The sequence below is a fragment of the Trichomycterus rosablanca genome, chromosome 14 (assembly GCF_030014385.1).
Source record: "Trichomycterus rosablanca isolate fTriRos1 chromosome 14, fTriRos1.hap1, whole genome shotgun sequence".
NCBI classification, from domain to species: Eukaryota; Metazoa; Chordata; class Actinopteri; order Siluriformes; family Trichomycteridae; genus Trichomycterus; species Trichomycterus rosablanca.
In genome coordinates this window covers 8437410-8703548 of record NC_086001.1, presented here as the reverse complement: position 1 = coordinate 8703548, position 266139 = coordinate 8437410, and the positions used below count along the sequence as shown (strand labels likewise).

At 40.1% G+C, this 266139-nt stretch overlaps 7 protein-coding genes and 1 non-coding gene across 8 annotated transcripts in view; 2 read left to right on the top strand and 6 right to left on the bottom strand.

Moving 5' to 3' along the window:
• Positions 1 to 5297: 5297 nt before the first annotated feature.
• hnrnpc (heterogeneous nuclear ribonucleoprotein C) lies at positions 5298 to 32504 on the bottom strand. Its single transcript, XM_063008797.1, has 9 exons — positions 32425 to 32504; positions 19262 to 19307; positions 15278 to 15522; positions 14510 to 14582; positions 14373 to 14420; positions 13811 to 13965; positions 10993 to 11106; positions 9441 to 9556; positions 5298 to 5916 (listed from the first exon to the last, which is right to left on the bottom strand). The coding sequence occupies exons 2-9, from the start codon at positions 19264 to 19266 to the stop codon at positions 5821 to 5823; spliced, it is 852 nt and encodes a 283-aa protein (XP_062864867.1). The 5' UTR covers positions 19267 to 19307; positions 32425 to 32504; the 3' UTR covers positions 5298 to 5820.
• Positions 32505 to 35661: 3157 nt separating this feature from the next.
• Positions 35662 to 43862, bottom strand: si:ch211-63p21.2 (FH1/FH2 domain-containing protein 1). Its single transcript, XM_063009194.1, has 9 exons — positions 43404 to 43862; positions 42556 to 42696; positions 41304 to 41486; positions 40489 to 40608; positions 38785 to 38946; positions 38453 to 38688; positions 36932 to 37172; positions 35872 to 35980; positions 35662 to 35771 (listed from the first exon to the last, which is right to left on the bottom strand). The coding sequence occupies exons 1-9, from the start codon at positions 43860 to 43862 to the stop codon at positions 35743 to 35745; spliced, it is 1680 nt and encodes a 559-aa protein (XP_062865264.1). The 3' UTR covers positions 35662 to 35742.
• Positions 43863 to 50829: 6967 nt separating this feature from the next.
• si:ch211-63p21.1 (uncharacterized) lies at positions 50830 to 59313 on the top strand. The gene is made up of 7 exons (XM_063009029.1): positions 50830 to 50924; positions 53468 to 53586; positions 53796 to 53888; positions 54251 to 54328; positions 54413 to 54483; positions 56360 to 56531; positions 58874 to 59313. Exons 3-7 carry the CDS (start codon positions 53823 to 53825, stop codon positions 59090 to 59092), a joined length of 606 nt encoding a protein of 201 aa, XP_062865099.1. The 5' UTR covers positions 50830 to 50924; positions 53468 to 53586; positions 53796 to 53822; the 3' UTR covers positions 59093 to 59313.
• Positions 59314 to 66506: 7193 nt separating this feature from the next.
• Positions 66507 to 70771, top strand: LOC134327117 (kelch-like protein 33). The gene is made up of 4 exons (XM_063009193.1): positions 66507 to 67464; positions 68606 to 69545; positions 69631 to 69801; positions 70172 to 70771. Exons 1-4 carry the CDS (start codon positions 66507 to 66509, stop codon positions 70689 to 70691), a joined length of 2589 nt encoding a protein of 862 aa, XP_062865263.1. The 3' UTR covers positions 70692 to 70771.
• Positions 70772 to 73571: 2800 nt separating this feature from the next.
• si:ch211-63p21.8 (kelch-like protein 33) lies at positions 73572 to 77386 on the bottom strand. Its single transcript, XM_063008772.1, has 4 exons — positions 76612 to 77386; positions 74880 to 75819; positions 74574 to 74744; positions 73572 to 74377 (listed from the first exon to the last, which is right to left on the bottom strand). Exons 1-4 carry the CDS (start codon positions 77384 to 77386, stop codon positions 73858 to 73860), a joined length of 2406 nt encoding a protein of 801 aa, XP_062864842.1. The 3' UTR covers positions 73572 to 73857.
• Positions 77387 to 89040: 11654 nt separating this feature from the next.
• On the bottom strand, positions 89041 to 246007 carry slit1a (slit homolog 1a (Drosophila)). Its single transcript, XM_063008184.1, has 37 exons — positions 245832 to 246007; positions 224627 to 224698; positions 222147 to 222218; positions 218994 to 219065; positions 160280 to 160351; positions 158192 to 158263; positions 155148 to 155219; positions 151950 to 152113; positions 147263 to 147410; positions 137628 to 137699; positions 134027 to 134098; positions 133726 to 133797; positions 133372 to 133515; positions 129425 to 129588; positions 127302 to 127325; positions 119257 to 119401; positions 118176 to 118250; positions 117945 to 118088; positions 116568 to 116711; positions 116148 to 116314; positions 114404 to 114536; positions 111434 to 111502; positions 111246 to 111317; positions 107821 to 107892; positions 104992 to 105063; positions 102026 to 102189; positions 101715 to 101839; positions 101195 to 101289; positions 100481 to 100620; positions 99051 to 99144; positions 98800 to 98937; positions 97944 to 98172; positions 97718 to 97848; positions 96928 to 97118; positions 94698 to 94989; positions 94099 to 94310; positions 89041 to 89545 (listed from the first exon to the last, which is right to left on the bottom strand). Exons 1-37 carry the CDS (start codon positions 246005 to 246007, stop codon positions 89307 to 89309), a joined length of 4611 nt encoding a protein of 1536 aa, XP_062864254.1. The 3' UTR covers positions 89041 to 89306.
• LOC134327184 (U1 spliceosomal RNA) lies at positions 211077 to 211233 on the bottom strand. Its single transcript, XR_010014693.1, has one exon. It is a non-coding gene; the product is annotated as a U1 spliceosomal RNA (small nuclear RNA).
• A 10396-nt stretch (positions 246008 to 256403) lies between the features above and the next one.
• The window catches only part of arhgap19 (Rho GTPase activating protein 19), a 13049-nt gene continuing 3313 nt past the window's right edge, over positions 256404 to 266139 (bottom strand). The window contains exons 3-11 of the mRNA XM_063008495.1: positions 264745 to 264825; positions 264068 to 264277; positions 263152 to 263378; positions 262974 to 263060; positions 262712 to 262777; positions 262116 to 262289; positions 260605 to 260694; positions 260428 to 260508; positions 256404 to 259070 (exon numbers count right to left, since the gene is read on the bottom strand). Coding sequence (XP_062864565.1) covers positions 259008 to 259070; positions 260428 to 260508; positions 260605 to 260694; positions 262116 to 262289; positions 262712 to 262777; positions 262974 to 263060; positions 263152 to 263378; positions 264068 to 264277; positions 264745 to 264825 — 1079 coding nt within the window. The 3' untranslated portion in view covers positions 256404 to 259007. The remainder of the gene's footprint in view (positions 259071 to 260427; positions 260509 to 260604; positions 260695 to 262115; positions 262290 to 262711; positions 262778 to 262973; positions 263061 to 263151; positions 263379 to 264067; positions 264278 to 264744; positions 264826 to 266139) is intronic.

The following is a 266139-nucleotide window of genomic DNA, read 5'->3' as shown; positions in this document are numbered from 1 at the left end:
GTAAACACAGACGTTGCATAACCTCCACAAAAGCCAAAGCAAGAAAGTGAGAGTAAGAGAGAAACAGATGAGAGAGATGTTATACAAAAAGAAGAGAAAAACAGGCCAGAGGTCTAGACTGAGAGATCCGGTTCCTCCTCAGGAGAGTTGTAATCCCTCCTTTCGCTTCATTCTTTCATTTTTCTTTGGCTCCCTCTTGCTGCTTCGCTTCTTTTTTGCCTCCTCCGCACCCCAGTTTTACTTAATACTGCGATCAAGAACCGAACCTCTCTCGCTCTGTTCTTTCTCATCGACATTCTACCAAGCCCTTCATGGAGCAACGGCGATACAAAAGGGAGCGTGAAGGGCGCGCTCACACACCCCGCACATCCCATTGGAAACTATTGTCCATTTAAAAGTCAATCTTTCGACAGAGGAGCCTCCTGAACAAACAAACGCTGACAAAAAAACAGTGCCTGGTATTTCAACTCGAGCTAAAACACACATACACCTCAGAGCAGCCCAATTCTCAGTAGGCGCCAGGGCTGATAAATCACCTCTGGGGCATTTTTAGTCTTGCTGGTACTGCTTGGCTCGATTTGCATTTTCCTTAACTGCTTTGAAGGTTCTTGCAAAAGTGCATGTAGGGACAGATTTGGAGAAGGATACGAGGCCCTAAACATACCTTAGAGCTAGGTCCCTTACAAAGAAGTGAGGAAAATTTAAAACTACAGCCACACTGCCCAGGTCAGGCTACCATTTGTTGACTAGCTACTCAGACATCTCTCTGAATTGCAAGTTGGCAAGTAAGCAGCTAAAGTTGTGAGGATGAAGCCAATTTGAAATAATCTGCACTAGCTAAATTCTAAGACGTAGAGTAAGTGTAACAAGCACTTTAGGAGACAGCATTCCCACTTTAATATGTGGTGGTGGTAGCATCATTTTATCAAATAAATCCTTTCAGAAGCAGGGACTGACAATCTGGACAGGATCAGTTAAAAACAAAATACAAGTCAAGTCAGATTTATTTGTATAGCACTTTTTACAATAGACATTGTCTCAAAGCAACTTTACAGAATCCACGACCGAAAGACCAAAAACTCCTGTTGAGCAAGCCAAGGGCAACAGTGGCAAGGAACAACTACCTTAAAACTACAGGAAGAAACTTTAGGAGGAACCAGACTCAGCAGGGACCCACCCTCTTTGGTTGAAAAGCTACTCATGTCCAGATGGGGACTCGAGTCTGCGATTCACATGTAAGTCGCACACACAGCAACTTCAGACTCGACTCGGATATATATACTGTATATATATATATATATATATATATATAATAATAATTATTATAAATATTCTACTCTCTAATAACGCTCCGGCTGTCTTAACCCATAACGCACACAATGGGTAAATGTTACAGCCAGCTTCCGGTGTAGTGATGAAGCGTCGCTCCCTACTCCCTACACAAGTTTACTTCATTTGAACATTTTCGATACCTTCAGATTGGAATCTCACTTAAAATGGTGGAATACCCTACATAGTGCACTTCACAGGAACAACCGGGGTGAACAGAATGCTCCTACAGAATTGGCGCTAATGGTTGAAAGAACCGCTTTCTGAACCAATCAGACCTTCTGATTTTAATTTTTAGTAAGAAATGCTGTTATTTGCATTCATTCAGTTTGCGTCACACAGATAATGTGTCAATGAAACGCCTCACAACCGGGAAAAGTTTGGAGGTTTTTAATTATAAGCACATTTACAAAATATCGGATTATATTCCTGGGAAAACACACGGTTATAAATTTAATAGCATCTGGAAGAACATAAGCTAAGGTAAGCAGTGGTTATGATTTTTTTTTGCTGTGTTTTGGATTTTGCCCGCTGCGCCGTGATTTATCGCACACTTTTGATTTGAAATGAAAACAAAACGTATCAGTTGAAGCTTTTAACTTTTTGCACAATGACTAGGAAAGTAAAGGCACTAAGTAAAACGGCAAAATACAGTTGCTAATCTGTTGTTTTTTTATCTGAACTTACATATTAAGTAGAAATACTTATTTATTTCTACGCTACATTTCCAATATATGTTTTGTGTATATTATATTGACTCGGACTCTAGTCTAAAGACTCGTGACTTGACTCGGACTCGTATTTTGTGACTTGAGAACATCTCTGCTCATGTCTGCTAGCAAGAATAAAATGAAATAAAAGTTTGTCATTTATTAAGACATCAACTCAAAGCAAATTGCCAAAACAACAATAAAGCTGGACTGGGACGTTCTTGAGTGCACCAGTCCAAGTTCTATTCTTAACCCCATCAAAAAAAATCTACGGTACGAACTTAAACATGCTGTACACCACCACACCCTAAGTAACCTGACAGACCTTGAAGAATGACCCATAACTGTTCCATGCCATGCCATAGAACTAAGATCTTGAACAAGCTGTGTGGAAAAACAGAGACACTTCTCAAGTGTCTGCAGTTTCACCGCTGCCAATCAGACTCCCACCATGCAGAAGACAGGAAATCTCTCTCTCTCTCTCTCTCTCTCTCTGCCTTTAACCCCAATTCTTTCTTACTATACCAACATTCATCGTTCTTTCATTTCCATCATGTCTCTACAAATCATTCGCATCTCCTGTCTTTTTCTCCCTCGACCGCCATAGTTACTCATGCTTGAAATCAGCCTGTGGCCTTCTCTGCTCAGTCAGCTGCAAAGAAGATACTGCAAAGAAGATTTAACCAATTATAAATTGTAATTAATTAATACAAATTTAGTATTTGATGTGTGCAACACAATCCAAAATGTTGGCACTTATTAAGTATTTGGGAGTTTATGATACTTATTATTGCAAATTTCATGAATCAGTTCACAATATTATGTACAGTAGATGGAGGAAAAGCTATATTATTTGCAATGTAACATTGAAAAATGTTCTTTTTGAACTGACATATATCATTGAGCTTGGCGTCCTGTAAGCCGTGGTTTGTCAAACCCTGGGTTGCAGAGAAAAATAATAATAAATATATATATTTTTTTATACATTCTCCTCGGCTGCCTAAAGGCAAAGCTGTTCTCAGAGAACCGCTTCACTTTACACCCATGTTTTGTTAACCCAACCTTACACCACACCTTTTTGCCCAGTGAAATAGAGACATTCCAAAAGCCTTAAAAAATACAGCTTGCTGCAAAGAGTAACATCAAAAAGAGGCGGTGCAGTTTAAGCAAAAGTTCAGAGACCTCTGGTCTAATTAGTGTTACGATGAATTTCCAAGTAAAGGTGAGTAAATAAGTCCTCTATACTCTACAAATCTGGGTAAAATCTACTTCACAATTACTGTTTATTTACTGAATCTTATATAGATGTAGCTAAAAAATTAGGGCACTCTTTTTCCTCAAATATGTTTTAGTAATGTGTCCAGACATTTGCATCTAGCGTTGATATATTTATTTAGTGGCCAGCAAAAATGGTCTGTTCTGCAGAGAGAAGTCAAATAAATATTTTTTGCAATGCATTGTTGGTATTATGTTTTGGAGTGGAAGTCACAAATACTGTGTGTGCAGATGCATTTTGATATAAACTACTGTATATTATGCCAGGCATAACATTATGACCACTGACAGGTAAAGTAAACAACACTGATTATCTTTTCATCACGACACCTGTTAGTGGGTGGGATATATTGTACCTAGAAGCAGGAAAAATGGACAAGCGTAAGGATTTGAGCGAGTTCTACAAGGGTCAGATTGTGATGGCTAGACGACTGGGTCAGAGGCTTCAAAACTGCAGCTCTTGTGAGGTGGTCTGCAGTGGTCAGTATCTATCAAAAGTGGTCCAAGAAAGGAACAGTGGTAAACCGGTGACATGGTCATGGGCGGCCAAGGCTCATTGATGCATGTGGGGAGCGAAGGCTGGCCCGTGTGGTCCGATCCAACAGACGAGCTACTGTAGCTTAGATAGTTGAAGAAGTTAATGCTGGTTCTGATAGAAAGGTGTCAGAATACTGTTGCGTAAGAGGCAGCAAAAGGGGGGCCAACACAATATTAGGAAGGTAGTCATTATGTTATGCCTACTCAGAGTATTTACACTCCTTCCCTGGGTTTTCCTTCTCTATCTTGCATTCATAACAATTACAACCTGATCACAACACCTTTTACACTACAGGATTTTGAGTCGCTGACAGGTCCAAATATTTAACATGCTAGATATTTTTTGAGTCTGCGAGCGCTCTGCGAGCCACTTGGATCAAGTCGTTGACCACAGAATACTTGGTTTTTCAGTGCGAACCGTGACGTCGTCTGTGGGTGTGGTTTGGGTGCTTTCACATGAGACATTATAACATTGTAAAGAATTTACACCACTTTCATCTTTTAAAGTTCACCTGATTAAATTTTGAGCCAGTTTGTCACTGATATTTTTAAAGCGATGAACTGTGTGATATGAGGTGGTAAAAGCGACCCATCAGTACAAAAAACGCTTAACGTGAAAAATAAAGCGTAACGTGGCTTGTTGTACTAAAACTAATAGAGGATAATTTAGTGTTTCTGTGTCGTACTTTTAGTACATTAAGCCAAAAAAAAGCCAAAAGCTTTATTTAGGTTAAGCTTTTTGCGTATTCAGAACCCCGAGCTGCATAAACACCACACATGAAGTTAATACGACTAAACACTGATACATGTGGAGCTTTTAGAGTGGGTTTGATGGTTATTTCACACAAATGGATGTTTGCGTTGTGAAACTTTAGTGATGTTTTATCGCTCAAGTCGAGCGCTGAGCAAATCGGCTATTTGCGCAGAGGGTCGCGGTGAGAGCGAAGCGCAAAACGCTTCTCACGTCAATCAACTAAAGAAAACAACAACTGCGACAAACACGTCTACGTCTTCTTCTCACCAACAGCTGAGCGATACTTTTTGCATAAAAACGATCATCTGTAACAACAGCACAAATGCTCACAGGTATTCTACACACTCCGCCATTACGTTACTGCTCGATGACGCAAGCTTGGTTCCCAAAAACTGGTGGAAATGCGGGTCGGTTCTCTACAAAACACCAAGGTTTGAAGAAACCTGAACAGAACCGGTTCAAGAACCATGGTTCCTTTGGTAGAAAAACGCTAACACAGCGATCGAGAGCCGATTTTCGAGCCCCGAGCAAGCGTCGAGTTGCCTCCGAGCTGCTACACCTAGTGGTGACCTGTCAGCGAGCGAAAATCAGGGCAAAAATCATGTAGTATGAACTAGGCATAAGCCAACCTAGATACATAAGGCGGAACTTTAACCGAGATTCCCACTACTGCAATAAAATCGCACCAAATGTTTCATTTTATTGAAATTTATTCCGCACATCAAAAGGAAAACGAGCAAAGAATCGAACAGCGAACATTAACGAAGCTTCACGTTACTATAATCACAATGACAAACCAAGACAGAACAAATTAAAATATATACTGTACAAGCTAAATCATTAGTTACTTTTAAATAGGTGATTCGGGGCCTCTATCTTAGTTCAGAATCAAATCCCGTTGAGCGTGACGACTGTAATTGTGAACGATCCTGCCACTATCTGGTCAAAAATGATACTGCCACATTGAATGAATAACGGCCGCTAGCTAAGGGGAGCAGTAAATAGAGAATGGAATGCTGGGAGGAGTGTAAAATCAGGAATCATCACGAACAGTCTGGTAAAAGCTGTCAACAGGATTTGATTTCTCAGATTTTTCTCAGTATGTTCATGTAGGATCTGAGTCGAATTGTGTTGGCATGCTGTGAATTCACTGTGGACTCCCACATCATTTAGTGTAAAGTCTGTGTTTGTGTGTTACAGAGAGAGAGAGACTGTTTAAGAGTGGTCTCCGTTAGTACTGTCTCCGTCATCCTCTCCTTCCTCCTGCTCTTCCTCCTCTTCTTCATCGTCCTCTCTCTCCTGGCTCTTGACCTTTAAGCGTAAGTGGAAACAAGAAAAGATCTTGGCTGGGAACAGTCTACATCTTTAAGGTCCTTAAAAACACTAATGATTAGACAAATGTGAAACCACTCCCATGACTCTAATCACAAAACAAGTCTTGATCTGCAATGTCATATTCTCAATAATGTCAATCACTGTCCGTTTTATCAGCTCCACTTACCATATAGGAGCACTTTGTAGTTCTACAATTACTGACTGTAGTCCATCTGTTTCTCTGCATGCTTTGTTAGCCCCCTTTCATGCTGTTCTTCAATGGTCAGGACCCCCACCGGACCACCACAGAGCAGGTATTATTTGGGTGGTGGATCATTCTCAGTTCTGCAGTGACACTGTCATGGTGGTGGTGTGTTAGTGTGTGTTGTGCTGGTATGAGTGGATCAGACACAGCAATGCTGATGGAGTTTTTAAACACCTCACTGTCACTGCTGGACTGACAACAGTCCACCAACCAAAAATATCCAGCCAACATTGCCCAATGGGCAGCGTCCTGTGACCACTGATGAAGGTCTAGAAGATGACCAACTCAAACAGCAGCAATTGATGCACGATCGTCTCTGTCTTTACATCTACAAGGTGGACCAACCAGGTAGGAGTGTCTAATAAAGTGGACAGTGAGTGGACACGGTATTTAAAAACTCCAGCAGTGCTGCTGTGTCTGATTCACTTATACCAGCACAACACACACTAACACACCACCACCATGTCAGTGTCACTGCAGTGCTGAGAATGATCCACCACCCAAATAATACCTACTCTGTGGTGGTCCTGTGGGGGTCCTGACCATTATAGAACAGGGTGAAAGCAGGATAAAAAGACATGTAGAGAAACAGATGGACTACAGTCAGTAATTGTAGAACTACAAAGTGCTTCTATATGGTAAGTGGAGCTCATAAAATGGACTGTGAGTGTAGAAACAAGGAGGTGGTTTTAATGTTATGGCTGATCACTGTATTTATCAGAAGCACTGAATCACTAAAAAGGCACTTAGTAAAATTATGCTAGCCCACTATCGCTGGGATACAGGGTTCTAATCCCCAAGGGTGCTATCGGCCGGTCGCCTTTGTACACACAGATATGATCGGCTATGTCTGAGGCCCCGCAATAGACTGGCGTCTTGTACAGGGTGTGTTACCGCATTGTGCCCAGTGATTGTGGGGAAACCAGAACCACTGCAACCCTGGCCATGGTAAAGCAGCAGTAGAACATGTCAAATGAATAAATAAATGATTATACAGGGTGGGCCATTTATATGGATACACCTAAATAAAATGGGAATGGTTGGTGATATTAACTTCCTGTTTGTGGCACATTAGTATATGGGAGGGGGAAAACTTTTCAAGATGGGTGGTGACCATGGCGGCCATTTTGAAGTCGGCCATTTTGGATCCAACTTTAGTTTTTTCAATGGGAAGAGGGTCATGTGACACATCAAACTTATTGAGAATTTCACAAGAAAAACAATGGTGTGCTTGGTTTTAACGTAACTTTATTCTTTCATGAGTTATTTACAAGTTTCTGACCACTTATAAAATGTGTTCAAAGTGCTGCCCATTGTGTTGGATTGTCAATGCAACCCTCTTCTCCCACTGTTCACACACTGATAGCAACACCGCAGAAGAAATGCTAGCACAGGCTTCCAGTATCCGTAGTTTCAGGTGCTGCACATCTCGTATCTTCACAGCATAGACAATTGCCTTCAGATGACCCCAAAGATAAAAGTCTAAGGGGGTCAGATCGGGAGACCTTGGGGGCCATTCAACTGGCCCACGACGACCAATCCACTTTTTAGGAAACTGTTCATCTAGGAATGCTCGGACCTGACACCCATAATGTGGTGGTGCACCATCTTGCTGGAAAAACTCAGGGAACGTGCCAGCTTCAGTGCATAAAGAGGGAAACACATCATGTAGCAATTTCAAATATCCAGTGGCCTTGAGGTTTCCATTGATGAAGAATGGCCCCACTATCTTTGTACCCCATATACCACACCATACCATCAATTTTTGTGTTCCAACAGTCTTGGAGGGATCTATCCAATGTGGGTTAGTGTCAGACCAATAGCGGTGGTTTTGTTTGTTAACTTCACCATTCACATAAAAGTTTGCCTCATCACTGAACAAAATGTTCTGTGTAAACTGAGGGTCCTGTTCCAATTTTTGTTTTGCCCATTCTGCAAATTCAGTACGCCGATCTGGGTCATCCTCGTTGAGATGCTGCAGCAGCTGGAGTTTGTAAGGGTGCCATTTGTGAGTAGCTAATATCCACTGAAGGGATGTTCGACTGATGCCACTCTCCAGTGACATGCGGCGAGTGCTACGCTGTGGGCTCTTGCTGAATGAAGCTAGGACAGCCACTGATGTTTCTTCATTAGTGACAGTTTTCATGCGTCCACATTTTGGCAAATCCAACACTGAACCAGTTTCACGAAACTTGGCAAGCAGTTTGCTAACTGTAGCATGGGAGATGGGTGGTCTCGTAGGGTGCCTTGCATTGAAATCTGCTGCAATGACCCGGGTACTGCGTTCACCAGACATCAACACAATTTCTATCCGCTCCTTACGTGTTAACCTCTGCGACATGTCAATGGCTGTAAACAAAGAGAAGCTTGTAAATAACTCATGAAAGAATAAAGTTACGTTAAAACCAAGCACACCATTGTTTTTCTTGTGAAATTCTCAATAAGTTTGATGTGTCACATGACCCTCTTCCCATTGAAAAAACTGAAGTTGGATCCAAAATCGCCGACTTCAAAATGGCCACCATGGTCACCACCCATCTTGAAAAGTTTCCCCCCTCCCATATACTAACGTGCCACAAACAGGAAGTTAATATCATTAACCATTCCCATTTTATTTAGGTGTATCCATATAAATGGCCCACCCTGTATTATTAAACATCTATAATAAGATGCATGATAATTACATTTATCCATCATAACTAGGGACCTACTTAATTCACGGAAAAATGTGCTTAATTTCACGGACCTCACAGATTTTTAAAGAGAAGTACCACATTTCACATCATTCATAAATTGAATGAAACGAAATCGCTAAGGAATACGGTATTCCAAGATCAAGCATCTCCACGATTAAGAAGCGTAAGGAAACAAAGAAGTAAAGGTAAAGAGCAGGTTTTATTGTATTTAACTGTTTTTCATTTGTATTTCAGTGTTGTTTATATTATATTTGTGTTATTTTCAGTGTATAAGTGTCAAAAACAACCCCATTATTTTACATGAGCCTAAAATACATGCAGTTCCACTGGACCATGGAAAACATTAACAGGTTTCCCATACATCCTTACAGGAAAAAATACCTTGAAACTCAACGCCACTCCCAGAACCAATTGACGTTGAGTTTCAACCACTGTACCACTGTATCTCTGAATTCCAGTCTGTTCTTGTGAATCTATATGCATCGTTTTCTCAATAACAGAATAAAAGTGACACGACCCTTTAGTTTTCCTCCGCTCCCGTATTAATGTGTTTAACATACCTCCTCTTCTTCCAGATCACCCTCTTCATCGTAGTCATTGATTTCAGAGTTCTCTCTGTCCTTTTTCACACTGGAATGCTGGGGAGACGCATCATCTACTTTAACAGTCTTCCCCTCTAAATGCAAAAAACAACAGAAGAAAAAAAAAATAGAAAGCAAACGATCACATGGTATGTCTATGACAATGTTCTGGTTAGAAATACCAAGGCAGTACTTGGTATGCAGTATATTTTTCCTCTCCAACACCACACCTTATCACATCTTATCTACTGTGAAGCATGGTGGAGGAAGCATTATGGTATAAAGACGCTTTGTTGCCTTAGAGCTTGGTCAGCTTGCTATCATTGAGACAACATAATTGTAACACAAGTTGTAACCAGTAATGTTAAACGAGAATATCAGGATAAAGCAGAGGTCCAGGACCTAAAGTTTAGATGGTCACAAGTAGCAACCTGTTGTGCATGTCTGAATACAGATTCATCAGTTCATAAATCCAAGATGTTATACATTTTCTGGCATGTTCTGTATTACTGTATTCAACAAAGTTATTAAATCAGGCACAATGTGGTTGTCCCTACTGCTGGTAATACTTTTTTTGCATTTATCCCAATTTCCTTCCAATCTAATCGTATCCAATTACTCGATTGCATCACGCTTCCTCTCTACTGGTGTTGATCATTCACCCTGTTTGAGGAGAGCCAAGACTGACACACGCCCCCTGCGACACGTGTGCAGTAGCTGACTGCATCTTTTCACCTGCACAAGGCGAGTTCATATGCGGCTCAGCTTTGTGTACGGAGAGCCACACCCTGATCCACGCATTATCTTTCATCTCTGTGCAGGCACCATGAATCAGCCAGCAGAGGTCATAATTGCATCAGTTATGAGGTATCCCCGTCTGGCAACCCCCCTAGAACAACAGCCAATTGTTGTTGGTGTAGGCACCCAGCCTGCCTGACAGAGCTAAGTGTTCTTATTGACTGACACATTACTTTGTTGATCCCAAAATGAAAATTGCAGTGTTACAGCAGCAATTTACAATCACGTCAATATAGTTCAAGGTAAAAAAATGTAATGCAAAAATGCCAGGAAGAATAATGCACACTTCACTGAATGAGGAAAATTGGCTGACCATGTGACATTTGACATTGGATGACATTTGATGTTAATGTAATCACAGGCAGAACTGCTGCCTAATGGTACAATTTAAGCTATCCAGTTTTGGGGATTACTTATACTGGGACTGAGAAGCAATCAAGACCAGTTATCACCAGGCTCACTCCTTTTATTGAAATGAAAAGTGCTTAGGGCACACATGTTGACTGTGTGTAAGTGTGTGTGTAAGTGTGTGTGTAAGGTTCTGGTTTAATCAAGGGTTTTAAACCATCGTGTGGTAATTTCCAATCATTTAAACAGACAATACCATCCAGACAGAAGACCGTCCTGCATTTGAAAGATTACCAGAAACTGTGAAGATGTACCTGAAGTGTGATATGATCGTAGGTACGTTCTTGCCTAGGTGTGAAATTGACTGTGTGCAGTGCGTACGTACCCGATTTCTTGCTGCGTTCTCGTTCCATTCGCTCCAGGCTCTCCAGCAGGTAGTCTACTTTGTGTTTGATTTGAGTCAGCTCCTTCTTGATGGTCTGCAGGTCATCGACTCTCACTACACACACACACACACACACACACACTAACTGTTTTTTTTTTTTCTTCAACAGCAAAGTTACTGAGGGGTTGGACCTGACTCTTTTCTCATTTCCAACTCAGGCCCAGAGTAATAGGATTAAGAGGACAGCATTCTGAACCACAGTAATGGGGGGCATACACACACAAACTATATACTGTATATATATATATATATATATATAAATATATGGTTATAAATGGTTATAATGATGTGACTCGACTGTGTGTGTGTGTGTGTATGTATGTATGTACAGTGTATCACAAAAGTGAGTACACCCCTCACATTTCTGCAAATATTTTATTATATCTTTTCATGGGACAACACTATAGACATGAAACTTGGATATAACTTAGAGTAGTCAGTGTACAACTTGTATAGCAGTGTAGATTTACTGTCTTCTGAACATAACTCAACACACAGCCATTAATGTCTAAATGGCTGGCAACATAAGTGAGTACACCCCACAGTGAACATGTCCAAATTGTGCCTAAAGTGTCAATATTTTGTGTGACCACCATTATTATCCAGCACTGCCTTAACCCTCCTGAGCATGGAATTCACCAGAGCTGCACAGGTTGCTACTGGAATCCTCTTCCACTCCTCCATGATGACATCACGGAGCTGGTGGATGTTAGACACCTTGAACTCCTCCACCTTCCACTTGAGGATGCGCCACAGGTGCTCAATTGGGTTTAGTCCATCACCTTTACCTTCAGCTTCCTCAGCAAGGCAGTTGTCATCTTGGAGGTTGTGTTTGGGGTCGTTATCCTGTTGGAAAACTGCCATGAGGCCCAGTTTTCGAAGGGAGGGGATCATGCTCTGTTTCAGAATGTCACAGTACATGTTGGAATTCATGTTTCCCTCAATGAACTGCAGCTCCCCAGTGCCAGCAACACTCATGCAGCCCAAGACCATGATGCTACCACCACCATGCTTGACTGTAGGCAAGATACAGTTGTCTTGGTACTTCTCACCAGGGCGCCACCACACATGCTGGACACCATCTGAGCCAAACAAGTTTATCTTGGTCTCGTCAGACCACAGGGCATTCCAGTAATCCATGTTCTTGGACTGCTTGTCTTCAGCAAACTGTTTGCGGGCTTTCTTGTGCCTCAGCTTCCTTCTGGGATGACGACCATGCAGACCGAGTTGATGCAGTGTGCGGCGTATGGTCTGAGCACTGACAGGCTGACCTTCCACGTCTTCAACCTCTGCAGCAATGCTGGCAGCACTCATGTGTCTATTTTTTAAAGCCAACCTCTGGATATGACGCCGAACACGTGGACTCAACTTCTTTGGTCGACCCTGGCGAAGCCTGTTCCGAGTGGAACCTGTCCTGGAAAACCGCTGTATGACCTTGGCCACCATGCTGTAGCTCAGTTTCAGGGTGTTAGCAATCTTTTTATAGCCCAGGCCATCTTTGTGGAGAGCAACAATTCTATTTCTCACATCCTCAGAGAGTTCTTTGCCATGAGGTGCCATGTTGAATATCCAGTGGCCAGTATGAGAGAATTGTACCCAAAACACCAAATTTAACAGCCCTGCTCCCCATTTACACCTGGGACCTTGACACATGACACCAGGGAGGGACAACGACACATTTGGGCACAATTTGGACATGTTCACTGTGGGGTGTACTCACTTATGTTGCCAGCTATTTAGACATTAATAGCTGTGTGTTGAGTTATTTTCAGAAGACAGTAAATCTACACTGCTATACAAGCTGTACACTGACTACTCTAAGTTATATCCAAGTTTCATGTCTATAGTGTTGTCCCATGAAAAGATATAATGAAATATTTGCAGAAATGTGAGGGGTGTACTCACTTTTGTGATACACTGTATATATATACACTAATCAGCCATAACATTAAAACCAAGGGGCCAGTGATAGCTCAGTGGTTAAGGTACTGGACTAGTAAACAGAAGGTTGTCGGTTCAAGCCCCGCCACCACCAAGTTGCCACTGTTGGGTCCCTGAGCAAGGCCCTTAACCCTCAATTGCTCATCGTGTTCCGCTCATTGTGTAAGTCGCTTTGGATAAAGGCGTCTGCTAAATGCTGAAAATGTAAATGTAAATGTAAATGTAAAAACCACCTCCTTGTTTCTACACTCACTGTCCATGTTATCAGCTCCACTTACTATATTAAAGCACTTTGTAGTTCTACAATTACTGACTGTAGTCCATCTGTTTTCTTATGCTGTTCTTCAGTGGTCAGGACTCTCCCAGGACCACTACAGAGCAGGTATTATTGGATTATTTTCAGCACTGCAGTGACACTGACATGGTGGTGGTGGTGGAGTGACACCTCACTGTCACTGCTGGACTGAGAATAGTCCACCAACCAAAAATATCCAGCCAACGGCGCCCCGTGGGCAGCGTCCTATGACCACTGATGAAGGTCTAGAAGATGACCAACTCAAACAGCAGCAATAGATGAGCGATCATCTCTGACTGTACCTCTACAAGGTGTAAAAGAGCAATAAATGCTCTTTTAAATGAACAGGCACAAATCTCAATGTCTTGTAACAAGCCAACTCAGAGTATAAACTGCTATACTGAATAATGCTAATGGCTTTGGAACGGAATGTCCAATAAGCTCATGGTGTCCATATACTTATGGCTATGTAGTGTGTTATTTTTTCATGGCTTTAGTGTTTGTGAATGTGTATGTACTAACTGGTGCGGGAGGCGCGCTGGCTGCTCTTGGTGGAAAAGCTGCTCTTGGTACGGCGGCTTCCGCTCACGCTGACCCGAGGCCTTTTGGACGGAATTACCGGTCTTGAGAGTGGAGGAGGAGGAGGAGGGGGCACCCGGGAGGGGTAAGAATATACCCTACAAAATATACACAGCGTTAACTTGAGCAGTAATACATTAGACATGAATGAGTCATGCTTTTGACTTGAACAGATGACAAAAAACTGTGCAATAGTAAAATATACATTGTGCATTTTACCATCTACAGTGCATGATATGGTAACCAAGCATGTCCAAATTTTATACTGTTAAAGGCAGTTTTAAAACCACAGTAACCACAGTGTTCTTTAGGAGTGCACCAATTTAGCACCCCATACCCCCTCCCAATACAGCATTAAAGCTCAGTATCAGGTGATGCCAAATACTGATTTCTTCCTAATACCAAGTCAAACATATTCCTTGATTTGCCTTTTCTATAGTCAACCTCTCTTTTAGAGGTTCTACCGTTTATCGATGGGCAAAAATGGAAGGGAAAAAACACTCACCTGTCATAGTAATCTCTCTGAAAGTCATAGTCTAGATCAAACGTAGGACTGCAAAATATTAAAAAGAAAAAAAATAATTAAACTAATAGGACGTAAAAAAATACTAACTTTGACTAAGTACGGGGAATAGACTGAACCTGTACATATCTCCTGCTGACCGCTTGATTGTCTTTGATCTCGGAGGCTTGGGTTCACCAGCCAGGTTAATGTCTGTAAGAGATTATGTTTATGACTTTAGGACTATCCCTAATTTTAAAAACAGGCCCGCGTGTATTTCAGACTTATTAAAAAGCACTATTTGTGGGATGGGACAGCAGTTTAATATGGAAATCCACCACCCAAAAACCAGAGTTTAGCTCTCAGCTGTGTTTGCAGCCTGGTTAAGCACTCAACAGACACAACTGGTTTTTGGTCTGTCGATCCTGGATTCTGTAAAGTTGCTTTGAAACAATGTCTGTGGTAAAAAGCACTATACAAATACATTTGACTTGACTTGGCATCTTTAAAAACAGGAGGCACTAGCAGAAGTGGCAGAGGAATACAAGGGGAATAGCGGGATCCCTTGTATAATTTAGGGCTTAATGTAAGAATCCGCTGCTGCTTCGGTGAAAAAAAAGCAGCCACCCACGTTCCGGGGAGGCCCAGCAAGGGTGTTGTGTGTGCAACCGGCAGATCAACAGTACTGCGCATACAGTAACACACATTGCTACTTGTACCACAGATTGAGAACCACTGGCTTAGGCTATGCATACAATTCTGTAACTGCAACATAAAACATTTTCGGATCATGTTATTTAGGGCTGATTATTATAGGTTTTTTTATTATAGATTTTTTTATTATAGATTTGTGAAATTAAAATGAAAACCTATTGAGAAAAAAAATCAATAAATAAATTTGAACTTACCCAGAACTTGTCCCACAACCATTCGGCCGTCCTCCCCGACCACAGCGGTGCGCGCGTTCCGCTCGTTGGAGTACTGTACGAAGGCGTAGCCCTTGTGCACCGAACAGCCGACGATCTTGCCGTACTTGCTGAAGATGGCCTCCACGTCAGCCTTGGTCACCAGCATGGTGTTCAGGTTGCCGATAAAGACGCGCGAGTTGAGAGATCGCGGGTCCGTCTTGTTGGTCACGTTACTTGCCATTGGGCTGCACGTGAAGAGAAAATAGAGAAAAAGAAGGAATGACTTTTGGGTAATAAGCTAGGCGAGCACAAGTGTCCACTCCTTGGGTGAGTCTGCGCTAGTATAAAGTACTGAATAAAGACGTAAAACGTTATTGTTAAAAATACACATTTAAATGCGTCATATTAATACAGTAACAAAGCAAGGAGCAAAAGTTTTTGGACATGTTAAAATAAAAATAGCCACAGTCCATGACCAGTGCATTAAAGTTGTAGCCAGTCAGTGTTTCAATGGCGAGGTTTGCATCTGCCTGATGCTGGTTTCAAGTAAGCTAAATTAAAGGATGACATTCTGTTATCAAGTGTAAATGAACAAGACGATCCTTTAACTGCAATATACAGTATATATTTATATATGGAAACCCACTCTCAGTGTGCATGAGCCAGCTTAAATAAAAGAAACAATGCTGATGTTCTAATCCAAACAGGAACACTTGTGTATATATTTCTGGTCAGGGTCATGGCAGGTCCGGTTCCAGGACTACCCAGAAGAGGCTGCCAATCTGTAGGGTTTGGGGCATCTTCACCGACTGCATCTCTTTTACTGTTGATTAGGATGTTTGGTTAGTTTTGACTATGTTGTAATTAAATAAAGTAAGAAGACTTGAGGAGACTTTGTGATTGGTTTCTATCGGTTAAAAACAATAAGGTTTACAAAATTTGCATCCTATTTAATATAAATCTTTGCTTTTAGAATATAGTTTACCAGGGTGCCTGGGTTGTGCAGCAGTCTACCATGCTAACCCACCTAAGGTCTCAGAAGTGCCACCAGCTTGGCCAGACACTCCACAAAACCAATCGTCAATACTGAAAGGAGCAAAGGCTGGTAGCAACTATTAGCACAGTAGTGGTAGAGGGATATTTGAGTTAAATGTGTTCCTCTCTGCATGTCACAGCATTATATAAGACTCTGATGACTGTTGATGGCTGTTGAAAAGAGCCCAATGGCTTTGCAAGTCTGAGAGTGTGTAATCCTTCTTGAGCAGTTTAATCCTCCTTGGTCAAGCATGAGGTGGAGACTGACAAAATTAATGGTTGGAGTGGGATTATACAGTATATGTTAGTATAAAACTAACAGTAGATGTAGTGATGAGAAAGGTACATTTTGGTACTTCTTTAGCAAATGGTTACTAAATAATCTTGAATTTCAGGTTTGTTTGTAGCACTGGACTGATACATCAGGTCCATCAGGCTGGTTAAAGCTATTTAGCGCTTCAGGGCAGATTACATACAGCCTTCACTCAGACACGGTACTAATCGATATCCAGGATTGATGGGATGTGTTTGACCTTGGTGCACTTACACACTTATTTTGCTGATGTATGACTGGAATGAATGGAATGACCATTCAGGGTCAGCAGTTCGGGTTTGTGAAATGACAATGTTAACATTTACCTGAACTGAAAATGAATAGATATCCGTTTCTACAAAACTGATTAATGACAAACACCTAAAAGCAGTAGGTGTTAGGGGGCAAAGATTTGAACCATTGCAAATTATCCTCTGTCGGGTATTGATTTTTAGAGGGACATTTTTCAGAAGGACACATCATAAAACACCATATATTTAAAACACTGCGAGTAATCACTATAGTAACAGTGTTAGATTTTATAGCTGTATTAACCCAAATCCTGGCACTGGTCTGGCAAACATTTTGGCATATGTGTGTATCCTGCGTTCAAAGGTGAATTTTTAAAACCTCAAAAACCCTTAAAACCACCTGGATTTCTGCAGTAACTATTTACAAAATGTGGGCTGATCATAAAACACACGTCATATACCAAGAAAAGAAAAAAACACATACAAACTGTGAAACATGGTGATGGATGCATCATGGTTTAAGGCTTGTAATAAGAGTTTAAAATAAATTTTTAATTTTAGTAGATTTGACTTGAAAATTCCGTGGTAGCAGTCCATCAGCTGAAGCTTTATAGAAATGTATGTTTAAGTTTAGTTTCTAATACAACTTTCAGTTTGGTGTGCTTCTGGCTTGACCAAAAAAAGGACTGTCCAACAATTTCTCTTGATTAGCAGCTACAAGAAATGGTATTGCTGCTAATGTGGTCATTTTACATTTACATTTTCAGCATTTAGCAGACGCTTTTATCCAAAGCGACTTACACAATGAGCGGAACACGATGAGCAATTGAGGGTTAAGGGCCTTGCTCAGAGACCCAACAGTGGCAGCTTGGTGGTGGTGGGGCTTGAACCGGCAACCTTCTGTTTGCTAGTCCAGTACCTTAACCACTGAGCTATCACTGGCCCTTTTATTTTCATTAACCGCTTTATCCTCGCCAGGGTTGTGACAGGTCCTGTTCCACTAGGAAACAACTGGACAGAGTGCCTACCCATCACAGGGATTCAGCCACCTGCCCCCTCAGACATAGCCAACCATGTCTGCGTAGATCCCCAGATCTTGGTGGTTTTGGGCTAGTGTAATAGACTGGTGCGCCACCAGATCGCCAGGGTTCTTACACATCAACTTTTTATAACATTAAGTCTTCAGGATCGTTTTTGTTTATTGTTAATAGTTTCAAATGCTGCATGTGCATGATTTTAAACAAAGGCACTGATTTACGACGAGAACGATGAGAGCTTATGACGGGAGCCTGGCATGTTTGCACCAAAAATGTGCAGAACTTACTACAGACTTTATTACAGACCGGACTGAATAATGAAGAATTTCTTTTTTCTAGTTTTAACTTTTAGTTCAATTTAATTGTATGTATGTATGTATGATTTGTGTAAATCCTATTCATTCAAATTATTCTCCAGGCCACCCAAGGAGGATGGAGGTCCTTGCTGAGTTTTTTTTTTCCTTGCCACTCTCGGTCTTGGCTTGCTCAACAGGGGTTTTTGGTCTGTCGGTCCTGGAGTCTGTAAAGTTTCGAGACAGTGTCTATTGTAAAATGCGCTATATACATAAATTTGACTTGACTTGATTTTAAAACCAAAGGAAAATCAAAGTTCTGTTTTAGGAATGCTTGATACCACTATGCTCTGAGACAACAAACAAGGAAAGTGGCTAGAACATATAATGTGTATTATATTGCCTATAATCTGTGTTATGCAAGTCTAATGTTTTTACTTATTTAATTATTTATTTATAGGATTTTAATGTCAGGTCCAATTCAAGCCAAAAGTTTTCCAGGTCTAAAACAATTCAATTGTTCTGTAACTTATGGGGGAGTTTGCATGTTCTCCCCGTGTCTGCGTGGGTTTCCTCCCACAGTCCAAAAACATGCAGTCAGGTTAATTGGAGACACTGAATTGCCCTATAAGTGAATGGGTGTGTGTATGTGTGTCTGCCCTGCGATAGACTGGCGTCCCATCCAGGGTGTTACTGTGTGCCTTGCGCCCGTTGAAAGGCTGGGATAGGCTCCAGCCTACAGGATAAGAAAATGAATGTATGAATGTAACTTATGGATTTTTCTGGACTTGGAACATGCTGGTTTACACCTTTTTTGCAGTCTGGACCAGAATTCATTAATAAAACTGTTTAATAAAGACGCTCGATTAAGCAGTGTGTATTTGTTGATCATTTTTAAAACTTCAAATGAGTTCTGAATGCAAAATCCAGGTAATTTTACAGGGTTTACAGACATTTTCATGTGTACGACAGTGTAATACATAACAGTTCAAGGTGATTTTGTATGTGGATCAGTACAAACAGCATGTCTGGGGGGGATTTAAATATTCACTCACTCCATTTTGTGTGTTATTCGGCTCGAGTCGTCTTTTCTGCCTGATTCTGTTGGAGAAAAGAGGGGGTCATTAATGGTGCAGTGCTCAGAAGTGAATTCTGGGTAAATGGGAGGTGGGGGGCTGTAGGGCTCTGACATGTTAGTAACTCTCCCCCCCTCCTCAAGGTCATACAGAAAACCCAGACACAAGCAGCACTACCGTCACCCAGTGGTAGAACAAAGCAAGCAGAACCATGTGAAGCAAAGTGACAACACTGACTCGTGAAGGACAATCAACCTCTATATGCACATTTACACGTGGTACAGTGCACAGCGTACGGTTGCACACATCATGTCTATAAACTGCACCTTTTAGGCTTACCCTTTAGTTTTTGTGTTCTATGTTATATGTCCTTATATACTTATATTTTATATACTATTTTACATTACATTTTATTTTTATTTTATTTCCTTGCACTACATTGACATGTTTGCTGCTGTTACACTGCAATTTCCCCTCAGGGATCTATAAAGTGATCAAGCAATCGATCAAGACAACGTGTTTCAATAGTTTTACCATGGTAAAACATCTAGTCACCATTTACCATAAAGAAAATTCAAATTGCAATCCTGAGGGCTGTTTAGTGTTTCAATCGCTCAAGTGAGAGTACACCGATGACACTTTAGTGGCCAAGAGATAGTAAACATGCACCTAAACTACACAAGCAGAATCAGAATCACATAATTGAATAATTTTTTTTCAATATTAATCTACACTGATCAATCATAACATTAAAACCACCTCCTTGTTTCTACACACATTGTCCACTTTATCGGCTTCACTTATCATATAGAAGCACTTTGAAGTTCTACAATTACTGACTGTAGTAGATCTGTTTCTCTGCATGCATTATTAGCCCCCTTTCATGCTGTTCTTCAATAGTCAGGACCCCCACAGGTCCACTACAAAGCAGGTATTATTTGGGTGGTGGATCATTCTCAGCACTGCAGTGACACTGATGGGGTGGTGGTGTGTTAGTGTGTGTTGTGCTGGTATGAGTGGATCAGACACAGCAATGCTGCTGGAGTTTTAAACACCTCACTGTCACTGCTGAACTAAGAATAGTCTACCAACCACAAATATCCAGCCAACAGCACCCCATGAACACTGATAAAGGTCAAACAGCAGCAATAGATGAGCGATCGTCTCTGACTTTACATCCACAAGGTGGACCAGCTAGGTAGGAGTGTCTAATAGAGTGGACAGTGAGTGGATACGGTATTTAAAAACTCCAGCAGCGCTGCTGTGTCTGATCCACTCATACCAGCACAACACACACTAACACACCACCACCATGTCAGTGTCACTGCAGTGCTGAGAATGATCCACCACCTAAATAATACCTGCTCTGTAGTGGTCTTTCTATATGGAAAGTGGAGCTGATAAAATGGACAGTGAGTGTAGAAACAAGGAGGTTATGGCTGATTAGTGTATATTATTGAGAATGACATTGCAAATTGCAAGTAATTGACAAAAACTAAACTACAACAGGACTAAAATAATTCTTAGCGTAGAAGTCCCAAGTACTAACTAGTAAGTACTAGTGCTATCTTGTGGTCAATTTATGTGTGAATTTAGTGGATACATGCACTGGAAGTGAATACTTGTTGTCCCTACACCAGGGGTGTCCAAACTTTAGGGGCCACATAAAAAAAAAGTGAGCACGGGCCACGGACTATGTGCAATGAAATAAATGACATGTCCTTTTTATTTAAATGAGATTATAGCACTCTGTCGCCAATATACCGGTTTCCTGACAAATGAAACATACTCACTTCTCTTTTTAAACCACCGCGAAGTTCAGGAACATTTAATGCAGATGTAACATCGTCACCGTGTTGATTTATGAGAAAAGAAAGATGATGTGGAGCGGTTTAGACTGGTTATTTGTGATAGAAACACCCAGTGTTCAAACTAGGAATTACTTGTTTTAGACCCGTGGGCCAACTTTCATTTAATTTCCAAAATACCTTGCGGGCCGTTTTAGAAAGGGTAATGGGTCACAAATGGTAGTTTGGACACCCCAGTTTTCTGTAGGTACACTAATTTACCATTTTAGAAGTTAAACCAACAATAGATGCACTCTGGATATAAAGTTGCTGAATGTAATTGGAATGCACCATCTCTGCACCATCCATCAATACAAGAACCTCTAAGACTGCCAGTGACCAGTTAATATTTGGGTGGTGGGTTATTTTCAGCACTGCAGCAACACTGACATAGTAACAACATGATAGTGTGTGTTATATTTTAGATTTTTAACTGTCATATTTTATCAGTGAACAGCTTCTGATCACAAGACACTTGTAGCTTTATATTTTTTGCTGAAGCAAAACCTGCATTGTATAAAAATCCCAAATCCACTGCTGCACCTGATACACTCATACCAGAACACACACACTACAGTGTTATTAGTGTCACCGCAGTGCTGAGAACGGTCCACCATCCCAACATCATTCGATCTGCTTAAGTCCTGAGAGTTTAAGAGTAGTTTGTGAACAGAGCATCTGATGGACTAGAGTAAGGAATCATATTTTCATAAAGTTCTTCTGTACAGTGTATCACAAAAGTGAGTACACCCCTCACATTTCTGCAGATATTTAAGTATATCTTTTCATGGGACAACACTGACAAAATGACACTTTGAAAAGTAGTCTGTGTGCAGCTTATATAATAGTGTAAATTTATTCTTCCCTCAAAATAACTCAATATACAGCCATTAATGTCTAAACCACCGGCAACAAAAGTGAGTACACCCCTAAGAGACTACACCCCTAAATGTCCAAATTGAGCACTGCTTGTCATTTTCCCTCCAAAATGTCATGTAATTTGTAAGTGTTACTAGGTCTCAGGTGTGCATAGGGAGCAGGTGTGTTCAATTTAGTAGTACAGCTCTCACACTCTCTCATACTGGTCACTGAAAGTTCCAACATGGCACCTCATGGCAAAGAACTCTCTGAGGATCTTAAAAGACGAATTGTTGCGCTACATGAAGATGGCCAAGGCTACAAGAAGATTGCCAACACCCTGAAACTGAGCTGCAGCACAGTGGCCAAGATCATCCAGCGTTTTAAAAGAGCAGGGTTTACTCAGAACAGACCTCGCGTTGGTCGTCCAAAGAAGCTGAGTGCACGTGCTCAGCGTCACATCCAACTGCTGTCTTTGAAAGATAGGCGCAGGAGTGCTGTCAGCATTGCTGCAGAGATTGAAAAGGTGGGGGGTCAGCCTGTCAGTGCTCAGACCATACGCCGCACACTACATCAAATTGGTCTGCATGGCTGTCACCCCAGAAGGAAGCCTCTTCTGAAGTCTCTACACAAGAAAGCCCGCAAACAGTTTGCTGAAGACATGTCAACAAAGGACATGGATTACTGGAACCATGTCCTATGGTCTGATGAGACCAAGATTAATTTGTTTGGTTCAGATGGTCTCAAGCATGTGTGGCGGCAATCAGGTGAGGAGTACAAAGATAAGTGTGTCATGCCTACAGTCAAGCATGGTGGTGGGAATGCCATGGTCTGGGGCTGCATGAGTGCAGCAGGTGTTAAGGAGTTACATTTCATTGAGGGACACATGAACTCCAATATGTACTGTGAAATACTGAAGCAGAGCATGATCCCCTCCCTCCGGAAACTGGGTCGCAGGGCAGTGTTCCAGCATGATGACCCCAAACACACCTCCAAGACGACCACTGCTTTATTGAAGAGGCTGAGGGTAAAGGTGATGGACTGGCCAAGCATGTCTCCAGACCTAAACCCAATAGAACATCTTTGGGGCATCCTCAAGCGGAAGGTGGAGGAGCGCAAAGTCTCGAATATCCGCCAGCTCCGTGATGTCGTCATGGAGGAGTGGAAAAGCATTCCAGTGGCAACCTGTGAAGCTCTGGTAAACTCCATGCCCAGGAGAGTTAAGGCAGTTCTGGGAAATAATGGTGGCCACACAAAATATTGACACTTCAGGAACTTTCACTAAGGGGTGTACTCACTTTTGTTGCCGGTGGTTTAGACATTAATGGCTGTATATTGAGTTATTTTGAGGGAAGAATAAATTTACACTGTTATATAAGCTGCACACAGACTACTTTTCATTGTGTCAAAGTGTCATTTTGTCAGTGTTGTCCCATGAAAAGATATACTTAAATATCTGCAGAAATGTGAGGGGTGTACTCACTTTTGTGATACACTATGTCTGGTAGAACTCATAAAATTGCCAAAATTCTCCTTACTTCTCCCTAATAGTTGTGTCGTTCTGTCGTCATTTTGTAGTCCACACCATGTTGTTATGCACATATTTGGTAACCCGGGTCTAAGAGAAATTTTGAATGGGAAATATGAATGGAGATTTCGAAGGATGGTCGGGTGTTACGCCTTTGGTTGCAGTCACCAAACTGGAGGTATTGCGGGCTGCTCATTGTAGTTCAGTAACGTCTAATTAATGCACGTTAGCATTAGCTTTCGTATAGCATTATTAGTATTACGACTCTTTAACAACTTCGTAATTCAGAGGATCCAGTGATGTAAAGGAGAAAAATGTACATAGGACAAAACGTATAGGGTTCTGAACATGTTTATTTAGCACAGGATGCGTTAGAGCTGATTTTTTGAAAACCCCATTCATTTTTGCCATAGGAAATCGGGCTTAGACCCGGGTCTCCAAATATGGGCATAACGAGGACTACAGAATGACGCACGACTTCAGTGGTCTATAGCGCTCAGTCATTTAAACAGAAACGGATGGCAGCAATTTCTTTCCTTTATTAATCATTTCAAATTCTGGAACCATCTGGTGGTTAAATGTTGAAGTGCAGTTGTGACAATTCCAACGTCTGAATCTAAAATTTTAATCTTAATTGCTCCAATAAAGAGCTGGTTTTTATAACATGTACTCAATAAGTAATTTGTTGGACAGTTACCAAAAAAGGGAAATAGAAAATAGTCCGGACTATTTTTGATAGTACAAAATGTTTGGGAACGCCAAAACAAACGGACAAAGTCGGCAATGTGACTGTGTAATCATGCAGACAAAAACTTAATTTTCAGTTCCAGACAATCAGTTTGGCCCCATGAATCAGTCCACAATTCATCAGTGAAAAGGCAGTATGTGCAGTGAAGTTCTTAGTGTTTGATACAGACACACTGGAGGTTGAATATTAGTGCACATGGACATCAAGAAAACAAAATGGTTTTTATTATTATTATTTGAACTCAGTGATGTCGACTTATGTTTCCAAATTGTATGCATCAATAAATATTCTCTGTTTACTGAGACTTTTCATTGTAGATTTTTATTTAATTCCATACACGGCAACATACAGTGGTACCTTGAAACTTGACGTTAATTGGATCTGGGACTGGTGTCAAGTGTAAAAGACGTTGAGTTTCAAGGTATTTTTTCTCATAAGGCTGTATGGGAAACCTGTTAATGCGTTCCATGGTCCCTATATTTTAGACAAATGTAAAATAATGGGGTTGTTTCGACACTTGACACATATTCACTGAAAATAACAAGTATAATATAAAAATATATTGAAAAACAATTAAAAAACAATATAAAAATACAATAAAACCTGCCCTTTACTTTATTGCTTCCTTATGCTTCTTAATACCGTATTTCGTTCAGTACAGGCACATTCACATTTGTGACAAAATAGCTTTCGTGCTTTTCTGCATTTTTTCACCGTTTGTGCATCGCTTGTGAATGCGCCTTTACTGAACGGATTACGGTATTCCAAGACGAAGCATCTCCACATTAAGAAGCATAATACAGGGTGAACCATTTATATGGATACACCTAAATAAAATGGGAATGGTTGGTGATATTAACTTCCTGTTTGTGGCACATTAGTATATGGGAGGGGTAAAACTTTTCAACATGGGTGGTGACCATGGCGGCCATTTTGAAGTCGGCCATTTTGGATCCAACTTTAGTTTTTTCAATGGGAAGAGGGTCATGTGACACATCAAACTTATTGAGAATTTCACAAGAAAAACAATGGTGTGCTTGGTTTTAACGTAACTTTATTCTTTCATGAGTTATTTACAAGCTTCTCTTTGTTAACAGCCATTGACATGTCGCAGAGGTTAACACGTGAGGAGCGGATAGAAATTGTGTTGATGTCTGGTGAACGCAGTACCCGGGTCATTGCAGCAGATTTCAATGCAAGACACCCTACGAGACCACCCATCTCCCATGCTACAGTTAGCAAATTCAGTGTTGGATTTGCCAAAATGTGGACGCATGAAAACTGTCACTAATGAAAAAACATCAGTGGCTGTCCTAGCTTCATTCAGCAAGAGCCCACAGCGTAGCACTCGCCGCATGTCACTGGAGAGTGGCATCAGTCGAACATCCCTTCAGCGGATATTAGCTACTCACAAATGGCACCCTTACAAACTCCAGCTGCTGCAGCATCTCAACGAGGATGACCCAGATCGGCGCACTGAATTTGCAGAATGGGCAAAACAAAAATTGGAACAGGACCCTCAGTTTACACAGAACATTTTGTTCAGTGATGAGGCAAACTTTTATGTGAATGGTGAAGTTAACAAACAAAACCACCGCTATTGGTCTGACACTAACCCACATTGGATAGATCCCTCCAAGACTGTTGGAACACAAAAATTTATGGTATGGTGTGGTATATGGGGTACAAAGATAGTGGGGCCATTCTTCATCAATGGAAACCTCAAGGCCACTGGATATTTGAAATTGCTACATGATGATGTGTTTCCCTCTTTATGCACTGAAGCTGGCACGTTCCCTGAGTTTTTCCAGCAAGATGGTGCATCACCATATTATGGGTGTCAGGTCCGAGCATTCCTAGATGAACAGTTTCCTGGAAAGTGGATTGGTCGTCATGGGCCAGTTGAATGGCCCCCAAGGTCTCCCGATCTGACCCCCTTAGACTTTTATCTTTGGGGTCATCTGAAGGCAATTGTCTATGCTGTGAAGATACGAGATGTGCAGCACCTGAAACTACGGATACTGGAAGCCTGTGCTAGCATTTCTTCTGCGGTGTTGCTATCAGTGTGTGAAGAGTGGGAGAAGAGGGTTGCATTGACAATCCAACACAATGGGCAGCACTTTGAACACATTTTATAAGTGGTCAGAAACTTGTAAATAACTCATGAAAGAATAAAGTTACGTTAAAACCAAGCACACCATTGTTTTTCTTGTGAAATTCTCAATAAGTTTGATGTGTCACATGACCCTCTTCCCATTGAAAAAACTAAAGTTGGATCCAAAATGGCCGACTTCAAAATGGCCGCCATGGTCACCACCCATCTTGAAAAGTTTTCCCCCTCCCATATACTAATGTGCCACAAACAGGAAGTTAATATCACCAACCATTCCCATTTTATTTAGGTGTATCCATATAAATGGCCCACCCTGTAGGACAATAAAGAGGTAAAGTGCAGGTTTTATTGTATTTTTATATTGATTTTGAACGTTTTTTAATTGTTTCAGTGTTTTTATATAGACTTATTGTACTAAAACAACAAGCGAGGAATTTTATTACAGAGAACTTACGAGCAGTAACAATTAAGAGAAGTTTAGTGTTCCTGTGTCGTTCTTTTAGTACATTAAACCACGTTAAGCTTTTTCTCTTCTACAATAAGCGTTTTAAACTCGGAACCCCCAGCTATAATGCAGATTCGCCTCAAATTTGCACTCGTTGCACACAATGATGTTTCACCACACCGCTTGAGCCAAACGCTGAACAAAGTGGCTGTTCATTGTTAATGTAAAATTAAATAAATAATTATTTTTTAAGGCTGAACACATCGAATTTATGGAAAAAGTCGAGTTTAAGGGCACAAATTTCTCCACGAAGGGTGTCGAGTTTCAAATATTTGGAGTTTAGGGAACGTCCAGTTACAAGGTACCACTGTATTAGCTTTTAGGGTGAGGGTGTTTGCGGATTTGGTTATTCACTAGTTTGACATCAGGTATTAAATGGAATTTTTGTGGGAGTGTTGCAGCCAGAGCGGTAGAGAGAACAGAGTGGCGACACTCCCATAGGGAACCGTTGTAATGGGGGCGGGACTTTTTTTTTGCACAGCTTCTGGGTTGCGGAGCTCTAAAAAGTTCCAAATATCCCATAGAGCCCCATTCATTTCCACTACTTATCAAGCATTTTCAGCTGTATGTTGCTTTGTTTTAAAAAAAATAATGAATTTGATGTCATTAATATACTTAATACTGTTATTGTTTAGCATTTGCTCAGCACTAAATGTTACATGTTTATCTTAATTAATAGGTATAACCCAATTTAGCTTGATCAGTTAAACTAAATTAATGATACTAGTCTTTTCACCTAAAATGAGTTGATTAATCTTGTTACAGAAATGATAATAAAACATTAGAGCCGTAATAAATCATGCTACTTTGACTTTCATACTTAAGTACATTTGAAGGTAAATACTTTAGTACTTTTACTCAAGTGGAGGTAAAGAGTATTTTTACTTTTACTACTACTTTTACTGGAGTAATATTTTACCTTGGATATCTCTACTTTAACTCAACTACATGGTTTGTGTACCTTGTCCACCACTTACATTAGACAAAATGAACTAGTGCATATTCAGAATGAATTCATTCATGTATTACATGTAGGAATCAATTATTAATCACTCATGAAATAAGACATGAATTCATGCTATTTCATGTACCTGCACTATAATGTTAAAGGTACGGTAGTGTGTTTATCAATCTGTTCATTCAGTGCAGGTAAACCTTATGAATCCAGCCACATGGCTTAGTGTTTAGCCAAAATGATTATTATTATTATGAATCCTCAGGAAAGTGAAGGGAGATTAGTTCATGCAAAAAACAAAAAAACTCTTTAATCTCTGTACTGTATATTGTCTCTACTACTTAATGATATGGCATTATGTAATGCACTGTGTTAACAAGAACGACCTATTAACAAGTCATTATAAACATCAATCTTCCACTTTATATACCAAATTGACATTAAAGCAGATGCAGTAAATGTAAAGACAGTTGAAAAAACCCAGAATTGTACAAATGTTTATTATTTAGCGTTTAATATTTCATTCACTGTTGCCTGTCCCATATGAGAACATGACAGCGCCGGGTGTGTTTGGAACTATTGGAGGGTTACATGAACCACGTGACTGCGTGGCGGCGAGAACAAGGAGTGTCGCAACTCTCTCTCTCTCTACGGCTCTGGTTGCAGCGTACTAAGAAAAATGTCAAATGATGTGTGTATGTAAATAATTGAATTTTATTAGCAAGTCAACCTTTTAAATTTATTTATTTAAGTTTTAACGCCATGTTTAACACTGGTGTCATTTAATGGCAGTAATAGGTATTATGTATGTCAACCTTTTTAAAGCTTGTTAGGTAGTTGAACAGTAAATTTGGGTATATGGCAGCCACCCAAGGCATGAAATCTCAAGTCAGAGATATTTCAGTTCCCACTTGGTCATGTAAGCGGTCAGCCAAAAAGAGAAAGAGAAAAATAGGTGGCAGATTAAACACCCAGGTGTGCAGTGTGAACACAGCCCATTTGTACTTGTAGGTCACATGGGGAAAAAACAAAGGTGTGGTAAAAAGTTTGAAAGCACAAAACATGGTTATAAATAAAGTTATTGCAATAGGCTGGGTAAAAGCAACACATGAAAATATGTACTCATACTAGTCCACTTAAAACTTTACTGTGGTGGTATAAAATTGGTCAAAAGTTTACAGACACTTAAGGAACACGTCATGGCAGTCTTGCAATTTGAATGATTTTAATTATAAAATTTTTAGACTAAATGTGATGACAGGTTAATGGTTATGATTTTGTTTGTTTATTAGGATTTTAACGTCATGTTTTACACTTTGGTTACATTCTTGACAGGAACGGTAGTTACTCATTACACAAGATTCATCAGTTCACAAGGTTATATCAAACACATTCTTGGACAATTCAGTGTCTCCAATTTACCTCACTTGCATGTCTTTGGACTGTAGGAGGAAACCGGAGCTCCCGGAGGAAACCCACGCGGACACAGGGACATGCCAACTCCACACAGAAAGGACCCGGACCGCCCCACCTGGGGATCGAACCCAGGACCTTTTTGCTGTGAGGCGACAGTACTACCCACTTAGCCACCGTGCCGCCCGGTTATGATTTTATGTTGGTTTTTCAGCATGAATGCAGGGTTAAAATATGCAGAAATTACTATGCATTGTCAATTCATTGCCATTTTATAATTGGATTTAACCGACTCCCTCGGTACCCATATAAATAAGGCTAGTTTGAATGCACCCAATTAATATAGTAGTTTTTTTTCCCCCGAATTTATAAAGAAAATTCCAAACCATCCAGCAAAGCTGAGAATATAGTTGTCTGGATGGTCAGATGAACCAAAGAAACAACAAAAACAAATCTAGCATTAATGAGAGTCTTTATTTGTGTGACCCACAACAAACTTGTGGCTTTAAAGTGTAGACCTGGGAGCATGGATGTTCTTTTTGTACACAAGCCACTAACAAATCTTTCCACTGCTGTCCACCATCCTACATGTAGATTCTGAAAAATTGGCAAGTGACCCGTACTGTACCTCAGAACCCGAGCCAAATGTAGCCACCCTTCTAGATCACGGACAAAGCGCATTAGACATCTTTAGAATGACGATATGCAATGCCTAAACAAACCCATAGGTTTTTTTTCCCTACCCTGACAAACGCACACTGTTCCATGTACTTTCTTAACCACTGACATGCAAGCAATGCAACCAAGTTAAGCACTTTATACTCTATCAAATTAGTAAATATGTTGCTGTATGCCAGGGGTGCCCAATACGTCGATCGCGATCTACCAGTCGATCACACAGTGCAATGTGTCCAATGTGCTTGACATAAAATGTGGCCAGTTTCTTTAATTTGCAGTTTTCATTCATCTGTAGGCAGTTTGCACCATTTTGCATTTTTCCTTTTGTGACCTACAGTTTGTGCAGATTAGTGTGCAACCAAGCACAAAGAACACTGCATTTACACTGCATTTATATGAAGTCAAGGGTCTCTGCTGAACAATTTTTGAACTTGCTGGCTGAGGAAAAAAAATCCAAAACATAAGAGTATTTGACAGCATTTTTGGATCAACCTACTTTTTCAACATGAAAATAATTACGTCTACTCTAAATATCGGCCCACCCTTACTAATGAGCACTTGGAAGCCTGCTTGAGAATTGACATCAGCAGCTATTTTCCAGACTACATAAACCTGGCTGACATTATTCAGTGCAAATCATCAGAATAAGGTTAGTGTGATTTTTCAGTTGCTTGCCCTGTAATGATGCATATCAATATAGGCAACTGAAACGCATTTTAAAAAGCTACAAAACTTCTTTGAAAAATGATGAGGCGAACCTTAAAAAGTAGATCGCGATGACCTGTGGACTGAAATTGTAGATCTCAAACCACGAAAGTGTGTGAGCACCCCTGGCCAAAACAAACCTCTTAATTTGATCATGTATATTTGAAAATGTTTTGGATAAGCTTGTATAATACACTGATCAGCTACAACATTTAAACCACCTCCTTGTTTCTACACTCACTGTCCATTTTATCAGCTCCACTTACCATATAGAAGCACTTTGTAGTTCTACAATTACTGACTGTAGTCCATCTGTTTCTCTGCATGCTTTGTTAGCCCCCTTTCATGCTGTTCTTCAATGATCAGGACCCCCACAGGACCACCACAGAGTAGGTATTATTTGGGTGGTGGGTCATTCTCAGCACTGCAGTGACACTGACATGGTGGTGGTGCGTTAGTGTGTGTTGTGCTGATATGAGTGGATAAGACACAGCAGCACTGATGGAGGTTTTTAAACACCTCACTGTCACTGCTGGACTGAGAATAGTCCACCAACCAAAAATATCCAGCCTACAGCGCCCTGTGCGTAGCGTCCCGTGACCACTGATGAAGGTCTAGAAGATGACCGACTCAAACAGCAGCAATAGATGAGCGATCGTCTCTGACTTTACATCTACAAGGTGGACCAACTAGGTAGGAGTGTCTAATAGTGGACAGTGAGTGCTGTCCACTCATACTAGCACAACACACACTAACACACCACCACCATGTCAGTGTCACTGCAGTGCTGAGAATGATCCACCACCTAAATAATACCTGCTCTGTGGTGGTCCTGGGAGAGTCCTGACCATTGAAGAACAGGGTAAAAGCAGGCTAAAAAATCATGCAAAAAAACAGATGGACTACAGTCAGTAATTGCTGATCAAATGGACAGTGAGTGTAGAAACAAGGAGGTGGCTTTAATGTTATGGCCGATAAGTGTATGTTATCTGTAAGATCCCAAGACTGCCATGACATTCACGTTCCTTTCAAGCCAAAAGTAAACTATTGACCTAAACCGGAGGCCTGTAACTCCTCTGAAGCAATAAGAAATCCTCTTTAATCAGGTTATCCACTTTTATTTAGCTTTAATATTCAAGATTCAACTGCAAATAGGTAATAAACATTAGTCAGTCCATGCAAACACAATGTTTCCCTGCAGTCCATTAAAAAAGCATTCATCCAACAATCATCCAAAAACATCTCCAGCAAAAAGGACTCAATCAAATCCAAAGTTCAACACGTCCACACAAAAATATTAAATATATATAAAAACAAGCTAGCCAGGTCCAAAATAAAGCAGACTATGAATGATATAATGTATAAAAATAATGGAAAAGGTTAAAAGGCTTTTAAAAGCCTTAAAATTCCAGTCATGGAGAAGAAAAACGACCATCTTGGAAAACACAACAGCTACATCTCCCTCCAAATCACCTCCAAAAATACCCCATAAGTCACATACATATCAGCTCTAAATCAAAAATAGTTCAGCCAAAAATTACTGCGAGAAAAAGCCTCAGATCTGATGAAAAACAAAAGAAAAACGAGGTTTCCGTCTGAAAGGCACAGTTTAGTACTGCAGTGAGTCAGTCTACCTCTGCACCACAAAATGAACGCCATCAACCGTCAGAGCAGCTTAGCACTCGTCAGAAAAATTAAAAATAAAAAACACAAAAATACTCTCCAAAGATAAGTTTCAAATCAGCAAAAAAATAAAAAAGTCACAAAAAATCTGTCGAACCAAAATACTCACCGGGAGTTTAAGAGTAAAAATGATTAAAATGGACGCAGTACGGTTCGAAGACACGATCCGTGTCTCTGCTCGCTCACTGGATACCGACAAATGGGCATGAAATGGCGCCGTGCGCATGCGCAAACACTCCAGGGTTCACTAGATGGCCTCGGTGAGCCATGGTAACGGTTTAGCAGTTTTTCTTCCTATAGATTCATCAATTCTTTCATTCGTTTGTTCATTTTAACTATGGTCAGGGTCGTGGTGAGTCCTTAGTCGCCCAAAAACAGAGGTTATCATGGTCAGGACAACACAATTACTTTCACCAACACATAGCATCAATTCAAAGCAGTCAAACCCCCTGTATGTTTTTGGATGAGAGAAAAGCGGAACATCCGGAGGAAATCAACACATGAAGAGAACATTCAAAACCGTTCAGACACTAACCATGCAAACATGAAGCATGAGCACCTTTTTAAAACTGTGCAACATTCGTTGAACTTTTGTGCAATATCTGTTCTTCTGTTAAAAGACTATTAAAGACTGTTTTGTTTTTGTAATTTTTGTAATTCTTATATAGTTTCATATTTCTTACATTATATTCTTTTTTTAATATATGTATAAACACTTTTCATATCTCTTTATTCCTGAAAGTTGCTGTAACATTACAAATTTCCCCCAGTGGGATAATAAAAGGCTATCTTTTTGGAATTTCAGAATCAGAATATCTTTATTGTTATTATAATAATAATAATAATACATTTTATTTATATAGCGCTTTTCAAGATACTCAAAGACGCTTTACATAAGACAAATAATCAAAACAAATACGTACATACACCATACAAATCAAATCATAGTACAAAATCAAAATAGTACATCAACATCAAGAATAATTAAGATAAAAACAAAGAGAGCAGCATAAGACAGTTCATTAAAAATTAGCTAAATTATGAGAGAGAACAACAAATATAGAACAATTTCTTAAAATTAGACAGAAACAGGACAGATTTACATGCAATCAGGAAACTGAAAACTTTACAAGTTTTAGGATCTAGGACTTCACATTTCTGTCGTGATCTAAGTATAAAAACTATTAAAAAGAATAGCAAAAATAAAAGCATTTATTATACCAGGTATAACAAAATTAAGGTGCCATACTCTTAAGTGTTATAAACAATATTTAAAGAAGAAAAACTAGAATTTACAAAATATCAAAATTTAAAAATTTACAGAATTTACAATGACAATAACAATAACACACACACACACACACACACACACACACCACACACACACACACACACACAAATTGAGTTAATTCTAGCAGTGGTTCTCTTTTTAAAGCTTCATGTGCAAAGAAAAAGGGAAAAAATGCTAATCTAGCTCTTAAAAGAAATGTGGAAAATCCACATACACCCATGGCTGGATTACTGACTGGGCCAGTGGGGCCAGCGCCCAGGGGCCCTTGAGGTCAGGGGGCCCCGGGGGGGCCCTGGCCCAAAACATTTTGCGATGCCTATCAACATTTATGATACAATATATTTTTATTTCTGAGGGCCCTCCATTTTAAGGATCCTCTGACTATTAGGGACTTTGACCCCAGGGCCTCTTGGGGGCCCCTAGCCATGATTTTGGGGCCCCTAGCCATGCTTTTGGGGCCCCTAGCCATGCTCTTTGCCCAGGGGCCCAGACTATCCTTAATCCGTCCTTGCATACACCCATAGGTTTATTAAAAAATAATTATTTTAATGTCAAAGACATTGATATGAAGCACCTCATGTATCTGGCTTTAGGCCCTCTCAGTCTTTTTTAGTAGGTGAAAGTTTCTCCACAAGAGAGGGATGTTAGCACAGTTTTAATGTACGTAAATGCTAGTGAACTTTTTATTTACAACCTTTTTTTTAATTTGGTGTGCATTAATGTTAAATCGCTATAATGTAAGTGACCAGTCAAATAGAATTATTAATAATATAACCATAACAACTAACTGTTTATTTTAATTCATAATTAACAAACAGAATAGCTAATTACATTTTAGCACAGCAAGCTACAATGTTTTTATATCAAAACAGTTAACCTGTGTTAATGAAATAAATAAGTCTGTCTGTCAATACACAGTCGATTCTTTCTGTTTGGCAGTTTGCTAATGGCAGATAACTTCACACTCAAGCATTAACAAGTCTAGTTTCATATATCATGTTTGTACTGGTTAATTTCAACATTCACTAAGGTTTTAAAAATAAAAATTGCGGACCCCATATCATGGAACCCCAGGGGTCCATATTAATTTTGTGTTAATTGAGGATAGTGTGCCAAGAGGTTTGGTTGCTTATTAGGATTTTAACATCATGTTTTACACTTGTGGTTACATTCATGACAGGAACGGTAGTTACTCATTACACAAGGTTCATCAGTTCACAAGGTTATTTTGAACACAGTCCTGAACAATTTAGTGTCTCCAATTCACCTCACTCGCATGTCTTTGGACTGTGGGAGGAAACCCAAGCAGACACGGGGTGAACATGCAAACTCCACACAGAAAGGACCCAGACCGCCCCACCTTGGGATCAAACCCAGGACCTTCTTAATGTGAGGCGACAGTGCTACCCACTTAGCCACCGTGCCGCCATAACCAAAATGTAATGTAATGTAATTTCTTGTCAAAGTACCCAAGGTTCTATTGTTATTTTAATGTGCAGGTTCTAAAAGGTAGCAACACTTTTGGTTACATTCATGGCAGAAACGGTAGTAACTCATTACACAAGGTTCATCAGTTCACAAGGTTATATCAAACACAGTCCTGGACAATTTAGTATCTCTAATTCACCTCACTTGCACGTCTTTGGACTGTAGGAGGAAACCAGAGCACCCATAGTAAATCCACGCAGACACGGAGAGAACATGCAAACTCCACACAGAAAGGACCCGGACTTCACTAATCAATAAGTGTCAATTAACAAAACAAAAGCAATCCTACCAATCACCCCTGTTAAATCAAACCCAGCAATGATTACATTTTTCTAATTGACAATCCTGTTATGCTTGCCCACTGGCTGGCCAGGCCACTACACAGACATGACTAGCTACGGATGTGAAAGGTGGGTGGAGGGGAGCTTTGCTGGATGGCCAAAGTTTTGATAAAACAGAGACAGGAAACATTTTTAAAAAGGAAGAATACTTTATTTTTATTTACAAGTTGAAAAAACAAAGTAATTTCATGTTTATAATCACATTGACATTATTGCAGTGTGTGAGTGTATCTGTGAATGGGAGCTACAGCTTTACACATTTTAACAGGTTAAAAATGACATATTTGAAAAACCCAAGCATTTCTCTTTACCACTTCAGTCTTTGTGAAATAGAACCTGAAAATAAAAAATACATTAAGAATTACTGCTACTTTTACAGATAGGTTTGAATACTTACAAATAAGTAATGCACTGTGTGTGTGTGTAGGTGGTATACCTCTGAGGTTTGGCGTCTTGCTGCGGTGACGTGGCAGACTGGTGTCGAAGCGAAAGGATGACTCAGGAGTCTTCAAAACTTCTTCCAGCATCGACTGCTCCACACTGTCCTGCAGAGATAAAAACAGTCATTTTCCCTACTGCTGTTTTCTGCCATCACATTGATTCTTGAGAGCTAATTTCTCCCTGTGCGAGCTACAGATGTGATGTCATCAGTCTAATTTATCTCTGCCATTTATCATTAATGGTTCTAAATGAGTGTTAAAGCCCTGACACTACATTCTATTAAATTATCAATGCCAGACTGCTTTCCACCCTCCCCAGTTTGTTTATATTTAATTCCCCTGGGCACTGGCAACCTCTGATGGCTCCATGACACCCTTGCTGGCTAGGAACGATTGCAGGCTCGCAGATGCCTCCTCTGACATGTAAAAAGCCACAGGCATCGTCATGGAGGCTAACTGTGCCTGTTCATTGCATGGCCAAACAGGTACCCCAATGGCCTAGTATATTAGCCTATATGGGACGAATAGGTCATGGCAGATTTTTTTCTACACTCACTGTCCATTTTATCAGCTCCACTTACCATATAGAAGCACTTTGTAGTTCTACAATTACTGAGTGTAGTCCATCTGTTTCTCTGCATGCTTTGTTAGCCCACTTTCATGCTGTTCTTCAATGGTCAGGACCCCCAGAGGACCACTACAGAGTAGATATTATTTGGGTGGTGGATCATTCTCAGCACTGCAGTGACAATGACATGGTGGTGGTGTGTTAGTGTGTGTCTCATACCAGCAGCGCTGATGGAGTTTTTAAACACATCACTGTCACTGCTGGACTGAGAATAGTCCACCAACCAAAAAAAATATCCAGCCAACAGCACCCTGTGGGCAGCGTCCTGTGACCACTGATGAAGGTCTAGAAGATGACCAACTCAAACAGCAGCAATAGATGAGCGATCGTCTCTGACTTTACATCTACAAGGTGGACCAACTAGGTAGGAGTGTCTAATAGAGTGGAGTGAGTGGACATGGTTTAAGTTCTCATTAACGCCTTCTTACCTGAGAAGGGCTTTGTTGAGCCTTTTCTTTAGTTTTGGAAGTAGAGCCACCTTTTCCTTTCCCTTCCTCTTTTCCTCTCTCTTTCTCCCGTTCCTGGTCCCTTTCTTTCTGCTGAAGGATGGCATTGCGGGTCGCTCTGTACTCTAGAGCAAAGTCGTTGACGATTTTGCAGAATGCATCCGCACTCATTTCCCTCACCATGGACCGTGAATAGCCCAGGTAAAGAAGGAATGAGTGAAACCTATAAGATGAAGAGCCTGAGTAAGGTCTTGTTCAGTGATATCAAAATTACAATTGAACTAACAGTTTGAGTATCGCTAATGAGTGCTGAAACCATGTGATCATTAAAAGGAATGGAATCCGTAATGCTATATGGGTAAAAGCACCACTCTTAGTTACCGAGTTCAGGTGTTTCAGCCACACTCATTATCAACATGTGTATACAATCAATTTAGTAAAATAAATAACATGCTTCTAACTTTGTAGCATCAGTTTGGGAAAGGCCGTTCCTGTTCCAACATGACTGTTCATTTGTTCACAAAACAAGGCTTATTAAGACATAGTTGTTTCCACTCAGGTGGTGCAGCGGTAAAGTACGCTAACTCACCAGAGTTGGGGTTTCGAATACATCGTATCAAATCTCAGCTCTGCCTTTCCGACTAGGCTGGGCGGCTGAATGAACAAGGATTGGCTGTTGTTCAGGGTTAGAGGGTAAGAAAGTTGGATTTCTCCTCATAACTGGTGCGACTGCGGCCCCTGCTGGCTGACTGATGGCGCCTGCACAGGGCTGAGGAATAATGCTGATGGGGGTGTGTCCCTCCGTACACAGTGCCCGTCAAGTGTATGAACTCGACTCGTGCAGGTGAAAAATGCAGTCTGTACTGACTGTGCGTACCAGAGGGGGCGTATGTCAGTTGAGAGGCGTCCTCAGTCAGCGGTGAAGGGTCGAATCAGTATAAAGGACGCATTCAGGGTAATTGGACACGACTAGACTGGGGGATAAAAATTGGGGAAAAAAGAGGGGAAAAATATATAAATAGTTGTTATATTGTTGTCCTGTAAGCTCATTGTCAGGTGTCCACATATTTTTGACCATAGAGTGGCCATGTAGACCAGGGTTTTTTCCTGGATCGCGACACTTTGGTGGGTTGGGAGCCGAAAAAAATTGGTTGCAGAGAAAAATAATAATATTTAAATAAACTTGTATGCAAACGCTCCCTTGTGGAGGCTTTATGTTACATCTTGTAAACAACAGTGGGACCAGATTGTACAGATGCATTGCTTGTATTGTCTGGGTCGTGTGAAAAATCATGGACATAATGTGGGTCACTTAAAAAAAAAACGTAAAAAAAAAAAACCTGATGTAGACTAAAAGAGGAGTTGCAGCCTGGCAGGTAAGGTACAAGTCCCATCATTGCAAGTTTGTCACTGTTGGGCCCTTGAGCAAGTCCCTTAACCATCAAATGCTTAGACAGCATGCTGTCACAGTACTGTAAGTCACTTTGAATAAGTTATGTTCACCTGTTAATGACCCTCCGATGGACTGCTCTGAGTACCGTCAGCCTTTCGCCACACTCCTTCAGGAACTGTGGTAGTTTCTTGTAGAAGCATGCCTCACTGGCCCCACGCTTCTCCCCTTGTACTCGTCCAGCTCCCTTCCTCTCATCATCCTTCGTTATCTGACGCAGCTTCTTCCAGGATGCTTTACAAAGAGCCTCCAGAGCCGAGAGATCAGCCTGAACCTGCAAGTAGTCACACTGACGAAGCAAAGTGTGCTAATTAATTTTATTATGGATAGTTATTAGGTGTATTAACCTGATATGCACATATGCAGGGATGTTTACACACCCTACCTTACTGGCCCGTGTGACAGCTGTAATGTCAGAGTACAGATCTGAGGATTGTGGGTATAGCTGAAGTAGTAATACGCAGACGTGGTGCAACAGAGGCTGTCGGCTGTGCGTGTCCCTCACCTGTGAGAGCTTTCCCAGGTAACTCAGTTCAAATCCTTTAGCCTGCAAATTACACAAGAATGTCATAGTAACATGTAACTTGAATGTTATACAGATTAAAATGTGGGTTTTTATGCATTTTATGCTTTTTCTCCAAGTTTAGTGTTGCCAATCCACTGCTGGGGACCCCGATAGCGTCCAAGGAGGGTGTATATTCACTCCCTCCAATGTGTGCACAGTCCACCAACCCCCTCTTATTCTGCCATAGTTTGGTGGATTTGCTTGTGGATTTGTAATACACTCGGCTTCACGTACAGAGAGCCACACCCAAATATTTGTACTCCCTTAGTACGGTGTTTCCCACCCAGCAGACTGGGAGCCAATATTGTCTGCTGCAGGCATCAACCAATTGTGCCTGCTAGAGGGTGCCCAGCTGACCGGTAGCAAAGCCGAGGTTCTAACCCAAGCAGATTATCCTGCTGCACCTGGATGCCCCAAAAATGTGTTTTAAATAGAGCAGTGTTCTTGCATTTCCCCCTCCTTAAGAAACTATGTACACATTAGCAAGCAAGAGTGTATTACAAATACTGGTAATGTTTGATACAAGAGGTCTAATAAACTGCCTCATTCACTAAAGATTAGCATGAGTTACCACAAGGTTCTTTGTGGTCAGCAATTGTGGTCAGCCTGTTTGCTTTAATTATCTTTCAGATGTGACTAACTCTACTAGAATACCACTGTTGCAATTTAAATTAATTCAACTTAGATTAAAAAGGCATCTTGGTCTATAGGGGAAAAAGACAAAAACCAAGCCATGAAGTCCAAGAAACTGTCTGGTGCCCTCAGCGATTAAATTATGGCAAGGCTATATATAAAACAACTCCCAGGACCACAGTGACCTTAAGGATTTTAAAATAAAAAAGCTTGGCACAACCTTGAAACTTCATAGAGTTGGGCATTTGGCCAAATTGGACATATGGGCAAGAAGGGTCGTGGTCTTGGAGCCAAGTACGAACCCAATGCTCACTTTAAAAGAGCGCAAAAAGACCTGTGCAGAGAGTTGGATTGACAACCATCTCTGGAGGCAGTGGTAGCCTAGTGTGTAGAGCTTTGGGTTATCAATCGAAAAGTTGAGAGTTCGAATCCCAGCTCTGCAATGCAGATGCTGTTGGGCCCTTGAGCAAGACCCTCAACCCTCTCGGCTTCCGGGGCGCAGTACAATGGCTAAGCCTGCGCTCTGACCCCAGCTTTTTACCGAGCTGGGACAGCGGAAAAAGAATGTCATTGTATTGTACACGTGTATATGTATAAATGACAAATAAAGGCGTTCTGTTCTATTCTACTCATCCTGTCCAGGGTGCTTCCTGCCTTTAGCCTTATAAATCAGATCCACCACTTTCCTGACCAGGATAAAGTGATGGTAAAAAAAGACTGCTGTATTACATTCTATGTGTATTTTAATATAATACTTCATTATTTTGAATAGCTCATCCCTGACTAGAAGTAAAATCTTCAAATCATTTTTCTAACATATTTATGTAAAATTGATACCATGAGTAAAAAAAAAGACATTTAACGTATTTAAAAATGCCAAAATAATCACACCTTGCATCCATTTAGGAAATTCCCAATGGCAAGCACAGTAGCAAGTATACAGCGAAACGTCTGATTGGTTGCCATCTGTTCCATTGCAAGCTTCAGATGATACAGTGGCTCTGCAATTTCCTGTTTAGAAGAACATTTAAATAAAGAAGCATTTAGATGTCTAGACTTGTGGAAAAGGGAAACTTAAGCAATTAATAAACTGAACTGGGTGGGTGGCTGACTGGCACAACTGGTTGGTCATGAGGAAGGTAAGGCTGATGTGGTTTCTCCTCACAGACACTGCTAGACTGTGACCTCTGCTGCCCTGAGGCCTATATGAGTGGTGGATGATTGACAGGGGGCATAGCGGCCACTCCACATACTTTACATATGGCAGATTGCCGATGACTGGTGAAAAGAAGTGGCTGCCAACTACAAGTGGGAGAGAAATTACAACAGGGGATCTGAAACAGCTATACTGTATTAGGATATATAAGAAAATGAACTGGTAGAAGTCAATGGTTCAAAATTTGGTCTTTTAATACAGGAGGCCACCATGCTCGCATTTTAGGAAGGCAGGACTCTTGGGGGCATGTCTGTTAAGTCACTGATAGGTACAATGTAAACATAACATGGTGTTTAGTCAAATCTCAAAGGAAGGGTACAACAGGGTCAAAAGACATCCTCCTGTATGTCACCCCATTATTTATTTCTGGAATTGTAGCAGTTGTCATATCTGAGGACTGCCAGCCTTTAATGCTTACATACACATTTTGGGTTTAATTATGTTGTCTGACCTCTGCAGCCTACTTTGCATCTACCAGTAGAAAACTCACCTTCTCCAGTGTATCGTAGTCCAGTGCAAAGGACCAGAGTTGGAGCCTTGAGCTCAGGTTAGTGACGTTTCCCAGGATAAGAAGGCATTGCTCAGCGGGAGCCAGAGGTAAACGTGGTGCCTGAGCACTTGCCTCCTTAATCAAATTCAGCTCTTCCTCAGACGGGACCAGGGACTGCAGCCTCTGCATGTAAATGTAATTAACATCTATGTTATGTAAGGTTATTGATATTTCGATTGAAGTGATACATGTACATACATTTGTATGGGGTATTTACACTATATGGCTAAAAGTATGTGGACTTCTGACCATGAGCGTTTTAGACATGTCGTTCCAAAACCTTGGGCCTCCACTAAGTTTAACAAAATATGGCTTGATGGACCTCAGGAACACATCAATGCCTAGAACAGAAAAATGTCTTTGATAAATTATTGCCACACTGTTAAAAACATTTCATTTATTTAAAATTATTAATTATACACAGATTAGGCATAACATTATGACCACCTTCCTAATATTGTGTTGGCCCCCCTTTTGCTACCCTATATGCAACAAACTTCAATGCACTGTGTATTCTGATACCTTTTTATCAGAACCAGCATTAACACCTTCAGCAATCTGAGCTACAGTAGCTCGTCTGTTGGATCAAACCACACGGGCCGGCCTTCGCTCCCCACGTGCATCAATGAGCCTTCAATGTCCCACCTACTGACAGGTGCCGTGATGAAGAGATAATCAGTGTTATTCACTTCACCTATCAGTGGTCATAATGTTATGCCTTGTTGGTGTATACATCTTTTAGTAATATCTGTGGCTGAATCACCTACACTCATTTTTAGCAGAGGCATACACATACTCTTGGCCATATAGTGTATGTTTTTAATGTACGTTTTTGATTGATTTTCCTTGTTTATTATGTGTTTAAAGGTAAAATATGGGATTTTGATTAGTCGAATGAATCCTCATGTCATTATTATGTTAGTGTAACTGCAGTGCTAAGAATGGTCCACCACCGGCCGAAAAAAAAAAAAACGTCCACCACCCAATCATCATCTGGTCAGTGAGGATCCTATGGGAATTTATTTTGACTTATCACTACAGTCAGTAATTGTATACCTGCAAAGCTCAAGTGTATTGTAGGTGTACCTTATAAACTAGTCAATCAGAAATATTCATCCCACAAGAAAATAAGGATTTATAACTTGGTGAAACATTACATAGTTGATCTGTTATTAGGGCATTAGAAATGTACCTGTAAATCCTCCCGGTCTAGTACACTGGAGTCCATGTTGTAGATGGCTGGAGGAAGCAGGTGAGGAGGAGGAAGGCTGCTCAGGGCTATGGTGATGATATTACTGCGCTTTACACCCAACACTGACACACATGGTTGATTCTGCCACACACAAATAAATGCACAGATTAAGATTTCAGTTATAGGGTATTTTAATCCTACGTTCTGTTTACTAGTCAGCAGTGGTAATCCAATTAGTGGCTTTTATATTACAACATAATATTCATATTCAAATAGTACCCGAATTTTTTTCTCCTTTATTACTAGTCTTAAGGTTTCAGTTTTAGCAATGGTACCTGATGGTTGGTTCCTGATAAAGAGGAACCTTTGGCTTTAGAGCTAGATTAGTTGGTGGTCTACCTGTTCTAGTTTACATGAACCAAACGTTCTGCAATAATTACTCATAAAATATGATCTGACTTTTATTCATCATAATAATAGATACCTTTATTGTATCTAAGTCTTAACTAATGACATAAACTACATCTGTCTTTATTAAACACATAAGATTGGAGATGTAGGTTGTATAGGTACCCTAACCTATAAAAAGGCACAAACCTTGAGTCTTCTTTTCCTAAAAAGAGACTTGGTAATATAAACTAGAAGGTGATTTGAAGAGATGCATAAGCTGAAAATGAATAAAGAAGCATTTCTAAGAAGATGGATTTCATTAGTCAACAACAAGACAAACTGTCAGGGAGTGGGCGGCTTGTAAACAAGCACAATTTATGAGCATTTATTGTAAAACTATATTTTAGGTTGAAAACTAATTGTAATTAATGACTGTACTCTGTGTAATGATTGCTCACCCGTGTGCCACCCATCCTAGCTGAGAAAGCCTTGCTGCTGCCGCTCTTGCTCTCAAACAGATACTCAAGCCTGTTGGTGTCCAGATTTACTGGTTCCAAAGAAGCCCAAATCGACTGCTGCCCAAAGCGACTGACCCTAGGCAGGGGTTGCAAACTCGCCAACTCCTTCCAGTGTAGCCTCAGTGTTCGGCGACCTACATCCAGGGGAACCGGATTGGCTTGAGGAAGAGGGGGAGCCAATGGAGGAGCTGGTGGAGTTACTGTTGTATCAAAATGGTATTTTAGGTTTTGACTGGAATGTAAATTGTGTTGAGAAGACTCATCATCAGCAATGTCCAAATCCAGATCTTCTTCATCCCATAGGTCAGAAAAATCTAAAGTGTCCAGCTGTAAATTAGGTGTCTGATTTATGAAGGGAGGCCAGGGATGGTTGAGGTGCGCACTTTCGGATTGTTTCATCGGCTTTTCTTGGTAGTGCAAAATAAGTATTAAAAGATTTCTGGTCTATCTTCTTTTAGTTCTTCAGTACTTTTTAGTTTTGTAGAAAAGTACACGTACCTTTTAAATTGTGGCTTTCATTTATAGTTCTCTAAACACCATCAATTCTTCCTAACCATCCAAACCTTCAGTCCTGACCTTAGTGTAACTCTATATTACCTTAATGATGCTAGAATAGAAGAATACTGATCCAGCTGCAGGACTCTTGATCAAAGCCTTTAAGTTCCATGCGACAACAAAGCCTCCTCTAAAAGATTCAGTTTCTTCTGATTAAAAATATCCAGTTTCCAGCATGTGCATATCCACTCTGCAGCTGTGTGATGTTCTGACTGGCTGTTCAAACCAGCAGTGTATGTGGATATCGGTCAGTGTTTATTTAAGTTGCGCCCTTTCCTTAATTTACTTATCGCACCAGTATCTCCTGTTTATATTGCTCCGGAAGTTTACATGGCATCTTTATCTTTATAGTAGATCTCTTTCCTTTCTTGCTCCTTCTTACCCAAATTCATGATGATCTTGCACATGCTCCTGCACTGACACAAGCTAAGTGTTCTCATATGGTAAAATGATGGGAATTTGTCTCTAAATTGGTGATTTACTAGAATAATCAGTAATATTTTATGTTGGATTTTTTTTACATTTGTACATTTCACTTTAACCTTAAATCCACTGTTTTTGCATTGTTAATTTTACTAACTGGATATTAAATTAGTGCACCACTGATGGTGTTGTTAGGAGTAATATACAGTGTATCACAAAAGTGAGTACACCCCTCACATTTCTGCAAATATTTTATTATATCTTTTCATGGGACAACACTATAGAACTAAAACTTGGATATAACTTAGAGTAGTCAGTGTACAACTTGTATAGCAGTGTAGATTTACTGTCTTCTGAAAATAACTCAACACACAGCCATTAATGTCTAAATGGCTGGCAACATAAGTGAGTACACCCCACAGTGAACATGTCCAAATTGTGCCCAAAGTGTCAATATTTTGTGTGACCACCATTATTATCCAGCACTGCCTTAACCCTCCTGGGCATGGAATTCACCAGAGCTGCACAGGTTGCTACTGGAATCCTCTTCCACTCCTCCATGATGACATCACGGAGCTGGTGGATGTTAGACACCTTGAACTCCTCCACCTTCCACTTGAGGATGCGCCACAGGTGCTCAATTGGGTTTAGTCCATCACCTTTACCTTCAGCTTCCTCAGCAAGGCAGTTGTCATCTTGGAGGTTGTGTTTGGGGTCGTTATCCTGTTGGAAAACTGCCATGAGGCCCAGTTTTCGAAGGGAGGGGATTATGCTCTGTTTCAGAATGTCACAGTACATGTTAAAATTCCTGTTTCCCTCAATGAAGTGCCAGCAACACTCATGCAGCCCAAGACCATGATGCTACCACCACCATGCTTGACTGTAGGCAAGATACAGTTGTCTTGGTACTTCTCACCAGGGCGCCGCCACACATGCTGGACACCATCTGAGCCAAACAAGTTTATCTTGGTCTCGTCAGACCACAGGGCATTCCAGTAATCCATGTTCTTGGACTGCTTGTCTTCAGCAAACTGTTTGCGGGCTTTCTTGTGCGTCAGCTTCCTTCTGGGATGACGACCATGCAGACCGAGTTGATGCAGTGTGCGGCGTATGGTCTGAGCACTGACAGGCTGACCTCCCACGTCTTCAACCTCTGCAGCAATGCTGGCAGCACTCATGTGTCTATTTTTTAAAGCCAACCTCTGGATATGACGCCGAACACGTGGACTCAACTTCTTTGGTCGACCCTGGCGAAGCCTGTTCCGAGTGGAACCTGTCCTGGAAAACCGCTGTATGACCTTGGCCACCATGCTGTAGCTCAGTTTCAGGGTGTTAGCAATCTTCTTATAGCCTAGGCCATCTTTGTGGAGAGCAACAATTCTATTTCTCACATCCTCAGAGAGTTCTTTGCCATGAGGTGCCATGTTGAATATCCAGTGGCCAGTATGAGAGAATTGTACCCAAAACACCAAATTTAACAGCCCTGCTCCCCATTTACACCTGGGACCTTGACACATGACACCAGGGAGGGACAACGACACATTTGGGCACAATTTGGACATGTTCACTGTGGGGTGTACTCACTTATGTTGCCAGCTATTTAGACATTAATGGCTGTGTGTTGAGTTATTTTCAGAAGACAGTAAATCTACACTGCTATACAAGCTGTACACTGACTACTCTAAGTTATATCCAAGTTTCATGTCTATAGTGTTGTCCCATGAAAAGATATAATGAAATATTTGCAGAAATGTGAGGGGTGTACTCACTTTTGTGATACACTGTATCATGTATTATACAGCATAAGATCGCAGACTTTAGCGTTGCACCATTACATTTTTAAAGATTTCCAAGTAGCCAAATGCTCAAGAATATAACATATTCTGTGATTTTTTTTCAAATTTTATATTCATCAATCATTTTATTTTGATCAGGGTTGTGGCAAGTCTGGTTCTACTAGGAAACACTGGGCACATGGCAGAAATAGGCATTCGGTTATGACCCTTAGTATTTTTCCTAGTAAGCTCAATTCTTGTTGGTCAGATGTCATGGACTGGTAATGTTTGCCTGTTACATGCTTTTCTAACCCTGCAGTATTGCTAAGCTGATCCTCCTTGATTTTACCCTATTTCATTGATAATGTAAATACAAGCCAAACTCTTAAGTGAGTTGGGATTTACATAAAAGTGTGCATTTAAAGCAGATGTGTGGCACATTCAAACTGATCTACGTGATACCAGGTGCTTACAGTTGTTATTTAAAGCCTAGTTAATCTTTGGTCTGGTTTTGAGATTTGTTGATGCAAAAGTGACTGGTCACTGGTGGGATGCTCTAAACGAGGCTGGATGACTGTTTGATATCAGGTAAACCCAGATATTAGACTAGAAATTAATGCACATATTTAGTTTCACTTGTGACCCTTACTTTGTTAACAAATGTAGGGTGAGAGCTAAGGTTTTAGTTAATCCACAGAACCTTTAATTAACACATAATACTATTTCTATTAACATCCCCCAAAACTAAGCTCAATATCTTCTTAAGGCAAGAGGGTAAACGTTTGTCTACACTTTGGAATCTGTTCACCTGAACATTATTGCTTCTAAATGAGTATGAATCTGTCTGCAATAAACTGTAAAGACCCATCTGTTATGTGCTACAATGCTTAATAGCAATTTTAATGAGTCAATAAAATAACAAATTGGCCAGGCTTAATGAGCCTGCAAAGTTGTGGCTCCAATTAGCTACAGTTGCCCAAAAAAGTAATAAAACAAAAACAACAGCCTGAATGTATTTATAATTACTTATCAATTGTTTGTCTAGTAGTGGGTATCCTGTAAAACATTGCAGCAAGAGAAACAAAAAGGTTAAAATGCTATAAACCTGCCAAAATATGTGGGACCTGCCAAAATCACCTGCACAACCAATAACAATCAGAAAAAATAAAATAACAAAATGAATGAAAAAATAATTTTAGGTGCATCATTGGAGGAAGAGAAAATGGAAGTGAAAAGGGTAGAAAAGCAAAGGATCATATCATATAAAAAAACCCTCCTAAATGATACACAATTACTTCTGGGACAAAACCTTACCCCAACTGTAAAAGATGATAAAGGTTGCATCATAGTTCTTTGCTATAATCAGTATAGAGTGCTTTGATTTAACAGCTTGTATAATATATTTATATGTAAATATAGAATTTTCCAGGATAATTTAAGGTATACCATGTCATCACCTAAAGCTTTGTAAGAATTAATTAATGCAACATGCCTGATGAGCAGCTACATAAAACATTATTGCTGCTAAAAAGGCTTTTTATTAAATACATTTATACAGATCATGCCACACTATTTAATTAATAATCCATTATTATTACTTGAATAGAAACTTAATCAATGCAAAAATACCAGAACTTCCATAAAGTTTACTAACTTTTTACTTTATCATGTACATCTTTACATAAAATATTGTGTGGATAACTTTTGACTGTCTCCTCCACTTGTTCTGCAAACCTTGCTTTTCTCACGTAGCTCGTAAAGACATTTGTGTTTGCTTGGAATACCAAGGAAGTTGATAGGAATCGTTCATTCAGATCTGCCCCATAATTACAAACCATTATGCATAATTATCCAGTGGCTCTGGCATCTGGTAGAGCAAGGGGTAAAAATGTAATCACTGACCAGATCTCTAAACCAAGAGTATATCAAAAGACTTTGTTTGTCCTGTGAACACGGGCAGTCACTGATTCTTATGTCAGCTTTGAAGCAAATTTACTTTATTATTAATTAAAATTCCCATTTTTTCTGAGTCCACCGTAGATTTACAAATATGGTAAATGTGTTAGACCAGGGAAATTGAGTGTTGTGTTTTCTGCAGGGTTAACAATAATTTTGTCCATCCATTGTTCTCCCTAATCAGACAGAGGAAGTTCTTTCCACCACTTGGGTGCAAGTACAGAGAAAAGCCTTGATGCTTGTCTTCCTTGAGTCCTGGATGGAGGATCAAGTCGAGCAAGACTAGTGACTAGTGGTACAGAGCGGGGTTTGATTATACCATGAAGGTAACTTGGTGCTGGTCCATTTTTGGCTCTGTAGGTGAGCATCAGTGTTTTAAACTGAATGCAGGCAGCTACAGGAAGCCAGTGAAGAGAATGCAGCAGTGGGGTGATGTGGCAGTGTTTAGGTTGAGTAAAAAACTTTGTTAAGGTTGAGCTTTAAACTTTATAAAAAATCGTTAAGCCTAAATGAATGAATTGGAATTGGAAACATCTTTGGTGATTTGTTTTACCATCTTACCATATAGAAGCACTTTGTAGTTCTACAATTATTGCCTGTAGTCCATCTGTTTCTCTGCATGCTTTCTTAGCCCCCTTTCATGCTGTTCTTCAATGGTCAGGGCTCTCCCAGGACCACTACAGAGTAAGTATTATTTCCACAGCAGTGCTGATGGAGTTTTTAAACACCTCACTGTCCCTGCTGAACTGAGAATAATCCACCAAACAAAAATATCCAGCCAACAGCGCCCCGTGGGCAGCATCCTGTGACCACTGATGAAGGTCTAGAAGATGACCAACTCAAACAGCAGCAATAGTAAGTAAGTAAGTAAGTAAAGTTTATTTATATAGCGCTTTTCTAGGACCAAGCCACAAAGTGCTTTACAATGCGGTCAAGTATAATACAATAAAAACACAAAAATTAATAATCATAAAAGCTACACAGTGACATAAAAACATTAATACAATAGCACAAATAAAATTTTTAAATGCACTTTAACTACACATACATACATATATATACACACATATACATACACAAACACTTTACCAAAGAACGTCAGCCCCATTGCTTAAGATCACTACTCTGAAATGCTAATGAAAAAAAAATGTGTCTTAAGACATTTCTTGAAGGTTAATGTAGACTCAGAGAGTCTGATATCGAGTGGGAGACTATTCCATAATTTAGGAGCCTGGACAGAAAAAGCACAGTCCCCTTTCCGCCTCTGTTTGGTACGGGGCACAACCAGAAGCTCTTTATTAGATGACCTCAAAGACCTACAACTTTTGTGAGGAACCAGCAATTCACAAATATAATCAGGTGCTTCCCCATGTAGAGCCTTAAAGGTAAGAACTAAAATTTTTAAATCTATCCTAAATTTTACTGGCAACCAATGAAGTGAGGCCAGCACTGGACTGATGTGGTCTCTACGTCTAGTTTTTGTTAAAAGCCGAGCAGCTGCATTCTGAACCATCTGGAGTCTTGACACAGCTCCTTGACTGAGGCAAGTATACAAAGCATTGCAGTAATCCAGTCGAGATGAAATAAAAGCATGGATGATTTTCTCCAAGTCTTGAAAAGACAAAACCTGTCTAAGCTTTGCAATATTTCTTAGCTGAAGGAAGCAAGACTGAACAAGCTTATTTATATGGCCAGAAAATTGCAAGTGAGAATCAAACACAACACCCAAATTTCTTGGGGAAGTGTTAATTCTTGAAACGAGAGAACCAAGGGCCATCTCCAAATCTCTGGGTATGTTGTCTAGACCAACAACTAGAACTTCGGTTTTGTCCTCATTTAATTTAAGAAAATTATAATTCATCCAATTCTTGATAGCTGCAATGCACTCAGTTAGATTGCCTAATCCACTGAATAGATGAGCGATCGTCTCTGACTTTACATCTACAAGGTGGACCAACTAGGTAGGAGTGTCTAATAGAGTGGACAGTGAGTGGACTTGGTATTTAAAAACTCCAGCAGCGCTGCTGTGTCTGATCCACTCATACCAGCACAACACACACTAACACACCACCACCATGTCAGTGTCACTGCAGTGCTGAGAATGATCCACCACCCAAATAATACCTGCTCTGTAGTGGTCCTGTGGTGGTCCTGACCATTGAAGAACTGCATGAAAGGGGGCTAACAAAGCATGCAGAGAAAGATGGACTACAGTCAGTAATTGTAGAACTACAAAGTATATAATTTTATGTCAAGGGAACATTGGACCAGTTTAAATATTAAGAGGGACTCCTGTCCCTCAACCCCCTTGGATCGTACACCCCTGGTAGTATAGCAAATGCTAATTGAAACTTACGTACATACTAGTGTACATTGTACACTACAGTCACATCATTTAGCAGCCCGGGATGCACTTTTTGAACACAACTGCGCCTGCGCGTTTCGCTCCTGGCTCAGTCAACGCTGATTGGTTGTTCAGCGGGTCCGCAGCCAGCCTCTGCCCACACAGACGCGCGCCTCCATTCCCTGTTTTGGGAATGCTATTTATGGCAGGCGCGCTCTCGATCCTGTTACTGGCGCTTTAACGCCGTCACCGATTGCAATGTCAAACGATACGTGCGAACGAAGAGTTTCCGTTTCTTCAGCAAGTACAGAAGCTCTTTGGTGATTTGTTTTGCTTGGAAGTGACTTCCTTGGCACTCAGAGTGGCATTTTGAGCTGCAGTGATGGCATTTACTCAATAATTTATAAGGTAAACAGTCTAATATTATTTATTTGTATATCCCACACCGTGCTGAGCCGTCAAAGTAATGTCCAGCAATTTAGGCAGAATTTAGTTTATATTATTTTTATTTATTCCAAATGTAACTTAATACAGTTGTTTAATTTGTAATTTTATCCTGCTGGAATAAAATAAAAATGGGGTTGAATATTACGTAACCGTGCTATGGTCCAAACTGCATACTTTCTTACTAAATAGTATGGATGCCACCAGTGCTGAAGTAGTAAATACACACACTAGCTAGTATGGTAGTATGGTAGTATGCAGTTACATGTATCCCAACTGTTCTCGTGGTGCGTTCAATCACTGTGTAGGATTAATGTATGATACCGTTCACTGTTATATACTGGCAAGTCAAAATATTATGACCACCCACGTATTATGCTGTCAGTACAGCTATAACCCACCAAGGCCTGGACTCTATTAGAACTCGATACTAAATAGTATTTAGTATCAGGACAATAGCAGCAGGTCCTGTAACTCCTGTACAATGTAAAGTGGATTCCATTCCATTCCATTGCTCCAATGACCAATTTTGACACCTGCGTGTCTGTTGTATGTCCTGTCAACTGTAGTCGAGGGTTAGTGTGGTCACTATGACAGAACAGACAGCCCCAAATGCTGAAGAATTCATTGAACTGTGTATTGTGACACTCAGCCATAACACAAAATTCAAATTATCTGCAATTTAAGCCACAGCTGCCTTTCTATTAATGTCCTCTGGCATATTCAATGAGTCTTGGCCGCCCAACACCCTGTCAGTGGCTTATGGATTTACCGTACCTGGATAACTGTATACTTTAATCCATGAGCATCACTTTGAGCTTTTTGCTGACCTATATATACACTATATTCAACATGTGTACCACAAGTAGCTAACATAATCCCAACATTAATTATATCTCTGACCTTGACATGTGTCATTGTTGACACATGTTTAAATCTGCACAGCTCATTAGCATTTTTGGTGGGGGTTGAAATAATTTAATTGGTCAGTTTATAGAATACATTTTAAACTTGGTCTAAACTTGTGTAACCAGTTCAAACATTTAACGGATGAAAAATAGTTATTATATTATGTTTTTAAATATACTAGTATGGTTAAAACAAGAATAGAATAGGGTAAAAAACACAAAGTAATATAGAGTTGTGTGGAAAATCTCACTTGATTTTGGAGTGCACTGACTCACTCAGTTTATACTCCAGTGGCTCTAGCATAATAATCAATTTTATGATTCACTCCACCTTTTGCAACACACCAGTTCTACTGGCAGTCACAGAGCTTCTAACACCACCATGATTAATAGTTAGCACAATGTGTTTGAGCACTTTACCTTGTTTCCTTCGAACATACGTTTTTCTTTCATCCGACCATAAAAATCTTCTCAGTCTTCTCTATCCATGTGATCAGCAACAAGTCTGGCATGATCGTGTCTATGCCCAAGGCGATGTCAAAAATAATTACTAAAGAGGAAATAGAAACACAGGCAACTATGTTAAATGACATTGACAAGAAGTTTATACAACCAAACTGATTATATGGTATTGTATTATATATAAAACCCATGTTTAACTTATGAACATACTACAAAAAGAAGTGTTATATTGTCACAGAAACATACATAAGAATAGCATAAATCATTGATATTTTTGGACTGGCATGACATATGTGCTTCACCAGTTTAGGAAAGCTTGTATCCTTAATTGTAGATACAAAATATTTATATATATATAAAATTATATATAAATATAATATATATATATATATATCCAGTAAAATTATATATAAAATATATGCAAAACTAAAATCTATATTGTCCTCATAGTGTGTTTCTTGCACACTAAATTGTGAACTGTTAATTTACATTATGTTAATAATAGGGATGTAACGATGCACCACAAAACAGTAAAAAATCGATTCACATGTGTAATGATTCAAATCGGTTTACATGCATAATGAATCGATATTCACTTTAAACATCAGAGGGCATTGGCACTATTCACCTCGCCTGGTTGACGTCACTACAAAGTTGCTAGGTTCAGAATTTTCCAGCCAAATTTATTTATGTGTGGATACTTTCTTTATTTGTATTATTCATTTATTTATTTAATGTGGGATTTGTTTTTAAATTATTTTAGTTTTTTTTACACAAAAATGGAAATGTGCAGCATTGTTTTGCATAGTTTGTACCTACCTCAGAAATAAAGGACTTTCATTATTTAGATAAATGAAATATAAGCACAAATACAGTATTTTATTATTTTTCTTAAAGAGAACTAATAAAAGGAAACTTTGTCATAATTAGTCTTTAATTTCATTTTGTTTAAAAAATCGGGAAAAAAATTGTATCATGAATTGCATCGCATCGCAACGTGGGTAGAGTGTATTGTTACATCCCTAGTTAATAACATTACGTTTACAATAGTTTTTAAGATATTGTACAGATTCAATAATCCAGAATAATTCACACATCTGCTTTATCAGGTCATATTTTCTTTCACGTCTTTTTCAGGTTTAAAGACGTTTTTTGTAGGAATAACCTAGCTTGATTGAAAAACAAAACAAAACTCAAGAGCCCTGAGAACATCAACAGGATACACCTGCAACCTTGGAGGTGTGAATTCCACAGAGGTAAGTTTAAAAATATAATCTGAGTGTGTTAAAGAAAAAATATACTTACACTGCTCAGCAACAACATACCTACCAAAGGTGTTTCAGGGAAGGACAACAGGTGAACCTGTGACAGCAACAGCTGGGCCCACAGAAATTCTACAAATTGCTGAAATGTTGATATGTTGAGCTATGATATTAATACTTTTTGATTTTTATTGTATACACAGGTCTATGTTTGAGCGAGGAAGACGGAGATGGAGGTGACGAGGCGAAGAGACTCCAGTGGCCAATTCTCTGACAACTCTGACCATGACTGTGAGGTACAGAGGTGTGTGTGGGGTTGTGTGTGGTTGTTTTGCTGGTCATGTGTTGCAGAATAGAATGAATGTGAGCTTGGTCATCGGGTATTAAGATAAAGTTGTTACATTGATAAAAGCATTTTAATTAAAGCCATGGATTGTTTTAAACGAATCACAATCAGCAATTAGTCCCAGGGACAAAAAGATTATACATCGTTAAGAAATGTCAACTACATAATCAGCTGGGTGATTTGTCCACCCTTGATTAGATGAAGGTCAGCCAACTTTTACTGTGTAATTCATGCAGAAATGTGGGCCATTTTACAGGGTTGACATGCATTTTGTTGCATCTGCGTTTTTGGACTCTTATCCCTGTTTTCTAGGAGAGCGGCCCAAAGTGTAACGAATGTGGGAAGAACAGGGCATTAATGGCGAGATACTCAGAAGGCTATGGTACTGAAGTGAGTAGGTGTATGTTGGTAAAAAAAGATTGATAGTCTGAGTGGAGCTGGTGCATTCGCTCATAGCTATGACTCATGTGGCAGGAGGAGTGCGTCCAGTCCGATCCTCAGCGAGAAAGTGATGCTGATGCAGACATTGAGGATGCAGATAGCAGGTACATGACTCACATACACAATATATATGGACAAAAGTATTGAGACACCCTTTTTTAATTATTAAATCCATGTGTTGCATTCATAGCATTTGCTAACAGGTGTAATAAATCAAATATATACTTTGCAGCAGCTGTTCCAGCATGACTGTGCCCCTGTGCACAAAACAAGGTCTATAAAGACATTTAAAGAAACTCCAGTGGCCTGGAACATCAATTGAGGCTTTTTTGACTAACATCAATGCCCAGCCATACAAAAGCTCTTTTGACTACATGGGCACAAATCCCCACAGATGTCATTCAAAGTCTTTTCAGAAGGAGTTGCTGGTTTTATAGCTGAAAAGTTCACATAAAGATTACTCTATTTTTACTATTTGATTTTGAAATGGAATATCCAACAAGCTCATAGTCATGTGTCCAAGTACTTTTGGCCATACACCGATGAGGCATAACATTATGACCACCTCCTTGTTTCTACACTCACTGTCCATTTTATCAGCTTCACTTACCATATAGAAGCACTTTGTAGTTCTACAATTACTGACTGCAGTCCATCTATTTCTCTACATACCTTTTCAGCCTGCTTTCACCCTGTTCTTCAATGGTCAGGACCCCCACAGGACCACTACAGAGCAGGTATTATTTAGGTGGTGGATCATTCTCAGCACTGCAGTGACACTGACATGGTGGTGGTGTGTTAGTGTGTGTTGTGCTGGATCAGACACAGCAGCGCTGCTGGAGTTTTTAAATACCGTGTCCACTCACTGTCCACTCTATTAGACACTCCTTCCTTGTTGGTCCACCTTGTAGATGTAAAGAAAGGGACGATCGCTCATCTATTGCTGCTGTTTGAGTTGCTCATCTTGTAGACCTTCATCAGTGGTCACAGGATGCTGCCCACATGGCACTGTTAGCTGGATATTTTTGGTTGGTGGACTATTCTCAGTCCAGCAGTGACAGTGAGGTGTTTAAAAACTCCATCAGCATTGCTGTGTCTGATCCATTCATACCAGAACAACACACACTAACACACCACCAACATGTCAGTGTCACTACGGTGCTGAGAATGATCCACCACCTAAATAATACCTGCTCTGAAGTAGTCCTGTGGGGGTCCTGACCATTGAAGAACAGCATGAAAGGGGGCTAACAAAGCATGCAGAGAAACAGATGGACTACAGTCAGTAATTGTAGAACTACAAAGTGCTTCTATATGGTAAGTGGAGCTGATAAAATGGACAGTGAGTGTAAAAACAAGGAGGTGGTTTTAATGTTATGGCTGATCGGTGTATACATTTACATTTTCAGCATTTAGCAGACGCTTTTATCCAAAGCGACTTACACAATGAGCGGAACACGATGAGCAATTGAGGATAAAGGGCCTTGCTCAGGGACCCAACAGTGGTAACTTGGTGGTGGCGGGGCTTGAACCGGCAACCTTCTGTTTACTAGTCCAGTACCTTAACCACTGAGCTATCACTGGTATAGTACACCTCATTAAACAAGCACTTACAAATAAACAAAGAACCAACACTTACACAGGACAAGTTTCTCCCTCTGCTGTCTTTAGTGCTGTCAGTGACTTTTACCATACATTCATTAAATGACCTTTCTAAACTGACAGCATCAATCAAACAATGACTTAGTCATCAATTAATGGTTGATTACTTGAGGCTATATTACTTCGAAAATCCTATTACCTTATAATTATGGGTAATTAAGTGCAGATTGATTTGTATAAATGGCAATTAAATCCATTTATAATCAAATTCACAACACAATACAAAAAGAGTGAACAAAGTCAAGGGGGTCTGAATACTTTGTGAATACACTGGTTGCATTTAAACTACACACTTGACAAACTATTCTACTGCTTCAGACTACAGGTTGTGGGCTCTCTTCAGCGAGTCAGCTCTAGAAAGCGAAGGCGGCAGAAAATAGCCCGACAGGACACCACAGAGAGCGAGGATGATGGGGGGCAGAGCCACAGGAGCCACCGCTGGAGTCTTAGATTGAGTCCCCATCGCACACCTGACAAACCAATACTAGAGGTGCTTTACTCAAACACACTTACAGACAGGCTCTTAATATAAGTTACCATACACTGCCAAAAGTATGTAGACACCATTATTCTCAGCCCACCAATTGTAAACAAGCGCATAAAGTCAAGTGTACATCCACCCCCCAACCATGTTTGGCACACATGGTAGAGACAAGCAAAATAGTTATAAGAAATTCACCTTTCTTACATTAGAGAACAAAACACTTATCAGTTATAGCTGCAAGGGGGGGATTCAACTCCATATTACCTATGGTGTTTTAGACTGGAATGTTCATTGCCAAGTCAAGTTTATCTAAGATCAAAAGCAGTGGCAAAGAAAACTCACCAAACATTACAAAAAAGAAACCTCAAGGGCGCATTCATATAAGAACTGACAACTGTGCTGTTGTTTCCTATGGAGTGTGGCAGTGCTGCTTAGCTTGCCGCTGTGCTTCCCGCTCACTTTTGCCATGTTGGGGTTGCGATTTTTGCGCTTGCCGTTTCACTCAAAGTTCACCTGATTGAACTTTGGCCCAGTTTGCCGCTGACCTTTTCAAAGCGCCTCCAATAAGAAGAACTGTTTGATATGACGCTGTAAAAGCGACTCAGGCAGAACGAACAACGCTTAACATGAACAAAACTTAATGTAACTTACTGTACTAAAACCGAGTAATTCCATTAGTGGAGAGAACATGTGAGCTGTAATAATTAAGAAAAGTTTAGTGTTGCTTTGTCGTTCTTTTAATACATTAAACCACGTTAAGCTTTTTTTTTTTTAATGACAAGTATTTTAGACTCTCTCGGAAAAGCTGATTCTCACAATTTCTCAGCACCCCGAGCTGTAACACAAGTTTAAAAGTGAAACAGTAAGGAAAATCCAGCTAAACACAGATGTATGTAGAGCTTTCAGAGTGGATTTGATGGTTATCCACAAAGTTGAATCAGTTCATCTGGACACAAGTTTGTTGTAGAGATACGTTTCGTCACTCAATCCAAATGACTTCTTCAGTCATTCAGACTGAAGAAGTCATTCGGATTGAGTGACGAAACGTATCTCTACAACAAACTTGTGTCCAGATGAACTGATTCAACTTTGTGGATTTGTGTACCTGGATTATTGAGCATGCATCAACAGATTTAATGGTTAGTCAACACAAATGCATATTCGTCTCATATTCGCACCTTGATGACTTTGTACCGCACCGCTCAATCTAAGCGCTGAACAAAGCAGTAACTTGCGCTTGTGGTAAGCGAAGTGCGAAATGCTTCTCATGTGAATGCGCCCTAAGAGGAACCAGACACAACAAGGACCTATCCTCCTTGGATAGCCTAGAGGATAATTTGAATGAAATTGTCAGGTGTATACATACTTTTGGCTATATAGTGTTATAAGTTATTCTTAAGGAAATGTAATACATTATTATTAAATTAAGTATTAAGAAATTATTAAGGACTTACACCGATTAGGCATAACATTATGACCACCTCCTTGTTTCTACACTTACTGTCCATTTTATCAGCTCCACTTACCATATAGGAGCACTTTGTAGTTCTACAATTACTGACTGGAGTCAGTATCTATTTCTCTACATACTTTTTTAGCCTGCTTTCACCCTGTTCTCTAATGGTCAGGACCCCCACAGTACCACCACAGAGCAGGTATGATCTGGGTGGTGGATCATTCTCAGCACTGCAGTGACACTGACATGGTGGTGGTGTGTTAGTGTGTGTTGTGCTGGTATGAGTGGACAAGACACAGCAATGCTGATGAAGTTTTTAAACACCTCACTGTCACTGCTGGACTGAGAATAGTCCACCAACCAAAAATATCCACCCAACAGAACCCCGTGGGCAGCATCCTGTGACCACTGATGAAGGTCTAGAAGATGACCAACTCAAACAGCAGCAATAGATGAGCGATCGTCTCTGACTTTACATCTACAAGGTGGACCAACTAGGTAGGAGTGTCTAATAAAGTGGACAGTGAATGGACACGGTATTTAAAAACTCCAGCAGCGCTGCTGTGTCTGATCCACTCATACCAGCACAACACACACTAACACACCACCACCATGTCAGTGTCACTGCAGTGCTGAGAATGATCCACCACCTAAATAATACCTGCTCTGTGGTGGTCCTGTGGGGGTCCTGACCATTGAAGAACAGGGTGATAGCAGGCTGAAAAGGTATGTAGAGAAGCAGATGGACTGCAGTCAGTAATTGTAGAACTACAAAGTGCTTCTATATGGTAAGTGGAACTGATAAAATGGACAGAAACCAGGAGGTGGTTTTAATGTTATGGCTAAATGGTGTATGTAATGACGTAATCTCTCCACCCTTTTCTTTCTTCAGGAGAGTGTATCTCAGGTAAGGCCGCTGGTGATTTGTCATTGTAACACAGCAGATACTCCAGCTGCCCCAGACAACCAGTCCCAAATAGTGAAACGGTCACCGAGTTTATGGCCTTTTTCTCTCTCTTTACCTCTTTTTTTTCTCCTTATAATCCTTCCTATCTCTCTATCCGTTCTTATTGTGTTCTTTTCATTCCTTTTTCCACTTATTTACACCTGACTCTCTGCAACCGATACCTCATGTGATCATTTTCTTGAAATTGTATGTTGTTTAGTGTGTTCAGTATTAGAAGCACAAGAGTTTAACTTCAACTGCAAACTGGCACAATAGTATCTGGTACGTTAGGTAGGTGATGTTTGTTTAATTAGTTATTTATGTAAAGTGGGAAATTTTACAATTCGTGAACCATTCCTTTGAGGAAGCACATGTTTTATCAGATACACTGCTGTAATTCGCTTTTCATTTTTCCTTATACTGAATCAGTTTTAATTGTGTAATAATTCATGGTGGGCTTTTTTTATTTTTAAATAATGCACATTTTAAACTGCTACATACAGTTGCAAGAAAAGTCTGGAAACCTTGTATTATATAATATGGTCTGATCATTATACAGGCTGTTGTAATAAAGAAACACATTTATTTCACAAACTAATAGCACACCATCCACTATATGTCCATGGTCTTAACACAGACACCAAAAAGTGTTGTAAGAAAATCTCAAAGAGATTCATGGAGCTGAAAAAAGACTATAAAAAGCATTTTTAAAGCCCTGGATGTTCAGACCAAGAGTACAAACATGCAGTGTTGACAGTGGTAAAAAAAGAACCCCAGAGTTGATAAGTTAATAAAGTCTTTGTTTATGTAAAATTAAAAGCACACACACACACACACACACACACATCCCACACTAAATCTTACCTCAGCAACTTAAAGCATGATGGAGGGAGCATCATGGATTGAAGCTGTTCTGCCACCTCAAGGCATACACATCGCTTGTGATCTAAGGCAACAATAAAATAAATACATTATTAAAACATTGTGTTAGCCAGTGACCCACAACACATGATTCAAGGGTTCACAAACTTTTTCTTGCATCTGTAATACAGTATGTGGCCAAAAGTATGTAGACACAATTGTAATTATTAATTAAATGATATAAAATTATAAATAAGCTTCCAAATTTGTGGAAACAGTTTGGGACAGGCGCTTTCCTGATCAAGCGTGATGGTGCCCCAGTGCAAAGAGCAAGGACCTCAGAGCTCAGACCTCAACACGGAACATCTCTGGGATGAATTGGAACAGCCAAAATGAGTGGCTGACCCCACAAATGCTCTTTTACTGAATGGGCACAGATTCCCAAAGACACACCTCTGAATCTTGTAAAAACCTTTACAAAAGAGTGGAGACTGTTGTAGCCACAATTCTATATTAATGCCCATGCTTTTAAAATGATATGTCCAACAAGCTCATGGTCAAGTGTCTACATATTTTTGACCATAACGTACAATTAACATGTCTGCTAATATGAAGTGTTACCACATATTTAGGTTCATCTGTAAAAATAGAGCTCGGATTTCACACCTCACGCTATGGGTTCATATTTATTTCTGTGCATGCTTGAGTGTTGGTGGTCCAAAGGCATCGCAGCTCCATGATCGGTGTGTATGGTAGTCAGATATTGATAATGGAACAGAATTAAACTATGCAATGTACAGGCAATACTCTTTTAGGGTGTGTTTGAGAGAGAGAATATGAGAGAATCACGTCTTCGTAATTTTACTTTTCATTTTTTAATGCATGGTTGAAATGCGAACCACAACTGACGCATTAAATCTGTGACAGTTGGTGTCTTATATTACATTTCTCATTAGAATTAATGTTGAAAAGTCATTTCCTGTACGGTTGTACACCGATAAGGCATAACATTATGACCACCTCCTTGTTTCTACACTCACTGTGCATTTTATCAGCTCCACTTACCATATAGAAGCACTTTGTAGTTCTACAATTACTGACTGTAGTCCATCTGTTTCTAAACATACTTTTTAAGCCTGCTTTCACCCTGTTCTTCAATGGTCAGGACCCCCACAGTACCACCACAGAGCAGGTATTATTGAGGTGGTGGTGTGTTTTGCTGGTATGAGTGGATAAGACAGCAGCGCTGCTGGAGTTTTATATATATATATATATATATATATATATATATATATATATATATATATAGTGGGACCAAAAAGTATTTAGTCAGCCACTGATTGTGCAGGTTCTCCTACTTAGAAAGATGAGAGAGGTCTGTAATTTTCATCATAGGTTCACTTCAACTATGAGAGACAAAATGAGAAAAAAAAATCCAGGAAATCACATTGTAGGATTTTTAAAGAATTTATTTGTAAATTATGGTGGAAAATAAGTATTTGGTCAATAACAAAAGTTCAACTCAATACTTTGTAACATAACCTTTGTTGGCAATGACAGAGGTCAAACGTTTCCTGTAAGTCTTCACCAGGTTTGCACACACTAGCTGGTATTTTGGCCCATTCCTCCATGCAGATCTCCTCTAGAGCAGTGATGTTTTGGGGCTGTCGCTGGGCAACACGGACTCCACAAATTTTCTATGGGGTTGAGGTCTGGAGACTGGCTAGGCCACTCCAGGACCTTGAAATGCTTTTTACGGAGCCACTCCTTCGTTGCCCGAGCGGTGTGTTTGGGATCATTGTCATGCTGGAAGACCCAGCCACGTTCCATCTTCAATGCTCTCACTGATGGAAGGAGGTTTTGGCTTAAAATCTCACGATACATGGCCCCGTTCATTCTTCCCTTAACACGGATCAGTCGTCCTGTCCCCTTTGCAGAAAAACAGCCCCAAAGCATGATGTTTCCACTCCCATGCTTCACAGTAGGTATGGTGTTCTTGGGTTTTTCTTCTTCCTCCAAACACGACGAGTTGAGTTTTTACCAAAAAGTTCCATTTTGGTTTCATCTGACCACATGATATTCTCCCAATCCTCTTCTGGATCATGCATATGCTCTCTGGCAAACTTCAGACGGGCCTGGACATGTACTGGCTTAAGCAGGGGGACACGCCTGGCACTGCAGGATTTGAGTCCCTCTCGGCGTAGTGTGTTACTGATGGTAGCCTTTGTTACTTTGGTCCCAGCTCTCTGCAGGTCATTCATCAGGTCCCTCCGTGTAGTTCTGGGATTTTTGCTCACAGTTCTCATGATCATTTTGATCCCACGGGATGAGATCTTGACCCCAAGGGAGATTATCAATGGTCTTGTATGTCTTCCATTTTCTTACATATGCTCCCACAATTGATTTATTCACACCAACCTGCTTGCATATTGTAGATTCACTCTTCCCAGCCTGGTGCAGGTCTACAATTTTCTTCCTGGTGTCCTTCGACAGCTCTTTGGTCTTGGCCATGGTTGAGTTTGGAGTCTGACTGTTTGAGGCTGTGGACAGGCATCTTTTATACAGATAACGAGGTCAAACAGGTGCCATTAATACAGGTAACGAGTGGAGGACAGAAGAGCTTCTTAAAGAAGAAGTTACAGGTCTGTGAGAGCCAGAAATTTTGCTTGTTTGTGGGTGACCAAATACTTATTTTCCACCATAATTTACAAATAAATTCTTTAAAAATCCTACAATGTGATTTCCTGGATTTTTTTTTCTCATTTTGTCTCTCATAGTTGAAGTGTACCTATGATGAAAATTACAGACCTCACTCATCTTTCTAAGTAGGAGAACTTGCACAATCAGTGGCTGACTAAATACTTTTTGGCCCCACTGTATATATATATATATATATATATATATATATATATATATATATACAGTATATATATATATATATATATATATATTTATTTATTTATTTATATATATATATATAACAAATATATATATATATATAACAAATATATATATAAACAGCTGACTTGTGCCTCCCAAACTTTGATCATCTTTTTTCATTACTGGCACAAGCATAAATGACTTTTAAAGTCTGAATGTAAGTCTCGGCTTTTCAGTGTGTAGACTTTGTTGCCTCATCCAACGGCAATGCTAGAACACACAAGTAAGATAGAACACATGAAGGACAAGAACAGAGATCAAATACAAAAAAAGTAACAGATAAACAAGTGTGTACTGTGCATTTCTAGAAAACACTTTGATTCGCCCATCAGTTTTAGCCACCAGTTCTAATCCACCTGCTACAAATCATGACGTTTTATTTATTTAAATAAAAACGGCCAGATCGCACTGTCATTAAGGCAGACAGGATTTTTTTGCTAATTTGGGAGATATAATACTTAATTACATCAAATGTTTTAAGATTAATTCATTCATTCATTTGCATGTGTTTGAAGTTGCACAAACTGTTGGTAAATCAAGCCAATAATCTCTAATCTGTTCATGCAATCCCAGAATTAAGTGTAATTCTGCATTTATAGCCTCATACATTTCATCTTTCTGTTATTCTCTCTCATGTTTATCTTCTAAAATCTAATAATGAATGTGAGTTTGTTTGTAATGGATTTTGGGTTCAGATTTTAAAAGAATTAAACATGGTTTGACAGCTAATGTGTGATTGTGTGTTATGTGTATCTTATACAGGCATTTTAACTAAACTATATTAGCAGTTTGAGTATTCAGTCATCAGTATTTCAATCATTCCTGCAACTATATATCAGATAATATACTGATTTGGCTGTGCCCATATCATTAAGGTGAGTTTGGCCGCACCAATAGACAGTTTTGTGGTCAGTTAAAACCAAAATTAAGTTATTTTACCAAAACGCATTCAAACCTGATACAACTGTACAGTGGTGGTGGTATTTTGCACTTGTTTGTTTTGTTGTTGTTGCCAATGGAAGTCCCACATTTCTGGACAGAATAAAAAAAGAAAGAACTTTGAAATTCTTGTAACTGTAACACACTTGATGTTATAAATGAACAAATGTTCTGACAAAGCAGTGGTGGGCTTTTACAGATCCAGGTGTTTGTCCTTCCAATCAGTTCACATAGCAAAAAGTGGCCTCCAAATCCATTTCTAGACACATCTCAAGGAGCATGTACAACTTCAGGAGCAGTCGACATTGTACATTGAGCAGTGTACATTTATTTAAATCATTGGTTCACTAAAACCTAGAATGTGATCAAAATTGCATACTGCTTGTGTACTGACAGGGCCCGGAATCAGTATACAGTATGCAGTAAGCGACCAAGATGATTTTTCCCAGTACCTGAAAGATACCAGAATGATGTACTACTCCAGACAGAGCTATCTTGTGGGTGCTGCATGCTGTCATGTGACTCGTCCTGTTTTGAACCTTCATATGTTTGTGTGCCCAGTAGTCGCATACTTGATACTCTACTGCATACTACTACAGGGCCAGTAGGCAGTATACAATGTATACTGAGTGCAGTATGCAGTGTACAGTAAGTAGTCTCTTATTGGTCAGTGACTATTTTGAAGATGTTGTTTCACGCTTAGTGCAGGCCACTAAAACTCCTCCAAACTGAAATCATGTAGTTATGGACCTCACTTTATACACAAGTGCACAGTGCTGCAGTCCTGCTGGAATAGGAAAAGACCTTCCCCTTACTTGCCACAATGTTTGAAGCAGTTGATATTTAGATTAATTTGATTGTTTTTACTCAACAATGTCTGTGGCTAAAACAACAAAACTCAATATGTTGGAGGTGTATATACAGTATGTATGTATACAGTTTGACTGTAGTCTTAAATAAATTACTTTATTTCTACAGTGGACACTTGACTTAATTTAATTGGTTCCGAAGGGCTGTTCTTAAGTAAAGATGTTTGTTAGTTAAACCTATTTTTCCCATAAGAAATAATTTAAATGTAATTAATCTTTGCCAGACCTCCCAAACCCCTTACCTAACCTTTCTAATGTCTTAAATGATCTTTTTTTGTTATAAATACAAGTGTATTTTCCCTTAAATCTTAAATTATAGAATAGACATTACTGTAATAAACAATAATAAACAACAATACACAGTAGTACTGCACACATCTCATCTCGTACAGTATGTGTGCTGTACCATACACCATAATAAATGTCCTTCTTTTTTATAAAAATGTATCTACCAGAAACAATAACTCTCATATTTCTCTATTATTTCCTTCTTTATTTCAATAGTGTTGTATTGTGTAGGTGCAATTGCATGAAAAAAAACAAAAACTTTACTCAGCGGACTTCCTTCTTCTCTCTCACTAACTGTCCCATCTGTCAGATACACAGTGACAACTACTGGCAGGAGTAATTATACAACACAACAACGCTTTCTCTGCAGCTTCTTTTTGGCCATTTTAATATAGAATTTTAAGAATTATAAAGGAAACACTGGAAAAACACCGTCCGCTGTCCGAATGTTCGTCACTGTGTGTATATATATATATATATAGAGAGAGAGAGAGAGAAGGTCGGAGTGAACTTGTTCGTGACGTCACGTGTTTCGAGAATTTCGGTTCGTAATCTGAAATTTGTTCCTACGTTAAGTTGAAAAAGATCGCTCGTAACCCAAAATGTTTGTATGTTAAACCGTTCGTAACTCAAGGGTCTACTGTACTTATCATAAATGTGGTTTCCAACGAGACCTAAAAGAAGAGAAAGTCCTCTAAACAACCTTGAAACCATAATGGTTTATATTTAATGCAGAAACTAATGAGCAAAAAATGCATTGAGATTTATTCATCAAATGTTTATTGCTCTCAGTGTATCCTTTAAGCTTGAGCTTAATCCAGCCAAATGCCATTCTTTGGCTGTGGAGGAGCTATTTGATTCCTCCTGACTCAGTAAGAATCTTATGCCTCTGATCTAATGTACCAAGATGTCACATGTTACCCTATCTCTATCTCAAACCAATTTTTTTACAGTTGAGGAGGCTTTTTCACAAAGCAAGCTAACATTACAAATCTGGTTTATATTAATAATACGTCATTTCATTATAATGAAATTTCATTTACCACTGTGCATCACCTTTCCTTTTAGAAAACCAATTGTTGTAACTGTTAAACATCATTGCAGAGACTTTGCTTTTGCTCTACAGTCTAAAAGTGGTGTGCTGTATACTACTCACTCTTGAAAAAAAAAAAACTTGCTATGGGACTATGTGACTGCTCACTGTAGAAACAATACATTTCCAATTGTTCTTTTGTTGATGCTGCTCTCAAAAGTAGTTTTAAATAAAGTAGTAATTGTTAAAACTAAAAAACATAACATTTTACAAGCTACATGCTTCAGCACTTGTTGATTGAAATAAACTTCATCCAGAAGCTGTCCATAATTGTAAGACTCCTCTGAGATGTGATCTTAATGAAAGTAAGTGGTAAAAATAGCATGAGGGGTTCAGAACAGGTCCACACAGACACACTTGTGTAGTATGAGAAAATAATATAGAACAGTAAGGACACTCGGTAGAGAAGAGATACGTCTGAACTTTCTTATTTTTACATTTTCATTATTTAAATGAGAAGACAAAGATAAAGCCTTTTTGAGGCCATGGTCCAGCTTTATCTATTTGGTAGCTTTCTTGGAAATACAGAGAAGGCGATAAAGACAAATAAAGAAAGTTAAGTGGGCATATGCTTTAATGCTAAATTGACATGAATAACTCAGGGGAAGACAAGAACGCTGAGGACAAGAACTCTAAGATGATGCAACTGCAGAGACTTGAAAAGCAATCTGAAAAAGGTGATGAATATAATGGTGCATCATATTACTGTAGCCATAATGATGATAACAAAGATGAACACAGTGGTGGCAGATTTGCTTGTTCTTCTGTCATTACAAAAAGCAATGATGATGATGGACGGGACAACCCCAGTGGGGACGAATTTCTTCCGGCTTTAACTTATGATGTTCTGCATGATGGTAAGAACAAAGATATCGATTCCAAACAAATGCTTGAGGTGAATTCTATGGAGACTGAGAATAATTCTGTGATTGAAGATGAGGAATATCACAGTAATGAAGATTGTATGGATGATAAAGAAAATTGCAGTGAAACCAGTGAGGAATATGATGAACATCTAGAAAAGCTATACAGTCACCCATCTTACACAAAAGACTTTTTCCAGGCTTTAGAAGGAATGAAGCAATCTGCTTTCCTTACTGACCTGACCCTGATTACTAAAAGTGGCAGTACGTTCCATGTGCATTCTCTTGTCTTGGCGGCAGTAAGCTCCCTCATTGTGCAGTTACTCAACGAGAGGGATGAGAAGAAACAGAAAGAGATTATTTTACACTTGGATCTTGGAGGATCTGATTTGGGGATATCTGCAGTGCTAGAATTTGCCTACACAGGGACCATCACTGGTCTGAATACAGAATCTTTGGGTCAGATTCAGACTGCCGCTCTTCTTTTAAGAGTTCCTCGAGTTCTGGAACTCTGCAAAGAAAAGGAGAGGCAGAAAGAGAACGGTGAAGAGAAAATGAAAGAGGGTGGTGATAGAACCTTTGATGAAAAGCAGTTGAATGTCAGCTTGAAGTCCATCAGGCAACTGTGGGAGGATCGTGTGGGTTGTGATGTGGAGGTGGAGGCGGAGGGAAGAATTTTTCGAGGTATGGAGACACAAAACAAATAGTGCACGTACACTCACTTGTACACGTACGTTATTGGCCACTTTGTCAGGTAAACGCAATATACACTATATAGCTTAAATTATATTTACATCCCTCCTAATTATCAAGTGTATTAGCCACACCCATTGCTAACAGGTGCAAAAACTAATGGGATAATATTTTATCAGGCATAACATTACTCACTGTCCATTTGATCAGCTCCACTTACCATTCCTTATCATTTGTAGTTCTACAATAACTGACTGTAGTCCATCTATTTCTCTACATACTTTTTTAACCTGCTTTCACCCTGTTCTTCTATGGTCAGGACCCCCACAGGACCACCACAGAGCAGGTATTATTTAGGTGGTGGATCATTCTCAGTACTGCAGTGACACTGACATGGTGGTGGTGTGTTAGTGTGTGTTGTGCTGGTATGAGTGGACAAGACACAGCAGCACTGATGGAGTTTTTAAACACCTCACTGTCACTGCTGGACTGAGAATAGTCCACCAACCAAAAAATTCAGCCAACAGCGCCCCGTAGGCAGCATAGTGTGACCACTGATGAAGGTCTAGAAGATGACCACCTCAAACAGCAGCAATAGATGAGCGATCGTCTCTGACTTTACATCTACAAGGTGAACCAACCAGGTAGGAGTGTCTAATAGACTGGACAGTGAGTGGACATGGTATATAAAAACTCCAGCAGCACTGCTGTGTCTGATCCACTCATATCAGCACAACACACACTAACACACCACCACAATGTCAGTGTCACTGCAGTGGTGAGAATGATCCACCACCAACTAATACCTGCTCTATAGTGGTCCTGTGGGGGTCCTGACCATACAGTTGTAAGGTTTAGGATTGCCATGATCAGAAATGTCATTTGGTCATCTGCAGTACTTGGTAAATACATCCACTCATAAGGGTAATAAGAAATGTTTTTCTTCTAGATGGTTCCAAATAGGCTACAGTCACTGCATACCTACTACAAGCATTTCTATGTACCTGACAAAAATGCAATATTGGTGTCCCCATATACTGGCAAATTACTGTTTATGTATAAAACAATGTTATGTTTGTGCTATTATAAACCAGCCATGAAGTTTTAATCTGTTTTTTATAATCATTTCTAGCACATAAGATCATCCTGAGTGCCAGTAGTGACTACTTCCATGCCATGTTCCTTAGTGGTATGCGGGAGAGCCAGCAGTCTGCAGTGTCCTTGTTAATGATGGGGGCACATGAACTGGAGGCCATCCTTCACTGCTGCTACAGTGGAGAAATAGTTCTTGACTGGGGCTGCGTCTTTCAACTCACCTCCACCACCCTTCAGTTCCAATTCCAGCCCACCCTGTCGCTCTGCCTCGGGTTTTTAAAGGAGGAAATGGATGCTTACAGGTGCCTGGATGTTGCTTCATTTGCTGAAGCTTATGCAATGTGTGACTTGCAAGAAATAGCGGACGACTTTGTCCTTAGGCATTTTGAGGATGTAGCATCCACACTGAAGTTTCAAGACCTGTCAGTGGAAAAGCTGAAGAAATATCTTCATAGTGACTGCCTCTGTGTTGCCTCAGAGCTACCTGTGTTCAAGGCGGTCATATCTTGGATTGAGGCCAATCCCAGTGAAAGGGTTAAAGAAGCCAGGGAGCTAATGGGGACTATCCTGTTTTCTCTCATGACCTTTACAGAATTCAAAGAAGTGAAGGTCATAACCTCATGGCCACAAGTCAGTGCCAGGGGCCTTTATGAGTCCCTGTTGGAGGAATTCTGCTCCAGCACCTGTAATGCTCAGGCAAAATTTAGGACCTACTGTCCTAAGGAAGCCTTGGTCCTCGTTGGTGGAGAAAGAATTACAGAAAACCTTGATAAGCGCTCACCCTGTAGGGAAATATGGTTCAGCAACTCTTTCCGCAACCATGTGGGGATAATGAAAAGAATTGAATGGAGGATGCTGGCAGACTTGCCTGAGAAACCCAGATTCAGTCATAAAGTTGGAGCGATAAAGGGAAAGCTTTACGTAGTTGGTGGGCGTCATTATTATGGAAAGAATGACACAATGAAATGCACCTATAGGTAATAAAACAAGTGTATACCTAAACTGCAGTTCTATATTTTGTAGGTTTTTGTCTTTTTGTCTAATGTTTTATTTCCCTTACAGGTATGATCCAATACAAAATACCTGGAAAAGGTTGGCTAATATGTGTGAAACAAGGGCTAGCTTTGCCCTTGTGGTTTTGGATAAAAAAATTTATGCCATTGGTGGAGAAAGAGATTCTGAAGTCATTATAGAGAGTGTAGAGATGTATTGCCCCATCAAAGACTCCTGGAGGTAAGAATAATGTACAGTGAATATCAAGTACACTGTGCTGTTTGAAGATTTTGTTAGCAAGCCTTTTAAAGCTCGTTTCACACTAAATTTATTGAGGTCATTGGACTCCTTCAAGTGCCACTTAAAGAGTATTGCCCATACTTTGTGCATTTGATCCTGAACCACTGCCATCTATCAGTCAATGCTGGTTTGTCATTAACTCTAGTCTTTGCTATACATTTATGTGCAACATTACACAAGAGATGTGAGACAACTGTGGAGACATCAAGTGGCAATAATAGTTGGCTTCACATCCCTAAGACATTACATTAAATCCTTTTCAGTGTAAATTGCCAATTATTATTTAGGTTTCTTTTCTTATATTTTCCAGCTTGGTTCATCCTTTGGATCAACCCGTAAGTGACCATGCTGCCAGCGTATGGAATGGAGAGATTTTCATCTCAGGTGGCTTTGACCGCAGATACCAGTGCCTTGCAACCATGCTACTCTACCACCCAAATAAAGGGACCACTTACCTTGTGGATATGTCCCAGAGGCGGGCCCAGCACTGCATGGAAGCCTTGCATGACTACCTGTATATAGCCGGAGGAATCTCAGATGCTGATGGACAATTTTTTGATCAACTAGCTTGTGAAATTTATGATCCAAGCAATGGATTTTGTTGTGCTATAATGTCGTTGCCTGTTCCCCATGTCAGTGCAGCATCTGCAGTGCTGGAAGGAAAGATCTATATCCTTGGGGGGTATTGGCATGAAGACTTTAGTGACACAAAACTGGTGCATAGGTATGATTCCAAAATACAACGCTGGGAGAGCTTGTGTGGAACACCTGGTCCCAATACATATATAGCAGCCTGTGTGCTGCCTATACCTCCTTACCTTAGACAGTGAAAGAAAGTGAATAGCTGACTGTTGTGAGGTTGTTTTTTCTCTTAGTACAAGCATGTGCAAGCATTTACAGTGCCTTTAGCAAATGAAATAAAATTCTGTTGTGATGTTTGTGAACATGGTGTCATTTGTAAAATATTATACATAAAATTTGAGTATACATACATACATACATCCATAGACACAAACTATACGTACATATACAGTGTATCACAAAAGTGAGTACACCCCTCACATTTCTGCAAATATTTCATTATATCTTTTCATGGGACAACACTATAGACATGAAACTTGGATATAACTTAGAGTAGTCAGTGTACAACTTGTATAGCAGTGTAGATTTACTGTCTTCTGAAAATAACTCAACACACAGCCATTAATGTCTAAATAGCTGGCAACATAAGTGAGTACACCCCACAGTGAACATGTCCAAATTGTGCCCAAATGTGTCATTGTCCCTCCCTGGTGTCATGTGTCAAGGTCCCAGGTGTAAATGGGGAGCAGGGCTGTTAAATCTGGTGTTTTGGGTACAATTCTCTCATACTGGCCACTGGATATTCAACATGGCACCTCATGGCAAAGAACTCTCTGAGGATGTGAGAAATAGAATTGTTGCTCTCCACAAAGATGGCCTGGGCTATAAGAAGATTGCTAACACCCTGAAACTGAGCTACAGCATGGTGGCCAAGGTCATACAGCGGTTTTCCAGGACAGGTTCCACTCGGAACAGGCTTCGCCAGGGTCGACCAAAGAAGTTGAGTCCACGTGTTCGGCGTCATATCCAGAGGTTGGCTTTAAAAAATAGACACATGAGTGCTGCCAGCATTGCTGCAGAGGTTGAAGACGTGGGAGGTCAGCCTGTCAGTGCTCAGACCATACGCCGCACACTGCATCAACTCGGTCTGCATGGTCGTCATCCCAGAAGGAAGCTGACGCACAAGAAAGCCCGCAAACAGTTTGCTGAAGACAAGCAGACCAAGAACATGGATTACTGGAATGCCCTGTGGTCTGACGAGACCAAGATAAACTTGTTTGGCTCAGATGGTGTCCAGCATGTGTGGCGGCGCCCTGGTGAGAAGTACCAAGACAACTGTATCTTGCCTACAGTCAAGCATGGTGGTGGTAGCATCATGGTCTTGGGCTGCATGAGTGTTGCTGGCACTGGGGAGCTGCAGTTCATTGAGGGAAACATGAATTCCAACATGTACTGTGACATTCTGAAACAGAGCATGATCCCCTCCCTTCGAAAACTGGGCCTCATGGCAGTTTTCCAACAGGATAACGACCCCAAACACAACCTCCAAGATGACAACTGCCTTGCTGAGGAAGCTGAAGGTAAAGGTGATGGACTAAACCCAATTGAGCACCTGTGGCGCATCCTCAAGTGGAAGGTGGAGGAGTTCAAGGTGTCTAACATCCACCAGCTCCGTGATGTCATCATGGAGGAGTGGAAGAGGATTCCAGTAGGAACCTGTGCAGCTCTGGTGAATTCCATGCCCAGGAGGGTTAAGGCAGTGCTGGATAATAATGGTGGTCACACAAAATATTGACACTTTGGGCACAATTTGGACATGTTCACTGTGGGGTGTACTCACTTATGTTGCCAGCCATTTAGACATTAATGGCTGTGTGTTGAGTTATTTTCAGAAGACAGTAAATCTACACTGCTATACAAGTTGTACACTGACTACTCTAAGTTATATCCAAGTTTCATGTCTATAGTGTTGTCCCATGAAAAGATATAATGAAATATTTGCAGAAATGTGAGGGGTGTACTCACTTTTGTGATACACTGTATACACAATTATAACATTTATTATAATAAAGTGCTTCATACTACTCCACATACTCCACTAACATTTAATATAAAGTGCATCATATTCAACTAACACTTGATATAATACAGCTCATCATACTTAACAAAAATCTAATATAAAAAGTATATCATACTCCACCAACATTTAATATAATAAAGTGCATCACACTCAGCTAACACTTAATATAATAGTGCATCATACCTCACTTACATTTAATTTATTAAAGTGCACCATACTTTACTAATCATCATACTATCATACTCAACATACTTAACTAACATTAAATATAATAAAGTGCATCATACTATCATACTCATCCAACATACACTGATCAGTCATAACATTAAAACCACCTCCTTTTTTCTACTCTTACTCATCAGCTCCACTTACCATGTTTCTCTGCATGCTTTGTTAGCCCCCTTTCATGCTGTTCTTCAATGGTCAGGACCACCACAGAGTAGGTATTATTTAGGTGGTGGATCATTCTCAGCACTGCAGTGACACTGACATGGTGGTGGTGTGTAAGTGTGTGTTTTGCTGGTATGAGTGGATCAGACACAGCAGCGCTGTGGAGCGTTAAAAACTCCAGCAGCGCTGCTGTGTCTGATCCACTCATACCAGCACAACACACACTAACACACCACCACCATGTCATTGTCACTACAGTGCTGAGAATCATCCATTGCCTAAATAATACCTGCTCTGTGGTGGTCCTGACCATTGAAGAACAGGGTAAAAGCAGGATAAAAAAAAGTGTGTAGAGAAACAAATGGACTACAGTCCACATAATTGTAGAACTACAAAGTGCTTCTATAGTGGAGCTGATAAAATTGACAGTGAGTGTAGAAACAAGGAGGTGGTTTTAATGTTATGGCTGATCAGTGTATATGAACTGCATTAAATACATTAATCGAATAAAAATAGTATAAATCAGTAATTTGATAATTTTATTAATAATGTAGGCTACACATACTGTTACATACCTTTTAAAAGAAATTCAAATCAGTACAATTTAAAATTCACAGTTTGAGAACTTTAAAAACAATCACATTACACTCTGCTCCACAACCTGTTTAGATTATTAGAGAATAATATGAATTTGTGAGGCTTAGTAATTGGCAGTTGTTAGCTAAATGCTAATTTTTCCAGAGTATATACTACAGAGCATATAGTGTGTCAAAAAACCAACAAAACCACTGTTATTTTACTTTTCTGACACACTTTTACTATTTTTGCATGTGATTTGTGACACAGCCAAATTAGCAAATGATCTGGATTATGTCAAGAGTCTCTTTAGCACAACATAGACTACAAATACTACAAATTTAAGGGGTTAAACATTTCTGTCTTTCTTACTTTCTCAGATGATCAGATATATGAAGTAAACAACCCCGAATGTCTGTGACTGGGCCAGCCAGTTTGCCCATAGTCTCCCATCTCTGAGTTCCAGGGTTGTAGCGATGTATCAGTCTGTTCTCACTATAATCTTCTTGACAATAACCACCCAGAATATAGAACTTCTCCTCCTGGACAGCTGAGGCTCCACCGACATGAGACAGGGGAAGAGGAGTAAATGCAGTCCAGGAGTCACTAATAGGATCATAGCTTTCACAGGATAATTGATCAGTGTAGAACTTTTCGAAGTTACTTACACCTCCAGCAACGTAGAAGCGGTCAGCCAAGGTTTCCATGCAGTGCTGAGCTCGATCATGAGTCATGTCAGCTAGATATGTAGTACCTTGTTCTGGATGGTACAGAAACATGGATACCAGGCACTGGAACTTGCAGTTAAAACCTCCAGAGATAAAAATCTCTCCGTCCCAGACCACAGCAGCATGGCCACTCAAAGGCTGGTCCAGCAGATGTGTAAAGCTAGGATACAACAAACATGTTTTGACCCATCAGTAAACTAATAAAAGTCTTGATATGTAGTTATGTAGTTATGAAATACTGTAACTACTAAAAGCAAACTACTAATGCTTTGAAAGCAATTAGAAAGTAGGGCAGGATGCTGGAGTGTATTGTCGAGAACGTCCCATTGTAATGTCTAAACTAAAATAGCTCCTACCTCCATGTGTCAGTGTCGGGTGAGTACTTTTCCACACTGTCCAGGTTGGTGTTGAGCTCTTTGTCTCCCCCAATAGCATACAGATGGTCACCTCTTACCACCATTATAAAGTTACTCCTGTACTCCTGCATATCAGACAATTTCTTCCACAAGTTCTTTGAAGGATCATACCTGTGTGAGTTGTATATCATTTAATAAAAAAAGTTATTACAATAGTGTTCGGACCATTAAGAAACAGAATAATTTGAGTAATTTGTATCCCAAACATGTATCAGTATATGGTTATGTTTACAATTTTAATATTACCTGTATGCAGATTTCATTGTGTTTTTTTCAGCGTAGTAGTGGCAGCCTCCTGCTACATAGAGCTTCCCATCAATTACGCCTACTCCATGTCTGAACCTGACTTTATCTGGCATTTCTCCTAACATCCTCCACTCTGTATTCTTAACCATTCCTGTGCCATTACACAGAGAATTAGCAAACCACAGCTGCTTGCTTGGAAGACGCATGCCATTGTCTAGATTTGCCTGATCACCTCCCACAACAACAAGGACATCCTTGGGGTAGTGTATGCGAGGGTGAACTTCTGGACTTCCAAACCCAAATTCTTTAAGTGCTGAGCTGTACAGACACAATTCATCACCATGGCATTCCATCTGCAGGTTAATAGCCCGAACCTCGCGAAACTCCCGGAAGGTCATGAGTGGGAAGCGTACCACTTCCATGACCTTCTGGGCCATAGGTAACCTCTGGACCAGATCTGCCTCAATCCATGCTACCACCGCTCGGAACACTGCCAGCTCGGATGTAACACACAAGGAATCATGGCTAAGCAGATCCAACAGCTTTTGGGCTGGTAGCTCCAGGAACACTGGAGTGCCAACAACCTCCTGGAAGTGTATATGGATAAAGTCTTCTGCCATATCGAACAAGTCCTTAAGCATATAAGCTTCTGCAAATTGAACTACATCCAGACAGTTGTAAATATTGATTTGGTTCTGCATGTAGCTGAGGCAAAGTGAGAGAACAGGGAGGAACTGGAACTGAAGGGCAGTGGAGGTGATGTCAAAAATGCAACCCCAGTCAAGAAAAAGGTCTCCAGTGTAGCAGTAGTGTAGAAGGGCTTCAAGTTCCGATGCTCCAATGAATAGCAGGGACACCGAGGATTGTTTGCTTTCTCTCATACCGCTGCTAAACATGGCACGAAAGTAGTCACTGTTGGCACTCAGGATGACTCTATGAGCTGGAGATAAATGAAAAAGTGTCTAAAGGTTAGTTAGTTGTTCTGCACATTCACAGCATTATTTTTTACTTGGCTAAATTTGTTCTAGAACAAAAGGGGACCTGAAGAATTATTAAATGGTAAGGAGATCCAGGTTAAAATATAAAAAGGCATTAAGATTCTTTGCTGCTTTCAAATGGTTCTTCACATCTTAAAAAAACTTTCTAGATCTCCAGAGTGGATTAACCTACAAGCCATCTGTCATCAGGAGAGCCAAGAAAGTCACCAATGGCTGTAGGTCAAAGAGAGCAATAACTCGTCTATCTCTTTAGGTAAAAAAGATGGCATTCCTGTCTTTAAGAGTGACATTTGGCAAATGTAGGTGTATGCAATCTCATGTATCTGGAAGACAGCATTGTATGAGCTGGAAAGGAAAAAATGGTGATTTATGTGTCTCACATAGACATGTGTTAGCTCTCCCTCTTCCAGTCAAAAATACTTGATCAGTGGGTACACACTGGCAAAAAACTTTCTGTGGTTCTGCATAAAAGCTTTTCTGACATGGCTTTGATATAAACAGACAAACCCAAATACACTTTGCTGTGGTGGACTTTATTCTTTATATGGCCAATTAGTGTCAGGTTTTAACTCTAGCCAAGCAAGAGCTACACCTGATTCAAAATGTTAAACTTATTCTGTCTTCAAAAGATTCTAAGCACTAAAGAACAGCGTCAACTGATTAAACAAGATTATTCAGGGGTGGCTTTTTCTTGGCTGAAACTAAAACTGGATAGTACACCTATACCCACTTACCATGAAATATTCTTTCTTCAGCCTCCAGCTTTACATCACAGCCAACTCTTTCTTCCCACAACTTTCTCATAGACTGCAGATTGGCATTCATCTGTTCTTCATCTGGAATTCTGCTCTTATCCAGTATTTTTTTCTGTTCATCTGTATTTTTCTTTCTCTCCTCTGTTTTTCTGCAGAGCTCCACAATCTGGGGCGCTACCAGACACTTAGCGGCCGTCTGAATCTCATCCAAAGGTTGTCTGTTCAAACCAGTGATGGTTCCAGTGTAGGCAAACTCCAGGACTGCAGATATTCCCAAATCAGATACTTCAGGATCCAAATGCAAAACTATCTCAGTTTCTTTCTTCGCATCTTTCTTACAGAGTAACCGCTGGATGACTGAGCTCACTGCAGCCAATACTAGAGAGTGGGCATAGACATTTTCTCCATTCTTGGTAATCAGGGTCAAGTCAGTAAGAATAGAGCAGTGCTTCATTTCCTCCATAGCTTGGGAGATTTCAGTTGGGTAAGTATCTCTGCTAAATCTTTTAGTCTCCTGCTTTTTATTCCACTGATTTTCATTTTCCATCTTTAATATCTCACTGTTTGAGTTCTCTGGCTGCTCCTTCTTTATTACCCCAATTCTGCAGTCATTGTATGCCTTTATCCATTGTAACCTCCTGTTCTCCTCCTCAACCCTCTCCCCTCCTTCTTCCATCACCATTTTCCGTCGCTCTTTCTCTTTTCTCCACCGCTCCTCCCATTCCATAGGTAGGTAACGCCTTGTGAACTCCATGCAAACCTCCACACACTGGATATGTATAGGAACCAGTTTAATAGCACTACTGCTAACTCTTTACTTGTGTGTTTTCCACAGACTGTTTATCCTCTGCTTAGATGTCACCACATACAATTCCTGAAGAGGACAAGTTTCTAATTTTAGTTTCTATTTTAGTAGATAGAATGTCCTTGGGCCTTAGGAGTGTTAGCCAGTGAGACACAGTTGGATGCAATCTACTACCAAAGGTTATTAAGGCAAGTTTTTATTGTAGACAATATTAATTAATATATATCTGCTCTTACAATGTAAAATACATTATAAAACGTATGTTGCCACATTTTTCTCAGTTTGTCATATCACCTGTGTCTAGACTGCCTTACCCCAGTCTGAGTTCTAATGTTACCCCATTCACTCACTCACTTTCTTAACCGCTTACCCAATAAGGGTCGCAGGGGGTGCTGGAGCCTATCCCAGCTTTTTCAATGGGCGCAAGTCACACAGTAACACCCTGGACGGGGCACCAGTCCATCGCAGGGCAGACACACATACACACACACACACACCCATTCACCTACAGGGCAATTCAGTTTCTCCAATTAATCTGACTGCATGTTTTTGGACTGTGGGAGGAAACCGGAGCTCCCGGAGGAAACCTACACAGACACGGGGAGAACATGCAAACTCCGCACAGAAAAGATCCGGACCGCCCCGCCAGGGGATCAAACCCAGGACCTTCTTGCTGTGAGGGGACAGTGCTACCCACCGAGCCACCCATTACCCCATTCAGTGTATATATTTAGTTGCCTATTTATAAAGCCTTGTACATACTAAATAACTGTTGTATTTTGTATACCTACCATATACCAACGCAATATGACAAATCTCTGGAACTGTACTGGAGTAATCTATTTTTATAAAAGATATTCCCTCATTAAGTATTCTGATGATAGAAAGTGTTAAAGAGAGCTGACTAACATCTCAGTTCTAAGTGTGCGTGGGAGCACTGTAGAAGAAACCACTTTAATCAGGATAACCCAATCAAGAGGAGAAGATTGTCGAATCAGGGTAAAAACAGTGAGTTTAAAATGTTTTAGATCAAGGGCCCCATGTACCACTTATTCTTTTTTTCAGTTTTATTGCTGTTATAACTGGTCATGTCCCCTCATAATTGTTTACAAGCTTGTCGTTTGAAATTCATTTTTATTTAGTCTACACATTGTTGTAGCTACTGTTTGTTGCGTCTGTAGTCTTAGTGTTTAATATATATTAGCTTTAATCAGTGGATTGTTTTTACCTTGACCTTGTGAACTCATGTATATTTTTTCATTTTTTGATCTGCTACCACAAACTTCATGAACCACCTGACACAGAGCATTAGTTTCTGTGCACTACACAACCATTAGGAAAAACTTTATAACCAATTAAAAATGCATACAGCTGTAAATAGTGTACAAAAGCTAGAAAACCTTCACATTAAAAAACTGTTGTATTTAATCAGCTTTCTAGATAATAATTACAAATACATGATATTAATAAATAAAGCATTTGTGAGGTATTGTACATACTAGATTGGTATCTAAGTAGATTAGTGTTGCTGCAGTCTTACCTTGAATCCCAGCATACCACAGGTTCCTGTTAAAAAAAGCACCATAGATATCAACACAAAGCTGTTTATTCATTTCTATTGTTAATTTTCTGAATTTGTTAATTTTAAAGCATCAACATGCTCCTCAACGTAGCTGTATGATTCTTGGTAGTTCAGATTATGGATGGCAAGAACTTTTTTCCCTTTAACCGCTTCTACAGTTTCTGATTTACAGTGGCACAGTTTTTTCATCATATTAGGCAAAAATAAATGAATAAATAAATCTTTTGTTTTTAATCACGCAAAAACGTAGCCATGCAGCTCTTAATCAAATCTACTCTTTACCATATTTTGAGTTACATTTACATTACATTTACATTTTATCCAAAGTGACTTACAGTTATGACTGAACACGATTTAAGCAATTGAGGGTTAAGGACCTTGCTCAGGGGTCCAACAGTGGCAATTTGGCAGTGGTGTAACCAATCTGGTTACTAATATTAGGAACCAGGTTATCAGTATTTTGACTCCAGATGGGGGGATTCCTCCTATCCACTAGGGGTGGAAGGGAGCAGTCACATAAGTTCCTTATATAAGTAGAGGAAGCCAGGTAGGTAAAGGTGGAGAGTTGACCTTCAGGCACAAGCACTCTCCTATTGAAATCTCCTTTTTGGGAAACCCAGAGTTTCAGGCTCATTAAGGAGATTGTTTATGGGACAAGAATGCAGCATGTTTGAGGTTGTGGAGGTGGCCTTAGCATCCAAGTTGCAACTTGACATCTCAGAGTACTCTGCTAAACTGGTGGGATCAGCCAATTCTCTTCATCTAAGGACTATGGACTTTATTTAAAGACTGTTGGGAAATTAGGGGTATTTGATTATTGGAGGGGTTTGTGGTGGTTATTTGTTGCTTTTCTTTGCTTATTTGTTTTGTCTGTTTGTTTACTATTATATACATTTTCTGTTTACCATCCTGTGTTCCATACCTGTCCAGATAAACGCTAACAAAAGGCATTTTCTGTTTTCTTTTATTTATATTGCTTTCATACTTTCCCAGATAGGATCCTCCTTTATTATTTTTGTAACGCATTGCTTAGGAGTAACTTAGTTCTATCAGTTACAAAGTGGCACCCGAACAGGGACCTCTGGGTTATTACAGTTGTGTTAGTGTTATTGTCTTATGGCAGATCAGTGGTCAGAGACAGGGGCTGGGACCTCTCTTCCAATGGATTTCACAGCAGGACCATTCGTCACTTGAAGGGATGAAGTCTGTGATATTATTGACACCTTGAGCCACTTGTACATAGGATCAGATGAGGAGGAGGAGAACAAGAGTACAGTTGGCAGGGACGAGGCACCCGAATGGCCATTGCCACCCCCACCTCCACCTCCCGAGGACAATAGTCAGTTTGGCTTAGTAGAGCGCTTTCGGCTTATGGAGGAAAAGCTCTGCAACCTAGAGACCAAGTTGCAGGAGCTGCATAGCTTCTCAGGGGACATCATGACCCTAAAAGATGCACTGCGGGCCATGAAAGAGGAACTGGAGCAAAGTGACCGAGCCATTGAAGAGCGACTTGCCTACCGTCTGCAGAGACAAAATGAGAAGTTCAAGGCAGTGATAAGCCTGGAGGTGAAGGAGTTGGCAAAGACAGTGATGGACTGTTTTACCAGAAGAGACAAACAGTTGGAGAAGAAGTTTCAGATGCTAATGCCCTTAGCCTCTACTCCACTTCCATCAGCTCACACCATGGCATGTACCCCTAGAGCACGTCAGTCGACCCTACCAAACCCCACCATCGACAGTTTGACTACTGCTCCGTTAAGTCCACCCATTAAGCTGGAGTTTCCAAAATATGGAGGGGTGAATGAAGAACAGGATCCTTTGGCTTTTATTGAGAAGTGTGAGGAGTTTCTGGCTGTCCGACCCCTGAACGACCTAGAGGTACTGGCTGCCCTCACCTCTGTGCTGTCAGGTACTGCTAAAGACTGGTGGAAGGCAGAGAAGAAGGCGGTCAGGACTTGGGCCCAATTTAAAGCAGTTTTTCTTCGCTCATTCTTGTCGGAGGACTATGAAGCCGAGGCTGAGCGCCGGCTGAGGGACCGAAGACAAGGGTCTCATGAGAGTATCAGAGACTTTGCTTTCCAGTACCGAGCTCTATGTCTAAAATGGAGAGAGGATATGAATGAGAGGGATCTAATCCAGGCCATACTGAGGAACTGCAATCCTCGGTTGGCAAGTTTATTGAGGGGGACGGTTAAAACTGTGGATGATCTGGTGAGAGTGGGAACACTGGTGGAGAGAGACCAGTCTGCTGCGAAGGGTTACTGGAATCAAGTAAATGAGGCCACAGGACAGAAATCCCAGGGCTCCAAGGCATGCAGAAAAGGTATAGGGCAGAACCCTGCTCATACCAGTGTACTACAACCTGCTCCATCTCCAGTTGGGACGCTTACCTTACCTCTAGTGATCAGAGGAAACAAGGTCAGAGCCCTGGTGGATACTGGCAGTACCTGTTCCTTGATGCAGGAGTTTCTTTGGGAAGCTCTCAAGGGGAAGAAAGAGGTCTGGAAACCATTCAGAGAGCAAAATTTTCTCCTCGCAGATGGACAGGCCAGAGCTGCCAAGGGTCTGGTGGAGGTAGACTGTCAACTACATACTCACCGCAGACGCCACCCATTTTACATCATGGGCCAAGGGGACTTAGCATTTCCGCTTATCGCTGGTCTGGATTTCCTCCACTCATTCGGTCTTAGCATCAACTTCCAGAAGTCCACCTATTCCCTGCCAAGTGGTTTCATGGGCCAGTTCAACATAGCCGACCCCTCCAATGATGAACCATCACCTGCAGCAAGCATGCATCTCTATGTTGCCCAGCCGGTTAGATCAGGTCCTGATACAGAGTTACAACAACAGGTAGAAAATATTGTAGCCGAGGCCAATGCTTTGGACTGCCACAAACATCAGCTGAGAAAACTGTTACACCTATGGCCGTCGGTGTGCTCCACCAAGCTAGGACGAACAACAAAGGTTCTCCACCGTATCACCACCATTGATGAACTTCCTGTCCGTCAAAGGCCCTACCGAGTGTCGGTGGAAAAACAACAGTTTATCAAAGATGAAATTGAAGAGATGATCAAGAAAGGTATAATTCAACCATCTACCTCCCCATGGGCCGCTCCTGTAGTTTTGGTAGCCAAGAAGGACGGAGGCACGAGGTTCTGTGTGGACTATCGCAGACTGAATGCCAAAACACACCTTGATGCGTACCCAATGCCACAGGTACAGGAGATCCTGGAGTCTCTTCATGGAGCAACCATTTTCAGTACTTTCGACCTTAGGAGCGGGTACTGGCAGGTCACCCTAGAAAGAGACAGTATCCAAAAGTCTGCGTTTGTCACATGTGAGGGATTATATGAATTCCTGGTCCTTCCCTTTGGCCTTAAAAATGCGGCGGCAACGTTTCAGCGTTTAATGGAGACAGTTTTAAGAGGGCTGAAGGGAAAGTCATGCTTTGTCTATATTGATGATATTGTTGTCTACTCCCCTTCCATCCAGCAACATTTTCACCATCTCCAAGAGGTGTTTGAGCGTCTCCATCAAGCAGGACTAACACTAAACCTAAAGAAATGCAACCTACTGCAGACATCTCTCACCTTCCTAGGTCATGTGATCTCCAGAGAAGGCATAAGCACAGAGCCCAGCAAAGTGGAAGCAGTTCAAGACTTCCCTCAACCTCAATCTATCAAGGAGCTTCAGAGGTTTTTGGGGATGGCAGGGTGGTACCACCGATTTATTCCACACTTTGCTGAAAGAGCTGCTGTTCTCAATGCCTTGAAGAAGAAGAATGCTACCTGGGCATGGACTGAAGAGTGTACAAAAGCTTTTGAAAGCATCAAACAGGCTTTGATCACTGCACCAGTTCTAATTCCCCCAGACTTCAGTAAACCTTTCCAGCTTCAAACAGATGCCAGTGAACAAGGACTTGGTGCTGTACTATCGCAGGAAATCAACAATCAAGAGCATGTCATCGCTTATGCCTCAAGACTCCTACGAGGGGCAGAAAGAAATTACTCCACATCAGAGAAGGAGTGTTTGGCTGTAGTGTGGGCCGTTGAGAAGTGGAGGGTATATCTAGAAGGACGACACTTCCAGATATTCACAGACCATGCTGCACTCACCTGGGTTTTTAACCACCTGAAACCCTCTTCAAGGTTGACCCGGTGGGCCATACGACTATAAGGCTATGACTTCTCCATCAGTTACCGCAAAGGCAAATGCAACGTTGTGCCAGACACTCTATCCCGCATCCACACCTTGCCGGCGGATGGCAAGATAGCCACCTACCAGATAGCAGGTGCTGTGGTTGAAGACTTGCCAGTAGACTGGGCCGAACTCACTGAGGAACAGAAGGCAGATGATACCCTCCAGCAACTACGAGAAGAGGCAGAAAACTCAACAGCGAAGGAAGGCAGGATCCGGTTCGTTTCTAAGAATGGTGTTTTATTCAGGGAATTGCCTAAGCAGCACCAGGGAAAGGCTTGGCAAGTAGTAGTCCCCAACAAGTTCCGAAAAGCTTTTCTTCAATATGCCCATGATAACCCTTTGAGTGGACATTTGGGCCAAATGAAGACACTTTTACGATTGTTAGAGGTGGCGTACTGGCCTTCCATTCGGAAGGACGTGTGGGCATACTGTAGGGGATGTGAGACTTGCCAGAAATACAAACCCCGTATTTCCAAGCTTTCAGGTCTGTTACAGTCCACTCCTGTCGTCGAGCCTGGATATATGTTGGGGGTAGACCTTATGGGCCCCTTACCCAAGAGCCCACGACAGAACGAGCGCCTCTTAGTTATAGTGGATTATTGCAGCAAATGGGTTGAGTTATTCCCTATTCGTGTTGCCAAAGCACCACAGATCGCCCGCATCTTAATTAATGAAGTGTTTACACGGTGGGGTACGCCTGCTTATCTAGTATCTGATCGGGGAGCCCAATTCACCTCTCATTTGCTCCATACCACCTGTCAGCAATGGGAAGTGGTTCAGAAACTTACTACAGCCTATCATCCCCAAACCAACCTGACCGAGCGAATCAACCGGACCCTCAAGACCATGATTGCTGCCTACGTTCGCGACAAGCACCGCCTGTGGGACCAGTGGCTCCCTGAGTTCCGCTTTGCTATTAACTCTGCATGGCAAGAGAGCACTGGTTTTACACCAGCAGAGGTGGCATTGGGAAGAAAGCTCAAAGGACCTCTGGAAAGACTTCTGAGCCAGCCACCTGACCCCGAGCAAGCATCTTACAAAGTCATCCAAAGACAGTAAGACCTCTTTCGGCATGTACGAATGAACGTGGAGAAGGCTCAGAACAAACAGGCTAGGTACTACAACCGTCGCCGCAAGAATGAGGAGTTCAGTGAAGGCGATTTGGTTTGGGTGAGGTCTCACCCTTTGTCTCGAGCAGATTCTGGATTTGCTGCCAAACTAGCCGAAAAATGGAAAGGCCCAGCCAAGATTATCAAACAGCTCAATCCAGTTAATTACCAGTTTTCTTACCCTAGTAATCCTAGTCAGGTCGACACCATCCATGTAGAGCAACTTAAACGGTACTATGGTCAGGACGGGTCGACTCTTGAGGGGCGGGGTATGTAACCAATCTGGTTACTAATATTAGGAACCAGGTTATCAGTATTTTGACTCCAGATGGGGGGATACCTCCTATCCACTAGGGGTGGAAGGGAGCAGTCACATAAGTCCCTTATATAAGTAGAGGAAGCCAGGTAGGAAAAGGTAGAGAGTTGACCTTCAGGCACAAGCACTCTCCTATTGAAATCTCCTTTTTGGGAAACTCAGAGTTTCAGGCTCATTAAGGAGATTGTTTATGGGACAAGAATGCAGCATGTTTGAGGTTGTGGAGGTGGCCTTAGCATCCAAGTTGCTACTTGACATCTCAGAGTACTTATTTAAAGACTGTTGGGAAATTAGGGGTATTTGATTATTGGAGGGGTTTGTGGTGGTTATTTGTTGCTTTTGTTTGCTTATTTGTTTTGTCTGTTTGTTTACTATTATATACATTTTCTGTTTACCATCCTGTGTACCATACCTTTCCAGATAAACGCTAACAAAAGGCATTTTCTGTTTTCTTTTATTTATATTGCTTTCATACTTTCCCAGATAGGATCCCCCTTTATTATTTTTGTAACGCATTGCTTAGGAGTAACTTAGTTCTATCAGTTACAGTGGTGTGGCTTGAACCGGCAACCTTCTGATTACTAGTCCAGTGCCTTAACCACTAACCACTGAGTTATTTTGAGAGAATAAATTACAATTTATTTGGTTAAACTTAACGAAAGTAAACTGGCAAGATGTATTTACATTTCCAATATGTTTCAAACTTTGTATTATACAATTCTATATATACCACAATATAGCAGTATTGCTCTCATTTAGTAAAGGATAAGCCTCCACAAAAGTACAAATTGTTTTATTCCGGAATGATGAACACTTAAGCCTATAAAAAGTTATTTCTATCTTTATTTAGCTTTATAATTTTTGCTTTTTAAGTCCTTGTGTTTAAAAGGACAGGTCTGTCTTGAGAAATAGTACTTTTTAACAGCTAAACAAGGCAAGCTATACAACTGTAAAAACAACCAGATCATAAGCCAATCATAAGCTCACATACTTTTTAAACAGTGGATTGAGTTTTCTGTACTTGATTTAAATAAAAAAATACAGTTCACATATATTTCCAAACGATTTGCAAACAATTCAACTGCACCTGTAGATTCCATACTGCTAAAGGAAGTAGCACACACAGTATTACATAATAAAAGCACACACATTTTAATGAATGAAAAGGGTGGAATTCTCAGTAAACATTTCATCTGTGGCACTACTTACATTCAGAATTACTGCAATGATCAGTTATGACCACTAAAACCCGAAGACGCACAAAAAGCAACAGAAGCACATTGGAAGGGAACGAACATTAAAGAGCTCTTGCAGCACTTTTTTTATACACAGACACTGCATTGTTCACAATACATGTTTAGTAGTATAGCTTAGAAAGACTGAGGGTCCATGACGTATTGTAACCATGCAATACACCTTCAGAGTCTGTCTTTGACGGGCTTGAATGGGGATAAAAATGAGTTTTAGAATCCACAGCGGCAGAAAAAAGGAATTGAGTCACTGTTAGCCTTTAGCATTTGCTAACTGATGCAAAATAGGAAATGCAGATGTTAAAAATGAACATTAGTCAGACATGTTAACTTACTGCTAACAGTTACCACTTCCCTAAAAAGTATATAATATAACTTTAATCTATATTTAATGATGTTGGCACATAACACAAGCAGGGTGGTGACAGTAACCCAATATGCAATATTTAGAGACACATAAAAACAAAGCAAAACAAAACCTAATATCATCAGTTAAAATAAAACGAGTTGAACCTTTTCCAATGATGGTTGTTTTTAGGCCACATGACCCTCAGTTTTTTAAAACCCGGAATGTTTTAGCCAGCCCTTATCTCTTGCAATTCTGGTTTTAGCACAATAAAAATACTATCATTTCCTTTTTAAAATGTATAACATCCTGTCACGTCTACATCAGGAAATGTATCATGTTATTTAGATAAAATAAATAAAAAAACACACAGAATTTTAAATGTATTAGATGTCATATACAAATGGAAGACATTACAATGTTAGGCTTTTAAAATCAATACTGGCTCCTGTTAGAAATGGATCTTTTTAAGTTTCTGGCCAATTACATATTAGGTTGAGTTAAGCATTTAACTAATGTAAGATTACCAGGAAGCCCACCAAATGCCTTTCTTCCTTTTTAAATATCTACCAGAAAACACAGATTAATCATTTAACCATAACATAGAAAATATCATACCAAAAAATGCAAATATATATTAGAATCTGTTAGGCATTTCTTCGTGAAAAGAGGGCTAAATGAGTAAGGTTTCATTAAAAAAGGAAAACTAAAATAATATGAAAAATCAATGGTTTAAAATTAGAACTAAAATAAGTAAAAGTTTAGATATCAAATAGCAAGTCGTTTAAACTATGCACAAGTAATACTGCAGGCAGTGAGAGGAGGATCTTAAGATTCCTCCTGCTTACATTTATAGAAAAAGGGATGGAGGGAGGGCACTGGAGATTCCCATCCTCAATGCAAAACACAAGGGTAAATGCTAGCCGAGGTCATTAATATAACTCAGTTGTACAAAAATATCTTTGCATATGGGTCAATGACAAAAGGATCCAATTATTAATATTTACTTTTGATGTGATGCCAGCATAAATTATTCAGCTCTGTGAATGTCGTATAACTCTTTGTAGTGTGGTTATTGCATACAATGTAATTTTTTCTTTAAAATTTAAGACAGTTTTTCCCAGCATTTGTTAAAGGGTTGTCAGCATTGTCATTGCCCCACAAAAGGTAAGCTCAAGTTTTTTTATGGAACAAATATTCTGGTCATATTTTTCTTAAATCAAAATGAAAATAAATTAAACTTCTTGTTGGTTGTGCCACAAAGACAAGTGTATTGTCATTTTACATTCAAATTCAGACAAAATAAAACCTATATTGTATTTCTTATTTATGTTTATGATAAGTTTAATCTATGTGCATTTATAGTCAGGCAGTTGTACCAACTGTAATTGACTTTAACTGTAATTGTTTAAAATGTTTATTAATTCTAGCCGCAGGCTAAATCGCATGTATCACAGTGCCTGATTGATTGGATTATACTCTGGATACTTTAAATGGTCTGAGCTGCCTTATTGATGTTTTGGCAAAATGGTATATATCTGTCGTTGCCCCTCATACATCTAGAGAATCACTGCCCCATAATCATGGTGCTGCCATGGGATTAAATTGCCATGCCGGCATAAGCTGTTAAACAGAATGTAATCAGTAAAAGCATTCTGATATAAATATAACCAAACTTTAAAATACCTTGTTGAATAACCTTTTATTAGTAATGTTGACTAAAAAGAGAAAGGTACGCAAGTGTGAGGAATTCACTTCATCTATAGCGAAGGTGGACGTTAAAACTGTACCAAATAATAAACAAACAATTATAAAGAATAGCTATCACACCACCTATTGCTAATTAGTTTCAAAAATATGATGCACAACATGTCATTGACCCATATGGAGACAAACATTATGATCAAACAAACCAAGAAAATGACTTTTTATTAAAACAATCAATAATCAATATGATTCGATTTGGTACATACTGACAAATGTTAATTATGGATGTTATTCAATTAGCAATATACTGGACAATAAGAACATTAACTACAGTAATTATATAATGGTGGACCTCACAACACCAGAATTTGGCATTCGTTTGAATTTGCTTTGAAGATCTACCTCTGGAATATCCCCCGATTTAATTTGGTAACACGAATGACAGTGCAAAATATACCAATAAAAAAAAGTAAAGAAAACTTATGGCAACTGTGGAAAAAAGACAAACAGCCCAAACCTTCCCTTCACAGAACTTGGAAGTTTAGTGGAAGTTTTTGAATATCGCTTCTACATCTTCTACATAAAGTTGCTGTATAAGGTAATGGCACCAGAAGCTTGTGCTTTCAATACCGCTTAGCATAATAAAAGTGGCTAAGACCAACAGCTTGTTAGCTTTGTTTAGCTTGTAGATTAAGGCTGCCAAGACATCCCTAGTGACCTTTTCTAATCTAATATCTCCGTTCAACCAAAATCTGAAGCGACGTGCCTTTACCAACTCATTTTACTAGTTGGGCATCTCTGTTAGCACAACATACCTGTAGCATCGTATCTCATGCTGGACCTGCATGGATGTGGTACGATAACATCGGTTAGTCAGTATACATTGTCTATTATAAATGTGTGAGTATAGATGAAGAGGTACTTTATGTAAAGTTCAGTGTATGTCATTACTATGACCAAGACTGTGTCATTGCTGTTACTGACACACTCGTCAACAAAGAGGACAGTCCTTCAGCTGCAATTGCAGAAATAAAACTCATTCCAATGTCCACCGCTCCTCTAACCTTCTACTTGAGAAAGCTTTAACCCCTCTGAAATCGCATCAAGGCTGCCTGAGGCCTAAAGAATGGACAAAAATTGGGATGGGAAACCTCATGATTTCTGACAACGTTTCACAGATACAACTTTTTTTTCTTCGTTTTAGTATTTTTTGGCTCTGTTCTACGTCGTACACCCATTGGAAGGGAGGGAGAAAAAGTCCTCTATTTTACAAACTTCGTTGTCCATATATATAGTTTTTTAATATAGATTTCTGTATACTCTCTGACTCGCGCCATCTCTTCGTCGCCCGCCTCTGCGCTACATGCAGCCCACACAGCCGCACTTGATGCTCTTTTCCACCTCTTCGCTGAAGGAGGTGCCGTCACTGCACTCGAACGTGTATTTGCGGCGCTTGGTCCTCTGGCTGCCACAGCAGGCTCCTGGCTGGCATGCGCCGCTGCACTCCACCCACGAGAGCATGCGCGTCGTCTGACAGATCGCATAGCCACGCTGCACCTGGTAGAAGTCCCGAACTGGCTGGCCGTGACATTCTGATTCTACATGGGAACAGTTACAGACACAGACATTAATAAAATAAATGCAAATGGATATAGATACACTCTTAATGTTGCAATATGTTACTTTTGGGCTTTAAATGATTTGGAGACCATTCTGACAGGAATTTCTTCTTGTAGGCAAAAAACCCTCAAATGTTATATGTATTGAGCATTTCATAATGGCCTGTTGGTTCCAACCAGCAGCTCTCATTCATTTATTGTCTGTTTACCACTGCTTCATCATGGTGGGTCTGATTTACTAGGAGAAAGGCTGGAAACACCCCGGGTAGATCTTCACTCCACCAAAGGGCAGACACACACACATTTACACACACACTCACACCTTGGGCAATTTTAGTAGCTCCACTTGGCCTGACTGCATGTCTTTGGACACACAGAGAACTGGACGCTCGGCCATTAAATCTAACTCAGACCCTGCTTGAACGGTAGTTACTCATTACACAAGGTTCTTCAGTTCACAAGGTTATATCAAACACAGTCATGGACAATTTAGTGTCTCCAATTCACCTCACTTGCATGTCTTTGGACTGTGGGAGGAAACCGGAGAACCCGGAGGAAACCTGCAAACTCCACACAGAAAGTACCCAGATCGCCCCACCTGGGGATCGAACCCAGGACTGTCTTGCTGTGAGGTGACAGTGCTACCCACTGTGCTGCCTCGACAGCTCTCACTATAGATCTCGCTATATCTTATTATAGTAAAGAAAAATGCTAATTTAATGTTACTAAATATCACGTTTGAATGTGGGCAAAATTGATGAAAGATTTAGAAAAAATATTGATAATTTCTTTACAAAATAATCAGAAAAATCAACTAGCAATGCAAAAAAAATGATAGATTTTGAAAGTAGTTTTGTAGCTTGTGTTAGTCATCTGAATTACTTGAAATTTTATGTAGATTTTCATCAAACAATACAAATAATTTAAAGCAGATGAAATTGGATGAAAATTTGCCATACCATTTAAATATACCAAGCAAAGGCTAATTAGAAACATCATGGGTCATCATGCTAATCATACTTACTTAAAAGACAATAAACATGTGCACTTCATTTAACTGTTTTCCTGACTGAGGTAAAGCAAGGCAAGCAAAGTATCTAAAGCGACAGTCTGAAAAGCTTTGGGAAAAGAAATGTTGCTATATGCTTTGCTATTGTAAATAAATGTATTTTTTCTAAGCAAACGTATTAGACATGCACATGGCATAGAGGGACAGTGGTAGCCTAGTGGGTAGAGCTTTGGGCTATCAACTGGAAGATTGGCGGTTCAAATCCAGGCTCTACAGGTCCTTCTCAAAAAATTAGCATATTGTGATAAAGTTCATTATTTTCCATAATGTAATGATAAAAATTAAACTTTCATATATTTTAGATTTATTGCACACCAACTGAAATATTTCAGGTCTTTTATTGTTTTAATACTGATGATTTTGGCATACAGCTCATGAAAACCCAAAATTCCTATCTCAAAAAATTAGCATATCATGAAAAGGTTCTCTAAACGAGCTATTAACCTAATCATCTGAATCAACGAATTAACTCTAAACACCTGCAAAAGATTCCTGAGGCTTTTAAAAACTCCCAGCCTGGTTCATTACTCAAAACTGCAATCATGGGTAAGACTGCCGACCTGACTGCTGTCCAGAAGGCCATCATTGACACCCTCAAGCAAGAGGGTAAGACACAGAAAGAAATTTCTGAACGAATAGGCTGTTCCCAGAGTGCTGTATCAAGGCACCTCAGTGGGAAGTCTGTGGGAAGGAAAAAGTGTGGCAGAAAACGCTGCACAACGAGAAGAGGTGACCGGACCCTGAGGAAGATTGTGGAGAAGGGCCGATTCCAGACCTTGGGGGACCTGCGGAAGCAGTGGACTGAGTCTGGAGTAGAAACATCCAGAGCCACCGTGCACAGGCGTGTGCAGGAAATGGGCTACAGGTGCCGCATTCCCCAGGTCAAGCCACTTTTGAACCAGAAACAGCGGCAGAAGCGCCTGACCTGGGCTACAGAGAAGCAGCACTGGACTGTTGCTCAGTGGTCCAAAGTACTGTTTTCGGAAATCAAGGTGCCAGAGTCTGGAGGAAGACTGGGGAGAAGGAAATGCCAAAATGCCTGAAGTCCAGTGTCAAGTACCCACAGTCAGTGATGGTCTGGGGTGCCATGTCAGCTGCTGGTGTTGGTCCACTGTGTTTTATCAAGGGCAGGGTCAATGCAGCTAGCTATCAGGAGATTTTGGAGCACTTCATGCTTCCATCTGCTGAAAAGCTTTATGGAGATGAAGATTTCATTTTTCAGCACGACCTGGCACCTGCTCACAGTGCCAAAACCACTGGTGAATGGTTTACTGACCATGGTATTACTGTGCTCAATTGGCCTGCCAACTCTCCTGACCTGAACCCCATAGAGAATCTGTGGGATATTGTGAAGAGAAAGTTGAGAGACACAAGACCCAACACTCTGGATGAGCTTAAGGCCGCTATCGAAGCATCCTGGGCCTCCATAACACCTCAGCAGTGCCACAGGCTGATTGCCTCCATGCCACGCCGCATTGAAGCAGTCATTTCTGCAAAAGGATTCCCGACCAAGTATTGAGTGCATAACTGAACATAATTATTTGAAGGTTTACTTTTTTTGTATTAAAAACACTTTTCTTTTATTGATCGGATGAAATATGCTAATTTTTTGAGATAGGAATTTTGGGTTTTCATGAGCTGTATGCCAAAATCATCAGTATTAAAACAATAAAAGACCTGAAATATTTCAGTTGGTGTGCAATAAATCTAAAATATATGAAAGTTTAATTTTTATCATTACATTATGGAAAATAATGAACTTTATCACAATATGCTAATTTTTTGAGAAGGACCTGTATATATATACAGTGTATCACAAAAGTGAGTACACCCCTCACATTTCTGCAAATATTTTATTATATCTTTTCATGGGACAACACTATAGACATGAAACTTGGATATAACTTAGAGTAGTCAGTGTACAACTTGTATAGCAGTGTAGATTTACCGTCTTCTGAAAATAACTCAACACACAGCCATTAATGTCTAAATGGCTGGCAACATAAGTGAGTACACCCCACAGTGAACATGTCCAAATTGTGCCCAAAGTGTCAATATTTTGTGTGACCACCATTATTATCCAGCACTGCCTTAACCCTCCTGGGCATGGAATTCACCAGAGCTGCACAGGTTGCTACTGGAATCCTCTTCCACTCCTCCATGATGACATCACGGAGCTGGTGGATGTTAGACACCTTGAACTCCTCCACCTTCCACTTGAGGATGCGCCACAGGTGCTCAATTGGGTTTAGTCCATCACCTTTACCTTCAGCTTCCTCAGCAAGGCAGTTGTCATCTTGGAGGTTGTGTTTGGGGTCGTTATCCTGTTGGAAAACTGCCATGAGGCCCAGTTTTCGAAGGGAGGGGATTATGCTCTGTTTCAGAATGTCACAGTACATGTTGGAATTCATGTTTCCCTCAATGAACTGCAGCTCCCCAGTGCCAGCAACACTCATGCAGCCCAAGACCATGATGCTACCACCACCATGCTTGACTGTAGGCAAGATACAGTTGTCTTGGTACTTCTCACCAGGGCGCCGCCACACATGCTGGACACCATCTGAGCCAAACAAGTTCATCTTGGTCTCGTCAGACCACAGGGCATTCCAGTAATCCATGTTCTTGGACTGCTTGTCTTCAGCAAACTGTTTGCGGGCTTTCTTGTGCGTCAGCTTCCTTCTGGGATGACGACCATGCAGACCGAGTTGATGTAGTGTGCGGCGTATGGTCTGAGCACTGACAGGCTGACCTCCCACGTCTTCAACCTCTGCAGCAATGCTGGCAGCACTCATGTGTCTATTTTTTAAAGCCAACCTCTGGATATGACGCCGAACACGTGGACTCAACTTCTTTGGTCGACCCTGGCGAAGCCTGTTCCGAGTGGAACCTGTCCTGGAAAACCGCTTTATGACCTTGGCCACCATGCTGTAGCTCAGTTTCAGGGTGTTAGCAATCTTTTTATAGCCCAGGCCATCTTTGTGGAGAGCAACAATTCTATTTCTCACATCCTCAGAGAGTTCTTTGCCATGAGGTGCCATGTTGAATATCCAGTGGCCAGTATAAGAGAATTGTACCCAAAACACCAAATTTAACAGCCCGGCTCCCCATTCACACCTGGGACCTTAACACATGACACCAGGGAGGGACAACGACACATTTGGGCACAATTTGGACATGTTCACTGTGGGGTGTACTCACTTATGTTGCCAGCTATTTAGACATTAATGGCTGTGTGTTGAGTTATTTTCAGAAGACAGTAAATCTACACTGCTATACAAGCTGTACACTGACTACTCTAAGTTATATCCAAGTTTCATGTCTATAGTGTTGTCCCATGAAAAGATATAATGAAATATTTGCAGAAATGTGAGGGGTGTACTCACTTTTGTGATACACTGTATATATATGACAAATAAAGGATATCTATCTATAAGAGTATAAACTTAATTTCTCTCAGTCTCACCTGCATCACACAGCTCTCCAGTGTAGCCGCTCTCACAGTGGCAGAATGAGTCACCTGTGTCTGAAATCTGGCATCTTCCATGTTTACACTGTAACCTTTTGCAGGGGTTGAAGAGCTCACCCTCCTGGTTGCACAAGGCACCGCGGTAACCCTCTTGACATTCACAGCGGTAGGACTGCATGTCCAGTGGAATGCATTTCCCATGCACACACCTGCAGGAGATTTAAAAGTGCTTTATTAAACAACACTGCATCTCACAGTCATGCAAGAAGTCTCTTCTTTATAGTCAGAATGATCTACGTAGAGTCCATGAGAGAACGTATTAAAAAGAGACAAGAATTTTAAATGCTTCTGATTATTTTAAATAATATAGAATCAGATTGTACTTTTGACAGGGGGGTCCAAATTATTAACAAAAATTTTAGTACTCAATTTCTAGTTACGGTACCTGCTGAATTGACCATATTTGAAAATGAAAAAAGCCAAAATATTAAATGTGCCTGATATATCTAACATATTTTACCAGTATATTTAATTCAGCAACAGTCACCATGCAGTAAAAATGTCTGTGTGTTGCCCCTAAAGGCTTGCTTGCTTACTTGTTGCCCTGGCATGGGTTGGCACTGGGCTGATCACAGTGAGGCCCGCTCCAGCCCGGCTGACAATGGCAAACTGGGCCCAAAGCTGCGTCGGGTTGACATATTCCATGCAGGCAGTAGATCTTTCGGCACGGCTCGCAGCCGGGCACCACTCCTGGTTTCATCTGTGTCTTGGTGAAGTCTTGCAGCTCGTTGTTGATGTACAGGTTCTGGATGCAGCCATGGAAGCTGGTACCATTCTGGGTGTGCCATGTATGCGGTGCTTCTGATGAATGCACATCCACAGGCATGCCTGCAATCCGAAAACAAAGAGGCATGGTAAGTAGAAGGTGGGGAGACGTCAGGGTTGATTATTAAAGGAGGGATGGAGCGTGGCAAAGGGGGTAGGATTATTTTAAAGAGCTGTGTTCCACGTCACTTATTTAATAATGAGTCGGTAAGGTGACAATCTGCTTGTCAATTTTTGCATTATCTTCCCAGCATACACCAACATATCATGTCCAATTGTTTGCCAATTTAGTCATTGATAATTCCCACTCACTAGATGGGTCGTATTGCACAGTAGTTCCTGTCCAGAAGGTGAGGTAACAACAATAATGGTTAAAAGTATGTGGACACCTCTGTCACTCAGCATCTTTAAAATAGAATAAAGAGAGGGGGCTGGCATTCCTGCAGAATATCATGAACAACAGTACACAAAATGATGATATTCATGTTACGCAGAGCGAAAGCTCAAATACAACGATGACAACAGGAGTGGGCGATATGTCAAAAAAGGGTACCAATTAGGTACTGTACCAACGTCATACACCGATCAGCCATAACATTAAACCACCTCCTTGTTTCTACACTCACTGTCCATTTTATCAGCTTCACTTGCCATACAGAAGCACTTTGTAGTTCTACAATTACTGACTGTAGTCCATCTGTTTCTCTGCATACCTTTTCAGCCTGCTTTCACCCTTTCCCACAGGACCACCACAGAGCAGGTATTATTTAGGTGGTGGATCATTCTCAGCACTGCAGTGACACTGACATGGTGGTGGTGTGTTAGTGTGTATTATGCTGGTATAAGTGAATAAGACACAGCGATGCTGATGGAGTTTTTAAATACCGTGTCCACTCACTGTCCACTCTATTGGACACTCCTACCTGGTTGGTCCACCTTGTAGATGTAAAGTCAGAGATGATCGCTCATCTATTGCTGCTGTTTGAGTTGGTCATCTTCTAGATCTTCATCAGTGGTCACAGGACGCTGCCCATGGGGTGCTGTTGGCTGGACATTTTTGGTTTGTGAACTATTCTCAGTCCAGCAGTGAGAGTGAGGTGTTTAAAAACTCCATCGGCATTTCTGTGTCTGATCCACACATACCAGCACAACACACACTAACACACCACCATGTCAGTGTCACTGCAGTGCTGAGAATGATCCACCACCCAAATAATACTTACTCTGTGGTGATCCTGTGAGGGTCCTGACCATTAAAGAACAGGGTGAAAGCAGGCTAAAAAAGTATGTAGAGAAACAGATGGACTACAGTCAGTAATTAAAGAACTACAAAGTGCTTCTGTATGGTAAATGGAGCTGATAAAATGGACTGTGAGAGTAGAAACAAAGAGGTGTTATGCCTGATGGGTGTATATACATATCCGAGCTTGTTCGAAAGCTGGGGTCAGAGCACAGGGGCAGCCATTGTACTGCACCCCTGGAGCTGAGAGGGTTAAGGGCCTTGCTCAAGGGCCCAACAGTGGAGGGCAGAGCTGGGATTCGATCCCTCAACCTTTCAATTGATAGCCCAAAGCTCTACCCACTAGGCTACAAATATAAAACATTACAAGAATTTTATAAGGTATTTAATATTAAATGAAAAGGTTAAAATCTAGTTTTTTTAACTTATAACGAATACTTCCTGGTGCCAGTGTGGAAGTGTAATAGAACGTTAATTGTGTCATGAAAAAAAATCGATACAATATCGCCCAGTCCGGAATGAAAGAAGGAAAAAAAGAAAAAAAAAGGGATGCCACATTTTTTCTGAAATAATGTAGACTGTGTTTGTTAGGAACTGATATAAATATGCACAAAAAATATTGGTTTAAATAGCTAGATTGTAAATGTAATGCTACCAAACCATGTCGATGGACCATAAAAAACACAGTCTACAAAAAAAAAATATGGTAAGAGGGGGTGTTTAGGGTGGGGATGATTAACAGTAGTGTTAATTGCAAGTGCCTGCAGTGAAGCGAGGTATCTGCGTTGGGCCCCTACCCCCCACATATAGCGGAGCGTCTCCGTTCAGGGGCCGCACTATACCCACGCTGCCCATGGTGGTGGGCGCGCCTCCATCGATGGACAGGTTCACCATCTGGTCAAATGTCACCAGCTCCACTGTGTGGAACTGACCATCGTTGATGGTCTCCGTGCTGGGGAGAGAGGAAAAGATTCATTAGACCTCATACAGCCTGTCTGACTCATTCATTGACTCATGTGTTTCCATTTTAAAATCAGATGCTCAGTGAATCAGAATCTGAATCAACCTGACTCATGCAGCTCATTCACTGATGTGTGTTTCCATTTTTAAAATCCAGTGCTCAGTGAATCAGAATCTGAATCAACCTGACTCATGCAGCTCATTCACTGATGTGTGTTTCCATTTTTAAAATCCAGTGCTCAATGAATCAGAATCTGAATCAGCCCGACTCATGCAGTTCATTATTGACTTATATGTTTCTATTTTTAAATCAGATGCTCAATGAGTCTGAATCAGCCCGACTCATGCAGCTCATTATTGACTCATGTTTTTCCATTTTTAAATCAGATGCTCAGTGAATCAGAATCTGAATCATTGATTCAGATTTTGATTCACTGAGCATCTGATTTTAAAAAGGAAACACATAAGTCAGTAAAATCAGCTGCACGAGTCAGGCTGTATTCCGATGCGATTCAGAACGATTCAGAATCAACAAATCAGAATCTGAATCAAGTCAAGCATTAGATTTTATAAGCCTGAGCCCTGACTTACCTGTAGATAGCATGACCAGGTTGACTGCCAGGATCGTAGCTGACCTTGACGTGACCTTGGTAGAGTTCGACCGCAATGTAGTCGTTGTCTCCATTGTACAGGAGGATGCCATTGTCCTCTGCGGTGGATACCTAAAGGGCATGCATTAGGGCACATGGACCACATCAGGACATGAGGTAGCATGTCGACATGCCAACAAACGATTAATCAGGCGAACAAATGTTACCTGCAGGGTGATGTTGGCCTGGGGCCAGTTCTTCAGGTCACTCAGCAGCAGGTATGAGTCCCGGTCCACGAAATTGACGCTGACCAGCTTCTCGCAGCGTGGCCCGCCGAAGCCGGGCAAACACTGACACAGTGCCCGGCCTGCCCGCTCCACACAGGGAGCCTCGTTTTGGCACTCGGCCAGCTGGCAGGGGGAACGTGGTGCAGGTGGCACGTCACACAACTGACCACTAAGGAGACACAACATTGGCTTTTTTCCAAGGCAGGAATTCATAGCAACGCTTCAGATCAATAGGTCAATATTTAACCATGATATATATGAGTTTATGGTTTTAAAATACAGCAGACACCTTGACCTGATACCCCTTAGTTACCCTTTTAGGAAATTAGGTACATTATATGGCCAAATGTATATTTAAACCCCTCCAAATGATTGATATAGGTCTTTTAGCCATACTAATTACAAACAGGTGTATAAAATCGATCATAGCCGATCAATTATATCATTTAACTTTGTGGCAGCAGTTTGTTAAAGGTTCTTTACTGTTCTAGTTTGACTGTGTCCCTTCCCCCTGTCTTTTAATACATAATTTGATGAATTTGGTTTGAAGGGAATTCAGTAACCTTCGGAGTCCAGACCAGTCAGGCTTATTCGGTCCAACATTTGTGTTTAACTCGACAAATGCTCTTTGGATTGAATTGGGGGCTGTGTGTGATGGGATTCATGCCCATGTCCAACAAGCTCATGGCAATGTTCATATACTTTTGGTAATATGGTGTACATTATATAAGTATGTATATATATTGTTTCATAATGTTTGGGACTTTTTAACAAAGCTAATAAAATAAAAGCTGACCTGTAGCCTCTGGAACAGACGCAGGAATAGCTGTTAATCTCATCCACACATTCTGCATTGTTCTGGCACTTGTGTTCCTGACAGTCATCATAGTCCATACTGCAGTCATCGCCTACGTATCCAGGTGCGCACACACACCTAATGCGAGATACACACACATTTGTTAAACATTGCCATATTATCTTGAAATCATTTAACCTCTGTTTTTATTTAAAATATTCAGGTGTGAATTTTATATTAATTGTGCTTACTTAGGACCGGTTGCGGTAATGAGACAGGTCGACTGGTGCTTGCAGGGGCTTCGATCAAAAGAACACATGTCCTCTAGCTCCTCACACATCTCTCCTACAGTCATGGAAAAACACATTTTTGTTACATTTGTCAACCTGAGTAAAAAAAAAACCACATCATTTTATTATAAATACACTATATAATCAAAAGTATGTAGACACACTTCCTTATTATTAAATTCAGGTGTGTCAGCCATGCCTATTGCTATGAGGTGAATAAAATCAGTTGTCATCCTGTTGCATGAAAAAGTGAGGTAGATAAAGACATCATTTGATGACTTTGGAGTGGAGGAACTCCAGTGGCATGCACTGACCCCAGAACTTTGCCCCATTAAACACCTGTGGGCTAAATTGTCCCACATCAATACATGAACTAACAAATTCATTTTTAAATCAATGACAAAAATCCATAAGGTGAAATCTTGTGGAAAACCTTCCCATACTTTTGGAATGGGATGTCCAATAAGTATATTGCCATGTGTGCACACTTTTGGCCATACAGTGAAAGGAACAAAGGGTAATTATGTATTATTTAATTAATTTATTTATTTAAGTAGCTTTTGTAGCTACAAGATTTTATTAGTAGACATTTCCCCCTACAAAAAAAACCCCCCAAAACAAATAAACAAACTTCCCACAACTCCCCCATGGCCCAAGTCATCACTAACTCCAGATGTTTAAGCCCTATGCCGAGAGCCAGTATTTTTTCATTGATGCTTTGTTGGACAATCCACTTAAGTTCTCTACATATTCTGTATGTATCAAACAATTTTAGTGTGGATTTAGTTTGGAAATGTGTTTGAGAGCATTCTTCTGCTAAAAGATCAAACCCTTGCCTAGTAATAGCTTCTTGGCAGAGCATGGCAAACATCACATATCAATTACTTTACCTACAAGAGGTGATTTAATTCCTGCCTGTATAAGCATCATTCTGTTTACATCAAACACACCCATTAAATGTTTCCTTAGCTGACCATATGGCCTGGTTCCAGTCCAAACTATGTCAATTCCAGATGCTTAAATGTGGGACAGTGGTAGCCTAGATGGTAGAGCTTTGAGCTATTAATTAAAAGGTTGTGATTGAATCCCAACTGTGCCATGCAGCTACCATTGGGCCTTTGAACAAGGCCCTGAACCCTCTTGGCTACGGGGGTGCTGTATAATAAATTAACATGTTTTCTGACCCCAGCGGCAGAAAAACTTCATTGTACTGTACACGTGTATATGCCAAATAAATGCATTCCATCTGCCCTAGATTGTTCTGGCATAGTTAAATTAATTATCTGATTTTTCTGAATAAATAATAAACAATAGCCCAATTATATTGCCACTACAAATGTAAGATCATAGATGAAGATCTACTATGTAAGTCATAGATGAAAATTGAGTACCTGTGTAATAAGGTGGACATAAGCATGTGTAAGTGTTCACTCCATCAATGCAGGTTGCTCCGTTCTCACAGTCATTGTCCTCACAGTCATCGATGTTGATCTCACAGCTATGGCCCTCAAATCCAAGAGGACATGAACAGCTGGGAAAGGAAACATAAAACTGTGAGGTAAAGCTTTTTACAACAACTTGAATTAAATCTATCATATATTATACTTCAAATAAATACATATGATCATGGATATATATATATATATATATATACGTATATATAGCTTTACAGCTTTTGGCAAAAGTATGTGGCACCTGATGCCTGAATGTCATATTAATGCACAGATTAATGCACTATTCAAGGAACATTTACTTACACAAGAGCATCAGTAAGGTCACTGAGGCTTGGTTTGAGTCTCAGACAGACTAACAGATAATAAAAGACAGTATTTTCTATGCTCCAGATTACAATGGCAATGTTCTTTACACCACTGTTTCTTACTGCTTTTCATAGAGGCACATTTAAAGTCACAGATCTTCACTGTGAGCGACTATACTGACAGTGCTCGTCTATCAAGAGTGTGTGATGTGTGGTTGACTTTATGTACCATATGTAAGTGAGTCCACTAGGTAAACAGGTTGTGTACAGAATTAAAATGCTTAAAACTATGCACTTGATGACATTAATCATAATGTACTGTATAATACATTAAAATCACATGTACCTGTAGCCATCCCCCTCTTCTGTAACATGGCATGTTCCACCGTTAGTACATGGGTTGCTGATGCAGGCATTGAGAGCTGTCTCACAGTTCCTTCCCTGTGTAAAGTGTTACCACATTAATTGGTTCCCAAAAGAAAATTTTCCACAACAAATCTAACACTACAAACAGATAAAAAATAATGAGGATCATTCAGCATAATTAACATAATCCACCTTCATAGGTGTGACTAATTACAAGTAATGGTACTGATGCTATATATATTCTACTGCTATAAATACTGTTAATTCTCTTGAACCTTCTATTGACTGACAAAACTTCAGCTGCAAAACTACAACAGTGTCTTTAGTTTGTTTTTGAGTGTTTTGCGAGCATCAAATTCTAAATTTGTTTGTATTTACCAAATCCAATGAAAGTGATCAGTATAAACATTGTAGTCAGTGGTACAAGAGCATTAACAAATCACACGCTTCTTTGTATTGCATTTTACAAAAGGTCCTTTGTAATTGCCATTGCCTCTCACCTTGTAGCCTTCTGTACAAGTGCACTTATAAAGTTCTGTTACGTCTGTGTGGCAGGTGCCATGGTGCAGACAGGGATTGGAGAGACATGGGTTACATTTAGCCAGGATGGATGTGTCCACATCACCTACAAAACAACCACACAACAAATTTAGTAATAGAAATAGTTCTACCAAATATGACATTTACACCATTTTCCCTTTACCACAAAGTAGCCAATAAGCCAAAATATTTTTATAAATGTAAAAAATATTTAAATATGGATTTAATTTTAAGTCCACATTTTAAACTCCAATTTTTCATGTCAGCTTACCATGGCACTCAAACTTCTTGGCAGGTGTGGTTAGAAGGAGCTTGCCCTCCATCTCTGGTGGCCCAGCACAGCGGGCTATGCCAGGCTCCTTATAGCCCGTCTTTACCCAGTCTGAGAGCCAGCGAAGGCGGCAGTCGCAGTAAAGAGGGTTGGCACCGATAGCCCTGAAAAAGTGACCATTCAATTAAGAACAACCTTATACCAATGAAATTATTTATAATAGTAGTCTGTTCAATACAATACATACAGTACGTTTCACAGATAACAAAAAAGTTGTTGTGGAGCACAGAAAGTAATAGGGTATATGTAATTCTTGATGATTCTCGTTGTCCAAGCACTTATTTAGAAGTGGACCCAAATACCAGCTACTAACAGGCTTTTGTCTATTTTTTTACCAAAGTCTGTACAGTATTTTGCCATGCTGCATTAGCATAAAAGTTGGCTTAGTAGTAATGATCAGAAAAAAGCATCTGATCAAGTTTTAGCCAATACAATTAAAATTGTACAAAAATTATTTTTAACACCACACTTATTTTCACAATGTTGTAATTTTAAAGCACATATCTAGTCAGTTGCTGCACCTTAGAGGTCTATTAAAACCAAATTGTGTCCATTCTTTAAATGAGATTTTATAAAACTCCAAAGTTTCATCAAAATCCATCAAAGTTTATCAATAATAAGTTGCAGCTGTCTGCACAACATGCCAGAATTCTGTCCTATTCTATTACATGTAATCTTTGAGTTACCACAAGAGGACACTATAGCACTGTTCATGAAATGTAATAGCACAGACCACAGAGGTGCAAAACCTGCACAGCAAACCAATAAATATTCAAAAGAGCCAATCATCATTCATCAGTGTCCAGGCACTAAATAGAAGATACATACATGCAAAATAGATACTACTGCCTCAGCTGCTTTTAATGTATTACATATTTTACCATGTTTACCAAAGGATGCACACTTCTGTGGTGTCACATTAAATAAGTGGTCAAAACTGGTACTCATCAAAACACTCAGACAATATAAATCAGTCTTAGAAACAGATATTTCACCAAAAATGTAAGTTTTATATTAATTCATTAAAGCATTAATGAGTTACAGATGTTCAAGCAGCAATATAAAACTAAATACTTATCTAGTTACATGCATTTACTTAATTTGCCAGAATTACATTGTATTTTTTCCATGCAAACTAAGTTTTCTTGTAATGTCCTAAAACATGAAACAGTTTAAATGTTCCTAAACATTTTAAGCAGCATGTTTAAAAAAATAAACCGTTTTAAGCGCCACCACTTTATCCCAAGTGACTCACAACTTGACCATATGCAATCCAAGTAATTTAAGAAAAGAATTTAAGAGAATGTTAAGTGGGCAACCTGGCAGGTTTGAGTTTGAACCAGCAACCATCTGATTACTAGGACAGAAGTGTATTTTCTAAAAGTTCAGTTCTTTTACCTGTGCTCTTTCCTCCACAGATACACTAGTGCAAGACTAGCACTGCTTACTACTACAATTACTAGAAGAACTATTCATAATAATAATACTAGTAATAGAAATAACAACTGGCAATCACTGGAGTGCAAGCACTAATTCATAAGATGTCCAAAATATTCTGATACCACAGAAAGTTTCATTAATAATTTACTGTTTAAAAAAGCATTTTATTTCAAATGTTGCTCCTCACTAAGTTGCCTGTTCAATTTAAATATAGAGAAAAACACGTATTGGATAAATTGTGGTCTTTTTGGTCCTTCCTCAGAATAGTAATAATAATAATAATAATAATAATTAATAACAGTAATAAATAATAATAATAATTACTAATTAATAATAATAATTAACAATAATTAATAATAATAATAATAATAATAATAAATAATAATAATTAACAATTATAATTAATAAAAATAATTAACAATAATAATAAATAATAGTAATAATTAATAATAATAATAATTAACAAGAAAAATTAATAATAATAATAATTATAATTTATTTATTAGGATTGTTATTATTATTTATTAGGATTTTAACGTCATGTTTTACACACTTTGGTTACATTCATGACAGACACGGTAGTTACTCGCAACACAAGATTCATCAGTTCACAAGTTTAATGTCAAACACAGTCATGAGCAATTTTGTATTTTCAATCAACCTGACTGCATGTCTTTGGACTGGGGGAGGAAACCGGAGCTCCCAGAGGAAACCCTTGCAGACACAGGGAGAACATGCAAACTCCACACAGAAAGGACTCGGACCGCCCCACCTGGGGATTGAACCCAGGACCTTCTTGCTGTGAGGAGACAGTGCTACCCACTGAGCCACCATGCCGCCTCTAATAATAATAATTATATATTATTATTATTATTATTAGTAGTAGTAGTAGTGTACTTTCTATTTAGGTTTTATAAATGAAATGAAATAAATGAAATATTCCTTATTTTTTAAAATATACCATTTACTAATAATGTATGCTTATAATCCTTTCCTGCATGCTGTTTAATCCACTTCTGGTCAATATCATGTTCACAGGTTGAAATAATTATGTCTCTTTTGTAAGCCAGTGCCAATAACTGAGCCTGAACTTTATAATCCTTTTAAACCTGAGACTTCTTTACACTCAATAAAATGCAGAAATACAAAAAGAACTACAGAAATACAAAGTACAAAGACAACACAAAAACTGCTCGAACATGCAAACATGCCAGTCCACACGCACATAAAGATCTCAGCATATGCAGGAAAACACATGGTCAGAATATGTGGGAGCCACTGAGGGAGGACACACAGTGACCAGTGCTGAGTACAGAAACCACAGACCACAGAATTTCTACGCTATGTGAGGTGCCTCTGACAAAGTGACAGTTAAAGAGCAGTGTGTGTGTGTGTGTGTGTGTGTGTGTGTGTGTGTGTGTGTGTGTGTGTGTGTGTGTGTGTGTGTGTGTGTGTGGAATACTCACAGGTGAGACAGAGTCAGTGCATCACTGAACATGCCATCTGGAAGCTCCGAGATGTCATTACCATGCAGAGACCTAAACCATGGACAATAAAACATAAATAAACTTACATACCATTTTATCAGCTCCACTTACCATATAGAAGCACTTTGTAGTTCTACAATTACTGACTGTAGTCCATCTATTTCTCTACATACTTTTTTTGCATGAAGTGAAGCTGATAAAATGGACAGTGAGTGTAGAAACAAGGAGGTGGTTTTAATGTTATGGCTGATCAGTGTATATTACATATTTCCCAATAATACATTCTTTAGTATGTCCTAACTAAACTCTGACTCTTGCTTCCTCTCATTGTTTATTTTCTTTCCTCACGGTTGCTGTTCCTAATTTCGACACCTGTCACTGGTGCCGGGGCAGAACTTAGGCTGGGATTTTTGAGCCGCGGTCTTGGCGGCAAGATTGCTTGGAATTCACCGGAGCAGAGTGTTGGGTTACATTGGATGAACCGCATTCATCTGGCTTCATCTGGTGAGTGAGTGAGTGCGCGAGTGAACGAGAGAGTGAGAGTTTCTCTCTCATCTTTCATTGGGCGATTAGGTGACAAGACGAAAGCGGGCTTAATGGCTGTAAAACAATATGACCAGCCTAATCCAGCAGGTCATTACTACGTGATGACCAAACCGGAGAGTGCTAGCTACTCCTTTATTCTCTCTCGCTGTATCTTGTTCCTCACTGGACAGGGTGTGAAGTTCACCTTCCTTTCCCGAAAGGCCAATTAACAGCCTGTTAATACCAAATCAAAACCACATCCCGGTCAGATCCAGGCACCTCGGCTCAGGCGGGCGCAAAGCCAGAACAGGTTTATTATATTCTGCTCTCGTCCCAATTCCTGTAAAACTACAAGAAGGTGAAGGTTTACGATCACTTTAGCACCTAGGTGCTGCTTTTGCGATGGCTAGCTCAGCCTTTTAAGCCTGGTGACTTTGAACTCCAGAGCCCTTTTGAGTCTCGGAGCGGACTGTAAAACGGGTACGTCGCGCCGCACGTTATTTAAGCGAAACGGCGGGAAGAAAAGGTGCCCATTGATATTTTATGGAAAGTCTTTGAAGAACCAGACTTGCTATAAAGAGATCAAAAGTTGCCTCTTTTTTCTGGATCTAAATTACAAAAAACAATAGGGTGGTCCACAATATAGTGGCTCTAAGGATGGGGGGTGCAGTTTTAAGATTTTTTGGGGGGGATACACTGCACAGTAAAGCTGATTTTAACTAACAGAACAAACACCATGGCTGATTTATTACCATCAAAGCCTTAGGGTAGAGCCTATAATTGCTAATGATTTTGGTTTTAGGCGTCATTTAGCCATGGGTGTAAATGTGGCTTTGTCGCCGGCTGTCAGAACGCATGTCTGGTCGGCCACATGTCATGAGTCTGCCGAGAACCCTCCTCCCCACTTCCCCCCATCTGTCATAAAGTCCTGGTTTTTTTCCCTGTCCCATGTACGCAGAAGGTTTTTGACTTAACTTCTCTCTGAAGTGCATTTTGGCAACCGTTTCTGCTCACTTTCCTTTCTCTTCACTACAATACCTCTAGGATCAGATACAGACCACCTTCTAAGGGTAGAAACAGTGTCCCCGGTTATGGTTGGTTTTGAAAGATTTAGGGGGGATCCTATGAAGCATGTGAGTAGAAAAACTGTTCTGGAATTAGAGTCTGTCTGGCAGTATAACTTTATCTAGGCTATAAAAACTATATAAACCTAGTAGAATCAACTCAATTGGAAAGCGGTAGGCCACACATGCTTAGAGAACTGCCTGTCCTTGTAGGAGTAACGAACTGCCTGTACAAGGACCGTCTGTTTCTATGGACAATGGCAAATGTTGGCTGCAGAGGTCGCAAACCAAAAAAAAATGAGTTGCAGAGAAAAATAATAATTAAATAAACAGATTTTAACCCCCCATGTGGAGGCTTTACATTACATCTTGTAAACCATAGTGGGACCAGATTGCCACAAGTATATTTCATTTTGTTTTTTGTTTTGATGCATTGTTTGTGTTGTCTGGGTCGCAGTAAAAATCATGGACAAAATGTGGGTCACTTGATAAAAAGTGTAAAGTTCACTGGTATTGGATTCTAGGGCATTATTTTAACATTATTAATGTAAATAATGGGGATGTTTCTGATTATCTGAGCCAACTTTCTTAGTTCCAGTAAAGTGAAACTTGATGCAACCGTATAGAATGACATTTATATATTTCATATTTATATTCTGTGTTTCTGAAAATGTAAAGGACAGAAGGGACAGTGGCAGCCTAGTGGGTAGAGCTTTGGGCTTTCAACCGGAAGATTGGCGGTTCAAATCCAGGCTCTGCTATGCAGCCAATGTTGGGTCCTTGAGCAAGGCCCTTAACCCTGTCTGCTCCAGGGGCGCCGTACGATGGCTGACCCTGCGCTCTGACCCTAGCTTCCAAACAAGCTGGGATATGCGAAGAAAGAATTTAATTGTACTGAACACCTGTATATGTATATATGACAAATAAAGGATATCTCTCTATCTTAGAAGGAAATGGTTTGTTGACTCTTCGCTCAACACCAATGGAGTCAGTTTTGACACATTGCCTATTATTAATGCCTGTTTGCATTCTATATTCCTAAATTAAGCAGCAAATTAAAGGCCAATTCCATCATATATTAATGATCATAAACCTGGCATGAACATCTGGACAAGTAGTGTGTTCATTTCTAATCTACACATTTTCATTGGTACCAGTTTTTAGCACTGGACTAAGTATGAATGCTTGGAAAGTGTCAGTGTGTTGGAGTATTACATACAGCAGACGGAGGGAACGAAGGCCTAAAAAAGCAAGTGACGGAATGCAGCGAAGTGAGTTGTAACTCAAGATCCTGTTGATGAAGCAGAGAAAAAGTTGTTCAGTTAAAGATTTGCAGTTTCTTTACATACAGCTGATTCAAAACATATTCAGAGCCCTTAAATTTGACTTTAAATGAATATAATTGCCATGTTTAATTACCCATAATGATGAAGTGAAATTTTTTTTTAAAAATGAATTAAAATAAAAAAAATAAAATATATTTTTTACAGTAGTATTTAGACACTAATACATGGTAAAAGTTGTTTTTGCAATGTCTATAGCTTCAAATCTTCTTGGATATGTTTCTACACCTTGATTTGGGTAGTTTATCCCATTCTTAATGGCAAATCCTTTGAAGCTTAAGCAGATTTGATTGGACAGTGAGTATCTGTGAACTTCCAGCTTTAGGTCGCTCCACAGGTCTGGGCTTTAGTTGAGCTGTTCAAGGACATTCAGAAACTTGCCCCAAAACCACTCCAGCGCTACTTTGGCTAAATACTTGGGGTCATTCACATGTTGAAAGGTGACTTGTCAGGCCAGTCTAAACTTGTGTATGCTCTGTATGAGGATGTTTCTGTATTTGGCTGCATTCATTCGTCTCTCAGTTCTTTCCAGTATTCCTGCCCCCATCACTGAGAAGAAGCCCCATGACATGATGTTGCCATTGTGTCTACAATGCTTTTTCTCTGCTGTTAAGCAAACTCCAAGTGGGTCATTATATGCCTTATAAATAAGAAATCTTCTGTGTTGTCTGGTTTAAGGAGTGCTGCAGAGATAGAGGTCTGTTCAACAGGTCCCTTTATTCATTTACTCATATATATATATATATATATATATATATACAGTGTATCACAAAAGTGAGTACACCCCTCACATTTCTGCAAATATTTTATTATATATTTTCATGGGACAACACTATAGACATGAAACTTGGATATAACTTAGAGTAGTCAGTGTACAACTTGTATAGCAGTGTAGTTTTACTGTCTTCTGAAAATAACTCAACACACAGCCATTAATGTCTAAATGGCTGGCAACATAAGTGAGTACACCCCACAGTGAACATGTCCAAATTGTGCCCAAAGTGTCAATATTTTCTGTGACCACCATTATTATCCAGCACTGCCTTAACCCTCCTGGGCATGGAATTCACCAGAGCTGCACAGGTTGCTACTGGAATCCTCTTCCACTCCTCCATGATGACATCACGGAGCTGGTGGATGTTAGACACCTTGATCTCCTCCACCTTCCACTTGAGGATGCGCCACAGGTGCTCAATTGGGTTTAGTCCATTACCTTTACCTTCAGCTTCCTCAGCAAGGCAGTTGTCATCTTGGAGGTTGTGTTTGGGGTCGTTATCCTGTTGGAAAGGGAGGTTTTCGAAGGGAGGGGATCATGCTCTGTTTCAGAATGTCACAGTACATGTTGAAATTCATGTTTCCCTCAATGAACTGCAGCTCCCCAGTGCCAGCAACACTCATGCAGCCCAAGACCATGATGCTACCACCACCATGCTTGACTGTAGGCAAGATACAGTTGTCTTGGTACTTCTCACCAGGGCGCCGCCACACATGCTGGACACCATCTGAGCCAAACAAGTTTATCTTGGTCTCGTCAGACCACAGGGCATTCCAGTAATCCATGTTCTTGGACTGCTTGTCTTCAGCAAACTGTTTGCGGGCTTTCTTGTGCGTCAGCTTCCTTCTGGGATGACGACCATGCAGACCGAGTTGATGCAGTGTGCGGCGTATGGTCTGAGCACTGACAGGCTGACCTCCCACGTCTTCAACCTCTGCAGCAATGCTGGCAGCACTCATGTGTCTATTTTTTAAAGCCAACCTCTGGATATGACGCCAAACACGTGGACTCAACTTCTTTGGTCGACCCTGGCGAAGCCTGTTCCGAGTGGAACCTGTCCTGGAAAACCGCTGTATGACCTTGGCCACCATGCTGTAGCTCAGTTTCAGGGTGTTAGCAATCTTCTTATAGCCCAGGCCATCTTTGTGGAGAGCAACAATTCTATTTCTCACATCCTCAGAGAGTTCTTTGCCATGAGGTGCCATGTTGAATATCCAGTGGCCAGTATGAGAGAATTGTACCCAAAACACCAAATTTAACAGCCCTGCTCCCCATTTACACCTGGGACCTTGACACATGACACCAGGGAGGGACAACGACACATTTGGGCACAATTTGGACATGTTCACTGTGGGGTGTACTCACTTATGTTGCCAGCTATTTAGACATTAATGGCTGTGTGTTGAGTTATTTTCAGAAGACAGTAAATCTACACTGCTATACAAGCTATACACACTGACTACTCTAAGTTATATCCAAGTTTCATGTCTATAGTGTTGTCCCATGAAAAGATATAATGAAATATTTGCAGAAATGTGAGGGGTGTACTCACTTTTGTGATACACTGTATATATATATACACTGATCAGGCATAACATTATGACCATTATATATACTTGTTTCTACACTCACTGTCCATTTTATCAGCTCCACTTACCATATAAAAGCACTTTGTAGTTCTACAATTACTGACTGTAGTCCATCTGTTTCTCTGCATGCTTTGTTAGCCCCCTTTCATGCTGTTCTTCAATGGTCAGGACTCTCCCAGGACCACTACAGAGTAGGTATTACTTGGGTGGTGGATCATTCTCAGCACTGCAGTGACACTGACATGGTGGTGGTGTGTTAGTGTGTGTTGTGCTGGTATGAGTGGATAAGACACAGCCTGCTGATGGAGTTTTTAAACACATCACTGCTGGACTGAGAATAGTCCACCAACCAAAATAATGGACACGGTATTTAAAAACTCCAGCAGCGCTGCTGTGTCTGATCCAGTCATACCAGCACAACACACACTAACACACCACCACCATGTCAGTGTCACTGCAGTGTTGAGAATGATCCACCACCTAAATAATACCTGCTCTGTGGTGGTCCTGACCATTAAAAAACAGCATGAAAGCAGGCTAAAACAGTATGTAGAGAAACAGAGGGACTACAGTCAGTAATTGTAGAACTACAAAGTGCTTCTATATGGTAAGTGGAGCTGATAAAATGGACAGCAAGTGTAGAAACAAAAAGGTTGTCATAATGTTATGCCTCATCGGTTAGACACTGATCATAAACTCTTAAATCATAAACATGCATCAAATGCTTCAGGTAATGTTCAAATCAAACATTACAATTGGGAGAAACGGCCTCCTCAGTACCAGGCGATTCATACATATGATACAAATGTGGTGAATACAGATCTGTATTCATTAAAATGCTGAAGTATTCCTTTAAAACATGACCTAGCCACAAAAAGCAGCACATATTTGGCCACACTATACTTAAGACAATGATTGAAAAATGATGTAAACTTACAGGGTGGTAAGCTGGCTCATGTTGGCGAAGGAAACGTTTGTCAAAGTGTTGATTTTGTTGTTGCTCAGGTCGCTATGAAGAAAAACAAACAGGCAGATTATAAGTTTCAACCACCACACACTTCCTCCACAACTTTATGTTCTTTCATCTTAATACAATGATATAGCCAGGCAGCGAGAAACACTCACACCAGCTGCAGATACTTGAAGGTGGCAAGCTCTTTTGGCACCGCGCTGAATTGGTTGCCGTCCAGGTACCTGCGGAGAGAAGCAGTCACGGTTAAATGGCACATCTCTTCCCATACCGTCAGTGCAAAAATATCTTTCTCTTCCAGAACAAAAGGCTCAGAGAACGTCCAACGCTCGCAGGGAGGGTCAGAATAGGTTGTTTTTCTTGGCAACTGGTGCCTGGGTAGTATTTGGGAAAGGGAGTAGAAGTGTGGATTAATGTTAATAGTGATGATTATTTTATTTACTGATCATGAATTTAAAATAGAGGTTAGTGTATGTGAAAAAAGTAAAGTACATGATCCATAATGCAATTAGCAGACGCTTTTATCCTAAGTGACTTACTGTATTGTGACAGTATGCTGTCTAAGCAATTGAGGGTAAATAACCTTGCTCAAGGGCCCAACAGTGACAACCTGGCAGTGGTAGGGCTTGAACCAATGACCTTTTAATTACTAATCCAGTAGCTTACCCACTTGGCTTCAACTGCCTAACAATATTTAGTTTTTGGTAGCAACTTGCCATCAAAACAATGCAATCATCCAGTATTTAAAAGTGAATCATTTAAAAAATCACCCTTATAAATATACATTAAATAAACACCATAATTATTGTATTTTATTTTGTCTTGATCAGGGTCGTAGCAGGTCCGGTAATACCAAGAAACACTGGGCACAAGGCAGAAATACCCTAAACTCCTTGAGACATAACCAACCATGTCTGTGTGAACTCTTGGCTAGCCGACAGCACAGCTGAGATTCTGACCCGATCTCAGTAATGGTTTCGTTTCACCAGGAAACAGTGGGCACAAGGCAGGAATACCCTGAATGTGGCGCCAATCCATTAACAAGCTTTGGTCAGCCCTTCCTCCTTGAGACAGCCAGCACCACCTGAGCACCAACCAATTAATAACTAATTAATTAATAACTAACAACTAATTAACTAAAAAAGGGCGGCACGGTGGCTAAGTGGGTAGCCTAACTGTCGCCTCACAGCAAGAAGGTTCTGGGTTCGATCCCCAGGCGGGGTGGTCCGGGTCCTTTCTGTGCAGAGTTTGCACGATCTCCCCGTGTCTGGTGGGTTTCCTCCGGGAGCTCCAGTTTCCTCCCACAGTCCAAAAACATGCAGCCAGGTTAACTGGAGACACTAAATTGCCCTATAGGTGAATGGGTGTGTACGTGTGTGTGTGTGTGTGTGTATGTAAGTGTGTTTGCCCTGCGATGGACTGGCACCCCATCCAGGGTGTTGCTGTGTGCCTTGCGCCCATTGAAAAGCTGGGATAGGCTCCAGCACCCCCCCGCGACCCTGATTGGATAAGCGGTTAAGAAAGTGAGAGTGAGTGAGAGTGAGTAATTAAAAAGCATCACATATAATGTACTTACAATAATTATATAATCGAATAAATATATTTTTTATATATTATTTAATCTAAATATAATTTTTGTTTCATGATTCATCAATTTTAAGTAATTTTTTTTTCTAGAAATACTATTAAATTTTTATTTTTGTTTTAAATACTGCAAGTACATTTGATTTTAGTATCACTCAAATCAACCATACAAGCACGTATTTATGTTCTATTTATGTGTTTTTTATCATTTTAGTTAAAATTGTCCCTTGACAAAATAAAAGTGTCTCACATTTAACCATCACCATGCTGATCCGTGAGTGTCAGTATTGTATAGATCTGTCTGGATGATAGATGGCATGTATTTTGCCGTTTCTGCTTGTAGAATCTGCCACTCCCACACACACCCTTCGCAATGGGCAATTTGGATCCCCTGTCCTGCTGTGCCCCACCTACCGCCCTACCCTGCATTTATTTTGCTCCGCATAGCACAATACAGGTCACTGGGGTGGTTGTCAAAGTGCAGCAGGTGTTCCAAAATCAACAGACTCGGTTTTACCCCATTGTTCTTGACAAGAGAGATGGAACGAGGGCGTACAAAGATTTTCTGGTTCGGGGTTATAACAGTGCTCGTGGAGCAGAAGGATGGCTGCTCCCCAAGATGAAAGCAGCACACCTGGACAACACATGCTCACCATCACTGACAGCACCTGTATTGGAAATGACAAGTTGGTCTGGATTAAGGGCCTTCGGGGCAGGCTGAGGGAAAGCAGTACGCATGAGTATCCGCAAGACCTTGTCCTCATCACTCCTGCTCATCAGCATGTAATTTTGAATACTTTCAAGCAGTGGCGTCGTTCCCAATTGCCTGCGGTTCTTTGGCCCTGAGCACCTGAATGACATCAGCTCTAGCTCCAAAACTCCTGGGAGGCTTACTCTGAGGAATGTGGCTATTTATTGTTCTCTCTGTCTCATGTTTATAGCAAAACCAGCCACTAAAAACTACAAGAAAGGAATTGAGAAAAGCCACATACATGTACACTTCTCAATGAAAACAGAATTTTCAGGAGGCGTCCAGATTTTTACTGTACATGTCTAGCTCCTTTCCTAGATCCGTATGGTGTTTGAGAATGTTCTTAGACAAGCCAATCCTTTTATTAGTATTTTATAATCTCTACATACCATACAGATTAACTTTGTGGGTATATAATTACTGACTGTAGCCCATCTGCTGGCCTGTATACTATGTCACTTCCCTAATGGTGCACCCACTGTCCAGATGATGTCTAAGTCAGTGGACCACCCTCAGCACTGCAATAATATGAACATGGTAATGACACGGTAGTGTGTGGTTCTGGCAGGAGTGCATCAGGTGCAGTGGTGTGGATTTTAAACACATCACCACCCTAGGCCTTAGATAAATACAATGAATGCAAAGGAAATCGCTATCTGATGCCTTAAGTGCCACCTGACAATCATTATAAAACTTAGCTGGGTACGTCCAACCAAGCAATGATCTGACCATTTAAACGTATTGTGTAAATATCAGCTGTAGTGAGCATCAGTGAAAGAAATGTACTCACAGCTCGGTCACATTGCGCGGGATACCCTTGGGGAGAGCGTGAAGGTGCTTGTTGCTACAACGCACAACCGTCTCCAGGCAAGTGCACTCGCTTGGGCACTGCGGGCGCGGCACACAGCTCGCATCGTCTTGACCTGTGCCATAACAGAAAGAGAAGGAAAGTGGTCAGTACATGTGAGTTATAGAAAGAACACATTTTGTTAGATATAAAAAAACACATTTTGTTTTAGCAAAAACTCTGGTCCAGTCAAGAAGTCAATACAGCAGGTTTTTTTGTCCTTGTAAAGAGTAGTTACTTAGTCTCCTTGTGACCTGGATTGAGTCTTTGATGAGCAAAGATGGCCAGAAAGATTGGAAGGGATTTGCATATTTCTCCCTCTACAGTGCATAATATCATTAAACGATTCAAGGAAACAGGAGGAATTTCAGTGCGTAAAGGCCAAGGTCACAAGCTTAAGCTGAACACCTGTGATCTTCGATCCCTCAGACGGCACTGCATCAAGAACCACCACTCAACAATAGCTGATATAACCACATGGGTGAGGGATTACTTTGGCAAACCTTTGTCAAGCTCTACAATACAGAGTTACATGCACAAATGCCACTTAGTACTTTACTGTGCAAAAATGAAGCAATATGTTAACCATGTCCAGAAGCGGCGTCGATTCTCTGGGCTCTGAGGCATCTAGGATGGACCATCACACAGTTGAAATGTGTATTGTAGTCAGATGAATCCGAATTCAGGTCTTTTTTGGAAAAAAATGGATGCCGTGTGCTCCGGACCAAAGACGAAAAGGACCATCCAGACTGTTATCATGTTATCAGCAACAAGTCCAAAAGCCAGGGTCTGTCATGGTATGGGGTGTCAGTGCCCTTGGCAAAGGTTATTTACACTTCTGTGATGGCAGCATTAATGCAGAAAAATACATTGAGATCTTAGAGCGACATATGCTGCCCTCCACAAAACCACATGCTGCACACATTACAACGGCATGGCTGCAGAAGAAGAGGGTACAGGTACTGGACTGGCCTGCCTGCAGTTCTGATCTGTCCCCAATACAGAATGTGTGGAGAATTTTGAAACGAAAAATGTGACAATGACGACCCCGTACTGTTGTACATCTTAAGACGTGTTTGCAGGAAAAACAGGACAAAATAGAAGCTGAAACACTAAATCACTTGGTCTCCTCGGTGCCAAAATGTCTTTTAAGTGTGGTGAAAAGGAATGGCAACATTACAAAGTGGCAAATGCTTTACTGTCCCAACTTTTTTTGGAATGTGTTGCAGGTCTGAAATGCAGGAATGAATGTTTATTATAAATTGAGCAGACAAAACATGAAATATCTTGGGTTTAAACTGTAAAATGTAAAATGTAGTCAAAGTAAATGTAAGAAACACTGTGTTTTTTATTATTTGCATTTTACATGCTGTCCCAACTTTTTCTGATTTGGGATTGACTCTGCAGACTTTGCTACAATAGCTTCTAGCCTCTTACTAATGACCCACTCTTGTGTGGAACTACAAAGGTTCCCACAACTACAGCAAATGGATTAAAATGAGCCTTGCTTCCTCCAGTGGAAACACTTAAACATTTCCTGATCCCTGAAAAAAATGACTATAAAGTGACCATAAATTATGAGCAGGATCACAACTGAACCAGCAAATTCATCCTCACACCTCTTCCATCCAAACGATACATTTAGCTTTTTCTGGGGTTCGAGTTCAACCGTAACTGATATTTTTACCTTCCTCACAGCGGAAATCTGGCAGAGCCACGTCCTGTAGCGGAATCTCCTTAAGGAAAGCAGGTCGCTGACAACGCGGGTTGCCTGTGACGATCTTGCGACTCCGCAGCCAGTCGCCCAACCACGCCAGCCTGCAGTCGCAGTTAAAGGAGTTGGCCAACAAGTTCCTGCCAGGGAAATAGAAATGAAATGGAATTACATGACAGAGAATTCTAAGCTAGAGAGTCTGTAATGAAAACCAGCGTCTTTGCTTTATCTGTTCCATCTGCTGCCAGAGCAGATTCAGATGAATTAGAAATTCTACACTAATGCTAAATCGCTGGGATTGCCTGAACAGATTGGGTAAAAAAAGCAGCAGGTTGCTCGAGGCCAGTTTAAAGGTGCGCCAGAATTTTTTGTAAAGTGGAAAGTAGATCATACAGGGTTGAGAGAGTTTGTAGGGTATCGAAAGCTCCGGGCGAGATGGTGGTCAGCTGGTTGTCGTAGAGGGACAGCAGACGAACGTTGTGCAGGCCGGTGAAACTGTTGTTATGGATGCAGCTAATGCGGTTGTTCCGGAGCATTCTGAGAACAGAAAATGAAATCCTTTTATTCTAGCAGTAAGTTAAAGCAACTGGATTTGGATTAAATTAAAAGGTTCTACTGTATATATCTAAATATTCAATAGTATACAGGTAGTACTTGGAGCTACTAATGTAATGAAATGACATATTGTGAAATAGTTTCTCTTTTACCCTTTTTTTCTGCTTTATCTTAACTAGTTAAATAAATATTGATAAATTGATAAACTGATTAAATAAGCTTAGTCGTATCCAGCTACCCTGATTGCATTACGCTTCACCTCTACCGATACAATCCTCCACTGCTGACTGAGAAGCTTCGCAAATGACCCACGCCCCCTCGGACACGTCCGCAGTATCGACTGCCTCTTTTCACCAGCACAAGGTGAGTTCATATGTGGACCAGCCTTGTGCATGGAGAGCCACAACCCAATGAGCATTATTCCCCAACTCTGCGCAGGCGCCATCAATCAGCCAGCAGAGGTCGCAATTGTACCAGTTATGAGGAACCCTGGTCCGGCTCAGCCAACTGTTGTTCATGTGGCCGCCCAGCCGGATGGCAGGGCTAAGATTTGATGCGCTTTATTCGAAATCCCAGCTCTGGTGTGCTAGTATTTTACCATTGTGCCACCTGAGCAGCAATTATTATTATTATTATTATCATTAATATTTATATTATTACTATTATTACTTTAATCTCATATTAATATATCATATTGAATAGTTTGATGTGTGTGTGTGTGTATATATATATATATATATATATTTATATATATACACACTGAACCAGCAAATCCATCCAAATTCATCGCGTGTGTGTGTGTGTGTGTTATATTAATAATAAAAAATAACCTTAAAAATAATCTTAATAATGGAGTTTTTTATTTCTTTTTTTCTTTTAATTTACTCTTTTAATTTTCATTTCTTTTTATACCTGTTTTTTTATTTACTCATCCACTTCTTGAGTCTTGCCATGACATGTCAGCTACCAAAAAAGAACTGTAAGGGGCTAGTTAACGTATAATCAGCCACTAATTTAATAAAAGAATTAAGCTCATGTAATGACACATAAGCTGGCACATGCTTAAAGTAGGCTTTATGCTTAATTAATAATATTTCTCTCAGGGACTCCCAGGCTTTGTTATAAGGACTGTCATCTCTTAAATATAAAAAGAATGCTCTTTGTCAGTAGGCCACTGAGACATTCTGTATCTGGTATGATAAAAGATAAACTCACAGCATGCGTAGCCCCTCCATACCCCGGAACATGCCACTCCTCACAGAGTCCAGCTGATTGGCTGTCAGATGAAGCTCGTTGACCGATGAAGCACCCTCAAACACGCCATCCTCGATTTCTGCAATCTTATTATTGCTCAGATTTCTGTGGAACGAATGGAAATCTCAGAAAACCTTTTGTAGATCATCTTTAAATCATATGCATGACTGCATGTCTGGGTTTAGTACCTACATTTTTTTCAGCTGCGTCAGAGACTTGAATGCGCCGGTGGCCTCCAGAGACGTGATCTCGTTGTTGTTCAGACGGCTTCAGGGACAGAAACAAGGTCAGAACAGGAGATAAGAATATTAACAAGGAAAGGCAATTATCACCAGAGGTCCTGTTAAAACAATCAGGCACTTTTGGTGAGGTAAATCCCACACAAACCTTTATTCAGAGTCTCTTCTGAATAAAGATGAGTGTTTAAGCTTTCAGCAATCATGACTGCAGAAAACCACATCCTAAACTGAGGCACAAGGTTTGGCCACTGGAGATCCATCATGTACAGGAAAGAGAAGTAGACATGCTAGTGGTACTGGAGTTTCAAAAGATGAAAATATCCCCAAAATGTTGGTAAGAAAAGGGTGGGTATGCCAACTCAACCAGAATTCTGTGATTTTTTTATTAATTTTTTTAGAGACCCACATAAGGCTGTGAGTTCATTTTATTAATTCATAGAATTGGATGGTATACGAACACAATTATTAACCATACTTGGTTTGGTTCATCATTTATTCATTTATTTTCAGTAGCTCCTTTAAGGCCTGATCATGCATGAAACCTGCCATTCTCATTGCCTTGCCCAGTGGCAATAGTCTTTGCTGACAATCTGCCTTGCCTGTCTGAGTTGCTGTTAGCCAACAAAGCTAATGGCCACAGGTAATAAAAAATAACAAAAATAATGATTAAAAAATGACATTTTTACAATTTACATTCTCATTTTTTTAAGTAATAAAAATATTAATAAAAATGGAAAATCTGTTGAATTTTGTTCGAGTTTTTCTTCTTTCTACTTTTTTTTTGTTTAGCCACAGCATCTCTAAAACTTGTTTACAGTGAATGTACAGCAGAATCTATAAAATAAAATTGAACAATTGTTCATTTTTTAAAAACCAAGCATATTGTGACATACTTTGGACTAATTCTGAGTAATAGCCATTTGTTAAACGCGTTCCAGCTAAGCTTGTGTACCCCACATGATTTTCCAATTTGGTGCTGTTAGCAAAGACGAATAGCCCTGATTTAAGGTTTCCGGTCATGCAGAAATGCTTACAGTTCTGAGGTAGAGGCTGGAATGTGCTCAGGGATCTTGGTAAGCCGTAGATTGGAGCAGTCCACCACGTTGGACTCGCAGCGGCACTTGGCCGGGCAGGTAGGCTCATTGTTGCACTCGTTGTTCAGCCTGGTGTCCTCTGTGCCTGAAGGAATACAGATCAAGAATCTTAATCCAAAAGCTCGTGAACATGATCCTTTTGACCAAGAGTTTTCTAGGATTCCAGGTTTCTTAAGCAGTATTCAGATGGGATACGTTATCTGGATGTGTCTGCTAAGTTACGTTAATAGAGAACATCTGAGACCACGTTGCATGAATTAGGAGCTCCCTGTATTATTGTGAACATTAATAATGCTGAGGAATAAGCAGAAGTAACATTATAACACCAACAACTCTTCCTTGTGGAGATTAAGAAGGCACTTTATAAATTTTATTATTATTTCTATAATAGGGACAGTGGTAGCCTAGTGGGTAGAGCTTTGGCCTATCAAATGAAAGGTTGAGAGCTTAAATCCTAGCTCTGCAATGCAGCCACTATTTGGCCCTTGAGCAAGGCCCTTAACTGTTTCGGCTCCACGGATGCCATACAATGGCTGCTTCCAAACATGCTGGAATATGCAAAAAAAAATTGTTGTGCTGTACACCTGTGCATGTACATTTGACAAATAAAGGCATTCTATTCTATTACACACCTGTATAAAACACTATAGTGCCAAAAATATGTGGACAACCCTTCAAATGCTTGAGTTCCATTTTTTAAGTCACACGCATTACTAACAGATGTATAAAATGTACTATTTAAAATAAATCATGAGCATCCAGCTTTGTGGCAACAATTCTTTATAGAAGACCCTATATTAGTCCACAAAACAAGGTCCAGAGAGACGTGGTATGATGGGTTTGGTGAGCAAGAACTCCCTGACCTCATCTGTGTTAAACTATAAACTGAAATGTCAATTGTAAGCCAGACCCTTTCATCCAAATCCTCATTTAACTTAATGGACATGCAGTGAAAGCTTTTCAAGCAGAGTGGTGACTGTTATAGCTGGTATAGATGTTATAACTGTTTCAGATGTCTACATGTTTGGTCATATAGGGTCTGTTTGAACACCTAGTGAGCTGCCTGCTGCCTACTGCCTACCTAGGAACTCATAAGGCATCAAATTTATAAGGCAGATTATTTAGACGTGCTACTTAGCGATCAGTGATTAAACCACCTCCTTGTTTCTACACTCACTGTACATTTTATCAGCTCCACTCATCATATAGAAGCACTTTGTAGTTCTACAATTACTGAATGTAGTCCATCTGTTTCTCTACATACTTTGTTAGCCCCCTTTCATGCTGTTCTTTAATGGTCAGGACTCTCCCAGGACCACCACAGAGCAGGTATTATTTAGGTGGTGGATCATTCTCAGCACTGCAGTGACACTGACATGGTGGTGGTGTGTTAGTGTGTGTTGTGCTGGTATGAGTGGATCAGACAGAGCAGCGCTGCTGGAGTTTTTAAACACCTCACTGAGAATAGTCCACCAACCAAAAATATCCAGCCAATAGCACCCCGTGGGCAGCGTCCTGTGACCACTGATGAAGGTCTAGAAGATGACCAACTCAAACAGCAGCAATAGATGAGCGATCGTCTCTGACTTTACATCAACAAGGTGGACCAACTAGGTAGGAGTGTCTAATAGAGTGGACAGTGAGTGGACTTGGTATTCAAAAACTCCAGCAGCGCTGCTGTGTCTTATCCACTCATACCAGCACAACACACACTAACACACCACCACCATGTCAGTGTCACTGCAGTGCTGAGAATGATCCACCACCTAAATAATACCTGCTCTGTGGTGGTCCTGTGGGGGTCCTGGCAATTGAAGAACAGGGTAAAAGCAGGCTAAAAAAGTATGTAGAGAAACAGATGGACTACATCTTCTATATGCTTCTATAATTTGTAATGCTAGGATTGCCTTTACCCATAAAAAAAGCATTAGATGCTTCCTTGTTATTCAGTCAGAATATCATTTAGAATTAAGTCCCCTCAGTAGGCAGCATTTAGAGGAATCTAAGAATTAAGACAACCTTCTTCTCAGGAGAGCGTCTATGTGAAGAGCTCATTAGGCTTTCAGACAGACCCATAGTGTTTAAATTGCTGACCGATGGCTCTGACCTTTATCATGAGTGCTTGTTGTAGTGTAGTTTTCATGATGGTTTGGTAATTAGTAGATTGCATGCTATCATATAAACGCAGACTATGTGGCCTCAAGCCTGCAAAGGTTGCTGATCTAACAATTACTTTCAAATCCATGAAACTGGCCACAACTCGGTTCCAGTTTCTGTTGGTTTGGAGTGAATATAATACACAATGGCTTCCTAGATTTTCTGCATACTTAGGAAAACCACGTTCCTACGTGGTCTAACGAAATCTTTACCAACATGTCAGTGTGCGCAGGATATTTATTACCAGAGGTTCTCAACATAGAAATCACACCTGATAGATTTAGACAGGAATAAAATCACTGACATACTCTGGTTATAATTTCATAACCCTGTTTTCCCACGTAAGACTAATCCTGTCCAAATAATGCTGTACATTCTTGGACTGAGCTCTGTTTTATACACAGGATAATCACAAGACCAGCAAGTTCATTCGAATGTTTTCTGCTCACTCACTGAGTGTTGGGTTGCCTGCAGCGACTCATCTATCAGGACCTGCCGGCGGACGATGTGTTTCCCAGTCAAGGTTTCCTGCTGCCTTTGCATTGTGGTGTGAAAGGCCGGCGGTTTGGCTCGGGCAGGTCTGTGTGAGAACTGTTTCATGAATAAATATAAATAGACTCCGAATGTCTGGGATCTGGGTTTCCAAATCAAGAGTGTGATTATTTTGTCTAGAGAACATTAACATTAGCCGTAGTCCTTTCTTTTACCGTTTTGGACATGGCAAGAAGAGAGCAAATACGGCAAAGTGCTTAAAGCTGGTTATACAATAGGCCCTCAATAATTAAGCACACAAATTCCACTCAAAAGCACTTAGAGCGTAAGCCTTAGCGGGTTTCGGTTGGATAGCGCGCTGTTGTTGCCCTCGCCGCGGCCGTGGGTAGCTGTTAACAAGCCTGAGTATAGCGTGTGGGAGAAAAAGTCCTTGCTTGCTCTCCACAGACCGATCTGTTTGATGAAAAGTTTAAAACTAATTTGTTGTTTAACTGAAATCCTGGATGGGGGCGAAACCGCAAATTCTGTTTAAAGGAATTTTGAATGGGGAACAGTGCAGCTCTGGAATGAATTAGAGGTGAGCACAGGGTTCTACAGGAGAACAACAGCATCAAATAACCTTCAGGCGCTAATTTGTGGCACCAACCACTGGTATAAAATGACTGGATTTGTTTGACTGAGAAGTTTCTAACCCTCTTTTCCATATAAATGATTGGCACAACTGTAATCTGAAATGTTGACGATGCATTCATACAAAAATGTCGACGTTGCATTTTTTCCCTCCTAATCTAGTCATATTCAATTATGCGATTGCATTTCACTTCATCTCTGCTGCTCGAGTTCCACATATGAGCGAGGAGAGCCGTAACTAACACACACACCCTTTGACGTGTGCAGTCGCTGAGGCGAGTTCATATGGGGCTCAGTCTCGCATGTGGAGTCACACACTGATATCCATTATCACTCGTATCTATGTAGGCGCCATTGAACAGCCAGCAGAGGTCATGATTGCAGCAGTTATGCAGTAGTCCACTTCGGTATCCAACCCAACGGATGAAACTTTGATCGAGTGGGTGCCCAGCCTGCCAATAGCAGAGCTGGTGGTAGCCTAGTGGATAGAGCTTTGGGTTATCAATTGGAAGATTGTCGCTTCAAATCCAGCCTCTGCTATGCAGCCACTGTTGGACCCTTGAGCAAGGTGCTTAGCCCTGTCTGCTCCAGGGGCGCCGTACAGTGGCTGACCCTGTGATCTTTCCCCAGGTTCCAAACAAGCTAAGCTATGCGAAAGAACAATTCCATTGTACTGTACTTGTGTATATGTATATATGACACATAAAGGCATTCTTCTTTTTCTAATTAGTAAAGCCACCTTTGGCAATCTACTTGGAAGTCTTAATTAAGATTTGCCCAACATTTTGGGGCATTGGATCTCACTGTATAGCGCACTATTAATTATTCTATCAAACCCATTCAGACTGCTAGTGACTGTTGCTAAAAAGCATCCCCATAACAGTATGGTACCACCACAGGGTTACACTAGGCATGATGTTTCTTGGCTGATTTTGGCAGATTTTACAACTGAATAAAATAAGAATTTAAGCCAAAATGTTTCATTAAGTTGGGGAGTCTACCTAAGAGGTTTTGTAAGCAATAATATTTTTATTCATTTAGACATCTCACAGCACAATAAAGTTCTTTTGGTGTAACATCTTTGATCTGTAAACATTGGTTTTAGTTTACAGCCACTGAGTGAAATCAGTTAATGGTCACACTAGCCATTCTGACAAAAGTCATTTTAGCTTATACGGACAGCCTGACCTGGGCAGTGTGGATGTAGTTTTGCATTTCTTCGCATTTTATTAAATAAAGTCTTTAATGCATAAAGAGTGTTTGGTGCTCATTGCTGCCTTAATGATTCATTTTATGGACAGTCTACATCGTATCGATAGACCTCACAAAGAGAGGGGGTATTTATGCTTGTAATAGTATAAAAACAGCTTACATTTTGAACATCTAAAAAAAGTAGAGCATGTATTATTAACTTTATAAACATTTTAATTTTTTCTTTTGATTTGACATAATAGAAACGCTTCGATTGCAAAAAGTACCTCACTAAGTTTGAAACCGGGGCACCCGGAGGAAACCCACACGGACACGGGAAGAATACTATACTGTACAGTAATGCATTAGTGCTGCTTCAAAAGACTCTATGGTTTTAGACCATAGAGAGATATGGTTATGACCCAGCTGAAGGTTTGATTATGGCTATATAGTACAAGCCAAAAGTTTGGACACACCTTCTCATTCCTGTGGTTTCTCTTAATTTTTTTTAATTTTCTACATTGTAGATTAATACTAAAGACATCCAAACTATGAAGGAACACATATGGAATTATGTAGTAAACAAAAAAGTGTTAAACAAACCAGAATATGTTTTATATTTTAGATTCTTCAAAGTAGCCATCTTTTGCTTTAATGACAGATTTGCACACTCTTTGACATTTTCTCAACCAGCTTTATTAGGTTTCCACCTGGAATGGTTTTCAATGAATGTTTGTGCCTTGTCTAGAGTGAATTTTTGGAATTTGTTGCTTTTTTAATGTGTTTGAGACCATCAGTTGGGTTGTGCAGAGGTAGAGTTGGTAAAATATAAAACATATTTTGGTTTGTTTAACACTTTTTGGTTCACTACATAATTCTTCATAGTTTGGATGTCTTCAGTATTAATCTACAATGTAGAAAATAAAAATAATCAAGAAAAAACATTGAAGAGAAGGTGTGTCCAAACTTTTGGCTGGTGTGTCCAAACTTTTGGCCTGTACTGTATATATATATATATATATATATATATATATATATATATATATATTTAGATTGTTCACCATTAATGGGGATTTACTATTTAAACATTTGATCATTGCAGTTTAGTAAGTATGAGATTTGGCATGCAGCAACTCACAAGCAACAGCACCTCTCTGTATGGTTTTCCAAAAGATCTAGACTTTGCACATTTTAGCCTTCCTTCCTTCCTCCCTCCCCCCTCCGCCTGTCCTTCCATCGCTAAATGTACCTCACTATGTTTGAAACTGGCAACCTCAGAATAAAATAAATATCAAAGTACTACAATGAGCTGAATGGTTTTCCAAGTCTGCAGATTCTGATAAGAACAGAGAAAGTTCCTTGCACGAGTTCCTGCTCGGATTCAGGAAGTGCAGCCTCGCTAATGATGACTGTTTTGTTGTGGCTGCTGGAAACAACATTTCCTGGCAGGGTAATGACAAAAAAATCACAGGAAACAATAAAGTCGGCTGAGCTCTTTGATTCTTCTTCCCGGGGGAATGAGGATGGGTGGCAAATTGCTCATCTGTGCAGATCATTTCAGCTTTCCTGGGGCACTTTAACTTTTTTTGGGGGGAGGGGATTGAGTTAGAAGAAGAGAAAAGCAAAATAGCGAGTTGATACAGCGATATTGTCCACAAAGGTGTTTTATATATGTCTTTGTTTGAGCAGTGCAAAGCTTTGGGACATACTTTATCTATGACTTATGGTTTCCTATTATTCATTCAATAAAAAAAGTACAGCAGGACGGGACTGAGCCACGTTTAGTTTTTTTATTAGTACCTGAAGAAGACAGATAATGCATGAATTTATCTATCTAAAGTATCTCTTTGATCCTTCCAGTGCTTAAATTCCCAAGTCAGCTCTTCATTTAACTCATATGACTGCTCCTTATAATACAAAATGCTTTGTTGAAGGGATCTGGAAACATCTTCAGATATGAATCTCCTCATTCTGGCACACAAGCTACATTTTTATTTAGAAATTACTCCACTGAAACTTACTCTGGCTTTATTCTGAAGATGTTTTGTCGGAATATTTAATGGTCGGAATAATGCACCAGCGGACTTGTCACATGCGATTACACAAGTCAAAATGCAACTCCTATGCTTAAAATGAGCCTTCACTATTGCACAACAGCTTCCAGCCTGAAAGGGGACGGGTTAGCACGTTCTGTACGTCCCTTAACACATGTAAAGTGATCGAATGTCTCTTTTAAATGTGCAGCTCATGCAGATCAAGACTATAGTTTAACAGCCTGGCTGGAGCACCGTATGGAAAAGAGCCACTCACAGATTTTCATCCAAATTTTCTCACATGGTCCCTTTACTTAACACTTTAATCTATTAGTTAATGTTGAGCACACAGGGAAATATTACACAACCAAAGCATCACTTTTGTATTAGTTGGTTTAAAATGTCTAAATTTTTTAAACAATAAGGAATTAAATAAAACAATAATCACAAATGAGCTCTATTCTGAATATTGACTGTTCAAACCATATGTTGGAATAAATAAATTTTTTATGCATTTTCTCCCTTTTTCTCCCGATTTTTTAGTGCGTCCAATTTTTACCCAATTGAGTTATGCTTTCTCTCTACTGGTGCTGACCACCGCTCCGATTGAGGAGAGCAAACTGACCTCCGACACGTGTGCAGTAGCCGAATTTTCACCTGCACAAGGCGAGTTCATATGCAGACCAGCCTTGTGCACAGAGAGCCACACCCTGATCAGCATTATTCCAGCCAGATGGCAGAGCTGAGATTCAATTCGATGTATTCGAAATCCCAGCTCTGGTGTGCTAGCGTATTTTTCCGCTGAGCCACCTGAGCGGCTACAAACTCTTTTTGTATTATAAATATATGTAATCTAAATTCTTGTATTCTGACTTGTATACTGCCCATCTTTCCCTCCATACTGTATTACTGGTCTGTGACATGTAATATCACACTTTTATATTTTATGTTGGGCCCATGATTACTATGCTATACATGAATGCTGCTTCAGAGACTGGCTTTAGATTGGCTCATAGAGAGATATGGTTATGACTCAGCTGAAGGTATGATAATCTATATGTCTATAAGCTATATACATAATGTTTGATTGTACACCACTGATGGGGCTTTAATATTTAAACATTTTATCATTAGTTTTGAAAGTATGAGATCTGAGATGCAGCAACTCACAAGCAACAGCGCCTCTCTGTATGGTTTTCCAAAAGATCTAGGCTTTGCACATCCTTCCCTCCCTCCCTTCCTCCCTTCCTCCCTCCCTTCCTTCCTTCCTTCCTTCCTTCCTTCCTTCCAGGCACCTTTGCTCTTTTAAGAACACATCCAGACTTGATGACAAAAAAAACCCAAACAATCCCAAGCATTACATAAGAAGTTATTACTGAATGAATGTCTTTAAAGCAGCCGTGATGGGGAAGCCAGTGTGAAACAGATAGAGGTAGATATAGAAAGCGATACAATAGAAAAGCAATGTTGAAGCTCACTCACCTGGAACGGTGTACTGCTCTTTGGCTGTGATGGAGACAGAAGGAGAAAGCAATGACATCAGTAAGAGCAGTCACATGGATGAATTAGACCAGGACAGAGGTGGAGGCAGCAGCAAATTCAGCTTGTCAAATTCTTTTGTACTACCATGATGCCATCGTTCTTGTTAAATGTCTTGAGTTGGCTCTATGTTGGCTCTTACTCTCACCAAGATTGTGGAAAATCTTCCCAATGTAAATTTTTATGATAAATAAAAAAAAAACAATTAATTGTCATCAACCGCTTTATCCTGGCAAAGGTCATGGCGGGCCCGGGTTTACTGGGAAACACTGGGTGTAAGGCAGAAATAGCTTGGACAGGGCACCAATCTATCGCAGGGCTTTGGCCATCCTTGATCCTCTGTGTAGAAGCCCGACCAGCCGATTTAAAGCCGTATCTCAATAATGGTGGGGTATTAATGCAGAATATAGACATTAATTTATTGTTATAACATCTACATATATTCTTCTTTCCTTTTTCTGTTCTCTTGTATTATATTAATAAATAAATTAAAAGACATTGTGTGTATATTATATATAGAGGATAAATCAATCGAAAGCTTATTAAATGTAAACAAAAGGGCTTGAATACCTGCCTTCCATTAATGTTGAACTGGTATGGTTATTATTTTGACAGCAGGCATAAGTATGCTTACATCGTTCAAATGTCAGCTCTGCTACCGGCAGACTGGGCGCCTATATATATATGGCTATATTGGCTTCATTGTGCAATATTGTCACATGTCACTTTACTATTTAATAATTTAATTACTATTCAATCTTTACACTGAAACTATACCTCATGCATCATTACAGTTACCAGTTATTCACTTTATGTAAGTTATGTAAATTACAAGAAAGACTCAGTTCTAGTTTTTTCTGTTTGCTTTTTTTTTGTTTTGTACTATTAATTACTTCTTGTATTATGCTACTGGGGCTTTAATTTCCTTTTAATTTCTATCTATCTATCTATCTATCTATCTATCTATCTATCTATCTATCTATCTATCTATCTATCTATCTATCTATCTATCTATCTATCTATCTATCTATCTATCTATCTATCTATCTATCTATACAGACATTGATTGGCTCGTCTGTCAGGGTTGGATGCTGGACAGGATTCCTCATACCTCTACTGGCTGATCGATGGCGCCTACGCCAGAGGTAAGGGATAATGGAGATCAGTGCATGACTCTCCATGTGCAAGACTGAGCCAAAAAGATGCAGTCGGCTACAGTACTACTGCACAACATCAGTAGAGGGGAAGCGTAATGCAATTGGTGAATTGGATATGACTGTATTAGGGGGGAAATTGGGAAAAATGCAAAACTAAAAACAAGGTAAGCTTACATCGCATTGTTGTGGCTTTTGCATTATTGAAATAACCCATTCAATAACCAAAAAAAAAACGACCACTGCACCAGCAGCAGCACTAAACCAGAGACATTAAATAACAGTAACCTTACTGTGTACCTGGAACAAAACCAAATTATGGTACTTTCAACCATTAACAAGCTTAATACTGTCTTTTATACCAACTCTAAACAAATCCAGAGAAAGCTAATAGACTGATCCTCAGGCTTTAGGGAGTACAGGCCTGTGGATGTCTGCACCATAAATAAGAGCATGTTTGGCAGCTGCTCCAGTCTAAGCCCGCTTTAACAGGGATGGGCACATTCAGACTGGATTAGACGGTTGTTAGAAAAACCACTGGGGAACTACGTGCCAGGTTGCTAAGCTGTGGTGTTCACCCATTTCCAAGTTGTTGAGGCCAGAAGGAAGGCACTGGGAACATGTGTTTGGGTGTGTACCTGTGTGAGAAACTCAATCCTGGAATGTTCACTTATAAAAGCTTATTTAAAAAACCCAGAATGCTAATGTGCAAATCATATCAGTAAAGGAGAGCTCAACATTAGATCCTGTAGGGATGTCTTTGTGTAGGACCCCAACCACAAAAGGTAGATGAGTTTTTTGCACTTTAGCAATGACAGCAACCATGAAACGCATGATGATAAGGCAGATGAGATGGATTCAATGCAGATGAACAGCAAGAATAGTTTAAAAAATTTTAAAAAGCCAGCTTACCCGAACAGCGGAACTTTTTGCTCTTTATCTGGCCTATCCGCTTGTTAGCCAGGCGGCGGGGGCTGGCGCAACGTGCCCCGCTTGTTTCGATAGGGTTGGCACGGAGGTAGTCGGCCAGCCACTTCAGGTTACAGTCACAGATGAATGGGTTCTGGGCCAGGTGACTGTAGTAAGCAAATGACAACAAGCAAAAACATTAGCATTGAGACAAACACCACCTTTAAGACACAGGAAATTATACTAGCATTGTTTATTCCTGTCTTAACCAAAAAGCTTGTTTTTGTTGTTACATACTTAGTTCATCAGTTTAAATGTCCAGTATCCCAAGAATTTACCAGCAGTCTCAGCTCATAGTCAGAACATTTCCTATTTATATAATTCATTTATTACACGTCACATTACATTAACACATTGGGACAGTGGTAGCCTTTGGGCTATCAATCTGAAGATTGTCAGTACAAATCCAGCCTCTGCTAAGCCACTGTTGGGCTCCTGAGTAAGGCCCTTAGCCTTACTCAAGAGTAAGCCCCTGTCTGCTCTACAGACATCAAACAATGGTTGACTCTGCACTCGGACCCCAGCTTTTAAACAAGGATATGCAAAAAAAAAATGTCATTGTACTGTACATGTGTATATGTTTGTATAATAAATAATAATCTTCTCATTATTACTACATAGTATACTACATAGTGAGTACTAACACTTTAACTAGTGCACTGATCACTACATACTATTTAATAGGAAGGGAGCAGTTTGGAAGCAGCGTCATTTTGTCTGAAAAATAAAGTTGGTCCCCAATTTTTAAATCCCAGACAATTTAATAATGTATAATTTCATAGTTTATTAACTATTAACGTAACAGTAATTATTTTAGTGAAATATATTGAAGTATAATTCACATTTCTTAATGTAGTAATAACCCAAAATGTACTTAACCCAAAGGAGAACAGTAACAATTATTTTTCCTTTATTATTATATAATTCTGCAAAGATTCAAACTACAAGGCATCTTTAAAAAGTTTATTTTGTTTGGAAATGGTGAGGGCGGGAGGAGTAATAATCGGTCGTGTCCGAGAGACAGAGACGCTTATAGTCTGAATTTAGCGCCATCCGATTTCCACCTTTTTGACCACTAAAGGTTTAAGGGAAAGAAGATTTTCATGTGATGATGTGAAAGCAGCGCTGCATCAGTGACTACACGCTCAACCTAAAACATTTTTTACTGATGGCATTAAAAAGTTGGTACGGCTCTGGAAAAATGCATCGGAAGGTGACTGTGTAAACAAGTGACTCATTGGAGACTATTTCGGCTTTTTCCCAACGCATGACTAGACAAACTAGAACTCAATGAAGAGACAGGACAGACTTGGACAGAGAGACAGGGACAAGACATGACAGACTGACTGACAGAATTAGCTTGGCTTGGCATGACTGGACGTGGCATTGGGGAAAAAAACAAAATAATCTCCAATGAGCCCTCCACAGCTGCCTCCTTATATGTCTGTGGGTGATTAGAAGGGGACCAATCAAAAAAGGGGTGTTGGCTGGAGACACCAAGTGCACGTAGACAATGAACCTGCTCAGGGAACACAGAAGGGCTGAATCCATGACAGAGTTAAAAAAAAAAAAAGTGAGGAAACTTTTTGAAGCCGCCTCATTCCATGTGTACCCATTTAGGATTAAATGATCTGCTGCATTAACAGTGTTTTTTGAAGAAAATAAGACATAAGTGAGGCTTCTTTACTTCTTTATCTGGAATTTACACTGCATTAAAGTTTTTAATTGTAGAAGAAGGCTTGGTTTGTGTATAAAGATGACAGTCGTCAGGCGTTGGTTAAAAATACAGCAATTCAGAAACTTCTGTATGTCCAGACAAAGCATGACCAGGCAGTTTTAGCATTCCCTAACAGGAGCTCCAGGAACTGTTAAGTAGTTGTTTATTCGCCACATGTTGCCCAGAAGTTGAAACAAGGGACATACAGTAGCTGGGAATGCTATAATACTAGCGAGGCACCAACCATAGCTGTGGTCATATAAGCTATGGGTCTAAATACAGAACAATGCCTAAAAGTAGGCAAGGAAGGGGGGACTGGGGGGGGGGGGGGGGGGGGGGGGAGTCAAGTTTATTTTAAAACTGCTCCTCATAATTCAGTCTGAATATGAATCTAAATATTATTTGTACTGTCTTACTGTCTTTCGCAAATGCCATGTTGTCTGCTTTACTAGCTGTCTTGGCATGTTTGTGTTAGCAAAGCAAACCATATTTGGGTTCTTGTGCAGTCGTGTGGACACAGTTTGTATGACGCCACCTTGAATGACCGCTCAGTTCCGCATCATTGTTAAAACTATAACAGTACACAATTAAAAAGACACAGGTCAAAATCTATTTAAAAAAACTATTTCAAAGTGTGTGGGCTTAGGAATATCAGTTTTTATTTTCCATGCATTGCTAAGCAGTTATAAAAGCTATGAGACTGAAAGTCTATTGTTGAAAGTCCCCAGAAAGATAGAATTACATATAGCCTGATGATTTATGACACATTGTACATTCATACTTCACTTGTGTGTTGTTATACAGTATAAGGTTACAGGTGTAAACAAAATCTGCCTTTACATCTTTTGTGGCAACAGTAGGGCAAAAACAAGTTTGGGAAAGGACACTTGAGCTAGCTGGGCAAATATGTTGCATGAATATGCTTTGTTTGCCCATCAGGAGTTGAAAGGACCATTACAAAATGGAATAAATATTTGCAAAAAAGGTGTAAACGTGTCTAAATAAGATAAAATGTGGTATAATCTTTATCCATCATTAGTGATAACAGTTCTGTCTGATTAAGCAATGTTTTCTCAAGCTGCTGATAACACTTGTATGGTGCTGGGGAGGAATTTAAGTTTAATTTCTTTGATTTTAGATTTCTTGGATATCATGAACATTATGATGCCTCCTTCACCATGCTTCACAGGTGGGATGAGGTTTAAATGTTGTCTTTTTTTCCCCAGAAATGTTGTGAATTATCCAAGTGTTTTGTAAATTTTAGATGTGCAATAATGTTTTAAATTCTTTAAAAATAATTTTTAAAAAATATTTAATAAATTAGGTTCTTGTAGACCATTTTTGCACACTGTGCTCCTGATGTGATTTTTGCAGTAGGACTACTAAAGAAAAAAGAAACCTTACTAAATATCCTCCACTTGTAGCCCTCTTCAGTTTTACACACATCTGCAATATCAAGGTCCTCAGAAATCTGTTTTGACTGGGACATGGTTCACATCAACTAATTCTTGGCTACCATTTGTAAATACAGAGGAAAAAATCTCCTAATTACGTGTCAAACTGCATCTCAGTGGTTCACATACTTTTTACCAGTCTGGATTGGATTGTTACAACTTGTTACTGGTTTTAGGCAAGATTCTTCATGCATTCACATCCCCCAGTTTTCCTTCCAATTTAGTCATATCCAATTACCTGAGTGGTATTTTCAATTTTACTGCTGCAGACCTACAATCCTGACCAAAGAGGGTTGTAACTAATATGTGCAGTAACCAGAGTCACGAATTGATCCCCATTATCCCCTGTCTCATTATGCAGGTGCCATCGAGCAGCCAGCAGAGGTCGTAATTGAGGTTGGGTGAGCCAATCGAGATGTCAGCATTGATGGGCTAGCGTGCTTTACCACGGTGCCATCACAATGCTGCTTAGGCAAGATTTTATAACTCCATTAAGACTGCTTTATGCAGACATTAGGTTCATTCTAAAGGGTTCACAAACTTTTTTGTGACACTATAATACAATCTTCTATTTTTTTGTTGTGTAGTCCTCAGATAGAATTGTCTAGAATTGTGTGAGATGTGTGAGATTGCCTAAATCAACTGCCGGTGAGGTGAGGTGATGTGGGAACATCAGATGCCCAGACAAAAGCTTTTCAGCAGATAATACAAGTACTTACAGAGTCTGAATGGCACGCAGCGAGGCGAAGGTACCTTTGGCCAAAGTCTGGATCTTATTGTCATACAGAGACAGCAAGGAAAGATTCTGCAAATCCTGGAACGTGTTAGCACGGACACAGTGGATCTTATTGGCATTCAGAAGTCTGGCAGGGAGAGAAGACACAAGACAGAACAAACCGGGAGACATAGATTGATGAGTTCAGGTCGACCAGGACTAAGCACGAACACTGTTTTCTATTACGCTTGTAAAATAGATGGCATCGAGTTACACTGATTTAATACACATGCGATATTATGCTTATCGCACCACAACCATGTTCTAAAAAAAGACTTCAAGATCTTGTCAAACTTACAGCAACTGAAGAGCATAGAGCCCGTCGAACACTCCTTTGGGCAACTCTGTGATCTTATTCCCGTACAGCACCCTGGGGGTCAGAGAAAGCATTTATTTTTTCGCTGAGATGCTAAGATGCAGGACAAACCCTAAACCAGTTAGACATCTGGTACGGATATTTTAAGCAAACGTTTCAAGCTGTCATGCCTGGACTCTGGATGAGTTCAATTGTTTACTCCCTGAAAAACATCACAGGCTTCATCCGATTCACTGTCTTTCGGTTGTACACAAAAACATTTTGACAAGCTACACACACTTACAAAGAGTTGAGTGAACGCAGGCCTTGGAAGGCATCAGGAGCAATCTCCGAGATCTGGTTGTTGCTTAGGTCTCTGTGAATGGAGCAAAAAAACGTGTCCAAGAATAAGAAAGAAGGCACAACAGAAAGAAAGCAAATGAGAAGCAGAAGTCAGACATGGTCTTTTTGCCCTAGTTCTCACTAACAGAACATCAGTCACAAGTGACTGTCTGCACAAAATTTGCCACTGACAGGTCTGGACAGTCTTCCTTCGGTTACGTGGCAGCCAACAGGGAACCGTTCCCAGACTGGTTGAGCTTAGAGGAGCCCGGGCCACGGCCACTGCCTGGCTTAACCTTTCTATCCTGTGGTGGAGGTGGTGAGGTACAAGGCATGGGGCTTTTCCTGCTATATTGGATTGACTCTACAGGTTTATGGCTGTTTTTTTCAAAACCACAGCGGGCATTCTTGGTGCTGTGAGCATTCTGGAAGACTAAGGACTGCTGAGATTTTCTAAGAAGGGAACAAGGCATTCGACAGCACTGGAAAGCAAGGATACCACCTACATCTGAGGGGTTAGTCTAGAGTTTCCCCATTATGATCCTTTAACTAACAACATCAGTAACTCATATGCCAATTAAATGGGTGTAGTATTAAAGTAGAAACTTCTTAGCAAATCTGTGCTTTTTATTTAGGTTGATCACTGGAATTAGAATCAATAACCAGTAGCATATCTGTAGGACAGACAAGGCAATTTGTTTGGGGACCTAAACATTGAAGGGGCTCCTGAAGCCTGATTATGTAACTCGTCAGCTGTTAAAACAGATGAAATGTCAACACTGGAAATGTGCAGTGACATCTAATGAGCCCCAACTTAGGGTCATTATTTGTTGGTAGAATGTGTAATTTGTAAGCAGATCCCCACATTTCTTGCTTTACCTTTCAGGGTTCAGGGTCTTTCAGGGTTTACAGAACATAAAATAAATGCTAAAACATAGCAAAGCAAGGGTGTTTTTAAAGGGAACTTTCTTAGCTTGGATACATGGGGTTACAGTAGGGGCAAAAAGGCAACATTTAGGGCCATACACTTGCCCTAATGCCAAGGACAAATAGGCCTACTCTATAGCGGTGAAGGTCAAACCTTCGGCCACAGGTTAAGCAACTCTGGCATACCTCCTAAGTCTTTTCTAGCTGTTGATGGACTCCAGATTTGCAGCATTTTATAGGGTTAGGCTATTTACTGGCTTTTAGCTTGTTGATTAAATGAACATCCTACAGACCTACATAATATGCCATAATCAGGGTTATCAATTTTGCAAAGCTCCTCTGTGCAAACTACATATCTGCACCATACTAATGATCTTTGATCAACTACCTCTAAAGGCTAAGAATCAAAGATCTGGTCAAGAGAAAAGAGAAAGCCAATCATGATTGGGATGTGAAATCAAAAGACAGAAGGTCCTAAACCTGAACCCATTTTTTACCACCCTTCGAACTCTTCCAGCCTGTTCAAGAGCTTTGACAGCGAATAGAACAGCTGAGAAAGCAGACATCATGAGGTCAGGGAAACGTGTGTGTTATTTTTACTAGCAGGTCAAGCAGTGGCAAGACTTGTTCGGTCACTGGGCCACCGCATTACTGAAGTACAAGTGTATGGCAGCTCAAACAGCGAGAGTTTTGCCTTCCCACGCCTGCTATTTGGGGGCCAAAACAAGGCAAAGTCAGAGGTTTTGTGGATCTGGCTGCTGCTTAAGGTCAGCGTGGCCATTGAGAAATGCTGAAGTCTTTAGTCCTCCATTTGTAATTCTTTACTCTCATGAATGGTTAACCCACTGGCCACAATTTATGGTGTGTTAAGTGCTTACTGTTGTAACTTATTATAGTTAATAAGAAGAAATTGTTCAGTAGCATTAACATGTAAAATATGATCTCTACAATGTTTTTGCCTGACTGACCGGCTGGCTAAGCTAGAGGAGCCCTGGATAAAAAAACCAAAAAGCAAAAAACCGATGCATTATTTTTGGCTCCCAGAGTTCTTTTCAGTGAGTTGCTACCAAATTCAGAAATGTCAATACCAAAACCCTTAAAATGTTAACTACATTAGAGAACTACATTAATGAATGAACTAATGAGACTATAATTGTATTTAGTTTATCTAATGCTGTTACGACTTACATTCACCAATAATTGTGGGTTATGGACTGCTAGGTAGCATAATTGTAGAGCTTAAGCGTTTATTAGCATAGCAAAGCATAAAATAGCAGGCAGTAGAATTGTTTTAATTAAGAAACTGAAGTTTAAGGCTTAATGACTATATTTATAAACTTAGCACACAGACTTTAAGGAAAGGAAACTACAAACTTCAAACTCAATAGCAGGATTCAATATTAATTTAATGTGGTACTACAGATACCTTAGAGCAGCGGTACCTTTTTTGCATCACGGACCAGTTTCATATAAGATATAATTTCAGGATTTAAAATAGCTATAAAAAAAACTATAGAATGGAAAATCAGTGTGAATCCTAAGCAACGAGACGCTGCTCCCACCTAGTGGTGATTGGAGACAATAAGACCTGAAGAGTTTTGGAAATTTAATTGATCTTGTAGCAATCTCTAATTATTTATTCTTTCTGTGCAGCCTGGTAATAAATTACCCACGAACAGGTACCGGTCCGCGGCTTCGTAGTTGGGGACCACTGCCTTAGAGCAACAGAACCAATCATTTGTATCATTTTTAACAATAATGATATAGGTTCTTTAGAGCCAAAACAATACTTTCGATACCCTCTCCCCATATATGACATATATGACAATTCATTTGTCCTGTTTTAAATTGCTTTGTAGTTCCAGCAGTCCAGTAAATGGTCAACTAAGGAGCCAACTGTGGAAATTTGAGACGACTCTCTAGAAAAAGTCTTTTAAGGTAGTACAGTTGTTTTGCCATGTTTGCTATGGTGATGTATATGGTGTATCCTAACTAAAATGAATTATTTACCAGTCACAATTTTTGCTAGAAAGGTCATTTTAATTGAAAAGATTTAAAGTGCCAGTAAAATGTGACCAACTTTACAAATTTCTTAAATAGTTGCGGCTGCTCAGATCCTGCATTGCTGACACTTGTAAGAAAAATGTTGTGCAACAAAGGGCAATCTTAACTTTGCCTGCTATGTCTTGTTTTCATTTTATTTTGACAGTCTGGCACTACTATACGACGTGCCTTCCAAGACAGTGAGTGCTCATTTCCTCATTTAGATGTGCCAAATTTCTCAAACACTTCATTTATCTAGGGCTAGAATGGAAGCTACTGGTTGATCTGTAGGTTTCATGTTTGATATAGGGTTGGAGCTGAAGTCTCTGGTTTGGAAAATATGAAATACCAATATTTTGTTCTTTTTTACAGTATGTTAATAAAAATCATGGGGAAATATGGAAAAATCATCATTTGAGTGGAGTACTGCTTGATTATTCAGTTGGAATATGCATTGGTGCAAGATCTGTTGCATTGCAGATAATGTTTTTAACATAAGTGCCTCAAAATAAAGAAATACTAATACTTATTACTAATAAAAATGGTTAATTTTTAACAGTTTTTTTATGTAATGTTGAAGACCATAGACTTACATTCTGCGCAGCTTCTTATAGGGTGAAAATGCTCCTGGTGGGACAGACTTAATGCCATTTTGTTCCAGTCGTCTGTGGAAGAAGAAGGACAAAGTTAGAAGATCGGAATGTCAACAAAGCTCATTGACATGCAGACACCAGGTAGTTATTGAGTAATCATCGGGGTGCTTTTTGTTATTCTTACCCTAGATCATATTTATGTTATTGTGCTGGTGACAGTAATAATTAGGAAAATCCCTCAATTGCTAGTAATTAGATTAGAATAGAATCTTAATTGTCACTATACACAATTAACTTTTGTATGGCATCTCTCCAATAGGGCAGTAGAGAAAATTACACTCTGAATAAGTAAATGTAGCCTAGTTCGAATCCCAGCTCAGCCATGCAACCACTGTTGGGCCCTTGAGCATGACCCTTAACCCTTTCTGCTCCAAACCACCTTCTTGTTTCTACAGTATACACACTGTCCATTTTATCAGCTCTACTTACCATATAGAAGCCACTTTGTAGTTCTACAATTACTGACTGTAGTCCATCTGTTTCTCTACATACTTTTTTAGCTTGCTTTCACCCTGTTCTTCAGTGGTCAGGACCCCCACGGAACCACCACAGAGCAGGTATTATTTAGGTGGTGGATCATTCTTAGCACTGCAGTGACAATGACATGGTGGTGGTGTGTTAGTGTGTGTTGTGCTGGTATGAGTGGATCAGACACAGCAGCACTGCTGGAGTTTTTAAATACCGTGTCCACTCACTGTCCACTCTATTAGACACTCCTACCTAGTTGGTCCACCTTGTAGATGTAAAGTCAGAGATGATCGCTCATCTATTGTTGCTGTTTGAGTTGGTCATCTTCTAGACCTTCATCAGTGGTCACAGGATGCAGTGCTGCTGTGTCTGATCCACTCATACCAGCACAACACACACTAACACACCATTACCATGTCAGTGTCACTGCAGTCCACCAGAATAATCCACCACCTACACACAATTGACAAAATGCTAGTTCTTGCTAGTATTTCGCCTACAGTTGTTATTTGGAGTTGGGCATTAAAAGCACAGTGGCTAATATCCGTCAAGAGCCTCCTTGTTAACTGACTAAGTCAATTGTTAAGCTTGTGGAATGGTCTGAACCACATTACCTTAGTGTGTTGCCAAAGTGACTCAATCTTACTGCAGAAACACTTGCACTTGGCAAATAAGCACCTGCCTGTGGTTTCCCCCAACCGTCAGCCAACATTCTTCTTTTTTTCCATCTAATTATGACAACATTTCAAACGGCTCAGGAGAATTGAGAAACTGGGGATCAACGTGGGTAAAAGGAAATGTGGTGTGACCAGTAAAGGTTTGGATTTAGCATCGCTGAGTTTATTTAAATCTCAGGTATGTGAAATTGTCCAAATTGCTACAGCGCTGGCAACATCTTAGACCTCAAATCGTTCTGACCTGTTTTTACATTACAGAAACCTATTATGGGAGTTAGTATTAAGCCACACCACATCTGATCTCACCATCAATCTTGTGGAGTCTCAGGTTTAGGATCGGCCTCTATGGCTTTCATCTCACCTGAACTGGTATCTTATTACACACTTAAGCTTAACATGAATTCTAGACTAAACAAAATCATATTCATACTTTTCTTTTGGCTAATTATTTCTGCTCGAGTCAACAGGTTAGAGGCTCAGATTCAGACTCTTTTGGACTGTTATTAATCAAGTGTCACAATCCCGTTTAAGAGTTCACAGCTTTTAAGAAATCGGCCGGCCCTAATCAGCATCAGCTGGGCTGGAAAAAGCCCATGATCGCAATAAAGGTTTATTTCTCCAGCCCTATTAGTGACTGCACATGCTGGCCCACTTTTTTCAGTCTTAAGGGGCTTTCACATAACGATCGCACATTTCACCTCTGCAGCAAGCCCAGAGACTCAAACCTTCTTAAGCCTTATTAAAAAGGGCATTTCTGAAAGCTGTGAAGTGACCTCGTAGACGTCGGTGTAGACAAATCCGCCTCCGCTTGCATGCATAAGCACCGCACATTAGTCTCATTGATGGAAGGGCAAGTCGACTGTGGTTTCCTTCAAATTAGGGCTTTCATTGAGGATCGCAGCTTATTGATATGTTTAATGGAATAACACTGGTGGCATTGGAGGTCAATTTGCATCGTTTTCATTTAAGCAAGCTCCTCCACTTCAAAGTTGCTGTTACAGTGGGAATCATAGCAATGTGATTTAAATTCCATGCATGGCAGCTGTTCCAGCCCACAGGATATAACTACACACATTCCTGTGGCGGTCGTACTTTAGAGCACTCTTCAGACAGTTTTTTTTTGTTCTCCAGCCTTCATGTCCATATTAATTTTGTGCATGTTAGACTTAATTTCACTTCTAGAACTCAGCACTATGACCACATTCTGCAAGGGGTGTTGGATTATTGTTATAATTTAAGACTTGTGTGGTAGAACGCTACAATTATTACATCACATCTATTTATATACACTTTTTAAACAATGTGTTCTTGTTAAAGTTGGTCCATTGGGAAGTTTCTTTTATATTTATTGGCATTTAACCCTTACAGGTTGGTAGTAAATGTGTGGTCAGTGAGGGAAAAATTAGACCAAAGAAGCACAGCAGCATGTAAATCCCAATGACACTATAAAACTTGCTTGACTGCAAATTCAAGTTAAGTCAAATTTATTTATATAGCACTTCTACAATAGACATTGTCTCAAAGCAACTTTGCAGAATCCAGGACCGACAGACAAAAAACCCCTGTTGAGCATGCCAAGGGTGACAGTAGGCAAGGAAAAACTCCCCTAAAATTACAGGTAGAAACCTTGAGAGGATCTAGACTCAGCAGGGACCTCCATCGAATAGGATTTACACAAACCATACAAACACAAAATTAATTTAAACTACACCGATCAGGCATAACATTATGACCACCTTCCTAATATTGTGTTGGTCTCACTTTTGCTGCCAAAACAGCCCTGACCCGTCAAGACATGGACTCCACTAGACCCCTGAAGGTGTGCTGTGGTATCTGCCACCAAGATGTTAGCAGCAGATCCTTTAACTCCTTTAAGTTGTGAGGTGGGGCCTCCATGGATTGGACTTGTCTGTCCAGCACATCCCACAGATGCTCGATTGGATTGAGATCTGGGGAACTTGGAGGCCAAGTCAACACCTCAAAGTCATTGTTGTGCTCCTCAAACCATTTTTGCTTTGTGTCAGGGTGCATTATCCTGCTGGAAGAGCCTCAGCCATCAGGGAATACCGTTTCCATGAAAGGGTGTACATGGTCTGGAGTTCTTGATTATTCAGTCCAGTCTGTGATAAAGTCTGTAGTGAGTTCTGGACATTTTCGGTGCAGACACGGCAGATGGTGTCACCCATTGTTCAGAAACGTCTAATTTATAGTGGGCCTATGTTTTATTACATTTCAGATTAGATCTTATCATCTCCTCATGCACCCTACTTAATAAAATGTGACAGGTTGGATTTTCTTTTTGATCTTCCATATTATTGGAACAGGAAATAAGTGCAGTTAAACTGGACTACTTAAAAAACACATGGTCACATGGTATAGGTTGACTGTTTTAGAACTTGCGGATTTCCTCGATGGATTTTTATGTTCAACATAGTCTAGAGTAGTACCCAGAATGGTGCTAAAACCACCCAGTAAGCAGCAGTTCTACAGGCAAAAATACCTTGTTAAAAATAATAATACAATCAATTATACCATTTATAACAACATCAGTAATCAGTAAAACAGCACCCAACCTTGAGACGAATGGCCTACAATAGCAGAAAAAATGGACTTCACTTCTGTCAGCTGAAAACTGGAATATGAGGCAAAGGGGGAACACACCCACTAAATCTGTACTGTTAAAGATTACAAAATCACTGTCTGGTCTAACAAATCTTAATTTCTGCTGCAACATCCAAATGATATTATAACAGGATGAGGATTTTGCATACACAATATAAATCCATAGGAATCAACCTGTTCACTCTGGTGGCTGTAGAGTTATGGTGTTTGGGATGTGTTCCCAGCATATACAGGGTCCATTAATTCCATTCAAGCATCATTTTTATGGTACAATTGAGTATTTTTGTTGACCATGTGGTCACGATTTACCTTCTAAAAGCTACTTCCAATGTGGTCATGCATCCAATGGACTTAAATGGTCAATGAATTTCAAAATACGACATTGGGATATAACAAACAAAACAGAAGAATCACATAAAAAATGAAGATTTGCAGCAGATACCTGAAGCTTGTTGAATCCATATTACAAAGAATCCCTACTATCCTGAAAGCAAAGTAAAACCAGTAACCAGAACAAAAAGACCTTTGTGATAAACCGGCCAGTGATGAACATCTCAGCTTTGTTTTGGTTGGCACTTCTGCTAATGCAGAACCCAGGCTTTACTACTCAACTGAAGACAGATAGAGAAAAAAGAAAGTGCTACCCATCATTCCACAAACTGCAAGCCCAATCTTCCCTAAAATCAATATGCAGTGACTGAAGCTTTGTCATGATGTAGAGCTCAGGTGATGAATATGGAAGCTCAGACAAAGCCAGATTGAAATTGATTAAGGGTCAGAGACAAACCTGCCACAAAGACTACGTGACAGGATTGATTACTCCATCCACACGGCGCGCGAGTCACGCCGGGGCATCCAATCAAACCCAGAAAAAAAGAGAGACTCATACAAAACAACCCACAAGAGAATAGAATAATCAGGGCTGAATAATCAATGCATTTGTGCATTCATCAGTTTGGATGAATAGGCAGCAGCAGCATTAGGTATTCACACCTGATTTGGCCTGATGTGATAGCGTGCAATGCCATCACCTCAATCATGAGACTGTGACCGTCAGAAAGCATAATAAGAGACTGGATAATGAAACCGAATGCTCCTACTAAAAAAAAAAAAGAGTTTTTTAGTTCTTTATGAAAGTAAGTAAGATCAGACTACAAAAACTAGCCTCCCATTTGAAACCAGTCTGCAGTAAACACACTCCAAGTAAGTCCAAAGCAGAAAGAAGAAATAATGACTGCTCGGCCTGCAATTTGTAATGAGGCTATGACTAAGCGTGGTCACGTCTGTAATTGAAGCTGATCTTATAAAAGAAAAGGCGAAAAGATTCTGGAAGAACTGAAACAATATGGGTGGAAGGATAATTGGTAAAGTCTTATAAGGAACCACAACTGTCTCTTAGCGTTTACTGAAATACGGCACGTAAAGAGTTTCAGATTTTAACTGTCACTTTCAATTCATAAACTTGGGAAAATAATTTAAATTATTATTCAATCAGCTTATTAAAAACTGTCCTTTGATGACAGCTTGTCTATAATCTAGCAAGCTCATCTTAGCCGGCTAGGTAATCATTTCTGTATGGAAACGTCAGATTAATATGTATATAGGCCATAATATGAGGGATCTTCTAAAAGTTTCTGCACTTTTATATTTTCATTAGAAGCAGTGAGGACGTTAGGAGTAGTAATTGGTCGTGTCTGAAAGACTGAGAGAGAGCTTATAGTCCAGATTTAGCGCCATCTGATTTCCGCCTTTTTGGACCACTCAGAGAAGCTTTAAAAGGAAGATAATTTTCATGTGATGGTGTGAAAGCAGCGGCGCATCAGTGGCTACACGCTCAACCAAAAACATTTTTTGCTGATGCCATTAAAAATGTTGGTACGACGCTGGCAAAAATGCATGGGGAGGTGACTATGTAATTTGTTTTTAAAATTCTTAATAAATAGAGTTATATATATACACCGATCAGGCATAACATTATTACCACCTTTCTAATATGTGTCAAAAAATTTGTCAAAAAGTCAAAGCAAAAGCCCCATATGACAGCAAATAAAGCAGCAAAGGTGACAGTCGAGTAAAAGTCAACAGGACAGTGATCCAAAACTTACTATCATGAAAATAAAACCCATCATGAGTCCATCAGGAGACTGGATATTAATAAATATAGTGATAATTATTTAAACAGATATTAATAATATCTTTATACGTACAGTGATACCTTGTAACTCAACGTCCCCTAAAATCAAAATCTTTGAAACTCAATGCCCTTCGTCGAGAAATTTGTACCCTTAAACTTGACGTGTTCAGTTTGTTTAAAAAAAAATTTATTTATTTAATTTCTAATTAACTATAAACAGTCGCTTTGTTCAGCGCTCAGCTTGAGCGGTGCGGTAATATGTCATCAGTGTGCATATGAGACGAAACAGATTCACTCTTAAAGCTCCACATGTATCTGTGTTTATCTGGATTTTTCTCACTGTTTCACTTTTAAACATGTATTACAGCTCGAGGTTCTGAGAAATGTTGTAAGCTTTTTATTTCAGTATTTTTATATTATATTTGTGTTATTTTTAGTGTATAAGTGTCAAAAACAACTCTATTATTATACATTAGCCTAAAATATATGCAGTTCCATGGGACCATGGAGTGCATTAACAGGTTTCCCATACATCCATATGGGAAAAAATACCTTGAAACTCAACGCCTTTTGAACTCAATGCCAGTCCCAGAACCAATTGACTTTGAGTTTCAAGGTACCTCTGTATATTATTTCAGGCCCTCTATGAGGAAGTAAGACTTCCAGCTGGGTACACAAAACATTCCCAAGCTGTGATTTTTGAGAAGAATGGGGGAGAATAAGTACCAGTGTAGTGGGGTCTCCACACTTTCAAGCATGCCACAATGAATATTTTATGTTGTGGTTGTGCTAAATGCCGTCATTTACATTGACTTACAATTGTGACCGTGTCTAAGGGCCCAACAGTAGCAACCTGGCGGCAGTGCGTCTAAAACCAGGGACCTTCTGATTACCAGACCAGTATCTTAACCGCTAAGCTACCACTACCGCACTTTTGTCAGGGTTGCCCTTTTCAACTTTGAAACACAACTGTCTGTGGGTACGCGTGTGTGTCAGCGTCCACATCAAGATCACCCACAAGGCCCCTAGGCTGAACATAACCAGAGCCACTTTAAACGTAAGCCCCCTTTCCCTTTTTTCTGCTCCCATGCCACTCATGAAACAGCTCGCCCTCTTCGAACACGGCTGCCAAGACTCTACAAAAATGGGTCAGGGTTATTAAGGAACACCCATGCGGTGCATGTATTTTTAAACAGGCTGTTTTTTTAAGAAAAATGAAAGGCAGAAACCAGTTCAACACCAGTCTATATAATCCTATAGGAGTTACTGTATGTCTGCATGGCGCAAAGTATGTGGACTGCAGTACAGACCACATGTAGGTCTCTGTTTAAGCTGCTTTTAAACTGCCACCTTATGGGATTTTCTCCATGGCTGGTGGAATTCGCTTTCATTCAGTTGCTAGTGAGATTGTTGATGTGTGTGAGGCCTGGCTCACAGTTGGGATTCTAATTCACGTCTAAGATGTGTCAAATTATTTCTTTACAAACTGAATTGTGTTAATACTTTATATTAAATACCATTAAAATAGTAGTCTCACTAATGTGTACTTATTTGTTATGTACACTGATCAGCCATAACATTAAAAGCACCTCCTTGTTTCTACACAATACCATTTTATCAGCTCTACTTATTATATAGGAGCACATTGTAGTTCTACAATTACTGACTGTAGTCCATCTGTTACTCTACATGCTTTGTTAGCTTCCTTTCATGCTGTTCCTCAATGGTCAGGACCACCACAGAGCAGGTATTATTTAGGTGGTGATGATTCTCAGCACTGCAGTGACACTGACATGGTGGTGGTGTGTTAGTCTGTGTTGTGCTGGTATGAGTGGATCAGAAACAGCAGTGCTGCTGGAGTTTTTAAATACCCTGTCCACTCACTGTCCACTCTATTAGACACTCCTACTTAGTTGGTCCACCTTGTAGATGTAAAGTCAGAAACGATCGCTCATCTATTGCTGCCGTTTGAGTTGGTCATCTTCTAGACCTTCATCAGTGGTCACAGGACGCTGCCCACGGGGCGCTGTTGGCTGGATATTTTTGGTTGGTGGACTATTCTCAGTCCAGCAGTGACAGTGAGGTGTTTAAAAACTCCATCAGTGCTGCTGTGTCTGATCCACGCATATCAGCACAACACACATTAACACACCACCACCATGTCATAGTCACTGCAGTGCTGAGAATGATCCACCACCCAAATAATACCTGCTCTGTAGTGGTCCTGTGGTGGTCCTGACCATTGAAGAACTGCATGAAAGGGGGCTAACAAAGCATGCAGAGAAAGATGGACTACAGTCAGTAATTGTAGAACTGCAAAGTGCTTCTATATGGTAAGTGGAGTTGATAAAATAGAAAGTGAGTGTAGAAACAAGGAGGTGGTTATAATGTTATGGTTGATCAGTGTATATAATATGATGTGGAGTCTGCATACAGGACATATTATTTTAAGTGGGTCAAAGATGCATGACAATCTAAAAATAGAATTATATATTTTATACTCTAAGCTGTTAGTAGCTGAGAATAGAACTGATTTAAATGCTGGATTGGGCTTTTGGTGGAAGAACTCCATTGGGCTGCATGAAACCCTGACCACAAACCCATAAGATAAACTAAAACATCCATTATAAGCCAAGCGTTCACATTCAATGCTATATGGTACTTCAAACTAATGACCATGGTTTGGAACAGGATGCTTAACAAGCTCATGATCAGGTGTCCACATACTTTTGGGCACACTCTGTAGCAGTTGGTATTTAAACAATATGTTTGTGTATCAAACAGAAGTGACTGTTTATATGTTTCACATCTCTGAATGTCATTTTATTTCCCTTCCTTGAGTAAGCAAACTACAATTGTGGTTAGCTAGCTCTAAAAAATAAGCAAAACTGACATGTAAGGAGCTTAGCCTGCAATACATATTTCAAAAGCAGACAAGCCCAAGCCCAAGATGTTAAATTATTATCAGACGTATTTGAATTGCATGCGAATTGAAAAAAAAAAAACCCCAGCTTCCTAGAACAGACGTTATCATAAGTTTGGCGTTCATGCCCTAGGCGACGTCTTCATGCAGATAAGCCACCGACGGTTTGAAACTAAGCGTTCACATATGTTCATCGCTTGGAAAGGGCAAAAGGGAAACAATTCGATGCTCAGCTCAAATCAGCTCCCTGAGGATGATGTACGCTCTGTTTTGTTTAAGTCTGGAAAGCCCGAAAAGCTAAGATTGCGCTTGGACGGCGGGGTAAACAAAATGGATCAAACATGGGCCCTGTTTACTTTTCTTTCAGAGCTGTGATCAAATGCCAAATTCAATAGCGGATTCTTGGGAAATTTTGACCGAAAGCTTTTATGAAAACCAAGTATAATTAAATAAGTGATGGCTAACAGATTATTTTGCTCTGTTTTGTGCAAACGACTTGTGAAAATTGCATTTATATACAAATGCGGTTATATAAAAATATGAGTTCTATTGCATTCTATCAAAATAATTTAATATTCTACAAGCACGACACACAAAAATGACTTGGACAGATTTTTTGAAGGAAGTAAAGCTTTTAACAGTGAAACATAGATGAGGCTCTGTAATGTTTTGGGGTTGATTTGCTGCCATTATAAGCTATCATGATATACACAAAATGCTTAAGAGTTTCAATCATAATCGTAATACTCACATCTCAGCCATGTTTTCAGGCAGGTTGGCGGGGATGGCTGTCAGTCCTTTACCTCTGCAGTCCACTATGTTGTTGCTGCATGTGCACATGGCAGGACAGGAACCAGCAGCAAGACTGCATAACTGAGGACTGGGATTCTCCGAATGACCTGCAAACATCAAAACAAGGCAATATAACAAACCAATCTAATTTTTTGTATTGTTTTAAGTACCTTGTCACACCCCACTTATATTTTAGGAACAGTTTAGTTGATATATTTTATCACAGTTTAGGAACTGTGATAAAGGGACAGTGGTAGTCAAGTGGGCAGAGCATTGGGCCCTTGTTGGGCTCTTGAGCAAGGCCCTTAACCCTGTCTGCTCCAGGGGCCATGTACAACTTGGACTGGTCTGCTCGAATCCCTGTCCTTAAATATTTGGGATTTATCAGAAAGCTTACTGCTTTGTCGCTGAAGTGAAGCAGCTGGCCTGGCTCACAGTTGCCATTCTAATTCACGTTAGATATTTAAAAGACTTGGAGGTCATGGCAAGCCATTCAAGTTTTGTCACAGCAAACGTGGCAAAACTAACTTGCTCAGACAGGAACAAGCCCTCCCCATACTGTTGAGACTAAGTTTAAAGCCTACAGACCTTTCTATAGGGTTAATAATTACAATTAAATACCATTAAAATAGTAATGTGTACTAATTTGTTATGTATTTTTTAATGCATTTTCCTCCCTATTTAGCACACTCAATTTTGTCTTCCGCTGCTGAGAGATACCAGATTGCATCCGAGGAGAGCACGTCGCTGTACACGCCTCTTCAGACACGTGTACAGCCCTCCTCTTCTCGTCCCTGCATTCTGCACAGACGTCTCTTCCGCCAATCAGGGTAGTTACACAGAGTATGAAGACCCATCCACCGACACATAGTCCGGCCCACACCCTGCAGATACGGTGGCCAATTAGTATCTGCAGCAGGCACTGCCAATTATGCCCGCCAGATGGCACCCAGCCGAGGAGTTCAGAAACTCGGTGCTGGCTAATTTGTTATGTATATAATATAACGTGGAGTTGGACGAAATCGCATACTTAAACAGTACGTACTAGATTCGAGGTATACACTGCTCGGCCGGTAAAGCAGTACGCTCTTTCAGTACGCGAGTGCGCAGTATGCACGCCACCTCGTACATACTACGTCCGCCATCTTACCAATGTCACGTGATGCATGATGTCACATTGCTACAGTTATAACAATTTTAAAATCGCAAATTTAAAATTGCGATTTCGGACACAGCCCATGGATACTTGTTATTCGACTTATTTGGGATTTATCGGAATGCTGACTGCTTTCGTCGCTGAAGTCAAGCAGCTGTTATATTTAAAGTCTAATGAAACGTCCTCCAGAAGAGCGAAGTCCTTGTGTCTACCAATTTTGACCATGTAGTGGATTTCTAGGGTGCAAGTTTTCTGTTTCATTTTACCTCATTAAGCAGCAAGGTGTTAAAGTAAAGCAGTACTGTCTTGAATCATTTTAATTAGCCACAATTAGTAATTAGCCTTTTCCCTACAGTCAATTAAAAATCAATGAGCCAGAAAATCTTGACATGAGTAAAGTAAAGATTTTAACATTTAACAAAGTAGTGTTAGTTTGTACTACTTTTAAGTCACTTCTAGCTTAGCAAAGCCAAGGACAAGTTCAGAACACTCCTCACGTGAGGCGATACCCGGCATATTAAAATCGCATGAATGCCGTCCGTCACCCAAAGGGACGCTTTGAAATCCATCAGCATCAGCACTTTACATCAGAAACTAAAGCCTCAGACGATTTGCATACAGTACAAACGTGTCTCCGGGTTTTCTCCTGATACTGTTCGCTCCGCAACTGTCAAAAAAAAAAAAAAACGAGATGGCAGCGCGTCTGATATCATCTCGACAGTCGGTCTAACCCAGAAACGAATAAAACAGACTTTAAAATAAGCTAATTTGCACTGCATAGCAAATCTGCTCCTTGGGAGCCTTTCGACCAATGAATATTTGATTCGCATCTCTTTCTTCCACAGTTCTGGTTGTGCCGGCTGCCTACTGGTTAATTTAGAACCACAGAAACTCATCTGGCACATGGGGAAAAGATATAAGAAAATGGACCGGAGTCAAGAAACATGCTATGTGCACAAGTAAGGCAGTAGGAAATGACCTTAAAAAGCTAAAGGCATGTCAAGCTTTGTTGAAATTTCAGACCACTGCTCAGTCCAGCTCTTTTGTAGGACACTGGCTTACTTAGATCGTCTTAGATGTCTTGTTGTATCATCTAAACTGTCATCTAAAAGTAGGGTGACCATATGTCCTTTTTTTCCCGGACATGTCCTCTTTTTGAGACCTAAAAAATGCGTCCGGCCGGGATTTTTAAATCACTAAAAATGTCCGGGATTCGGCTTTTCTAGTCTGCACTCGCTATTCTGTGTGTATGTTTTTAGGTCTTTTTAGGAGTGCATCTGTTTTGTTAAAATAAGTCTGATTTTCACGTGCACGTACTAACACAGAGGCCCTTGTCAACATCGTGATGGCACTGCATTCTGAGGAAATTGCTCAGCAAGCACTAGAAGACACATCTTACTGCTGGGTTTCTATTGATGGGAGCAAGTAATTAAAGTGAATCAAGTTAAAGTTAAAAACACTCCTAATAAGTCGGCTGATACGATTGTACAATACATCAAAGAAACTAAAAAATAAAGGGATTTCTATTTATAGGTGACAACTGTTTGTTAATTTGTTGTTATTATTGTTTAGGGCTTAACACTGAATGTGAAGGAATAAGATTATCTGACCATAAAGGCCCTTGTTAAAGAGCAGCTGTACATTTATTAAAGTTCAGTAACAACTATTTAAACCTCTACCCCATACATATTACCATGGTGTCACCAACGACATGAAATAACCCCCTTTCTTCCCCGAACCAGGCGTCCTCTTTTTTAAAAACCAAAATATGGTCACCCTATCTAAAACTAATTTTAAATTAATTTCTTCTCTCAGTGCAAAGCAATCTTCATGATGCTCAATTTAATATGCTTCAGAGTTTTGATGTTGACAGCAGTGACGTGTTCCTAAATAAATCATTTCTACCAAAATGACACACAAGGCGACAGTGCTACCCACTTAGCCACCGTGCCGCCCCTGCATCAGTTATGAGGTCCCTATCCGGCTCCCTCCTCTGATGAACACCAGCCAAACGTTGTTCACATAGCCGCCCGGTCCAGCCAGAAGGCAGAGCTGAGATTCGATACGATGTATTCAAAATCCCAGCTCTGGTGTGCTAGAGTATTTTACCACTGTGCCACCTGAGTGGCGCAACCATATTTTTTTATGTTTCTAATTTATTAGCATACATTAAGTGACCACGAATGAAAGCAGGTCAGAAAAGGCCTCAGTTATTGAACTACTCCCATTAACCAAGGTGTGCAACAGTGCAGCTCTTTCGATCTAAATGGTGAACGCTTTTCCCCAGTGTGTCTGGCTCTATTGAGTGGAATTGTACACTGAAGCATTACACAGTAAAATTCCTGGCACCACTTTCTGGCCCATTGACTTAACTACAGCTGGTTAAATTGTTACCCTGTATCATAAGTGCTTTCTCTCATGATTTTGCTGATAATGTGGGTCTAAAGTTAAATACCTTAGACAAACACAATAAAATGATAGATAGACATTGGCAGAAATTATTAAAATCCCAAGACTGGCATGAAAAACATAGTTCTTGTATGAATGTATGTAAACGTTTGACTTCAGTTGTAGCACTGTTAACTTTAACCTTAATAAAACCAACCAAAAATAGAGACATTACTTTATTATTACGAGATCATGATGCTTGGAAAGTAACACAGTAATTGGGATAGATTGGTTGGGGATTTGGCCAGAGCCTTCTGGCCAGCCAGACAGCAACATGTGTCCCATTTACCCCATTTTAAATCCCTCACAGGTGTCCTCTCGTACACATGGGTCCAACACAGACACCCACCCACCCTTCGCCCCTTAGCAAAGCCACCAACATGCAGTTTTGTGGCAGCGAGTCGCTCGGTAATGATCTCTGTGATGGAAGTTCATGCAGTGGTCAGGTCTCTGGTGACATGCTGTAAGTCTGTGTGTGTGATTGGGAGATACATATGAGAATTTAAGGCTTGGCGTGGGACACGGTACATTACAATACATTATAAATGAGGATAAATGAGGATGTCACTGCAGCTTTGGATAACATGACTGCTAAATATGGCCAAAAGTATGTGGACACCTGATCAAGAGCTTGTTGGAAATTCCATTTAAAAAACAAAAGGTATTAAAATAGAGTGACCTCTATGTAATCTTTATAGATCTAACAACAGCCACTCTTCTGAGAAGTTTTAATTTAAAAAAGGCTGGGGACCAGGCACTGAGGATGGTCAGGAAAGCCTCAATTGATGTTCAGGTTCATTTCAAAGCTGTTCAATGCTGAGGTCAGGGCTCTGTGCAGGTCACTAGAGTTTCTTTAAACCAAGCATTTCTTAATGTATAAGGGGTGTCCCAATACTTGAATCCATACAGTATATATGTAAGAAGCTCTTTGATTCTTTACAATTGATCTTGAATGAATCTGAATCTTAACTTCCCACTTTACATGCATAATGAATCCCACTACAATGGTGACAGCTGGTAAGGTATCAAAGCATGAAGTTACCTGAGCAGCTGAACTCATGCTTCTGGATCTCAGCCACGTTGATCCCGCGGAGCTGCGGTGGAGATGAGCACTGTGTAAACAAACCGAGCGTGGGCCTCTGACGTAGCCACTGGGACAACCAGGACAGGTTGCAGTCACAGTTCAGGTTGTTTGAGTGCAGCCGGCTAGAGAATAAAAAAATAATAAAATACAGATAAAAAAAAAAAAGATATAATAAAAAAAAAAGATACAGATGCATAATGTGTTTATTATGACATAATTATAGGCACATGTACAGTTATACATGCAGATATCCTAAAGACTTTTGAACTGGTAAAATATTCTGACAATATAATACAAATTTCTATTCCTATGCTTATTATTAATATTCCTATTCCTATGCTTATTATTATTATTATTATTATTATTATCATTATTCATACATAATATTCCTATTCCTATGCTTATTATTATTATTATTATTATTATTATTATTCATACATACATTATATTCCTATTCCTATGCTTATTATTATTATTATTATTATTATTATTATTATTATTATTATTCATACATAATATTCATATTCCTATGCTTATTATTATTATTATTATTATTCATTCATACATTATATTCCTATTCCTATGCTTATTATTATTATTATTATTATTATTATTATTATTATTATACATAATATTCCAATTTCTATGCTTATTATTATTACTATTATTACTATTATTATTATTATTATTATACATACATAATATTCCCATTCCTATGCTTATTATTATTATTATTATACATACATTATATTCCAATTCCTATGCTTATTATTATTATTATTATTATTATTATTATTATTATTATTACACATACATTATATTCCAATTCCTATGCTTATTATTATTACTATTATTATTATTATACATACATACATTATATTCCCATTGCTATGCTTATTATTATTATTATTATTATTATTATTATACATACATTATATTCCAATTCCTATGCTTATTATTGTTATTATTATTATTATTATTATTATTATTATACATACATTATATTCCCATTCCTATGCGTATTCTTCTTATTATTATTCCCATTCCTATGCTCGTTATAATTATTATATTATTATTTGTATTATTATTACTATTATTGTTATTACACATACCCATTCCTGTCCTTATTATTATTATTATCATTATTACACATACCCATTCCTATTCCTATTATCATTATTATTATTATTATTATTATTACACATATCCATTCCTACTGTTATTATTATTATTATTATGCATACCTTATATTCCCATTCCTATTCTTGTTATTATTATTATTATTATTATTATATTAAATGCATTCTATTATATTATATTGTCATGTACAGTATATGCATTAAGAAATTGAGACCTGTCAGATCTGTATTTCATTACCTAAAATTATTATAGTCTATTGTTTTCTCATAACAATTACATGTCGTGACTTGAAATGAAAGCAATCATGACAAATGTCCCGTAATCAGGAACCAAAACCAAGCTGCAGACAGAATTGTGGGTGGTATTGTTTTTTACGACTTTAAAAAATTGGGTGAAGCACTGATGTTTATTGCAGCATGGTTTCATATTCTGTAATTATACTTATACAGACAATAGATGTTTTTTTTTTGGGGGGGGGGTTCATTTCTGGGTCTGTGCGTTCAGGATTAGAGGAGCAACTGGGGAAATGGTTACTGGCATCGCTACAAACCCCAATGTGGCCTGTGGCTGCCTACCAAGACTTCACGGAATGACACAGTGAGTGTCTTCTGGCCTCGAGCGCTGTGGGACAATGGTTTCACTAGCTGCCGGGCTGCCTGCTGAGACAACCAAAATAATTACCTTTGAGTAAATAAAATGTCATAAAAGTTTGTGAATTAGGATTCTATGAGACCTCAGGCTGCGTTAAGTCTCGAGAGTGAATCTATCATTCTGGTTTTGAAGTGGTGTGAGTCGGCTGCAGTCTGTCAGAGTGTAAAATTTGATCTCATGTAAGCTAGAAATACGTCAGAATCAAAATCTGCTTTATTTGTCAGGTATGTTTGCACACACAAGGAATTTGTTTCCAACTGTTGGTAGCTCACTACAATATACAAACAAGACAATATGCAGACAATGTACAACATATAATGCCAAGTTCACACTACACGACTTTCCAAGTCGTCAGGTCACTGTACAGTTCACACTACAAGACTGGATCTCTTGTAATCTGGAGTCTTTCAAGTCGTTGTGTATTTTACACTACACGACTGATCGGCGATAGAGGGTTTCACACTACACCATCTATCACCAACTGGAATCGCAGGCGAGCTTCTCTGGTCTCCCAAACTACGTTCTGTCACGAAAACAAACGCGAGAAGTGACGAAAGGTTTAATGATACCACGTCCAAAAATGCACATCAACAAGTAGCCAGCGATCTTGCGTTCTCATTGGCTGTTCGACATAGCACTCATTGCCAGTCGGGCAACTCAGATTCAGATATCTGACATGCTAGAAATCTCGGCTCGGCGAGCCGCTCGGATCGGGTTGTTGAGTAGTTCACACATAGTGGTTGAGAGCAGAGTTGAGATCGCCGAGCGAACGCCGAGTTGCTCCCGAGCCGGCAAATCTAACTTTCCGTGTCGCTGAGCGAAAATCAGGGCAAAAATCGTGTAGTGTGAACTAGGCATATCGTGCTGGGTAAAATCTGCATTTATGCAAAAATAGGATTATTACAGTATAATGCAGTATATGTAAAGTGCAGTGTGGCATGTAAACACCAGGTCAGTTATAGTTATTCATAAGTTTACATTTACAGCATTTAGCAGACGCTTTTATCCAAAGCGACGTACAGTACTGTGACAGCATACAGTCCATAGCAATTGAGGGTTAAGGGCCTTGCTCAAGAGCCCAACGGTGGAAACCTGGCTGTGGTGGGGCTTGAACCTTCTGATTACTGGACCAGCACCTTAACCACTAGGCTACAACTGCCCCATGACATTTGGGAAAAAAAGGAGGGTAGGAGAGGGGTTGGAGGTTAAAACGTTTGTATCCAGGGTGTGACAAGTGTTCTCCGGGTTCTTGTTGTGTACAGGACATGTGCATATGTGCAGTGTATAAAGATGCTCGTTAGCTAGGACTGCAGACAGATTAGAACTGGGATGGGGTTTGATTGATGCGTTTGTGTATTTACTCACAAGGTCCTCAGCTTGGGCATGTGGTTGAAACTTGACACCGGTATGGCACTGATGTTGTTGTTGTTTAGGGTCCTGTGGAATATCAAGCAAAAATAAAGGGAAGTTAAATAGCAGTTTCACTACGGTAAGTTTGTTCGTTTGTTTATTAGGATTTTAACGTCATGTTTTACACTTTGGTTACATTCATGACAGATACAGTAACAGTAACACAAGATTCATCAGTTCACAAGGTTATATCGAACACAGTCATGGACAATTTCCATCTCAAATTTACCTCACTTGCATGTCTTTGGACTGTGGGAAGAAACCTAAGCACCTGGAGGAAACCCACACAGACACAGGGAGAACACACAAACTCCACACAGAAAGAACCCAGGACCTTCTTGCTGTGAGGCGACAGTGCTACCCACTTAGCCACCGTGTCACCTCACTACAGTAAGCAACTGGTAACATGAAAATTTGAACAAGATTGTCGTGTTGTTACACAATAGAATCTTGTAGTGATCAGGGATGTTGGGTTGCTGTCGTTCTGCCTCTCTTGTCTGATCACTCAGGTTTGATGACGATGGGGAGGTGGGCGCTGATGTCCTGCGAAAGCCTTCATGACCTTGTTACCTGCTCGCTCTCCCTTTTAGTTATGCTGTAATAATTAGGGGTGCCGGAGTCTAATGCTACTCTCTGTAAAACTGATATTTTACTTAATTCACATTTTAAATTTTTAACTACATTTTCTGTTGTTTTACCCCGAGGTGGTTCTGATGGAAACCTATTTACCCACCCGAGGTTAAGGAATGAAGTCGAGACTGCCGTGCCAACAATGCTGCTCCTGCCAGATGTGACGGAAACCTGGCGTGTTTGCACCAAGAATGTCAAGAACTCACTACAGACTTTATCACAGACTGGACTGAATAATAACTCCAATTACTTTTGCTAGTTGTAACTTTTAGTTCATTTTAATTTGTGTGTGTATGATATTGTCATCAAATTATCAAATTATTCTCCACGCCACCCAAGAAGGAAGGAGGTCCCTGCTGAGTCTGGTTCCTCTCAAGGTTTCTTCCTGTAATTTTAAGGGAGTTTTTCCTTGCCACTTTTGCCCTTGGCTTGCTCAACAGGGTTTTTTTTGGTTTTTGTATCTGTAGGTCCTGGATTCTGTAAAGTTGCTTTGAGACAATGTCTGTTGTAAAAAGCGCTATATAAATAAATTTGACTTGACTATAGTTGTTAAATAACATTTAATTATTGTTTTATTTAGGTATCTACAGTTAACTAAGCTGGAAATGTAACCTAGCCTGTTAAAATGTTAGCATAAACATTAGCTTTAGCTTTTATCTCTGCTTTAAGAAAAAGCAGAAAAAACTACTTTAAAAATACATGTTTCTATAACTGTTTACTTTAGATTTGAGTCTGCATTGTACATAAATGTCTTTCTAGCAGGGACTTCTAGCTTAATTTGGACTTTTGTGCTTGCCATAAACACAAACGCTAACCAGCTAATAATCCTTAGACAGTGAGCTGCTGTCTGACTAATAACATTAGCTGCTAAATATAATAAAATACATTTTTTATTAACACAAAATGAAACAAATTTATGTTAAGCACTACTAATATTGACCTAGCCACCCCCAACAACCACCAACACTCAAAAACATTCGTATTTTAGATGGTTTGAAGGCTGTGCTTATGTACCATATAAAAAAAAAAAAAAAAAAGTGTCATTCCTCCCGCCTGCCTCGTTTCTACCACCTGCCTGTGCCCCCGACACTCCTGGAGGGCATTTATCACCCCATCCACAGCAGATGGATTGTAACAAGGACCAAGAAGCAATCATTGTAAGCACCACGTCGCAAATTCAATCTTATCAGAAATGTTAAGAGGTGCTAGGATTGAGAAATTGCTTTTTGGAAAGTGTCTGTCTGCGAGCCTGAGGGAGGTTTATGGAGCATCGTGAAGTCTCTTCAGGGTCTGGCTGGGTGTGATGTTTTCCTAATAGGAAGCAGAGGCCTTCTTTGTTCCCAAAGACCTCAGCTGGTGGTCATTATAATCAGCCCTGTCTCTGTTGTGAGGAATAACACACACAGAGCCACAAAAAGACCATGATGTCCCTATAAATGTCAGATTAATATATGGATAATGATGATTAAACCTAAACTGGCAGTTTAGCAATGATGAACCTATGACTTTTTTTATAATGACTGGTCTAATATTTTATGATATACTTTTATGAATTGTGATAGGTGTAGCAGTTAAGATATACACTACACCGCCAAAAGTTTATTGGCACTTAACAGTATGTGCCTGTATGTATGTGTGTGTGTGTGTGTCTGTCTGTCTGTCTATGTGTCTGTCTGTGAGTGTGTCTGTGTACGTGTGACTGTCTGTTTTTCTGTCTGTCTGTGGGTCTGGGTCTGAGTGTGTGTGTGTGTGTCTGTCTGTCTATCTGTGTGTGTGTGTATGTCTGTGTTTGTGTGTCTATCTGTGTGTGTCTGTCTTTCTCTGTCTGTTTGCCTGTGTCTGTCTATTTGTGTGTGAGTCTGTGTTTGTCTATGTGTCTGTCTGTCTATGTGTCTGTCTTTGTGTCTGTGTGTATGCATGTGTCTGCCTGTCTGTCTGTGTTTGTCTATGTGTGTGTCTGTGTGTGTGTCTGTCTGTCTGTCTGCGTGTGTATGTCTGTCTGTGTGTATGCCTTTGTGTGTATGTATTTCTGCCTCTGTGTGTGTGTCTGTCTGTTAGTCTGTGTGTCTGTCTGTATGTGTATGTCTGCCTGTCTGTATCTCTGTGTGTGTCTGTTTATGTTTCTGTCTGTGTGTGTGTCTGTCTGTCTGTGTGTGTCTGCCTGTCTGTGTACGTGTGTGTCTGTCTGTCTGTAAAATGAACACATGAAGCAGATCTTATCCAAAATCAGTGCCTGACCTCACATATGCTGTTTTCACAGAATGGGAGGGGGGGGGGAGGGCAAGGGGGCAAGTACACACTTAGTTTTTAAATGAATGTGTTGTATGTTGTGTGTGTATATACTGTATAAAAAGGGTGTAAATACTTACAAAACCTCCAGCCCGCGCAGTGCACGGAAAGCTCCGTCCTCGATGCAGCTGATATGATTTTTGTCCAGCTGACTGCAGAGTTGAAAAAGAAAGCAGTTAAAAGATGATCAATACTTATAAACTGTTCCAGTATGCTGAACAGAACAGTGATAAGTGATGCAGAACCTCCATTTTTCTCATGCTCTGTAATAAGTCATTCCCATAAGCATAAGATTATTATAGGCGAGAACTGACCAGCAAAATCAATACTGGAGCAATCATTTTGAATACTGAGGGAGCGCTTTGGACTGAAATCATCTCCCAGAGGATTTCTATGATGGCTCAATTCAGAATCAGGCACTATTATAAGTTAGTAAAGACGTCATTAATTATTTTAGTAGTTACAGAAAGCATTTAAGGTTTGAGAGTCAGCGGTGATGCAGCGTTTAATGTAAATGATAGACAGCTTTAAAATACCTGCTTTACCAACCTCTTCATTGTAAGACTGCAGGTTTGTGTATCCATTTGTGTCAAGTAATCTAAAACAGCATAATCAATCCTGACTGACCTATTAATCAAAATGACCCCAACTAATCCCAAGCATTTTGAGCTTAAGTATATGAAGAGGGCAGTTATGATATGATAATGACCCCCATGGCACAACTGGTACCTGAGCTGGGTGAATACTGAAACACGCCTATTGTTTTAATATGGTAAAGCACATGACAAATGCAACTCATGTCACTGTCATAAAGTTGCCCTTCTAGGAGGTGGTTACTCATTTAAAAACGGCATGTTCACCAATGAATTTACCAGGTTTGGTTTAAGTGTGAAACAACTTGGTCCCATGATGCTATTTTATGCTTTGAGACCTATTACAAGTAAATACCAGATCAACTCATGTGGGAACAAGAGCTGATACATTACAAAATAGTAGCGTGCCTAGGTGACGCAGTGGGATATTTCAACTCTGCTACCGGTCAGCTGGGCGCCCCTTAGCAGGCACAATTGGCAGTGCTAGTCTGCTGGGTGGGAAAAGACTGGACTAAAAAGTGGGTGGAGTTTTTGACACTTCGTAAGGACCCTGATTGGCCTCACGCACGTATCCATTAAAGTATAGGCAAATTAGAAAAGGGAGTAGACTGAGCATGTGTGAGGAAGCCCACCCAAGGTAAAGGAATGAAGTCGAGACTGCCGTGCCAACAATGCTGCTCCTGCCAGATATGACGGAACCCTGGCGTGTTTGCACCAAGAATGTCAAGAACTCACTACAGACTTTATCACAGACTGGACTAAATAATAACTCCAATTATTTTTGCTAGTTGTAACTTTTAGTTCATTTTAACTTGTGTGTGTATGATATTGTGTAAATCCTATCTATTTAAATTATTCTCCAGGCCACCCAAGAAGGATGAAGGTCCCTGCTGAGTCTGGTTCCTCTCAAGGTTTCTTCCTGTAATTTAAAGGGAGTTTTTCCTTGCCACTGTCGCCCTCCGCTTGCTCAACAGGGGTTTTGGTCTGTTGGTCCTGGATTCTGTAAAGTTGCTTTGAGACAATGTCTATTGTAAAAAAGCGCTATATAAATAAAGTTGACTTGACTTGAGGAAGCGAGTATGAGGCAAATATAGCCTCCACAGGCGTGATCAGGGTTAGAAAATAAACTGGATAAATAAAAGTCATTTTTTTACGGTCAGTTTGAAACTCTAATGATTAAAAAAACTAGGAAAAACATCTGCAATCTGAAGTAACTGACAGCTTTTTTTGAAGAAGAATTCTTAGTAATTTTGTAATGTCATTAGCAAGCATAGCAACCACAACTTTAACAACAATGCTGTTAGAACACAGATTGCCTCAAATCCATTGTATATCATGTATAATTGTATATTTTATATGAATGGTGAAAGGTAAAGATGCCAATCAGGAAAATTACCAGTAAGGGTAACCCAGTAATTACCCAGATTACAAGTGTGAAAGGGGTTGTTGTAGCTGACTGCATCTGTGGGTCTGTTCACAACGGTACTGTCCAAGTAAACATGACTGTAACTCACTGCTCCTGCACTTTTTTAAAACAAAGTCACAGCCGTGATATTTGTGAAGTGTTTTACTTACAGATTCTTGATGTCTGTGGCTCCACGGAAGGCCTTGCGAGGAATAGCCTGGATGTAGTTCTCACTCAGGTCTCTGATAAAACAAAATCGAGTGACACATTAATAATTAGGAAAAATTTTTCTTATTTATTCATCAAGCAATGTGCTTCTCAGATTATCAGGAGGTAAAGTTTAAGACCTTCAACTGCTTCCAAATTACTTAAACCTAGCAATGTGTATATATACTATATATACACACCGATTAGGCATAACATTATGACCACCTTCCTAATATTGTGTTGGTCCCCCTTTTGCTGTCCCATACACAACAAACTGTGATGCACCGTGTATTCTGAAACCTTTCTATCAGAACCAGCATTAACTTCTTCAGCAATTTGAGCTACAGTAGCTCGTCTGTTGGATCGGACCACATGGGCCAGCCTTCGCTCCCCATGTGCATCAATGAGCCTTGGCTGCCCATGACCCTGGCGCTGGTTTACCACTGTTCCTTCCTTGGACCACTTTTGATAGATACCGACCACTGCAGACCGGGAACATCCCACAAGAACTGCAGATGCTCTGACCCAGTCGTCTAGCCATCACAATTTGGCCCTTGTCCAACTCGCTCAAATCCTCACACTTGCCCATTTTTCCTGCTTCTAACACATCACCTTTGAGGATAACAATAGTAAATAGCCCAGGAGTTTGTCTGTTTGGTAGCAACTCTACACAGAACATGTGAAAATAAGGAAAAAGGGAAAAAATATAGATCTGGATAATAAAATTCCTTTTTTAAAGCTGATCTAGCCATTCTAACCTTTTTTTGCTACAAAAAGCAAAGAGAAGAAAATCAGACTCTTGATGTTGAACCAAATAAATATCTATAGCAGGACCTCAATACACCAATACATCACTGTTCCCTTACTAATTTAGCAAAACTATGGCAAAACCCCGCCCCAGTTGCTCCCAGTGTTGATAAAAGTTGATAGCGTTTTTATATTTTGATCTCGACTAATAAAATAAGTCTGTTATAAATGCCACATTGTGAATCATTCATGTATAAGGACTGGGGGATGTGTAGATATATCCTTAGTGTCAAACCTAACAAAGCACACAACGTTTTCGAGTGGTTTTTTAATCTCATTCCCAGTTCAGACCGATCCAACGAGAAGTGCTATTCAGTGTGAAGGGTTGAACCATTTAGCCGATTCTTAAAGCCATTGATGGCACTATTTGTGCAGGGTGTTAAAGCAAGTGGATGGCGAGGTGGAGCAAGAAGGAGGGAAGGGAAGAGGGAACAGACTCGATGAGGCTAATTAGTGCTGGGTTTTGTTTGGATGTTTAATAGAGAGTTCCACACTTTGAGAATAGGGACAGAAATTTGACAGCCACCCACTCGCTTTCCCACAGGACCGATTTCATCTCATTATAAGGTTCTTTACTATAATCTGTGTGGAATTAAAACATCAAAACTGTATTGTAAAAAAAGTAAAACACAGAGTATTAGTGGTTTGGCATGCCTTCATCCTCAGACATGCTAATCACTTAAAAGTCTTGTTTAAACTTAGTTAATTAAATTGAGGATTTAGACCTTATTACAACACCAGGCAGTCAATGACAATGTCAGTCACAGCATTTTTATAATTGTTCAGTGGTGTTTTCTACATAGCAAGGCAGATATTAAAGTAAAAATCATTGTAATTATGGGTTTAAAAAAAGAGGTATATGCATTTTACATGTTTTTAGTAAACTGCCAGCTAGTGAGTGAATGGAGAGTGTAATGTCCTTCCAGTTTTTACGTCGCCTTACTCATTACTCAAGTACACCGATTGACCCAGCACAACACACACTAACACACCACCACCATGTCATTGTCACTGCAGTGCTGAATATCATCCACCACCTAAATATTACCTGCTCTGTGGTGGTCCTGTGGGGGTCCTGACCATTGAAGAACAGAGTGAAAGCAGGCTAAAAAGGTATGTAGAGAAATTGTAATTGTAGAACTACACAGTGCTTCTATATGATAAGAGGAGCTGATAAAATGAACAGTGTGTGTAGAAACCAGAAGGTGGTTTTAATGTTATGGCTGATCGGTGTATAAATAACTAGGAACAACAACAGCTCAGCAAAAGCTGGGGTCAGAGCACAGGGTCAGCCATTGTACAGTGCCTCTGAAGCTGGCAGGGTTAAGGACCTGCTTAAGTGCCCAACAGCTGCATAGTAGAGCCTGGATTTAAACCAGCAATCAATAGCACAAGCTCTACCCACTAGGCTACCACTGTCCCCATTCAACAAAAGAATACTACTAGTATAATTGCAAAGTGCCATCTGTGAAGTTTGGTGGAGGATGAAAGATAGGTGGTGATGGCGGACGGTGTTTTTCCAGTGTTTTCTTTATATTTTGTAAAATTCAATATTAAAATGTCCCCAGAGAAGGTGCAGAGAAGGCGCAATTTTTTGTTGTTGTATAATTACTCCTGCCAGTAGCTGTCACTGTGTATCAGACAGAGGGGACAGTGAGTAAGAGAGAAGAAGGAAGTTATTCTTTTGTGAAATTACACCTACAAAATACAACACTATTGAAATAAAGAAGGAAATAATAGAGAAATATGAGTTATTGTTGTTTCTGGTAGATACATTTTATAAAAGAAGGAAATATATTATGGTGTATGGTACAGCACACGTACTGTACTGAAATGTGATGTGTGTTTATGTACAGTACAGTACTACTGTGTATTGTTTATTATTGTTTATTACAGTAATGTCTATTCTATAATTTAAGATTTAAGGGCAAATATACTTGTGTTTAGAACAAAAAAGACCATTTAAGACATTAGAAAGGTTAGGTAAGGGGGGGGGGGATTAATTCTATTTACATTATTTCTTATGGCAAAAATAGGTTTAACTAACAAACATTTTGACTGAAGAACAGCCCTTCGGAACCAATTAAATTCGTAAGTCAAGGGTCCACTGTATAACTAAAGGAAACATATTTTCTACTTTTATTTATTTACAGATTTTCTTTATCTAATGAGCATTTAGTACAAAGCAGATTGTCAGTTCAGCCTGCTGGAGTTTGGTCTCCTGTTGGGCTGATAATTGGCTTGCCGTGTTTTTATAGAGTACTTCTGTACCACATCACTGATTTTCCACTGTTAATTGCCCTACCTTCCGTATCTATGAAAAACAACAACAAAAAGCAAATTAGTCCTCAGCACAACTTCAGGAATTCTTCCACTGTAAAGTGTTTCGTGGTTTACTGTGCATACTACATGCGCAAATCAACGATTCTGTTGTACGAGGATGCTAAGCGATGCTAAAAAGCTGAAAACAAAGACTGCAAGCCATGCAAATCAACATTAAATCCTGTTAGCAAGAGTTAACATGACTGTCCAAATCTTAAGACAGCTGTGACTGTTATATTGAGTGAATTAGATGCTGATGTAGCATAAGGGGCTAATTGTGTGTCTCAGAACAAGCTAATGAGGAGGCTGAGGATGACAAATGTGCTGTGTTTTTTACTCTAGTGATTCTCCAGTTCTCTCTCTCTCTCTCTCTCTCTCTCTCTCTCTCTCTCTTCATGCATAATTGAATGATTACAGAGGCCCGGGCTTTGTGGCACCTCAACATGCTGTTCTCTTAGCAGACTTTGTGGTAGGATTGTCAATTGTAACGGCAACTGGCGTTGAAAGTTTTAAAAGTCAACTCTGTGGCATTGGGTCATCGTTTCTTGTTAGCGTTATTGGTTAAATACAGTGGCTGATTTTTCTGTGCCCATATACAGTATTAAGAATAAATCCTAAACCATCACACTCATGCCAGTGGTCCTCAACCTTGAGCCAGGACCCCTCATAGGATCTCCTGAGGTCCAAATAGGGCATTGGTAATGGCAAGCAATTTTTACAATTTATTACTATTAAATTCCAGCCTGATCAATCTACTGTATGGCTTAAAAAAAACTAAAATTGGCATAGCCTAGTCCCATAATCGTAGGTTATTTATTTAATTTTTAGATTCTCTTACAATTACACCAGAACCACCTAGTGAACTGCAATGCACCTCAACTATTTTAAACATTTTTTGATCCGTGCTGACGGTCACGTCTGATGTTTGTTTAGTTTCAACTTAACAAAGCCCTTATCTGATTGGCTAAATGCCAAGCAATGGCTGCACTAATTAGGATAAAATCACCATTAAGTGTATAAAAGAGAGGTTGGGATTGTTCTCTCTTTGATGTGAACACTAAATGTAATTCACTGATGTGCACATTTGCAAAATATGCAATCTTGAGTCCAAAAAAATTAAGAGCTACTGCTATATGCTAAGACAAAATTAATCTGGAAGTTCAAATATAATTCCAGAATTAAATGATTACAAAGGCCTGGGCTTTGTGGAACCTCAACATGCTGTTCTCTTAGCAGATTTTGTGGTAGGATTGTCAAATGTAACAGCAACTGGCGTTGATAGTTTTAAAGTCAACTTTGTGGCTTTGGGTCGTCATTCCTTGTTAGCGTTATTGGTTAAATACGGTGGCTGTGCCCATAGATCAAGAAGAAATCCTAAACCAATGCACTCTTGCCAGTGGTTCTCAACCTTGGGTCAGGACCCCACATGAGATGGGGAAGGGGAGCTGATGGCAAACATTTTTTACAAATCATTACTATGGAATTCCAGCCTGATTATTCTAGGGTATGGCTTAAAAACAACAAGCAAGCAAACAAATCAAAATTGGCATAGCCTAATCCCATAAACGTAGGTTGTTTATTTAATTAAGCTTCTCTTACAATTACACCAGAACCACCTAGTGTACTGCAATGCACCCCAACTAATTTAAACTTTCTCTGATCCGTGCTGACGGTCACGTCTGATGTTTGTTTAGTTTCAACTTAACAAAGCCCTTATCTGATTGGCTAAATGCCCAGCAATGACTGCACTAATTAGGATATAAAACGCCATTAAGTGTATAAAAAATAGGCTGGGATTGTCCTCTCTTTGATGTGAACACTAAATGTAACTCACTGATGTGCACATTTGCAAAATATGCAATCCTGAGTCTATATGCTGAGACAAAAATCGTCTTACCATTAGAACAGGTCTGCATTTAATTTTAAAGCTGGTGGAACATGGTTGCCAGTTTCCACAGCCAATCAAGCTTTTCAATACCATAAATATAGAGAATGTTGGGCAAGAATTAAGCACATGCCTCAAAAACATCAACATATAGCTTGAATTTAGTTTGTTGCTAATGCTATAGAAAAGAAATATCATGAACAGAGGTTTCTTTATAAATAAAATGTAAAAGGAGATGATCTATGTGGCAGAGATGGGGACTCGAGCCGTAAGTCGCAAAGCAACTTCAGACTCGACTCGGACTCGTTTCAAATGACTCGGACTCGACTCATGACTCAAACAAGAGTCCCTAGCGTCAGCATGTGTTAACATTAATTACGTGTGACAATTATATATACAGGTAATTATATATCAAAAATGTTATATATTTTGATATTTTAATTTGGGACACAGCCTCTTCTTGTGACGCATCATAAAATGGTGGAATACCCTACATAGTGCACTTCACAGGAACAACCAGGGTGAACAGAATGCTCCTACAGAATTGGCGCTAATGCTTGAAAGACCGCTTTCTGAACCAATCAGACCTTCTGATTTAAATTTTTAGTAAGACATGATGTTATTTGCATTTATTCAGTTTGCGTCACACAGATGATGTCAATGAAACGCTTGATTGGCTTTTTAAAGAGTTTGTGTTTTACTTCACAACCGGGAAAAGTTTGGAGGTTTTTAATTATAAGCACATTTACAAAATAACAAATTATATTCCTAATGGGACACACGGTTATACATTTAATAGCATCTGGAAGAACATAAGCTAAGGTAAGCAGTGGTTATGATTTTTTTTGCTGTGTTTTGGATTTTGGCCACTGTGCCCCAACGTATCAGTTTAAGCTTTTAACTGGTACCTTCCTGTTACGGAAATTACATTTATTTGCACATGACTAGGAAAGTAAAGGCAATAAGTAAAACGGCAAAATACAGTTGCTAATCTGTTGTTGTTTTTTATCTGAACTTACATATTATTTGTTTATTTCTACGCTACATTTCCAATATATGTTTTATGTATATTATATTGACTCGTGACTTGACTCTGACTCTAGCCTAAAGACTCGTGACCTGACTCGGACTCGTATCTTGTGCCTTGTGAACATCTCTGCTACTTGGTAGGTTCATGTAATTTATCTTCCCAGACTATGACATCTTAATAGGCTACATGGTGTAGCGTTGCTTAGTAGCACTGGCTGTGCCATTGTTCTTTTTCTGTAGTAACAGCAGCTTTAAAACAGCTGGATGCCATTTATAAAAGCAATGCCCCTCTGCTCTTCCATATTTTTCTCAGAATCTGAGTATTGTTTTGAAAGGAGTGGCTTTGCAGATACTTTTTAGTTCTTACTTTATGTTTTTGAAAGGGCAAAAGAGGCAGTGGTGTGGGTGGGGATGATTTAGTTGGCATGGCAGGAGGTGGGCGTTCTGCTGCAATAATGATTCACGGTGTTTATCAGCACTAAACTGTGATGCTTACTCAGCAAATCGGTGGACGTTGAGCAATAAATCGTCTTTTGACGTTGTTATTGTTATGTCAGAACTAAAAATCCTAAATCAGAGTCTAGATTAGAATTTCTAAAAAAGGTATTTCTAAAAGCAGACCTGCAGGTGTTTACTCAGGAAACTGTCTCAAAGGTATTTATTTTTGTTTTATGAACATTTGTTTGGGTTCAGTGAAGGTGCTGCTGCGTTCAGTAAAAACAAGATATATTTAGTTCATATTAAACTGCTTCTTTTAGGTTGCTATTTGCTTGCTAACGCAATGTACAACCCAAGAGATTTAAAAAGCTACAAGCTATACAAAGTGGTCTTTCATCCAAGAATACTTACATTGATTAGGCATAACATTATGACCACTGACAGGTGAAGTGAATAACACTGATTATCTCATCACGGCAATGGGTGAGCGTAAGGATTTGAGCGAGTTTGACAAGGGCTAAATTGGGATGGCTAGACGTCTGGGTCAGAGCATCTCCAAAACTGCAGCTCTTGTGGGGTGTTCCTGATCTGCAGTGGTCAGTATCTATGAAAAGTGGTCCAAAGAAGGAACAGTGGTAAACCGGCGACAGGGTCATCGGCGGCCAAGGCTCATTGATGCACGTGGGGAGCGAAGGCTGGCCTGTGTGGTCCAATCCAACAGACGAGCTGCTGTAGCACAAATTGCTGAAGAAGTTTATGCTGGTTCTGATAGAAAGGTGTCAGAATACACAGTGCAGCACAGTTTGTTGGTCCCCCCTTTTGTAGCACATCCACCTTAAGGTTTGAGGAGTTGTGCATTCTAAAATTTGCTTTAAACAAGCTGCTCCAGATTGGATCCAAGTCAGCCTAAAAAAAGCAAAAAACCTAATTTATCTACTCCTAAATCAACTCGGTCTATATTCTCACTTTTTGGCTGTCTTATTGAAGTCTACCCACTCTGGTTTAAAAGCTGGTGCCTGGATTCTGCTTTAATGTTCCAGCTGGCGTGCCCGAAGGTTGAAGAGGTGGTCTGCGGGCACAGAGCAAGCAGAACTAATTGGAGTGGGAAGCCACATTTTGTCGTGCCAGACTGGAGGCCTTATTGGTTATCAGATCCCACTGTTACACAGCGCTGCAGCAGACGGCGTTAAGTTACAGCGATATCGGCGGCGGAGGCCACCTGATTGGACAGATGTGTAAAAAGTGATGTGTGTGAGTATGAAATGACCCTGTGAAAATGTTCAAGGCTGTTTGTAATGCCCTGGCAGCAAGACTCACTTTGTTAGGTTAGCTGATGGTTTTATTATTTTAGAAGGTTGTTTAGAGTACCAGGATAAATAATTACTACATGTGAAGATCTGTAATGAGTCTGAAGTGATTGTGCATTTCATTGTGTGTACACTGTTTTAAAATGAACATAAGTACATGAGTGTAATAATAAGCCATGCCATTGTTTCCAGTCTCTTCTAGCTGGTGTCTGATTACTGGTATTTGTGAGGGTACAAGAACTGTTCCAGAATTATGACTTAGTGAGTACAGGCATCAATTCTACTTTTTATTTATTTATTTACTTACTTAACTTGTATTACTTACTTTACTTGTATTATTTACTTAACTTTTTTTACTTACATTACTAACTTAACTTTTATTACTTTACTTAACACTTCTTACTTAACTTTTCTTAATTTACAAACCCTTTCTTAATTAGTTTACTTTACTTACTTTACTAACTTAACATTTTTACTTACTTAACTTTGCTTCCTTTACTTCACTTACTTTACTTAACATTTCTTACTTTACTTAACTTTTCTTACTTACTTTACTTACTAACCTTTTCTTAATTAGTTTACTTTACTTACTTTACTAACTTAACATTTCTTTACTTTATTTAATATTCTCCCTTTACTTGCTTAACTTTTCTTACTTACTTAACAATTCATACTTACGTACTTTATGTACTATTTCTTACTTTACCTAATTAACATTTCTTACTCTGTCTACTTAACTTACTAAACATTTCTTACTTAGTTTACTTTACTTACTTAACATTTCTTACTTAGTTTACTTTACTTAACTTTTCTTACTTAACATTTCTTACTTACTTTATGTACTATTTCTTACGACCCAGACAGGTTGATAGCACCAGGATTCAAACTGGAGAGCTTGAGATGCCAGCAGTAGTGGGTTACAACTTTAGACCCCTGTGTAACCCAAGTACACTTTGGCATTCGTTATGACACCATTTCACCTAGAGAAAACCAGGGAATGTCATATATTCAATACTCTATATTATATCAATATTCAATATAGTTTTTGTCTATAATTTTGAGACTTGCTTAACCTGCCTAACTGGCCTTAAACTGAATAATGCCAAAAAAGGAACTATTAACACCAACATACTTGCATAAAAAAACACTCCAAACACAGCAGGTTTTACAGAAGCCCTGCTGTCATCATATTTGCTTAAAGCTTCACAGCTTTACTTAAATCCTTCATTGTGAGATTAGAAAAGTTATTCTGTAAAAGCTGCTGGTTTATCCACATCATTAAGCTCAGATTACATCTCATAAGCTTTTTTACGTTTTTCTTAGTTACCTCAGACGCCAAAGTCTACTATGGGGATCAGTAGCGAGGGGTAGTGGACAATGCCAAGATTCTGAGCTATTATGCCTTACACAGAGCAGACAGGAAGTTATTTCGTTACTAAAGAAAAGATAATTTCTGCAGTCACAATAGTTTTTAATATTGCATTTAGTATAAGCACTGGTAATTCACGTAATTCCTTTGTTTAACTACAGTAAATCAAACCTGATGGCTCTGGATTTCCTCAGGCAAGTGTAATCTAAGCACAAGTTTCTCCATATCTTTCAAAGACTGGATATTAACATATATTATATGGCCAAAAGTGTTTGGACAACTGATCATAAGCTTGTTGGACATCCCATTTGAAAAAAAAAAAGTCTGTCTGACTGAAACCTAGTGCACTCTTTACATAGACAGCATTTTACATCATCCTTAAAGCTCCCAAAAAGAAGTCTGTCTAAATTCTTAAATTCTACTTAAACAGCTGCCTAGGTAGGCAGTAGGCTGCAAGGCAGCTCACAAGGGTTTTAGACAGACCCATGGTATTGAAATAGTGACCTCTATGTCTATGTGATCTTTCCAGCTATAAGAACAGCCACTGGCTTCTCCCAGTTTGTGCCCATTTAGTCAAAAGTCAAAAGAGCATCTGGGCACTGATGTTGGTCAAGAAAGCATCAGTTGATGTTCCAGGTCATTCCAAAGCTGTTCATTGGGGAAGAGGTCAGGGCTCTGTAGTTACTATAGGCCAGGGGTGTTTCTTTCTTCATGGAGGGGGGCACAGTCATGCTGGAGCAGGAAAAGGGCCTTCCCTAAACTGTTGGTACAAAGTTGGAAGGATATTTAGTAAAGTGATTTTAGTAATTAGAAGGGGTGTCTCAATACTTTTGTCCATTTAGTATATACTAGATAAATAGCAGCTTGTTGGACATCCTATTCCAAAACCATGGATTTATATAATTTATATAAAGTTGGCATCACTTTGAGGCTTTAACTGCCCCCACTCATAAGAAAAGACTTTCAAGCCGTTCAGGTGGCGCAGTGGTATCAAATCCTGGCTCTGCCTGCCGGCTGAGGCTGAGCGGCCACATGAACAACGATTGGCCTGTTGTTCAGATAGGGGCAGGATTAAGCCGGATGGGGACTCTCTCTCAGACTAGTGCAATTACGACCTATGCTTGCTGGTTGGTGGCGCTTGCACGGAGATGGGAAAGGAGTGCGGTAGAGGGTGTGGCTCTCCGTACACAGCACTGTACTGCACTGCACTCGTCAAGTGTAGGTAATAAAATGTTCGATTGCTGTGCACGTGTCGAGGGGGCATGGAGCAGCCTCGTCCTCCCCAATCAGGAGCAGGGACCAGCATTAGTGAGAGGATGATTGACGGGCAGAAATTGGATGCGCTGAAATGGGAGAAAAAGGGGGGGGAAATAAGAAAAGACTTTCAATAAGGTTTTGTAGTGTCTGTGGGAATATGTGCCCATTCAGTCAAAAGTCTTAGCTCAGGCCAAGTTTGTTAGGCACTGAAATGATACAGAAAGGGCCTGTCTTAAAATCACCGATCCAATTCCTCTCATAGTCGTTCAGTGACACATTTAAACAAATGTTATTACTGCTGCTGAATCCAAGCTAAGCAGCCCTGAAACAAAGCATGTGGCATTTCTCAAGTGTGAAATCTAAACACAGCAGCTTTCTCTTTTTTTGTCCACTTTACCAGTAATCGACTCACAGTTACACAGTCTGTCTGTCATCATGCTCCATTAAGCTACTTACCACTCCATCTATCTACCCACCCCTTTATCTTTCTTTCTGCCTCTGCATACCAGCCTCCCTCCATCTAAATTCTCTAAAGAAAGCAAATAACCCAATTATATCAGGAAAAGCTGTGCAATTTAGCACTGCCCAATCATATTCCAGGCTACCATTTGCAGTGCTTTAAGCTGATATAAAAGCATCGGATGCTTTTAAAGTCCTGAGTGTCTTATAAATATAGATGGTGGAAGAATCAAAGTCAAATAGCAATATATACACCGATCAGCCATAACATTAAAACCACCTCCTTGTTTCTACACTCACTGTCCGTTTTATAGGCTGCACTTGCCATATTGAAGCACTTTGTAGTTCTACAATTAACTGTAGTCCATCTGTTTCTCTGCATGCTTTGTTAGCCCCCTTTCATGCTGTTCTTCAATGGTCAGGACCCTCACAGGACCACTACAGAGCAGGTATTACTTGGGTGATGGATCATTCTCAGCACTGCAGTGACACTGACATGGTGGTGGTGTGTTAGTGTGTGTTGTGCTGGTATGAGTGGATCAGACACAGCAGCGCTAATGGAGTTTTTAAACACCTTACTGTCACTGCTGGACTGAGAATATTCCACCAACCAAAAACTTCCAGCCAACTGTGACCACTGATTAAGGTCTAGAAGACGACCAACTCAAACAGCAGCAATAGATGAGCGATCGTCTCTGACTTTACATCTACAAACTGGACCAACTAGGTAGGAGTGTCTAATAGAGTGGACAGTGAGTGGACACAGTATTTATAAACTCCAGCAGCGCTGCTGTGTCTGATCCACTCATACCAGCACAACACACACTAACACACCACCACCATTGTCAGTGTCACTGCAGTGCTGAGAATGATCCACCACCTAAATAATACCTGCTCTGTAGTGGTCCTGTGAGAGCCCTGACCATTGAAATTTTATAACTGTATTATGTTTAATATACTTATACTAATAAAATTGCACAGTTAAATGAATAAAGTTTTAAGTCAGATAAAGTCAGATACATACCAACATTTCTACAACATTACACCAAAAGTCCAGCTATCTCACTTATTTCTGCTTTTCTCGAAATGGACTAATTCATGGTGGCTTAGAAACGAACAGTAAGCTATTTGACATAACTTCATTCAGATCAGACAAGACTAGAATTGTGGTAAAAACGAGATATGTGAAGTTACGTAGGTGTTATGTCATAAGGTTGAGGTTAAGGTGTTGATTATACCTTCTAGCCTTGTGACAAGATACACTGCTTGACATCTCGGTCTGTTAAAGTATCTTGGCACTGTCAGGAACATTTATCAAAATGTTTCTTAATTTGGAACTGGTGGTAAAAATCTGTGTGTCTGATTTTGAGAACATCATTAAGGTTCTCGGTCTCTAGGTTACAACTGTGTTGGGTTCAGGTGGTTGAAGTAAAATGAATAAACACATAAATAAATCAGCCAAAAGGCTTAAATAAGTGGTTCATGGCCACAATGTTTGTTTGTTTGTTTATTAGGATTTTAACGTCATGTTTTACACTTTGGTTACATTCATGAAAGAAACGGTAGTTACTCATTACACAAGGTTCATCAGTTCACAAGGTTATATCCAACACAGTCCCGGACAATTTCACATTTTCACCTCACTTGCATGTCTTTGGACTGTGGGAGGAAACCGGAGCACCCGGAGTAAACCCACGGGGAGAACATGCAAACTCCACACAGAAAGGACCCGAACCGCCCCACCTGGGGATCGAACCCAGGACCTTCTTGCTGTAAGGCTACAGTGCTACCCACTTAGCCACCGTGTCGCCCTCATGGCCACAATGAGTGCCAATAATTATAACGACAATTACCTTGCCATAACTACAACTCTAAGGCTGAAACACTAGGGTATAACCTTTTTATATGATGTTCAGTTTACATTAATCCACCATTATTAATAGATTGGGCAAAAATGATATCTATTACAAAGTTGCATGGCAAAAATCACTGCTGACCAAGAGGAACATTAAGGCTTATCAAACATTATTTACCCCCAAGCCTTGATGACTTCCAAAACTTTGGTGATAATTTTATGTAGACTGATGGGTCAAAAGTGGAATTTTAGGCTGGTGTAAAGCCAACACAGCATTTGTCAATAATAACAAATACCAACAGTCAAGCAATTTTGGGTGAATAGCTGTAATTAAATAAATTCTGCTCCCAACCAAAGAAGAAGCAAAATGTCCATTATCAGTTTGTGAGATATGCAATATGTAATCGCAAAATGTACTGTTAGCTCTACAGCTAATTATTCAGTTCTATATGTTTGGTCCATCATGGTTCCTCTGTTCTGGCCAGGAGATCAGAAAGAATGTTGTGCACAAGAGCAGGTCCAACCTGAAATGGCTTAAAAGATTTAAAACAATGATTTTGGATTGACCTAATCAAAGTCCTAACTTGAAACCCACACTAAGATGATGTTACAAGACACTTAAAGCAATTCTGCAAAAAAAATGTCCCAAATGTTTTTTGCAGCAATGTAATAGACTAATGGTTTGGATATAGTCATCATATATTATGTTTATTTATGTTTATTTAATGTGATTTGTCTTTTAATAGCATTTTGTATTAACATCTAAAACTTTATAAATGAGAAAAAAAAGAGAAAGTCAGAAGAACGCAAACAGTACTGTAATAATAACGCTAAATCAAATTTGTTAGTGCAAAGAAGACCTCAAACAGTGCGACCTTCCAGGATACGAATTTCACCACCTCTCAACAGAAGGCCCTGAGCTAGGAGTAAGAACATACCCCAAAGAGACAAAATCACATAAAAGAGAGAGGAAAAAGTGCAAAAGAGATGAAACCAGAGGAGGAGAAGGTTGTTAGCAGGAGAAAACGCCAGCACGGACTGCAAATCTCTCAGAGAATCAATAAATACCTCAGCATTTTGACAGCAAGATGCACTCTAACTCCCTAATAATAAGCCAATAAGGAATGCTGGGAACATTGCACACCATCAATCTTCCTGTGCAAAGGCACATCCGTATCAGTCGCTCTCATAAAATCAGCCCGGCAGAAAAGCAAACACTAGGCCATGACAAATTACTCCTTGCATCTCTCCTGAGGAAGGAAAAGTGTTTAAACGTGGGGAGTTAGGCCAGAAAAAGGTAAATACAAGAGGTCGAGATGCGTCAGGAAGAAGCAAAGAAGCATATTGGAGAATCTGAGAAGGTGTTAAAAACAGAAATAAAAATAAGGAAGACAGTAAGAGAGCCTAAAGAATTTTTGGTTGACCACCATGATGCAGGAAAGGCTTATTTTTGTGCATTATGTTGTACGTGTGTGGTCATTGTTACCTCAAAGCCTGACTCCTACACTCTATGTAGGGGGGTTTAGAACATAAGATATGTGATAAGATATAAGTCTGTGTGTCATAATTCTCTTGACTGTCTAGCCCCAGCCTTGTCTATCATTATTCTGTTATCTTAAGAGACAAGCAAGCAGAACAAGGATCTCGGCGTCTGATCTTTCGTTGAGGCTCTGCCATACAGATGGTCCTCATTCATTCATGTCATTACCCTCGCACATAGGGGGTGTCTGAGAAAAGGGTGTTGAAAGGGAGCACCACAGCTTAGGCAAATGCAAGCAGAAACGTCAATAGAACTGTCTCAAGTGTAGAAATTCTCTCAGGGAACCCAGGAACTTTTTTAAGAACAGGGCAGCAGTTCCAGGATAATTTTTCTTGACCAGTTATTATTGAAACATCTCCAGTTACTCAACAATGATTCTAGCAAGGGTGCAGATCCTGGACACACAGCAGCTACCAATTTGGTACTATGAGAACTAGAGTGTTCTTTCTTTGAGAAACATGAAGCCATTGAAGTCTTTGAGCAGATCCTTGTTCAGAGGTTTATACCGTAGTACCTGCTCCCTTCCTTACACAAGATTACAGATTATAGTACATTGGTGGTGTTGGAAATGCCATCGACCAGGCCCAGATGGGCAGGCCTGGCTGAAAGATGCCCATCACGGTTAGCCATATTTTACTACGACTTTACCTTGTGAACTTGTGCGTTTAAATTACGCTCCAGGCCACCCAAGGAGGATGGGGGTTCCTCCTGAGTCTGGTTCCTCTCAAGGTTTCTTCCTGTATTTTTAAGGGAGCTGTTGGTCATAGAGACAATGTCCATTGTAAAAAGTGCTATCAAATAAAATTGACCTGACTTGACCTCTTAGTGATGAGTCAAAGACAACTGTTTCTGGACCGTCTGTGGGTCTGTGTTAGCATATACACTGATCAGTCATAACAATAAAACCACCTCCTTGTTTCTACACTCACTGTCCATTTTATCAGCTCCATTTACCATATAGAAGCACTTTGCAGTTCTACAATTACTGACTGTAGTCCATCTGTTTCTCTACATACCTGTTTAGCCTGCTTTCACCCTGTTCTTCAAAAGTCAGGACCCCCACAGAGTAGGTATTATTTGGGTGGTGGATCATTCCCAGCACTGCAGTGACTCTGACATGGTGGTGGTGTGTTAGTGAATGTTGTGCTGGTATGAGTGGATAAGACACAGCAATGCTGCTGGAGTTTTTAAACACCTCACTGACACTGCTGGACTGAGAATAGTCCACTAACCAAAAATATCCAGCCAACAGCTTCCCGTGGGCAGCTTCCTGTGACCACTGATGAAGGTCTAGAAGATGACCAACTCAAACTGCAGCAATAAATGAGCGATTGTCTCTGACTTTACATCTACAAGGTGGACCAACTAGGTAGGAATGTCTAATAGAGTGGACAGTGAGTGGACACGGTATTTAAAAACTCCAGCAGCGCTGCTGTGTTTGATCCACTCATACCAGCACAACACACACTAACACACCACCACCATGTCAGTGTCACTGCAGTGCTGGGAATAATCCACCACCTAAATAATACCTGCTCTATGGGGGTCCTGACCATTGAAGAACAGCATGAAAGGGGGCTAACAAAGCATGCAGAGAAACAGATGGACTACAGTCAGTAATTGTAGAACTACAAAGTGCTTCTATATGGTAAGTGGAGCTGATAAAATGGACAGTGAGCAGTGAGTGTAGAAACAAGGAGGTGGTTTTAATGTTATGGCTGATCGGTGTATAAATGTTGTTGGATGTTAAATAGAGTAGAGTATCATTCTACTTATAATCAGAATTCCAGTTTTGTTGTCCCAGTGGTTTCTACACTTGAAACCAGTGAATAAAAGCCCTTTATATTAAAAAATCTGTTCAGCATGTATACTTCTTTTCAAACGAATTCAAGGCCTAAGTGTTTGATTTCAATAATGCGTCTGTATTCACATACACTCGAGCCAACGCAATCTCTTTTATTTATTTGAAATTCTGAGTAGGCAGCAGGAAAGGACCCATTAAGCTAAATTATCTCATTTTAGCTCGCTGTTCGGGGGAAAAGGGGGGTGGGGACTGAACTCACTGGTGACTTAGATTTGCTGTCCCGTAAGACTTGAAATTTTGCTAAAAAAGTGACAGACAAACTTTTGCCCTTTGTGCCAATTGTTTGGGGTACTTAAAAAAAAAGCAGATGCTACAAATTAACACAATCTTGTAAGTGTGCAGTAGATCTTGGATTTTCTACTTACTACCCAGAATACAACCTCTTCCACTATGCCTTCTTCCATCCAGAAACAGACTCCCGCCTGGAGGTAAAATCTAACAAAAGGAATTAACAACACTTGAAGCACGATAACTAGTGTGTCTCAAGCTGCCAGTCCGGGTGTGTGGTTAATGTACAGAACTGACACGAGGTTTCTGCTGCCTGCCAGAAACTAGTCCGAGAGATAAAGGGAAAGAAAAAGAGACTGCCAAAAACTGAGGTGTAAGTATAGTGCAGACTAATAGGCCATTACCCCATTAAAGCACTTCAGTGCTTGGCCAGGTTTAGCTCCTATTTGTGGCCACATAGTGCAGCTGAGAAACATTTCAGTCAGTTTGACTAAAACTAAATGGCATCAACACGTCCATTACTGAACCACTGGAGAAAGCTGTAATTTCAGGAATGTGTTCTAGGATCTAAAAAATCTAGACTCTTTTAACCAGCTAATTTTAACTACATTTGGACTTCCAGTACTTAAGGGTCAAGTAAATAAGAACATCATTAGAAAGCCAAAAAACTTATTTGACAACGTTACCAGAATATTATTTATTTAATATTTAAAAAATGCACGTATGACTTACAGCTCCAAAGCTTGGTCTACACCGTCCTACCAACAAACTTCTGAAGGCTTTGAAAAGCTGGACCAGCTTGAAAACATTTAAGGTGTTTAAACCTACATTGAAGCAATTGCAGATTTTATAAACGTATGCTTTGGCTGCCAGGGTTGTTCTTATGTGGAGTTTGCTTGTTTTTTTTAGCCAAGTTATTATGCAATCAATGCAATCAATCTTTTAGCTTTTAGCTACGTTTAGCATGCTAGTCTGAGCTCTGCAGTGACACTGACATGGTGGTGGTGTGTTAGTGTGTGCTGTGCTGGTATGAGTGGATCAGACACAGCAGCGCTGCTGGAGTTTTTAAACACCTCACTGTCACTGCTGGACTGAGAATAGTCCACCAACCAAAAATATCCAGCAAACAGCGCCCCGTGTGCAGCGTCCTGTGACCACTGATGAAGGTCTAGAAGATGACCAACTCAAACAGCAGCAATAGATGAGCGATCGTCTTGGACTTTACATCTACAAGGTGGACCAACTAGGTAGGAGTGTCTAATAGAGTGGACAGTGAGTGGACACGGTATTTAAAAACTCCAGCAGCGCTGCTGTGTCTGCTCCATTCATACCAGCACACTACAGTGCTGAGAATGATCCACCACCCAAATAGTACCTGCTCTGTGGTGGTCCTGTGGGGGTCCTGACCATTGAAGAACAGGGTGAAAGCAGGTTAAAAAAGTATGTAGAGAAATAGATGGACTACAGTCAGTAATTGTAGATAAAATGGACAGTGAGTGTACAAACAAGGAGGTGGTTTTAAATGTTATGGCTGATCGGTGTACTGTCCCCTTTTAGTCAAGAATTAAGGGCAATACAGAAGGGCCCAACAGAGGCTGCTTGGCAGAGCCAGGATTCAAACCTTTAATCATCCAATGGACAACCTAGAGCTTAACCACTGAGCTAAGACTGCTCAGAGCAAAAAGGGCCTAAAGCTGAGTGTTAGAACCGAGCATTCAATACAACGTCAATGTTGTACTACAACAACTCTTATACATTGTTAAAGGTAAGTTTGCTGTCTCACCGTAAAAAATGGCTACAGATACATACATCCTAAACAGCAGAGCAAACAAATGCCACCCAAGTTCTTCACACAGCACAGTTACACATTTGTATCCGATTCCTCTCTCTGGACCGTAATGATCCAGAAGGATACCAACCACAGCATCGACGGAAACTATGCCATCTGCTTCCTACCTCCTTAATTACACAACATGCACTTGCTATTACGGTTCCCCTGTTAAACACATGTAATTGCCTGCTAATTAGCTCTTGGTAACAACATAAAGGGATGGAGGGAAGTACATAACTGTAATGAAGGTAGTTCGCTTGCAGCAGTTTACATACAGTAGGGGGTGTGAATTTCATAGCAATCTTAAAACAATGATTTCTTTCTCTTTCTGTTTGGTGACTAAATATTTAGGACAAAGACTTGTCAAAGATCCTTGAATAAGTTTACTGTGGGTTTTCAAAAAAGTTTAGTGGTTTAGAAAGTTAAAGCTAAAGAAGTTTATTCCCATGGCAAAATAAAGCTTGTCTGACAGTGGATAGCATCACTCATGACCAAGCAATTCATAACTGTTTTTTTATTGGGACTTTGATTACATCACAGAATCCAGGTACCACTCTTCCATGTGCAGTTTGTCACTATATGGCAAAAGCAGTATGCGAGAATGGTTAGTATGTCCAAATACATAGTATACACTAAAAATTATGCGAAAAGTACCTGGATGACCTGCTGCCTGGGTAGCAATATAAAATTGTTATAACTGTGGCGATGTGACGTCATGCATCACGTGACATTGGTAAGATGGCGGACGTCGTTACATCATATCGAGTCTCAGCTCTGCCTGCCGGCTGGGCTGAGCAGCCACATGAACAACGATTGGCCTGTTGTTCATATAGGGGTGCGATATTAAGCTATTAATATATAAAGATATTAAGGGACTCTATCATAACTCATGCAACCACGACCTCTGCTGGCTGATTGATGGTGCCTGCACAAAGACGAGGAAAGAGTGTGCTGATGAGGGTGTGTCTCTCCGTACACAGCGCTGATCCGCATTGCACTCGTCAAGTGTAGGCGACAAAATGCATACAGCTGCTGCCCACGTGTCGGAGGGGCGTGGGTTAGCTTCGTTCTCCTTAATCAGAGCGGTGATCGGCATTGGTGGAGAGAAAGCATGACACAATCGGGCAATTGGACGTGCTAAAGTCGGGAGAAACAGGGAGAACATGCATAAAAAATAAAAAAAAAATTAAAAACAAATATATATATATATTTATTTATTTAAAGAGCAAAATTATTGATATTATTTAAAATTGCAGGCTGCCAGCCTCTTCTACCTGCCTATAACATTAATAATAATGGTACATTTGGATAGTTATATAGTTGTGCTCTATTTTTTACATTAAATACTATTTTTACATTAAACTATTTTAAAAAACGAATATGTTTCATTAACTTTCACCAACAGAAAAACTTTGCTGTGGACACATCCAGCCCGCTTTAAAAGACACAATCAGGTATGGAACAATCTGTTAAAAATTATTCTGGAAACAATCACATTCAACAGCCATGTAAAAAATGGACTGCATCCTCCGTCTAAATCACCTAAATGGACACACTTCTTTGAGCCCCTAACTACCAACACCGATACCAATGGACTGCACCATTGTAAAGCTGGATCCTCAGTCCGTATTGATTTAGGTATAATTAGGACCCAGCCTTGCAACGATTACCTACAGACGATCAATCTTGAAGCCTTGGACTTAATAAAAAAGTCGACAATCCGAGTGGCCCTCGTTCCTCAACCTAAAGCAATGCCCATCGTTTGTTCTGGGGTTTAATCGATGGTCATAAAAAGAGCTTTAAAAGAATAGCCAGACTCGCTCATCTCCTCCTAAATCTCTTTTCCTTTACTTTTCTCAGTCTTTAAACACCTGCCTCATTTTCTTTCTCTTGGCTGCGCTTTCATCAGATAATCATCTCCCCGTTAGTGGAATGTTCTGTTGCCAAGTTATCTTGCTGTCTGTAATAGAGTTTGACACACACTCCTATTTTTAATTAAGCAGACAGATTAGGTTTGCGAGAGCGATATAAATTTATCCGTGATGGGGTCACAGCTTGAAAGATAAGAGCGCTTTTATTGACTCAGCAGTGCAAATTCACCTCGTTTTTTATTCCCTGTGTTAAATGTAAAACTCTGAATAACCTCTTAACTTTACAACTGCAGAGGGTATTCAGATGTTATTAAGATTAGTTTCTTCCTATATTTTGTCCTTTTATTATGTCCTAGCTTTGGTAAATAAACTAAGAGAGAAAATTATAATATGATAGATTAGATACAGCTGAATGGGGTGCGTATGTGTTGGCAGTTGTAGCATTTTAATGATGTTTTTCTGTGTCTACATATTTTGTCCAAAAAATATTATTATTATTTTACTTTGGTGGTGCAGAAATGTACATAATGGTCTTTTACTTTATAGTATGGCATTTAAATTCATAATTAATAACTATGATCAAATACAGGAGGTCTTTTCTTTATGTCCATATAGCAGAGATGTTCACAAGTCACAAAACACAAGTCTGAGTCAAGTCACGAGTCTTTAGACTAGAGTCCGAGTCAAGTCACGAGTCTTTAGACTAGAGTCCGAGGCAAGTCACGGGTGTTTAGACTAGAGTCAGAGTCAAGTCACGGGTCTTTAGACTAGAGTCCGAGTCAAGTCATGGGTGTTTAGACTAGAGTCCGAGTCAAGTCACAAGTTTTTAGACTAGAGTCCGAGTCAAGTCACAAGTCTTTAGACTAGAGTCCAAGTCAAGTCACAAGTCTTTATACTAGAGTCCGAGTCAAGTCACAAGTCTTTAGACTAGAGTCCGTGTCAAGTCATGAGTCAATATAATATACACAAAACATATATTGGACCCAGTAGTTCCTGTGAAGTGCACTAAGGGAGTCAGGAGTCGAGTCTGAGTCATTTGAAACAAGTCCGAGTTGAGTCTGAAGTCGCTTTGTGTGCAACTTACGTGCGACTTATTTCTGCCATATAGACAGGGCTTATTTGACTGCACCCATTTCTTTCAACTTAGACGGAAAAGGAATCTTACATGTTCAAGAAATCCATAAATGATGAGCTTCTGAAACATGGGTAACACAGTCCAGAGTCACGTGAACTTTAGCTTACCATGGGCATCACAAAGGCATAGAAAATACTCTGGTCTAAAAATCAACACCTCTTAAGCTTAACTGAAGTCTATTGATGATCACATTGACCAAAAAAGCAGGAGCAAGACTGCCTTCTTTTACAACAACCTTTAAACCCATAGCAATGCAAAGCTTGCTTGACTGTGGACAGTGTACCCATGTTCTAGTAGACTTGTTTTTGATGGTTTTTAGACTACTTCTGATCATCCAGACAGAATTCGTCCTTGCAACAGGTAACAGTTAGATTTTTTTCACCTGGCGTTGGCAGAAACGCCACCAGTTGCATCTAGTTTGTAATGCATGCAATTTACAATGCATAGCTTGCGTGACTGTGGACAGTGTACCCATGTTATAGTAGCTTATACTTTATGGTAGACTTGTTTTTGATGGTTCCTAGACTACGCCTGACTATGCGGACAGAATCCATCCTAGCAAAAGGTGACAGTTTAAGTGTTTTAAGACACCACCAGTTCCATCTACTTTGTAATCGGTGCAAATATTTAAATAAACCACAAGGACTTGTTGTACACCACTAAATTGACGATGTAAATTGCTTTTTATGTGTCAATAATAAAACCTACAATAAAATGCGAAAAGCAAGGTCTGTAAAGTTTAGTGTAGTACTCCAGTGGCCTGCACAGCTCCAAAGTCCTGACCTCAGAGCCCTTAGGATGACCTAGAATGTCATTGAGAGACAGGCCTTTCAGTGCTTGACCTCATAAATGTTCTTTTGAATTAATAGGCACAAAAGTCCAAAGACACACCGCAAGATCTTGAGAGTCTACTTTGAGGGATGCCCAACAAGGTCACGGTCAGGTGTCCACATACTTAATAGTTCAGAGTCACACTGCAGCAGATCATCTGTAAATCATATGACCTTATACACACCGACCTCTACAAACCACAGCCCTCTTATCTTTGGAGTACACACTGTTTAAACATAGTGACCCTGTCACTAGACATGACAACTGCACTGTGATCGGAAGGAACGATCGATGTCTTTGTCCGTCCGTCAGGCTTATCATCAGCCAGCAAATATCTGACTGGTGCCAGCTTGGGTCAACAGGGTTGTATGCTCTTTACACACTGACTCATCCCTCACCAGTAGTGTAAGCAAAGCATTCTTCAAAATGCTGGACCTGGGACCTTTTCTGGTATACATCATGTGTGCCGTGGTGCTAAACTTAAAGCTGCAGGTTTGTCTCAGTGACTACATTATTGAGACACACTTCTTTCTCCAAAACAGGTCTACGTCTAGCAATATCAAGTCGTTGGTGTACCAATGTACAGCTGGAATAATAATACCAATTCCAATGTCATTAAACTTTGCCGCATAGCCTTTTAATTCCATGTTCGTAACTGCGACTGCCTTCAGCTGGTGAAAGCACATGTTAAAAAGTACATGGAAGAGTAGGTTCTTTCCAAAAACAAGGAGACCCCAAGCTGTCACCCTAAAAAGCTTCAAAAAGCATTAGAAGCCTTTAAATCATGGATGGAATTTTCCACAGTCAAACAAGCCCTATATCACTATAGGAGGTTGGTGCACAAAAAAAGACCCATTAAAATTGGCACGCCAAAGCTGCTGTAGGTCACATGGACAAAAAGCAGGAGAAGTAATTGGCCAACCAGTACTAATATATACATCATGAACTGAAACCAGCTAACATCATAAGCTTGAGTTTTTTTCAGTATGGTAATTATTATTGTGATTTTATTGTGCTTTTGGTAGGCGTCAATCAATCTTGGGAAAAGCTGAACACAAAGACGACTATCAAACATTGACAAGCTGGGTATACCAAGCCGCTTTATAAGACGTAGGGGAACGAGACGAACGCAAACAAGGTCTGACGTTCAAACTACATGGAATCCCATTTAAGCAGCTGTTATTTTATCAAAGACGTGAAAGTGTTTGAATATGTGCGGTCAGCCATGGGATAATGCCTGCATGAATTTCTCACCGAATTCAAAGTGTGGATTGTTTAGTTAGCTCGTGCTGAGCAGGGTTACGGTCCAAGAGCTCTATAAAACTTTAGTGTGCTACCACTGTGAATAAACATCTTTGTAGTTTCAGTAGAAGTTTATGTAACCTTTCATGCTGTAACTAAATCTGAGTATCGCAGGCAAGACTGCATGACTTCAAGTTCATCTGATTTCTGACTTGCTGGATGGCTTAAAATTACAGAAAGTTACAGTAAGTTGTTTTATTATAAATAAAATAATACACCAATGAGGATATGAATATAACTGTACATAACTAGAATAATGTATTCTGTTGGGGCGGCACGGTGGCTAAGTGGGTGGCACTGTCACCTCACAGCAAGAAGGTCTTGGGTTCGATCCCCAGGTGGGGCGGTCAGGGTCCTTTCTGTGCAGAGTTTGCATGTTCTCCCCGTGTCTGCATGGGTTTCCTCTGGGTGCTCCGGTTTCCTCCCACAGTCCAAAAACATGCAGCCAGGCTAACTGGAGACACTGAATTGTCCTATAGGTACCTAGCCGCTAGGATGCATAAACCAGTGCATTGTAGTGCCCGGATAAATAGGGAGGGTTGTGTTAGGAGGGGCATCCGGTGTAAAAACTGTGCCAACTGTGTAAAATTAATAAAACAATGCATTGTTGTCTACAGTACTAATCAAATTCCCAAGTGATTTTAAATGCTAGACTTATGATTTGTATATAACACAATATGTACACTGGAACATGACACTACGACTCCCCTTATAGTGCATCACCCAATTTGCTCAGTCACACCTAGTGTCCATTTAGAATTGCCAATCCACCTAATGGCACAAGGACACTATGAAACATTCTACACAACTTCTCACAGACAGTAATATTAAGCCTTAGGTTCAAGTCCAGGGTTTGTGGGACACCAATACTATGTACTATTCCAACACGCATGATAAACAAGTATACTAATTTTTAAATACAACACCACCCCCCCCCCCCCCCCCCCCAGCACTAGCTGAAATAAAATAAAAATAAGATATAATTAAATTTCCTTCTTTTTAAACTTTTAAAAAAGAAACTACTAATGACTAGCACTGCTCAGCATTTATTTATAATCAAGAAGTTGAAATTAATTTCAGTTAAACATGTATAAATGTTATGTCTTTAAATTGCAGGCTGGCTAATGGCTAATAAACTTAACTAGTATGCATTTCACACAGGTAGATACGATTTTAGGATTTAGGATTTTAGTATCTGAATAGGCAGAGCCGAGATTCGATACGATGTATTCGAAACCTGTTTGGGTTTTTTTTAATGGTATGTCCAACACGCTCATGGTCAGTTGTCCAAATATTTTTGCCTATATAGTGTATGTTTAGTTTCACATCAGTGAACAACCTTTCGAGTGATAGCCCAAAGCTCTAACCACTAGGCTATATGAAAGCGAAGCCCATGCTGCTGTAGTACCCACTTGATTCATGTCACAGTATCCAGTTTATTAGCTGTTAGATTCTAAATGCTGTAAGTGTATTAAACAGACCTGTTAAATACACAAATGTATCGATTTGCCTTTCCGAATAGGTTGGGCGGCTGCATGAACAACGATTGGCTGTTGTTCAGGGTTAGAGGGTAAGAAAGTCGGATCATAGGTCCTCATAACTGGTGCAACTGCGGCCCCTGCTGGCTGACTGATGGCGCCTGCACAGGGCTGAGAAATAATGCTGATGGGGGTGTGGCCCTCCATACACAGTGCCCGTCAAGTGTATGAACTCGACTCGTGCAGGTGAAAAATGCAGTCTGTACTGACTGTGCATACTGGAGCGAAGGGGGCGTATGTCAGTTGAGAGGCATCCTCAGTCAGCAGTGAAGGGTCGAATCAGTATAGAGGACGCAATCAGGATAATTGGAAACGACTAGACTGGGGGATAAAAATTGGGGGGAAAAAAGAGGGGAAAAATATATATTAAAAAAAAATAAATAAATAAATAAATAAATAAATAGTATTAAAATACAGTGACCTATAGGTGATCTTCAAAGCTTCTCACAAGACTGAATAATGTTGGTCAGGAAAGCCTCAATTAATGGTCCACTTCATTCCAAAGCTGTTCATTGGGGCTAAGGTCAGGGCTCTGTGCAGGACACTGTGCTGGAGTTTCTTTAATCCAAGCTCTTCATGTCTTTATAGACCCTGTATTTGGCACAGGGGCATAATGCTGGAACAGGAAAGTCCCTAACTTTTGGTGAATTCGATAAAAAGAACGAATGTCCCAATACTGTTGTATGTCTATACAAGAGCTGACTTTAGAGAAGCTTAAATTAAATGAGACTGAGCTTGTTTAGCTGAACCTCTTCAGCAGAGAGGAGACCAAGTAATGAGCTTTTCTTGGGTACAAAGGGTCCTGGGAAGCATCTCTCCCCAGGACATTTCAAAGCAGTCCTGTAAGTGACATTAGACTAACAAAGCTGAAATATAGCAGTACCATATTCACACTCTCAGGGAAGCAGGAAGGTCTTAGCGGCGCTTCCTAGCAATGCATACAGTCCCATCACCGAGCGATATGTCTGGAGGCTCTCCGAATCAATAAAGATTCCTTGCCAGAGGTGCTTCGAGTCAAATTGCTGAGGTGGAGGTTGCTAGGAGACCAAAGGTACCCAGCTGGAGCTGTGACTAAGCCATCGGGGGAGTATGTGTGTGTATGTGCGCGTATTTGGGGAAGAGGGGGTGGTATTGGGGTAGGAACAATATGATTCGGTCCCAGCTGTGCAGCAGTGGGAAGAAAGCTGCAGGGCAACAACGGGGGGCGCCGGGCAACAATGGCTGGTCTCTCATATTTACTTTGTTCTTCAGAGGTCATAAATCCCTCTCCCTTGCTTTGCTTTAGCTCTCTCCATCATCAGTGGCTCCGAAAGACGGGCAAGGGCGAGAAAGGCAAACTTCCCCTCCAGACAAACAAAAAAAGAAAAGCGTGAAAGGTCAAATGCGGCTTCTGTTCTGGATACATGAAGTATTTGAGTATTTGCATTTGCAAAACACTGTGTTTAATGAGAAATACCAAGTGAAGCCGGGGTGAGACTAGAATTACACTTTAAAGTGCAAATCAAGCAGTTAATGGGATAATCAGTCAAGATTCTTTTTTTTTGCGTATTATTTTGCCACTACAGTTAAGGGGACGTGTCACATGACAATCTTAGCACTTCCAGACGCTCTTTTTCTATGACTGAATGATAGAAACGAACACAATACTAAATGTCGGTTGAAAACTTGGCTCCAGGGGAGCACAAAAAGGAAAACAATATATACATATACATACACCTTCCTAATATTGTGTTGGTCCCCCTTTTGCAACTGTGATGCACTGTGTATTCTGACACCTTTCTATCAGAACCAGCATTAACTTCTTCAGCAGTCTGAGCTACGGTAGCTTGTCTGTTGGATCGGACCACACGGGCCAGCCTTCGCTCCCCACGTGCATCAATGAGCCTTGGCCGCCCATGACCCTGTCGCCGGTTTTCCACTGTTCCTTCCATGGACCACATTTGATAGGTACTGACCACTGCAGACTGGGAACACCCCACAAGAGCTGCAGTTTTGGAAACGCTCTGACCCAGTCGTCTAGCCATCACAATTTGGCGCTTGTCAGACTCGCTCCAGTCCTTACGCTCGTCCATTTATCCTGCTTCTAACACATCAAGTTTGAGGATAAAATGTTCATTTGCTGCCTTATATATAATATATCCCACCCAATCAGTCTTATTCACTTCACCTGTCAGTGGTCATAATGTTATGCCTGGTCGGCATTCTAATATTAAGCATAGCATATACAGTATATGTATAGCATATGTCTAATTTTTGCTACAGTTGAAGGCTTAACTGTCTATAGACTAATGAAAAAATGCTGTAGAACTTATTCAAGGTGTAAATACATGGGTATTCAATATGAAAGTTTTGACAGCCATTGGAAGCCTAGTGGGTAAAGCTTTGAGCTGTCAGTAAGAAGGTCTTGGGTTTGAGACCCTCTCAGCTCATTGTACGGAGTGCCAATGGCTGACCCTGCGCTCTGACCCCAGTATCAAACAAGTTGATATACATGGAACAAGAACTTCATTGTACTGTACATGTGTGTATGTATATATGACAACTGAAGGCATTCTATCTATTTAAACTGGTCAGCAGAACTAGGCCAATTATGCAGTTTTAAGTGGTAAAACACCAACCAAACACCATGCTCTCACTTTGCCAATATGCCATGGTAAGAAAGGTGTCCCAGCATTTCCGAAACATGTTAATTTTGTGGGTGGAATGTTGTATTTTTAGATTTAAGGTAGTGTCTTCCACCCTACCCCATGGTAAAACTCAACCATTACCCTGTCTTTATTCTGACACACACAAATTCACAAATATTTTAAGTACATCCATAATAACTGCATCGTCTCCTCCACTCCTCCTGGCTAGGAATTCCAAAGTCAAGCTCGGTTTATAAAAAAGTGATGAAAACCTTAAGCAGGGAAACCACTTTTATGTGCAGCTCATTCGAGCCAGAGCTAATTACGTTCACCAGGTTTCAAAGTACTTAACAGAGAGCTGCCGCTCGCCAGACAAAGCCATGCCCAACACATGCTATTGTTACACATGGAAGAACCTGGCATCTGTTAGCACTGCTGCAGAAATGCCCAGAAAGTGTGTATGAGAACACACATCAGCCCTCATTTCTTCTTAATTGACCATTCCATTCTGATCAACCCCCCCTTCTTTTCTCATTTTGGAGACCATTAGGCAGGTTTCTCCTTTTTGGCAGGGAGTTGGAAATGACAGTTGAAAGGAATAAGGGTTGTCACAGTTAATGAACTCCTGGAGCGGCAGCCGTCGGAGGAGTAGTCACGAGCCCCGGGGCTAGAGGACCGTTTCCCGACTCCAAAAGCATGTAGAGGAACAGAGGTAATGAAGCTTGGAGCCACAAATGTGCTGATTTGAGTCTGTTGTCCAGTAACAGAGGTGGAAGTGGAAGCTTTTTTGATAGGCCAGTTTGGGCCCATTTGCTGTGTGTCTGAACATAAAATCTAGTTCTTTATGTGTTTTCTCTCGTGGAAAAATGGGTCCGGTTTGGTTGGAATCATTGACCGCAATGCATTAACACACCCTAGACTGTATATGTCTATGTATTGCAGGGAAATCGAACCCTGGACCACAGCAGCAGTGCCAACCAAGCACTCTGTCTTTTATTTCTTTTCTGTTTGGTTTAAACAATTGGACCTCATAGGATAAATAAGCAACTGATCCCAATATTATTAAAATCCCAATAAAAAGCACTAATTTACCCATCTAGAGTTTTTTTTAGATAGATAGATGGATGGATGGATGGATGGGTGGGTGGATGGCTAGATTTCCTCCGAGAGCTCTGGTTTCCTCCCACAGTCCAATAACATGCAAGTGAGGTGAATTGGAGATATAAAATTGTCCATGACTGTGTTTCATATTAAAAACTGTGAACTGATGACCTTGTGTTGAATGTGACCAAAGTGTAAAACATGACGTTAAAATCCTAATAAACAAACCAATAAATCTTAACGGTTGCAGTTTATGCCAGAGACCTATGTTCAATAAATAATACTCTGTACCTAAAGTACAGTAATAGTGTTTCTAACACTAAAAATACTGATGTGCACTATTATTTATCCCACATGTTCTTTTTTGTATTTAATATTGTAATTGGCAGGCCCCAAATCTACTGCTTAATAAAATAACCCATTTTAACATGGTAACTTTTGGCTTCTTTGTTGCAAGTGCACAAAAGATTCTGGCAACTCTGGGCACTCTAAGCTTCCCAGGTGCCACATTATTAAAAGTTCACCCTATCATCTGAGATGAGATTACTAATTTGAGCCCTGACAGTGCCACAGTCAATCTTCACTGGGAGTCTAATAGACCGTAATTGGTGCTGCTGTCTTGGGCAATTTAAATATTGATCCATCAACTGACATGTGGGTAAACCTAGTAATACTGCATCAAAACAATAATGGAAACATTTAACATTATATTAGGAAATAAATGAATTTATTTACTTTGTTTTTACAGACCAGTGGGTATTGGCTACAGCACTGGGCACAAGATGGGCAAAAGTCCGGCGCAGGGTTATGAAGTAATGAAATCAACAAATAAAAACTCATAGTTTCATCATTATCTAATCTCTACAGTCATAATTTTAAAAAAAATCACTCTCCACTTACTCACTGATAAGTTAACTGTAAGGTAAACCCATTGTTATCTGTAAATAAGAAATAATAATCAATGAAGGCTTTGCCAGCTTTGGTTTATGTGCATATGTGGGTCAGTGCATGTAAATTTTTCTTAAGCATGTGTGGACCAAGCAGCTCATTTTACACCCTGACGGTTTAATTGGATGCCAATGCTGTGCGCCTAGGCAGCGCTGGGACCCTCGGGAGTTGTGCATCTTCACACAGGGCTGGCATAAACTGCTAGAGCAGGGGGGCATAAAATTATTGGTGCTGGGTCAGGAGACAAAGGCTAATAAAGATGCAAGACTTAAATAAATCAGCAAAATGAGAAAGCTACATGAAATACAGCATGCCACAAATATCACTGCATACTGACGAGATCAATCCCACCCCCATCTTCACTCCCCCTTTAACCAGTGAAGGGATTTGGGATCATCAGAAAAAAAATGACACAGACCAAACAAACTCACAGCACCATCGCTTTCTCCAGAGCGTTAGCATGGACCCAGCTTATCAACATTTGGTATTTGTTTGCTTTACGATCGCTAGGCGTCATGCCCCATCACTAGACACTGTTTTACAACTTTAACATTTGCAAAGACTGCGCAGGTTTACTAAATCTTCCAGGCTTAACAGGGGGTACGCTTATATGGCCGATCCAAGCGTGACCTGACCTCGGTTTAGTCCACAAGCAGTGATATAAATACCAGATGGGGAGGAAGCATCAGCTAACCTTGAGTAAATTACGGGAAGAGGAAAGCGACTAAAACAGTTAGGAGTCCTTGGGTTCATTTGGAGGCACTAATAGTTTCATCATTATCTGATCTCTGTAGTCATAATAAAAAAAAAAAATCTGATTCAGGCTAGTGTTTATGAGTTTCAGGAATTTACATAAAGATACCTGAATTTTCATCCAATAACGGGCTATCTAACAAGATACTATAAGTGAACAATATAAAAAAAAAACCTATTGTGCTGTTTCCTAAACCACATACTACATACAGTGTATCACAAAAGTGAGTACACCCCTCATATTTCTGCAGATATTTAAGTATATCTTTTCATGGGACAACACTGACAAAATGACACTTTGACACAATGAAAAGTAGTCTGTGTGCAGCTTATATAACAGTGTAAATTTATTCTTCCCTCAAAATAACTCAATATACAGCCATTATTGTCTAAACCACCGGCAACAAAAGTGAGTACACCCCTAAGAGACTACACCCCTAAATGTCCAAATTGAGCACTGCTTGTCATTTTTTCTCCAAAATGTCATGTGATTTGTTAGTGTTACTAGGTCTCAGGTGTGCATAGGGAGCAGGTGTGTTCAATTTAGTAGTACAGCTCTCACACTCTCTCATACTGGTCACTGAAAGTTCCAATATGGCACCTCATGGCAAAGAACTCTCTGAGGATCTTAAAAGACGAATTGTTGCGCTACATGAAGATGGCCAAGGCTACAAGAAGATTGCCAACACCCTGAAACTGAGCTGCAGCACAGTGGCCAAGATCATCCAGCGTTTTAAAAGAGCAGGGTCCACTCAGAAAAGACCTCGCGTTGGTCGTCCAAAGAAGCTGAGTGCACGTGCTCAGCGTCACATCCAACTGCTGTCTTTGAAAGATAGGCGCAGGAGTGCTGTCAGCATTGCTGCAGAGATTGAAAAGGTGTGGGGTCAGCCTGTCAGTGCTCAGACCATACGCCGCACACTACATCAAATTGGTCTGCATGGCTGTCACCCCAGAAGGAAGCCTTTTCTGAAGTCTCTACACAAGAAAGCCCGCAAACAGTTTGCTGAAGACATGTCAACAAAGGACATGGATTACTGGAACAATGTCCTATGGTCTGATGAGACCAAGATTAATTTGTTTGGTTCAGATGGTCTCAAGCATGTGTGGCGGCAATCAGGTGAGGAGTACAAAGATAAGTGTGTCATGCCTACAGTCAAGCATGGTGGTGGGAATGCCATGGTCTGGGGCTGCATGAGTGCAGCAGGTGTTGGGAAGTTACATTTCATTGAGGGACACATGAACTCCAATATGTACTGTGAAATACTGAAGCAGAGCATGATCCCCTCCCTCCGGAAACTGGGTCGCAGGGCAGTGTTCCAGCATGATAATGACCCCAAACACACCTCTAAGACGACCACTGCTTTATTGAAGAGGCTGAGGGTAAAGGTGATGGACTGGCCAAGCATGTCTCCAGACCTAAACCCAATAGAACATCTTTGGGGCATCCTCAAGCGGAAGGTGGAGGAGCGCAAAGTCTCGAATATCCGCCAGCTCCGTGATGTCGTCATGGAGGAGTGGAAAAGCATTCCAGTGGCAACCTGTGAAGCTCTGGTAAACTCCATGCCCAGGAGAGTTAAGGCAGTTCTGGGAAATAATGGTGGCCACACAAAATATTGACACTTCAGGAACTTTCACTAAGGGGTGTACTCACTTTTGTTGCTGGTGGTTTAGACATTAATGGCTGTATATTGAGTTATTTTGAGGGTAGAATAAATTTACACTGTTATATAAGCTGCACACAGACTACTTTTCATTGTGTCAAAGTGTCATTTTGTCAGTGTTGTCCCATGAAAAGATATACTTAAATATCTGCAGAAATGTGAGGGGTGTACTCACTTTTGTGATACACTGTACTATACTAACTGGTTAATTTAGTTCCTCACCACATTAATCATCCAAGTTGCACATTGTATCTGCAAATGCCTAGAACACCAACATAAGGAGCTTTTTGGAAAGGCTTAAATTTGTATTTTATTTATTTATTTATTTATTTATTTTTGTAGATAGGTGGGTAAGATAGATCAGCAGACGTGAATCTTTGTAATTTGCAAGTATATCATTGCAAATAAATCTAGATATTTGATGGTTTTGTCAGTTCTTCTTCCAATCAACCAACACATTGAATTGGTATTTATTCATCAGTGTTTAGTCTAAAAAGCAAAACAACCCAAGAGTGGACCAACAAAGCAAAAGAAATGGCAAAGTGGATTTATAATAATACATGAACAATAGTGGCATGATTTGTATGTACTATGTGGTTTGGGACGCTGCCTCAGTCACAAATGATGTCATTACTATGATGATAGTAGGGGATGTTGTAGCCTAGTGGTTAAGGTACTGGACTAGTAATCAGAAGGTCGTTGGTTCAAGCCCCACCACTGCCGAATTGCTGCTGTTGGGCCTTTGAGAAAGGCCCTTAAGCCAATTGCTTAGACTCTATACTGTAAGTCACTTTGGATAAAAGCGTCTGCTAAATGACGAAAATGTAAATGTAAAGATGTATATGTGACAAATACAGGTCATTATTTAATTAGGGCAGCTGTAGCCTAGTGGTTAAGGTACTGGTCCAGTAATCAGAAGGTTGTCGGTTCAAGCCTTACCACTGCCAGGTTGCCACTGTTGGGCTCTTGAGCTACTGTAAGTCGCCTTGGATAAAAGCGTCTGCTAAATGCAGAAAATGTAAATGTAAACTCAAGAGCAGACCATACAAAAAATAGCAAAGTGGATTTATAATAAATAACAATATAATAAACAACATTGGCGCAATTTGTATGTACTATGTGGTCTGCACCCCATGTCCGCAGTGGTCAGTATCTACCAAAAGTGGTCCAAGAAAGGAACAGTGGTAAACCGGCGACAGGGTCATGGGCGGCCAAGGCTTACTGATGCACGTGTGGAGCGAAGGCTGGCCCGTGTGATCCAACAGACGAGCTACTGTAGCTCAAATTGCTAAAGAAGTTAATGCTGGTTCTGATAGAAAGGTGTCAGAATACACAGTGCATCAAAGTTTGGTGTGTATGGGGCTGCATAGCCACAGACCAGTCAGTTAGGAAGGTGGTCATAATGTTATGCTTCATTGGTGTATTAGGCTATACAATAAAACATAAAAGTCTTGAGTATAAACGTTTTCAATCTAATTATTGACAACCTAATTATTCAATAATTCAATCTAATTATTGACAAACTCAGGTATCAATCTGATTATCAAATTTTCATCAAATAAAATGAAGTAGACAGGGACATCCTGCTAAATAATTAGACCACCCTATAGCTCAAAGACTCCAGGTCCTTGAGAGAGATATGTGTTTTTTGCCAGACGGACATTTACAACCTCTTGACTCAGTGAGAAAATCAATTTCCTTTTCTATAAGCTGTATTCAGGGGTGTTTACTTAGAAAATAGCGCTGCCTAGGAGGTGGCAAAAACTTTATTCTGACTCAGTGTTGGACATCATGCTCTGCTCACCCCTTTAGGCTTGGAAACTCAAACTAACCTCTGCACCTCCTGGCTTCCTCGAGCAAACAGATCCGCAGGCAGTCCCGAAGACAGGCTGCCGACCGTTCCATCTAGAAGCCACTGACACGGATGGGAATGACATTTCGACCAGGGGCCAAGAGGTGACAGATCAGAATGGAGATCACGGCCCCCTCTTTCACCACGGCTGTTTGTGTGGTTACGCCTCCCATTCCACGGTCGGAGATGGAAGCGTCGTCTGGGTGCTCTGGGAGTGGGACAATGTGCTAATTCCTGTGAGTGAAGAATTACCTGCTCTTATTTTGTCATCGAAAAATGGAAACACAGGCGCAGACTTGTCAGGTTTAACAAAAGACACAGACTCCGACGAGATGAAGAATGCTATCATTAGGAAAAAAAACCTGGAAGAGGAAGTAGGGCTTAAGGAGAGGTGTCATGGAAAGGGTTGTTCAGGAGGGGGGAAGGATTGAGTGAAGGAGAGACATGCAAGTCAGGAATGCCTTTGTTTCCCCGAGGCTAATATTTGCGCACAGATTCTGCATTCGCATCTGCATACCCTGTTTGCAAAATGGAATGAAAAGATCACTGATGGGTTACCAAGCAGCATGGGGCAAGGGGGGGGGGGGGGGGACACAATAAAGGCTGCATGCTAAGGATATATATGAATATATATACTGTACATATACATTAAAACCACCTCCTTGTTTCTACACTAACTTTTCATTTTATCAGCTCCACTGACCATATAGAAGCACTTTGTAGTTCTACAATTACTGACAGTAGTGCATCTGTTTCTCTGCATGCTTTGTTAGCCCCCTTTCATGCTGTTCTTCAATGTTCAGGACCCCCTCAGGACCACTACAGAGCAGGTATTATTTAGGTGGTGGATTATTCTCAGCAGTGCAGTAAAACTGACATGGTGGTGGTGTGTTAGTGTGTGTTGTGCTGGTATGAGTGGATCAGACACAGCAGTGCTGCTGGAGTTATTAAACACCTCACTGTCACTGCTGAATTGAGAATAGTCCAGCAACCAAAAATATCCAGCCTACAGCGCCCCGTAGGCAGCGTCCTGTGACCACTGATGAAGGTCTAGAAGATGACCAACTCAAACAGCAGCAATAGATGATCGATCGTCTCTGACTTTACATCTACAAGGTGACCCAACTAGGTAGGAGTGTCTAATAGAGTGGACAATGAGTGGACACGGTATTTAAAAACTGCTGCAGCGCTGCTGTGTCTGATCCACTCATACCAGCACAACACACACTAACACACCACCACCATGTCAGTGTCACTGCAGTGCTGAGAATGATCCACCACCTAAATAATACCTACTCTGTAGTGGACCTGTGGGGGGTCCTGACTATTGAAGAACAGGGTGATAGCAGGCTAAAAAAAGTATGTAGAGAAATAGATGGACTGCAGTCAGTAATTGTAGAACTACAAAGTGCTCCTATATGGTAAGTGGAGCTGATAAAATGGACAGTGAGCGTAGAAGCAAGAAGGTGGTTTTAATGTTATGGCTGCTTGGTGTATATATACATATAATAATAATTAAATACTGTATATACATATGTTTTTTGGGCTTTTATTCAAACATGAGTGGCCCTTTTTATTCCTCAACATTTGTTGCACACGGGGTAAAATTCACCGAGGCCAAGATTAATTCCTTGAGGACTTTGTTTCTTCTGTTCATGCTAATTTCCTTGCTCAAAGCAGTTCCGTTCCTCTCGTGACCTCCCTCCTGGCATCTTTGATAGAGTGCCGCTAGACTGAAGGCAACAGCAGTCCCGCCATCTGTACCGCCACACAATTACAACCAATCACCAACGACCATAATCCAGGCTGGCCTTGGCACTTAGCACCAACATACCAACAGACAATGCAACTGGGGCCGTGCGTTTTAAAGCCAATTACCTGAGCATCTGAGAACATTTCTGGGCTCCGAACCGCCGTCGCGCTCATCAGAAGCACCCACAAAGGCTAGCAAAGGCTTTGTGTTCCGGTGTCGTGTTCCCTTTAATGAGGGAGAACACGGTGGGGGCGCTGGGTTACTTTTCTTACCACGGAACAGTAAACAAGTTTATTTTCACTACAAGCTAAATGACACTTGGGTGTTTATGTGGCTGTAAAGCTAGAGCTAATTGAGAAACTTAAGGTTGGTTGGGAATTCTTTACTACGTCTTGTTGTTTAAGGGGAAGGGAGAAAAGTTTGAAGCAGTAGTCGAGGTACCAACAGTCTGAGGTGGAGAACATGCTTCGTTAAACACATGTCTGGCACATACACTAGGTCTACAAGTTAAAAAGAGTCTTTAGAATTCCCTGCTCAAGCTTGGACCTTCACTGTTATACCTAAAGCAGAGACAAGTACAGACCAAAAACATGCAAAAAAACATGCCACCTATTGACTACCAGAACCCTAATCGTAGTCTTGTACAGATACCCCACATTGATACAGGGCTGTGCAGCAACTTGGACAGTGGCAGCCTGGATTGGCAGCACCAATCACCTCAAACAAACAGTGGACTCAAGGCACCTAAACATCATTAACAACTTAAAGGAGCTGAGGTACCAACAGTCTAAGGTGGAGAACATGCAGGTTTTATTCAACACATGCCACCTATTGATTACCAGAACCCTAATTGTAGTCTTGTACAGATACCCCACATTGATACAGGGCTCTGAGTGGCTCACAGTGGCAGCCTGGAACGGCAGCACCAATCACCTCAAACAAACAGTGGACACAAGGCACCTAAACATCATTAACAACTTACAGAAGCTGAGGTGGAGAACATGCAGGCTTCCTTTAACACATGCCTGGCACATACACCAGGTCTACATGATAAATGGAGTATTTAGAATTCCCTGCTCAAGCTTGGATCTTCATCATGATCTTAAAGCAGAAACAATTGACAACGAGAACCCTAATCGTCGTCTTGTACAGATACCCTACTTTGATACAGGACCGTGAGGCAGCTTGGACAGTGGCAGCCTGGAACAGCAGCACCAATCACCTCAAACAAACAGTGGACACAAGGAACCTAAACATCATTAACAACTTACAGGAGCTGAGGTACCAACAGTCAAAGGTGGAGAACATGCAGGTTTTATTCAACACATACACCAGGTCTACAAGATAAGGGGTGACTGGGGTCTTCAGTATTCCCTGTTTAAGCTTGGATCTTCAACGTGATCTTAAAGCAGAGACAAAACTTGTGACCCAAACAAACAATGGACACAAGGCACCTAAACACCATTAACAACTCACAGGAGCTGAGGTACCAACAGTCTAAGGTGGAGAACATGCAGGCTTCATTCAACACATGCCTGGCACATACACCAGGTCTACAAGATAAAGAGAGACTTTAGAATTCCCTGCTCAAGCTTGGATCTTCACTGTGATCTTAAAGCAGAGACATTTACAGACCAAAATATGCAAGCTTTATAAATAATTAATAATAAAGAGAGACAAAGGCATGTCTAGATGTTACAGCAACATGCTGGTAGAGCCAAAACCCTAAATGGGGTTGGCATACAGATAATTTCGCATATTAATAAGAATGCGCACATCACAGCTTGGCTGCCATAACACTGAATGATCTGCCACTAACAGTAACTAATCTGGATTTTGGAACAAAAGACCACAATAGACCACTATCCGAAGACCTAAGAGATCGTGCAGAAGAAATAGGGGTGTAAAAGTTCTGATAAATAATTGAGGGATTTGTATGTTAGCAGAGGAACCTAAAACTGAATATGATGTGGGACAGGTAGCCAGTGTAGTTGATAAAGAATTGGGGTGATATGAGCTAATATTGGGTTTTTTGTTTGCTAGCCTGTTTGATTTGGTTGCTAAAAGATTATCTGACTTGGCAACCATGAGTAAAGCAAATGAGTTACGTTAAATTCCTAAAGTCTCCTGACCGACTACCAAACTGACATAAAATCTTACATCATTTTAAGTGTCCTGCACTGCAGTGTCCCTTTAAATGTAAGGTGAACCCAAATGAAATTCATTTTGCTGTATATCTCACACTCTGGCTTTTCGTTTCAAAGCGCCACCATGAAATGAAAACGACACAAGCTAATGCAGCTAACTTCCAGCTGTTCCAAATTAGCTTAAAGCTTTAGGTATGCAATGAAACCCGGACGCCACTCGAGCAAATAATTGCATAAATCTTTGTGACCCAAATGTGGTTCTTAATAACCTGATTTCATCATTTTGAGCAAATGAGTTCAAATAATGCGTAAAGACTTAATGTGTAACAAGACAATAAGTGACGTCTGGCTGAACCCTGGTGGTAATACTATCTGATTGAGTCTAACAAGGCCTCAATGTCTGTATTCACTCCAAGGCTTTCTACCATCTTTGTTCCCATTTTACTACATTTAACTGGCTCCTTACTGGCATCCGGTAGTGTGCCAGCTTAAGGAACGTGGGCAGGGGCAAAGAGCAGACTTGCTGCCAAGAGTAATGCAATACAGTAGATTTTCTTTGCCGTCTTCGGCAAATTCCTTGGCCTTGTTAGTTCAAACACGCGGCGGATCCCGTCTCCAAATATTTAAGAAGGCTATCCCTCTGCTTGTAATTAAAACTGGTGAGGCATGTTGGCTCATTTCCCCGAGACTTATGCTTCTCTAGGGAAGTAGGATCATGGGAACAATGGGCTGTCGGAACTCGTTCCCCCGTCTCCAAGTCTTTGCCCTTTCTTTGACACCTTAAATGAAAGACGATCTCGATCCAAGCAAATGTTTGAGCGGAAAACAGAAAAGGAGGTTTTTTAGCTCGGTGATTCACAGTTGTTACCATCCAAACACACTCTCAGAGACTGGTAATGATACATTAGCTAAATCATAAAGTAAATATGTCAGCCCAGACTCTAAGGGATTTGTGTATGTAAACCCACGTGTTGAGACGAGCCAGAGCATGGATGGGAATCTGTGCGCTCCGACTGCTTTGTTTCAAGCCACGGCCTGACCAAGACAGCGAACGTGTTTGGCACAACAATAATCAGATCGTCTGGGGCAATTTACAGTAACTAATCCACCTACGACAGTGCTACTGTGCCATGTTTCTAGAGATGTTACTCTTTAGGGACTGGGAATACCACTCAGAATATACCCTGGGCACCAAGCCAGTCCCTGGTAGAGCATCACAACCTAGCATTTACTTATATCTTGGGTAGTTTCATGTATTAATTCCCCTTTGCCACCTACAAATTACAGCAGCAATACAATCTAGGCAGGATATTTACTTACTTACTCAAATGTGCAGGTAATTTTGGGCTTCCAGTTTACATTTTCAAAGCCTTTGGAAGGTAAGAGAAAACTAAAGTACCTGGAAATAACTCACACAGGGAAGAACCTTCCAGACACCAGGGTCAAACCCAGGTTCCCACCAGCAACCGACTTAACCAGACCAAGATGTATTACGTTGCATCCGTCTTCCCAGCAAGAACTTGATGAATTAAGCTGAATCTGGATGAAGTTATTTTATCTGAGATGAATCAATGACTGCAATTGAATGGTGTCCTGTAATGGGGGAATATTCCCACCTGACACCCATTGTTTCCTGGTGGAACTGGTCAACCTTGACCAGGATAAAGTGGTTGATTAAAAAAAAAAAAATAATAATAATAAATGAATCAAGCATAAATAGAAACATGTTCACCTACACAGACCCTCGATCGATCACATTAACCTTTCAAGCTGAACTCCCAGCACAGCACCCCCACCCAATCCTGCTGGGAACTGCTCTGAATTCAAACCTTTATGTATTCATAAAGAAGCACGTGCAGGAACTCATTTTCTTTCCCGCACCACAGATAAGCGTTCGAGGGATGCCGGCCCTCGTGCTTATTTTGCCATGCCCCAGCGATCAACCCCATTTTCATCTCAGCGTTTCATTGCCCTGTCTTGGCAAGATCGATAATTTGCTCTGTCGGACCATGTGCAGCCTGTAGAAAGAACAGAGCCGTCGTGGTGCATAAATTTTTAATTAAAAACAACTAGAAATACATTTAATGGGTCACTTTGAACTAGGAGGAGATGGGTTTGCACAAATGGGTTTGATCGGACTGTCGTTAGGTGTTTGATCTATACAGTTGAGGTCAAATAATCAATTATTTTTTAAAAATCTATTTACTAAGTTCTGTTGCTGTTTTTGTCTGTGACTGAATTATACAATTTTATTGCAAAAACTGGCAATAACGGCACTCTTGGGCCACAATGGTCCCAAGCCCTTGAGCAATTCTATCAAGCAGCTGTGCACCAACATAGACATGATGGCTACATCTGAGGGTGGAAGGGCTGAAAGGATTACTTGTTAGTGTTTCAATTGCAGCTTTTGCTGACTGGTTTAAGGTGCTTGCACAGAGACAGGGAATAATGGAGATCAGTGCCTGACTCTCCATATGCAATACACACATGTTAAAGGGGACATGCGTTAGGTACAGCTCCTTCCTGCAGCAGTAAGAAGTGATATATCTGGGCAATTGGATAAGACTAGATTGGAGATAAAGGGAAAAATGCATAAATAGAATTCAATAAAACTGGCAATAACGTGTAGTATAATGTAATTATGGTTGGAAATAATTACATATATAACAATTAAGAGCATTTTGAAATGGGGTTACTATATAGGAAAATCTAGCTCTGGACAGATCTCAAAACACAGATACATTTTCATAGGTCAGAAATGTTACATGGATCAATTTCTAAGCAATGCAAGGTCCTCACTCTCTTAAAGTCATCACTCTCTAAGCCAAGGTTGGAAAGAAAACCCAAAGTGTCATTTTACACCAAGAGGAAAATTGTCCTGTGGTCAGTAATAATCCAAGAACAGGTCAGCCTTGACTTATAAGCTGTTGGAACCAAGTGACACTGTATACAGTCGAGTAAGCTTGGCATTGTCAAAGGTTGCCATGCAAAAAGAGATGTCCTGATGTTCTTCTTTGTCTGTGTGATCAGCAACAAACCTCAGGTGAGCATTAAGGTAAAGATTTTAGAGCAGGAGCTTCTAGAATACATGCACTATGGCCACTGGCCACTAGGGTTCGTGTTACTATAATAAGTAACAGAGGATTGTATAAGTGCTTGGTAATCCATTTGAGGCTTCGATTCAATGCACCTGATCTAAAAATGGCACGTGTTTTTTACTGCACTGGAAACCATGGCCTTGAGGGGTGGGGGGCTGGGGGTGAATGTCCAAGGTTTGAATACAGCATTTAAGTGTTTACTGATAATTAAGATTTGCAAAGTTTCCTTTTCATTCACCCAAACAAGCTACAAACTCATGAATGACTCTTTATAGAATTCAGACAAGCTCAGAACGGCAGCAATCCTGGCACAAATTCCAGCCCATGCATCGGCTGGATGGCATCCGATAACACACACTTCATCACTCAGCGCACACGCACATGGCCAGCGGTGATAAAAGGTCCGGAAACCTGATCGGCGCTAGAACGACGCATTTAAACATGCAGCCTGCAGGCAAACAACTCGCTGAGTGTGCATCGCTGAGAAAAGATTAGGTATTGATTTGCAACCTCCTACTCGCAAGAAGCAAAGAGTAACATCTTCAGTTAGAGATAATTACAACTTGATTAGCAGCAATATATATATATACACTGATCAGCCATAACATTAAAACCACCTCCTTGTTTCTACACTCACTGTCCATTGTATCAGCTCCACTTACCATATAGAGGCATGTTGTAGTTCTACAATTACTGACTGTAGTCCATCTGTTTCTCTTCATACTTTTTTAGCCTGCTTTCACCCTGTTCTTCAATGGTCAGGACCCCCACAGGACCACCACAGAGTAGGTGTTATTTAGATCGCTCATCTATTGCTGCTGTTTGAGTTGGTCATCTTCTAGACCTTCATCAGTGGTCACAGGACGCTGCCCACAGGGTGACAGTGACAGTGAGGGGTTTAAAAACTCCAGCAGCGCTGCTGTGTCGGATCCACTCATACCAGCACAACACACACTAACACACTACCACCATGTCAGTGTCACTGCAGTCCTGAGAATCATCCGCCACCTAAATAATACCTGCTCTGTGGTGGTCCTGTGGGGGTCCTGACCATTGAAGAACAGCATGAAAGGGGGCTAACAAAGCATGCAGAGAAACAGATGGACTACAGTCAGTAATTGTAGAACTACAAAGTGCTTCTATATGGTAAGTTGAGCTGGTAAAATGGACAGTGAGCGTAGAAACAAGAAGGTGGTTTTAATGTTATGGCTGATCGGTGTATATAGAGGGAGCGAGTTCATATCTCGTTTCATTTATTGTGTTAAGACTGCACGATTAAATAAACTCTACCAAGACTTTTATGAGCTCTGCTACAAAAAGAGTTATGGTGGGCTTTAAGTAAGAGTTTGCTACTTGCAGGAATAATAAAAGTGTTCTTTTTATCCACAATCCAGCATATGATTAATCCTGCTAATAAAATCCAGTTACGACTAATGAAAAATAATAATAAATACAATGCTAAGCAACTCAAAACATAGCAGACGCCTGTGACAGTATACAGTCTGAGCAAATAAGGGTTAAGGGCCTTGCTCAAGGGCCCAACAGCAGCAACCTGGCAGTGGTAGGGCTTGAACCAGCAACCTTCTGATTACTAGTCCAGTACCTTAACCACTGGGTTAAAACTACAACTCCCTATTTGGCGCTCAATTAAATTTAATCATGATAAAACAAGAAACCGAGTAATTAATTGAAAGCCTTGAAGGAGTCTGTCTGTTCTATATTTTTAATTACTGATGAGTATGCCTGTTATGGCGTCAAGGATTCATTAATGCCTGTTTTTTGTTTCAACAGAAGTGCTTTTAGTCACAGGTCATCTTTGGTTGTCCACAGTTTATCAGAGCAGGACGTTTGGGGTGGCAAGGTGATGCACTAAGTAATGCAGGAGGCAACAAGCCCCAGACAACTAGACTTCCAGTTCCTATCTGAGACTCTTTGTACAGTCTGGAATGTTCTGTCTTAACCATATTTTTCCCCAAGCATTCTAGGTCTACTCTAACCTTCCAAACGCAGATCAGTGAATTGTCTAAATACTCTGATTTGCCTGTGGTGTGAATGAAACACTGGCTAGATAAATAAATATAGTTACTGACGCCACAAAAGGTCACAGGGTATCCTCTGGGATAGTGTGGTTTCCAACTACCTCTTAAATATGCCACTAGGTGGTTTGGCTACTCTAAACTGGCCCAGTTGTAAGTTCAAATAAAATAGTGTGAATGTGATTATATACACCGTTCAGGAAGAACATTATGACCACCTTCCTAATATTGTATCGATTCCCCTTTTGGGGTCAGCATGCAGCCCCATTCGCAACAAACTGCAATGCACTGTGTATTCGGACACCTTTCTATCAAAACCAGCATTAACTTCTTTAGCAATTTAAGCTACAGTAGCTCGTCTGTTGGATCGGATCACACGGGCCAGCCTTCGCTCACCACGTACATCAGTGAGCCTTGGCCGCCCATGACCCTGTCGCCGGTTTACCACTGTTCCTTCCTTGGATCACTTTTCATAGATACTGACCACTGCAGACCGGGAACACCCCACAAGAGCTACAGTTTTGAAGATGCTCTGACCCAGGTCTCTAGCCATCACAAATTGGCCCTTGATAAACTGGCTCAAATCCTTACGCTCGCCCATTTTTCCTGCTTCTAACACATCAACTTTGAAGATGAAATGTTCACTTGCTGCCTAATATATCCCACCCACTAACAGGTGCCGTGATGCCTAAAACACTGAACACAGTAGACTAGGTAACAGGTGAAGGTATCATGATTGGGTTTAAAGAAGAAGTCTTTGCAAGCAAAGAAGGGTCAAGGCTCACTACTTTGTACCAAACTTTATAAGACAATGGTCAGTTTCTCAATGTAGAATTGTAAATAACGTATGTCTTTTACCATCTTACAGAAAAAGACAAGTTGTGGAAAACCCATGTTTAATTCAACTGTGAATAACCTGTATTTAATTAGACTGTCTATGCTTTTGCTTTATGCTGTTAAAACGTTGTATTTACTGTTGTACTGTAGTGTTTGAGTAGGATGAAACTGGTGGATAAAGTTCTACAGACAATTATGATTTACCTCTAACAGTAAAAGTAAGTGGAGACAAAATACCCATGCTGCACTAGCTTAACAATATTACATTTGAATAAGAGCTCATTTTACGCCTACAAGTTCACCGTACCCATCTCATTCCACTGCTCACTGAAGATCCTCCAACAATAGGCAGATTTTAAAAACTCACTCTAGGGCTCTTGAATGCAGCCTTACGACTGCAGATCAGAATTCTGACAAATGGAACAGGCCTGATCGACTCAAATCAGAGGGTAACAGACTGATAAAACTTTCAGTTAACCTTCCAGCTGTGCCACCCAGGCTAACCGTGGGGTACACACGTCGGCCTGGAGTGACGGACCTGGGCCGGGATTCTCTACGGGGTTCCAGCAAGAGATAAGTGTATGGTAAATAGCCTAATAAACAAGCAAGGAGGTTCTGGACACGCCCCATCCCATTGTGCCACCTTTATCACGTCTGACCCAAAACCAAATACCCAAGGCCCCCCCATCTCCTTGACGACGTAAGCGGGGGGCCGCAACGTCGCCTAGCAACCGGGAACAATAAGTCCCTGGGAAAGCACACTGCTTATGCAAAAGGGCAGTCTTTTCATTCTGTCTAGAGGAGAGGTGGAAAGGGGCACCGGGCAAGAAAGGAACAGCGAGGGAGACAGAGGAGACAACAGTGGGTTAATGGATGGAACATATTCTGATGTCAGCGAGAAGTTTACCTAACGCAAATGGCACAAGAGCCACTTTTACTGGCAACGAATTCAGTTTTTTTTCTCTTGTGGTGTAAAAAATGCTGTACTAAGGGTATTATATATTTATAAGGTGGTACCTTGAAACTCAACGTCAATTGGTTCTGAAATAAAGCTGATAAAAATAAAAAGCAGATTCTTACAATTTCTCAGAACCTCAAGCTGTAACACAAGTTTAAAAGTGAAACAGGAGGAAAATCCAGCTAAACACAGATACATGTGGAGCTTTCAGAGTGAATTTAACAGTTATTTAACACAAATGCAGATTCGTCTCATATTCACACTTTGATGACGTTTTACTGATCAAGCCGAGCGCTAAACAAAGTGGCTGTTCATTGTTAATTTGAAATTAAATAAATACATTTTTAAAAAAAGAAACTGAACACATTTAAGAGAAACGTTGAGTTTTAAAGATTTTGAGTTTAGGGGACGTTGAGTTACAAGGTACCACTGTACTGATGGAACATACTGATTCACTTTTTATGATATATGTTCATTGCATACATCTGCTACATTTGCAGATGTGCATAAAATACTAAAATAGACCCAATACTAAAAGGTCATGATATTATGTTATTTATATGTAAAAGAAAGTGGAAATTTGTATGAAATTTATGATATAGATGTCAATTTTCTTACAAAACAAATGAACCTTTTGTTAATGAGCTACAAATTAAAACATCAGGATGTTCCTCTTGGCTTTAGAGCTTAGTTAAAACACAGAGGGCCTCCCTTCCGCACATGTTCCTGTCGAGACCATTGCCCCAAGCCGGCTGTGCATCTAGACAACTTATTTCATGTAGACATGACATGAGTCGGAGGAAAAAAGGGAAGCACCACCATGTCAGTATAACCAGCTAGGTCTGGATTCTTATTCCGACTTAAGTAAGAGAATTCAAATGTCTTAAAACTAGCAATAAGTAAAAAAAACTGGTAATAAGTAAAATAATAAATAAACAAATTAATTAATAACCATACTGCGAATTTCAGCTTGGCTGTATTACATTTAATCTACCTTTACAGTTGATAAAGTAATAAATACATTAAAATTTTCCGTTCTTGCTTTATATTTGTTACAGCAACCATAAGATTTTCTTTGTCAAATGGACTGCTCTATTATATATGTATACTGTATATCCTGTATATATATATACGTATATACGTATATATATATATATATATATATACAGTGTATCACAAAAGTGAGTACACCCCTCACATTTCTGCAGATATTTAAGTATATCTTTTCATGGGACAACACTGACAAAATGACACTTTGACACAATGAAAAGTAGTCTGTGTGCAGCTTATATAACAGTGTAAATTTATTCTTCCCTCAAAATAACTCAATATACAGCCATTAATGTCTAAACCACTGGCAACAAAAGTGAGTACACCCCTAAGAGACTACACCCCTAAATGTCCAAATTGAGCACTGCTTGTCATTTTCCCTCCAAAATGTCATGTGATTTGTTAGTGTTACTAGGTCTCAGGTGTGCATAGGGAGCAGCTGTGTTCAATTTAGTAGTACAGCTCTCACACTCTCTCATACTGGTCACTGAAAGTTCCAACATGGCACCTCATGGCAAAGAACTCTCTGAGGATCTTAAAAGACGAATTGTTGCGCTACATGAAGATGGCCAAGGCTACAAGAAGATTGCCAACACCCTGAAACTGAGCTGCAGCACAGTGGCCAAGATCATCCAGCGTTTTAAAAGAGCAGGGTCCACTCAGAAAAGACATCGCGTTGGTCGTCCAAAGAAGCTGAGTGCATGTGCTCAGCGTCACATCCAACTGCTGTCTTTGAAAGATAGGCGCAGGAGTGCTGTCAGCATTGCTGCAGAGATTGAAAAGGTGCGGGGTCAGCCTGTCAGTGCTCAGACCATACGCCGCACACTACATCAAATTGGTCTGCATGGCTGTCAGCCCAGAAGGAAGCCTCTTCTGAAGTCTCTACACAAGAAAGCCCGCAAACAGTTTGCTGAAGACATGTCAACAAAGGACATGGATTACTGGAACCATGTCCTATGGTCTGATGAGACCAAGATTAATTTGTTTGGTTCAGATGGTCTCAAGCATGTGTGGCGGCAATCAGGTGAGGAGTACAAAGATAAGTGTGTCATGCCTACAGTCAAGCATGGTGGTGGGAATGCCATGGTCTGGGGCTGCATGAGTGCAGCAGGTGTTGGGGAGTTACATTTCATTGAGGGACACATGAACTCCAATATGTACTGTGAAATACTGAAGCAGAGCATGATCCCCTCCCTCCGGAAACTGGTTCGCAGGGCAGTGTTCCAGCATGATAATGACCCCAAACACACCTCTAAGACGACCACTGCTTTATTGAAGAGGCTGAGGGTAAAGGTGATGGACTGGCCAAGCATGTCTCCAGACCTAAACCCAATAGAACATCTTTGGGGCATCCTCAAGCGACCAGCAGAGGAGCGCAAAGTCTCGAATATCCGCCAGCTCCGTGATGTCGTCATGGAGGAGTGGAAAAGCATTCCAGTGGCAACCTGTGAAGCTCTGGTAAACTCCATGCCCAGGAGAGTTAAGGCAGTTCTGGGAAATAATGGTGGCCACACAAAATATTGACACTTCAGGAACTTTCACTAAGGGGTGTACTCACTTTTGTTGCCGGTGGTTTAGACATTAATGGCTGTATATTGAGTTATTTTGAGGGAAGAATAAATTTACACTGTTATATAAGCTGCACACAGACTACTTTTCATTGTGTCAAAGTGTCATTTTGTCAGTGTTGTCCCATGAAAATATATACTTAAATATCTGCAGAAATGTGAGGGGTGTACTCACTTTTGTGATACACTGTATATATATATATATATATATATATATATATATATATATATATATATATATAATGTATGTATGTATGTATATTGCACTAGTCAATGCAGTGAGCATAAACACTAATCGAAAACATTAAAATTGATGATGAAAGTAGGGTTTTAATTAGCTTAGAAATTAATCACAGTTTTTTTGTATACAGTATCAATAAAGTGTAGCACTGTATCTTAAATAAATATCTTAAAATTAATTGTTGTATTTGATATTCATAATAAATTATTTACAGTTATACGAGTATGTTTAATACGAGTATGAGTACTAAGCTTTTAAATGTATAAACACCTGAGCAATGTCAGAACAATAAGTTTTCTTTGATAAGATCTGTCATTATTAAATTACAAATAAATAATTGACAGCTAATAGACGGTAATAAATAAATAAACAGTTCTATTAAAAGTCAGAATTAACAGGAATTAACAGAGCTAGCCTATCATAAAGCTAAACGCTGGCACAAGTCATGTTGACAGCAAGTTAATGATGCTATGCATTATGTTTTTAAAATAATGTATAAATATAAAATGCTAAAGATTAATTATTTAAATCAATAAGCTTTCCAAAAATTGCATGTTCATATCTAATGAGCCATGTGTAATGATAAAAAAATATAGATGAATGGATGGACGGTTGGCCGGCCCGACAGATAGACAGACAGACACCAAGGCAACAGCCAGACTGACATTAATGTCTAGCAGCATTTCTGTGTTAAAAGCTTTTCCAGAGAATCAGCTTTATAGTCTCTTACTGTTTATTGTGTAACCTGCACTAAACACATATTTGTCATGAGTTAGACACTGAGAAAAGCCAGGACTAGCTAGGATAGAGCCGAGCAGTCTGCCTTACATGGAAAATATTTAGCAGAGGTGGATGTGCCAACAATTTAGGTCCGTCTTCTGCCATCCAATGATATTTTTCTCAATAAAAGGTCCACTTTGCTAATACAGTCACTTAATCTTACAGTTCGCAACATAAAGCAAAGGATGTTTGGGTGGCGCAGTGGACTACTAGACCAGCCCATCTCTGAGTTCTGGGTTCAAACTTTGGGTGCTATCAGCCAGCCATGTAGCAAAAGGAAGCCCTGTCTGGGATGTATTTTTGCCCCCAGTGTTTCCGGAGAAACCAGACCCACCACAATCGTGACCTGCAGGGAAGAGAACTGTTGGGTATCCCTAACTTAGTGGGGCTTTTCTTGTTTAGCTCTGAGGCCTTCTTTAATGAATTGCCAAAGGCCTGTTTGTTTAAGCAATGGCTTTGTTGACACGGTCAGCAAATGGATAGGGAGGAGAATGACATCTCTTTTTTGTGAAAGTCTTACCCATGGTGACATCCTTGCCAAACCATTTAGTGCCACCAAGTGCCAGATTTGTCCCTGTTTGCTGCTTGCTCTCTCCTCTTTGTGCTTAACTTATCTTTTCAATAAGAATGTGCTAAGCAATGGCCTTAATATTTAATGGTCTTAAAACAAACGTTGATTTTACTTCTTCGCTGCAAAATAATAAATGAAATATTTATTATTAAAGAAGGACTTTTCAGAACCAATAATAACCCCTATACTTAAATAATTATGGTGCTGGTACTTCACTGCCTGCCAGCAATCAATGCAAAGAGGGGGTTGGGGTTCATTTCTTATTATGTATTTACTATTTCATTCTCACAAAGCCCATGCGCCATCCCAATGACCACACCGTTTGAAGTGTAAATCCAGGTGAAGGGGGAGAAAATTTAAATGCACCAATTTCAAAGCCCCAACAAATACCCTGCACCCCTCCCCAATCAACCCGGTGTCTGTTTTAATTTTTATCTTCTTTATTTGTCCTTTTCAACCTCTCTATGATTAAAACAGATTGTTCTTTTGCAGTGCAGGAGGTTCACTGCACTGAAACATGAGAAGATCCTTTGTCCAATGAATTATGAATACATGATCCTTTATCTAGGGTGCAAAAGAAAATATTGTCATGTTGCAATCTGGGCTGGATTAGCAGGATTCAACAAGACAAATTTACTCTGGAGCCTTTCCCAGTCTGTATAAGTAGGGCTACGTTTGCTCTCTATTGCCGCTTCCTACCTCCATCCCCTGACCCACTGGGAAGTCCAAATAATAGGATTAGTTGACCGTAACATAAAGGACGAGGCATACTGTAAGTTTGAATGACACCCTATGGTTCCTCCTCACCTTGAGTTGAGAGAATCTCCTTTACCCCCTACAAGCATCATCTATTTTTCTCAACAAAAGAAAGCAAGAGGGTTAGGAATTTGGTGTAGCTAGCATGTTAAAGCCCACCTTTACTTTCTGTCCCTCCAACTGAGAGTGAAATGGGATCAGAGCCCTACAATGGTCAGCCTTAACACCCTGACCAGGCCTGCAGAAGAGGCTTTAATAAAACAGTACTACAGCAATAACCAACAAACAATAATCAACTGTAATGAAGCATCCAAAGGAGTCTTTCTTCTCCCAAAACAAAAGTATTCTTTATAGCTGCCCGTGTTTATTTGGCATCAAGATTTAAACCAGCCAAGGCATCTCAGCCGACTGGAACCAGAACAAAGCCGCAGTTATGCCCACTGGGCAGAGCCGCCCTCCCTGCAGCTGGAGGGTTTACCTGCACTCAGTGACAGCCTCCCACATAGATATCTGACCCAGCAGTTCCAATTCAAGGACTGACACAAACTTCTAGAAACAGCAAGAATTTGGCTTTCAATGCCTTACTTAGTCAGCAATGAGCCAAAGAGAAGGTTCTGGTGCTAGTTCTAGTGCCGGACCTTCATTTAACCCACAAAGGTACAAAGAAAATATCTCTATGTTTTCATTGACCAGTTTGATTGTATTTTGTAAGCACGAATAAGTTGTAAAAATTGGGGCAGGGAAAAACAAGAGGGAAGAATTCATAGAATATTAGTTCCACAATAAGCAGGTGAATCAGTAACAGGTGATGGTATTATGAGCCTTTGGTGAATCCAAGCAAAGATGTTATGTGGCTCACCAATTTGTGATACTATGTGAGAGAATCATACTGTGATAACATGCAAACAAAGCCATATAATATTTCTATGCAGAAAAATCATCAAGTTCTCTGGGCCTGGGCTCATCACAGATAGACTGGAAGACACTGGAACATCTGCTTTGGTCAGATGAATCCATATTCCTAAAAAAAGACACAAATTCTCAGTGCCAAAAACAAAAAGAACCATCCTAACTGTTATTAGTGAAAGGTGCAAAATCCAGCATTTGTCATGGTATCAGGGTGCATCAGTGCCAATGACCTTGTTGACTTGCATATGTGTATGCAGTCGAATTATACAGACTGCAAATTATGCAGACTGGATTCCCAAATTTAAGGAATTCGCAAGGGTCAGCACAACCGGAGTGCAATGGCTGAGCCTTGCCCGGGTAAACCACCTTCTTGATCATGGTCTCGCTCCTGCCGGGTAAGTAGTGCATTTCACTGGCTCTGTACTTGTACTGTGCACAATGACAAAGTTGAATGTAATCTAATTGAATCTAATCTAAAGGGTACCACAGGGTGAAACAGAGGCATATAATGGGATTTTAAAGAGACATATGCTGTCGTTAACGTGACATCTGTCCAGGAAGTCCAAATTCTTGTTTTTGTTGCATTTACAAAATGTCCCAACTTTTTCTGAAATGGGTTTGAAGTTGACATTTTAAAAACAGAAAATGTGGTCTGTGCCAGCTTACAGATTGTTCAAAAATGTAAACACTGCGCCAACTGCGGGCCCCCCACCAATGCACCGAAATTTTCGAATATATTGGTATACTATTTAGTATAAGGAATGCACCTTAGTATATGATAGGTAACAATGCAGCCTTATATTACAATGCTAAAGGCAAAAAAATTTTTTTTTATTCTACAAAATGATTGTGTCATATAGCGGCTACAGGCTACCAGAATGATGTCTGGTTCCAATTTTACGCCCTTCACTGGGAATCTCCTTAAAAAAGGCATTTAACCTAGGTCTACATAAAAAGATAAAGTAGTTTATGACCTCTGCATGTTTTAGCTATAAAGCAGGGAAAAACTTGAATGCATCCAAGAAAGTTGATTTGGTTTGATCTGCCAGAGCCCCAAAAGCTTACGAACAGATTTATGTTCCACAGTGTAGATTTCATCAACTCATGCCTATATATAGACTGATCTCAAACTAGAGAATTTTCATTTAAAATAAAGAAATTGTACTTTACAGCTGACATTGTGAGAGACCACGTTTTGTAACCATCTATATAACGTTTAAAGACGGACTCTTGACTTTCCAAGTCAGAATTTCATACCGAGGGGGCATTTTTTTGTTTGTTTTTTCATAACCGCAAGTTGAAAATTCAGAAATACGATGAAAAAATTTACAGACTTAGCCCAAACAGGGTGGGCATCATAACAGAGAGATGGCTTAGTTTGTTTCTGAGGTGGTACACAGACAACAGACCTCCTGTTGGAGAGGTAGATACACACAAGGCAAAAAAACAAGGCTTTAAGAAAGCCCATCTACATCCTGCAAACTGCAAAACAAAAGCACAGTCTTTAGGTGTTCAAAGAAGACATTCCAAACAGCAAACAAACAGAGGTACTTAGAGACAAAAGTAACGCCATAGTGTAGATGAAAAAGGAATTTAGATTCACTTCCCCAGCAAGCCGATGCAGAACCCTAGATCAGAAGCATGGTGGCACATTCCACGTTCCTGCTGAACTTTCTATCAAACTACAGATCTTTACTCATTGTCTGGTATCTCTGCTAGCGTTAAGGCTTGCGTACTGCCGTCACCTGAGAGTAAAGATCTGGAAGGAGGTGTTGACAGAACTCGGTAGTGCAGATTAGTGTAGGCTCGCACTAGTCTGCTCGACGCTGGCTGTGTGTGTGTGGGCTTCATTTGCTCCTCACGGTTTGCTTATTTACACATTCAAGACCACGAGAGACAAAACAGGGAGTGGGAGAAACGGCTTCCTCGGTGCCGTGTTTACACAAAGGCCTTGCTTGAGAAAAGAACTGAAGTCATGCTAAATGGGAAGACCCCTGCTTAACTTGTGTGGTAGCCCACCGGACTGGCCCACCCATTTTAAAAGGTTTCGAATAGCAATTAGCTTATAGACAGACATTAATTGCCTTGTATATTTTCATCCTTGCCCTGCATATTCCCAGGGTTTCTGGGAAAGGCTCTGGGCCCAATTTAAGACAAAGCTAATTTTATTACATAAATAATATTAAGTATTAACTATATAATATTTACATTTGCTGCATTCAGCAGATGCTTTTATCCAAAGTGACTTACAATTATCACTGAACATGACTTAAGCAAATGAGGGTTAAGGGCCTTGCTCAGGGGCCCAACAGTAGCAACTTCGCAGTCATGGAGCTTGAACCTGCAAGCTTTTAATAACTAGTCCAGTACCTTACCTACTGAGCTATCACTGCCCTTGATTGTATATAATATAATATACACCAATCAGGCATAATATTATGACCACTGACAGGTGAAGTGAATAACACTGATTATCTCTTCATCACGGCACCTGTTAGTGGGTGGGATATATTAAGCAGCAAGTGAACATGTTAGAAGCAGGAAAAATGGACGAGCGTAAGGATTTCAGCCAGTTTGACAAGGGCCAAATTGTGATGGCTAGACGACTGGGTCAGAGCATCTCCAAAACTGCAGCTCTTGTGCAGTGTTCCCGGTCTGCAGTGGTCAGTATCCAAAGTGATCCAAGGCAGGAACAGTGGTAAACCGGCGACAGGGTCATGGGCGGCCAAGGCTCATTAATGCAAGTGGGGAGCAAAGGCTGGCCCGTGTGGTCCGATCCAACAGATGAGCTACTGTAGCTCAAATTGCTGAAGAAATTTATGCTGGTTCTGATAGAAAGGTGTCAGAATACACAGTGCATCACAGTTTGTTGTGTATAGGCCTGCATAGCCACAAAGCAGTCAGTAAGGAAGGTGGTCATAATGTTATGCCTGATCGGTGTATATTATATAGATATAACCTGTAGTTTGACTAGAGGATTTGAAAGACAGCAAGAGATAAAGCATTTAAGTATGCCAGCATATTGTTTGATTTTTATACTGTTTTACCTTCTTACACTGCATCCCTTGTTTGACTGATAGCTAAACCCTGACACTGATGTGGCAAACTTTACAAACCAGACCTCCTGTAACTGGGAAGCCTTCAAATTTCAGGTTATAATACATAGAAAACAGGGAAATAGCAAACAGAGTGTGAAAGTGCAGGAAGAACAAGCCAGTCACTATGGGAGATGTTATTGCTGGCTGCTGCCTCTGTATTCCGACCCTGCACATGAAGCTGGTCAGTCTACATAGGATTAAGAAAGTTAAGCACCAGGAAGCTGTGCTTTTCCAAAGTTGTCTTTTTCAATAACTTACAGCCTTCTTCACTTTTATTTTTTCCATAATGTTCCAACTTGTTTACTTTTACCATGTTGCAATGTGATCGTTTATGTATGCTTCATCAATTCATAACAGCCAGCTTCATTCCCAAATGACCAAATGTTAAATAAAACTAAATAAAAAGCTAGAGAGGAGAAGGGGAGGGGGACGTTCATTAAAGATATTCCACAGCTCACCAGGCACTAGACTGATCCAGCTCACAAAGCTCCTGAGGGAGCAGGAGTTGAAACACATTTCCGTTACCCACAGATTGAATGGTTTGATGTTCAGGCCATTTATGGTGAATTTTTTAACAGGCCTGATCTATCTGCATTATTAAAAAGTCAGAAATATGGAATTGCTAGTATAAACTATCAATGGACTGGGTGTTTAGAAGAAACAAAGACACTTTAAACCCATCTGACATAAGTGGGAACCAAACGGGTTCTCTAAAAACCTGGTCCATTTTCTCTAGAGACCGAAGAAGCCATGAAGTACTTTAGCAACTCGTAAATTCACTTTTAACACCTAAGAAGGCCAGGGGCCAGAACGTTGATTGGGTGCCGCTGGCTAATGGGCAGACAGATAACATCACTTCTGACCACTGTGCATTTCCTTCCAAGATAAGGAAGTCTCTTGGACATATGGCATACATTTAAATGCAGTGTTGAGATGAATGGAAGTCAAATAAATAATTTCTGCCAGGTGTTCCAAAAGTATACGAGCATGTAACTAGTAAAAATCAGTGGTTAAGAATAATGTGATTTTGGGTTGGTAGGTTTGTAATGTCCAGCATGGTAACCCTGAAGGGAGCGTTTGTGCTGCCAGTTCTGATTATTGTCTTTAGGAAGTTTGAAATACTTCCTTTCTAGGTTCACATGGGTTTACCCCAATTAGTTTGGTTTTCTGCCACATTCCAAAAACATTAGGGTAGATTGGCTATTCAGAATTTACTCTTGCAGTAAGTTACTGCTGCCCAGTTATAGACTGGCAACATGTACTAGACATAGATCTGCCTTGTAGCTTTTTTGGAATAATCGTCCATGAATAACAGGTTACTGCAAATAAGACCATTTATATTTTGACATGATAAAGTTAAACATTAAATTTCAGACTTCTGTGACAAATCTGTGGGAATTTTATCTTACACATACACACAAATCAGATTTTTGAAAATTGTGGGGCAATGTACCACAATTGCAATTGGGGAGAATGAAGGAGACCCTCAACAGGTTCATTTCCATATCCCTTTACCCAGACACTGGCTGGTCCAAAGTGCTGAACACTTGCATTCACATTCCCCCAGCTATATTAGGACCACAAAATTGTTCATATGATAACATTAGTGTCAAAGAAGAACTGTCACAATTTTCCCTTCCTCAGCATTTTTACTTCAAGACCTGTCCAGGTATTCCATCATATTTAGTGAGAACAAACACTGACGACTGATGTGCAATACTATCAAATACTTGTATGGCACCTAACCATCTATTCTATTGATCAGAGGGTCACTGGGTCACTAGTCTTATAGATATACTTTATTAGTCATATATACATATACAGGTGTACAGTACAATGAAATTCTTTCTTCGCATATCCCAGCTTGTTTGGAAGCTGGGGTCAGAGCGCAGGGTCAGCCATCGTACGGTGCCCCTGGAGCAGACAGGGTTAAGGGCCTTGCTCAAGGACCCAACAGTGGCTGCAATGAAGAGCCTGGATTTGAACCGCCAATCTTCCGGTTGATAGCTTAAAGCTCTACCCACTAGGGTACCACTGTCCCTCACCACCTCCGTGCCAATGCTGTTGGTTGGGCTCCTGAGCAAGACTCTTAACCCTCATTGCTTGCATTGTGTTCAGTCAGAATGGTAGTAGTGGTTTTAAGCAGCTTCCAAATTGTGTAGTACAGGGGTATGCAATTTTTTATGTAACCACAGTTTCTCCCTGTAAAACACCAACAGCAATCTAGGATTGGCACAAAATGTTGGCTCATAGATCTCCATAACACTGAGACAATATATTTAAAATAACAGACATGGCACATTCAAGTTTTTCACTATATTTGTGTATCTGGCAACTACATAAGCCAGACATGGAACCCACATCCATTTACATTTATGCCATTTAGCAGACGACTAAGCAATTAAGGGTTAAAGGCCTTGCTCAAGAACCCAACAGTGACAACCTAGCAGTGGTGGACCAGTGACCTTTTGATTACTAATCCAGTACCTTAACCACTAGGCTACAACTGCACATCCAAACCCTGTGTTGATAAAAAAGATGACCGTGTTCTTATCAGCAACTAAAAAGCTGATTCGAGCATAAAAGCACTGTCATTGTAATTCAAACTTCCCTGCACGAGCGAAAGTTTCCTCACTGATCAGCTGAGCTGATAAACCTGCCGATCTCGCTTTCACACAGACCTACGCTTTCTCCAGACCAGATGCCGTAGCCTGCAGGCACCCATCAAGCTTGCTTTTACCCCTCTCTCCATAAACTCTTACAGCCCCTTACCTCTGCTGTACTCACAGTATGAATGTACTAATTACAGACGCGGCAGAGGTAGATTACAGGGACTGCAGCCTCGCTTTCTTAGCATGGGGGGTTGTAAGTGAGAGGAGAAGGGGGCAGCAATAGGTTGTTAACCCTGATGGATGCCACCCATTCTTGCTTGTTATTCTTTTACCACATCAGTCGTCATTCTCATCATTTTCCCAGGCTACGTCTTTGAACCCCCCCCCTCCCCCACCACACAACACACACACACACACACATACAAAACAACATCAAGAATTTCATTATCCAAATTGTATTCGTTGCTCTTTTACACCCCCGACGGTGATGTAGTAAGATATATGCAGGCAGATAATCATCATGATTCTGCCTTGTCCTGATTTGATTACTGAAGGTCAGCTTACCAATTCATTTAACCATTGAGTAATCAAGTCTTACAGACCGAGCATAATGAAACCTACTGAAGCTTATGCTTAGGGATATGAATAAGATGAACTGATTACCTCGGTTGGATACTAAAATAAATTTAAAGGTTCAATCAGCTAAATGCCATTATGACATCACAATAAAGCTATAAAGGCATTATATTTTACATTTTCAGCATTTATCCAAAGTGACTTACAGTGCTGTGACAATATACTGTTTGAGCAATTAAGTGTTAAGGGCCTTGCCCAAGGGCCCAATAGCAGCAACCTGGCAGTGGTGGGGATTGAACCAGCGACTTCTGATTACTAGTCCAGTACATTAACCACAAGGCTACAATTGCCCTTAAACCCAATAATCCAACAATACTCAAGAATGGTCAGCCAGTGCCCAATGACCAATGGTACACGAGCTTAACAGGCATATTTAGGTAAATTCTATTAATTATGATGAGTCCATTTAATGGCAAGCGTTCGTCTGATTATGTAGGTTAAAATACACGTCTTGAAAAAAGATTGATAGCTATTGAACGTGTGTTAACTAAGATCTGTTTTTCAGGCAATAGTGACTGAAACAGGGACATCATTTATGTTTTAAACAGAGCAAATTATTTGGGCTAATTAATACTACATGCAAAAGAAAACATCTGGGCTTTTACACCTAACCCACTTGTTAAGGGCACTGAAAAAGACACCCTAACAAGTCCCACTGAGTGATCAGAGCAAATGCAAAGGCAGCCTTCCTACGGGACAAGAAACGTTTTACCGGTACTTTTCCAAATCCAACTGGGACACAAAATTGAGTTCTTTAAATTAGCCTTTCCGTTATTTGACCGAGAGCTGTCTGTGTCACAGATGTCAGATGACTTACAGGCTAAGAGACTAGGTTCGTGCCAATTACTAATGATCCCTTAATGCTCGGTTCCTGGCGTAACACAAATAAATCTGTAAAAACTGAACTAAAAGTCACAATGCATTTATGGTGACCAGGTGAAAAGGAAAACACAATAGATGATTCAATGCTGTCTGTCCATGACCCTTGGCTTTCCACCATACAGAGGGAATCAAAGAATTTCCACAAGGAATCAAGCAGGCTGTCTGGTAAAATGTTCAACCAGCTGTTTCTCTTACCAAAGGCCTAAGTTTAATACCTGCATTTAAAAAAAAAAAAAAAAAAAAAACTTTGGAAGGTTTGATCTTGAAGGGTCCAGCGATGGGACTCAGAGTGCAATTGGAGTAACCAAGTTTTTCCTTGCCTTAAAATCAAATCATTCCCACCGCTTGCTACAGGTAATATGAACCTGAAATAATCAGCAAAAGAATATTTTACATCAATTACGTGCAGGAGCAGTCGGAGCTTCGAGATTAAATAAGAGTTTTGTTTGACTGTATTTGGCTGCCTCGTCAGAACGGTGCCATTTCCAATCGCTAGCCTTCCTTCTAAAAGAACATAGTAAAAAGCCTGTCTAAGTTACAGGAGGCAATTAAACTGGAGGTTTATTCTCAGGGCAGCGTTTGGCTGTCCGTTACACGGAAAACCTAAATGTTATTCTATCAATGACAACATTCATAGGAATGGAGAACGAAATTCCCTCAGAGTTTCTGACCTCCTCGAGTAACTCTATGTACAGTATCCGCAAGCGTTCCAGGCACACATGGACATGATTTGGTCAAACCATATCTGCATACAAAGATATCATTTGTAACCTCTAGACAAACACAAGTTCAAGCCAGTGACCATATCTTCAGAAAAAATAGCTTGAAACATGTAAACAATTACAATTCTGTTAGAGTTGTACCAAACACCAAAGAAAAGACTTACAAAAAGTCATACCAGCATAGACAGTAGGTAAAAATATTTGAGAACTTACAGTCTTGACAAAGCAGGATTCTTCTGGAACAGGAGCTCTGGCAGCTGGTGAAGCTGGTTTTTGTTTAGACGCCTGATGAAGACAAAAGAAAGTAATTACAGTAACTCAGAACAGTAACAGAATCCAAATGAAGTAAGGATAAAGAACATAAAAACAGCTGGCAACTTGGCAAGAAGAATGATAAAGCTATTTATTAATCACCAAGTCAGAATAGGTATGCACCAGAGATGGGGACTTGAGTCTGCGACTCGAGTCCGAGTCGCTTGTACGTCGCACACACAGCGACTTCAGACTCGACTCATGACTCGCAAAAAATGACCCGTAAACAACAAGAGTCCCTAGCATCAGCATGTGTTAACATTAGTTACATGTGACAATCATATATAGATAGACAGACAGACAGACAGACAGACAGATATATATAAATCTCATTTTCTGCTCTCTAATAACGCTCTGGTCATCTTAACCCGCAACGCACGGAATGGGTAAATGTTCCAGCCAGCTTCCGGCGTAATGATGACGCGTCGCTCCCTACTCCCTACACAGTTCACTTCATTTGAACATTTTCGTTACCTTTGGATTGGAATCTCACTTCAAACGAATACCCTACATAGTGCACTTCACAGGAACAACCGGGGTGAACAGAATGCTCCTACAGAATTGGCGCTAATGGTTGAAAGAACCGCTTTCTGAACCAATCAGACCTTCTGATTTTAATTTTCAGTAAGAAATGCTGTTATTTGCATTTATTCAGTTTGCATCACACAGATGATGTGTGAATGAAACGCTTGATCGGCTTTCTAATGAGTTAGTGTTTTACCTCACAACCGGGAAAAGTTTGGAGGTTTTAATTATAAGCACACATTTACAAAATAACAGATTATATTCCTAATGGAAGAACACACGGTTATAAATTTAATAGCATCTGGAAGAACATAAGCCAAGGTAAGCAGTGGTTATGATGTTTTGGATTTTGGCCGCTGTGCCGTGATTTAACTGGTACCTTCTTGTTACGGAAATTATATTCATTTGCACAATGACTAGGAAAGTAAAGGCACTAAGTAAAACGGCAAAATACAGTTGCTAATCTGTTGTTGTTTTGTAAATGAACTTACATATTATGTTTTGTGTATATTATATTGACTCGTGACTTGACTCGTATTTTGTGACTTGTGAACATCTCTGGTTTGCACCAAATGGCACTGTCAAGTGTAGCCAAACTGAAAACAGACTCAACCTAATTACCAATTGAGACCACAGTGCATATCAAATTTCAAAGAAACGTTTGATAGAACTATTGATTTTGGAGAATTACTGTACAAAGCAGATGACGGACTATTTCGACTTCACATGTTGTACATTAAAGTTAACAGCTGTGAGTTACGGCCACACTCTTAGCCCCAAATAGCACAGCTGCACAGGAGTGCACCTCTGATGTGGCTCTTTGGTTTTAAATGTGGTTTAATTCCTAACCACTGTTTCCCATTTCTAAATTTCACAGCTTTCTTAAACTGTGAGAGAGGCTGTGTGTTTTAGTGCATCGTGGGTCTCCATGCATTTTGATTGCATTCCTGGTTAGTTAGTATAAGCCAAAAATCTTTCAAGGTTTGATCAACATCTTTTTGTGGTATGTTGAGGAATGAATTGTCTTAATAACCCCAAGCTTAAGGCATCCACCCTCTGTTCCCTTTTTGTAAAATGCAATAAAATCAAGAACAACTTGTTGTTTTGGCTGACTAACGTGATTGTCTTTTGTAAATACACCAATCAGCCATAACATTAAAACCACCTCCTTGTTTCTACACTGTCCATTTTATCAGCTCCACTTACCATATGGAGCACTTTGTAGTTCTACAATTACTGACTGTAGTCCATATGTTTCTCTGCATGCTTTGTTAGCTCCCTTTCATGCTGTTCTTCAATGGTCAGGACTCTCCCAGGACCACTACAGAGCAGGTATTATTTAGGTGGTGGATCATTCTCAGCACTGCAGTGACAATGACATGGTGGTGGTGTGTTTGTGTGTGTTGTGCTGGTATGAGTGGATCAGACACAGCAGCGCTGCTGGAGTTTTTAAACACCTCACTGTCACTGCTGGACTGAGAATAGTCCACGAACCAAAAATATCCAGCCAACAGCGCCCCGTGGGCAGCATCCTGTGACTACTGATGAAACCGCCATACCAGCACAACACACACTAACACACCACCACCATGTCATTGTCACTGCAGTGCTGAGAATGATCCACCACCTAAATAATACCTGCTCTGTAGTGGTCCTGTGGGGTTCTGATCATTAAAGAACAGAGTAAAAGTAGGTTAAAAAGTATGTAGAAAAACAGATGGACTACAGTCAGTAAGTGTAGAACTTCAAAGTGCTTCTATATGGTAAGTTGAGCTGATAAAGTTGGGACGGGTAAAACACGAGTGAAGAATTTAAAGAATATTGAACGTTCACTATTTTGAAGCATCCTACATTAAGCATATACAGTGGGATATTTCACTAGCACACCAGCGACGAGATTCTGAACTCCTCGGTTCGAAACTTGGCATTGCCACCGGTCGGCTGGGTGCCATCTGATGAGCATAATTGGCAGTGCCTGCAGCAGATACTAACTGGCCACCGTATTTGCAGGATGGGGTGTGGGTGGGATCTTCATACGCTGTGTCAGGACCCTGATTGGTAGAAGAGGCGAGAAGAGGAGGGCTGTGCATGTGTCAGAAGAGGCGTGTACAGCGACGTGCTCTCTTCGGATGCAATCGGGTATCGCTCGGCTGTGATGTAACCTAGTGGAAAACTGCTTCTGTCCCAAATGTTTTTGCAAGTATCCAATTCAAAATCCAAATTTCCCTATATTGCATTTTATAAAATGCCCCAACTGTTCCAGAGATTAGGCTATAAGATAGTAAGTCTTGTGGCCCCTAGATGAACCACTATTCCATATATTTACATTTTCATATATACTTTGTGTAAGCCTTCATTTATCCTTGTGTGACTTTATGGTCTGTTGGTAAAAGTCAACCAGAAACCTAAGATCACTAGCTACATTTCTTCAGCACCATATTTTAGACGTGTGCCAGGGTACTCATGATGACCCCCAGCCTAAAAATTCCCCCTGTATACTTTTTCATATAGGATAATCAAGACACTTACAATCTCTCCAGTTCTTTCATGTCATCAAAAGCTCCTCGCTCGATGGCTCCAATCTGGTTCTCCATCAGCTGCCTGTGGAGAAAAGAGCAGTCAAAGTAGGTGATCAAGGGTTGGGGAATAAGTTTGGTGCTTTGGCACACAGATAGAATGTTCTTCATTTAAGTTGTGTGGGGAAACCTGTTAGTGGAAGGAAAGTAAGGAGGTGGAATTTAAGCAAGAGTCTAGCCAAGCAGGGAGAAGGTGCTAGGGAGGGATCGCAGACTGTGGTGGTAGTGTCTGCCCAGTTGATTCTGGCTGGTGTGGTCTGAGCCGGTGGTCAGGTGTGAACCAGGAAGGCTGGCAGCTCTGGGACGACCACGCCGCTGGCATTTCTGTGGCTAGGAATTCTAAACTGAAGCTACTTATTCAAATAATGTCAGGCAAGCTGTCAGAAACCCAAACTTCCCATCGAGCATAAACAAGCTCACCGCAGGGAGTGCCAACACAAATGTGGATACAAATTAAAAGCTGGCTATGTTTTTGGAAGGGCGAGCACTTCTAACACTATGGGAGAAATGCAGCATGGACTACAGGGAACAAAACCCTGGTTCACTAAAATCATCATTTATGAAGGCGGTAGGTCCTGTTGAGGACATTATAATTATTTATGTTGTGGTCACAGTCACAGATCAGAACCTGTCAATAAATAAGGTGGAGATGATTGAGGGCGCTGGCAATGCTTCTGTCTTGACCAAAAAAAATAGCATAATAGCTAAACATTACGCTGTGGCTTACTTTTGTGTCTCTGGATACATATTTTAAAGTCTAGTTCTCTCCTCAGACCATAAACCATCCCAAACTTAATTTTTATAGTCAAGTATTTAGCCATTTTTTCAGTGTGTGTTCAAAATCCTCTGACTGCTCTCATAAACGGCTTTTCCCGTAAGCACCTTCTGCGCCAAGGCCAAAGGTTCACGCCCTCATTTTTCAGTAAGGCAGCTGAGTCCCAGGGGGTAAGAAATGCGAGAGCTTCCCCATGCTTCTGCCTTCATGTTAATCATGTTAACAACCCGCCTAGAACTGCATGGGCCTGAGGGAGACCTCGGGGATCCTTAGGGAACCTGAAGTGCGAGGGGGGTGCGAGGGTGTTAACAGGAAGGCAGAAAACTGCCTTTGGAGAAAAAGAAAAAATGTAATTGTTTTTATTCTTTAAATAGTTAAAACCTCTTGGATGCTTGATTAGAATTAATCGTTACATTAAAGACACTTGGAATTATAAACAGCTTGAAAACTGGAGCTTTCTACCTGTAATTAATGTGCATATACACCGATCAGTCATAACAGTAAAACCACCTCCTTGTTTCTACACTCACTGTCCATTTTATCAGCTCCACTTACCATATAGAAGCACTTTGCAGTTCTACAATTACTGACTGTAGTCCATCTGTTTCTCTGCATGCTTCATTAGCCCTTTTTCATGCTGTTCCTCAATGGTCAGGACCACCACAGAGCAGAGGTATTATTTGGGTGTTGGATCATTCTCAGCACTGCAGTGACACTGACATGGTGCTGGTGTGTTAGTGTGTGTTGTGCTGGTATGAGTGGATAAGACACAGAATAGTCCACCGACCAAAAACATCCAGCCGACAGCGCCCCATGGGCAGCGTCCTGTGACCACTGATGAAGGTCTAGAAGATGACCAACTCAAACAGCAGCAATAGATGAGCGATCGTCTCTGACTTTACATCTACAAGGTGGACCAACCAGGTAGGAGTGTCTAATAGAGTGGACAGTGAGTGGATCCGGTATTTAAAAACTCCAGCAGCACTGTCTGATCCACTCATACCAGCACAACACACACTAACACACCACCACCATGTCAGTGTCACTGCAGTGCTGAGAATGATCCACCGCCCAAATAATACCTGCTCTGTAGTGGTCCTGTGGGGGTCCTGACCATTGAAGAACAGAGTAAAAGCAGGTTAAAAAAGCATGCAGAGAAACAGATGGACTACAGTTAGTAATTGTAGAACTACAAAATGCTTATATTTGGTAAGTGGAGCTGATAAAATGGACAGTGGCTAAGAATTTAGCAATACATGTTGAGACTTTGATACTTGTCGACCTGTAAACCTTTCTAAACTTGGATAATAACACTTACATTTACAGCATTTAGCAGACTTACAGTCCTGTGACACTATATTGTCTGAGCAATTGAGGGTTCAGGGACTTGCTCAAGGGCCCAACAGTGGAAACCTGGCAGCAGTGGGACTTGAACCAGCAACCTTTTGATTACTAGTCCAATCCTTAACCACTAGGCTACAACTGCCTAATAAAACACTAGTTAACAAACCTGAACGTGCCATACTGGTATACCAATGGTACCTACATAAATCATGTTTGTTATGTAGATTTTATAGGTTTTGCTGGTATTAAATAAATAAATTATAATTTAGTTAGATATAAAGTTAGAACAGTAAAAACTAAAGAAAAATACTCACAAAACACGGAGGTATTTGAGTCCGGAAAAGTCGTTCTTGTTGATCCGAGTGAAGTTATTCCCATTTAGTTCCCTGTGAGAAAAAAAATGAAATATTAATGAATTCTGTCTACACAGGACCATTTCCACACAAGTTGCAGAACATGATGGAATCAGTAAACTGAGATATGACACTTGTGTCCAAGCTCCTGTAACATGAGAAAGAAATTCTTAAAGCGTATTAAGTATTCATGCAGCAACAGCGATCTGTAAGTGCTTAGCCTGGCACGGCTCAGTCAGTGTCTGAAGTTAGGAAAACCAGCATGAATAAATAAAAGTATTTGGGTAACAGGCCTTTATCTGTCTATAGATCTGACTCTAGGGGGTTATGATAAGTCTTCTGTAAGAATAAACAAGATATTTAATCATCTTTCTTAACAGCTTCATCCTGAACATCTGGAGCCCGATGTGGGCACTGAATTATTGTTTGTTTGTTTATTAGGATTTTAACGTCGTTTTACACTTTGGTTACATTCATAACAGGAACGGTAGTTACTCATTACACAAGATTCATCAGTTCACAAGGTTATATTGAACACAGTCTTGGACAATTTAGTGTCTCCAATTCACCTCACTTGCATGTCTTTAGACTGTGGGAGGAAACCGGAGAACACGGAGGAAACCCACACGGACACAGGGAGAACATGCAAACTCCAGACAGAAAGGACCCGGATCGCCCCACCTGGGGATCGAACCCAGGACCTTCTTGCTGTGAGGCGACAGTGCTACCAACTTAGCCACCGTGCCGTGCCGCCCATGGGCACTGAATTAAGGTACTGGATTGATATTGTTGATTGGAGGTTTGAGGCTATAAGCCCTGCCTCTGATGGACCCTTGAGCAACTCACTTAACCCTGAATTGCTTGAAATGTATCCTGTATTATTTATTCAAAAGCATTTGACTAATGTCTTGATGTTAACTTTCTCTCAAGCGCCCCACACTTTGTGCCAGGCAACACAAACAGTACATCAAAATGAACACTATATAAAATATACTTAATTATTAATAACAGTAGCAATCTGGTCCCACTGTGGTTTACAAGATCCACAAGGGGTGTTCATGTACAAATTCATGTTGTTTTTATGTGCCTGTTAAAATTCATTTTTTTAATTATTATTATTATCTTATCTTTTTTTATGGCTTGCAGCATACCCAAGGGTCACGACCCACAGTTTAAAAAACTTGCTTAAAGGCACTAAGCATTAATTCATTCACAATTTTACTCAGTCATGCCACCTTTTGCATGTTTAAGTGAGTTGCCAGGAAAACAGGGAATCATAAACGCGGGTGGTGAGAACTTCTCAAAACATCTCAGACAGTGACCAGAGGAAAAGTTTGAACCCCAGTCTTCTGGACCCTGATGCTATGTAGGACTTTGATGTAAAGCTAATAATCCAACTATTATCTGATTTTAATTAACTATGGATCAATTTTCTAATTATACAAGTGGTCATTTATGCATTACACTACATTGTTATAAATCTAAATAAATATAATAAAACATCTACATTTTAGTCTGGTAATAAGGTTATTTAGTGAATATACACCGAATAGGCATAACATTATGACCACCTTCCTAATATTGTGTTGGTCCCCCTTTTGCTGCCCCATACGCAACAAACTGTGATGTGTATTCTGACACCTTTCTATCGGAACCAGCATTAACTTCTTCAGCAATTTGAGCTACGGTAGCTTGTCTGTTGGATCGGAGCACACGGGCCAGCCTTCGCTCCTCACGTGCATCAATGAGCCATGGCTCATTGGTAAACCATGATCCTGTCACCGGTTTACCACTGTTCCTTCCTTGCAGAACAGGAACACCCCACAAGAGCTGCAGTTCTGGAGATGCTCTGACCCAGTCGTCTAGCCATCACAATTTGGCCCTTGTCAAAATCGCTCAAATAATATAATCCTTACGCTAAGCCATTTTTCCTGCTTCTAAATCATCAACTTTGAGGATAAAATGTTCACTTGCTGCCTAATATATCCCACCCACTAACAGGTGCCGTGATGAAGAGATAATCCATGTCATTCACTTCACCTGTCAGTGGTTATAATGTTATGCCTAGTTGGTGTATAACCCTAATTAGGTATGTTTTGTTTTTCCACATCCACACGTGACAACTAATTGAGAAGAAAGAATAAGACGTGTGGCCACGTCTGAGAAATCTTAAATTTTGTCATAACTTGTGTAATTCCATGGACTCGACCTGCCCAGAGGTTTAAACTGGTGGTAATTTCTTTGTTAATACCTATTTATATCATCCTATCGTTTAAATATACCTTATGTAATGCTCGTAATGTATTCTAATCCAGCCTTAATCTTTAAATTATGACTTTTTCTGGTGTGACTTCCTGTAACCACCTCAACACTTTGTTCTCAATTCAAACCCACACAATCGACTGCGCCTTTATGAAACTCACAAGTCAAACATATTGTTGGTGGAGTTTAAAAACAGTTCAAGCACAAAAGAGCAGAATTCCACGCTAAGGTCGTGACTAACTATGGGCAGTATGTTCTTTATACAAGATATTCCTTTTAAAACACAAACTTTAGGGAATGCCACCCATTGTGAGCTGGACATGAGTAGTAGCACAGACCTATAATCACTTGAAGAGCCTGTAATGGACTTTATAAGGGCAGCTTGTGTAATGTTTGGGTGTCATGCAGGTTAACAGCACGCAGCCCAGAGTCTGGGCTGTTTGTGAGGCGCCAGCATCAAGTCCCTTGTTTTATCCAACAGTGGGCCACAACAGATCCAGTACAGACCTGGTTTCTGGCATAATTAGGCTAGCCATTAGGGTAAAGCATCATAAACCAAGCAAAGCCCAATATTAAGGGTAACAGAACTAATATTAAGGTTCCACAGATTGGTAGAACCACATTAAATGGCTATGCTAAGGGCAGTGGTAGTTTAGTGGTTACAGTACAGGACTAATGACTGGAAGATCACTGGTTCGAGCTCTACATCTGCCAGGTTGCCACTGTTGGGCCCTTGAGCAAGGCGCTTAACCCTGTCACAGTATATTGGATAAAAGTGTCTGCTAAATGCTAAAAATGTAAATGGTTTAGTGTAGTTAGAGCTACTTTATTAGCCTAACAAGTATGTTTTTGATCCATAAAACATTCTTGCATCTATTGTGCAATTGAAGATGTCAACTAAGGAGTAAACAAAAGCTAACTACTGTGATTTAGCTTCTCAATGCAGGTAAAAATCCAACAACAAGCCAGCTAGCTATTAAAATAAGCTTCTAGCAAAAAGCTGGTAATTTTCAATACCTGTGTTAGCACAAATGCTATTGGATCATTGAGTTTAAGTCATGCTAGGTATCTAGGATCTGTTAAATCTATCTAGGTGGATCGTGATCTGTATTATTTATTTGGTACAGTTTGTATGCCTGACGCCCTTCCTGACACAACCCTCCCTATTTATCCGGGCTTGGGACCGGCACTACAATGCACTGGTTCATGCATCCTAGCGGCTAGGTACCTATAGGACAATTCAGTGTCTCCAGTTAGCCTGGCTGCATGTTTTTGGGCTGTGGGAGAAAAGCGGAGCACCCGGAGGAAACCCAGGCAGACACGGGGAGAACATACAAACTCCGCACAGAAGGGGATCGAACCCAGGACCTTCTTGCTGTGAGGCGACAGTGCTACCCGCTTAGCCACCGTGCCGCCCATCTAGGATCTGTCAAATATCCCAAAATAAAAAGCTCCTCACTCTAGTTAAGCCATTATTAATGTGCCTAACCACATGTACAAACAAATACAAAACTGCTATGTGATTTATGGACGCAAAAATTGACTTCTCTTGGTCCGTTTTAATGACCACTCCTGGGACGTGGTGAATAAGAGAGAGAGGTCACTGCAGACAGATGGTCTGTGTACACAGGTGCGTGGACAGAGCGAAAAAAAACAACAATGCAGCAAGATTCATTAGCCGTGGCCTGATACACATGTGATGTTTATTGCTGGCCAATTAGTCCAGCTTTTCTCATGGTTTTTCATGGATAAATCTACTGGGTGGCCCCCCCTCCGCTGGAACCCAGGACTGTGGGCGGAATGCCTAGCAAAACACAACCAATCATCGTTAATGATACCGTTTTTACTGTCTGCATTTGAATTGAATTGTAATACAGTACCTGCTGTATAGCAAAGTCGCAAGTCTGTGAACTGATACAAACCCACACACTAAAATTCTGACGCCTCCGATTTCTTTTCTTTAAAAATGGTAAGAGTTAATTACAGCATCGTAGAGGTGATATTTCAGCTTATAATCAATATAATGCAATTATAATGCAACTCTTTGTCTTTAGTTCTGGCTTAAAAACAGCACAGAGCAGCATTAGCTAGTTGCTATTCTAAACTAATTGTTAAAATTAACACAATAATTCAGGGCAGTTGTAGCTTAGTGGTTAAGGTACTGGACTAGTAATCGAAAGGTCACTGGTGCAAGCCCCACCACTGCCAGGTTGCCACTGTTGGGCCCTTGAGCAAAGCTCTAGACTCTCAATTGCTCAGACTATAAACTGTCACAGTAGTGGCTTAATATCATGGTTTTTATTGCCCTCACATTACTTACTTGTGAGCTAGTTACCATGTCAGAATGATGTATTGGCAAACAATATTTGTCATATATACACTGATCAACCATAACATTAAATTTGTTTCTACACTGTCCATTTTATCAGCTCCACTTACCATATAGAAGCACTTTGTAGTTCTACAATTACTGACTGTAGTCCATCTGTTTCTCTGCATACTTTGTTAGCCCCCTTTCATGCTGTTCTTCAATGGTCAGGACCCCCACAGGACCACCACAGAGCAGGTATTATTTAGGTGTTGGATCATTCTCAGCACTGCAGTGACACTGACATAGTGGTGGTATGCTAGTGTGTGTTGTGCTGGTATGAGTATGAGTTTTTAAACACCTCACTGTCAGTGCTGGACTAAGAATAGTCCACCAACCAAAAATATCCAGCCAACAGCGCCCCATAGGCAGCGTCCTGTCCTGTGACCACTGATGAAGGTCTAGAAGATGACCAACTCAAACAGCAGCAATAGATGAGCGATCGTCTCTGACTTTACATCTACAAGGTGGACCAACTAGGTAGGAGTGTCTAATAGAGTGGACAGTGAGTGGACACAGTATTTAAAAACTCCAGCAGCATTGCTGTGTCTGATCCACTCATACCAGCACAACACACACTAACATACCACCACCATGTCAGTGTCACTGCAGTGCTGAGAATGATCCACCACCTAAATAATACCTGCTCTGTGGTCCTGTGGGGGTCCTGACCATTGAAGAACAGGGTGAAAACAGGTTAAAAAAAGTATGTAGAGCAAAAGATGGTAAGTGGAACTGATAAAATGGACAGTGAGTGTAGAAACAAGGAGGTGGTTTTAATGTTATGGAGGTTAAATGCAAAACGGGAGTAAATGAACTTCCACTTCTAAGAGGGTTCACTGACATTCCTGGGTCATAGAATAGAATCTCATTCAGAATGTCTACTGGTTATTTACATTCAAAAACCTCCATTTCCCCTAATAAATGTGGAAACCTCCCATCACAGCGGCACAGGAGCCAACAGAGTGCCACTGCTTATTTCCTGTCATCCCATCACAGCACCACAGAGGGCTGGGGACTTAGACGTTTCATGTTCCGCTAGGGGCCTGATTTCTCAATAATTCAAAAGGCTACAATGAAAAAAGTATTATGCTGATTCCTGCCATCTGTTAGAAATCCCCCCGCGACCGGGAGACCCGTTTTAAATTGAGCTACATCGCATGAAACGGTCAAGAGGCGAAGCCATACGTCCACACGATCCCCAACACGCGACAATACACACAAACATACACGCAGGCTACAAATAAGGATCTAGGCTCAGTGTGTTTTGCTTGGAAAGCCTCCAAAGGAAATAAGTGCCCATTTCCAGAACTGATATTTGGCAGGAGATGAGGAAACAAAGGAGGATCCTGGGTCACCTCAACTGTGTAGGCAGGGCACCTCGCTGGGCCAACAAGCTGCTGACCATCACATCACACCCTAGCACACTGCTCTAGCTAGGATGGACGGATGCCAATTTTCAAATGAGATGTTACCCTTGGCATCTGGACACAGATTTTACAAGGCATCTCCAGCATTAAGAATAACAATGATCTGGATATTTCTGCACTTACATGCGAACAGATTTAATACAAAATAATGACAGAAGATGAGGATTTAGCATCGAAATGATACATGCTATGTATCATTATATTCTCAACTAAAGTCAAACGTAAGCTCACGCTGGGTTCGTGTAATGGTATTGCAATTGTAATCTATGCTCTTGAGCTGCAAATTTAATAGAGCAGTACGCTTATGTTCTCACATTCCTCTTACCCGTAACAGATGGAGATGCTAGTCATAAGATCTTGAGCCAGGCAGTAAGCATCTGGACCCTCTAACAACGATAGGACTGTAGCATTAACATACAATCATACAGACCCATCACAAGGGCTTCTATTCTTTCAGTTCCTACAGTGTAATATATAACATATACACCGATCAGCCATAACATTAAAACCACCTCCTTGTTTCTACACTCACTGTCCATTTTATCAGCTCCACTTACCATATAGAAGCACTTCGTAGTTCTACAATTACTGGCTGTAGTCCGTCTGTTTCTCTACAATGGTCAGGACCACTACAGAGAAGGTATTATGTAGGTGGTGGATCATTCTCAGCACTGCAGTGACACTGACATGGTGGTGGTGTGTTAGTGTGTGTTGTGCTGGTATGAGTGGATCAGACACAGCAGCGCTGCTGGAGTTTTTAAATACTGTGTCCACTCACTGTCCACTCTACCTAGTTGGTCCACCACGTAGATGTAAAGTCAGAGACGATCGCTCATCTATTGCTGCTGTTTGAGTTGATCATCTTCTAGACCTTCAACAGTGGTCATAGGACGCTGCCCACGGGGCGCTGTTGGCTGGATGTTTTTGGTTGGTGGACTATTCTCAGTCCAGCAGTGACAGTGAGGTGTTTAAAAACTCCAGCAGCGCTGCTGTGTCTGATCCACTCATACCAGCACAACACACACTAACACACCACCACCATGTCAGTGTCACTGCAGTGCTGAAAATGATCCACCACCCGAATAATACCTGCTCTAGACTGGAAACAGATGGACTACAGTCAGTCATTGTAGAACTACAAAGTGCTTCTATATGGTAAGTGGAGCTGATAAAATGGACAGTAAGTGTATAAACAAGGAGGTGGTTTTAATGTTATTGCTGATCGGTGTATACAGCAGTTTAAAACCCTGGCAAAGTAGGAACAAAGCCGACTAGCTGGTTAGCTCATGTGTAACAGTCCACATACTTCAGACTTTATGGAGTGTAGTGTATCGGCCTTGCATGAGGCCATGCTACCATGTGAAATGTAGCCAGATGTGTTCAAAGTACTTCAGAAAATCGTTTTTACTCAGCACGGTCCACCGCTTCGTCATAAAAACACAACGATAAACGTTGTTATGCAAAGACAAAGCCGTACATCAATTCTATACAGAAATGCCACAAAGTTTCTGGGCCTAAGCTCATCTAACATAGGATTAAATACAGTCTTTTTTTTTTAAAAGAGCGCCTTATTAGCAAGCTAGCTAATTTCTGACAGTATTTTTACATTTACTTGCAATACATTTGCAAGGCTTCTCTAGCCTGATCCATGACTCCATGTCCAGTAAGTTCATGGCCGCATAGCGTGTAGTGTATCGGCCTTGCATGAGGCCATGCTACTGTAATAAATGTAGCAACATGAAGTACTTCAAAAAATTGTTTTCACTTAACAAGGTCTGCTGCTTCGTCATGAAGCGCACCGTTAAACGTTACCATCAATTCTATACAGAAACGGCACAAAGTATTGTGGGCCCAAGCTCATCTCAGATAGGTCGAAGAAGAGCTTTTAATTAGTAAGCTAGCTAATTGCTGACGTATTTTTACGTTTACTTGCAATACATTTGCAATGCTGCTCCAGCCTGATCCATGACTCTAGATTTTTACCACGCTCACACTGTAGAATAAGGACCTAACAGAGTATAAACAAAGCAGACTAGCTGGTTAGCTAATGCTAGAAATTGTTCAAAAAATGTCTCTTTGCTCTTGCCTTTAAACTGACTAGTTAAGCAGTGGCTCAGTTATAGTTGCTCACTCTTTGTTTTTCTTGGCCCCAAGTCTAATAAAGACACACTAGACTACTATTGTTAGCTGGCTATCTTTTATTCATGAAGGATAAGGATGTAATTTTGAAAATCACTCAGATTTTTTCCTCAAGCATTGACATTAAGAGGCTCTAACCTACATAGCAGACCAGTAAGTCTCTGTCTACACACCGAGCTATGTGTCTACCGAACGAGAGTCAAACCAGACCAGCCGTACAGGAATAACTCCCAAGAAAACTATTTGGACGGTATTTGAATTTGGATAGTTTCTCAGATGGGATTTCACGTATGGCCTTACTGAGACCTTCAGTATTTCTGTCATGCTTATTGCACAATTGACTTTAAAAATGGGGGAAATAAATAACTTTAAATGTAGCATGAGACAAAAATTGGCAGAATAGGTTCACACAATACAGTAAGTGCTGACTAAACAGAACTACATTTTTGCACTATTAAACACTCTAGCAGTTCATTTATAAAACCCATTTCAGCATATTTGTACAATACTTTCTCCACATAGACATTTTTAGTAGGTAAAAATGTCTAAAAAGCAACTAAAAGCAAAAAATTTCAAATAACAATCAAAAGTTAGCAATAATATGATACATTTACTTTGATTATTTTTCTGTATATACACTATAGTGCCAAAACCAAGTTTTGAGTTGAAGTGTTTCAGCTACACCAATACTGGCAACGGTTTGAGAAAAGGCTCTTCTCTGTTTTTACATAACTGTACCCTTGAGCACAAAGTATGATCCATAACAATGCTTCAGTGGTCTGCACACAGCTTTGACCCCCAACCCCTTAAAGATGACTTGGAATTTTTCTAATAATGCCCATGATTTTGAAATGTGATGTCCAGCAAAGCTCATGGTCAGCTGTCTACATACTTTTAGCGATACAAAATGTATCTGCATTGCACTACTGTGCTAATTGTAGCCACATGAGCTTGAAGTACTTCAGAAAATTTTTTTTTGCTTAACACAGTCCACTGTTAAACTGTTATGCAAAGACAAAGCCATACATCAATTCTATTTACAAACGCCACAAAGTATTCTGGGCCGAGCTCATCTCAGAAGGACCAAAAGACCTGGAAATGTCTGTGTTGAGTCCACATTTCAGCTTGTTTTTGGAGAAAATGGACATTAAGTTCTCTGTGTCAAAAATCAGTGAAGGATGCAAAAGCTAACAACTGTCATAGTATGGGTGACTTGCATGTGTGTAGGTACCATTGACATGGAGGTGTAAACTGGGATTTTAGAGAGATACATGGTGTCATCAAGACAATGTGTTTTTCTGTGAAGTCCATGGTTATTTCACACACACACACACACGCACACACACGCAACATCGATGATAATAATAATAACAATAAAAAAAATAATGATAATATTGATAATAATAATAATAACAATAATAATAATACTGATGATAATAATAATAATAGCAATAAATTAATAATAATAATACTGATAATATTGATAATAATAATAGCAATAAAATAATAATAATAATAATAATAATATTGATAATAATAATAATAGCAATAAAATAATAATAACAATAATAATATTGATAATAATAATAGCAATAAAATAATAATAACAATACTGATAATAATAATAGCAATAAAATAATAATAATAATAATATTGATAATAATAATAATAGCAATAAAATAATAATAATAATAATAGCAATAAAATAATAATAATAATGATAATAATAATAGCAATAAAATAATAATAATACTGATAATAGTACTACTACAAATAATAATAAAAATAATTAAAATAGTACTGATAATAGTACTGATGACAATAAAACTACTACTACTACTACTAATAATAATAATAATAATAAAACTAATAAAAATAGTACTGATAATAATAATAGTACTACTACTAATAATAACAAGACAACAGTAATAATAGTACTGATAATAGTACTACTACTACTAATAATAATAAGAAGAAGAAGAAGAATACTAATAATAAGAATGCTACTACTACTACTACTACTACTAATAATAATAATAATCTTGACCTTAAAATGTATGGTTATTTAGTATTTGGCTACGGTCTGGTCACTTGACTTGAGCTTTTCACTTTTCCTCCCACTAAAGTAAAATTCTGACTGCTTATTATGTAAACGGTTCATCTTTCTTCTTTTATAAGGTATTTAGACTTTCCTGATCAAGTCCGCTGACTTAAGATTTAGATTTTTCCGTTTACTTGAGTGAAAGATCCACTCGGCTGAGGTTTTTGGCTTCCACCTGGTCACAAAGATCAGATGTACTATAACATGCATTCAACATTTGACATTGCCCGGGACTATTAACATTCATAGATTCTCAGAGAAGCAGCTGGTAGAAGGTGTTGTAAGGTAATCAGTCATGTCAAAACTGACCTACAAATGGCTTGCTTAAATGACCCAGTCACTGCAAACTCAATTCAGACCCACAAAGCCAGAGGGTATTGAGACTAGATTAGTGTAGTCAAGCCTGAGGTCAGTGTTGCAAATCACTGGTCTTAACCCTCACTTGCTCATAACAAGGCCATCATCAGGATGGCAGTCATCCACGTGTGAAATGAACCTGACATAGTAGGATTGGCAGGTTCACAACAAAAGATGGGTGTTGGAGAGGGGGCTGGGATGTGTCATTATTGTAAAGCTGCAAGCCTCCGCCCGTATTATCTTCCACACCCATTACTCTTAACAAAATGAAGCAATTAGTTAACCAAATTGCATATGATTAGTTGCCGTGTGGATTCACCAGATCCAATCCATTCATCCAGAATACTATCCTAACTGAAAAATACTGCAAGTGGGTGGCTAATATACAATTCCTGACCACATAATCCATCTGTATTAATATGGGACCAGTCAAATAGGTAAAATGTTGAATGGTATATAAAATGTTGGGTAGTATAATACATACCCTGACAGTGTGATTAAAGTAAGCCATTTGATGTCTATTCAAAAACATGGAATGAGAATACTGGGGGGAACACTAAACACCTATTTACATTCCTCCTGTCAATCACATTCTAGACACGCTCCTAAATACCACTTCCATATGTACTGCTCACAAGTACAAACATGTCAGACTGCTGCACTAAATAGCTAGCTTATCAAGATATGGTACAATAATATAATTGTATAAAGCTAAACTATAATCTGATGCTGTATTTCACTTGCACACTTAGCAACACATGGCATTTTTATTTTCTTTTATTTTTGCTTTTTATGTGTGTATAACGGGGCGGCACGGTGGCTCAGTGGGTAGCACTGTCGCCTCACAGCAAGAAGGTCCTGGGTTCGATCCCCAGGCGGGGCGGTCCGGGTCCTTTCTGTGTGGAGTTTTCATGTTCTCCCCGTGTCTGGGTGGGTTTCCTCCGGGAGCTCCGGTTTCCTCCCACAGTCCAAAAGCATTCATTTTAATTGGAGACACTGAATTGCCCTATAAGTAAATGGGTGCGTGGATGTGTGTCTGCTCTGCGATGGACTGGCGTCCCGTCCAGGGTGTTACTGTGTGCCTTGCACTCATTGAAAAGCTGGGATAGGCAGGTGGTCAGCATGAACCAGAATTACCAGTATAGCATCACAAGCATCACAGGATATGGAGGAAAGTGACACAACTGAGTGTCCCAGTTGAAGTGCTTTGATTAACCATGTGACTAAACGTTACTGTGTTTAGACTCATTTTGGATGTGTTTAATGTGATCAGGTGAATATTCAAATATTACCTAAATAATACACAGCCCTAATCGAGACATATATGTAAATGACTGCTGTTCGACCATGTGTAGGACTCTAAACCCAACGGTAGCAGCTGCTCGTTAATCATACATCTGTGCCTGAAACTCAATCTGTTTAACTGTGCTCTATCCGAAATCTGTTATGCTTGAGTTTTTATGCTTTTGTGATGCTTTTGAGATGCTTTGCCATCTATAGAACTCGCCAGTGGCAGCTCAGTAGTTAATGTACTGGACTATTGATTTGAAGTTGCCACTGATGGACCCCTGAGCTGAAGTTAGGTGTAAACCCCCTAATATTCCAAATACCTGCAAGTCATTACGACTCGCCACATTGAAAGAGGCCGACGCTGGCATTTTAATGGGCAGAGGTGCTACATTAAATACAAGGATTCTTGTCTCTGTCTCTCTCTCTGGAAACTGTATCACTGGTACCATATGGTTCTCAACACACTCATATCCTCTCTTACTTTTACTGAGCTCTCAGCGTCATCTCTGTGATCTCTGGTTTAATACAGTCTAGTAAAGTTGGCACTTGCTGGCTGTATCCCGACATGTCACCTTGTGTCTGGACCACAAGTCCCATAAACTGGAACTGAGGGCAGACTGTACAGGTTTTAAAAACTCAAAATTGTTGAATAGTTTGGAAAGTTACTCACTTGCGACTGTGATTTCATGACCATGAGTGCACACTAGGCGCAGATTTGAGTAGAGGTCTTGCAGTATGCCAAATTATAATAAATCCAGTGGTTGCTTAAAATGATAATTATACATGTACATGCTGATGTGTTTGGGCTGCACTGTGGATGCACAAAGGTTTAAAAAGTGTCCAAAAAATAACCCCACAAGACCAAATTAAAAAAGGGTGCATGCAGGGGTGCAATATCCAAAACATGCCGTATCATTCTACACACAAAACAGAGATGTTGCTCCAGTAAATATGTCTTAAACTGCATGTTATTTACAATACAGTTCAAAATAGTACAGTAATGACTTGGGATCTCCTCTCCGTAAACAGAAAATGTTTAATTTAAGGGATAAAAGCACTTTTCCTTTTTCCTTTCCCCGCTCTGATTGAGGAGAACAAAGCTAACCCACACCCCCTCCGACACATGGGCAGTAGCCGTATGCATCTCATCACCTACACTTTAACGAGTGAAGTGCAGCTCAGCACTGTGTACGGAGAGACACACCCTGAGAGCACTCTTTTCTCATCTCTGTGCAGGCGCCATCAATCAGCCAGCAGAGGTCGTAATTGCATCAGTCATGAGAGAGGCTTAATCCCACCCGTATCTCAACAACAGGCCAATCGTTCTTCATGTGGCCGCTCAGCCCAGCCGGCAGACAGAGCTGAGATTCGATATGATGTATTCGAAATCCCAGCTATGGTTCCAGCGTGTGTTTTTACCACTGTGCCACTTGAGCGGCTTTTCTTTGCTTTTCTTATTTCTTGTGCAGCTAGTCGTTGAATCCTGATCTGATCCCAGATTTTATAAATTGGTTGCACAAACTACACAAGCTCATTTCACAGGCACTGATCAAAAAGTAAAACCTTCCACCCCTCCCCAAAAGTATCCAAAAATCATGCAGCATGCACTAAGAATGACCTAGGACAGCAAAATTCTGAAAACATGAGCAGATAACAGAGTATTGTATTAGTATACAGCAAGGATTGCATTTTCTTCATGGTTGCTCGATTCAACATTGCTGTGCCATGGGACGAACTTTCAAAACAAACCCATCTAGGTTTGCAAGTCAGTATTTATCCACTGCATTGGTGTGGTTTATTACAATGGACAGTAAGAGACAGTGACTGGCTTCTCAAGTCATATCCTAGTGGTTTTGGTACTTGACTAGTAATCAAAAGGTCATTGGTTCAAGCCCCACCACTGCCAGGTTGCTGCTGTTGGGCCCTTGAGCAAGGATCTTAACCCTCAATAGCTCAAACTGCATACTGTAAAAAGTGTAATATAAGTCGCTTTGGATAAAGGCGTCTGCTAAGTGGTGAAAATATAAATGTACACAAGATTATTAGGGCTTAGAATGTCCATGTCTGAAGGAAAGCGAGTGAATAGGTGAGATTGTGATATGACTAAATCACTAAAAGTACAAAGCACAAATGTCTAATGTCATTCCCATTATAACTGAGTACTGTATTCCTGGCAGTGAAATGTATTAGCAGGATGAGAATAAGTGTTAAACGTCCTTATGCTTATCACTCAAAGGTTAAACAGAGGATTATAGTAGGCTACACAATACCCCATCATCATCAGTCCTAACATTCCTTAAATAATCCCCATTCTTAACACCAGAATATCAGTGAGAATTGAAGACAGAGCTGTTTCTTACAGGGATAAAAGCTTCTTAGTCACTTTTCACCAAGCAAATGGTTCCATTTTTATCTTTTATCCAGACCGTCCAAAGCTCAGTAATGTCAAGATTCCTGTTAACGTAATGCCTCTCTCTATCAAAGGATTTGGCGTGTCCGATTTGGGAATAGTTCTTATTTTTAGATTGAATCTGGTCTTTTGCTGTTTGTAATTAATGCAATGCTGTTAAATTGATGGTATCTTCTCGACATAGGCTACATTACTCCACTGTGACTAGAAACACCATTAATATCAAAGACAATCTGGATAAGTGTAGAAATGGCAGCATAATGCCTACAATATAAAATCATACGTGTTCATAACAATAAGGAACAAATAACTGATGTTGCTACTGTGCACATAGATTCTTGGGAGCTAGATTCTCTTATAGCATGAAAAACTACAGATCACATGATCACATGATCCATCATTAAAATATACTATACACCGATCAGGCTTGTTTCTAGACTCACTGTCCATTTTATCAGCTCCACTTACCATATAGAAGCACTTTGTAGTTCTACAATTACTGACTGTAGTCCATCTGTTTCTCTGCATGCTATGTTAGCCCCCTTTCATGCTGTTCTTCAATGGTCAGGACCCTCACAGGACCACTACAGAGTAGATATTATTTGGCTGGTGGATCATTCTCAGCACTGCAGTGACACTGACATGGTGGTGGTGTGTTAGTGTGTGTTGTGCTGGTAGAAGTGGATAAGACACAGCAGAGCTGCTGGAGTTTTTAAAACACCTCACTGTCACTGCTGGACTGAGAATAGTTCACCAACCAAAAATATCCAGCAAACAGCGCCCCATGGGCAGCATCCCATGACCACTGATGAAGGTCTAGAAGATGACTTAACAGCAGCAATAGATGAGTGATCATCTCTGACTTTACATCTACAAGGTGGACCATTTAGGTAGGAGGGTCTAATAGAGTGGACACGGTATTCAAAAACTTCAGCAGCACTGCTGTGTCTGATCAACTCATACCAGAACAACACACACTAACATCCACAACCTAAATAATACCTGCTCTGTGGTGGTCCTGACCATTGAAAAACAGGGTGAAAGCAGTCTAAAAAAGTATGTAGAGAAATAGATGGACTACAATCAGTAATAGTAAAACTACAAAGTGTTTCTATATGGTAAGTGGAGCTGATCAGTGTATAACCACTGTTGATAGATGGTTGTTTAAAGCCTCTTTTTGATTATTTTCGAATAAACACCCCAGCAGTCATGTCACTGGATGTAGTTAAAGACAATTACTTATATTATTTAAACTGATTGTAATATCTGATAATTATTTGTTATCCATCATAAAATATTTCTAATGTAATGAAGGTAAACATAAAAGCAATAATTTTATTTATGGTTAAAGAATTAAATCCAAATCCAAGGTTAAAGCATCAATCCAGGTGCCAAAGTGGCAGAACATGGTCTGCAAAACATCAGTGGACAAAACCCAATTTAAATTATTGACAGCTCACAACATCCTTTCAAAGGAACCTCACTAGTGTTCAAGTCACACTCCCTAATCCTAATATGTACCTAAAAACACATCTGCCTGCGATTTACAACCAAGCTTTCTAACCAAAAGCAATACCACTTTTAGTTCTGCTCAGCGTCAACCGTTTCTTCATTCGGCTGTTGCAGTTATTACCAAAAAAACCTTGAGACGGACAAATCAATAAACAACGGGAAGAAACCACGTGAGGACACTTTAGATAACGGAGCAGTTTGTTGCCCTGAGTTCAACCAGCTTGCTACAAAGAGAATCCCGAATCAGACGGCCTGCTCACACCACCATCGAACACGTTTGATCTTGCCAGCTCGCGCCGCCAGTGTGTATAAATAGATGCATTAGCACATATAAAACCAGAGAGGGTAGATCTCTGGACGTCTGACTTGGAATACGGTTAGTGGGTTGTGCTAGATTAGTGATAAGTATCTTTTCCAGCTTGAATGAAAATGTAGAACTGGTGTTTCACTCACCCATGTGCTTTGTGTTAGAGCCAGTGAGGGTATTTTCATGTAATCTACTAACTGTAGAAAATTGGATTAAGAAATAATTCACTTCATGGCTTTACACGCTTTAGAAGTAAATGATTAGATTTCTTCAGTTGCATCACTACAAATAATGGAGACGTTTGTATTTTTAATATTTTCTTCTGGTAAAGAGGTGGCATTTAGTAACATTAAATAGATTAACCATATTATTTACCAAGTAGTAGAAAATTTGGTTTTATTTATAAAACATATTTCCATACGTATTTCTGGCTGTTGGTTGGCAATACAATATAATTAACATTACTGACTATGTAAATTAGATAAGTATATATTTTTTATGTTTAAAGATAGAAGACAACTTTTTTAAATGTTAAAAATAATAATAATATACAATATTTATATTTAATATATATATTTTTATAACCTGATTTAAGCTTGTATATTTTAATTGTATATTTTAATAATATACCATATTTATATTTAATATGTATATTTAATAACCTAGTTTAAGCTGTTTAAGCTAATAAATTAAACAAAAAAATAAATTGATTAAAAAACAAGCAATTAATAATTTGACTATTTAAAATAATAATTAAATTAAAAATGAATTAATTAAAATAATAAAATAATTGTAAAAATAATAATAATATACAGTACAAGCATTTAAACTAATACAAATAATAAAGCGATTTAAAAAATAATATACAAGCATTTAATAACCTAATTTAAGTTGTTTAAGCTTATAAATGAATAAAAAAACATTGATAAAAAAATACACAAGCATTTAATAACCTGATTTAAGCTGTTTAAGTTAATAAATTAATACAAATAATAATAATAATAATAATAATAATAATAATAATGAACAAGCATTTAATAACCTGACAAGCTGTTTAAGTTAATGAATTAATAAAAAAATAAATTAAAAAATAATAATATACAAGCATTTAATAACCTAATTTAAGATGTTTAAGCTTATAAATTAATACAAATTGTAAATGGATTTAAAAAATAGTAATATACAAGCATTTAATAACATAATTTACGCTGTTTAAGCTAATAAAGTAATAAAGAATAATTATTTTTTTTAAATAATAATAATATACAAGCATTTAATAACATGATTTAAGCTTTGTAAGTTAATAAACAGCTTAAATTCAGCATAACAGAATGCTGTTCACATGACGAGGTAAATGTAAAGTTTTAAATCATCATCTGTATGAGGGTGGCTAAGAAAACAGGGTGGAGGGTGTGATATTGGCACTCGCAGCTGCAGACATTCAACAATACAAGCTGAAAGGTCAAAACAATCAAGGCACTTCTTGCTGAGTAAAGATTCTGCATTCAAACACAATGAAAACACATCGCTACAGTATAAAACACCTGCAGAACCTTGTCAGTATGGTCTACACTCTACTATGTGATTGGTTTCTGCTAAAAGAGGATCCATCCAGGCTGAGAAATGTTCTATAAGTCTCACTTCTACAATCACAACTACAGAAATACCTTCAAAATCACCGCTGACATCATCACAAAGTAGCCTTATAGAGATTTAGGTCCAAATGTTAAGCGAGCAAGCCAACTTTGTGAACGGCAAATGATGCATAAGAAAGAAACCCTGGGTAAAACCAAACTTAAAAGAACTTGTTCTCCTCTAGGCAATGCCGGATGGAGGGATTTAGATGTTAAGCTTGTGACGATCCCTATTAACACACCATACAACGGAAATGTGAGAGGTGCTTTGTTAAAACACTAAAATATGTTATGTGTTCGACAGGGTGAAGAGTTAAACGCATAAAACAGGTTGAGTTGGTTTTAACTTATTGTTGAGTGGAAATCTAAACGGCATCTGACACAGTTTCTAGATTGTTCAAGTTGACTGGGGGGCAAGATTAAAATACACACTATTTATGCCAATTATCAGGTAGATTTGCTCATAGATAGTGTTACAATTGAATTGTGGGCTGGCATTCTGCTTTGTGTCTGACAGGACCCATCATCATCCTGATCAGAATGAAATGGTTACTGAAGATACCTGCACATGTGCATCCTGCTGCCACAGTTCCGTGCTGGCACAGATTGGACAGGGTTGTAGGAATTTACATAAGATAATGCAACCACAATGGTTACTGCTGGGTTACATTTCTTTTTGGAACATTCATTATCGATCAAGTGAACAATCAAGTGTCCTAGAGTGACACCACTTATGAAAATTGGAGATACACTATATTGCCAAAAGTATTTACTCACCCATCCAAATAATTGAATTCAGGTGTTCCAATCACTTTCATGGCCACAGGTGTATAAAACCAAGCACCTAGGCATGCAGACTGCTTCTACAAACATTAGTGAAACAATGGGTCGCTCTCAGGAGCTCAGAAAATTCCAGCGTGGTACCGTGATAGGATGCCACCTGTGCAACAAGTCCAGTCTTGAAATTTCCTCACTACCCAATATTCCACAGTCGACTGTCAGTGGTATTATAACAAAGTGGAAGCGATTGGGAACGACAGCAACTCACCACGAAGTGTTAGGCCACGCAAAATGACAGAGAGGGGTCAGCGGATGCTAAGGTGCATAGTGCGCAGAGGTCACCAACTTTCTGCAGAGTCAATCACTACAGACCTCCAAACTTTAAGTGGCCTTCAGATTAGCTCAAGAACAGTGAGTAGAGAGCTTCATGGAATGGGTTTCCATGGCCGAGCAGCTGCATCCAAGCCTGTGTGCATCCAGTGGTGTGAAGCATGCTGCCACTGGACTCTATTTACCAAACAGTGGAATAATGTTGTTTTATTTTTTCTTAACATACTTTTGGTCGGCAATACAATATAATTAACATCACTGACTATGCAAGTTAGATTTTGGATCTCCTAGGTGTGTGTATATATATCAAATGTAATGCATTTAATAACCTGATTATGTGGCTAGAATTCAGGTCTTTATTAGCTTAAACAGCTTAAATCCAGTATTCCAGTATAACAGAATGCTGTTTACATGACAAGGTAAGTAATGTAACATTTGAATCATAATGAAGGGATTGTTAGTGCACTCTGTATGAGGGTGGCTAAGACAACATTGCAGGGTGTCTGTAGTTTGTTATGTACTGAGATGCAATAATCTATGTCCTGGCATAAGACACTATGACAAATTATGATTTTTATGATGATTTTATGATGCAAATTTGGAAAACATTGTTGCAATGTCCTCATAATGATATTTAGGGGATTTATGACCCCCTAAATATCAGCCTGATTCGGCCAGCTAACTCACCAGTAATTTTAGCAAGCAGGAAAATGGAACATTATGAACATGCATGAACTAAAACGTGTGTGAATAAACTACAGATGGCTTAAAGGACAACACTACAAGCAAATTGCATAAACTTCATAAATTCTATCACATATTTGAACCTGTAGTGAGCGGAAGTAACCTGTGGTTCTAACCAATCAGTAACAGTCAAAGAACATGAAAGTAAAGTAACTTAAACCTAAACTGTTGTTAAAATATGGTGCTTTAAGAATTTGATTGTTCTAAACAAAAGTGTGTATATTTTTAATTATTCTATTATGACAATATGTACATTTTCTATATAAAAAATAAAATGCAGTTGTTCTGAATGCATCAAGGTAGTTGATGGTTCAAACCTGGCATGCAGATACAATTCCAGCTAAACATTCACTTCATCACTTTGTGTTTACATGTGTGTGTTCATTACTGCTTCCAGGACCAATTTGACCATTCTCTCATAAATGTGCTATATAAACTAAAAGGTTTTTTTTATTCAAACATCCTACATCAAAATCTGTATGTTAGTGTGAAAACGTCCAAACGAGTAGAAGAAACGAATATAAAGAAAGACCAGAAGCAATTGGGGCAACACTCGGGGCATCATCCATTCGTCATCCGAGTCAGAGGAAACCACTCGGGACTTGCGTGTGGTATGTTTGACTTGAGCAATCACCTTGAAAAATGACCGCATACCATGTGGCCATTAGAATAGAAACATTTTTACATTGTTATTTATCCGCAGTGGGTCACTCACTTTTATGAAAAGAACTTAAAGCCTAATGTATACTTTTCTATCAGGGAGAGTATTAGCTTCAGGCGGGAACCTTGCTGCTCCTGCTAATCAGGTAACTCTGAGATCTCTGCATAAGATCGTTCTTCTGAATTAATTTTAAAATGCACGAAGTTGCAGAGCTCTGGAAACAAGATAAAATCGTGACACACTGCCTTCACGGAGTACATCAATTTCTGCTTTCCAGTCATTAGAATGGATTATTAAGTGAACAATTTAAAGCTGATGTAAATGCGCTGATGTAATCTTTCATAAACTGTGTGCAATCATAACAAATACAACTTTTTACAGTGGATTTGGACACCTAGATTTAGTGCCTAAATCACTTATTTGAATACAAGATTTGAATAACTGTGCTTATCCTTATTGATGACTGGCATAAAAAGGTAATTTTAGAATTATGGAGGCAGGGATCTGCTGTGGTTGTTATTGTTGCATTGTTATAATGTCCAGTGTGTTTTAATAAAGTTTTTAAACAGCTAAAACTTCAATTTAAAACAAATGCAATTTTCTATTAAAGTGAGTCTACTGATGACAATGCCTTCCTATCCCGAACACTATAAACACTAGCAAATACAGCATAAACACTACCAATATCACAGATGCATGCATGTTCACACTGTTTGTATATCAGATCAGCACACATCTGCCCAAAAAGTAATACTTCTTTTTTTCTGCCCCAAATAAATTGGCAAATAATGATGAGGGAATTGGCAAAAGAAAGTGATGCGAGGACAAATGAGCTACTCACAGTCGTTCCGTGTTCCTGGGGATGTTCCTCGGAATGCTCTTGAGCCCCAGGCCATGGCAGTCCACAGTGGTGCCACTGCAGGTGCACAGAGTTGGGCAAGAGCTGGCACATGGTGCAAAGAAGGCGCCGCACAGAAGCAGTGCCCACATCCAAGCTCCACAGCTTCTCCAAGACATTCTTAACTCCGTCTCCTGGATTTCTTATAAGCTTTTTCCCCCAGAGAGCTGCTGGTACTGCTGCACAAGTCCAATAGCTAGAATCAAGAGGAACCACAGTGTGTATCTGAAAGACTAAGTGTAAAGGAATAACAAAGGAATAAATGTGTTTGTCTTTCAGAGCAAGTCAGACTAGTCCTCTTTCAGCGCTTCTGGAGGCAGAAAAGAAAAGAAGTCCGTCCTCTTCTGCTGTGCTTGACTTTCTAAAGAAAACTCTGTCTTCTTGCCGTGCTCAGCGTCTACGTCTGCTTCCCTCCCACTCCTGTGCTCCACTGACTGCCTACAGAGGAACACCAAAGAGAAAAAGCACTCTCTCTCCTACACACGGCACTCACATATACACACACAGCAGTCATCCATCACAAGGATCTACAAATAGCTGCCCCCAAGCTCCTCCTATGTCCCCTCCCCTCCCCTCCGTCCAGTCTTCCTTCCCACCCCCCCTGCCCAAACACACCACCTCAACTACCGACACCTCACCCCCCACAATTTCTCCGGCATCCCAGCAAAGCCTCATGGCATCCACACACACAATCTATAACGTTCCTGTCCCCTCACAAAAGAGCCATATCGGAGAAAGATCGGCCCAGGGGACAAGGGGAAAAAGGTCGATAGGGTAGAGGCATGTCGACTATATCAACATACACTCACCCAAACACCCTTGGGATGCAGAAGGGGGTTGGCGTGGCAGGACACTGAGTCTTTTCTTGACCCTGACACCGGGGGGACGGTGGCGTCCAGGTAAAAAAATTTGTGTGGCCTGACTGTGTTGTGTGTCACTGACAAATAAAAAATAAAGAATGTAACAATTAAAACAAAAGGAGTTAAAGAGTGTGGGGTGTGAAATGAAAATGCACTGGCTTGTGCATATTACAGGGAGGGAGGGAAGGAAAAAAGGAAATAAAAAAGTAAAAAGACAGACAAAGAAAAGACAAAAGATGCTATAAGAGAAAGGAAAAATTAGGCTAGCATGAAGAACATTAATAAAAAAAACAAATAACAGAGAGACAGTGAGAAAAATGTAAAATAATAAAGCACAGAATAAAAGCTATAAATGAAAACAAAAAATGTTAGTAGAAAAGGGAAAAAAATCATTAATCAATCAGAGAAATAGGAAGGAAGGGAGGAAGGACAAGAAAGAAGAAAAAGTAAAAAAAGAAAGAAACTAAAAAAGAAAAAAGAAATAGAAAGAAAAAGACAGAAAAGAAAGAAGGAACAAGAAAGAAACTAAAAAAGAAAGAAAGAAACTAAAAAGAAAGAAAAGACAGAAAAAATAAAGAAAGAAAAGAAAAAATAAAGAAAGAAGGAATGAAAAGAAAAAGAACAAAAGAAAAAGAAAAAAGAAAGAAAGAAGGAAAGAAAGAAATCATATACCAAACAGAGAAACTGGAAAGAAAGAAAAAGAAAGAAAAAGAAGGAAAGAAAGAAAAGAAAGAAAAAGAAAGAAAAAGAAAGAAAGAAAAAGAAGGAAAAAAGGAAAAGAAAGAAAAAGAAAGAAAGAAAAAGAAAGAAAAAGAAAGAAAAAGAAAGAAAAAGAAAGAAAGAAAGAAAAAAAAGGAAAAGAAAGAAAAGAAAGAAAAAAAGGGAAAGAAAGAAAAAGAAAGAAAAAGAAAAGAATAAAAAGAAAAAAGAAAGAAAGAAAAGGAAAAGAAAGGTAAAGAAAGAAAGGAAAAGAAAGACAAGAAAGGACAAAAAAAGGAAAAGAAAGAAAAGAAAGGAAAAGAAAGACAAGAAAGAAAAAAAGGAAAAGAAAAGAAAGAATGAAAACTGTAATGGAGGGCAGAAGGAAGCAAACAATTAAGAAGTTAAAGAAAATAAAAATAGATATAAATAAAAATGTAAATGTGTCCTAGCCAAAACCTAGGCTAGCATTAAAGAAAGCAAATGACAAACAGAACAATTAATAATAATAGTAATAGTAATAATAGTAATAATAATAAAAACTAATAATAATAATAATTAATAATAATAACTAATAATAGAAATTAATAAATAAGCAAAAAGTAAAAAAGAGCAAAAAAAGGTTCAGAAATGAAAAAAGAAATGATGAATGCAAGTTAGAAATTCAAAGACAAAAAAAGCAAGCATGAATAAATGGCTAATGGACAGAAACAAAAGAAAAGCTAGCAGGAAAAAAGCAATAAAGCAACTGATAGAAAACAGAAAAGGAAATGCAGATGGAATTAAAGGGAGAGAGAAAAAATAAAAGTAAGGCAACTCAAGCAAGAAAGCTAATTATCAATCTGTACTGAAATTAAGATCAAAAGAGACAGAAGTGTGAGAGAAAGCAATTAAAAGCAGTGGAATATCAGTTCTCATTCAGTGCACACTGCTGTCCCAAACAAATGAAGCAGTCGTGATGGATCACTCTTCTACACGTTTAATGGATCTGTGTGTTTATCTGGAGCTTTAGGGTAGAATGATCCTGTAACATGTCAGTCAGAGAATGTTCTCAGTTTAACAGAGGTGTTTCAATTCTATAACATTATAATTCCATTCCAGGGTGAAGAAATCCACCACATTGTTAAAATAAAGCAAAGATGAATGGACCAGCCTGGAAAAATGATCTGTGATGGCCTAAACAGACCTGCTGGAGTAAAGTGCTTGGCCGTGACTGCTTTCGTGTGGAGACCAGTGAGAAAGACGAGAAGGAAGGAATATTACGGACGCCACACAGCAATCAAAAGACTTGAGGGAGAATCTTTGAGTTCTCATTGGAAGTTGAGACCAGAGCACTTGGCATCAATGAGGGATTGTATTTTTTTGTACATCAAAGCCTGTTGTCTGTTAAATACTGATTATTTTAGGGCACAATTTAACAGGAAGCTAAACTATAGATGTAATTTAAGGATTACTTGAATCGTTGCTGTCCAATCAAGATCAGTACCAGACCTCACAAACTCTCTTTACACTGTAAGGGCACAAATTCACATAGACACACTTTAAAGAGTCCATGGTTTTGGAAATGGGTGTCTACCAAGCTAAAATAGGTGTATTTGTCAGGTGTCCGCATACTTTTGACCATATACTGTATATGAAACTTCTCACATACAGTGACTAATGGTGAAAATCAAGTGCTTTCTACGCTCACTGTCCATTTTATCAGCTCTACTTACCAAATAGAAGCACTTTGTAGTTCTACAATTACTGACTGTAGTCCATCTATTTCTCGGCATGCTTTGTTACCCCCTTCTCTCAGGACCACTACAGAGCAGGTATTATTTGGGTGGTGGATCATTCTCAGCACTGCAGTGACAGTGACATGGTGGTGGTGTGTTAGTGTGTGCGTGTATGAGTGGGTAAGACACAGCAGCGCCAATGGAGTTTTTAAATACTGTGTCCAATCACTGTTACTGCTGGACTGAGAATAGTCCACAAACCCAAAATATCCAACCAACAGCGTCCTGTGGGTAGCGTCCTATGACCACTGATGAAGGTCTAAAAGATGACCAACTCAAACAGCAGCAATAGATGAGCGATCGTCTCAGACTTCCATCTACAAGGTGGATCAACTAGGTAGGACTGTCTAATAGAGTGGACGGTGAGTGGACACAGTATTTAAAAACTCCAGCAGCGCTGCTGTGTCTGATGCACTCATATCAGCACAACACACACTAACACACCACCACCATGTCAGTGTCACTGCAGTACTGGTCCTGTGGGGGTCCTGACCATTGAAGAACGCTGAAAGCAGGCTAAAAAAGTATGTAGAGAAATAGATGGACTACAGTCAGTAATTGTAGAACTTCAAAGTGTTTCTATATGGTAAGTGGAGCTGATAAAATGGACAGCGAGTCATTTTTATACTTAAGTTTGGGTTTAGAACTATCATTGCTAGGTGAACAACATCAACAAAACAAAAGAGGCTTGTTAACACATATCCACTCCCTCCATGGACGTGACTTCATTACAGCCTTGTAAAACTGTCACAAAAGTGTAGATCATTCAGCGAGATGAGAAGCCAAAAGCAGAGCGCTAATGAAGAACTGTTGTTTCTTTACTCCGAGATGGAAAAAATGCAGCGTTGTTTGCTGTTCATCTGTTGGCCTGAACCTCAACATGCAATTTTGGTTTTATTATTTGTGTTGCTGGTGGACAGATTAATGAAAAAAAATTACAGTATTTACTGATTTTAGAATTTGGTTGGCATTAGTTGTAGGGAAAACAAATGCATAAGAAAAAATAACAAAATTCTGACTTATAATAAAGTTTCTAAAGCCTTTTCAATATTCGTTTACATGGTGCACCAGATAAGCCAATACTTAGTTACTGACAGAAAAACAGTGATATTTGTTATAGAGCTGGGCGGTTCCTGAATCACCCGGGTTAATGAATCGAATCTTTGTACTGAATCAGGAATCACGAGTCCGAAATCTCAATTAACCCGGATCCTATGAGTCCTCTGACTGGCTGCTGTTAAGTATATCGGACGAGTGAGCAGACTCAAAAGAAACACTGCAGACTGTGATTTGGCTGAACCGACTTTATTCCAGTCTGTGAATCTAAGTAATAAGTTACATTTTCCAATAAACAAGCGGTTAAACACACTGGTGTTCATTATGTGGCTGATTTTATGCACATGCTATTATTATTAGTAATGCAGCATATTTTCTTGTAAGCAAAACAACAAAATATAGTCATATTATTATTAAAATGCAAATGCTTACAGGCTACTTTAGTACTGTACCACTTAAGGAGTATCATAGCCCACATGGTAATTTATTGACTGTTTTGGTGCCACTGTGGCTGCCTGACGGGGTGAGGTTACCATTGCAATTTGTTGTTGACCATCCCCCTTGAACCCTTGATCCATTAAAATACCAATCTGATTAATAGGTGAGTCCACCCTCCTCTCCCGCATGATCAAGATTCCACTTAGAAAAAAGTGTCAACTTGTCACTGACAAGAGAAGTGTGAGGTGTGAGGGAATTAAGAGAGAAGGATTTATTTACAGAAGATGAGTGGACGGAAGACAAGTGATATTTTGATGCATTTTCATGCAGTAAATCAATCGCAATGAAGATGTCAGTACAAGTGACTCAAGTGAACCGGATCACATTACTGATACCCCTTTTCCACCGACGTGGAACGGTTCCGGTTCTGGTGCGCGAACTTGATTTTGAACCAGTTCCGTGTGATTCCACCGTAAAAAAGAGGTTCCAGACAGCAAACTTGCGTTCTAATGTGGCACCACAGAATACTTGGTTTTTCAGCGCGAACCATGACGTATTCAGTGGGCGTGTCAAAGTGTAGAGGTTCTGGTGCTTTGCTAAACCACTGTGCTGGTGTCTCGTATGGAGCTCGACTCTGAATTTTTATCTTTTAAAGTCACCTGATTAAATTTTGAGCCAGTTTGCCGTTGATATTTTCAAAGCGCCTTAAAAAAGATGAACTGTGTGATATGAGGTGGTAAAAGTGACCCAGACAGTACAAAAAATGCGTAACATGAAAAATAAAGCGTAACGTGGCTTGTTATGCTAAAACAACGACCGATGAATTTGGGCAGTACAGAGACACTTATAACCAGTACAGAGCTCTTATAACCAGTAATAATGGAGAGTAATTGAGTGTTTCTATGTCGTACTTTTAGTACATTCAGCCATTTTACGCTTTATTTTTTTATGTGAAGCTTTTTCGACTCTCCCAAGAAGATTCAGAACCTGGAGCTGCATAAACACCACTCATGAAGTAAATCCAGCTAAACACAGATACATGTGGACCTTTTAGACTGGATTTGATGGTTATTTCACACAGATGTTTGTTCGTGTCGTGGAACTTCAGTGATGTTTCACCGCTCAAGCTGAGCAAATCGGCTATTTACGCCGAGAGTCGCGGTAAAAGCGAAGCGCAAAACGCTTCTCACGTCAATCAACTAAAGAAAACAACAACTGTGACAAACACATCTACGTCTTCTTATCACCAACAGCTGATCGATGCTTTTTACATAAAAACCAACATCTGTAACAACAGCACAAATGCTCGCATATAATCTACACGCTCCACCATCACGTTACTGCTCTTTACTTTCTTTATGTAACGCCCACCGTTGATGACGCTGCTTGGTTCTCAAAAACTGGTGGAAACGCGGGTCGGTTCTCTACAGCACACCAAGGTTCTAAGAAACCTGAACAGAACCGGTTCAAGAACCATGGTTCTTTTGGTGGAAAAGCGCTATGAGTGACTCAGATTAACCTGAGTCCATAAATTGAACCAAATTTACCACCACTAATTTCTTAACGGTAACCTGAGTTGTCTGAACCAAATGAGCCAGCAGCGATTGATAGGATAGAACAAACAGAAAGAAAATCTAAAAATCTAAAGCCTGTGTGACTTTACTTACATCGAGGCGTCTCCAGCAAACCACAGAGGGAAGAAAATGAACTGAAAGGAAAGGAGTCAAATGACACATCAGGTATTGTGAGGATCACAGCTAATATCTTGGGTGTGAACTTACTGACTGTAAATATATATTTTTGTAATTTTTACCTACCGCTTTATCCTGGTCAGGGTTGCGGGAGGTCCGGTTCCAGCGGGAAACATTTGGTGCAAGGCAGGAGTACCCTGGACAGGGCTTTATACACCCCCTTTCGCTCAAATCCCAGACATAGCCAATTACGCCGTGTAGATACCCGGACGGCCGATGGCACCATCGGTGGTAGACTGATCTACTAGACTACTGCGGCACCAGAGCACTTTGATAAAATACATTGTAATAAAATTATAGGCTAGTAAAGTGTGCCACCTTGTAAATGTATTGACTGTACATGATGTTTGTGCTGTGTTGGCACGGCTTTCAATTGGATAATAGCGGGAGGAAATCAAGAAAGTCAGAAATAAAAGTAAGAACATAATCAGTAAAGATAATTTTTTGGGCATCATTAAGGGCTTTAATTTTTGGACCATGAGTACCCTGGTCAGGACTTTAGACACCCCCCTTCAGACACAGATAATCATGTCTGTGTAGATGGCACCATTTGAGATTTAAACCCGTATCTCAGAGGTGGTGGTGTAATCTACTAGACTGCTGCGCCACCAGAGCACTTTGATAAAATACAGTGTATCACAAAAGTGAGTACACCCCTCACATTTCTGCAGATATTTAAGTATATCTTTTCATGGGACAACACTGACAAAATGACACTTTGACACAATGAAAAGTAGTCTGTGTGCAGCTTATATAACAGTGTAAATTTATTCTTCCCTCAAAATAACTCAATATACAGCCATTAATGTCTAAACCACCGGCAACAAAAGTGAGTACACCCCTTAGTGAAAGTTCCTGAAGTGTCAATATTTTGTGTGGCCACCATTATTTCCCAGAACTGCCTTAACTCTCCTGGGCATGGAGTTTACCAGAGCTTCACAGGTTGCCACTGGAATGCTTTTCCACTCCTCCATGACGACATCACGGAGCTGGCGGATATTCGAGACTTTGCGCTCCTCCACCTTCCGCTTGAGGATGCCCCAAAGATGTTCTATTGGGTTTAGGTCTGGAGACATGCTTGGCCAGTCCATCACCTTTACCCTCAGCCTCTTCAATAAAGCAGTGGTCGTCTTAGAGGTGTGTTTGGGGTCATTATCATGCTGGAACACTGCCCTGCGACCCAGTTTCCGGAGGGAGGGGATCATGCTCTGCTTCAGTATTTCACAGTACATATTGGAGTTCATGTGTCCCTCAATGAAATGTAACTCCCCAACACCTGCTGCACTCATGCAGCCCCAGACCATGGCATTCCCACCACCATGCTTGACTGTAGGCATGACACACTTATCTTTGTACTCCTCACCTGATTGCCGCCACACATGCTTGAGACCATCTGAACCAAATAAATTAATCTTGGTCTCATCAGACCATAGGACATGGTTCCAGTAATCCATGTCCTTTGTTGACATGTCTTCAGCAAACTGTTTGCGGGCTTTTTTGTGTAGAGACTTCAGAAGAGGCTTCCTTCTGGGGTGATAGCCATGCAGACCAATTTGATGTAGTGTGCGGCGTATGGTCTGAGCACTGACAGGCTGACCCCCCACCTTTTCAATCTCTGCAGCAATGCTGACAGCACTCCTGCGCCTATCTTTCAAAGACAGCAGTTGGATGTGATGCTGAGCACGTGCACTCAGCTTCTTTGGACAACCAACGCGAGGTCTGTTTTGAGTGGACCCTGCTCTTTTAAAACGCTGGATGATCTTGGCCACTGTGCTGCAGCTCAGTTTCAGGGTGTTGGCAATCTTCTTGTAGCCTTGGCCATCTTCATGTAGCACAACAATTCGTCTTTTAAGATCCTCAGAGAGTTTTTTGCCATGAGGTGCCATGTTGGAACTTTCAGTGACCAGTATGAGAGAGTTTGAGAGCTGTACTACTAAATTGAACACACCTGCTCCCTATGCACACCTGAGACCTAGTAACACTAACAAATCACATGACATTTTGGAGGGAAAATGACAAGCAGTGCTCAATTTGGACATTTAGGGGTGTAGTCTCTTAGGGGTGTACTCACTTTTGTTGCCGGCTGTTTAGACATTAATGGCTGTATATTGAGTTATTTTGAGGGAAGAATAAATTTACACTGTTATATAAGCTGCACACAGACTACTTTTCATTGTGTCAAAGTGTCATTTTGTCAGTGTTGTCCCATGAAAAGATATACTTAAATATCTGCAGAAATGTGAGGGGTGTACTCACTTTTGTGATACACTGTACATTGTAATAAAATTCAAGTTTGGCAAGGTGGCACAGCTAGTAAAGTATGCCAACTTGTGAACTCATTGACTGTACAGGATGTTTTTGCTGTGTTGGCATGGCTTTCCATTGGATGATGACTGGAGGAAATTCAAGAAGAAAATCAAGAAAGTCAAAAATAAAAATAAGGACGTAATAAGAACATATAATTTTTTTGGGCATCATTAAGGGCTTTAATTTTTTGACCATGAATACCCTGGTCAGGACTTCAGACACCCCCTTCAGACACAGATAATCATGTCTGTGTAGATGGCACCATTTGAGATTTAAACCCATATCTCAGCAGTGGTGGAGTAATCTAATAGACCGCTGCACCACTAAAGCACTTTGATTAAATAAATTGTAATAAAATTATATAAAGTTGGGCAAGGTGGCACAGATAGTAAAGTGTGCCACCTTGTAAATGTATTGACTGTACATGATGTTTGTGCTGTGTTGGCATGGCTTTCTATTGGATAATAACTGGAGAATATTAAAAGTCAGAAATAAAAAGTAAGGACGTAATCAGAAAAGATGATTCTTTTGACCCGAGTACCCTGGTCAAGGCTTTAATTTTTTGACCAGGAGTACCCTGGTCAGGGCTTTAGACACCCCCTTGTGATCAATCGTTTCTCCTTTATATTTAACCCATATAAAGGTTAAATAAAGCACATTGTACTGGTTTAAAAGAATGCAGCAAATGCAGATTTCCTTCTTTTAAAACGTTAAAAGAGAATGCGCCAGCTTTCTCATCTTCAGAACTCTAAACATAGATTGTGTGAATTCACATTTAGAAATACTGAGAGAAAACAGAACTCCAGGGTGTCTGTGAACCAGTCACGTACAATATAGTTATGATGCCAAGAAAACAGCAATAGTGCATGATTCTGCGTACATCCAAGCATTATTTTACAATTCTCAAATTGTCATCTTGACCTTGTGTTCCTCAAACTAGGATCCTTGGCAAGCAACTGATCTACAACCAGTCAGAAATGGAGCAGATCCATCCCAACCAATATTTCATCCTGATTCCATTATCACTGGGAAGACACACAGGAACAGTGAGTGCGCTATAGGACACACGCACACTCACGCCATATGTGGGGTAAAAGTTTTACACTCACGGTTCAGCTGGGATATGCAGGCTGCATTTATCACCCCACGGCTCCCCCTTGTGGTTAATATTAAAATAGCACCAACCAGATTTAAACGTCAAAAGTAAGAGGTGATAATTATTTAGTCATACCCCTTTATCAATGTTGTTTTTTCCACACAATGTTCTTAAAATAGCATTAATACAACCATACACACTGGGTGAATCAAAATTATGTTGAGACTAATGGATCTATTCCCTGCAAAATGTGTGTCTGGGCTTTAAATTTTACTGTTGCTTATTGCTCCGTGGTCCAGTTCCGATGCTCACGTGCCCATTGTTGGTGCTTTTGGCGGTAGACAGGGCTTAGCATAGGCACCCTGACTGGTCTGTGATGCACTGGCCTCGTCGGTGTATATATATATTATATGGTTTTATCTACTGTTCAGCAGGTACATACTGTACATTACAAGCTCCACACATTATCAAACATCAGAAATACATTAATAAACAAAAATAAATAAAAAAGCAGGGCTATTTAAAAATGCTGGTGTTAGAAATGTTTTTGATTTAATGTCACAAGCAGATATAATTGCACAATGCAGTAATGCCTTTTCCACATAAACCAAGACACAGTAGTACTGATCCATCTGCACGTATACCTGCACATACTTTACCCGAACAAGCATGTTGATTAGCTTTTATAACTGATAACATTGGAGTATGGGGGGGTAAAAGGTTAAAAAAAAACACTACATGAAAAGAAAAATAGAAATGAAAAGTAAATAATAAAAGCACCAAGGCATGTTAAAATATTAAATGAAATAAATACAGAAACCCAAATAAAACAGTAGTAAATTATGTAAGAATGGAAATAATAAACAGTGGTTTCAGTAATAAAGGTCACAGTTAAAAAATTAAGACCAGCAGTAAAGACTCAAATATTCACACTTAAAATATACACTGATCATCCATAACATTAAAACCACCTCCATGTTTCTACATTCACTGTCCATTCAGCTCCACTTACCATACAATTACTGACTCTCTGCATGCTTTGTTAGCCCCCTTTCATGCTGTTCTTCAAATGGTCAGGACCCCCACAGAGCAGGTATTATTTAAATGGTGGATCATTCTCAGGACTGCAGTGACACTGACATGGTGGTGGTGTGTTAGTGTGTGTTGTGCTGGTATGAGTGGATCAAACACAGCAGCGCTGCTGGAGTTTTTAAATACCGTGTCCACTCACTGTCCACTCTATTAGACACTCCTACCTGGTTGGTCCACCTTGTAGCTCATCTATTGCTGTTGTTTGAGTTGGTAATCTTTTAGACCTTCATCAGTGGTCACAGGACGCTGCCCACGGGTCGCTGTTGGCGGACTATTCTCAGTCCAGCAGTGACAGTGAGGTGTTTAAAAACTGCAGCAGCATTGCTGTGTCTGATCCACTCATACCAGCACAACACACACTAACACACCACCACCATGTCAGTGTCACTGCAGTGCTGAGAATGATCCACCACCCAAATAATACCAACTCTGTAGTGGTCCTGTGGGGGTCCTGACTATTGAAGAACAGCATGAAAGGGGGTTAACAAAGCATGCTGAGAAACAGATGGACTACAGTCAGTAATTGTAGAACTACAAAGTGCCTCTATGTGGTAAGTGGAGCTGATAAAATGGACAGTGAGTAGAAACAAGGAGGTGGTTTTAATGTTATGGCTGATCGGTCTAGGCGTAAAAAAGTTAAGGCTCAAGCTTTTTCATATAAAGCAAAAATCTATCACAATAAAACATATTTAAAAGAAAAAATAAAGACAGAAGTAACCAAAATTAGACTAATATTCACAATATTCTTAAAAAAAAAATGTTAACATTTAAAAATGTTAGTTAACTTGTTGCATGGCTTCTAATTCTACTTTAGTAATTATAACTGACTACATCTGGTGACCGTATGTTGTGCCTGAATAAGTTTTTCTGTTTGAATGCACCTTAAGTGGAGAAGTGATTTCTTTCCAGGGTCAGTTAAAACCCATCTTGTCGGCCGCTCAGGTGGCACAGCGAGATCTTGAATACATTGTATCGAATCACAGCTCTGTCATCTGGCTGGGCTGAGCGGCAACATGAACAACGATTGGCCTGTTGTTCATTTAGGGGTGGGGTAGTAGTAAGCCGGATAGGGTCTCCTCGTAACTGATGCAACTGATTGATAGAGCCTGCACAGGGGTGGGGAAGGAGTGCGTTATTCAGGGTGTGTCTCTCCGTACACAGGGCTGCTCAGCATTAGCACTGGCCTAGTGCAAATAAAAAGATGCATACGGCTGCTGCCCACGTGTCGGAGGGGGTGTGGGTTAGCTTTGTTCTCCTCAATCAGAGTGGGGATCGGCATTAGTGGAGAGGAGAAAAGTCGGGAAAAAATGTATAAACAAAATACAAAAAAATTGTCCTGGATTAGAAGCCACTGTAACCCAGGTACCACTGTGTACAGCCAGGCTAAGAGACTGCTGTGCAAATGTAATGTAACACACCTGACTGCAGATAATTCACAGCATTCTGTAATAGTTTGGATTTCCTTTGCAAACCACAAAGACGACAAGTATTTCAACTATGACATCAATGGTACTTTTTAACGTGTGCCCAGTTATAGTCCCCAGTTATAGTAACCATAAATACTAACAAGAAATTAGAAAGCCATGACAGAAATCACATCCCAAAACCTTTTATACCAGCAAATAAATAATCCCAAGTTGCCGGATGTATATTTTCAAAGTTTAAAACATATTCAAGAAGAACTGAATCAATGTGTATTGTTGTATATGTGAACTATGTAAAATTCACCCCTTACGACAGTATCCTGAATTTACAGACGTAATCTATTCATTACCTTCTGAATTAGCAGGTCCACCTTTAACAACACATGCTCAAACTTTCTAGGTACATATTCCATACTTGACCTCTCTTAGTAACAGCCGGGTGCTTATTTAGAGAAAATTTTAATGCAATGTTAATTTCTCTCTTTCACAGACAAATACACTATTTAAAAACCTAACTCAAGTAGAAACTGCCTTCGATAAAAGTGTGTTTGCATAGAAACCATCTATTGTTTGTTAAGTTTAAATAAATACTGTGTAAAACAATCCAAAATAATAAAGTTAAATGCTTAAACTGGAATGCTGGGCAGGTGAAAGGAGGGTCTGTTTTAGGGATGATGAATCCTAAGAAGAAAAAAAAAAAGAACAGAAGTATAACAAAATTGATTATAACAGTTGAGGAAAGATGTGTATGGGTGTGTGTTTATCTAAACATTATTCATTGTATAAGGGTACATTTACCAAACTGTCCCTGTGGTTCTCTGTAATCACATCTCAGTCAGACATCAGAGCAAATACACAGATATGAAACAATATGGCTTTAAATGTTCCCAGAACCATACTGGGGGCTTTAAACAGTTTTAAAATGTAAATGCTCAACAGAACCTTAAATTTTTTAGAGTTGGTCATCGGACAAACAAGGGCCTTGGTCAGGTAGGTAACAAATACCCAGCAATAACTCTAAAATAGCTTTAAAAGTCCTTTGCAGACACGGGAGAACAAACTGGGTGGGCAACCATCTCTTTAGCACTCCATTAATCATGCCATAATGAAAGAGTGGTAAGACAAAAGCCATTGTTGAGTAAACAAGAAACAGACTAATTGAATTTTGCTAAATGGCATGTAAAGGAAAAACAAGATTCTCTGGTCTGATGAGATAAAAACTGAGCTCTTTGTGCAAAACAGCAAGCAGCATGACTGGTAAAAACAGACGCTACACATCACCTGGCTATTTGTATACATTCTGTGAAAGATGCGGAGGTAGCATACTGCTATAGAGGTACTTCTCAGCAGCAGGGACAGATGACTGCAGCCGAATACAAGATTCCCAAAGTGCACACACTGTCACCTCAAAGCAAGAAGGTCCTGGATTCGATGCCCAGGCGAGGCGGGGCGGGACGGTCCGGGTCCTTTCTGTGCGGAGTTTGCATGTTCTCCGTGTGTCTGCATGGGTTTCCTCCGGGAGCTCCGGTTTTCTCCCACAGTCTTAAAACATGCAGTCAAGTTAATTAGACACTGAATTGCCCTATAGGTGGCAGGAATGGGTGTGTGTATGTGTGTCTGCCCTGCGATGGACTGGCGCCCCGTCCAGGGTGTTACTGTGTGCCTTGCGCCCATTGAAAAGCTGGGATAGGCTCCAGCACCGCGACGCTAATTGGATAAGCGGTTAAGACAGTGAGTGAGTGATTATTTGCAGCTGCTGTAGTTGTTGCCAAAAAGGTCTCTTCAAATATACACTGAATAATTTTGGTCAAGGGGTCTGAATACTTTCTGAATCTCGATACGTACAATTTTTTGTATACAAAGGTAAAAAGGGTCACTTACCAGAGCTTGTATTCTGTCAACTAGCTTATTTTAATGTCTGAATCTAATGCTATTTCATAAAAAATACTAATAATAGTAACATGAATATTCTAAATCAATGTATCAGCTTGTTATTTTAACCTTCTGACTTTCACATGTAATTTCAGTTAGAACTTACATTGCCTTTGGGCACCTCTTTGGTTATGTTTGTCCCAGTTCCAGCACGGTCGTTTGTACTGTGGTGTCCCAAAACTTTTTTCTGTTCAGACAAAGACTTTTTAGGTTCAATAATATTGTTCTTTTTATTTATTTTTTTATATAAAAAAAATAGGTGAAACAGAAAAGTATGACTGACCTTGATGAGGCCTCCGAAGGACCGGGAACGACCATGCTTTGGGTTCGGAGGCCTGGAGCTTTCACGAACTGGAGTTCCCTGCTTGTTAAACTACAAAATATATTCTTCATTTAGTATGACTATTGAACGAATGCCTTAGTTATCTTCTCACATTAACAATATTCATGGCAGGAATCAGAGTTTTATGCTAGTTTTTTTGGTCTTGTATTTTATATATAAATACACACTGACTAGGCATAACATTATGACCACTGACAGATGAAGTGAATAACACTGATTATCTCTTCATCACTGCAGCTGTTAGTGGGTGGGATATATTAGACAGCAAGTGAACATTTTATCCTCAAGGTTGATGTGTTAGAAGCAGGAAAAATAGGATTTGAGCGAGTCTGACAAGGGCCAAATTGTGATGGCTAGACGACTGGGTCAGAGCATCTCCAAAACTGTAGCTCTTGTGGGGTGTTCCCGGTCAGTATATATCAAAAAGGTCCAAGAAAGGAACAGTGGTAAACCGGCGACAGGGTCATGGGCGGCCAAGGCTCATTGATGCACGTGCGGAGCACAGGCTGGCCCGTGTGGTCCGATCCAACGGACGAGCTACTGTAGCTCAAATTGCTGAAGAAGTTAATGCTGGTTCTGAGAAAGAGGTGTCAGAATACACAGTGCATAACAGTTGCAGGGCTGTTTTGGCAGCAAAAGGGGAACCAACACAATATTAGAAAGGTGGTCATGATGTTATGCCTGATCGATGTGTGTACATATATACACACACACACATATATATATATATTTATACATATATACATACATATACATATATGTGTGTGTGTGTGTGTGTGTGTGTGTGTGTGTGTGTGTTTTCAGTCTTACACTATTGAGGAATTTGAGAATTACTTCTGTATTATCTTGGGTAGGTATTTAATGTATTGGGAATATGTAGTCTTCGTCTTTCATTGTAATAGTTTTGACATTCATGCAGAACAAGTTTTATGGTGATGGGTATTGGACATTTTTCACAAAGTCTGGGGTCTTCTCCTAGTATTAAGTGTAGGTGTGTTAATCTGGAATGACCTATTCTACATCAGAATCATGAGTGAATCTTGTGTAGTTTATTGTTTGTTTGTGTATTCCATTCAAGTATTCCATTTATTTTTAATGTATTCGTTTATAAGGGGTTTGATGTCCGTTGAAGTTTTGAATGCCTAAGTAGTACTAGACCTTATTAATTTCTACCTTATTCAGTACATACAAACATAAAAAAGTGAATGTGAGGTTTACATAGGTGCTGGTACACTGTCGCCACCTAGAGGTAGTTTATGTAACGACAGTCTGTTAAAACGAGCTTTGCATTGAACTGTATAACAGTACCAGCAGTTGCTAATAAAATATCCATATGTCCATATCAACAGTAAGAGCAATTATCAAAAAGCTCTAATTAAAGTTCCAAGTTGGAAAGTTACACTAAAAATTGCATATTGGGGTCCTACATTAGTCTTTCAGTTTTGTGTTACCTGTCGAATGATTTTCTTCTTCTTAGCTGAATCAGGCATTTTGCTGACTTGTTGGAAGAGCTCGCGCAGAGCTTCCTGTGTGTGCATTGTTCCAACACCATCCGGCTCCTCGCTGCTTCTCTTAGAGGGCAAAGCGCCTCGGCTAACAGCGCCGTCATACAGGTCCATGTCATCCTGCAGGAAAGGAAATTAGACCTAATTGAGATTCTGCACATGTTCTGCACACTGAGTGTTTTGAGTATAAAATCATACCATCTTTGAGGATTTATTACAAATAACTTCCAGGTTATTATAATTACACGATAGTGAAAAGCAAACGTAATTAAATCTTTTGTTCTTGGGCCAGTCAAATGTGAAAAAAATGTTTTTTTAGCAGTTATTTGAAGACAGGTAAAGCAAATTTGCATATAAATTAAGTCTGAGTGTACTGAAAAGAAAGAAAAGGAAAAACGATTATATATTCATATGTTTCCAGCCAGACAAACCGTTTTTTTCTTTAAATGCACTCAGGTGACAAATCAAAGAACAAAAGAACATCTTGTAATTATATTGTCCCGACACAGGATAATTAACACGCATGACTGTGCAATTATTACCTTTGATTGAGGAGATTTTGAACCAGTGAAGAGCATTCGTGCATGTTCTTTGATGTACGTTGGTGCCTTAAAATAGACAAAAGACATTATTATGGTGCAACAAGCAAAGTAGCTATTCTGAAATTTAATCGACTGCTGTCACGAGTTCCAAAACCCTAATCCTTTTATTCTCAGAACACACTTAGTATGTGCAGGTGAAAACAAAATGTCAAATACATTATTCACGGAGAGAAAAACTGAACGTCGTTTGAAAAGTTCTTACCCGAAACAACTTTTGTGAATGCTTGATCAGGAAGGCAATGCCATTATTTAGCTTATTTAAATTATCCTGAAGGTCATTCGCTGTAACCTGTGTACACACAAACATTTATTTTTTCATTCTAAAGCTACAGCACAACAACAACAAATACACAAAAATAAGTGCTACATACAAGACCTACATTTTTGGGCCAGATGATATGTGGTGCGAACATAAGTGCCAGATTAAAAGCTGACATTTTATTTTTGTCCTGCTGCTTGGCGGTCTGGTAGAGTAGGTCCAGCAGCAGTTTGAGGAGGCTGCGGTTGCCCGGAGGAAGCAGCATAAAAAGCAGCTGCAGGGATTCGATCTGACGCTCTTTGTTTGGAACGGTCGTCTTGTTACCTTTTTCATCAAATAATGTCATTTCTGTAGAAAAATAAATACGTATTTATTTACTAGGATTTTAACGTCATGTTATACACACTGGTTACATTCATGACACGGACAATTCTATATCTCTAATTTGCATGTCCTTAGACTTATAGCTATATAAACCATGTTTGGGAAGGGAAGGGAAGGGAAGGGAAGGGAAGAGAAATGCCGGCTAGGGACCTCATAACTGATGCAATTACGACCTCTGCTGGCTGATTGATGGCGTCTGCACAGAGTAGAGGAATAATGCTGATCAGGGTGTGGCTCTCTGTGCAAAGGCTGATTCGCATATGAACTCGCCTCGTGTAGGTGAAAAGATGCAGTCGGCTACTGCACACGTTTTGATTTTAACGTCATGTTTAACACACTTTGGTTACACTCATGACAAGTCAGGTAATTACTGGTTACACAAAATTAATCAGTTCAAGTGTTTAATGACAAACCCAGTCATGGACAATTTTGTATCTCCAATTAACCTGACTCGGAGTAATCAGAGCTCCCGTAGGAAACCAACACAGACATGCGGAGAACATGCAAACTCCACACAGAAAGGACCCGGACCGCGCCACCTGGGAACTGAACCCAGGATCTTTGTGCTGTAAGGCGACAGTGCAACCCACCTGTACCCCCTGTAACGTAAGCCTCGACTGAAACCCTGGTGGTTCTGCAAGTGCAGCGCGTACCTGCTATTTTGAGATGCGCAAGATAATGCCGGTGGGTCAGCAGCGGCTCGGGCAGCTCTCCGAGAAAGGCTTTGAACAACGTGGCAGCATCGTGTGGGTGGTAATCCCCGGTGTCCAGGTCGACATCGGCACCGCTGTTTAGCATCTCCCTCAAGGCCTGCTGTCTGATGCTGTTTCCAGGCACACGAAACAGGCCCTCCATCTGCAAGTCTGACACAGAGGAAAGAGCAAAGAGCTTTAATGTGAATTATTCAGCATAACCTTGCACGTCCAGTTCCTGCCCAAAATATACCATGATCTCATGCTGTCGACCGGGTTTGCAGCGGACGAGGAGATTGACAATGAAACAGAATAACAGAATTTCACTGTTGAACTGTTACTACTTATTGCAGATAGGTCAACACCGGTTAGAAGGCAGGAATGCACTGGACATAAAACACTCACACCTAGGGGCAGTTTCAGCACTGCATGTTTTTGGGAGGTATAAGGAAACTGGAGCACTCAGCCAAAACTCCTCGGACAGTAAAAAAAAAAAGTTTGTGAATGTTGAAAAGCACATTTTAAAACACAAGGACAGTACATGAAAAATACAATTTAAAGCCAGTCACAAAAAAGACATATGACAGAACAGTATAGTTAAACAAATGCTCTAGCACGGAAACAGGAAGCCTACTTACTTTTTCCAAGGTACTCTATAAGCTGATAAATTTGGCCAATGCCCTCCTCGGTTAATGGGGCTCCAAAAATCACTCCTTTCTCTGAAACAATGATATAATAGCAAAATGAGTAGAGCTTAATAACTTATTTACTTCTACTTGCACTTGACAGCTGCAACAAAAATATCTTATGCTAAAAACAATACTATTACCAAAAGTACATAGACACCTGACAATATGCATTGGCCATCCCATCCCAAAACTAGGGGCTCGGATATAGTCAAAGAGCAATCCTGAAGTTTGTTTGTTTGGGTTTATTGCCATATCAGCAACATACTGGCTATATTTATGGCATAGACAGATATTGAAACTGTACATTATTATTTCAGATCATGTGTTTTATATCAAGTCTGTCTAAAAAAATCTGAACTTTAATTGGAGGAATCTTCTCAAACAATTCTTTCATGTTCTCAACCCTATAAAAGTCGTCTTTGATGGCTGAAATTCTAGGACATTCTAACAAAATATGTTTAACTGTAATGGTTGTAGCACATAATTGACAGGTTGGTGCCTGCTCGCCGACCAGGAGGTGTCGGGGGGTGAGGGCAGTATGACCAATTCAGCACCTGGTTATAATTGTCTGATCTTGATTTTTTTAAAAGTCTCGGTTGTGTTTAACATTGATGTGGGGAGTTATTTCATGCAGTTTCTTTTAGGAATTGCTGGACCAGTCTTCTTGCCATTTTATTCTGCAGTAATCTTCGATTTCTAGGTAGGCGTGCAATTGTGAAGTCTGCCACAGATGTTAGAAGAGAAGACCTGGCTTGCAAGGTTGAAATACTTGCCAAAGGTGTTGAATGGGGTTAAGATCCCATTCCATGTCAAACCTTGGCTTTATGGACTCTGCTTTGTATATATTAGTTAGAGGCAAAGCAGAGATTTGCAGAAGTTGGTAGAACATGGAGGTAAGTTAAGATACCACCCCAACATTAACAAACTATTTGGAAGTTGGTGCCAGATGGAAGACATTTCTGTCACAAACATCAGTGCCTAAATTCTGATTAATGCTACTGACATTCTCGATCGAATAAAAAAATAAAGCTTTTCGGCAATACGCAAGGTAGGTTCGGCATAAAAAAACTGTACTTATTCTTTATTTAGAAGTGCTCTTGGCTTTCTTTCTTTGTACAAAGTATTAAATGCCAGAGGTGCCAATAACTGACTTTTTTTGTGAAAAAAAAACAAAGGCTTTTTCTTATAACTTATGTTAGATTGTTTTTATGTTTAGTTCAAGATGAAGCTATAAAGACTATTCTTATCAATCCTTACCAATACACAAATGTAATTTTAATAGCGGTCTGTGTAAAAAAATAATATTAATTAATTTGTTCAATAGAATCTCGAGGTTGGTGTGTA

Bases quoted from the DNA above. Each gene is read 5' to 3' on its own strand.
- hnrnpc (XM_063008797.1), bottom strand. The intron at 14,421-14,509 runs GTTCAGTCTATT...AATATTTTGCAG, and splicing joins TCAGCAGGAGATATGTACAG to TCCTACGTTTGATCTAGACT. The intron at 13,966-14,372 runs GTGAGTGTTTTT...TATATTTTGTAG, and splicing joins CAGAGAGATTACTATGACAG to GGTATATTCTTACCCCTCCC.
- si:ch211-63p21.2 (XM_063009194.1), bottom strand. From the start codon at position 43,862: ATGAAACAATCCGAAAGTGCGCACCTCAACCATCCCTGGCCTCCCTTC. The intron at 42,697-43,403 runs GTGAGCAATCAT...TGTGTGTGGCAG, and splicing joins CTAGGATGGGTGGCACACGG to AATCAACCATGTGTGTCAGT. The intron at 35,981-36,931 runs GTAAGAAGGCGT...TTATCTCTGCAG, and splicing joins CTCAACAAAGCCCTTCTCAG to GACAGTGTGGAGCAGTCGAT.
- si:ch211-63p21.1 (XM_063009029.1), top strand. From the start codon at position 53,823: ATGGAGGTGACGAGGCGAAGAGACTCCAGTGGCCAATTCTCTGACAAC. The intron at 54,329-54,412 runs GTGAGTAGGTGT...CTCATGTGGCAG, and splicing joins CAGAAGGCTATGGTACTGAA to GAGGAGTGCGTCCAGTCCGA. The intron at 54,484-56,359 runs GTACATGACTCA...CTACTGCTTCAG, and splicing joins ATTGAGGATGCAGATAGCAG to ACTACAGGTTGTGGGCTCTC.
- LOC134327117 (XM_063009193.1), top strand. From the start codon at position 66,507: ATGAATAACTCAGGGGAAGACAAGAACGCTGAGGACAAGAACTCTAAG. The intron at 67,465-68,605 runs GTATGGAGACAC...AATCATTTCTAG, and splicing joins GGAGGGAAGAATTTTTCGAG to CACATAAGATCATCCTGAGT. The intron at 69,802-70,171 runs GTAAGAATAATG...TATATTTTCCAG, and splicing joins CCCATCAAAGACTCCTGGAG to CTTGGTTCATCCTTTGGATC.
- si:ch211-63p21.8 (XM_063008772.1), bottom strand. From the start codon at position 77,386: ATGGAGTTCACAAGGCGTTACCTACCTATGGAATGGGAGGAGCGGTGG. The intron at 75,820-76,611 runs GTAAGTGGGTAT...ATTTATCTCCAG, and splicing joins TGAAGAAAGAATATTTCATG to CTCATAGAGTCATCCTGAGT. The intron at 74,745-74,879 runs GTAATATTAAAA...CAACTCACACAG, and splicing joins ACAATGAAATCTGCATACAG to GTATGATCCTTCAAAGAACT.
- slit1a (XM_063008184.1), bottom strand. From the start codon at position 246,007: ATGTCTTGGAGAAGCTGTGGAGCTTGGATGTGGGCACTGCTTCTGTGC. The intron at 222,219-224,626 runs GTGAGTATTTTT...TTTTCTCCACAG, and splicing joins CTCAAATACCTCCGTGTTTT to GCAGCTGATGGAGAACCAGA. The intron at 160,352-218,993 runs GTAAGTTCTCAA...TTGTTTTATCAG, and splicing joins AATCCTGCTTTGTCAAGACT to AGACCTGAGTGAGAACTACA.